The sequence below is a fragment of the Panthera onca genome, chromosome B3 (assembly GCF_046562875.1).
Source record: "Panthera onca isolate mPanOnc1 chromosome B3, mPanOnc1 haplotype 2, whole genome shotgun sequence".
Taxonomy (NCBI): Eukaryota; Metazoa; Chordata; class Mammalia; order Carnivora; family Felidae; genus Panthera; species Panthera onca.
In genome coordinates this window covers 69,713,222-70,001,579 of record NC_138344.1, presented here as the reverse complement: position 1 = coordinate 70,001,579, position 288,358 = coordinate 69,713,222, and the positions used below count along the sequence as shown (strand labels likewise).

The 288,358-nt window shown below is 37.8% G+C and overlaps 11 protein-coding genes, 1 long non-coding RNA gene and 3 pseudogenes across 14 annotated transcripts; 7 read left to right on the top strand and 8 right to left on the bottom strand.

Annotated features, from left to right (window-relative positions):
* The first annotated feature begins 3,392 nt into the window (after positions 1-3,392).
* LOC132675601 (olfactory receptor 4F15-like) lies at positions 3,393-4,331 on the top strand. Its single transcript, XM_060627899.3, has one exon. The coding sequence runs from the start codon at positions 3,396-3,398 to the stop codon at positions 4,329-4,331; it is 936 nt and encodes a 311-aa protein (XP_060483882.3). The 5' UTR covers positions 3,393-3,395.
* A 14,326-nt stretch (positions 4,332-18,657) lies between these two features.
* On the top strand, positions 18,658-19,596 carry LOC132669326 (olfactory receptor 4F6-like). The gene has a single exon (XM_060619044.1). It carries the CDS (start codon positions 18,658-18,660, stop codon positions 19,594-19,596), a length of 939 nt encoding a protein of 312 aa, XP_060475027.1.
* Positions 19,597-26,207: 6,611 nt separating this feature from the next.
* Positions 26,208-27,176, top strand: LOC132669331 (olfactory receptor 4F4). The gene has a single exon (XM_060619048.3). The coding sequence runs from the start codon at positions 26,259-26,261 to the stop codon at positions 27,174-27,176; it is 918 nt and encodes a 305-aa protein (XP_060475031.2). The 5' UTR covers positions 26,208-26,258.
* Positions 27,177-34,799: 7,623 nt separating this feature from the next.
* Positions 34,800-43,534, top strand: LOC132669681 (olfactory receptor 4F21-like; annotated as a pseudogene).
* Positions 43,535-64,054: 20,520 nt separating this feature from the next.
* LOC132669680 (olfactory receptor 4F15-like) lies at positions 64,055-64,999 on the top strand (annotated as a pseudogene).
* Positions 65,000-88,350: 23,351 nt separating this feature from the next.
* On the top strand, positions 88,351-90,143 carry LOC144616548 (olfactory receptor 4F6-like). Of its 2 annotated transcripts, XM_078447698.1 has the most exons (2): positions 88,351-89,269; positions 90,115-90,143. In XM_078447698.1, the coding sequence occupies exons 1-2, from the start codon at positions 88,351-88,353 to the stop codon at positions 90,141-90,143; spliced, it is 948 nt and encodes a 315-aa protein (XP_078303824.1). The 2 variants fall into 2 exon arrangements, with proteins under 2 accessions (XP_078303824.1, XP_078303825.1); XM_078447699.1 differs by lacking the exon at positions 90,115-90,143 and having other exon boundaries at positions 88,351-89,286.
* An 18,803-nt stretch (positions 90,144-108,946) lies between these two features.
* On the top strand, positions 108,947-244,309 carry LOC144616550 (uncharacterized). 2 transcript variants are annotated; one of them, XR_013555909.2, is made up of 5 exons: positions 108,947-109,022; positions 150,614-150,662; positions 164,916-164,994; positions 180,142-180,264; positions 244,233-244,309. It is a non-coding gene; the product is annotated as an uncharacterized LOC144616550 (long non-coding RNA). The 2 variants fall into 2 exon arrangements; XR_013555910.2 differs by lacking the exon at positions 150,614-150,662 and having other exon boundaries at positions 108,948-109,022.
* LOC132669324 (glyceraldehyde-3-phosphate dehydrogenase pseudogene) lies at positions 120,649-121,628 on the bottom strand (annotated as a pseudogene).
* On the bottom strand, positions 136,013-136,951 carry LOC132668462 (olfactory receptor 4F3/4F16/4F29). The gene has a single exon (XM_060617411.3). The coding sequence runs from the start codon at positions 136,949-136,951 to the stop codon at positions 136,013-136,015; it is 939 nt and encodes a 312-aa protein (XP_060473394.3).
* Positions 155,793-156,752, bottom strand: LOC132669330 (olfactory receptor 4F3/4F16/4F29-like). The gene has a single exon (XM_060619047.3). The coding sequence runs from the start codon at positions 156,750-156,752 to the stop codon at positions 155,793-155,795; it is 960 nt and encodes a 319-aa protein (XP_060475030.2).
* Positions 177,889-178,827, bottom strand: LOC144616549 (olfactory receptor 4F3/4F16/4F29-like). The gene has a single exon (XM_078447701.2). It carries the CDS (start codon positions 178,825-178,827, stop codon positions 177,889-177,891), a length of 939 nt encoding a protein of 312 aa, XP_078303827.2.
* Positions 196,249-197,187, bottom strand: LOC145715530 (olfactory receptor 4F3/4F16/4F29-like). The gene has a single exon (XM_081795807.1). It carries the CDS (start codon positions 197,185-197,187, stop codon positions 196,249-196,251), a length of 939 nt encoding a protein of 312 aa, XP_081651933.1.
* On the bottom strand, positions 214,812-215,750 carry LOC145715529 (olfactory receptor 4F3/4F16/4F29-like). Its single transcript, XM_081795806.1, has one exon. The coding sequence runs from the start codon at positions 215,748-215,750 to the stop codon at positions 214,812-214,814; it is 939 nt and encodes a 312-aa protein (XP_081651932.1).
* Positions 233,365-234,303, bottom strand: LOC145715528 (olfactory receptor 4F3/4F16/4F29-like). Its single transcript, XM_081795805.1, has one exon. It carries the CDS (start codon positions 234,301-234,303, stop codon positions 233,365-233,367), a length of 939 nt encoding a protein of 312 aa, XP_081651931.1.
* A 25,616-nt stretch (positions 244,310-269,925) lies between the features above and the next one.
* LOC132669329 (olfactory receptor 4F3/4F16/4F29-like) lies at positions 269,926-270,864 on the bottom strand. Its single transcript, XM_060619046.3, has one exon. It carries the CDS (start codon positions 270,862-270,864, stop codon positions 269,926-269,928), a length of 939 nt encoding a protein of 312 aa, XP_060475029.3.
* Positions 270,865-288,358: the final 17,494 nt, after the last annotated feature.

Here is a 288,358-nt window from a genome sequence, read left to right as displayed (position 1 = left end):
AAATCAGCAAATCTAAGTAGGCTCACATTTCCTGTTCTAAATGGTATCTATTTCCACCCATCCTGCATATTATCTTGCCTGATATACAGGAGATATTATAACACTTTTTTTTTTTTTTTTTTTTTTTTTTTTTTTTTTTACCTTTCATCACCAAGTAACTCTTCTGATATTTTTTTTCCTCTTGGGAAAATTAACATGACTCATAGAACTGGTACCCAGGAGAAATCAATAAAAGCCTGGTTAGTAGAAATCCAAGAAATATCAGTGGGTCACTAACACCTACTACCACTAATTAACTGTATTCTCACTGGGAAGAAACATATATTTTTGTCTTGAAGGTGATTATACTACAAAGCAGAAAACAAAAATATTGAGATTCTACAAATGCTGCTTCACACCCTAGAACAGAACAGGTAGGTTAGAAAAATATTCCTAATGTTGAGCAATACCATAGCAATCTCTCCCTTCTTATTCTTCCATTCCACTTTCTCTTTTCCACTTGTATACTTTCCTTCTGTCTTCAGTTATTCCAGTCCCTTGAACACTATTCTTACTATTTTAATCACAAAATTATATTAAGCCTGACGAAGGAGATATTTCTGAAAAGATTAACATTTATGATGTCTGGTTTTGGTAGGTTGGTATCTCAAGAATTTTGTACCTCTCACCACTTTCTTCATCGTCTTATGTGACACTTCACATTTGCTATTGTAAAGACCAAATATGGTAAATATTTCTTGCCCACTCCATTCCCACTCATGCTCCTAACTGACTGAACAAATGGAAATGATTCTCTGTCCTCATATGGGGAATGCTGGAGTGGAGTCCCTCCACTTGGCATATTTGATAAAGCATTTGATGATGTTAGCCAATGACTGGGTCAAGAAATAAAGAGAGAATAAGAATGAATATGAATTAATAACTGGTATCCATCAGTTCTGAAAATATGGTACAACAGTGACAAGACACTGGCAAAATGAGTTTGGGACAGCTTTGCTTCTCTGTGTTTTCAGTTTTAGGTTGGTGATAATTGCTCTTGGCCCCTTAAGAAGTGGGAATTTTCAATCACTAAAATAAAAAAACCTGAGTTCTATCTGATTCTCTGCATTACCTACATAAAAAGTTTTCTATGTTCTGAATGTTAAAGTCAAAATATCCAGCAGGGATATAAACCAACTCTTTTGAGACTCTGCCTCCAAAGAATTTCTAATTCTTAATGTTTTCTAAGCAAGAAAAACAACTAAAAAATTTTAAGCAGATTGAATTCATCCTCTCCTCATGCTGTAAGCATGAACTCAATCTTTCAGAATAAACTAATTACTAGAATCAATTCCTGATAAATCATGAGCAAAGATGGGATCCTCTGTAAGCAGGGTAATCATCACAACATAGCACACAGTCACTAGTAAGTCTGATTTCGCTATACACCTTTAGCTTTTCTCTTTAGACAGATTTCTTCAGTCAATTCTGTTTTAGGAAATATTAGGAAGAATAAAATTTGATTAGCAAACTAAAGATAGCTTATATTAATGCTTTCCCATTGTTTTCAGTGTAAGACTTGCATGTTTCAAATAACACACCAGCATTCTATAAAAAGCCATTCAGTTGCCAATCATTAATATTCCTTAACTCCAAACTCATTCACATGTATTGAATGTACGTGTAAAGTTCTGGTTAAAATTAGGCATAAAACACCAAGATTTTCTATATAGTACACCAGTAATTGTCATTTACCCCCAAGAAATGATGGTTTAAATTTTAAATTATAAATCTAGTACCAAAAATATGTAATAATCTACCTCTCTCACATATATGCATTCTCTACTCTCTCCATAAATCTCACAAGATGCTTCTCTTTCTCTTGCCCTTCTCTATTATTTATTTGAGAGAAACAGAGACAGAGATGGATGGAACACCACTCCCTTCACCCCTTTCTCTACAACCTTCTACAACCCTTCTGTCTGGCAACCACAAGTTTCTTCTCTGTATTTATGAGTCTCTTTCTACATTTTCACAGTTTTTATTACAAACATGTGGCCAATATAGAAAAAAACAAAATATACATGGTCAAGTTTTTTAATATTAAAATTACCTAAAATGTCATTGATCCAGTGATCTTCTTGAGATGTTCATGTATTTACATATTTTTGTAGTGTATACTTGTAAAGAGCATATCACATAACACATACTCATTTGTAACCAGGTTTTGTCACTTTATAATTTAGTGGACATGTCAAATCCAAATTTGCATTGTTTATAATGGCCACACTCATTTTGGTACTAATCTTCTCAATTCCCTTCTGTATATCTTCTAATATCTTATCTCTTAAATGTACTTTTAATTTTTCACTTTAAATTAAATAATGAATGGGTCCAAATGAATTTATATATCTTCATCCTTTCTACTTATTCAAACTGAAAACAGATATTCCCCTGGAAAAAAGTTGTTGGGAGCAATTTTGCACACCTCCAAACAGCATTTTAGCTGAACTAAGCTTCAAATATTTGAAGACAAGCTCTCATGATGCTTGAGATCCAGTAGTTTTGACATGCTCTTAGTATATCATGATTAAATATTTTGATTCAGTGAGCATAATTATTTCTGTTTTGTGTTTAAATTGCCACTCATTAATCCTAGAACACAAAATCAAAAAAGCACAAAATCTCTCTCAATCCTAGCAAAGTACTGAAAAGCCATTTTTCTGAGTCTTCTGACACTCTCTTTTTGGCATTGGGAGGTTCACTTGACCTCAAATGTATCTTAATTTTCCAAGTGACTTGTTGCAATCACAAGAATTGTAAACTATCAAAGGACTAAGCCTTTTCATTTTATGTTACCACTCCTTTTACATTCAACACTCTTTTACTCATTGGCTTTTACTCATTGGCTTGGTCACAATGAGTGTTAATTCCCAAGATTTCACAGGTGTGAAGTAAAGATTAGTCAGAGAGTACATTCTGCAAGAAAATGTGTGTACAAATATCATTAAGAGTTTGAACATTCAAATTATGGATAACTATTCACGAAACAGAAGATGTTTTCTGGAATGTATATGGAAAAGACTGAGAAAGACTGAATTATTGCACAACGAACATGGTAAAGAGGCTCTTTACCAGGAAGTGTTACTCTTTGCTCCTAATTCCTCCATGTTTCCAAATAATTGTTTCTTTCTCTCTCTAGTTGAAGTTATGATTATCTCAATTCCTATTCATTTATCTTCCTTTCATTTGCCTTCTCTGTATGTTTTCCAGCTTCACATTTTGGCAATTACAACATATCTTCCACAAATTCATTGAGGGGCAAAAGCACATCAATGTTCAGTACCCATATTTCTCAATTCTTCCTTATTTTCTACCTTCAGAATACTTCAGCGTCTTCTCTACTGATTGAGCCAATGGATGGACCAAATGACTCTGTGGTATCTGAATTTGTATTGATTGGTCTTTCAAATTCATGGGAGATGCACCTTTTTCTCTTTTGGTTCTTCTCTGTGTTCTACATGGGAATTATCCTAGGAAACCTCTTCATTGTGTTCACGGTAATTATTGACTCTCATTTATACACCCCCATGTACTTCCTATTGGCCAACCTCTCTCTTCTTGATCTAGGTCTGTCCTCTACCACAGTACCCAAAATGATCTCTGATCTTTTCACTGACTGCAACATCATTTCCTTTCCAAAATGCATGATACAGATATTTTTTATTCATGTCATGGGTGGAGTTGAGATGGTGCTGCTCATAGCCATGGCATATGACCGGTACACCGCAATCTGTAAACCTCTCCACTACCTGACCATCATGAGCCCCAAAACGTGTGTCTCCTTTGTAGTGGCTGCCTGGATAGTGGGGATAATCCATGCTGTATCTCAGTTTGTTTTTGTCATAAACCTGCCCTTTTGTGGCCCTAATGAAGTAGATAGTTTTTACTGTGATTTTCCTCGCGTCATGAAACTTGCTTGTGTAGACACTTACAAGCTAGAGTTTGTAATCATTGCCAACAGTGGGTTTATATCCATGGCTACTTTCTTCTCCTTAATTATATCCTATATCTTCATTTTGGTCACTGTCTGGAAACGTTCTTCAGGGGACTTGTCCAAAGCATTTGTCACATTGTCAGCTCACATCACTGTAGTGATTTTGTTTTTTATGCCATGCATGTTTCTCTATGTGTGGCCTTTCCCTACATCATCACTGGATAAGTATTTGTTCATAGTCGACTTCGCTATCACCCCCATCTTGAATCCTGCCATCTATACATTAAGAAACAAAGACATGAGAGTGGCCATGAGAAGACTGGGCAAGCGGATTGTGCATGCTACTGGTATCTAATAATGAATGGAGATCTAGATTCTACATGCTGCAAGTTCACCAAGAACACTGCAAGTCATGTGACTGTCGACATTACTATGAAAAGAGCCACCATGTGCGGAGATAGTTCAATAAAAGCCCATTTGTAGAAATTGAATGTTGAATCAGAGGTGACTCTATTTGGCTAGCGACAGAGAATAAGTTGACCTCATCTACTTCCATGGAGAACAGAGATGAGAATAGAAAACTGAGCTGATTTCTAGAAGTAAACTTAACATTCAAATACCATTTTCTAAGTGACATTTTCTGGGACTTGCTTATTGTATTTATTCTCATTATCAATAAATACCTCAAAAATGATAAATATATCTCATAGTAAACTTATGGTCTTAATAGATAAAATGTGACTTTAAGGAAATCAAAATCCATAAATTATATTTTTAATTCCTATTTTAACTTAGAATAAGAACAAAATAAACTGTGTGTTACTTATGTTGAGCCTGGAACAGAAACTTGACTGTCAGTTTAGGATGCCATTGTAGTTTTAGGTTTCGATTAGAATTACAGGTAGAGAGAGAATTTCCTTAATGCTACCGATACTTTAGTAAATACAAACCAGAGCTTTTTTCACTTTTGCCTGCCTCTCTACTATTGTAAAAATGAAGTCTTTCCAATATTCAACCAACTGGTTTATTCCCCAGGAAAAAAAAATGCATAGAAATAATAGCTGTTCCAAAGAAGAATAATCACCCAAGGGTGTATATTTAAAGGCCCTGGCTTCCTTGAATATGATTTCTTAGTCAGATAAAACACCTCCCAGGAGCTTATATATCTGAGTGATAGCCTTGGATAACAAGCCAAACATAGTAAAGCATGTTCAGTTTAATTAAGAATTTCTATACTTGGAATAAATGCTTTATTAAACTTACATATAACTTTTTCATTCATTTATTTCTACTGCCCTGTGAATAAAATCTGCTGAATTGAGGAAACTAATGCCTGTATTTTTTGTCCTGCGTTTCTCCAAGAAACCTTTCCAAAAACATCTCTGCTTCCTCCATACAAATTAATCATTAATACTTCTTTTAATGCTTTGGCATTCATCTGGGTGGAAATTTCTTCTTTACTCGATCATTGCTAACCACTCCCTCTTTCAAATATTCCACTGGACTTCCGAGAAACTACAGTCTCTTGTTTTTCCCCCAACTCTTTCGGAACTCCTTCCCAGTAGCAGTTTTCTGGGTTTGTCTCATCTGCTCCAACACCAAACAGTGTTCCTCAGAATTACATCTCTGGCCTATTCTCACTCCATATTCTATCCCCAGGTGGGCTCCTTTCCCTTGGCTTTAATTTTACCATGTCGGCTAGGAACTTCAAAGCTGGGGTATTATTTCTTTAGTTCCTACTTCATAAATCTGTCTACTGACCTGATGCTTTGAGGGCATCTCCCACTCAGCAGGTCTTAGACTAATCATCTCATTCTTGAACCTCATCTTCTTCCAGATCCCCAACCACAATAATTGGCACCAATATTTACCCACTTCCTCAATGCAAAATCCAGGAGTAATAATAGACTCCTCCCTTCCCTGATCTTCAGTATTCAATAAAATTGAAAATCCTATGAATTCCTACTCTAAACACCTCTTAAATACATCCCTTTGTTTTCCTCCAAACATCACCATTCTTGTCTAAGATTTCACATCTTTTTTCAAATAGAATATTAAGTCACCTATATGTCTTCCCACTTTAAATCTTATTTGTCTTGATTCCTATTATCTACATTCAGAATGAGATTTTTGTATTTATTTATTTTTTTTTATTTATTTATTTATTTATTTATTTATTTTAATGTTTATATATTTTTGAGGGTGACAGAGACAGAATGCGAGTGAGTTAGGGGCAGAGAGAGAGGGAGACACTGAATATGAAGCAGGCTCCAGGCTCCGAGCTGTCAGCACAGAGCCCGACTCAGGCCTCGAACTCACGAGCTGTGAGATCATGACCTGAGCCGAAGTTGGACGCTCAACCAGCTGAGCCACCCAGGCACCCGCAGAATGCGATTTTTTAAAATATAAATCTAAGCATGCGATCGTTTTCTTCAAGACCCTTCACATACTTGTCACTACTCTTAAATTAAAACACAAACCCCTTTTCAAGATTTATCAGGCCATCCAAGACCTGGCCCCCATCCTCCTCTCTAGCCTCAGAGGACATGCTCTAGCCCTGAAATTCCAGAAGCAATTTTATTTCCTTTGCTTGCCCAAAACTTCATTCTCTCTCATCTTGAGGCTTTGCAGTGGCTAGTTATTCTGTCTGAAACATTGGTCCTTCATGCTTTGCCTATTAACATCTATCCATTCTTCAAATCTCAGTTTCAGCATCATACTGCTAGGAAAATCTTCTCAGAAGCTGAGTCCAAGAGAGCTCCTTTCATTGTATGTTATTTTATATTCCATAGTACCATTTCTGTAACATAGCCATTTCTAAGTTGATGTATGTATTCCTCATTATATTTTAAGTTCCATGTAAGGAAGGGCTGTGTCCATCAAGGTTACTGCTATAACATTACTAACATTATTATAGGAAAATGCTCAATAAATATTTATCTTTAAATAAATGAATAAAGCCAAAATAGTTGAAAAATAACAATGTGAATAATTTATTGATTAGTGTCTGGGATTTCTTTTTTCTTAAGTCAACTTTTATTTTAGTATTTATAGATTCACATCAAGTTGTAAGAAATAACAGAGATCTCATATACCTTTCACTCACTTTCCCTCATCAGAAACCTGTAAAAATACAGTTCAATATTACAACCAGGACATTGATATTAATACAGTCAAGAAACAGAACATTTCTATCAGCACAAGGTTCCCTTCTGCTACCATTTTGCACCCACACCCACTGCATCCTGTATGGGGAATAAGCTTAGGAATTCCCTGAGCCTGCACTAATGGGCTAACAAGGCATAAAGAATTAGAAAGCCACAGGATGAATACACCCAAGTTTGGGTAAACAAGATTAGGTAAACAGGGCAAAGGTCCCTGGTATAGGACAAAAGTATAGGAATAGGAAATTTTAGGAAGGAAGCATACAAAATGAGGTAAACAAGATTAGGTATTCAGGGCAGAAACACCCCCCGCCTCCAACTTAGGGCAATAGCAGAAAGCTGTTTTCACAGGAAGGAAGGACCAAAATAGGTAAGCAGGTAAACAGGGCTGTAGATGGCAGGGTAAAGTGGCCCTGAGCAGAGCAAATTAGCAAAAGAAAGGTGCCTTGTTGACCCTGAGGTAGCATGCTCTGTCTTTCTTGTCCCCTAGGCAAATTTAGGTAACAGAGGTGGTGCCTCATGCCTGTTGTAAACAACCATCTGCCTGGTACTAGGATTTAGTTTTGCATTGACCCAAAACCCTAACACCGCATATCTTCAAAATCCCATTTCCCCCATACCCATGAGTTAATGTTCACAGTTTCATTGTCTCTTTGTGCACATCCATCACACTTGTAAGCCTTCGAATCCTACTAAAAACGGAGCAAGGACCCTTACTCTAGACTCTTGTCTCTTCCTGGACATTAGCCTCTCTCGTATTTCAATCCTGCATCCACTCTCTTGCTGGACAAGAGAGAACTCCAGACCCTGAGTCTATAACAATTCTGCCTCTCCCTTCCCTAATTCCTAGGAACTGCTAATATGTTCCCCATTTTTATCCTCTTGTCATTTCAAGGATGTTATACGTATGAAATTACTTTTGGGGATTAGCTTTTTTCACTAGGCATAATTCCCTGGAGATTCACATAGGTTGTTCCATGTTTCAGTAGCTGATTGTATTTTATTGCTAAGTACCATAGCTTATTTTAACTTTTCACCTTTTGAAGGACAACTGGATTGTTTCTAGTTTGGGGCTATTATGAATAAACCTGCTATAAACATTTGGTACAGGCTTTTGTGTGAACATGAGTGTTCATTTCTCCAGCATAAACACACAGGAGTAAAATTGCTGGGTGATATCATACTTGAAGGTTCTGTTTTTTTAAGAACTGCCAAACTGTTTCCCAGAATGATGGGAGGACTTTAACCTACCAGCTATGTATGACTGACCCAATTTCACTGTATCTTCACTGGCATTTGGTGTTGACACTATTTTTTAAGAAAAATTTGTTATTAAGATAGGTATGTAGAGATCTCCCATTGTAGGTTTACTTTTCATTTCACTTACAGCTAATGATGCTGAACATCTTTTTGCGTGCTTATTTGCCATCTGTACATCCTCATCAGGGAAAAATGTCTCTTTATGTCTTTTGCCCATTTTCTAATTGGATTGTTTTAAATGATGAGTTTTGGGAATTCTTTATATATTCTGGATAGTAGTCCTTTGTCAGATACATGTTTTACAAAATGTTCTCCCTCTCTGAAATTCATCTCTTCATCTTCTAAACAAAGTTATTCCCAGAGTAAAAGTTTTTAATTTTGATGAAGCCCAGTTTCTCCTCGCAGTGTTGACTTTTAGTAGTTGTTTCTCCGTTAAGTTTGAAATATTTCCAGTTCTTGCTAGAAGAAATGATTTTTTAATTTCTTTTATGGCTTTTTGTGATACCACTCTGGCAGGAGAAAGGGAGCACAGTCTCACCACCACCAGTGAAGGTAGAAGTCCAAGGGTGCACTTGTTACAGCTAGGTAGAAGTGGGAGTTCAAGGACCCCACACTGTCCCCACTGACCCTGCCATAGAAGTGGCGTCACTACCACTGGACATTAGTGGAAGTCCCAACTCTATTAGAACTTCCTCAGATACAACCCAACAGAGCGGGGAGAAGCGCCTCAACTGCTGAGTGGAGATGGAAGTTCAGGCTCTCACATGGTCTCCAATAATACCATGGGGGTGGCTAGGGGTCCTCATTACAAGCTTGCAGTGATGAAAATCCCATATTCCTGCCTGGCTTTCTCTGATACCACCCTGGGTAGGGGGAGAAATAGGGAGTGCCTTGTTATAGCCCTGTGAGGGTGGTAGTCTAGACACCCTTGGGTCTTTGCTGGTGTAGGTAAAGGTGGGGCCACAGCTTGTTCTATGCTATTTGGCTGGAGTAGAGCAGTTATTGTCTAAAACTTTTCTATCTTGAGGCACCTGGGTGGCTCAGTCCATAAAGCGTCTGACTTCTGCTCAGGTCATATCTCACAGTTCATGAGTTTGAGCCCTGAGTGGGTCTCTGTGCTGACAGCTCAGAGCCTGGAGCCTGCTTCAGATTCTGTGTCTCCCTCTCTCTCACTGCCCCTCCCCTGCTCACACTCTGTCTCTCTCTCAAAAGTAAATAAACATTTTTTAAAAATTTAAACTTTTCTATCTGCCTAGGCTGCCCTTTTCCTGGACCTTGGCTTAGCGAGAACAGGCTTTTATTGGGACACTTAAAAAACTGTTCACCAGCATTTCCTGGTTACCTCCTTCTTCAGCTCTAAGTTGGGGGGCTTGCCTTGGGAGAGTAGAAACAGCTACCGTCCAGCCTTACTGCAATCTGCTGTCCCTTCTTCATTAGGTCTTTCACTGGTGGTCCAACATTGGCACTTCCTCCTGGGAGATGAGGGACTGTACCTGCTCATTCTCACTATCAGCCTCTGTACTCTGCCAGCAGCCCCTGCACCAGGTACTCCAGAACATAGCTGTCTGTGCATGAAGTGCTCCAGCTCCTCTAGTTCATGGGAAGAGGAGGCTGATGCTGCCAAGAAGCTCCTCATCCCTCCAGCTCAGTGACCTGGGTTGGGTTCAGGACTTCTGTCCAGCAGTGGGGAAGGACTCTGGGAAGTGAGAGGGAGGGAGAAGGCTCCAGAGAGCCACATGCTGCCCCAAGTCCCCTATCCTCTGCCCTCTGGGCTTCCTTTTTACATTTGATTAAAAATAGGATTAAAGTACCTAATCTCCTTTTCTTTGCCTTTTCTCAATTTTCTATGCTTCTTTGTCCTCAATCCTCTGCAGTGAAAGCTACTGATGAGTTTCTTTTGCTGGCTTTAGTCAGTTCAAATCTTAAAGCAATTTTAGCTGGGGCAGCCTATAAATCAGTGGTCTCAGCTCTCTCTGATACTTCTAGGTCTCATAAACTCTACATTAACAACCCCTGCTCCTCTGTTAGCCCAGCAGCTTTCTCTGCTTCCAAGCAAACTCAGGATCCATGCCCCAGGGGATGGATGGCTCTCAAATCACAGTGTGCTCTGTGTCTGGCTGGCCAATTCCCTAGGATTTTATTTCTGCCTAGATTCTCCCTCATTCATCTTAATATGCTGCTCTACCTGGTATCCAGTTGGCCATTTAGAACATAGACACATCAGGACAGGAGCACACTGACACGACAGAATGATTTATGGGGCTCTGGACTGTTCACTGCATTGCAGTAGCCATGGGTCAGGGAGGCAAGAGGAGAAATTTTCCTCTGGTCTTAGAGTAGTTGTGTTTCTGTTAAGCAACTAAATTGTTTTACTTCATCATATATCTACTATGATTCAAGCCACTGACCATGCATTCCTATTTATTTTTTAATATATCTGCCCACATTATTCTCCAGTTTTTATCCTTGCTTATACATTTTGGAATGTCAACACTTTTCAAAAATTAATTTGACACTAACCATCATTCTACAACTATTCTAGAGAATTATGATTTTCCCTTGTTTCCTAACAAGAAAAAATAAAATACAACCCTAAACAAATACAACTCTAAACAAAGATAGAGCCTTCACACTTGAGGCCCCATGATAGGCTGGAGATCAAATTCCTTGTATATACACACCAAAGATAGATTAAAGCCTTACTTCTTTACAGAGATACAATAGGCTTGTTTCAATGCCTTGTCATAGGTCCTTTGAAAGAGTATCTCCCTCAGGTAAACATGTTCCTCTTACAAATAACTCAAAATTTAACTCCCTACATTTTTCCTCTTTTGTATTTCTATCTTCCACTGATCTCTTAAGAAATTGATCCAATAATAGACAAATTTTACTTGTATCCAGTCAACTCAGGAAAATAAAGGTCAAATGCTTTCAAGAAGAACTTCATCCCCAACACTCTAAAGTTTGGGAACATAGGTAAACATTGGCTATAACTGATAAGAGGAAAATGATTAATTTATTCCCCCACTGTCATTTGTAAAAATTATCTTTACATACCAAGGGCTTTACATCTATTTCTTCAAGTTTGGTACTATGACATACTTCACACAAGATATGTCTGTCCACACAAGATATGTTTTCACAACCTCATTGCCTCATCTCAGTGCTTCCAAGTTATTCATCCCAAAGACCATGTAACCTATATAGGGATATTTTTATACAAACTAACATATTGCCTCAGAAACTTCCCTCTTCCCTCTGTTTCATTATCAGGCAATTTCTCTTTCACTATTTCTCTCATGGGGAAACCAATGTGACTCAAAGACTTGGTCCCCTGAGAGTAACTAATGATGGGCTGGGTGTTGGCCTGCTCTGACACAACAGGTCACTCTCCTGTGCAGCTAATTAGCTTTATTTCCCATTCTTATATATCTCTTTGTCTTTGAGGGAAGATTATGTACAGAAATTAAGGCTAAGCTCTCTGAATCTCTCTTCTAAAAATGCACATCCTGTGACTGAACAGGCAGGTAGGAAAGATACTTTTCAATGACAAAACTGCACCTATCATGGTTGTGCCCCTCTCTTTATCCCCCTCCACTCCCTTCAGTTTCTGCCCTTCTGTAAAATATTTGTGTCAGAAATTTTCTCCTTTACAAAATGTTTTTGTTCTTTTACTCTATGCCATCACTCTCTTAGTCTCAAATTTCAGTTATTGAATTACATTGTCTTATCAAATCAATTACACACACACACACACACCTTTTAATATGTTCAATTTGCCTCCTTAATGTGAAGATTTTTCAAGATTCATGTGTTCCTGACTTTCACGTTCTCCAACCCATTTTAATCTTTTTCCCCCCACTGTGTAAAGCAGACATCTGACCTCAGCCATTCCCATGCTGTTTGAGAACCAAATTCTCTTTTTAACCAAATGAAGGACATCTCAATCCCCAATGTCCAGGATTCTGGTGTGGTTCCCTCTCCTTCAGTATTACTTTCCTCCACATTTGAAGGAACCAGCCAATGCCTAGTCTGAGAGGCTATGCTCCGATTCAAAAAGCTTTTGGCCCCATGCCAGGGAACAGTACAGAGGAGATATAAGTTCTGAGATGGAACAGTTCAAGATGACCAAGTTGTTTGAAGAAACAGGAAAGAGGGTTACGAAGAACAATATCCCACGGAGAGAAAAAAGTCTTTCAGGAGAGGAAGGCCAATTTTATTTTAAATGAAATAAAAAGTCAGGGATGAATAGGGACTTTCCATTTAGGTTACAGTGATCCTACCAAATATAAATAGTTCTAGCTTTTTCATGACACTTCCTATTAAGCAGGTGTGTGGTATTATTAAGACCATTTTACTTAAGTTAGACTGACTTCTAATTCTGGCTCTGGGAATGCATTGCTGTGAGCACACTGGCTAACCATTTAACCTCACAGGGTTGTCTTTGTACCTATAGAATGAAATAATTGAATAAGGTTCTCTCAAAGTTCTTACCCACTTCTATAAAATCTCTAATTCTGGTCATCTTTTTTGTTTAATATGTGTCTATATTTCCTGTTTAAATATGGGTCTCCTCAGGCCCTCAATGACTGAAAAATTTTATATTTCTAAGAGGAAGGACAGCAAACTCTATGGGGACTTGGGTTCTGAAGAACTCCTGTGAGGTTCAAAACCCACCAGAGTTTTCTAAAAAGGCAGAGAAACCAAGCACATGATCTTTTTCTCCAAACAAGCTCTCTTTATATATATATAAAAAACTGGGTTAACACCAGGAAGTACAAGCTTGTGGAGTAGGTATTGTGAAATTCAATGTCTCTATATATTTGTGAGGGCTACTGTTTGGTTTCTTATATGAACAATTTAGCACCTATTTCTAAGAAATGCATTCATCACATATATCCTGGGCTTTTTCTACTGTTTTAGATAAGTGATACAGTGTTAGACAAAGCAGAAAGGGTTCCTATATCACAAACTTTAATTTTATATTTATGAAAAGCTATAAATACTAGAACTAGGGTAAGTAAAATAGTGCCTGGATGCTAAAAGATGCTTTTGATCAGTTACTTCCTAATTTTTCAGAGGTGACTCACATGTCATTCTGCTGAGTCACCAATGTTCAACTACCCAGTGCATTCTACCAAACCCACTGCCACCTCCATGACTCATATGCTTAAGTCTTAACTTCTCTTCATATCAGTAGCTATTTTCCCTACAGTTTTACTATTACTTTCCATCCTTCCTATCAAACTATACCTAAAGCAGTGAAAAAAAACCTAAGTTTACAGTCAGGTGTTTGTAATTTATCAATATGTGTTGGTTTAAACCTTGACAACCTAAGCAAAGATGTGCAGTGTTCTACTAATGCCTTTTTTGATCATCATTTTATTCTCCTTATTTGTCTTTTAGGTTTTTATTTGTCTCCTGACCCCCCTTTTATTTTCTTACTCTCTGCCCAATCTATCTTCATTCTTCCCCTTTCGTTATGTGTTCTTTTCTGCCTGTCCTTTATACATGCTACTGACTGACTCCACCACACTGATTATAGTCAGTTCCACATTTTGCATTGTGATTGTCCATGTTATAATAATTAAAGTTCATAAATAGATTAAATCATATTTTATAAATGGAAGTTTAGAGTTTATAGGCTAATAGATGCATGTAGTGTGGGATCTTCCTGTTTACAAAAATTATAACTCAAACTCCAAGACAAACACCATTTCAGCAGTACTAACCTAACAATAATGGGAATTTCTAAATCTGACAAATTAGTTCAGAGACTTTAATTGATTTTATAAGATGAAATTCCCACTTTATGAGAGTCCTGAAGTACTGGGTTTACATATTTTCATAGTTTCACAAAATAAAACATGTGATCTAAAGAAGTCATGGTTCTTCAGCTTCAACTGTATTTCTCCAGACTGAATGATGAGCTTAGGAAGTCACTAAACACCTTCTGCTCAGCAAATAGAGCATATTTGCCATGAAATGTCTTCCATGAAATAAGGATGACCCTGTTAACTCTATAATACTCCCTAGATTCAAATCCCTCCCCCAAATCTTTTGTCCTTATGCTCTTTTAATTTGGATGATTTAAATGTGGATAAAAAGTCCAGTGAAGATAGTATGAATGAATTGAAATGATACAATCTGGCAAAAAAGATTATTTAGAACATTGAGGAAGGAGAAGGTAGAAGACAGTGTAAAAACTGACAGGTAACAAAAATAATTCCATACCGTGAAAATAGGAAACTAATAAAACCTACTTGTCTCCATCTGCTATATTCTTCCCACAGCATTGTTTCTTCTGTCTCATTTGTACTTTATTGCTTCTACTTAATGGACCATTTATTGTGTCTCTCTTAATGTTTCCTGCTGCAATATTACTAAGCTTCTTCACTATGAACTGGATGGGAACCCTAGAACATCTACTTTCTTTCTAGCTATTTCATCGTAACCAGCATTCATTCCAAATGGCCAATCCTCGCCAAAGTGAAGCAGGGGAGATGCTTTGTCAATTATCTGGATGGAATACTCCAAGAAGTTTCAACTTCATGACAGTTTTATACAAAGTGCTAGAAGTTTATTCAGGGCCTTTTATTTATTAAGTTATGCCTCCTCCTTCCTGCTTTAATAATCATATCTATGAATCAATTTCTGGCAGTTTATGAAAATGGCTGATTGAGAGAACCATTAGAATCTGTTACTTCCTCAGTTAATTTGTCTTCCAATAATTATGAGCCAATCCTTGTTTTCAAACATTCTTAATAAACTATTCCTTCAACTCTCTTTGATGTTTTTATCAAAAAACAAAAAATGTGAACCAAAAAATATTTCAAAATCTAAAGGGAGATTTTTTAAAGCTCTAAAAAATTCAAATTCAACTACTGTCATTTAAAGTTTAAAAAAAAAAAAAAAAAAAGAGGTTAGAGTGGGAGAGAGCCAAAGCATTAGAGACTGTTAAAAACTGAGAACAAACTGAGGGTTGATGGGGGGTGGGAGGGAGGGCAGGGTGGGTGATGGGTATTGAGGAGGGCACCTTTTGGGATGAGCACTGGGTGTTGTATGGAAACCAATTTGACAGTAAATTTCATATATTAAAAAATAAAAAAAAATAATAATAATAATAAAGTTTTGCAGGGTGCCTGGGTGGCTTAGTTGGTTAACCATCCGATTTCAGCTCAGGTCATGATCTCAGCTTGTGAGTTCGAGCCCAGCATCAGGCTCTGTGCTGACAGCTTAGAGCCTGAAGCCTGCTTCAGATTCTATGTGTCTGTCTCTTCTCTCTGCCCCTCCCCCACTCTCTCTCTCTCTTTCTCTCAAAAAAATAACACCTTAAAAAAATTTAATTTTGCAATTTGTTTACTTTTATTGCACTTAATATTATAAAGAAAAATCTTCTTAGTGTTATATTAATGCTTTATTAACATTTGTTTTAATAACTGTACTATATTCCATCAATATAAAAATATTGTAAGAGACTCAGCTAATGTTTAGCATTTATATTGTTGCATTGTAGCATTTCTATGCCAGAAACTTTTTCTGCACAAATTTAATTCCATAAGGAGTATTATTGCACCAAATGATATGGAGTCAAGATTCTTGATACATGAATTCAAAATATTTTCTTTAATGCTTGAATCAGTCTTTATTTCCTCCAACAATATATGAAGGTATCTATTTCATTGAGATTTCCCAGTTTTGATAATAATTATAAAACAGTTTTCTAATTTAATAGGAAAATGATATATTACATTTTATCTTATTTCTTTGATTTAATACCCACACATACAGTTTACATTTTTGAATTCTCTCTTCATATCATTTGCCCATTTATCTACGAGGTTTTGGAGGTTTTCTGATTTGATCTCTTTTTCTATATTATAAAGATATAAGCCTTTTCTCCTTCTATAGAATTTCAAATGTAACTATGATTTATGTGTTGCTTTGGGGTAAATTGTTTTTAAGCAATTGAAACAGATTTCATCGGTGTCTTAACTGTTATTATTCTATACTCATTTCTAATGTTTATTTAATTTTATTTTTTTTTATTTTATTATTCTTGATTATATTTTTAAAGGTTGTCTATTTTTTGTTTTTGTTTTTTTTTTAATTTAAATCCAAATCAGTTAACATATAGTGTAATAATGATTTCAGGAATAGAATTTTGTGATTCCTCACTTATGTATAACACCCAGTGCTCATACCAACAAGTGCCTTCCTTAATGCTCCTCTCCCATTTAGCCCATCCCCCCACCCAACACTCCACCAGCAACCCTCAGTTTGTTCTCTTTATTTAAGAGTCTCTTATGGTGTGTCTCCCTGTCTGTTTTTGTCTTATTTTTATTTCCCTTCCCTTATGTTCATCTGTTTGTATCTTAAATTCCACATATGAGTGAAATCGTGGTATTTATCTTTCTCTGACTGACTTATTTTGCTAAGCATAATACACTCTACTTCTATCCACATTGTTACAAATGGCAAGATTTCATTACTTTTGATTGCCGAGTAATATTCCATTGCATATATATACCACATCTTCTTTATCCATTCATCAGTCGAAGGACATTTGGGCTCTTTCCATACTTTGGTTATTGCCAATAGTGCTTCTATAAACATTGTGATGTCTGTGCCCCTTCAAAACAGCATACTTGTATCCTTTGGGTCATAGAGTAGTTCTATTTTTAATTTTTAGAGGAAGCTCCACAGTTTTTCAGAGTGGCTGCACCAGCTTGCATTCCCACTAGCAGTGCAAAAGAGATCCTCTTTCTCCGCATCCTTGCCAACATCTGTCTGTTGTTGCCTTAGTTATTAATGTTAGCCATTCTGACAGGTGTGAGGTGGTAGCTCATTGTGGTTTTGATTTGTTTTTCCCTCATGATGAGTGATGTTGAGCATTTTTTTCATGTGTCTGTTAGCCATCTGGATGTCTTCTTTGGAAAGGTGTCTGTTCATGTCTTTTGTCCATTTCTTCACTGGATTATTTGGTTTTTGGGTGGTGAGTTTAATAAGTTCTTTATAACTCTTGGATACTAACCCTTAATCTGTTATGTTGTTTGTAAATATCTTCTGCCATTCTATTGGTTGCCTTTTAGTTTTGATGATTGTTTCCTTCACTGTGCAGAAGCTTTTTATTTTGATGAGGTCCCAATAGTTCATTTTTGCTTCTGTTTCCAGTGCCTCCAGACACATGCCAAGTAAGAATTTGCTGTGGTTGAGGTCAAAGATGTTGCTGCCCATTTTCTCCTCTAGGATTTTTACATTTAGATCTATCATACATTTTGAGTTTATTTTTGTGCATGGTATAAGAAAGTGGTCCGGGTCCATTCTTCTGCATGTTGCTGTCCAGTTTTCTCAACACCATTTGCTGAAGAGACTGTCTTTTTTCCATTGGATATTCTTTCTTGCTTTGTCAAAGATTAGTTGGCCATAGGTTTGTGGGTCCATTTCTGGGTTCTCTACTCTGTTCCAATGATCTATGTATCTGTTTTTGTGCCAGCACCATGTTTTTCCATGGAATGGAATGTTTTTCCATTTTTTTTTTTGTGTCTTCTTCAATTTCTTTCATAAGATCTCTATAGTTTTCAGTGTATAGATTCTTTCCCTCTATAGTTAGGTTTATTCCTAGGTATATTATGGTTTTTGGTGCAATTGTAAATAGGATTGATTCTTTGATTTCTCTTTCTGCTGCTTCATTATTGGTGTATAGAAATGCAACCAATTTCTTACACTGAATTTATGTCCTACGACTTTATTGAAGTCATGGATCAGTTCTAGAAGTTTTTTGGTGGAGTCTTTTGGGTTTTCCACATAGAGAATCGTGTCATCTGAAAAGAGTGAAAGTTTGACTACTTTTTGTTTTTTAACTTTTTTATATGCTCATGTGTACTATTCCAATTTTCTAAGATTCAATATATATTATTTTTAATTTTTATTATTTTCTTTCATCTACATTCCTTGAGTTTATTTTTGCATTCTTTTCTCACTCCTTAAGTTGCCTGATTACTTCAGGTATTTAAACCAATGAGAGCAATTTAAAGCAACAGATTGCCTCTGAGTGCAGTTTTGGTCATACTACCAAACCCATACACTGGGTTCCCATTATTTTATAAATAGTTTACTATCAATTAAATAAAATATCTGTTATCACAGATAATTTTATATTATCAACATTTGACGCATTGTTTTTAGGGCCTCAAAGTTGACTCCTTCTTTCTTTTCTTTCAGGCCACATCACAGTCTTTTCTTCTTTGTGATTCCATGGACCAAGTAAATGGCTCTATGGTAACTGAATTTGTGTTACTGGGACTTGCACAATCCTTGCGAATGCAGGTTTTGCTTTTTCTTTTCTTCTCTTTATTCTATGCAGGAATTATCTTGGGAAACCTCTTCATTATGTTTACAGTGATTTTTGATTCTCACTTACACTCTCCCATGTATATCCTGCTGGCCAACTTATCATTCATCGACCTGGGCCTTTCATCCACCACAGTTCCTAGGATGATCTCTGATCTTTTCAGTAATGGCAAAATCATCTCCTTCCATAGTTGCATGATACAAATGTTTTTTATTCATGTCATGGGAGGAGTTGAGATGATACTGCTCATAGCCATGGCATATGACAGGTACACAGCAATTTGCAGGCCTCTCCACTACTTAACTATTATGAATCTCAAAATGTGCATGCTTTTGGTAATGACTGCTTGGATCATTGGGGTGATCCATGCTGTGTCTCAGTTTGTTTTTGTCATAAATTTACCTTTCTGTGGCCCTAAAAATGTGGGGAGTTTTTACTGTGATTTTCCTAGGGTTATTAAACTTGCATGCATGGACACTTACAGACTAGAATTTGTGGTCACTGCTAACAGTGGCTTCATATCTATGGGCACCTTCTTTTTCTTAATTGTATCATACATCTTTATTCTGATCACTGTCAGACAACATTCTTCAAAGGATTTATCCAAAGCATTCATCACTTTGTCAGCTCACATCACTGTAGTGGTTTTGTTTTTTGTTCCATGCATGTTTCTCTATGTGTGGCCTTTTCCTACCAAGTCAATGGATACATTTTTTGCCATTGTGGACTTTGTCGTCACTCCTGTCTTAAATCCTGCCATCTATACTTTAAGGAACAGAGATATGAAGGCAGCAATGAGAAGGCTGAGTCAACAAGTTGTAAGTTCTAGAGAGATGTCATAACAGATTTCATTGGTAAGAACACAAGATGAATGTCATGGACCACCATGAACACCATGGAATATGTACACTTTCATTAATGCCTACAGAAAACTGAGAAGTCTACATAAAAAGAGGTATTGAATCAAAGAAATTCACTTTCAAATAGGAATTGCAGTAATTTTTGTTAATTATAAAAACTAAAGTGTTATATATTCCTACCTAACCAATAAACCTAAATTTGTAGTTATCATCAATGACTACATTCAATTTTCATGTAGTTTTTATCTATATATAAATATATACATGAACATATGATTTAGCTTTATTTATCAGTATCTTCATAGTGATAATAAGCATCACTGAAAATTAATATTTCTTATGGAAATTATGTGGATCCAATGGATAAAATATGAGTTTATACAAACCAGCAGACATTAAATATCAAGAAAGAAACAATTTTCATCCTAATTGTACTTTAAGTTAGATAAATAGGAAGGCAACACTATGTTACAACTCTTAAGAATTGTTTTCAGCCTTTGATTGTCAATGTATTTTGTACAATGTTACTTTAAAAATAGATTCTAGTATTTTGCATTATGCAACAATTGTCTATGGTCCTTTTTTTTCCAGAGAAAATTTCTATTGTTCTTGCAGTCTTCCTCAAAGCATTTCTTGATTTACCCTAAAAGAGTACCCACAATTATAAAAGTATTTTGAGAATGTTATTGCCTAAAGAAAGGCACCCAACTTAGATCTCAGCTTATTTAATGTACCTGTTAAGCTGGAGTACTCAGGACAAAGAAGATGATTGACATCTTTACTTTTACTTTACTTTTCCAAGTAAAACTTGGAAAGTCAGATGGGTCAAGGAGCAAAAGTGAGAAATCACTTGGATGTATTTCTATGACTGACTTAAAAAACATTAATTGTGGTGACTCAGCCCAGTTGTAACTTCTGCATTGTAAGCTGTTCAATAAAATGATAAATAATGAACGAGATTTTCTTACTATTGTTCAAAGTATTTTTCCTATATTTTATCCAAAATTGGTCATAAATGTTATAAGCTATCCTCTTTTTATAACAACTAAAGCATTATTATTTATTGTCTTCTTAATCCATCTGGATTTTTTTATATTTTAAAATCCAATAATACTTTTTTTAATATAATTTATTGCCAAGTTGGATAATATAGTGTCTATACAGTGTGCTCTTGGTTCTGGGGATAGATTCCCATGATTTTTTGCTTACATACAACACCCAGTGCTAATCCCAACAAGTGTTCTCCTCAATGCCCATCACCCATTTTCCCCTCTCCCCCATCAACCCTCAGTTTGTTCTCTGTATTTAAGAGTCTCTTATTTCCACATCCTTTTTGAGTTAATTTTTGTGAATGGTGTAAGAAAGTGGTCTAGTTTCATTCTTCTGCATGTTGCTGTCCAGTTCTCCCAGCACCATTTGTTAAACAGATTGTCTTTTTTCCATTGGATAATCTTTCCTGCTTTGTCAAAGATTAGTTGGCCATACTTTTGTGGGTCTAGTTCTGGGGTTTCTATTCTATTCCATTGGTCTATGTGTCTGTTTTTGTGCCAATACCATGCTGTCTTGATGATTACAGCTTTGTAGTAGAGGGTAAAGATGTGGGATTGTGATGGGATTGTGATGCCTCCTGCTTTGGTCTTCTTCTCTTGCACTGTTGGTGGGAATGCAAACTGGTGCAGCTGCTCTGGAAAACAGTGTGGAGGTTCCTAGAAAATTAAAAATAGACCTACCCTATGACCCAGCAGTAGCACTGCTAGGAATTTACCCAAGGGATACAGGAGTACTGATGCATAGGGCCACTTGTACCCCAATGATTATAGCAGCACTCTCAACAATAGCCAAATTGTGGAAAGAGCCTAAATGTCCATCAACTGATGAATGGATAAAGAAATTGTGGTTTATAGACACAATGGAGTGCTACGTGGCAATGAGCAAGAATGAAATATGGCCCTTTGTAGCAACGTGCATGGAACTGGAGAGTGTGATGCTAAGTGAAATAAGCCATACAGAGAAAGACAGATACCATATGTGTTCACTCTTATGTGGATCCTGAGAAACTTAATAGAAACCCATGGGGGAGGGGAAGGAAAAAAAAGAAAAAAAAGAGGCTAGAGTGGGAGAGAGAGCCAAAGCATAAGAGACTCTTAAAAACTGAAAACAAACTGAGGGTTGATGGGGGGTGGGAGGGAGGGGAGGGGAGGTGATGGGCATTGAAGAGGGCATTTTTTGGGATGAGCACTGGGTGTTGTATGGAAACTAATTTGACAATAAATTTCATATAATAAAAAAATAAATAAAAATAAAAATAAATTTAAAAAAAGAGTCTCTTATGGTTTGCCTCCCTCTCTGTTTGAAACTACTTCTTCCCCTTCCCATCCCCCATGGTCTTCTGTTAAGTTTCTCAAGTTCCACGTATGAGTGAAAACATATGATATCTGTCTTTCTATGACTGACTTATTTCACTTAGCAAAACACCCTCTAGTTCCATCTGGATTTTAATTTCAGAACTATCTGACTGGTTTCAACTAGATTCTATTAAAAAGTCTCCTTTAACAGAGAAAGACAAAGACCACATGATTTCACTTATATGTGGAATCTAAAACACAAAACAAACAAAAACAGAGTCTTAAATACAGGAAAAAAACTGGTGGTTGTCAGAGGGGAGATTGGAGGGGGAATGGGGAAAATAGATAAAGGGATTCAGATGTACAAACTTCCAGTTACAAAATAAATAAGTCACAGAGATGAAAAGTATAGCATAGGGAATAAAGTCAGTAACATTGTAATAACGTTGTGATGACAGACAGTGACTGAAGTTAGCATGGTGAGCACTGAGTAATGTACATAATTGTCAAATCACTGTGTTATACACCTGAAACTAATATAACATTGTATGTCAATTATACTTCTATTAAAAAAGAGTTTAGGTAAATATAGATACAAGGAAATAAAGTTTCATTTGCACAGAGAAAAAAATCACCTTTAGATTTAGTGAGATATTTAAAATACCTAAATGAGCCAAGAAATTGTGACAACAGCTCCTGACTCCGGAAAATTCTGTGTGTTTCCTCTAGGGAAAATCTGAGAGCCTATAAGAGTCTCCGTACTCAAAGGCTATTTCCAGATCTCCTCACACCTGCTCACACCTCCATAAATGGCTCTTCACTGAGTGGTTTACTAAGGAGGACAATTCATACAGACTTTATGCTCTTGAAATTTTATGCTTCAAGAGAAAGTGCAAATAAAAGGAAAATCTGTACTCTTTTTTGCAATAGTCTCTTCCAGTTATGAAGGAGGTAGGTGGAATGATGAAAATGAAGTATATTAGCAGAACTAACCAAAGTGTAGAATTTTATTGACAATGAGATGCTTCTATTATCAGTAAGAGCCCATTTGGCAGAATTTAATTATGCATGTATCTTCAAGAAAAATGGAAGGATTTTGTGAGGTCAGTTTAAATACTTACAAGAGTTAGTATAAATATTAACAAGCATTGCCCTTGTTGTGTTAAACAACCTAGTATATGTTATACGAGTGTTATGAGTGTTGAGTCCTTCCCCTGTATGTTCCAGGCTAATATATTCTTTCATCTCTATTTAAGCATCCATTTTCCCGTAAAGCCCAGATTCATTGTTCTTTTACTTATTTCCCTCCCTCCCTCCCGCAACCCCAATGAAATTTGATTTTGGATATTTCTTTCACATGTAGGTACAAATCATACTCTTAGAGCTGTAGAATTTTGTTTTAGAAAGCTTTTGATCCAATAAGCTCATTTTTAAACCGGAAAACTAAGGCTTGGATATTTTGAATGACATGCTAAAGTCACACAGTAAATTTGTACTAGAACCCCAAAGTCTCCTGACTTCAATCTCAATGAAACTTATAAAATAAAGATTTTAGGTATTTTTCTTTAAAAAGCGGTAAAAGACATTTAGGACAAACATAATATCCTAAAGTTTGAATTTTAAGTTTAATCTAGTACATAGGGAAAGATTTTATTGTTCATTTGTAGCTGGCTCTTCATGATTACTATAGCCAATGTATAAGATTCTGGAAAACTCCTTCAATAGACCTAAACTTAATGTTTCACTTAGAATTAACATAATCCTTCTAAAACCCCTTGCACCATTTTTGAAGAACCAGGTATGATCTTTGAAAGGATTACGTTCGTGAAGGATCCCCTGTAAATGAGAATCCTCTATATTCATTCACTCCTCAGTAACATACTCAAGAAATGAAATGTTTTAACTGAGAAATTCCTTTTGCTGAAGATTAACATATATGAATTCTTGTTACCATGGTAGAAAGTCTTTTCACTGCAAAAGAGAACTCTTTTGTCAACTATCACCCTTGATATATTTCTTATGGAGATAAAAGTATTGAGTTTGTCCTCTAAGTGAAATGAAATGGTTGCATGTAAGTTAATATCTAAGTTCAATTCTAAATTGAATACTTTGAAGGGCACCTGGGTGGCTCAGTCACTTAAGCGTCAGACTCTTGGTTTCAGCTCAGGTGGGGATCTCATGGTTCATGCGTTCGAGTCCTGCATTGGGTTCTGTGCTGACAGCACAGAGCCTGCTTGGGTTTCTCTCTCCCTCTCTCTCTGCCCCTCCCGGCTTGTGTGTGCTCTCTCTCTTGAAATAAATAAATGAACTTTAAAAAAAAAAGTAACATACTTTGATTCTTAAGAAACATCCTAACCAGTCACATCACAACAGGAATCCCATCCACTTGATTGTCAATGATTAGTATGATTGTATTTATTACTGTGCTAAGCAGATGGGAAAGGTGTGTTTGTGTCTTGTTTTACTATTAGACTTCTCTTTTTACTTGGAAATAAAATTATAATTCCTAAGTTTTTATAGGACTTTGAAAACAGTAATATGAAGCATTAGTGGATAGGGCTAAGGAATGGGATTTGGGATAATGACAAGAAAAGTGTAATTTCCAAGGGCTACAGAATAACTGTGATGAGAGAAGTAGTGAAAACAAATACTTCTACTCCCCCAAGAAATTTGGTAAGATTAACCCACTATACTTTCATGCCTCCCTAGCACCCATCAATTTCCACAATTATTCAGAATAGAATCATTTATATACTCCTTTTTTTAATCTCCCACATCCTGTTGACAAATATCCTGTTTTTACTACCTTAATAATGGCTATCATGTATTGACTATTCACTATTTATTAGAAATGTATTAAACAATTGCACATAATGCTTTAATAGTTCTTCACTGTCTTCATAATAAAACACAAATCCCTTAGCAAGCATTCCAGAATCCTTTTTCAATTTTATCTCCTATTAAACCCCTTCACATTTTCTCTCATGCAAATTTTTTTTTGCATTTTCCGCACTTTTAATTTCACCTCTAAATTACCTTTCTTTTATCCTTTTATTTTCTGCTATTTTATTTTTCTTCCATTTTTCATCTTTAATTTTATTTTGGACTAACTCCTTTTCTTCTAAGCATTTTGGTATCACTAAATGATAAGTATAAATTCCATTCTCTATAAGGCCTTATAATTCTGACCTTCTTTTTTAGAATCCTCATTTATTTAAACTTCTCCTAAGATTGAATTTCTACATCTGTCTTAGCTTTCATGTTTCTATCCAAGCTTCTGAGAAACTATGAAAATTATTTTGGAATTGTGTCCCTCACTCATGCCCCACAGAGTACTAGACTAGTGGCAATTTTGAGAATTTTTGATGCAGTGCATTTGTTTTAAAGATGGGAAAACAAAAGGATGCAGGGAACTGAAATTCAATCATCTTGTTATGAACAAGATGAACAATAACATCTATGTTATTTCTAGAAGTCAAGTAAAATTTGTAAATTATTACCAGGGAAATGGGGTTTCTCTGTGAATCGAAGGCAACAAATATTACTACTAATAATTATCCAAATTCATTTTGTACTTACTAAATACAAAAACTATGCAAAACACTTTACACTTAATACTTCGTTTGAAATTCATTATAACCACAAGAAGTGAATATAATTAGTATCTACATTTGTAAAAATGGTAAAAATAAGTGTTAAAGAGTAAGTCCAAGGTCCACAGACTACATTCAAAATTTATACACTATAAATTGCCTCACAGAGCAAAATTGTGAATGAGGATTTGTCTTAGTTTCATAAAGAGGTTTCCAACAACTGTACATAAAATGATTGTGATGGGCTACAAAACCACTAAGAATACTTTTTCAAAAATGTATGCCACAAAAAGTCCTTGTAAATATAAAGATCATATAAGTATGTACTTAATAGCTAAGATACTGTTTTGGAATTCAAAGGAAAAGGAGATAAACATATGATGGTGATATAGACTTAATCTGGCACAGAAGGTCACATGAACAAAGGGATTTTATTAGAAATAAGCCTAAGTGCAAATAATGAGAAGACTTGAATAACTGGACTATAAGGCACAGTCAGGGGAGGGGTGTGGAGTAAAATGGTGGGTTTAGATTGTATGCATTTATGTAATAAACCATAGATAGACATTATATGAGTAAGCAGAATGACACAAAATGAGGCTTTGAATTTGAATATAATAATTCTGACTTTCTTCTTACTCTATTCTCTAAGGTAACTACAGAGGCTCTTTCCTGGAATGAATCAATAAATGACACAAATTACTCCATGGTGACTGAGTTCATTTTTCTGGGACTCTCCAATTCTCAGGAATTCCAGATATTCCTACTGGTGTTCTTTTTTATATTCTATGTGGGAATTGTGTTTGGAAACCTTCTTATTGTCATAACTGTGGCTTCTGACTCCCATCTTCACTCTCCCATGTACTTCCTGCTGGCTAACCTCTCACTCATTGACCTCTGTCTGTCTTCCGTCACAGCCCCCAAGATGATTGCTGACTTTTTCAGTAAACACAAAGTCATCTCTTTCAAGGGTTGCCTTGCTCAGATATTTCTCGTTCACTTTTTTGGTGGGAGTGAATTGGTGATCCTTATAGCCATGGCCTTTGACAGATATGTAGCAATCTGTAAACCTCTTCGCTACTCTACAGTTATGTGTGACCATGTATGTTTTGGCATTGTGACTGCCGCATGGGGAACTGACTTTCTCCATTCAGTGAGCCAGTTGGCTTTTGCAGTAAACTTACCTTTCTGTGGTCCCAATGAGGTTGATAGCTTTTACTGCGACCTACCTAGGGTTATCAAACTTGCTTGTATAGACACCTATAGATTGGATGTCATGGTCATTGCTAACAGTGGTGTGCTCACTGTGTGTTCTTTTGTTTTCCTAATCATCTCCTATGCTATCATCCTAGTAACCATCCAGCAACGCCCTTCAGACAAGTCGTCCAAGGCTCTGTCCACTCTGACTGCTCACATCACAGTAGTTCTTTTGTTCTTTGGACCATGTATCTTCATTTATGCCTGGCCATTCCCCATCAAGTCACTAGATAAATCCCTTGCTGTGTTTTATTCTGTGGTCACTCCTCTCTTGAACCCGATTATATACACACTGAGGAACAAAGACATGAAGACTGCAATGAGACGACTGAGTAAATGGAATGTGAATTCTAGTGTAAAATTTTAGATGTCTCCTAACTTTAAGGCTAAACTAAGATAATGACATAAAATAAAGTTGGTGAAGTACTTGGTAAAGCTCATGAAAATCTTACTTTCCATTTCTTAGTAAATGTCAAAGAACTTTCACATAAATTGCCTCAATTTATCCTTTGACAAATTTGTATTTTATATTTTTGGATACAGATACAAAGTTAATATGCTTTCAAAATATTATCTAATTCTCAGAACAATGGCATAAATATGTCAATATTTGTACACTTCTGTGGCTGAGTAGTTCTGAGCATAATAGATGGAAACACAGAAATTAGCCTTCCTTATAATATTTTTATATTTTTATTTGACTCATTTTCCCTAAAAACGTCAAGGAAGCAACTTCCATACACCTAACTCAAAAAACATGCTTAGTGATAAGGATATTTATGAGCTAATTTTTTTCTTTTTAAATATATGAAATTTATTGTCAAATTGGTTTCCATACAACACCCAGTGCTATGAGCTAACTTTTAAAAGGTTTAGAAAAGAAACTCTTCACACTGTAACAGTCTATAGTTCGTCTGCAATCACTAGAATAACCCATAATCCATGAGATCATTATCAAAAGTGACAGGAAGAGTAAGTCTGACAATGTAAAATTTGCCTTACAGGCACTTGATATCTTGTAGCTTACAAGCTATCACAAGCAGTAAAATGCATTTAGAAAGATCCAAGTTCTTTCAACGTGTTGGCACAAAGTATATCAGTTTGATCCATTCACATCATTTTCCATGGTTAACTTTTAGAAACACAGACTTTGAAGTCAAAAAGAGATGGGTCCAACTCTACTTATGCATTAGTAATCATGACTGGGCATTAGCTTGTCTAAGCTTCAGTTTCCACATGTGCAATAGGAGGATAATAATACCTACACATATGGTTATTATGAGGGATAATAAGACAATAGATATAAATCTATTTTATATCAGATATCATTGCATATAACATAGTGTATATCAATGTGCTATTTATAAATGTTTAAATAAATCAATCAATTTATTGATTTATATCAGACAAATAGCACATTTTGTGGCATATTATCAGGATCCCATAAGTATCAGGTACTATTAACATTATTATATAAAGCCTATATATTAACAGGCCAAAAGTTCTCAACTTTTATCTTATCCTGACATACTTGAGGGATATGATATAAACCAATCTTAACAGATGCTCATTTTGGGGACATTGTAGTTGTAAGTGTAAGTGTGTACATTTATGTGCAAGTGTGTATTCATGCTCATACACCCTACCATTCTAGGAACACATGTCAAAAAAAGTCAAGATAGAAGTAGAGGGAAGATAAATTTTTAAAAAGCTTGGAAAATTATTCCTGATAAATAGCTTCACACTCCATCAAGAATCACTGAACCAGGCTACAATTGAAGATTAAATATAATAAGAAAAGAATGCAGCTTTTCAAATTGTAGCTTAATAAATAAGGAGAGTCAGATGATAAGAGAATTAAAATCATGTTTACCACAGGGGGGAAAAAAGAGAATAGAAATTCCATAAGCAGGTTGAAAACATAAGAAAATGAGCACATGATAATGGCAGTATCTCAAATCAGTGGAGAAAGGAAGGACCTATTAATGTGATGGTGGAATAACTGGATAGTAATTTGGGAAAAGATATATTGGACATATTCTTCATGTCACATGCCAGGACAATTTCTAAGTAAACTGAAGCAGAAATATTTTTTTAACTACACAAATATTAAAAGAAAACATGAGTTATATTTTGTTTGTTTGTAATCCATGAATATGATAAAGATTGATAATGTTAACTAAATCAATGTTTTAAATGCATGATAAAACCATGAACAAAATAGAGAAGATAAATACATCAGGAGAAAGTATTTACAACTCACATGGCAAAGAATAACAGCTGTAATTATAAAGAACTTCTAAAAACACACCAAACAAAAAAATAGACAAAACATATTAATTTACAATTGATATGTAAGGAGATAAAAATGGCTTAAATACATTTAAAAAAAATCAAGTTCTCAGGGTTGGGTGGCTTAGTCACTTAAGCACCTGACTCTTGATTTCAGCTCAGGTCATGATCTCTAGATTCATGAGTTTGAGCCCCTATCAGGTTCTGCGCTGACAGCATAGAGCCTGGCTGGGATTCTCTCTCTTTCTCCCTCTCTCACTAAATAAATAAACTCTAAAAAAAATGTTCAAGCTCTTTCATGTTAAGATATACACAGCTTAAAACTAAGCTGAAATACCAATTTTGATCTTAAGATATAAAATATCTGACTTCAATATTCAATAATACACCTTACTGGTAAAGATATACATAAAAGAGTCCTCATATGAACTATTGATAAGAATACAAAATGGTGTTACATCCTAGCAATATCTATGAAATTTACAATGCTAACTTCTGACCCAATGATCCTAATTCTATCTTAACAATACATGTGCAAAAATGCAAAATAACCCATGAATTTGTTGCAGCATTGTTTTAAATAGCAAAAGATTTAAAAATACTTAAATGAAAACCAGAAAAAAACTGTATAAATTATACATTATGGAACATTAAGTAACTATAAAAATTCGTGAGGAATATCTCCAAATAAGGGCTCTGGGGGAATCTACAAGGTATAAGTTAAATGAAAACAATTAAGTTGGAAAAGAATATGTCCAGGATGTTAATTTTTATTTTAAAATGGGGATATATATGTTGGGTTTATATATATATATATATATATATATATATATACATATATATATATATATATATATATATAAAATTTATAAACATATATTTTATAAAGAATAATAGAAATATTTTCAATGGTAAACAAAAAAAAATAAAAATGGTTTCTTATAGAGAAAGAGAAAACAGGGCAAGGGACAAGTATAAGAGTTAGATTTTTCTGAATATATCCTATTTTATAGTTTTGACACTGAAATCCTGTAAGTGTTTTTACATAATTAAAAATGAAATTAAATCAAAAGAAAAATGTTCTCCTAGGTAAGTCATACAGTGAATCTCAAAAAATTTCAAGATCAGCACCTTTAAAAAGTATGTTCTCTGACTAAAATGCAATCAAATTAGAAATCAACAACCAAAAGATATATAGAATAGTAAAATTGGCAAAAAAAAAATTAGTAGGCCTTTCTCCAAAATAGATATTAAATAATAAACAAATTAAAAGATGCTCAACGTCATTAACTGTTAGGGAAATGCAAATTAAAACCCCATTAAGATACCATTTCACATACACACTAGAAAGGCTCTAATCAAAAACAGATTATAACAAGTGCTAGCAAAGATGAGAAAAAAAAATAGAACCCTCATACATAAGTGGGAATGTAAAATGCACCTGCTTTACAAAAGACTTTAAATGTAAATAGACTAAAGACTCCAATCAAAAGACAGAGTGGAGTCACTGAGTTACCTAAATCTATTCTCCTACTGCATGATTCTTCTTTTGTTCATCTTCACTATTTGCCATTATTTTGTCTTCTATGTCACTAATTCATTCCTCTGATTCTTCCAGCCTACTGTTCATTGCATCAAGCCTGTTTTTAATCTCATTTATTATATTTTCGTCTCTGATTGATTCATTTTTACCTCTATTATCTCTGTGGTAAGGGTCTCCCTCATGTCTTCTACTCTTTTCTCAAGCCCAGTGAATATCCTTATGATGGTTGCTTTAAATTCTCTATTAGGCATGTCACTTAGATCTCTAGCTATGGACTTCTCTTTTTCTTTCATCTGGGACAAATGCCTCAGTCTTGGCATTTTGTCTAAGTCTCTGTCTTCTTCCCTGTGTTAGAAAAGCCAATTATGTCTCCTTCTCCTAAAAGTAAGGGCCTTATGAAGAAGTCATGTAGTTCCCAGAGCCTGGAGCTTCAGGGAGTGTCTCCAGTGTGTGCTGTGTGCAAACTACTATTGTGTTTTGGCTGCTCTCTCCTTCAGGCCAGTTATCTGCAGAGGCTCTCCTTGCCTACAGCGGGCTGTTTGGTCCCTGCCCTGAATGTAGTGACTCTTAACTGGGTGTGCTCTGGTCTGCTTGTGAAATGAGACTTGTCACCAACTCCACTGGAACTGAGGCACTGCAAAACACTACTGGGCATTACCCAACGAACACAAAAAAGTTAATTTAAATGGATACATGCACCCATTTGTTTATAACAGCATTATCTACAACAGCCAAATTATGGGAACAACCCAAGTGTCCACCTACTGATGAATGGATAAAGAAGATGTGGTATATATACACAATGAAATATTATTCTGCCATAAAAAGAATGAAATCTTGCCATTTGCTCCATGGATGGAGCTAGAGAGCATTATGCTAAATGAAATAATTCAGTCAGAGAAAGACAATGATTTCACTCATATGTGCAATTTAAGAAATAAAACAAGTGAGAAAATGGGGGAAAAAGAGAGAAAGAGGTAAAGCAAGAAAGAGATTCTTAACTATAGAGAACAAACTGATGATTACCAGAGAGGAGGTAGGTAGTAGAATGAGTGAAATAGGTGATGAGGATTAAGGTTGCACCTGTTGTGATGAGCAAAGGGTGTTGTATAAAAGTGTTGAATCACTGTATTGTACACCTGAAACTAATATTATACTGTATATTAACTAACTAGAATTTAAGTAAAAACTTTAGGGGTATCTGGGTGGCTCAGTCAGTTCAGCGTCTGACTCTTGGTTTTGGCTCAGGTCACAATCTCATGGTTTGTGGTTTTGAGCCCCACATCAGGCTCTGCGCTGACAGTGTGGAGACTGCTTGGAATTCTTTCTCTCTCCCTCTCTATAACCCTCCCCACTCATCTTCTCTCTCAAAATAAATAAATAAATTAAATTAACTAATTAAAACTTTTTAAAAAGGCCACCTACTAAATGGGAGAAGACATTTGCAAATGATATATCTTATAAGGGGATGATATCCTAAATATATGAAGAACTTATGCAACTCAACATAAAAACAAAGCAATCCAATTAAAAAATGGGAAGAGAATCTGAATACACATTTTCCAAAGAAGAAATACAGATGGGAAAAGAAACATGAAAAGGTGCTTAACATTACTACTTAAGGAAATACAAATCAAAACGACAATGAGATGACACCTCACATTAGAATGGCTAGAATAAAAAGACAAGAAATAACATGTATTGGTGAGCAGGTGGAATAAAAGCAAACTTCATGAAGTATTGGTGGGAATGTAATTGGTGCAACCACCAGGGAAAACAGTATGGAGTTTCCTCAAAAAATTAAAAATAGGAATACCATATGATCCAATATTTCCGCTACTGGGTATTTATCCAAAAACAAAAACACTAATTCAAAAATACACATGTATCCCAATGTTTATTGCAACATTATTTACCATAGCCAAGATATGGAAGAAACCCAGTGTCCATTAATAGGTGAATGGATAAAGAATATGTGATGTATATACACAATGAATATTAGGCACAAGAAAAAATGAAATCTTGCCATTTGAGCATGGATGGATGTAGAGGGTATTAGGCTACATGAAATAAGTCAGTCAGAGAAAGACAAATACAATATGATTTCATTTATATGTGGAATCTAACAAACAAAACAAATGAGCATACAAACAAACAACAGACTCTTAAATACAGGGGACAGACTGGTGGTTGCTAGAGGAGAAGTGGGTTGATGGATGGGCAAAATAAAGAAAGAGGATTAAAGAGTACAAACTTCCAGTTATAAAAAAAATAAGTCACAGAGATGTATAGTACAGCATAGGAATATAGTCAATAATATTGTAATAACATATATGGTGACAGATGGTGACTACGTTTATTGTGATAAACACTGAGTATAGTTTTTTAATTACTATGTTGTACATTTAAAATTAATAAAACATTTTATGTCCACTAATTTCAATAATAAAAAAGGATATGTATATTTTTTTATGTTATATAAGATTAACATGAAAAAAACAGCAAAAGGGGCATCTGGTGGTTCAGTCATTTAAGCTCAGGTTATGATCCACAGTTGTGGGATTTACCCCTGAATCAGGCTCTGTGCTGAGTGTGTAGCTGCTTAAGATTCTTTATCTCCCTCTCTCTCTGCTCCTTCCCTGCTCACACACTCTCTCCTGCTCTTTCTCACTCTCAAAAGAAGGGAAGGGGAAGGGGAAAGGAAGAAGAGGAAGAAGAGGAAGAAGAAGAAGGAGGAGGAGGAGGAGGAGGAGGAGGAGAAGAAGAAGGGAAGGAGAGGAGATGAGAGGAAAGAAAGAGAAGGGAAGGAGTAGAGGGGAGGGGAGGGGAGGCAAAAGACAAAAAAGAAAAAAAAAACAGCTTTCCACATGGAAAAACCATAAATTGAATTTCACCACATACTATATACCAAAATGAATTCAAGACAGATTAAAGGTGTAAAACATCATAAACAAGACTTTTTAACTTTTGTATTTTTAAAAATTTTTTAAATGTTTATTATTTATTTTTGAGAGAGAGAGAGAGAGAGAGAGAGGGAGGGAGGGAGGGAGGAGTGGGGGAGGGGCAGAGAGAGAGGGAGACACAGAATCTGCAGCAGGATCCAGGCTCTGAGCCGTCAGCACAGAGCCCAACACAGGGCTTGAAATCACAAACCATGAGATCATGACCAGAGCCAACGTCAGACACTTAACTGACTGAGCCACCCAAGCGCACCGATATAACTTTTGGATTCTGATTGATCTTCATATAATGGCAGCCACATAAATCTGTCCATAAATATCATGCACAAAAGATGTAAAATTGAAAACAGTTACAAAGGAAACCACATATACCATGCCCTATCATTGCTAGGAGATAGGAAAAACCATAAATTTCAAATTGTGTGTGAGTAAAGAAATAAACCACAAATTCCAGCTGCAATACTATTGGAGTGTCCCCCACCACTTGAAGCTATGGATGCAGAGAAGAGAAGAAGCTTAAAGATCCCAAGTGAAAGATGCAAAAGGTGTGGAGGACATAATAATGTCTCTAAAAAGAATGTCCGTTACTAAATGCTAAAAATATGGGAGATTAGAATGGCTATTAAACGGAAAAGTGTGGGAAGTTATGTAAATCCCTTCTGGAATCATTTAAAAACTCAAAGTTTTCTGGTAACCAATTCTTAAACATGATGTATTTTCCTGATTAAGTTACATAAAAACGTTTACCTTAAATGGCCATACATAAAGTTTTGATTACCAAATGTGACACATCAACAACAGAAAAAAGAACAAAAACAGTACATAGAAAGTCATGAAGAGGAGATAACAATAATGATCTTTGTTTTTTCAGAATTATACCAGAAATCTTTCTCTCCTCCAAAAAGTCAATCAGTCAATACAAAAACAGTCTTGCTTTTTCTTTTAAACTCCTGTGCTTCTGTGAGTGCTCTGGATTCAGAGTGACTGCTAAGCCTATTTTCATATCTGATTGGATTTCTTTCTTTTTTAAGGCTGAATAATATTTCAGTGTATGTATTTTTTTTTTTCAATTTTCATTTATTTTTGGCTCTTGGGGCAATGTTATCTTGTGTATGTATTTCTTTATCCATTCATTCATCCATGGACATTTAGGATTTTTCCTATCTTGGTTATTGTAAATACTGCTACAGTGAACATGGAAATGCAGATACCTATTCAAGATCCTGATTCTACTCCTATGGATAAACATCCAGAAGAGGAAATGCTGTACCATATGGTAGTTACATTTTTAAATTTTTGAAAATTTCCATAATGTTTTCTGTAATGAGTATACCAATTTACTTCCCACTAATAGTATAACAGGATCCCCTTTTCTCCACATCCTCACCAACATTTGTTTTCTTTTGTTTTTTAAAAGTATCCATACTAACAGGTGAGAGGTGAAATTATTTCACTTTCGTTTTGATTTGTGTTTCTCTGAGGATTAGTGACGTTGAGCACATCTCATATTTGCTGACTATTGGTAGGACTTCTTTGGGAAAATGTCCGTTCAGGTTCTTTGCCCATTTTGTAATGAAGTTATTTGCTATTTTGCTATTGAGTTGTATGAGTTCTCTATATATTTTGGATATTAACCCCTTATCAGACAAATCCTATGGGAATATTTTCTTCCATTTTTTTCACTTTGTAAATTGTTACCCTCATTATGTGCAAGCTTTTTAGTTCGATGTGACACTGAATTCATTTTTCTAGTATTTTGTGGAGAATTTTTGCATCTATACTCTTCAGGAATATAGCCTTTAGTTTTCTTCTCTTGTAGTATCCTTATGTACCTTTGGTATCAAGGTAATGTGGGCCTTATAAAATGACTTTGGAAGTATTTCTTCTCCTTCAATTTTTTGGAAGACTTTAACAAATATTAACACTAATTCTTTAAATGTTTGGTAAAATTCACCAGTGAAATCATCTGGTCCTGGACTATTCTCAGAAAGTTTTTAATTCCTGATTCAATCTCTTTATTTGTAATTGACCCATTAAGATTTTATATTTTTTTCATGATTCAGACTTGATACATTTTATATTTCTAGGAATTTATCCATTTCTTGTTAGGTCTTCCAAGTTGTTGCCTATAATTGTTTATAGTAGTCTCAATATCCTATGTATTCTTGTAGTATCAGTTATAAAGTCTCCTTTCTTTCACTTATAATTTTATTTATCTCAATCTTCTCTATTTTTTATTAGTTTAGCAAAAAATTTGTCTAGTTTTTTATCCTTCCAAAAACAAATTCAGTTTTCATAATCTTTTCTTTGGTTTTTCTACTACTTACTTTTGCACTATTTTATTTCCTTCCTTCTGCTAGCTTTTGGTTTAGTTATTATTTTTCTAGGTCTTTGAAATGTAATGTTAGATTGTTTGAGAACTTTATTTTTCTTAAGTATCTGTTGTTATAAGATTTTAGAAATATTTTTGCTGTATCCTATGACTTTTGTATGCTCTATTTCCATTTTTGTTTGTCTAATATATTTCCCTTTTTATTTCTTGTTTGGCCCAATGATATTTCAAGAGTGTGTTGTTTAGGGGTGCCCGGGTGGCTCGGTCGGTTAAGCGTCCGACTTCAGCTTAGGTCATGATCTCATGGTCTGTGGGTTCAAGCCCAGCATTGGGCTCTGTGCTGACAGCTCGGAGCCTGGAGCCTGCTTCTGATTCTGTGTCTCCCTCTCTCTCTGCCCCTCTCCTGCTCACACTGTCTCTGTCTCTCAAAAGTAAATAAATGAAGAAAAAAAATTTTTTAAGAGTGTGTTGTTTAATTTTCACATATTTGTTAATTTTCCAGCTTTATACTGTTATTGATTTCTCCTTTCACACCGTTTTGACCAGAAAATATACTACATGTTATTTCAATCTTCTTAAATTTGTTAAGATTTGTTTTATACCTAAAAAATGATCTATTTTGGAATATGTTCCATGTGCACTTTAGAAAAATGTATATTTTGCCACTTTTGGATAAAAGTTTCTCTAGATAGCACTGGGTGTTGTATGTCAGTGATGAACCCCGGGAATCTATATCAAAACCCAAGAGCACACTTTACACACTGTGTGTTACCCAATTTGACAATAAATTATTTAAAAAAAAAAAAGAAACTTTTTAAAAGAAACTTTTTTTTTAGATGCCTTTTAGATCCATTTAGTCTTAAATCCATTTACTGTTTCCTTATTGATTTATAGCTGCATGATCTAAAGCTTAGTTTTAGTGTTGTTGAAATTGGGGTACTGATGGCCTCCACTATTATTGTGTTGCTATCTATTTATCCATTCAATTCTATTAATATTTGCCTTACATATGTATGTAGTCTGATATTGGGTGCATATAGAGTTTTTATATCTTTTTGATGAAGTGATCCTTGTATCATTATACAGTGACCTTCTTTGTGTCTTGTGACAGTTTCTGATGTAAAGTCTATTTTTCTGATATAAGGATAAATAACCCTCTCTCTTTTGGTTACTATTTGTATAAATATATTTATCCTTTCCTTCCCTTCTGCCTGCATGTGTTCTTAAAGGTAAAGTTGAGTTTCTTATAGGCAGAGTTAGATAAAAAATGAATATAGTTGGATCTTCATTTTTCTAAAAAATCCATTTAGCCATTCTGTGCCTTTGATTGGATAATTTAGTCCATTTACATTAGAGAACTTACTGCCGATGTGTTCCTTGTTTTATAGGAAACTTACTATAAAACACTTACTGCCAATGTGTTCTGTTTTATAGTTTCTTCCCCTTTCTTCCTCTCTTGATAACTTCCTTTGTGACTTGATTTTTGTACTGGTTTGCATCAGTTGTTTTTTTCTTTTTTTTTTTTTTTTAAGTTTATTCATTTTGAGAGAAAGAGAGAGAGAGAAAGAGAGAATTCATGCAAGCAAGGGAGGGACAGAGAAAGAGGGAGAAAGAATCCCAGGTAGGCTCTGTGCTATAAGTGCTGAGTCTCTTGTGGGGCTTGATCTCACAGAGATCGTGACCTGAGCTGAAATCAAGAGTCCAACACTCAACCCACTGAACCACCCAGGTGCCCCAATTTTGTTTCAATTCTTTTCTCTTTATCTTTTGTGTATCTACCACACAACATACACCTCTTCTCAAGTGCACATGGGACACACACAAAACTTGATTATTAATTCTCAAAGAAAACATAAATGTCACAAAGTAGAAATATTACAAAAAGTATTTTCTGATAATAATGAAATAAATCTAGAATTTAAAATAAAATTGAGAAACAAAAGGCCCAACCATCTTGAAATTTGGAAACCTGCACTTAACACTAAGAAAGGACGTACAGACAAAAACATTTAAAAGTCACAGAATTAAAGAATGAATTAAGTTGCCAAATAAAAAATTAAAAAGCAAAAATAATACAAACTATAAGAAAGAAAACAAACAAGATAAAAGTAGAAACTAATAAAGAACCAAAAATAGTCTATCAAAGCAATAAAACAAAAATCTTATTTTTAGAAAAAATTACAATGCAGACAAACCATAGCTAATCAAAGATAAAAAGGGATGAAGACACATGTAAATAATAAATGCTAGTGGAATTATTATCTGATAAACAGCAAATTAAAAAAAATCACTAAATACAGTGGTGCTACATGGGTGGAGGCAGGAGGCAAGGAAGATTACAGAAGTCAAAAGTATACAAGGGGAGTACCCAGCCTCGGGCATCTGGCTGGCCCCTCTTGTTTTTACTATCTTTTCTTCTCAATGGAAACTTCAGACACCAAACAAAACAAAGAATACAGAAATTATACAGATAGTATAGAAGTCACTAAACAACAATAAAAAAAAAAAACCCACCTATATCCCACAGAAATTAACAAAAACAAATCCTGAGGAGAGAGAATGTGATTTCCAGAGTTACTAAATTATAATATCCAAAATGTACACTTAAAAAAAAAACAAGTGTGTAAATTTTTTAAAAATATATGCCCCATGTACAAGAGAAATAAACAGAATCTATCCCTGAGAAAGCACAGATATTGGACTTACTACAAAAAAAGTTTTAAAAAACTTTTAAATAAGCTCAAAGAGAAAACAAAAAAAAAAACAAAAACAAAAACAAAAACAAAAACAACCAAGAGAATGATGGATGAACAAATCAGGATATCAACGAAGATACGGAAATTATAAAAAGGAACCAAACTGCAGCTAAAAAATATAACAACTGAAACAAAAGGACCTGGAAGAAGTGAATATCCACATGCAAAAGAATTGCATCTCTACCTCACATCATATACAAAATGTAATGAAAACTGCATCATTGACTTAAATGTAAGAGCTAAAACCATAACACTCCTAGAAGAAAATACAGATATAACTCATGGCCTTGGACAGGCAGTAAGTTCTTAGATATGACACCAAAAGCGGAAACATAAAATTTTGGACTTTATCAAATTATAAGCTTTTGTGTAATTATATTATCAAAATTGGACTTTATCAAAATTACAAACTTTTGTGCAACAAAGGACATTATCAAGTAAGTGAGAATACAACCTAGGGAATAAGAGGAACATTTATTAACCACATCTCTGACAAGGCTCTAGCATCCAGAATATAGAAAAAAACAATTACAACACAGCAAGAAAAAAAGATAAACTACCCAATTTTTAAATGGACAAAGGACTTAATAGGCATTTCTTCAAAGAAGATATACAAGTAGCCAAGAAGCACATGAAAAGATGCTCAACATTAACAGTTGTTAGGGAAATGCACATCAAAATCATAAGAAACCACTTCATACTCACCATGAGGCCATTTAATAAAAGGAAAACTATCATTGTTGGCAAAACGTGGAGAAATTAGAATTCTTATACACTACTTATGGGAATGTAAACTGATGCAGACATATAGGAAATTTTTTTTTCCAGTTTCTCAAAATGTGAAAAACAGAGTTAGCATATGACCCAGCAATTCCACTCCTAGGTATATACCCCCAAGAAGTGAAAAAAAGTTCTAAAAAATTTATACACACATGTTTACAGCCACACTCATCACAACAGACAGTGGAAGTTATCCAAATATTCATCAACAGATGAATAAACAAAATGCAGCATATCCAAACAATAGAATATTACTCAACCACAAAAAGGAATAAAGTACTGATTCGTTCTACAATGTTGATAAACCTCAAAAATATGTTGAGTGAAAGAAGCCAGATATAAAAGCTGACTTGTTGTATGATTCCATTTACATGAAATATCCAGAATAGGCAAATCCACACACACAGAAAATAGATGGGTAGTTTCCAGGATCTGGGGGAAAGACAAAATGGGGAATAATAGCTTAATGGTATGTTTTCCTTTTTTTATTATTATTATGAAATTTATTGTCAAATTGGTTTCCATACAACACCCAGTGCTCATCCCAACAGGTGCCCTCAATACCCATCACCCAACCACCCCTCCCTCCCACCCCCCATAAACCCTCAGTTTGTTCTCAGTTTTTAGAAGTCTCTTATGTTTTGGCTCCCTCCCTCTCTAACCATGTTTTTTCTTCCCCTCCCCCATGGTCTTCTGTTAAGTTTCTGTAGCCGCTCTGGAAAACAGTGTGGAGGTTCCTCAAAAAATTAAAAATAGACCTACCCTATGACCCAGCAGTAGCACTGCTAGGAATTTCCCAAGGGATACAGGAGTACTGATACATAGGGTCACTTGTACCCCAATGTTTATAGCAGCACTTTCAACAATAGCCAAATTATGGAAAGAGCCTAAATGTCCATCAACTGATGAATGGATAAAGAAATTGTGGTTTATATACACAATGGAATACTACGTGGCAATGAGAATGAAATATGGCCTTTTGTAGCAACATGGATGGAATTGGAGAGTGTTATGCTAAGTGAAATAAGTCATACAGAGAAGGACAGATTCAATGGTATGTTTTCTTAATGGATGAAAATATTTTAGCACTAAGAAGGGTGATTGTGCAACTTGTGAATGTACAAAATACCACTGGATTATTCACTTCAAAATGATAAATTTTACATTATGCGGATTTAACCTCAATTTTAAAAAGGTAAAAGATATAAATACTCTGAAAACAGATAAAAATATAGCCACTTGCCTGGCTTCCTCCCCCAGAAGACTTGCTCACACCACATCTTCCAACTCGTAAGTTTTGTGGAGCCTTGCTTCCAGTGGTGGTGGCAACAGGTCTCATTTCATAAGCAGACCAGTGCACACCTGGTTAAAATATGTCACATTCAGGCCAGGGACCAAACACTGTGTACAACAGGCAAAGAGCCTCCACAAACAACTGGTCTAAAGGATAAAGTGGCCAGGACAAAACAGCAGAATACATGTAGCACACACTAGAGACTCTCCCAGAAGTGCCAGGCACTGGGGAACAAGGGACACTACACAGCAGGGCACTATGGGACCTCTTCCTTTATAAGGCCATCACTCTCAAGAACAGAAGACATAGCTGACCTTCCTAACCACAAACAGGCATAAACTGAGACAAAAAGAAAAGACAGAGAAATTTACCCCAAATGAAAACAGAATAAGGCCACAGCCAGAGAACTAACAAAATAGATATAAGTAACAAGAATAGCAGGAGATTTTTCAACAGAAAATTTCCAAGCCAGAGGGTATGGCATGATATATTCAAAGTGCTGAATGGGAAAATCTGAAGCCCAGAATACTCTTTCTCACAAGCCTATTAAGAGAAGGAGACACAAAGAGTTTCCCAGGGCATAAAGCAACTGCATTTTCAGGGAGTCCAAACTACTGAGAAAATTTCTGTCTGCTACATAATTCTCCCCTATACAAAGAGTTACACAAAATACTGCCATCATAAAAGCAGTTAATTAATAGCACTAATTGTGCTTGGGTAGTGACCAAGTTCAACTCAGAGACTTGGTGTTGCCAGCCAGAAATGAGTCTGTTATGAGAATTGTCTCCTAGAATCACATTGGTTTTCTAAAGAAAGTAAGAAGAAAAGTGGTTAATGAGTCACCTAGGGGGTGACATCTGTTTTTGTAAATCACCATCTCCTTCCCCTACTAAAATTTGGTTTTTGTTTTTATCTAACCATCTATCATCTATCTATCTATCTATCTATCTATCTATCTACCTACCTACCTACCTATCTATCTGCCTCTTTATATTTTGCCATGAAGGCAAAAGAAAGCTCTTGAAAAACAAGGAAAGCAAATAAAAAATATAACAGGAAGGGGATAATTGCATCAACAATTGTAGCATTGCAATGTCCCTCAGCCTTTGAGTAACTTCTTCTAACAGTATAAACTAAGAGGTTCTGACAGATCAGCCTCATTCTATATTATTCTAGCTTTGGGTCTAAGTTTGTAGTCAACCAAATAAATCAAACTTAGGGTTAATCCAAGCCATCTGAACTAACATATTAAATACAGAATCATTGTTTAGTGTACTAATATCATTAAATATGGCCAATCCAACATTTTATTCCTTCCATCCAAGTCAAACACTCTTAGGATCCATTCCCATATATAACGTTCCAGGTGTCTATGGATACAGATATGTAAAATCTTACAGTTATTTTGGTGTATACTGCATCTAGTCACGGATTCCATTTTGTCCCTGACTCACCGGAGCTTTCTGGGACTTGAGCCTGACTATAGGACTAGGAACAATGTGAAGAGGTGGGAACAGGCACTGGTAATTGTCAGCAGTCCCCCTCTGGTAACCAACTCAGAAGAGGTCATTATAATTTTCAGATAAGCACAGACAAATCTCTTTATATAGAGAAAAGAAAAGATGCTCCCACCAGTAAATGAGGATTGAAAGATGTTCTGGTTTCTGAGTTTGTGTTGCTGGGATTTTCTACATCTTGGGAGACTAAAGTTTTTCTCATGTTGACATTCTCCTTGATCTATTTAGGGATCGTCCCAGGAAATTTCTTCATTTTCTTTCTGGTATTTTTTTTACTCCCATTTACATTTTCCTGTGTACTTCCTGCTAGCCAACCAGTCCCTCATTGATGTGGACTTTTCTTTACCACAGTTCCCAAGATGATTATAGACTTTTTTAATGAATGCAAGATTTCTTTGCAAAGTTTCAGGGCACAGACATGCTTCATCCACATAATGGGCAGAGTGGAGATGGTGTTAGTTATAGCCATAGCGTTTGACAGGTACATGGCAATCTGTAAACCTCTTCAGTACCTGGACATCATGAACCCTAAAATACATGTTTCATTTGTAACTACTTGCTGGGTAACTGTGGTGAACTACTTATGCCTCCATTTGTTTTCGTTACAAACGTGTGCTTTTGTGGTTATATTAGAAGTAAAAACCTTCTATTATAACTTTTCCAGAATCATCAAACTTGCATGCAGAGATGGAGCCAAGTTTGAATTTATTATTGCTGCCAATAATAACATCATGAGCATGGGCACCTTCTTTTTACTAATCCTTTCCTATATCCTTATTTTGGTCACTGTCTGGAAATGTTCTCAGAAAGACTTACCCAAGGCATTTATCACTCTGTCAGCTCACATCACTGTGTTGACTCAGTTTTTTACCTTATTCATGTTTCTTTTTTTGTTTTGTTTTTTGTTTTTTGACCATAATCACAGCCTGGTTTATTTATTTTTTTAATATGAAATTTATTGTCAAACTTGTTTCCATACAACACCCAGTGCTCATCCCAACAGGTGCCCTCCTCAATGCCCATCACCCACTTTCCCCTCCCTCCCACCCCCCATCAACCCTCTGTTTATTCTGTGGCCTTTCCCCACTTCTTCAAGTGATAAATACCTGTTCATTGTATTGACTCACTATAGTATTGACTTTGCTATCACCTCTGTCTTTAATCCTTCCATCTATCTATACATAATAGAACAAAGACATAAAAGTAGCAATAAAAAGATTGAGTGAGCAGGAACATGTCAGATTTTGCTGACTGAATGTGACTCTGGAGCTCTAAAACTATGCATCCACTAAGTATCCACTTTGGATACTTCAACTTTGGGTATTTCCACTTTGGATACTTCTGACATTTAACATGACCATATCTGAACATAATATCTATCTCACTGAACAGACTCCTACTACTAGAGCATTTATTCATAACCTCTACTACCATGGGAAATGTGAATCCACCATGATATGGGTTATTTTAACAGAGAGTATCACTATCTACTAAATAATACTTACGATTGAAATTGTGATCATTTTGACAGAAGATGGACATAATGACATCTCTTCTGCTTCCCAAAGATTTGCAAATGAAATGCAAACACACTTTGGAGAATGTCAGGAATCATTACATCAATATACGCAGGACTAGTAATTCTAATTATTCAGGCTGTGTTCCCTCAGAAGAAGATCCAAAAACAAAATTTTATTGCCAGTAGTTTATTTGGAAATTGATTTTTGAAAATCTCATCAAGGGAATAGGAAGTGAGACAGAGATGTGAAGGTTGCTTATGTTGATAAATGTAACTGGGGTGCAAGCCTAGAATGGCCCTCTAGGTTACTCTATAAATTCTGTGGCTTAGAATTGTCCCATTTTAAGGGAAAGGAACTGGAATACTTTTTTCATTTGTAAAGGGTGCAATAACTCCTTAGTATTTCCAGTCCAGAATACTGTGCATGATAGGAAGGAAGCCAGAGGAAAAACCATCAGGTAGACTTCCAGCTGCTGGAAGTAGAAAACTATCTCTTTCTTTGAAAACAATAAATGCAAAGGTATATTCCACTTTTTAAAGAACTCAGGCCCCATTTTACCTTATCCTGTCAAAGATTCTCTAACGTGATGGCTGTTTTCAATTTCACAAAAGGAAGACTTAAAACAGAAGTGACGAGCTATAGCGGCACCGTTGCTCAGAGCTGATAGTTATGTTCCCCTCTATTACCCATTCTAAAGCCCCCATCATCAGGCAGTTCTTCTGATGATCTAGGTTACTTGACTACTGAGACCATCCAGTTTTTTTAAGAGTAGTTTGAGCCCTGATTAATATGTTCTTGTCAATCTACTGTTGCCACAATTGCCCTATTATAGTTATCATACATCATGAAGCCAACAAGGCATGCCTCATTGAATCCCTAGTTTTAGAAAATCTCTTTGCTGTATCATCTATTAAGAAGCAACCTGGTATTTATCCACTATGGGATAAAAATGAGGTAACTCAGTCTTCCGAATGCTGGCCTTCAAATCTGAGGAAAGCCAAATGACATAAAAGCAGTTAAACATTTTAGGTTTATTATAACCCATACTGTGTCTCCCAAAAGAAGCATTCTCCCCACTAAAACAAATCCTAAAATTTGAAAACAGAAAACAGAAGATGCACAAGAACTTCACTGGGATTTATGATGAGACACTACTGTTTTATCTATCCCTTTGGTTTACAGAACCTATATATTTTATCTACAGGGGACATAGCACATCTAAAGGACACTGGTTCAAAACATATACCTTAAAGTATAGATTTTGACTCTGCAGGGTATCATCTTCAAGCTGGTGCCTCAGTTGTAATTTTAACAGGCTATCCCAATGTTCTATCAGATAAATAGCTCCCAGTTGTGCAATGTATAATAGGAAAAATGGGTTCCTTATTTATGTGTGTTTTGTGCACTTTCTTTGCTATAAAGTGTGTAGTCTTGGTCTAAGGAAATAATATACAAGATTTCATATTGGAAATCAGACACTGTGAACACTTGGATAGTGGTACTGGCCAGAACATTCGAGGTAGGAAAGATAATACATACTCATATATATGAATCCCCACGAGGATAAATCTCTCTCTCCTCCAGTTTAGAAAGGGCTCAGTGTCAGTAATTACTCTCAAGTGATTGATTTCAGCCCTCAAAACATGGTACCATTTCAAGGATCTACTTGTGCTGCTGAATAGGTCAAACATTCTACAGTGGTAGTAACTCGTAAAAATTCATGTAACAAAAAGCTCATTCTAGGACCTATATATAGCTTTCCTTTCTACCATGATGTCTTCTTCATTCATGGGTCCATCGGGAAAACATTAGGTTAGCTAAGGAAAGCTAACCATTTATTCTTTCAATTACCTAGTTCAATACATTATATCTAATGATTCTTTAAATTATCCATGTTCAAATAAGTTGAGTAATTTCAGGCTCCTAACTGAAACCTGACCGAAACATTCCATTCCAATAAAAAAGAAAAAGAAATACTTCAACAATTCCACTAGGGAATTCTCCAAACATGTAAGAAGAAAAAGCAATCTAAACTTACTCCTTTAGAAATATGTGTATTTTTTAAAAAGATAAAACAGTTTATATGACTGAGATAAAATAAAGGGTCTGTCACACCAAGACACAACAATCAGAGTTCTTACTCAGTTATAAACTTTTCTAGGAGGAGGATCAAGGGAAGATGGCGGCGTAGGAGGATGTTGGGCTCACCACGCATCCTGCTGATCACTTAGATTCCACCTATACCTGCCTAAATAACCCAGAAAACCGCCAGAAGACTAGCAGAACGGAGTCTCCGGAGCCAAGCTCAGACGAGAGGCCCACAGAAGAGGTTAGGAAGGGGGGCAAGGCGGTGCGCGCTACACGGACTGGCGGGAGGGAGCCGGGGCGGAGGGGCGGCCTGCCGACAAGCAGAGCCCCCGAGTCTGGCTTGCAAAAGCAGAGGGGCTGGACGGAGTGCGTTCCGAAAGCAAAAGGAACTTGACATCTGGAAGGTTATAATCTAACAGCTCTGCTCGGAGAACGGGAAGGCTGGAGGACAAAGGGAGGGAGAGTTGCTGAGCCCCAGGACAACAGAGCTCAGTTTGGCGGGGAACAAAGGCGCTCGCCAGCGCCATCTCCCTCGCCCATCCCCCAGCCAAAATCCCAAAGGGAACCGGTTCCTGCCAGGAAACTCACTTGCACCACGCAAACAACCCAATGCTTCTGCGGATCTGCTTCTGCGAATCCATCCCTCTGGCGGGTCTGACACCCTACCAGTGCCAGAGGGCCCCTCTCGAAGAGGATCTCCGAAGGAAAAGCAAGCTGAGCCTGCCCCTCCCGCCCCTGTGCACCTTGCCGATCCACCCCAGCTAATACGCCAGATCCCCAGCACCACAAGCCTGACAGTGTGCAAGTAGACCAGACAGGCCACGCCACCCCACAGTGAATCCCGCCCATAGGAGAGGGGAGGAGAAGGCACACACCAGTCTGACTGTGGCCCCAGCGGTGGGCTGAGGGCAGACATCAGGTCTGACTGCGGCTCTGCTCCACCATCCCAAGTTATTCAAGACAGCACAGGGGAAGTGCCCCGCAGTCCCGGTTCACTCCAGGGACTATCCAAAATGACCAAACAGAAGAATTCCACTCAGAAAAACGCCCAGGAAATAACAACAGCTAACAAACTGATCAAAAATGATTTAAACAATATAACAGAAAGTGAATTTAGAATAATAGTCATAAAATTAATCGCTGGGCTTGAAAACAGTATAAAGGACAGCAGAGAATCTCTTGCTACAGAGATCAAGGGACTAAGGAACAGCCAGGAGGAGCTAAAAAATGCATATCAATGAACTGCAAAATAAAATGGAGACAACTACGGCTCGGATTGAAGAGGCAGAGGAGAGAATAGGTGAACTAGAAGATAAAATTATGGAAAAAGAAGAAGCTGAGAAAAAGAGAGATAAAAAAATCCAGGAGTATGAGGGGAAAATTAGAGAACTAAGTGATGCACTAAAGAGAAATAATATATGCATAATTGGTATTCCAGAGGAGGAAGACAGAGGGAAAGGTGCTGAAGGTGTACTTGAAGAAATAATAGCTGAGAACTTCCTGGATCTGGGGAAGGAAAAAGGCATTGAAATCCAAGAAGCACAGAGAACTCCCTTCAGACATAACTTGAATTGATCTTCTGCATGACATATCATAGTCAAACTGGAAAAATACAAGGATAAAGAGAAAATTCTGACAGCAGCTAGGGATAAACAGGCTCTAACATATAAAGGGAGACCTATAAGACTCGTGACTGATCTCTCTACTGAAACTTGGCAGGCCAGAAAGGAATGGCAGGAGATCTTTAATGTGATGAACAGAAAAAATATGCAGCTGAGAAACCTTTATCCAGCAAGTCTGTCATTTAGGATAGAAGGAGAGATAAAGGTCTTCCCAAACAAACAAAAACTGAAGGAATTCGTCACCACGAAACCAGCCCTACAAGAGATCCTAAGGGGGATCCTGTGAGACAAAGTACCAGAGACATCACTACAAGCATGAAACCTACTGACATCACAATGACTCTAAACCCATATATTTCTATAATAACACTGAATGTAAATGGACTAAATGCGCCAACCACAAGACATAGGGTATCAGAATGGATAAAAAAACAAGACCCATCTATCTGCTGTCTACAAGAGACTCATTTTAGATCTGAGGACACCTTTAGATTGAGAGTGAGGGGATGGAGAACTATTTATCATGCCACTGGAAGTCAAAAGAAAGCTGGAGTAGCCATACTTATATCAGACAAACTAGACTTTAAATTAAAGGCTGTAACAAGAGATGAAGAAGGGAATTATATAATAATCACAGGGTCTATCCACCAGGAAGAGCTAACTATTATAAATGTCTATGCGCCAAATACCCGAGCCCCCAGATATATAAAACAATTACTCATAAACATAAGCAACCTTATTGATAAGAATGTGGTCATTGCAGGGGACTTTAACACTCCACTTACAGAAATGGATAGATCATCTAGACACATGGTCAATAAAGAAACAAGGGCCCTGAATGATACATTGGATCAGATGGGCTTGACAGATATATTTAGAACTCTGCATCCCAAAGCAACAGAATATACTTTCTTCTCAAGTGCACATGGAACATTCTCCAAGATAGATCACATAGTGGGTCACAAAACAGCCCCTCATAAGTATACAAGAATTGAGATCATACCATGCATACTTTCAGACCACAATGCTATGAAGCTTGAAATCAACCACAGGAAAAAGTCTGGAAAACCTCCAAAAGCATGGAGGTTAAAGAACACCCTACTAAAGAATGAGTGGGTCAACCAGGCAATTAGAGAAGAAATTAAAAAATATATGGAAACAAATGAAAATGAAAATACAACAAACCAAACGCTTTGGGATACAGCCAAGACAGTCCTGAGGGGAAAACACATTGCAATCCAAGCCTATCTCAAGAAACAAGAAAAATCCCAAATACAAAATCTAACAGCACACCTAAAGGAAATAGAAGCAGAACAGCAAAGACAGCCTAAATCCAGCAGAAGAAGAGAAATAATAAAGATCAGAGCAGAAATAAACAATATAGAATCTAAAAAAACTGTAGAGCAGATCAACAAAACTAAGAGTTGGTTTTTTGAAAAAATAAACAAAATTGACAAACCTCTAGCCAGGCTTCTCAAAAAGAAAAGGGAGATGACCCAAATAGATAAAATCATGAATGAAAATGGAATTATTACAACCAATTCCTCAGAGATACAAGCAATTATCAGGGAATACTATGAAAAATTATATGCCAACAAATTGGACAACCTGGAAGAAATGGACAAATTCCTAAACACCCACAAGCTTCCAAAACTCAATCAGGAGGAAACAGAAAGCTTGAACAGACCCATAACCAGTGAAGAAATTGAATCGGTTATCAAAAATCTCCCAACAAATAAGAGTCCAGGACCAGATGGCTTCCCAGGGGAGTTCTACCAGACATTTAAAGCAGAGATAATACCTATCCTTCTCAAACTTTTCCAAGAAATAGAAAGGGAAGGAAAACTTCCAGACTCATTCTATGAAGCCAGTATTACTTTGATTCCTAAACCAGACAGAGACCCAGCAAAAAAAGAACTACAGGCCAATATCCCTGATGAATATGGATGCAAAAATTCTCAATAAGATACTAGCAAATCAAATTCAACGGCATATAAAAAGAATTATTCACCATGATCAAGTGGGATTCATTCCTGGGCTGCAGGGCTGGTTCAACATTCACAAATCAATCAACGTGATACATCACATTAATAAAAGAAAAGATAAGAACCATATGATCCTGTCAATCGATGCAGAAAAGGCCTTTGACAAAATCCAGCACCCTTTCTTAATAAAAACCCTTGAGAAAGTCGGGATAGAAGGAACATACTTAAAGATCATAAAAGCCACTTATGAAAAGCCCACAGCTAACATCATCCTCAATGGGAAAAAACTGAGAGCTTTTTCCCTGAGATCAGGAACATGACAGGGATGCCCACTCTCACTGCTGTTGTTTAACATAGTGTTGGAAGTTCCAGCATCAGCAATCAGACAACAAAAGGAAATCAAAGGCATCAAAATTGGCAAAGATGAAGTGAAGCTTTCACTTTTTGTAGATGACATGATATTATACATGGAAAATCCGATAGACTCCACCAGAAGTCTGCTAGAACTGATACATGAATTTAGCAAAGTTGCAGGATACAAAATCAATGTACAGAAATCAGTTGCATTCTTATACACTAATAATGAAGCAACAGAAAGACAAATAAAGAAACTGATCCCATTCACAATTGCACCAAGAAGCATAAAATATCTAGGTATAAATCTAACCAAAGATGTAAAAGATCTGTATGCTGAAAACTATAGAAAGCTCATGAAGGAAATTGAAGAAGATATAAAGAAATGGAAAAACATTCCATTCTCATGGATTGGAAGAATAAATATTGCCAAAATGTCAATACTACCCAAAGCTATCTACACATTCAATGCAATCCCAATCAAAATTGCGCCAGCATTCCTCTTGAAACTAGAACCAGCAATCCTAAAATTCATTTGGAACCACAAAAGGCCCTGAATAGCCAAAGTAATTTTGAAGAAGACCAAAGCAGGAGGCATCACAATCCCAGACTTTAGCCTCTACTACAAAGCTGTCATCATCAAGACAGCATGGTATTGGCACAAAAACAGACACGTAGACCAATGGAATAGAATAGAAACCCCAGAACTAGACCCACAAACGTATGGCCAACTCATCTTTGACAAAGCAGGAAAGAACATCCAATGGAAAAAAAGACAGTCTCTTTAACAAATGGTGCTGGGAGAACTGGACAGCAACATGCAGAAGGTTGAAACTAGACCACTTTCTCACACCATTCACAAAAATAAACTCAAAATGGATAAAGGACCTGAATGTGAGACAGGAAACGATCAAAACCCTAGAGGAGAAAGCAGGAAAAGACCTCTCTGACCTCAGCCGTAGCAAGTTCTTACTTGACACATCCCCAAAGGCAAGGGAATTAAAAGCAAAAATGAACTACTGGGACCTTATGAAGATAAAAAGCTTCTGCACAGCAAAGGACACAACCAACAAAACTAAAAGGCAACCATGGAATGGGAAAAGATATTTGCAAATGACATATCAGACAAAGGGCTAATATCCAAAATCTATAAAGAACTCACCAAACTCCACACCCAAAAAACAAATAATCCAGTGAAGACATGGGCAGAAAACATGAATAGACACTTCTCTAAAGAAGACATCTGGATGGCCAACAGGCACATGAAAAGATGCTCAACGTCGCTCCTTATCAGGGAAATACAAATCAAAACCACACTCAGATATCACCTCACGCCAGTCAGAGTGGCCAAAATGAACAAATCAGGAGACTATAGATGCTGGCGAGGATGTGGAGAAACGGGAACCCTCTGGTACTGTTGGTGGGAATGCAACTTGGTGCAGCCACTCTGGAAAACAGTGTGGAGGTTCCTCAGAAAATTAAAAATAGACCTACTCTATGACCCAGCAGTAGCACTGCTAGGAATTTACCCAAGGGATACAGGAGTACTGATGCATAGGGGCACTTGTACCCCAACGTTTATAGCAGCACTCTCAACAATAGCCAAATTATGGAAAAAGCCTAAATGTCCATCAACTGATGAATCGATAAAGAAATTGTGGTTTATAGACACAATGGAGCACTACGTGGCAATGAAAAAGAATGAAATATGGCCCTTTGTAGCAACATGGATGGAACTGGAGAGTGTGATCCTAAGTGAAATAAGCCATACAGAGAAAGACAGATACCATATGGTTTCACTCTTATGTGGATCCTGAGAAACTTAACAGAAACCCATGGGGGAGGGGAAGGAAAAAAAAAAAAAAGGTTAGAGTGGGAGAGAGCCAAAGCATAAGAGACTCTTAAAAACTGAGAACAAACTGAGGGTTGATGGGGGGTGGGAGGGCGGGGAGGGTGGTTGATGGGTATTGAGGTGGGCACCCTTTTGGGATGAGCACTGGGTGTTGTATGGAAACCAATTTGACAATAAACTTCATTTATTGAAAAAATAAATTAATTAATTAAATAAAAATTAGCTTTAATGGAAAAAAAAGAGAAAACTGATCTCTTTAGTCATGAAAGAAATACTAGAATTCATACTTACCTCATAAGTTAAGTGTATAAAAATTAAGCCACAAACAATATTAAAAGGCAAAAATGGACTGGAAAAGATTTGCAGCAAATAGCATAAGTATATAGACTTACGTGGATAATCTTTATGTATACAAGTTTAAGAAAAACATAAGTTCAACTATAAAAATAAAGAAAACAAATTACCAAAACTCAATCAATAGGGCAATAACCACTTGGAAAACTGTTCAACATCTGTAACAACTAAAGCAATGCAAATTGACAACAATTTTACTTGCCAAACTGGTACAAATTTGACAAATAATGATGTAGTAAGAAAGACAGTGATATATATCATAGGAGTTGGTTTGTTCATTGTAATAACTGTGCTGCACATATATACATGGATAAAATAAAAGTAGCCTTTAAACATAAAAAAAAATAAACTTTTCTAATAAATCAAGCATACAAGTAACTGTAAGACACAGATGAAGCAGATGTGGAGACTGCCAACATAACTCCCCAGGTTCTCCCTTGTTGCAGTAGGATGCTCTCTGGCCCAGATATATATATACATGAAGGATATCACTTACAAAAATGGAGGTATTTTTGTCATGACATATCTCCCTTTAATATTCTAATACTTACAGTGTAAACATTCATATATTGCTGTAGGCTGTGCTTCATAAAACATAAACTCCATGTTCATTTACCATGAGCAAACTAGAATGACAAGGTAGATCCTGCTAACATTCCATTATCTATCTTCTAATAAATAACACTAGGAAGAGATCTAGTTAGCATATTTTCATGGAGATTTGACCAGGCCATTTGCTTCTGTTATTCCTATCTATTCTTTCCCCCTCCCATATCTCTTTCTTTGTGCCTCTCTCTCTACTTACCCTACCCCTTTTTCTTGACAATGAAACAGAGAATGGTTATAGAGCAGTTACTAATACTTTCCTTCCAATAACCAGAATTTTTAAAGAGTATAACATTATAAGAAAGGAAAACTATAAACTAATTTATATATCCCTCCAACACAGATACAAAAATCTAAAAGGTAATAACACAAAAACAGTGATTTATAAGTAAGATAAAATACCAGGATATGTTAGTTCTATCCCAGAATGCAAGCTTATTTAAACATTTGGAAATCAATCAAAGGAATTCACCATATCAAGCATATGGAGGGAGAAAATCATACTAATATTTTTATAGCTACAGAAAAGGCATTCTAATAAAAGGTATACTGGGTTGAATACTGTCCCCGTATCATGTCCACCCAGAACTTCAGAATATGACCTTCTTTGGAAATAGAATTTTGGTAGCTGTAATTAAGGTAAGGATCAAGATAACATCATACTGAACTAGGATGGACTTTAAATCCAATAGGTGTCCTTATAAGAGGCGGAAAAGGACACAAAGAGACGCAAGGAAAGAGGCTATGTGAAGACTTAGAGGCAGAGACTGAAATTATGTTGTCACAAGCCAACAACTGCCAGGAGTCACCAACAGATGGAAAAAGCAAAGAAAAATTCTCACCTAGAGTCTTTAATGGGCATGTGGACCTGCCAGCTCCTTGATTTTTGGACTTCTTGCCTCCAGAACCTTCAGAAAATAAATTCCTGGATTTTTAAGCTACCAAATTTGTGGTAATTTGTTACAGCAGCCCTAGAAAAATAGTATAGAAGAGAACTCATTCTGATAAATAGTATTTACACAAAAACTACAGGACACATCATAGGTAATGTGATATATAAGAGCTTTCCCCCGAGACCAGAAATATATCCACATTCTTCTTACAATTACTTCTAGTTTGTATTTTACAAAAGGTTTCACAAGCAAAGTATTTAGTATACTATTGCCTGTTTCTTTCAACAAGTGGTAAAATAAATGAATTTTAAGAAGTGCTAAGGAATACAACAAAATGGAAAGACAGTTTCCAAAGTGTTTTAAAAGCAAAAAAAACCATAAGCAACAAAAGTTGAGCTGTTATCAAAGCAACACCAAAATCACAAGATTTTCAAAAACACAGACTATGTCTTAATATCAACTGAAACCTATGACATGAGGAATGAAACTCACATTGTTTTGAATTGAAAGTATAATATGATTTGCAAAACACTAAGAAGGTAACCAACTTATACAAAGCAGGATATCTCAACCTCAGCACTACTGGCATTTGGGGGAGTCTAAATCTTTGTTGTGGGAAGCTGTTCCATATGTTGTGGGATATTTGGCAGTAGTTCTGACCTATACTCAATAGATGCCAGTAGTAGCAAAGTTTAACCACCACATTGGGACAACCAAAAATATATCCAGACATTACCAAATGTTCCCTAAGGAACATCATTATCCTGGGTTGAGAATCACTATTTTAAGAGTAATTATGGATCTTCACTCAGTTCGTTCTTATGGAGCTCACATTACATGATACCTTCAAGCATTTAGTCTATACTAAGAACTAGCAACAAGTCAAACATGTCCTATTATAAGATTGCATCCAGGTGATATGATTTGCACCCAAATAATCAAGGAAGAAGTCAAACTTTCACTATTTGCAGATGATTTGATACTCTATATAGAAAACTCAAAAGACCACCAAAAAAACTGCTGAAACTGATACAAAAATTCAGTATAGTTGCAAAATACAATATAAACATACAGAAATCTGTTTCCTTTCTATACACCAATAATGAAGCAGCAGAAAGAGAAATCAAGGAATTGATCCCAATTACAATTGCCCCCAAAACCATAAGATACCTCGGAATAAACCCAACCAACAAGGCAAAAGATCTCTGTTCTGAAAACTATAAAACACTGATGAAATAAATTGAAGAGGACACAAAGAAATGGAAAGACATTCCATGCTCATGGGTTGGAAAAACAAATATTGTTAAAATGCCTGTACTACCCAAAGCAATTTACACATTTAATGCAAATCCTATCAAAATATGACTAGCATTTTTCACAGAGCTAGAACAAACAATCCTAAAATTTGTATGGAACCACAAAAGACTCCAAATAGCCAAAGCAATCTTGAAAAAGAAAAACAAAGCTACAGGCATCACAATTCCAGACTCCAAGTTATATTACAAACTTGTAATGATAAGGATAGTATGGAACTAACACAAAACAGACACATGGATCAATGGAAGAGAATAGAATACCCAGAAATGGACACAACTCTATTGCCAACTAATCTTTGACAAAGCAGGAAAAGAATATCCAATGAAAAAAAAAGACACAACAAACGATACGGGGTAAACTGGACAGCAACATGCAAAAGAATAAAACTGGACTACTTTCTTATACCAAACACAAAAATAAATTCAAAATGGATAAAAGACCTAAATGTGAGACCCAAAACCATCAAAATCCTAGAGGAGACCACAGGCAATAACCTCTTCGACATCGGCTGCAGCAACTTCTTACTAGATCTGTGTCCTGAGGCAAGGGAAACAAAAACAAAAATAAACTATTGGGACTTCATTAAGAGAAAAACCTTCTGTACAGTGAAGGAAACAATCAACAAAACTAAAAGGCAAACTATGAAATGAGAGGGGATATTTGCAAATGACATATGATGAGGGTTAGTATCCAAAATCGACAAAGAACTAACAAAATTCAATACCCAAGAAGCATATAATCCAGTTAAAAAATGGTCAGAAGACATGAAGAGATAGCTTTCCAAAGAAGACATCCAGATGGCTAAAAGACACATAAAAAGATGCTCCCATCACTCATCATCAGGGAAATACAAATCAAGACTGCAATGAGATATCACCTCACACCTGTCACAACGGCTAAAATTAATAACAGAGGAAAACAACAGGTCTTGACAAGGATGTGGAGAAAATGGAACCCTCTTCCACTGTTGGTGAAAATGCAAACTGGTGTAGCCACTCTGGAAAACAAAGCTACTATAACTAAAACAGCATGGTACTGACATAAATAAGTAAACAAACAAACAAACAAAACAAAAACAAAACATAGAACAAAAACAGAACAAAAAAATAGACCAACAGAACATATAGTCCCTTTAAAAAACCTCACACGTACATAATCAACCAATCTTTGACAAAAATACAAAGAATACACAATGCAAGAAGGAGAATGTCTTCAAATAGTGTTGGGAAAACTGGATATCCAAATGCAAAAAAAAGAAAAAAAAATGAAATTGGAACTTTATCTTACACCACACACAAAAATCAATTGAAAATGGAATACTTAACTTGTAAAACTCCTAAAATGGGAAATGCTTCTATGCACTGTATTTGGCAATGATTTCTTGAACATGACACTAAAAACACAGGCAACAAAAAACAAAATACACAAGTGGGACTGTGTCAAACATAAAAGCTTCTGCAGAACAAAGGAAACAATTAATTAAGTAAAAAGTCAACATACAGAATGGGAGAAATATTTGAAAGCTATTTGAAAACTATGTATCTAATACAGATAAATATCCAGTATATACAAAGAACTCATACAACTCAATAGCAAAACAAACAAACAAACAAACAAAAACCCAAATAATCCAATAATTTCAAAATAGGCAAAGGACTGGGGTGCCTGGGTGGCTCAGTCAGTCAAGTGTCCAACTTCGACTCGGGTCATGATCTCACAGTTCGTGAGTTCAAACCCCACATTGGGCTCCATGCTGACAGCTCAGACAAAGCCTAGAGTCTGCCTTGGATTCTGTGTCTCCTCTCTCTCTACCATATCCTGCTCTCACTCTGTCTCTCTCTCTCTCAGAAATAAACATAAAAAAAAATCTTCTTAATGGGCAAAGGACCTGAATAGACATTTATCAAAAGAAGAAATATAAGTGGCCAATAGGTACATAAAAAGGTGTTAAACATCAGTAATCATCAGGGAAATGCAAATCAAAATCGCAATGATGTATTGCCTCACACATTACAGGGATTATAAAAAAAGACAAAAGAAAACAAATGTTGACAAAAAATGTGGAGAAAATGGAATTCTTATACAATGTTGGCTGGCAGGTAAATTGGTACAGTCATTATGGAACACAGTACAGAAGTTCTTCAGAAAAATTAAAAATTGAACTATGTTATCATCTAGAAATCCCCTTCAGGTATACATACAAAGGAAATAAAATCAATATATTTTCATTTCATAAAGATATCTACAGTCCTACATTCATTGCAGCATTGTTCACAATAGCCAAGATATGGAAATAATCCAATGTCCATCTAGGGATGAATGGATAAAGAAAATGTTTTATATATATATGCAATAGAATATCACAGAGTCTCAGAAAAGAAGGTAATCTTGTCATATGCAACAGCACATGTTACCTAAGGACATGATGAACCTGACGGACATCATGCTAAGTGAAACAAGCCAGTCAAAGAAGGACAAATGCTACATGATTCCACTTACATGAGGTGCTTAAATATCAAGTCACAAAAAAGACAGTAGAAAGCTGATTTTCAGGGACTGGAGGGGGAAATTAAAAGTTGCTATTCAACGGATATAAAGTTTCAGTTACACAATATGGGTGAGTTCTAGAGCTCAACTGAACAAAATTGTATCTATAGTTAATAATATTGTATTGGACACTGACAATTCTGTTTGGAGAATAGATCTCTTAAGTATCTTTACCACAATTAAAAAATAATCTGTATCTTTGACATCCTTGATGGTAGTACTAATTTCTACAATTCCTTCTAAAATGCAGCATTAATTTGCTTACTATTTTAGTAGATTGATTAGGCTTTATTTGCTTCCACTTGGCCTTTCTTAGCATAATAGCTTTTACTATGCTTCTTACGTAACATGTCTGGAAATTATGCCAATTTGTTAGTAAATCTATGCTGATCTGTATCTCAAGCTATAGACATAACCAAAGAATGGACTTAGGAAACCACAAAGCACACTGTGAGATGGGTACAGCCAAAATTTCATTGGCCACCTGACCTCCATAAACGTCTGTTTTTGACCTGTGGCCCACAATAGCATTTTGATCCTCCAGAAATTTGTCAAAGTTCAGAATCAGTATATAATAATCCCTCAAAATTCTGATTATTTCAGAGCTCCTCTAGAGAGAATAGGAAAAATATTTCTAGTATAAAATAGTGACAACACAGAAGGGTCTTCCCTCAAGAGGATCCAGCCTTCTGTTTGCTCAAGGAGATTTAGGTTGGTAAACTAGGTCAAGTCTCAGAATTTTTTGAGGGGCCACAATTCCCAATTATAGTGATTCAAGTCAGATTTCTGTTCACCAGACGTAAAGCATTTCTGCTTTTATATGCTCATCTTTCAGGGCTAGAAACACCATGATGACCTAACCACTGCCAAAGAACTCAGGGGCTCAAACCATTCTGACTCCTGCTTAGGCTCTGGTACCCACTTGAATAACAATACCTACCTTGTCTTTGCAATTTGGTACCACTATTTGGCATTTACCACTCAGGAATTCTATTAAAGAGCCCATGCAATGGCAGCTGTGCACACTGTTATTTCTGGCCTAGAGAGAATAGTCATCACAGAGCTATTCAGGGATATCAGGACTTTCTTCAAGAATCTATTTCTCAAAGTCTTGATAAAGGGAGTGTTCCCTGGGACGTGATTTGATGTGGGATCCAGGAGCAAATGGTCAAGAAAGAATTCTTGAGACATTTTCATTGCAAAAAAAAGGTGGTTTTATTAAAGCTGGGGACAGGACCCATGGGCAGTAACAGCCATACTGGAATTGTGAGGAGTGATTAGTTATATACTCTTAGTTGGGCGGGGAGGTAGAGACAAAGAAGCTTCCAAAAGGATTTTCATATATTAACAAAGACGGGGATCTAGAGGTCCGGCTATTGTAAAGCTAAGTTTGCTTTTTGCCTCTAGCAAAGCATTAACATTGAGACAGTTGGGAATTCCTGAAGAAATGTCATACTCTGCCTGTCTCAAGAATTTGTAAATGGGTTGCAAGTTGTTTTTTAATTTAATTTTATCTACATTTCCTTTTGCCTTTGTTCTCCACATCACCTGGACAGCCCTCCCACCCACCCTATGGTTTAACAGGTCTTACATGACAAATGATAAAGGTCTTACATGATAATACATGCTAGCATTCCAATTTGTATAAATGTTTGAATACCTTCAATAGTATAACAAGGAAATTCTAAAATATCAACGTAATTATATGTAGTCTGCCTTGGGGCACAGATTTCAGTGAGCCAACCAGGTAAATCATTATAGCTGATTCCAGACCCTTCAACTGACACATTGATGCTAGAATCTCTACTTAATGAGTCCATGTAAAATGGTCCTAATCCTTTCCTTCTCTGCCAACTGAATCTTATCTTCTATCATTAGGTGACTGATTATATACTGGGAGCTGAGGAAAATAAGGACAAGGGGAATTTTTCAAAAGGACTTTCATATGCTTAAGAGGACTCACAAGATACTGCAAGCCTAGCTGTGTCAAGCTGAGGCCCTTTTTGCTCTCCAGCAAAGTATTAACATTAAGACAGAGCTCCTGGAAGAATGTTATACTCTGCCTGTCTCAAGTATTTGTCAATGGGCTGAAAGGTTATAGGGAAATTTAATTTTATCAACATTTCCTTCTGCCTTTGTTTCCCACATCACCCACCTCCATTACCATTGTGGTAGTTCTACCAGGACAGGAAAGCCATGAAAATCAGAAGTTTCACTGCTACTACCATAAAGGGCTGACTTGATTTGGAGCATGGAAAAAAAAAAAAAAAAATCTCCCTGGTGTGTCAGAAATAGTAGTAATCCCTGTGGCAAAGGAATGTAAAAGGCCACAATCATAGCTAGGCTGAAGCTACTATTCTGATGAGAACAAAAAACCAACTGGCAGACTAACCAGAAATTAATAGGGAGACTCAGGGAATGAAACATTCAAAGTAAGCTCTGATAAGTTCTAGCATTTATCTGGTGTCTTAGTTTCTTATTGGTGCTATAATGAATGACCACAAATTTAGTGGCTTAAAACAACACAAATTTATTATCTTACACTTTTGGAGGCCAGAAGTCCAAAATGGATCACTTGGGCTATGTTCCTTCTAAAGGCTCCAGGAAAAAATTCAGGAAAAAATTAATTCCTTGCTTTTTACCATTTCAGAATGATACAGTTTTGGAGTGATGGGTTCTGGAGCCAATGGCCAAGAAAGAATTCTTGAGACGTCTTTGGTGCAAAAAGGTGGTTTTATTAAAGCATGGGGACAGGACCCACGGGCAGAAAGAAAATCTATAAATATCATTTGTAAAAATATAGAAACTAAGATTTAATATTTAGAAAAAAAATAAAATCACCTAAAATTCCACAAACTAGAGACACTATGTTGTAAAGTCTAAATATTACCATATATATATTTATATGAATGTTTTATATTTTATAATCTTTTTTAATTAATCATAAATATATTTTTGTTTCATTTATCTGAAGTTCTAATTTGTTTCATGTGTTTTAAAATCTTATAAACATAGATTTAAGTGTATATAGAAGTTCTCTTTCTTATTCATGTAGCAAGTAGCTTTTCATAGGTTATTATGATAACTATACTGTCCTTCTCAATTAGTGAATTTTTCCAAATATAAGGTGATGGTTTTTGTTCAGCAATATTTCTATAGCATGCTTTATGCTAACAGTATAATCTGAGGAAAGTTCCAGATACTCTGTAATGACTATACATATTTTGTTTGAGGAAAAAAACAAAGAGGAAAGTGTACTTTTTCTAGTTTTACTGTATTTGATTTAGGATCTACTTGGGAATGTGGGATGCCGAGGTTACTCTGTTAGGAGAGTATCATGACAGAGAGTGGCTGTCTGGCTTCCACACTGGTTACCATTCTTCCATCTGTGTGTAGGTGTCAGTGAGTTCAATTCCCAAAGTCACTTGTTGAAGATGGACTCTCCATCAAATCTCCCACAGGGGCTTCTTGGCCCCTAGATTTTGCTTACTATGTCATCTTGAACTTTGCACTATGAATGTTAATGAAGACTGTCATTTAACAGTGCCTACCTTGTGTCAGAAATTGTGCTACCGTTGTTTACAAAGTTAGGTATAAAAGCTCCTTTTCTCAAAGGAATCATAGTTGATAATGAAGAACTAATATGCATAAGAAATTATAATATATTTTATTATAAAGATTTACAGATAGTTCATAGACAGTACTCTGCTTAGGGCGGTCAATGAAAACTTCAGAGTAGCTGGCTTTTAATCTAAATTTTGAAAGATAAAGGAAGAGGGAAATAAACATTTCTGCCAGATAGTTTTGCCCATATAACCTCAAATATTCATGACATCTGAGGAAGCTAGACACCTCCCATTTTATAGAAAAATAAATACCATCAGCATAATTGGCTAGCCTTCCCTAGTTTATATAGCTTACACATGGCAGAACTACGTGATAAGCAAGTCTATCAGGCCTAGGAGCCAAAGATGGTTCCACTTTGTTATGACCAGGAATGATACAAATAAAAGTACATGAAAGAGCTGATAAATGTGAAAAATACAGCAATGTGTTCAGTTCATAAAGGGTCTTCTGTAATATGCAACTGAATTTTAAATATCCTGAATGATAGAACCAAAAGCTGAAGTTGGAAAGTAATATGACCACATTTGATTTTTAGATAGACAAATTTGAACGCAGACTATAGAATGGACTAAACTGAGCTAAGAGTGGAGGCAGATAGGTCATTCAGAAATGAAAAATACATAAACTTAAATAAAATGGACAGTGAAGATGAAGAAGAGGAAACAAAACAAATATTCAGGAGGTGTAATTTTCCACCTGGCATATAAGGTGAGAGGGGAGAAAGGGTGCCTCAAAGATTCCTGGATTAAGCATCTGAGAGAACAGTCATGATATTTCCTAAGGCATTAAAAAAAAGAATAAAATCATGAGTTCAGCCTTGCATATGTTGAGGTGCTTTCAGCATGTCCATTTATGTAACATAGTACAGTCCTGGATATATTATTCTAGAGCCCAGGCATAGAGCTATAGGTATAGAAATCTTTGTAAGTGGGGAGTAGTTAAAACAGCAAAGCACGTTTGAAATTAAAAAAAAAAAAATTAGGTCTCGTGAGTTATATTAATACTCAAAAATAAGCAGGGAAAAAATCCATGCATCAGTGAAAGACACAAAAAAGGTGTTAGAAATACAGGAGAAAATTGAGTTCTCTGCTATACAAATATTAAGATGCATTCAGCTTAAAGTAACAATGGCTTATTTACAGTCTCTTAAAAAAAAGTAAGTTTTTATTTTTCTCACGTTACAAGATACCAGAAGGTAGACCCTTGCTGATATCAAAGACCTTTTAGACTGGATTTTTTTTCCCCATCTGTTCGTACTACCGTCCTTAACATGTAGACACCCAGAGCTCAGGATTGCTGCAACTTTAAGCACTGCATTAATATTGAATGCATGAATAAAAAAGCTAAACAAAGAGCCTTCTCTACATCAATCTTTAAATTTTAATCTGGGAAAGAAAATCTTCCACAGAAGGCATTATTCTGTATCTCATCAATTGTAGGCTACATGCGTGCCCCTCTTACACCAATCCATGGCCAAGTCACATAGATTATCATATTTCATCCCAGGGCTAAGATAAGAACCTACCCTCTCCCAAAATTGAGAAATCTCCACCAAATGCCTAAACAGATAAGCGGTCTCTTAAAATGGACTGGGGTGGAAAAGGCTTTGGGATAAGAAACATATATAGTAACTAATGACAGAAGAAATCTCAAAAAAAAATGCATGCTCAATAGTACCAAATTTGGAGAATAAGTATGTAAAATAAAGAGTGAAAATTGAATATTATATGTGAGATTTTTACATGTAGACTATTGTGTGCTGAATCCCTGGTGACATTTCTAAAAGGTCTTTCTGAAGTGCAAGCTTGTTTTGGCTTGTTCAATAAATAGAATGTATAAGTTAAATAAACTTAACTGTGAAGGGTTTGGGAGAGAAAGGAAAAATAAGAAGGCTCCCACCATTCCGTCCTTGACAGATCTGATTTCTGAAGGAGTGACTCTATGTGTAAGAGATCAAGGGAAGTGAAAAGTTGAGATGAAGGAAAATGGCTGATTGATGCATCTAGATCTTTGGGGAGTTCTAAAGTATGTTTGGAAGTGCTAGCCTTGAAGAGCGCAGAGCATTGGTTAGGAGCATGCATTTTCAAGTCCTACAACTCTTGATACAGTCCTAGCTTTGCCACCTCATCTTTATGAGGCTCAGTTTCATTTGTGAAACAGGGATAATAAAACTGAATCTATCTTATGAAGTCATTAGAAGGCTTGAAAGAGATAATGTACTTAACACAATGCCCTAAATATTGAAGACACTTAAATCTGTTACCTGTGATGATTAAAACTGATTAAGTATTAATTATAATTTACTAACTTTTACTCTCAGATATACAGTAAATTACTAATTTACTAATCTTTACTCTCAGATACACAATATTTTATTTAATTTTAGCTTGTCATTAAGTAATCTGTATATTAAAGTAGTCATGGACCAATGGTGATAATCATGTCATGAACCAAGTATTAAAATTATTGACCCTGTGTCCCTGAGTTCCATTTAAATTTAGAAAGCCCAATGTAAGAAATGATGGGATATGTTCAAGTAATTTTGTCAAGGTAACCTCTATAAGGCCAGTGAAAAGGTAAATATTAAGGGGCTAAGAAAGGTTCAGGTAAGAGAATATAGAATTAGTGTGGAAGTATTAAGGATGTGACAGAAGAGACAACATTTACATTGTGTGGGAACACTTAGGGGAAGGGTCAGGAAAATGATCAAGAAATCTTTGAGAAAAATTAAAATGAGGTTTAACTATGGAATTAAAATTAAAATAACCCCTTTGGCTCTATCTGCAAAATTTACAATCATATTTTTTTTCTTTCAAATATCCCCTCTATATAGTGATTTGTGGCTAACCTTATTTCTTCCAAATTCTTCATTTTTCTCCTTTCAGTCAATTATATCTAACTTAATTAGCAAGGAAAACAGGAAAGCTATGTTTCTGCCAGTGATACTTACCCTTTTTAATTTTTATCATCCGGTCACTTGAAAAATCAGCTCTCCTGTTCCAGTCAATGGATGGTCTAAATGATTCTGTGGTCACTGAGATTGTGTTACTGGCCTTTCTTGCTCTTGGGAGAAAAAGGGTGTTTGTTTGTTTGTTTTTATCTTGATATGTTCTTTGCTCTATTTAGTGATCATGCTGGGAAATCTTTTTATTTTGTTTTTGATAATTTTTGATTCTCACTTACATTCTCCTATGTACTTCCTGCTGGCCAACTTGTCCTTCATTGATGTGGGCCTCTCTTCTATTATAGTCCCCAAGACAATCAAAGACCTTTTAAGTGAATGCAAAGTAATTTCTTTCCAAGGTTGTATGGCACAGATATGCTTCATCCACATCATAGGAGGAGTGGAGATGGTGTTACTCATCGCCATGGCATTTGACAGGTGCACAGCAATCTATAAGCCGCTTCACTACCTGAACATGATGAACCCTAAAATATGTGTTTCATTTGTAATCACTGGATGGGTAACTGGGCTGATTCATGCTATGTCTCAGTTTGCTTTGATTATAAACTTGCCTTCTTGTGGTCCTAATGAAGAAGACAGCTTTTACTGTGACTTCCCAGGATCATAAAACTTGCATGCACAGATGCAGCCAAGTTTGAGTTTATTATTGCTGCCAACAGTGGCTTCATGAGCATGGGCACCTTCTTCCTGCTACTTCTTTCCTATGTCTTTATTTTGGTCACTGTCTGGAAACATTCTTCAGGAGACTTATCCAAAGCATTTATCACTCTGTCAACTCACATCATTGTCGTGGTTCTTTTTTCACTCCATTCATGTTTCTCTATGTATGGCCTTTCCCCACATCATCAACTGATAAATACCTGTTTGTTATTGACTTTGCTATCACCCCTGTCACGAATTCTGCCATCTGTACATTACTGAACAAAGACATAAGGGTATCAATAAAACAACTGTGCAAAAAGATAGCATATTCCAGAATTTGTTGACCACATATATTTTTGAAGCTTTAAAACGAAATACCCAATTGCATGCTGGCTGTCTCCACTTAGGTACTCCAAATGTAACATACCTTGAACAAACTCATCATCTGCCATCCTAATCCTGCTACTACTTCACTTGTGGAGTATAAGACCATTACCATGATGGAAAATGTAAATACATCACACTAAAAATTGATATTCTTACAGCAAACAGCATCATCGGACAAAAACGTTTTAAATTTGAATTTCTAGTTATTTTGCAAATGAAAGGATATAATAACATGGTTTCTGCTATTCATAAAGTCTAAAAATAATCTGTAAAATGTCATAATGAATCTCAAGCATTATCAAACCAAATTGTTACATATGTATGTGTGTATGTGTACATATATGCGTGTGTGTATATGTGTGTGTCTGTGTGTGTGTGTGTGTACACAGTGGCTTTAAAAGAAGACCGAGAGACAAAATCAGAAGGTAAGGAGTTTATTTAGAAGGGACTGCTAGGAGACTGGTTCGGAAGTGGAGACATGAAACACAGAAAACAAAGACAGCAGAGGATGTATTAACTAATATCCTACTACTGTAAACATTAGGGTACAATCCTACTGTGGCCCTCTAAGTGACTGTACATATTCTATGACATTTAATTGCTTCACTTGAGAGGGAAGCTGTTTACTTCTGTGTTGGGGTAGCTCTGAGGCATTGACTCCATGGCAGTTACAGGCTTCCCCACATAGTGGGTTAAGCAGTTATGACATCTAAAGAAAAGTCTTCAGGCAGAGTACCTCTGCAGCTTATGGTGTAAAACAATCTACATTCTTGGGAATATTATGTGCAGAAGGATATATGCATGGCATCAAAAGCATCAGAAACAGTCCACATCTTCCCATGCTCAGAGACATTCATGTTCCATATAAATTCACTCCATCATTATCAAACACAGGAGTATTAATGAAACAAGTGTTAATGGGTTCTATACACTGCACATGTTCCCAGGAAGATATTCACTATCTTCTTCCTCCCTAATCCATTCTAGATTTCCCACACATTTGTCCAGTACTTCTGCTGGTCTAGATAACGTGTCCAGATCCATATCTTCTTATCTAAGAAGTTGAAATCCGTGATTACCATGATCTTATCAGGCTGTAATCACTGCAATTGCCCATTTAGAGTTACGACCAAGTATAGTACCAATTCTATTTTTCTGGGATAATGACAGTTAATTATACTTCGCATGACAGTAGCTGTTCTTTGCTGATCTATAAACACAAGGAAATAGGGGCCCCTGGGTGGCTCAGTCGGTTAAGCATCTGACTTTGGCTCAGGTCATGATCTCATGGTCCGTGAGTTCGAGCCCCGCGTCGGGCTCTGTGCTGACAGCTCAGAGCCTGGAGCCTGTTTCGGATTCTGTGTCTCCCTCTCTCTCTGACTCTCCCCCATTCACGATCTGTCTCTCTCTGTCTCAGAAATAAAAATAAACATTAAAAAAAAATAAAAAAAAAACACAAGGAAATCAAAATGACCAGTGAGCTACTAAAACTTTAGGTTTATTAAAATGCTTACTCTGTTCCCAGAAGAAGCATTCACTAACCCCCCAGTGGAGGTCAAAGTTGTAGGTCCAGAAAGCTCAAGTTCTCGAAGGAAGTGATGGTTAACGGAGCCACTTTCACCATCTACTTTCATTTTCCAAACCTATGCATTCTAGAACGTAATACTTTATAATGTCCATTGGTTCAAAGTATGTATTGCATGTTAAAGCACAAAGTGTCTCCCCAGATGCACTCACTTATACCTTTACTTGCACCATTAAAAGGCTATTCTCATGTTCTATCATACGGACAGCTTCTGCATGACACAGCATATTACTGCACCAATGGATCACTTGTTTGTGTGCTCACTGTTGTACTTTCTAGGCTGTAAAGATATTTCTTTGCCCAAAGCAATGTTATGAAGGATATTAGACATTCCGTATGTCTTTGGATCACTTAATGGCCAAGGTACAGTTGTCACTTAATGGCCAAGGTACAGTTGTAAGGATAGTCAAAGCCATACATGGAAAACATGTTTATCCCAGTAAGAACTGTCCGCTCTTCTTCCAGCGTGAAAAAGACCTCATGTAAATAACTAGTCATCAAGTTGCTGATTAAATTCATCCAGAGATAAAACCACATCAGGGTTCAGCATGTATCTGTGCTTCTGGAAGGACATTCAACAGTGGTTGTCACTATAACTGCCTTACTGAGAAGAAACCATACTGAAAGAATCCATGCAAAGACTTCATCTTTAACATTTAAAACTACTTCATTCAAGGGCTCAGGGGTACAGAAAGGAACCATGAAAAGACTTCATCCTTACTATTCAGAACTAACCACTTCATTCATGGGCCTATTATATAAGCACTAGAGTAGGTGAGCCAGGTGATCAGCTCTGCTATTTAACACTATTCTTGGAGTGTAGTAAGAACAGAAACATAAATAAGAATTTACTTGTATTTCTTCATGCTTTCTTCCAGCTAAAGAAGCAATTATATCACATATCAATATGACCCATGTGTAAGTAACCACTACTCACTTTAAGTGACAATCCCAGTTATACAGAAATTTAAAAACTGATCCACACTTATGAGGACAAATATCATAGACTAGAGTCATTTGACAATTCCCAGCAAAATACAAGGTTAATTATGTTTTTTGTCTGTGTGTTTTTGGTGTTTTGCTTTATTTTGTTTTTTGCTTTCCTTAAACACATGAAATAAACAAGTAACCCATTTGGTATGAAATGGAGAGAATAAATGAAATATCAGCCACAGAAACCAATATGTTAACATTTAAGAAAAGGTTGAGGTAGGAAATATGTTGAATGTACACTCATAATAATGAAAATACAATGATTAGAATAGTAAACAAAGTACAGGACGGATTTAAGTTTTATCCTACAGTAAATGTGGATTCCCAAAACAGGAGTGAATAAATCCATATACACACAAATAATTAAGCATTTGAACAAACAAAATGGTTAGGTTCTTCACACCATACAAGACACGTGTTCAAAATAAATTGGATCAAAATATTTTTTATATTGTGTCATAAAACAGCTTTTTTTTTAATATATGAATTTTATTGTCAAATTGGTTTCCATACAACACGCAGTGCTCATCCCAAAAGGTGCCCTCCTCAATACCCATCACCCACCCTCCCCTCCCTCCCACCCCCCATCAACCCTCAGTTTGTTCTCAGTATAAAACAGCTTTTAAAACTGTTGGTGGAATTCATATAGTTGTTCTATAAAATATGGAATTTTAAACAAGGCAACGCAAAGAGAAAACATGAACAAAGACTATATTTTGCCAGACTAACTTTAAATTTGTCAAAAACAAATGGAAAGACTTCTGCTTTTTAGTTCTGCACGTAAGAAGTTTGGAATAATTACTCTATCCTAACAAGTTAAAAGTGGAACAGACTGAAAAATCAACAACTCTTCTTGGGTTCAAAAGAGAGGGGAGGACATGGGGCAAACTGCTACCCCAAGATTAGAGAGACAGACAGGCAAATATGGGCCATCATAGCTTACTGAAGCAGATACAAACCTAAACCATGATTGATGAATTCCTGGAGGGTAGACAACTCTGAGAGTTAAAAACTGTCCAGGAGGACATACCCATAGGGAGCATCAATAATACTGTGAAATTTACTTTAGGCAGCTTGACCAGATTCACCTAATAAATATTTGAGAAAAACTTCCTCAGACTTTTGGCAGAGGGAGAGGAAAAGGAGCCATTTGGAAATATGCCAGAGCACTCTGATTTTCTCAAAAATCCCTGCCCTCAGGGAAACTAGTTAATCAAAATCTAACCTACTAAGTATAAGAGTAACTGACCTGGGAAGGCAAATATCCAACTCTAGCCCACTCCAGCCATCATGTCCCATCTAAGAGAAAAGAAACAAGTGAGAAACACTTGTGAAGTTTACAGTTCGGAAACAGACTCACTCAAAATCAAGACTTAATTATAGCACTACATAAGTCTTCCTCTCTACTCACACCTCACCACCACATTACCAAATGCCTATTTATAGCAGTTTCTCTTATTGAGTATGTCATGTCTACCTATCAAGAAGAAATCACAAGATATACTTAAAGGCAAAAGCAAAATTTGAAGAGACATAACAAGCATCAGAGCTAGACAAAGCAAGAATGTTGGAATTATCAGACCAGAAATTTAAAACTATGATTAATATATTAAGAGCCCTCATGGATAAAGCAAACAGCATGCAAGAACAGATGGCCAATATAATCAGAGAGATGGAATTCCTAATGGAAAAAAAGAAATACTACAGGTCAAAAACACTATAACAGACATAAGCCATAAAGAATGCCTTTGATGGGCTTACCGGTAGACTGAACACAGATGAGGGTAGAATCCCTGAGCCAGATGATATATTAATAGAATCCTTGAAAACCAAAAGGCAAAGAGAACTAAGAAGAAAAAAAAAAACTAGAATGGAATACCTAAGACCTATGGGACGACTAAAGAAGATGTAGCATGTGTAATGGGAATATCAGAGAGAAAAAAATAGAAAAAGAAACAAAAATATATTTGAAACAGTAATGACTGCGAATTTTCCCCCAGCTTAATGTCAGACAACAAGCCACAGATCCAGAAATCCCAAAGAAGACCAAGCTGGATAAATCCCCCCCAAAAATACACCTACGCGTATCATTTCTGAATTGAAGAAATCAAAGGTAAAGAAAAAAAATCCACAAAGAAGTCAAAGAAAAAATATCACCCTACCTATTAAAAAAATAAATAAATAAATTACATCCAACTTTTCCTCAGACACCATGCAAAAGAGAATAGAGTACAACATTTAGAGTATCGAAAGAAAAAAAAGTAGAGCCCTAGAATTCTGTACCTTTCAAAACTATTCTACAAACGTGAAGGAGAAAGAGATACATTCTCAGAGAAATAAAAATTGAGTGAATTTGCTGCCAGGAGACTTGCCTTGAAAGAAAAGTTAAAAGAAGTTCTTCAGAGAGAAGAAATCCCAGCAACTTATTTTATAGGTACTGAGAAACTGATTCTAACGCTTACATGGAGAGGCAAAGACCCACCATAGCCAACAAAATATTGAAAAACACAGTTCAAGGAGTGACATTACCTGACATCAAAGCTTACTATAATATTACTTACTCTGGGTATTAGTGTGAGGTTTTAGCAAAATTTCCTCCTTCTCTAATTGTTTAAATTCATGTTATGCAAAAATAAAGACTAAGTTTTTAAAAACGTACTATAAACCTATAGTAATCAAGACAGTGTGGAATTGGCGCGCGCGCGCGCACATACACACACACACACACACACACACACAAAGATAGGTAAATCAATGGAATAGAATACATAACTCAGAAATAAACCTGCATAAATATTCTCAGCTGATTTTTTGCAAAGGAACAAGACATTATAATGCAGCAAAGATAATCTCTTCAACAAGTGGTGGTAAAAAAAAAAAAATACCCACATGCAAAAAAGGAAAAAAAACAAAAAAAAAATCTATACACAGACCTTACACTCTTCAAAAAAAATTAATGCAAAATTGATAATAGACCTAAATGTAAAATGAAAAAATACAAAACTTCTAGAAAATAACATGAGAAAACTTGGATGATCCTGGATATAAGGATGCCTTTTTATTTTCTTACTGAGGTATAATTTATATATAATATTATGTTAGTTTCAAGTGTGCAACATTATGATATTTGTATATTTTGCAAAATTATAGTAATGTCCTTTTACATACAACATCAAAGATACAATCAATGAAAGAAATAATTGATGAGCTGGACTTTACTAAAGTTAAAAACTCTGCTCTGCAAGAGACTATATCAACAGAATGAGAAGATTAGCCACAGACTGAGAAAAAATATTTGCAAAAGAGACATCTGATGTTGAACTCTCTAATAAAAGAGTTAAGTGGCTAAATGATTGAAAGAAAACCTGCCTAAGTGACATATCAGATAAAGGTTTAGTATCCAAAATCTATAAAGAACTTATCTAACTCAACACCCAAAGAATAAATAATCCAGTGAAGAAATGGGCAAAAGGCATGAATAGACAATTCTCTAAAGGTGACACCCAGATGGCTAACAGACACATGAAAAGATGTTCAACATCACTCATCACCAGGGAAATACAAATCAAAACTAGAGTGAGATAACACCTTACACCTGTCAGAATGGCTAAAACGAACAACTCAGGGAACGACAGATGTTGGCGAGGATGTGGAGAAATAGGAACCCTTCTGCACTGCTGGTGGGAATGCAAACCGGTGCAGTCACTGTGGAAAACAGTATGGAGGTTTCTCAAAAAATTAAAATAGAACTACCCTACAACCCAGCAATTGCACTACTAGGTATTTATCCAAAGTATACAAAAATGTGGATTCAAAGGGCCACATGCACCCCAATGTTTACAGCATCACTACTGACAATAGCCAAAGTATGGAAAGAACCCAAGTGTCTATCGACTGATGAATGGATAAAGATGTGGTATATATACACAATGGAATATTACTCAGCAATCAAAAATAATGAAATCTTGCCACTTGCAACAACATGAATGGAACTAAAGTGTATTATGCTAAGTGAAATAAAGACAAATACATGATTTCACTCAAATGTGGAATTTAAGAAACAAAACAGATGAACAAAGGAAAAGGAAAGAAAAAATAAGATAAAAAGAGAAAGGGAGACAAACCATAAGAGACTCTCAATTACAGAGAACAAACTGAGGGTTGCTGGCAGGGTGTTGGGTGGAGGGATGGACTAAACGGGTGATGGACATTAAGGAGGGCACTTGTTGGGATGAGTACCGGGTGTTACATGTAAGTGATGAACCACTAAATTCTATTCCAGAAATCATTATTACATATATGTTAACTAACTTGGATTTAAATTTAAAAAAAGAAAACCTGTCTACATGAGACTAACTTCACCTAAGAACATACATAGTCTCAAAAGTATAGAAAAAGATACTCCATGCAAATGGAAACCAAAAAAGAGCAGTGGTAGCTATACTTATATAAGATGAAATAAACTTCAAGTCCAAATGTATAACAAGAGACAAAAAAAAGGTCATTATGTAATAATAAAGGGATCTATTTATCAAGAGGCTATAACAATGGATAGATCACTCAGACAAAATCAATTAGGAAACAATGAACATCAACCAAACTTTAGACCAAATAGGCCTAACAGACATATACAGAACATTCATCAGAGGAACAGAACACAAATTCTCAAGTTCACATGGAACATTCTTCAGGATAGATCATATATCAGGTCATAGAACAAATCTAAACAAATTTTAAAATATTGAAGTCATACCAAATGTCTCTTCTAGCAACAATGATCTGGACCAGATCAAGGGAGGAATACCGAAGAAATCAATAGGAGGAAAACCGAAGAAATTACAAATACATGTAATTTAAACAACATAATCCTGATCAACCAATGGACCAAAGTAGAAATCAATGGAAAAATCAAAAACTATTTTTTAACAAATGAAAATGGAAATGCAACATAACAAAACCTATGGGGTGCTACAAAAGTAGCCCTCAGGGAAAATCTACAATGACAAATGCCTGCATTAAGAAAAAAGAAAGATCTCAAAACACCTCACTTTACACCCCCAGAGAACCAGAAAAAGAACAAGCTAAACCCAATTTCACATAAGGAAAGAAATTATTAAGATCAAAACAGAAATAATAGGATAGAGACCAGGAAAATAATAGAAAAAATCAACAAAAATACAGAAATCCTCTTTTCTTCACAGTTTAGCTTTATGCGGTTTCAGTTGTCTATGGTCAACCATGGTCTGGAAACAGATGATCCTCCTTTGATGACTCATGAGAATGTTAACAGCAGCTTCTGTCACAATGCCTATGTATATCATTTGTCCCACTCTATCTCATCACATAGGCATTTTATCATCTCATCATCACAAGAAGAGTGGATAAGGTACAACAAAGTATTTTGAAAGAAAGAGAATACATTCACACAACTTTCATTACAATATATTTTTATAACTGTACTATGAATATTTTACTGTTGTTAATATCTTACTGTGCCAAATTTGTAAATTAAACTTTATCATAGGTATGTATTCACAGAAAAACACATAATACATAAAGGGTTTGGCAGTATCTGCAATTTCAGGCATCCACTGGGGCTCTTGGACAAATCTCCCACAGATGGGGGGGGGCCTACTGTCAGATTTTTTTCCAGGTTTATTGAGAAATAAGTGACATGCATGACTGTATATGTTAAGGTGTACAACATGATTGTTTGATTTTCATATATTGTAAAATGATTACAATAGATTTAGTTAATATCCATCATCTCATATACACACAATAAAAAGAAAAACAATTCTCTTTGTGATGAGAACTCAGGACTTACTCTCAACTTTCCTACATATCACATAGCAGTGTTAAAAGTCATAATGCTGTACATTACATTCCTACTAATTTATAATTAAAAGTTTGCACACTTTAACCACTTTCCTCCAATTCCCCTTCTCCTACCTCTGGTAACCACAAATCTTATACCTTTTTCTGTGATTTGGGTGTTTGGGGGTTTTGTTTTATGTTTCACATATAAATGAGATCATACAGTATCTGACTTTCTCTTATTTCACCTACCAAAATGCCTTCAAGTTTCATCCATGTTGTCTCAAATGGTAGGATTTCATTGTTCTATAGGGCTGAATAATAATCCGTGGTATATATATACACATATACCACAACTCTTCATCCATTCATTATTCACTGGACACCTAGGCTGTTTTTATGTCTTGGCTCTTGTAAATAATGTTGCTATGAATTTGGTGGTGCACATATCTTTTCAAGTTAGTTTTTGTTTCCTTTATTATATTCCCAGAAGTGGAACTCCTGGATCATATAATAGTTCCATTTTTAATTTTTTGAGGAAACTCCATACTGTTTTCCATAATGGGGTTACCAATTTATAATCCCATCAACAATATACAATGTTCCCTTTTCTCCAAAGACATACCAGCATTTATTTCTTGTATTATTATTATTATTAATTATTGATTATTATTATTATTGCCATTCTAACAGGCATGAGGAGCTATCACATTGTGGTTTTAATTTGCATTTCCACAATGACCAGCAATGAGCATTATTTGTGTACTTGTTGGTCATTTGTACATCTTTGGAAAAATCCCCACACAACTCCTTTCTCCATTTTTTATTGGAATATTTGGGTTTTTTGCTCTTGAGGTGTTCATAGATTTTGAACATTACCCTCTTATCAGATACATGGTTTGCAATTTCCCATCCACAAGTTGTCTTTACTCTTTGTTGATGGTTTCTTTTGCTGTGCAGAAACTTTTAAGTTTGATGTAGTCCTACATGTTTGTTTTTTACTTTGTTGCTTATGCTTTATGTATGATTTCCAAAAAATCATTACCAAGACCATATCTAGGAGCTTTTTTCCTAATTTTCTTCTAGGAGTCTCATGGTTTCAGGTCTTACATTTAATCTATTTAGAGTTAATATTTAAGTGGTATAAGATAGAGACCTAGGCTCATTATTTTATACCAGAATACCCAGTTCCTCCAGAATTTATTGAAGACACTGTCTTTTTTCCATTAACTATTCCTGGTTCTTATTTCAAATACTAGTTGAATATATATGGCTGGCTTTCTTTCTAGGTTCTCAATTTTTGTCCATTAGTTTGTCTATTTTTATGCTAGTACCACATTTGTTTTTGAAGGCTACATAAGATGGGTGCCTGGGTGGCTCAGTCGGTTAAGCATCTGACTTCGGTTCAAGTCATGATCTCACAGTTCGTGAGTTCAAGCCCCGCATCAGGCTCTGTGCTGAGAGCCCAGAGCCTGGAGCCTGCTTCAGATTCTGTCTCCTTCTCTCTCTGCCCCTCCCCAGCTCACACTCTGTCTCTCTAACTCTCTCTCAAAAATAAACATTAAAAAAAAAAGAAGGCTACATAAGAATGTGCTCACAAGTACAAGCACTGTACTTTAATGCCAACATGTGGGTACAGAGGAAAACAGAGAAAGTCAGAGAGGACTAACAGGGTACGGGGGATTGCACATGCTGAGAAGTACCAGTTTCATCATGCCACTGGCCTTGGATTCTTTGAGGACTTACCCAGTTCTCTGACTGATCTCTCACTGGGAACTGCACCTCTGTGGAATGGTTCCTGGTAACAGACAGGGGCAGGGAGCAAAATGTGGGGGGGCAAGAACAGAAAATAAACCATGGACTGAATTCCTTCTTTCTTTTTTTTTTTTTTTTTTTTTTATAGGAATCAAGAACATCTGATTTACCCTAGCACTTAGCACACTGCCCAGACTTTCAGGGGTAAGAGCTAGATTATTACATACAGAAATGAATGAATTGACAGGAGCAGTTATTCTGCACTCCACTCCCCCATTCTTACCCCCCCCCCCTTTGTTAGTGCAACTACATTCTAAGGGAGATCTTTAAAAACTTTTTAATGTTTATTTATTTTTGAGAGGGAGACAAACAGAACACGAGTGGGGGAGAGGCAGAGAGAGACGGAGACACAGAATTCAAAGCAGGCTTCAGGCTCTGAGCTGTCAGCACAGAGAGATCTTGACCTGATCTCCCAAACCGTGAGATCATGACCTGAGCGGAAGTCAAATACTTAACCAACTGAAAATCACCCAGGTGCCCCTAAGGGAGATCTTTAAATCAGAGTGGGTATAGTGGAGGGTAAGTCTTTGACATAATAAAACAGAGAAAGTCTGCTGTAATTAAGCCCTCCATACATCATGATCTGTTTCTAGTTTTAAAACTAGAACAAATTGGAAAGAGGAATTAAGATGGCAGAGAAGTAGAGAGAGCCTGGGCTTTTCTCATCCCTCAAAAACAGCTGTAGTCAGGTCTGATCACTTGGAACACACAGGAAATCAATCTGAGGACTGGCAGAAGGATCTCCAAGATTGGAGGGAGACAGTGTGACAGGTGCAAAGGGCATGAAAGTGAATTGGGCAGAGAAAAATGGTGGTGCCATAGAGGGAAGGGAAACATTCCCATGAAGAGACAAAGGGAGAGAAACAGAGAGGGGTTGAGAGATTGTGGTGTCAGGTTAGCACAAGAGGAAAGCGTCTCTGGACCATGACTGGGGAGGGAGAGGTACTGAATGTGGCAAGTTTTTTGCAAACAGTGTGTGGAGCTCGAACTCTGAGGTTTTGGAAGTGTGTGACTTTCTCCAGAGTGGAGCTGCAGTGTGCACTCCTGTGGAGGAGGGAGCTGGCCCTGGAGTACATAGCATGGTGTAGGGACCTCTTGGGTCACATTGGGAAAGGACATTCCCCTTCCTGGAGTACATTTGGAAGAGGGTATATTTCCTCTACAAAGACAAAAGACCCTGCAGGTGCCAGCTAAAGACCTTCCTTCAGCAGGAAACAGTGGCACAGAACAGATAACCTGGTTGCTGCTTTTAGCAGTGCTACACCATAGATCCTGGGTACCATGCAGGAGTAGGACTGTTTTTCTGGGACAAAAGACATCAGACACAGCAGAAAGAGACTATACTCTGCAGGAGCCGGACAGATCCATGCAGTGCTGGGTCCTTTAAATTTTCAAGTTTTGACTCCCATCCACGCACCAAAGGTAAAATGCAGCAGAGCTGTCCTGCATGGTGCACTGACAGCCCTCACTATTCTATGAGGGCTTCCTGAACTGTGGGGGGTGTGAGATCTCCTGTCCAGGGACCAGAGAGGGGGGTGGCTCCATGTTCTCCTGCAACATTTTCAACAACAACTTCAGAGAGCAACACTGCAGCCCCAGTGGAGGTAACCAAACCCCACACCCCTGCACCTGGCAACTGAACATTTAATGGGGCAAGACTGACTCTGAGCCAGCACAGCAGAGATCTTCATATGTAGATAAGTACATAAATAGATCGCTTATGTGAGCAAATCAGAGCAGAAAACTTTCCTAACCTGGGGAAAGACACAGACATTAAAATCCAGGAAGCACAGAGGACTCCCATTAGATTCAACAAAAACTGACCAACAGCAAGGCATATCTTAGTCAAATTCATAAAATACTCAGGCAAGGAAAGAATCATGAAAGCAACAAAGGAAAAAAAAGTCCTTAACCTACAAGGGAAAACATATCAGGTTTGCAACAGACCTACCCACAGAAACTTGACAGGCCAGACAGGCCAGAAAGGAGTGGCAGGATATATTCAATGTGCTGAACTGGAGAAACATGCAGCCAAGAATTCTTTATCCAGCAAGGCTGTCATTCAAAATAGAAGGACAGATTAAAAGTTTCCCAGAAAACAAAAATTAAAGGAGTTCATAGCCACTAAACCAGCCCTGTAAGAAGTTTTAAGGGGGACCCTCTGAGGGGAGAAAAGACAAAAGAAAAAAAAAAGACCAAAAGCAACAAAAATGAGAAAGGACCAGAGAACACCACCAGAAATTCCAACTCTATAGGCAACATAGTGGCAATAAATTCATATCTTTCAGTACTCACTCTAAACATCAATGGCCTAAATGCTCCAATCAAAAGACATAGGGTAACAGAATGGATAAGAAAACAAGATCCATCTATATGCTGTTTACAAGAGACCCACTTTAGACCTAAAGACACCTTCAGATTGAAAGTAAGGGAATGGAGAACCATCTATCATGCTAATGGTTGACAAAAGAAAGTTGGAGTAGCCATACTTATCTCGGACAATCTAGACTTTAATATAAGGACTGTAAAAAGAGATGAAGAAGGGCATTATATCATAATTAAGGGGTCTATCCACCAAGAAGTCCTAACAATTATAAACATTTATACTCAAAACGTGGAACCACCCAAATATACAAATCAATTAATCACAAACATAAAGAAACTCAATAATAATACCATAATAGTAGGGGACTCCAACACTCCACTTACAACAATGGACAAATAATCTAAAAAGAAAATCAACAAGGAAACAATGGCTTTGAATGACACACTGGACTGTATGGATTTAACAGATATATTCAGAACATTTCATCCTAAAGCAGAATACACATTCTTCTCCAGGGCACATGGAACATTCTCCAGAATAGATTACATATTGGAACACAAATCAGCCTTCAACAAGTACAAAAAGATCGAGACCATACCATGGATATTTTCAGACCACAACGCTATGACACTCAAAATCAACCACAAGAAAAAATTTGAAAAGATAACAAATACTTGGAAACTAAAGAACATCCTACTAAAGAATGAATGAGCTAACCAGGAAGTTAAAAAGGAAATTAAAAAGTACATGGAAGCCAATGGAAATGATAACACCACAGCCCAAAACTTCTGGGATGCAGCAAAGACACATGAGAGGGAAGTATATAGCAATCCAGGCCTTCCTAAGAAGGAAGAAAGGTCCCACATACACAACCTAACCTTATACCTTAAAGAGCTGGAAAAAGAACAGCAAATAAAACCCAAAACTAGCAGAATACAGGAAATAATAAAGATTAGAGCAGAAATTAATGCTATCAAAAACAAAAGAATAGTAGAACAGAGCAATGAAACCAGAAGCTGGTTCTTTGAAAGAATTAACAAAGTTGATAAACTCCTATCCAGTTTGATCAAAAAGAAGGGACCCAAGCAAATAAAATCAAGAATGAAAGAGGAGAGATCACAACCAACACAGCATAAATAATACCAATAATACAGAATATTATGAGCAATTATACACCAGTAAAATGGGCAATCTGGAAGAAATGGACAAATTCCTAGAAACACATAAACTACCAAAACTGAAACAGGAAGAAATAGAAAATTTGAACAGACCCATAACCAGTAAAGAAATCAAATTAATAATCAAAAATCTCCCAAAAAACAAGAGTCCAGGGCCAGATGGCTTTCCAGGGGAATTCTACCAAACATTTAAGGAAGAGATAACACCTATTCTCTTGAAACCGTTCCAAAAAATAGAAATGGAAGTAAAACTTCCAAATTCTTTCTATGAAGCCAGCATTACCGTGATTCCAAAACCAGACAAAGACCCCACTAAAAAGTTTCAGAGAGGGAGGGAAGCAAACCGTAAGAGACTCTTAAATACTGAAAACAAACTGAGGGTTGATGGGGGATGGGGAGAGGGGAGAGTGGGTGATGGGCATGGAGGAGGGCACCTGTTGGGATGAGCACTGGGTGTTGTATGGAAACCAATTTGACAATAAATTATATTTAATATAAAAAACATAAATAAAATAAGTAAAATAAATAAATAAAAAGGAGAACTATAGACCCATTCCTTGATGAACATGGAAGCAAAAATCCTCAACAAGATATTAGCCAACCGGATCCAAAAATACATTAAAACAATTATTCACCACGACCAAGTGGACTATATACCTGGGATACAGGGATGGTTCAATATTCACAAAATATTCAATGTGATTCATCACATCAATAAAAGAAAGGACAAGAATCACATTATCCTCTCAATAGATGCAGAGAAAGCATTTGACAATGTACAGCATCCTTTCTCGATAAAAACCATCAAGAAAGTAGGGATAAAAGAGATGGATCATACCTCAAGATCATAAAAGCCATGTATGAAAGACCCAATGCTAATATCATCTTCAAGGGGGAAAAACTGAGAGCTTTCTCCCTAAGGTCAGGAACAAGACAGGGATGTCCTCTCTCACCAGTGCTATTCAACATACTATTGGAATTTTTAGCCTCAGCAATCAGAAAACACAAAGAAATAAAAGGCCGGGAGGAGGTCAAACTTTCACTCTTCACATATGACATGATACTCTATATGGAAAACCCAAAAGATTCCACCAAAAACTGTTAGAACTGACCCATGAATTCAGCAAAGTCACAGGATATAAAATCAATCCAAAGAAATCAGTTGCATTCCTATACACCAACAATGAGGCAACAGAAAGAGAAATCAAGGAATTGATCCCATTTACAATTGCACCGAAAACCATAAAATACCTAGAAATAAGTCTCACCAAAGAAGTTAAAAATCTATACACTGGAAACTATAGAAAGCTTATGAAAGAAATTGAAGAAGCCACCAAAAAATGGAAAAAGATTCCATGCTCCTAGATAGGAAAAACAAATAATGCTAAAATGTCAATATTACCCAAAGCAATCTACATATTCAATGTAATCCCTATCAAAACAACACCAGCATTCTTCACAGAGCTGCAACAAACAATCCTCAAATTTTTATGGAACCAGAAAAGACCCCAAATAGCCAAAGCAATCCTGAAAAAGAAAAACAAAGCTGGGGCATCACAATTCTGTACTTCAAACTGTATTACAAAGCTGTAATCATCAAGACAGTTTGGTACTGGCACAAAAAACAGACACTCAGATCAATGGAACAGAGTACAGAACCCAGAAATGGACCCACAAAGGTATGGCCAACTAATCTTTGACAAAGCAGGAAAGAAAATCCAACGGAATAAAGACAGTCTCTTCAGCAAGTGGTGCTGGGAAAACTGGACAGCGACATGCAGAAGAATGAACCTGGACCACTTTCTGACACCATACACAAAAAAAAACTCAAAATGGATGAAAGACCTCAATGTATGAAAGGAAACTATCAAAATCCTTGACGAGAAAGCAGGCAAAAACCTCTTTGATCTTGGCCGCAGCAACTTCTAACTCAACACGTCTCCAGAGGCACAGGAAACAAAAGCAAAAATGAACTACTGGGACCTCATCAAAATAAAAAGCTTCTGCACAGCGAAGGAAACAATCAGAAAAACTGACAACTGACAGTTTAAAAGTCAACTGACAGAATGGGAGAAGATATTTCAAATAACATATCAGATAAAGGGTTAGATCCAAAATCTATAAAGAACTTATCAAACTCAACACCCAAAAAACAATCCAGTGAAGAAATGGGTAAAAGACATGAATAGACACTTCTCCAAAGAAGACATCCAGATGGCCAACCGAAACATGAAAATATGCTCAATGTCACTCATCATCAGGGAAATTCAAATCAAAACCGCAATGAGATACCACCTCACACCTATCAGAATGGTTAATATTAACACCACAGGCAACAACAGATGTTGGCAAGGATGCGGAGAAAGAGGATCTCTTTTGCATTGCTGGTGGGAATGCAAACTGGTGCAGCCACTCTGGAAAAGAGTGTGGAGGTTCCTCTAAAAATTAAAAATAGAACTACCCTACGACCCAGCAATTGCACTACTAGGTATTTATCCAAGGGATACAGGTATGCTGTTTCCAAGAGACACATGCACCCCAATGTTTATAGCAGCACTATCAACAATAGCCAAAGTATGGAAAGAGCCCAACTGTCCATCGATGGATGAATGGATAAAGAAAATGTGGCATATATATATGCAATGGAATATTTCTTGGCAATCAAAAAGAATGAAATCTTGCCATTTGCAACTATGTGGATAGAACCAGAGGGTATTAGGCTAAGCGAAATTAGTCAGAAAAAGACAAATATTATGACTTCATTCACATGAGGACTTTAAGAGACAAAACAGATGAACATAAGTGAAGGGAAGCAAACATAATATAAAAACAGGGAGGGGGACAAAACATAAGAGACTCTTAAATATAGAGAATAAACAGAGGGTTACTGGAAGGGTTGTAGGTAGGGGGATGGGCTAAAAGAGTAAGGGACATTAAGGAATCTACTCCTGAAATTATTGTTGCACTATGTGCTAACTTGGATGTAAATTTTAAAAAATAAATTAAAGAAAAAAGAAACCTGTTGCATTTCTATAAACCAATAACTAAGCAGCAGAAAAAGAAATCAAGGTATTGATCTCATTTACATTTGTACTAAAAACAACATTACCTAGGAATAAACCTAACTAAAGAGGTAAAAGATCTGTACTCTGAAAACTTAAGAACGTTTATGAAAGAAACTGAAGAGGACACAAAGAAATGGAAAAGCATTCCATGCTCATGGACTGGAAGAAAACACATTGTTAAAATATCGATACTATCCAAAGCAATCTACACACTTAATGCAATCCCTATCAAAAAACCACCAGCATTCTTCAGAGAGCTAGGAAAAGCAATCCTAAAATTTGCATGGAACCACAAAAACCCTGAATAACCAAAACAATCCTAAAAAAGAAAAGCAAAGCTGAAGTCATTACAATTTCACACTTCAAGGTATATTACAAAGCTGTAGTCATCAAGACAGTATGGTGCTAGCACAAAAACAGACACACAGGTCAATGGAACAGAATAGAGAACATAGAAATGGACCCACAACTATATGGTTAACTCATCTTTGACAAAGCAGGAATGAATATTCAGTTAAAAAAGACAGTCTCTTCAACAATAGTGTTGGAAACACTGGGCAGCAACACGGAGAAGAATAAAACCATACTTATACCATACAAAAAAATAAATTCAAAATGGATGAAAGACCTAAATGTGACACAGGAAGCCATCAAAACCCTAGAGGAGAAAACAGGCAGCAACCTCTTTGACCTCAGCCATAGCACTTTCTTACTAGATACACTGCCAAAGACAAGGGAAACAAAAACAAACAGGAACTATTGGGACTTCGTCAAGGTAAAAAGGTTCACAACAAAGGAAACAATCAAAACTAAAAGGCAGCCTATAATGGGAGAAGATATTTGCAAATGAAAAATCTGATGAAGGGTTAGTATCCAAAATCTATAAAGAACTTATCAAAATCAACACCCAAAAAACAAACAACCCAGTTAAGAAATGGGTAAAAGACATGAATAGACACTTTTCCAAAGAAGACTTCCAGTTGGCTAACAAACACATGAAAAGATGCTCAACATCACTCATCATCAGGGAAATACAAATCAAAACCATAATTAGATACCACCTCACACCTGTCAGCATGGCCAAAATTAACAACACAAGAAACAACAGGTGTTGGGAAGGATGTAGAGAAGGGGTAAACCCCTTGCACTACTGATGGGAATGCAAACTAGTACAGCTACTTTGGAGAACAGTATGGAGGTTCCTCAAAAAACTAAAAAGAGAAATACCCTACAATCCAGTAATTGTACTATTAGGTATTGTACTATTAGGTATTTACCCACAGGATACAAAAATACAGATTCAAAGGGGTATACACACCCCAATGGTTATAGTAGGATTATCAACAATAGCCAATGTATGGAGACAGCCCAATGCCCATTGACTGGCGACTGGATAAAGAAGGTGAGATGTATACTCAGCAATCAAAAAGAATGAAATCTTGCCATTTGAAACGTGGATGGAGTTAGCTAGACCAATTATGCTATGTGAAATAAGTCAATCAGAGAAAGACAAATACCATATGATTTCACTCATATGTGGAATTTAAGAAACAAAACAGATGAACATATGGGAAGTGGTGGGGAGAGCAGGGAGGGAAATAAACCATAAGAGATGGTTAATGATAGAGAACAACGGATGCAGGGAGGTGGGTGGAAGATGAGCTAGGTGGGTGATGCATACTAAAGAGAGCACTTGTGATGAGCCCTGGGTGTTGTATGTAAGTGATGAATCACTGAATTCTACTCCTGAAACCAATATTGCACTGTATGTTAACTAAATTTTAAATTAACAAATAATAAAAATGTAATAAATTGAGATGAAACTTCAGATGAGTTTGAGATCTCACAGGTTCTCAGATAACTCTTTACATCTCATCATCATCTATATCTAAGTGTGGACCAGACTGGGAGAAGTAAAAACAGAACGTCATAAATTTGGTGTTGACTTTTGTCAGCTGCTTTTTCTAGGTCTCTTGAGATGATCATATGATTATCTTCTTTCATTCTATTAATGTGATTTATCGTATTGATTGACTTGCCTATGTTGCATCATCCTTTTGCATCCCAGGGATAAATCCAACTTGATCGTGGTAAATGATCCTTTTAATGTGATACTGAATTTGGTTTGCTAGTATTTAGTTCAAAATTTTTCCATCCATATTCATCAGATATATTGACCTGTACTTTTCTAGTATTATAGGTATCAGAATTATGCTGACCTCTTAGAATGTGTTTGGGAATGTTCCTTTCTCTTTAATTTCTTGGAAGGGTATGAGAAAGGCTGGAGTCTTAATAATTTTGTTAACCAAAACCCCTACATATTCACTTCACATTTGGCCCCACAAGTATGTACTCAGCCCTGAGTATGGGGAATGATCTACATACAGGACTTCAACTAACTTAGTTTGCAACCTTCATCTTGAATATATATGAAGATGATGAAGATCGATGTGAATGATTCTTCTACTGTACCATATTCTGCCTAACTTGCTTAATGTAGGGTGAGATCATCAAACTTCTTATGTAACAGGCCAAAGACTTTGTGGGCCATATGGTGTCTGCTACAAGTATTTGACTGCTTTTTATAGCTCAAAATGCCATAGATAATACATAAACAAATGGTTATGTCTGTGTTCCAATAAATTAAGGAAGAGGCAGTGGTCCAAATTTGACCCATGGGCCATAATTTGCCAACACTTAATCTAGAATAACATTTTTAAGCTTTTTATTTGTCCAAAAATTTAGCATGATCTCATAAGCCTTATGTCCAGTCAGATTCAGTGTGTTTTAAGGAAAGAAAAGCTACATAAAGATATTTATTTATTCCCTCATTTCACGCACTTTGTGATGAATTTTGGAATAGTTAATAGATAAAAAATGTTAAATGGGGACAAATCACAAATGCTGATGGGAATGCCCCCCTTGCATAAAGCATCTTGCTTTTTCTGGAAAAAAAAAAAATATTGATACATAGGGTTCACTCTCTCCCACTCCATAAATGAGGGCATCTGCAACAATTGTGGGAAACTTCTCACTCTTTCCAACTCAGTAAATCTAAGTAAGCTCATATTTCCACGTATCTTGTCCTAAATGAGTTATCACTCACACACCCGGGACATTGTGTAATATACAAGAGATATTCTAACATCTTCTATCCTCCCTTACCTCCTATCTCCAAATAACTCTCCTATTTTTCTCTTGAGCCAATTAACATAAGCATAGCCATCATTCCCGGGAGAAATCAATAAAAGGTTTGTTATTAGAAATCTCAGAATCATCAGTAGGTCACTAACACCTACTGCTACTAAATGAACTGTATTTTCACTGGAAAGAAACACATTTTGTCTGAGAGGTGATTATACTACAAAGCAGAAATCAAAATTATAGAGTTTCTACAAATGCTGCTGCACACTCTAGAACAGAACAGGTAAGTTAGAAAAATATTCTTAATATTGAACAATACCACAGAAATCTCTCTCTTATACTTTGATTTCACGTTTTTCTTTTCTACTTGCATATTTTCCTCCGGTCTCTAGTTATTCTAATGCTTTGAACACTGTTCTATTTTAATCAAAATATATACAAAACCATATTATGCCTGAAGATACTTCAGAAATATCTGAAATGACTGACATTTATGATGTCCCTTTGCTGGTTTAGTATCTTAAGGCTCTTTGATCTGTCACCACTTTCTTCATCATTTTATGTGATACTTCACATTTCTCACTGTGGGGACCAAATATATTCAAGTATATCTTGCCCACCCAATTCCCACCCATTCTCCTAAGAGATTACATCAATGGAAATGATTCTCTGCCCTCATACAGGGAATGCTGGGGTGAGTCAGTTCGCTCCACTTGGCATATCTGATAAAGCATTTGATGATGTGAGCCAATGACTGAGTCAAGAATTAAAGGGAGAATGATAAGAATGAGTATGACTTAGTAGAACTGGTTTCCATCAGTTCTGAAGAGAACTGCTATTAGAAGCAATCTCAGATGGTTAAGAGTAGAGATTAAAAGACAAATTCATGAATATGGATTGGCAAAATGAATTTTAAACAGCTTTGCTTCCTGTGTTTTCAGTCTTAGGATGGTTATAATTCCTCTTAGAGGAGAGGGAATATTCAATCACTAAAGTCAAAAGACTTAAATTCTGATTTTCTGTACCACCTACTTGAAAAATTTCCCTCCTATGTTCTGAATGTTAAAGCCAAAATATCTGGCAAGGATAGCAACCAACTCTTAGGGGACTCTGCTTTCACAGAATTTCTGATTCTTTAAGTTCTTGAAGAAAGAAAAAGAACTAATTTTTTTAACAGGTTTGAATTAACTCTCCCCATGCTCTGAGCATGAACTCAGTATTTCAGGATAAACTAAATGTGAGAACTAATTCCTCATAAGTCTTAAACAAAAGATGGGGTCCTCTTTAGATGATAGCTATAGTTGTGGTAAACATAGCACAACATATAAATTTGTCAAATCACTAAGTTGTACACCTAAAACTATGGTAGCATTGTATGTCAACTATACTCAAATTAGAAAGAAGGAAAGACAGAAAGAAAAGGGAAGGAAAGAAAAGAAAAAGGAAAGAAAAGAACAAAGGAAAGGAAAGGAGAGGAAGTAAAAGGAAAGAAAAGGGAAAAGGAAAGGAAAAGGAATGGAAAGAAAAAGCAGGGTGATCACAACATAGTATTGTGCAGGGTTACTGGTAAGTCTGTTTTCACTACACATTTTTAGCTTTTCTCTTTAGACAGATTTCATCAGTCTTTAATATGTTTTAGCAGCTATAAAGAAATATTAGGAACCATAAATTTCAGTGGGCAAAGTAGAGTGGCTTATAATAGTGCTTTCCTGTTCTTGAAATAGCAAACACACCAGTATTCTGTAAAATGCCATTCAGTTACCAATCATTTGTATTCCTTGACCCAAAACTCATTCACATATATTAATTTTCTTTAAACAAGAAAGCATTGTAAACTTCTGGTTAAAATTAAGTGTAAAACACCAAGGTTTTCTTCATAGTACAGCCAGAAATTGTCATTTATTGACTGAGAAATGTTGGTTTAACAAGGACAAGTAAAACTATAAAACTAGTAACAAAATAATAGTGATAAAAATAATTAATCTAACTATCACATATATGCATACTCCACTCCCTCCATTTAACCTTAAACTTAACCTCATTTTTCCCATCTTCCAAACCCCCTCCCCTCAAGCAACTACCATGTTCTTCTCTATATTTATAGGTCTGTTTCTTCCTTTACGTAATTTTTATTGCATAACATATATTCTTTTGTAACCAATTTCTGTTATTTAGTAAGTTAGTGGAGATTTCAATAAATCTAAATTTGCATCATTTATAATGGCCATACCCATGTTGGTATTAGTTCTAGAAATTCCCCTTCCTGCATATCTTCTCATATCCTATTATATCTTTTAAATGTACCTTTAATTTTTCACTTTAGGTTAAATAATGAATGGACCCAAGTATATAATATACATACACATCTTCAACCTTTATACTTATTCAAAGTGATAACAGATACTCCCCCTGAAAAAGTTGTTGGTAGCAATTTTACTCACCTTCAAATAGCATTTCAGCTGAACTAAGCTTCAAATATTTGAAGATAAGCTCTCATGACCTTTATCTTTGATGACTTTTGGGGGTCTTGTAATTTTTACATGCTCTTAGTGTATCATAATTAAATATTTTGCTTCAGTGAAAACACCATTATTTCTCAGTTCTGTATTTGAATTGCCACTCCTTAATCCTAGAACAGACTTTTCAAAAGCACAAAATCTCTCCCAATCCTAGAAAAGTACTGAAAAGCCTTTTCCTGAGTCTGCTGACAGTCCAGGGTTTAGAGTTTCACCGATTTAAAGTACATTTTAACTCTTTGCAATTAACTGGTTGCAATATTGCAACCACAATATTGGAAACTATCAGAGGACAAGCCTTTTTCATTTTAAGCTATGATTGCCCTAATATTCAACACTCTTTCACTCATTGGTTGGTCACTATTCCATGAATGATTAATGCCTGAGATTTCACAGGTAAGAAATAAAAGAATAATCAGAGAGTACATTCTGCTACAGTATGTGTGCACAAATATGATTAAGAGTATGAACATTCAAATTATGGCTATTTATGACATGTAAAATGTTTTCTTGAATGTATACGGAGAAGACTGAAGAAGCCCAAACTATTGCACAATGAGCATGGTAAAGAAACTCTCCACCAGGAGATGTTACTCTCTGCTCCTAATTCCTCCATTTACCTGATATACTCCCACGACTTCTTTCCTTGACACTCTAGCCTAACTTTTGATTATTTCATTTCTATTTATTTTTCTTCCTTTAACCTGCCCTTTCTGTATGTGTTCTAACTTCAAAATTTGACTTGTAACATATTTCCCACAAAATCACTGAGGGGCAAAAACATATCAATGTGAAATATCTATATTTCTCAATTCTTCCTTATTTTCTACCTTCAGAATACTTCAGCGTCTTCTCTACTGACTGAGTCAATGGATGGACCAAATGACACTGTGGTATCTGAATTTGTATTGATTGGTCTTTCAAATTCATGGGAGATGCACCTTTTTCTCTTTGGGTTCTTCTCTGTGTTCTACATGGGAATTATCCTGGGAAACCTCTTCATTGTGTTCACGGTAATTATTGACTCTCATTTACACACCCCCATGTACTTCCTATTGGCCAACCTCTCCCTTCTTGATCTAGGTCTGTCCTCTACCACAGTGCCCAAAACAATCTCTGATCTTTTCACTGACTGCAACATCATTTCCTTTCCAAAATGCATGATACAGATATTTTTTATTCACGTCATGGGTGGAGGTGAGATGGTGCTGCTCATAGCCATGGCATATGACCGGTACACCGCAATCTGTAAACCTCTCCACTACCTGACCATCATGAGCCCCAAAACGTGTGTCTCCTTTGTAGTGGCTGCCTGGATAGTGGGGATAATCCATGCTGTATCTCAGTTTGTTTTTGTCATAAACCTGCCCTTTTGTGGCCCTAATGAAGTAGATAGTTTTTACTGTGATTTTCCTCGCGTCATGAAACTTGCTTGTGTAGACACTTACAAGCTAGAGTTTGTAATCACTGCCAACAGTGGATTTATATCCATGGCTACCTTCTTCTCCTTAATTATATCCTATATCTTCATTTTGGTCACTGTCTGGAAACGTTCTTCAGGGGACTTGTCCAAAGCATTTGTCACATTGTCAGCTCACATCACTGTAGTGATTTTGTTTTTTATGCCATGCATGTTTCTCTATGTGTGGCCTTTCCCTACATCATCACTGGATAAGTATTTGTTCATTGCCAACTTCGCTATCACCCCCGTCTTGAATCCTGCCATCTATACATTAAGAAACAAAGACATGAGAGTGGCCATGAGAAGACTGGGCAAGCAGATTATGGGTCCTACCGGTATCTAATAATGAATGAAACAGATCTAGATATCACATGATGCAGGCTTACCAAGGACACTGAAAGTTACATGTCTGTCATCATTCCAATGTAAGAACTATTTGGGGAGATACTTCAACAAGGCCCACCAGTAGAAATTGATTGTGAAGTCACAGGTGACTTTATGTTGCTAACCACAGAAAATAAGTTGACTTTACTTACTTCCATTGAGAAGAGAGAGGAGAAGAGAAAACTGAGCTAATTTGCAGAAATAAACTTAACATTCAAATGCCATTTTCTGGAACTTATTAACTGCATTCATTCTCAATTATGATGATATACCTCAAACAATTGATAAATATATCTCATAGTAAACTAATGGATTTAATAAATAAAATGTGACTTTGAGTAAATCAAAATCAATAAATTCTGTTTTCTAATTCCTATTTTAATTTTAACTTAGAATAAGAAGAAAATCAACTATTTGTTACTTATGTCGAGGATGCTCTTTTAGCTTTTTGTTTAAATTTGACTGGTTGTAAGTAGCGAAATTCTTTAACATTATGAATATTTTTTTTAATTTTTTTAACGTTTTATTTATTTTTGAGACAGAGAGAGGCAGAGCATGAACAGGGGAGGGGCAGAGAGAGAGGGAGGCACAGAATCTGAAACAGGCTCCAGGCTCTGAGCGGTCAGCACAGAGCCCGACGCGGGGCTCGAACTCAAGGACTGTGAGATCATGACCTGAGCCGAAGTCGGACGCCCAACTGACCGAGCCACCCAGGCACCCCTATGAATATTTTAAATAAATACGAGCCAGGATTTCTGAACTTTTGTCTATTATTCTAAAAATGAAGACTTTAAAAAATTCAGTTATCTTACCTAATTTTCATTAAAAAACCATAAAAGTAATAGCTGTTTCACAAAAGAATAATCACCCAAGGGTATATGTTTAGACACTCTGGTTTCTTTTAATATGGTCTGCTGGTCAGACAAAATATTCCCCCAAGAGTTTATATATATCTGAGTTTGATAGTCTTGGATAAATGTAAGCCAAAAGTTGTGAGGCATATTCAATTTAATTTAGCATTTCTACTTTTGGAATACTTTATTAAGTTACACATGACTTTTTCATTTATTTGTTTCTACTGCTCTGTAAGTAAAATATGCTCCATCAAGGCAACTACTGCCTATATTTTTTGTCCTGTGTTTCTCTAGGAACCTTTCCAATAACATCTCTGCTTCCTCCATGTAAATTAATCATGAATACTTCTTTTAATGCTTTGGTATTCATCTTTTAGGTATTTCTCCTTTGCTTGATCATTGCTAACTACTCCCTCTTTCAAATATTCCACTGGGCTTCCAAGAAACTACAGTCTCTTGCTTTTCCCCAACTCTTTGGGAACTCCTTCCCAGTATTAGTTTGCTGTGTTTGTCTCATCTGCTCCACCACCAAACTCAGTGTTAATCAGAATTATATCTCTGGCCTTTTCTCATGCCACATTCTATCCCTAGCTGGCATCTATTCCCTTAGCTTTAATTACCATCTCAGCTAGGGGCTTCAGAGCTGGGATATTATTTGAGTTCCTATTTCATAAATCTAACTGCCTACTGGCCTGATGCCTCAAGGACATCTCCCACTAAGCAGGTCTAAAACTAAACTGATCCTCTCTCTTTGAACCTGCTGCTCTTTCAGGTCCCCAGTCACAGTAAGTGACACCAATATTTACCCAGTTCCTCAATGCAAAATCTAGGAGTAATAATGAACTCCTCCTCCCTTCCCTGATGCTGAATATTCAATAAATCTGCAAATCCTATTAATTCCAACTTAAATGTTTCCTGGTTTTCCTCCAAATGTCACCATTTTTTTTGAACTACCAATTTCTATATATTTAACATTTAAACATAATGAATGGGTATTGAATTTGACAAAATGCCTTTTCATGTGCTCTTGGTCCCACCCCATCACATCCTCTCAGGTATTTCAAATCCTCAAAGTTCCATTTTCTTCCTTATACCTTTAATATTGCCTTCTCTACTAACTCTTTTTCTCAGTGTACAAGCTTAAGCACACCTTCATTACACTAAAAATGTTCCTCCAGTACCTCTTCCCTTTTTCCTTTATTGTAAAAAAATTTTAAACAGTAATATATACTTACACCTTCCGTTTCTGTCTACCTTCAAAGGCTGGTGTTCATTTTTATTTTGCTTTTTCATGCTATTGACCTCTTTTTAATTTAATTACCTCTTATAAACCCTATTTCCTAATACAATCACATTCTTTTTTTTCTAAACACAATTTATTGTCAAGTTAGCTAACATACAGTGTATAGTGTGCTCTTTGTTTCAGGAGTAGATTCCTACGATTTATCACTTACATACAACACCCAGTGATCATCCTAACAAGTACCCTCCTCAATGCCCATCACCGTGCCCCGCCCCCCGACCCTCCTTCAATTCTAAGTTTGTTCTCTGTATTTAAGAGTCTCTTAGGGTTTGCTTCCCTCTCTGTTTGAAATTATTTTTTCCCTTCCCCTCCCCCATGGTCTTCTGTTAAGTTTCTCAAATTCCACATATGGCTGAAAACCTAGAATATCTGTCTTTCTCTGACTTATTTCACTTAGCATAATACCCTCCAGTTCCATTCCATGTTATTGCAAATGGCAAGATTTCATTCTTTCGCATTGCCAAGTAGTATCTCATTGTATATATAAACCACATCTTCTTTATTCATTCATCAGTTTATGGACAAATGTCACCATTCTTGTCTAAGACTTCACATGTAATTTTTCAAATAGAATATTAAGTCACCTATGTGTCTTCCCACTCCAAATCTTATTTGCCTTCATTCAATTATCTACATTCAGAATTAGATTCTTTTCAATATAAAATCTAAGCATGTGACTATTCTCCTTAAGACCCTTCACATACTTGCCACTACTCTTAAATTAAAATACAGATCCCTTTTCATGATTTATCAGGCCATCCAAGACTTGGCCCCCATCCTCCTCTCTAGTCTCAGAGGACAACATGCTCTAGCCCTGCAATACCAGAAGCAATTTAGTTTTCATTTGTTTGCCTGAAAAAGTCATTCTCTCTCATCTTGAGGCTCTGCAGTAGCTAATTATTCTGCCTGAAACATTTGTCCTTCATGCTTTGCCTATTAACATCTATCCATCCTTCAGATCTCAGTTTCAACATCATATTGTTAGGGAAATCTTCCCAGAACCTGGGCGAGGAGAGCTCTTTCCATCGTTTATTATATACTCCCTAGTACCCCTTCTGTGACACAGCTATACTCATAATTTCTAATTTGATGTATGTCTTCCACATTATATTTTAAGTTCCTTGTGAGGAGGGGCTGTGTCCATCAGGGTTAGTACTATAAATAAGTAACAACTCTACAGAAATTGCTCAATAAATACTTATCATTAAATAAATGAATAAAGTCAACAAAGAGTAAAAAAAATGTACATGATTTACTGAAAACTGTTTGGGTTTTCTTTGTACACTCAATCAAAGATCACAGGATTATAGTATTTCCTTTTCTTTTTCCTTTTCTCAATTTTCTCTGCCTGTATGTTCTCAATACCCTACAGTGAAATCTACTAACGAGTTCCTTTTGTAGACTTAAGCCAATTCATATCATGGGCCAATCTCAGCTGATGCACAGTGTAAATCAATAGTCTCAGCCCTGATACTTCTAGGTCTCTTAAACCCTATATTAGCAACCCCTGCTCCTGTTGACCCAGCAGCCTTCTCTTCTGCCAAGCCCATGATCCATGCCCCAGTGGATGACTATCAAATTACAGCATGCTTTGTGTATGGCTGGGCAACTCGTTAAAACTTTATTTCTACCTAGATTCTCCTCATTTGTTTTACTATGCTGTTCTGCCTGGTATCCAGTGTCTGACTTAGAACACAGGCATATTAGGACAGGAGCACACTGACCTGAAAGAATGATTTTACCATGCACTGTGGTGCAGAAGAGTCCTTGGGGGGTTGGGAGACAACAGAAGAAACCTTCCTGTGACCTTAGAGTAGTTTTTCTTTTCTAGGCAACTAAATTGTTTTATCTCATCTTATATATACTATGATTCATGTAACTGACCATGCATCCCTATTTATTTTTTTAACATATCTTCCCAGATTATTATCCAGTTTTTATCCTTGTTTATACATTTTGGAATTTCAATACTTTTCAAAAAATAACATGAAACTATCATTCTGCAGCCAGAGAATTATGATTTTCCTTGTTTCTTAATAAGAAAAAATAAAATATAACTAAACACATAAAACTCTAAACAAAGATAGAGCCTTGACACTTGGAAGCCCCATGATAGCCTGGAGATCAGATTATTTCTATGTACATATCAAAGATAGATAAAGCCTTACTTCTTTACAGAGATACACTGGGCTTGTTTCAAAGCCTTGTCATAAGTCCTTTGAATGAGTATCTCTCTCAGATAAACAGGCTCCTCTTACAAACAACTCAAAATAATTCCCTACATTTTTTCTTTTGTGTTTGTATCTGTTTTCCACTGACATCTTAAGAAATTTATCCAATAATAGACAAATTTTCCTTGTATCCAGTCAACTCGGGAAAATAAAGGTCAAATGCTTTCAAGAAGAACTTCATCCTCAACACTCTAAAGTTTGGAAACATAGGCAAACATACACAGGTAAACATTGTCTATAATTGATAAGAGGAAAATGATCAATTTATTCCCCCACTGTCATTTGTAAAAATTATCTTCACATATCAAGGGCTTTACATCTATTTCTTCAAGTTTGGTACTATGACATGCTTCACACAAGATATGTCTGTCCACACAAGATATGTTTTCACACCCTCATCCCCTCATCTCAGTGCTTCCAAGTTATTCATCCCAAAGACCATGTAACCTATATAGGGATATTTTTATACAAACTAACATATTGCCTCAGAACCTTCTCTCTTCCCTCTGTTTCATTATCAGGCAATTTCTCTTTCACAATTTCTCTCATGGGGAAACCAACGTGACTCAAAGACTTAGTCCCCCGAGAGAAACTAATGATGGGCTGGGTGTTGACCTTCTCTGACACAACAGGTCATTCTCCTGTGCAGCTAATTAGCTTTATTTCCCATTTTGAAGAATCTTATATATCACTTTGTCTTTGAGGGAAGAGTATGTACAGAAATTAAGGCTAATCTCTCTCAATTTCTCTTCTCCTAAAAATGTACACCCTGTGGCTGAATAGACAGGTAGGAAAGATGCTTTCAATCACAAAATTGCACCTGTCGTCGTTGCACCTCTCTCTCTATCCTATTCAACACCGCCCCTTCAGTCTCTGCTCTTCTGTAAAATATTTGTGTCAGAAATTCTTTCCTTTTGAAAACATTTTTGTCCTTTTCTCCAAACCATCACTCCATTATTCTCAAATTTCAGTCATCAAATTGCTTTGTCTTATCAATTCTACACACACATGCACACACACACACAACCTTTTGATATGTTCAATTTGTCTCCAATTTGAAGGTTTCTCAAGATTCATGTGTTTCTTACTTTTGTGCTCTCCAACTCATTTTATCTTTTTTTTTTTTAACTGTGTAAAACAGATATCTGGCCTCAGCTATTCCCACCCTATTTGAAAACCAAATTATCTATAAACCAGAGGAAGGAAATCTCAATCATTATCCTCAGGATTCTGGAGACTAGTGAGCAATATCCAATGGGAGTGGAGGGGGTCTTTAAGGAATGAAAGGCCAATTTTATTTTAAAAGAAATTAAAACTCAGGGATGAATATGGACTTTCAATTAGGTTACAGTGATCCTATCAAATATAAATAATTCTAGCTTTTTCATGACTTTTTCTACTAAGGATGGGTACAGTATTATAGAGGGAAGACCATAGTTATAGTTCTGGCTCTGGAAATGTATTGCTGTGAACACACTGGCTAGCCATTTAACCTCACAGGTTGTCTCTCTACCTATAGAATGAAGTAACTGAACAAGATCCTCTCAAAGTTCTTTCCCACTTCTATACAAATCTACAATTCTGATCATCTTTATTTAATATGTATCTATATTTCCTGTTTAAAAATGGGTCTCCTGGGGCCCTCAATGACTGAAAAAAGTTTATATATCTAAAGAGGAAGAACAGAAAATTCTATGGCGACTTGGCTTCTGAAGAACTCCTGAGAGCTTCAAAAATCCACCAGGGTTTTCTTTTTTTTTTTTTTTTTTAATTTTTTCATGTTTATTTATTTATTTTGTGACAGAGAGCAAGCTGAAGAGGGCCAGAGAGGGATAGAGAGAAAATCCACACTGTCAGTGCAAAGCCCAACATAGGGCTTGAACTCACAAACTGTGAGATCATGACCTGAGCAGAGACCAAGAGTTATATCCTTAACTGATTGAGCCACCCAGGCACCCCAGCACCAGAGTTTTCTAAAAAGTCAGAGAAAAGAAGTACATGGTCTTTTTCTCCAAACAAGCTCTCTTAGGTCAACAGGATTTCCTCAACAATGATACATGCTGATACATACAGATGTTTGTAACAGAAAGGGTAGAAATCTCTTCATTCAGGTAAATACTCATTTTTTATTTTTTTAATTTACATCCAAATTAGTTAGGATATAGTACAACAATAATTTCAGGAGTAGATTCCTTAATGCCCCTTACCCATTTAGCCCTACCCCCCTCCCACACTCTCTCCAGTAACCCTCTGTTTGTTCTCCATATTTATGAGTCTCTTACACTTTGTCCCCCTCCGTTTTTATATTATTTTTGTTTCTCTTCCCTTATGTTCATCTGCTTTGTCTCTTAAAGTCCTCATATGAGTGAAGTCATGATATTTGTCTTTCTCTAATTTCACTTAGCATAATACCCTCCAGTTACATCCATATAGTTGCAAATGGCAAGATTTCATTCTTTTTGATTGCCGAGTAATGCTCCATTGTATATATATACACCACATCTTCTTTATACATTCATCCATCGATGGACATTTGGGCTCTTGCCATATTTTGGCTATTGTTGATAGTGCTGCTATAAACATTGGGGTGCATGTGTCCCTTCAAAACAGAACACATGTATCCCTTGGGTAAATACCTAGTAGTGCAATTGCTGGGTCATAGGGTAGTTCTATTTTTAGTTTTTTGAGGAACCTCCAAACTGTTTTCCAGAGTGGCTGCACCAGCTTGCATTGCCACCAACAATGCAAAAGAGATCGTCTTTCTCCACATCCTTGCCAACATCTGTTGCTGCCTGAGTTGTTAATGTTAGCCATTCTGACAGGTGTGAGGTGGCATCTCATGGTGGTTTTGATTTGTATTTCCCAGATGATGAGTGATTTTGAGCATTTTTTCATGTGTCGGTTGGCCATCTGGATGTCTTCTTTGGAGAAGTGTCTATTCATGTCTTTTGCCCCTTTCTTCACTGGGTATTTGTTTTTGGGGTGTTGAATTTGATAAGTTCTTTATAGATTTTGGATACTAACCCTTTATCTGATATGTCGTTTGCAAATATCTTCTCCCATTCTGTCAGTTGCCTTTTAGTTTTGCTGACTGTTTCCTTTGCTGTGCAGAAGAATACTCATTTTTTTATGTATATATAACTGGGTTATCACCAGGAAGTATGAGCTTGTGGAGTAGATATTATTAAATTCAATTTCTCTATATATTTATGAGGGATACCATTATCTTATAAGAACAAATTGGTACCTATTTCTAGGAAGTTCCTTCATCAAATATTTCCTGGGATTTTTCTATGTGCCAGCCACTATTTTAGGTGGATGATACAGTGTTAGACAAAGCATAAAGGGTCCCTATATCATAAACTTTAATTTTATATTGATTAAAAGGTATAAATTTGTCTTTTAAGATTTTCTTATCCCTTCTCCTGTCACTCCTTTTATTCTCCTAGTTGCTTTCCAATAAATCTTCATTCTTCCTTGTTCTTTTCTGCCTGTTCCTTACACATGCTACTGACTGATTCCACCACATTGATTACACTCACAGCTCCACATTTCGTATTGTGATTGCCTCATTCTAGAATGATTAAAGATCATTAATAGATTAAATTATGATATAAATAGAAGTTTTGAGTCTTTAAGCTAATAAGTTCATATGTTGTAGGATTTTCCTGTTTAAAAAAGTTAATTATCACTCAAACTCAAGACATTTATTTCAGCAGTGTTAATCTAAGAGTAATAAAAATTTTCAAATCCAACAAATTAATTCAGACTTCAATTTATTTGTAAGATGCAATACCTACTTTCGTGATGAGACTCCTGAAGTGTTAGGTTTATATGTTTTATCTCAGTTTGAGAGAATAAACCACGTAATCTTAAGAAGTCAACTGATGCATCAGCACTCCTGTATCCCTTGGGTAAATTCCTAGCAGTGCTATTGCTGGGTCATAGGGTAGATCTATTTTTAATCTTCTGAGGAACCTCCACACTGTTTTCCAGAGTGGCTGCACCAGTTAGTAGATAAAGACATTGTGGTTTATATATACAATGGAATACTACTTGGCAATGAGAAAGAATGAAATATGGCCTTTTGTAGCAATGTGGATGGAACTGGAGAGTGTTATGCTAAGTGAAATAAGTCAAACAGAGAAAGACAGTACCGTATGTTTTCACTCTTATGTGGATCCTGAGAAACTTAACAGAAGACCATGGGGGAGGAAAAGGGGGGAAAAAGTTATAGAGGGATGCAGGCAAACCATAAGAGACTCTTAAAAACTGAGAATAAACTGAGGGTTGATGGGGGTGGGAGGGAGGGGAAAGTGGGTGATGGGCATTGAGAAGGGCACCTGATGGCATGAGCACTGAGTATTGTATGGAAACCAATTTGATAATAAATTTCATATTAAAAAAAAAAGAAGTCAACCTAATTCTTCAACTGCAACTTTATGAAAGGGATGAAATGGGTGGTGTGTTTAGGAAGTCACCTTATGCTCAGCAGTGTAGAGGGTACTGCCATGAAATCTTCCAAGGATAATGTCATCAATTCCATATGCTCCCCAGATTCAATTCTCTTCCCCAAATTCTTTGTCCTTATGTCCCTGTAACGTGGGTGATTTAAATATGGATAAAAAGTCCACTGACAGTAGTATGAATGAACTGAAAATGGTAAAACATAAAAGGGGGTTCCAGTCCACAATGTGATTTAGGAAGATCCTGAACTCACCTCCTCCTCAGACACACAAAATCTATATCTATTTATAGAGCAATTCCTCCTGAAGAACTGAGGGCTCACTGAATACCTTGTGCACAACAAACGATTGAAGGCAAAGAGAGAATAGCCAGAGAGCAGAGACAAAGACACAGTAAGGAAGGAAACTTCCACCCTAGATGCTGCATACCGCAGTGGGGAAGCATAGTACCAAGGGACTAGAAGCACATTTGTCTACCCTAGGGCACAGAAAGAAAGCCATGGTTTAAAAGAGCAACCAGTATGTAATAGAGCCAATGTTAGAAATTCATCAAATGGCAAGGGAGCTGCTGGAACTCTCTCTGGGTTGGAGGAGCCAGCAAATGCCACAGTTTACACTCCCCTCCATTTAGAGTGCAGACCAGAGCAGGGTCTGGATGCCATACCCAGTCTGCCATCTCAGACTACACTGGGCCTCTAGTCCACCCCAGCCCCAGCCATCCCACCAAGGCATCCCCAGGGTGGTGCACCAGGACACTATAGCTATATAACTCCAGCAGTTGCACCAAGGTGACACAGGCACAAAGCTCCGTGCCCATACTACTGCAGCTTCAGATGGCTGGCAAAGGCACTCCTGGTACAGAGCACTCGGGGACTTCCCAGCTAACACCTACTTCAGCTCCAATCACCCACAAGGGCATCCCCAGGCTGAGCACCCTAAGACACCCCAGCTTGCAACCACTTCAGCTTCAGCTATCCTGCCAGGGCACCCTCAGTGTAAAGACACCCTGGACGCTCCAGCCTCTGCCCACTTCAGCTTGAACCATCCTTCTAGGATACTCTCTTTGCACAGAGAGACCAAAGATCACACTGGCCCACACCTGCTTCAGTGTGAGCTGTCCTTCCATGGTTTCTTCTATGTAAAGAACCCCCAAAACCACCCTAATCAATAACCACTTCTGCTGTCCTTCTAGGGTGCCCCCTGCACAGAGTGCCCCAGGATATCCTGACCCACACCCTGCCTCAACTCTAGCCACCCTACCAGGTCACCCTCTGAACAGAGTCCTGGCTTTTACTCACTTCACCTTCAGTTATTCTGCCAATGTGCCCTCTGTGTTCGTACAGCCCTAGGACATCCCAACTTGTACCCACTTTAGCTTTAGCTGTCTTCCCAGGGTATCTACTGCAAGGAGAGCCTTGGGATCTACTGTCCTGTACCCTGCCTCAGTTCCAGCCACTATACCAGGGAACCCTCTGCACTCAGCACAAGACACCACAGCTTGGACCACTTCAACTTCAGCTGTCATACCAGAATGAGCTCTATGTAGAGAGTCCCAGGACCTCCAGCTTGCACCCATGTCAGCTTCAGCTATCCTGCCAGGGCACCTTCTGCACATAAAGTCCTAGGACATTCCTGATCTCAGCACACTTTAGCTTCAGGGGTCCTTCTAGTTCTCCCTTTTAATAGAACCTCAAGACTTCCCTAGCCAAAGCCCACTTCTGCTCCAGCCATCCCATCAGGGTAGCCCCAGCAAAAAGTGACCTCTGACCTCAGCCCATGCCATCCACAGCTTCAGCTAGCCTACAAAAGTCACCAAGCTCACACAGTCTACATAGGGAACAAATACACACAAGACTATTCCTTCAAGTTTAGAAGTAGCTTTTCCACCTAATTCAAAGAAACAAAAAAAGTCAATAAGTTAACACCTATTCTCCTCAATCTATCCCAAGATAGAAGAGGAAACAAAGCTTTCAAATATAATTCCAGAAGGCCAACATTACCATGAAACCAAAGCCAAAGACATTACAAAAAAGAAAACTACAGGCCAATATCACCAATAAGCACAGATGCAAAGATCCTCAACAAAATATTAGCAAACTGCACTCAACAATACATTAAAAGGATCATTCACCATGATTAAGTGGAATGTATTCCAGGGATGAAGGATGGTTCAATATTCATAAATCAATAAGACACAACACATTAACAAAATGAAGGTTAAAACTCATACGATCATTTCAACAGATGCAGAAAAAGTATTTGACAAAATATATTCGTTCATAATAAAAACTCAATGATGTGGGTTTAGAGGAAACATATCTCATACATAATAAAAGTCCCATATGAAAAACCCACAGCTAAGATTATACTCAATGATTAAAAACTGAAAGCTTTCCTCTAAGATCAGGAACAAGACAATGAGGTACACTCTCACCACTTTTATTTAACTTAGTATTATAAGTTCTACCCACTGCAATCAGAAAGAAGCCATAAAAGGCATCCATACTAGTAAGGAAGAAGTTACATTGTCAGTATTTGCAGATGACATGATACAATACATAGAACACTCATCATATACTGCACCAAAACAAGTTCTAGCACTGATAAATAAATTCAATAAAGTTGCAGGAAACAAAATTAATATACAGAAGTCTGCTGCATTTCTATACACAATAACAAAGTAACAGAAGGAGAAATTAATAATATTACTTACAAGTGTACCAAAAAGAATAAAATACCTAGGAATAAACTTAACAAAGGACCTATACCTCAAAAACTATAAAACACTGATGAAAGAAATTGAAGAGAACACAAGTACAAAAATATTACATGGATTGGAAGAAGTAATTTTGTTGAAATATCCATTCTACCCAAAGAAAGCTACAGATTTAATGCAATCCCTATCAAACCACCAACATTTTTTACAGAACTAGAGTAAATAATCCTAAAATCTGTAGAGAACCACAAAAAGCCCTGAATAGCCAAAGCAACTTGGAAAAGAAAAACAAATCTGGGGGTATCACAATTTCACATCTCAAGATATACTACAAATCTGTTGTAACAAAAACAGTATGGTACTGGCACAAAAACAGACACATAAGGGGCAGCTGGTTGGCTCAGTCAGTTGAGTATCTGACTGTCGATTTCAGCTCAGGTCATGATCCTAGGGTCATGGGATCAAGTCTTGCATCGGGCTCTGTGCTGAGCACGGAGCCTGCTTAAGATTCTCCCTCTCTCTCCTTCTGTCCCTCTCCCCTGCTCACATGCTCACTCTCTCTCTAAATAACAAAAATAAACAAACAAAAATCAGACACATAGATCAGTAGGATAGAATAGAAAGCCCAGAAATAAACCCAGACTTATGTGCTCAATTAATCTATATAACAAAGAAAGCAAGAATATACAATGGAGAAAAGAGTCTGTTCCCTAACTGGTTCTGGGAAAACTGGATGGCTACATGCAAAAGAATGAAATTGGACCATTTTCTTACACTATACACAAAAATAAACTCAAAATGGGTTAAAGACCTTAGTAAGACCCCATAAAACTTCTTGAAGAAAACAGAGGCAATAATTTCTTTTACATCGGTCATAGTAACATTTTTCCAGATATGCCTCCTCAGGCAAGGAAAGCAAAATCAAAAATAAACTATGGGGACTACACTAAAATAAAAAGCTTTTGCACAGTGAAGGAAAAGATCAACAAAACTAAAAGGCAACCAATTAAATAGGAGACTATATCCCCAAATGATATATCAGATAAGGGGGTAATATCCAAGATATATGAAGAACTTATGGAACTCTACACCAAAAAAAAAAAAAAAAGCTAGTAATCTGATTTAAAAATCAGAACATCAGAATAGACATTTTTCCAAAGAATACATACAAAAGCCCAACAGATACCTGAAAAGATACTCAACATCACTCATTATCAGAGAAATGCAAATCAAAACCACAGTTATCACCTCACACCTGTCAGAATGGCTAGAACGAAAAACACAAGAAAAAAGTGTTGGCAAGGATGTAGAGAAAAAGGAACCCTCATGCACAGTTGGTGGGAATGCAAACTGGTGCAGCTACTGTGGGAAAACAGTATGGAGGTTCCTCAAAAACTTAAAAATATAAATACCATATGATCCAGTATTTCTACCACTGGACATTTACCCAAAGGGGGAAAAAACACTAATTTGAAAAGATATATGTACTACTATGTTTACTAAAGATTATTTACAATAGCCAAGATATGGAAGCAACCCAAGTGTTAATCCATAGGTAAATGGATGAAGAAGCCATTTCAATGAATGAAGCCAAAATGAATGATATTTTGCCATTTATGACTTCATGCATGGGTGGACCTACAGGGTATTATGCTAAGTGAAATAAGTAAGACAGAAAAAGGCAAATACCATATGCGTCACTTATATATGGAATCTAAAAAAAAATAAAAGAAAAACTAAAAAGTGGAAACAGACAATAAACAGAACTTGATGGTTGTAGGGATGTGGGGAAGGGCAAAATCGATAAAGGGAAACAAGAGACACAGACTTCCAAATGATTAATTCACAGGGATAAAAAGTACAGCAGAGAGAATATAGTCAATGGTAATTTAATAGTGTTGTATGGTGATTGATGATAGCTACACTTGCGGCGAGCATAGCCTAATGTATAGAGGTTTCACATAACTAAGTTGTACACCTGGAACTATATAACAGTAACATTTTGTGCCGACTACAACTTTAAAAAAACACTGTAAGGGAAATAAATGACCAGTAACTTCTGTGACAAAAGATTTTAATTGAGGCAAATTCTACATCTCTGAAAACCAGACAGGAAAAACCGGGGAGAGATTTCTTTTGGAAAATGAATATAATAAAAATCACTCATTTGTACTTGGTAATTGAAAAAATCATGTGCATGCGCAGTCAGGACACATGCTCATAAAATGCCTAAAAAGACGCAAAAATTCCATCCCTGGCTGATTTCTAGGATGGTACAAGAGAAAAGTACAGGTTAATGAAGGTTTTTTATACGGCCTACGAGTTTAGGGAGTAAATTAATACTGGGAGAGGCTTTTTGTTTTTTTATCTTTTATCCTATATTTTTGTTAATCCAAACGTGTTTGGTCAAAGCTCTGTATCCAGCTGCCATTTGGATGATCCCAAGTTCAGTGGAAATGCTGAACTGCAATGAGAGTCTGCAATGACCAAAACTCAGAGGGTGGGAAATCAAGTGTCAAAGACCCAAGTTTTTCAACAAATAAATTTATGGAAAAGAAAAAGATTGGAGGAAAATCTACACTGAAAAGATTGGAAAGGCATGTCAAATGAAAAAGAAATGGGCAAGACAAACTATGTATTGTCTTGGGATGCATATTTGGAAGACAAAGCTGCAAAAAAAGAAATGGAAGGAAGTCTTTAACAGAATCACAGTTACTTTTGAGGGGAAAGCTGGTTGTGATTTGGACAAGTTACAGGGATTTCTGGGATGGACTACTTGACTTAGTTCTGTATCTTGACTTAGGTGACAATTACTTTATAAAATTTTATTAAGAAATAAACTTGTTTTGAACCATTATCTGTATCATGTTTTATTTTGTAATTAAAAAATAATGAATAAATAAAATCAAAGCCAAAGCATGATGAATGAGTGGTAGCACAAAACCTCCCACCTATAACCACCCTTGTCTAGAGACCTACATTCAACTATTGTTCATAGAGGCTAGTCCCACCAGTGCACCTGTATTTTTAATACTAAAACACAATGGGCAAGGGAAAGTGTGCTCTTCTGCCTGAGGGCATACAGCAACTGTATCTTTAGGGAGTCAGAACAACTCAAAAAGTTTTTGTCTGCTGCACAATTCTCCCCTGTGCAAAGAGTTACACAAAATACTGCAATCATAAAAGCAGTTAATTAACAGCACTAATTGTGCTTGGGTAGTGACCAAGTTCAACTTGGAAACTTGGTGCTGCCAGCCAGAAATCAGTCTGTTATGGGAATTGTCTGCTAGAATCATGTTGGTTTTCCCAGAGTAACTATGGGGAGAAGTGGTTAATGAGTCACCTGGGAGGTCACATCTCTTTCTGTAAATTACCATTTCCTTCCCCTACTTAAAAAAAAAAAAGGTGGTCATGAAGGCAGAAGAAAGCTCTTGAATAACAAGGAAAGCAAGTAATAAAAATAACAGGAAAGGGAAAATTGCATTAACAATTACAGCACTGCAGTGTCCCTCAGCCTTTGAATAATTTCTTCTAACAGTATAAACTAACAAGGTTCTGGTCGATCAGACTCATTCTATGTATTCCAATTTGGGTCTAGGTTTGTAGTCAACCAAATGAATCAAACTGTTATGGTCACTCCAAGCCTTCTGAGCTAACAAAGAACCATTGTTTAGTGTAATAGTATCATTAAATGTGGCCCAATCCAACATTATTTTACTTCTATCCTAGTCCAACACCCTTAGGATCCGTTCCCATACATATGTTACAGGTGTAACTGTATTTATGTATGTATTACATACATGTATTATGTATGTAATACATACATATGTATGTATGTAAAATATGTATTTTACATATGTAAAATCTTAGTTATTTTGGAGTGTACTGCATCTTGTCATAGATTCCACTTTGTCCCTGACTCACTGGAGTTTTCTAGGACTTGAGCCTGACTATAGGACTATGAACAATGTGAAGAGGTGGGAACAGGCACTGATAATTGTCAGCAATCCCCTGTCTGGTAACCAACTCAGGAGAGGTCGTTATAGTTTTCAGATAAGCACAGACAAATTTCTTCAGATAGAAGAAAACTCTTCCACCAGGAAGAATAATTTAGAAAACTTATGAATTCAAGTTTTCTTCTTTTATTAGAATCTGCCAATATTCCCCATCTTGATTTTCAAAGGTTTACCCCTTCCCAGCCAACCCATAACTTTAAAGGACAGTATGAGATTGTAAATTCAATTTACCTTGTAACTCAGCAAGCCACATATCAGGATTTTCCCCCCTAAAATCCATGACCCTGCAGCTATAATAAAAGTATCTTTGAGGGCAATCACAGAGGCTTTCTGGTCCCTTACTTGGCCTTTAGATGGGAATTTAAAGCCTTGAACTCTCCCATTTTCTTTCCCCATGATCTCCAGTCTACTATAAACAACCAACCAAACCCATTATACTCCATGTTTTTACTGAATGATTCTGTAACAATGTCTTGATCATCCAAAGACTTGCCTTCTATGAACACTCAATTGCTAGTGTTTACAGGTGATAATTGATGTAATTGTTTTCCTACTGCATGGTAATGACTACCTATATCCCCTTTATTGCTGACAAGGTCATTAATACTTTTAAATCTAATCTGATCAGAAAACAAATTTCCAGAAATAGAAATAATATAAAACCAATTTAGAGAACTCATTCTCTTTTTTATTGCAATGTAATTGATGTATAAAATCATATTATTTTCAGGTGTACAACTTAATGATTCAATATTTGTATATATTGCAAAATGATCACAATAAGTCTGGTTAACATCACCACACACAGTTACTTTTTTATTATTTAGAGAGAGAGAAAAAGCGCAAGCTGGGGAGAGGGGCAGAGGGAGAGAGACAGAATCTCAAGCAGCCTCCACACTCAGCATGGACAGAGGACTCAATTCCACAATCCTTGGATCATGACCTGAGCTAAAATCAAGAGTCAGACACTCAACCAACTGAGCCACCCAAGCACCACTTTTTAAATTTTAAAAAAATTTTATTTCTCATGGTTACATTTTTTGTTCTTGTGATGAGAATTATGATATATTCTCTTAGGAACTTTTAATTTTTTTTTTTTCAACGTTTTTTATTTATTTTTGGGACAGAGAGAGACAGAGCATGAACGGGGGAGGGGCAGAGAGAGAGGGAGACACAGAATCGGAAACAGGCTCCAGGCTCCGAGCCATCAGCCCAGAGCCTGACGCGGGGCTCGAACTCACGGACCGCGAGATCGTGACCTGGCTGAAGTCGGACGCTTAACCGACTGCGCCACCCAGGAGCCCCTCTTAGGAACTTTTAAATATACAATATGGTTTTATTAACTATACTCACTATGCTATACATTTATATCCCCAGGACTTATTTTAAAACTGAAAGTTTGTACCTTTGACTACCTTCACCCATTTTGCCTACACTCCATCCCCCAACTCCCTGCCTCCGGCAACTGCCAATTTGTCCTCTGTATCTACAAGTTTGTTTATTTGTTAGATTCCACACATGCATGCATCATAACTATTTGTCTTTCTCTGACTTATTTCACTTTACATAAATCCATGTTGTCACAAATGGCAAGATTCCCTTCTTTCTCATTGTTGAATGATATTCCATTGTGTATATATGTCACATGTTCTTTATCCATTTATCCTTTGATGAACACAGGTTGCTTCCATGTCTCAGCTGTTGTGAATAAGGCTGCAGTGAATATGGGAGTGCATATATCTTTTCAGTATTTTAGTATTTAGTATTTCATTTCCTTCAGTATAGACCCAGAAGTGAAATTGCTGGGTCACATGGCAGTTCTATTTTTAATCTTTTGAGGAAACCCTGTACTGCTTTCCATAGTGGCTGCACCAGTTTACATCCCCACTAACAATGCACACAGGTTCCCTTTTCTCCACATTCTTACCGACACTTGTTAGCACTCATATTTTTGAGGATAGCCATTCTAACAGGTGTGATAGGTCAGGTATGAGATATCACAATGAGGTGATATCTCATTGTGGTTTTGCCTTGTATTTCCCTCATGATTAGTAATGCTAGGCAGCTTTTTATGTGCCTGATGACCATTTGTATGCCTTCTTAGAAAAATATCTATTCAAATCCTCTCCCAATTTTTTAATCAGATTTTTTTTCTATTAAGTTCTGGGTTCTTCATATACTTTGGATATTGACTCTTTATTAGATACATACGTTGCAAATATTTTCTCCCATTGTGTAGGTTACCTTTTCATTTTTTTTCTTTTGCTGTAATGAGGCTTTTTAGTTTGACATAGTCCCACTTAATTTTGCTTTGTTGCTTGTGCTTTTGCTATCATATCCAGAAAATTGCTAAAAAAAGTAATATCAAGGAGCTTCTTCCCTATTTTTTTCTCCTACTTTTAGTGTCAGCCTTACATTTGAATCTTTAACCCACTTTGAGTTAATTTTTAGTATGGTGTAAGATAGGAGTCCAATATCACCTTTCTGCATGCGCTTCTTCAATTTTCCTAGCACCATGTGTTGGAAAGACCGTAATCATTTGCTTTATTTTGTTCACATCATACTTAGACCCAAAGTTAGGATACACAGAATGAAGCTGATTTGCCATAACCTCCTTAGTCTACTGTAGAAGATATTCGAAGGCTGAGGGAGACTGTAATGCTGCTCACTCATTTCCAACCACGTTCCCCATGAAATCCACAGAATACTCCATCAAGACTAGAAGAAATAAAATCAGAAAGGAAGTTCTAGCATTATGGAAAAGGTGTAGGTCAAGAATGTCAGCACTGCCTTTAAACTTGGCTCCCTGAATTCAATAGGGCTGATGAGGTAACTAGGGTATCAGTGGCCAAGTGGCAGCACTTAACTGCCAGACATAATATGGGTGTGGTACCATAAGAAGCAACAGAACTAAACCAATAATAAAATAGTTTGACCTGACAATACCTTTGGCATTAGATAATTAATCACAGTACCTCTATAACTGAAAAAAGATGGGTAGCCTAATAAAAGTCTTATTTGATTTGTATGAACAGAAAGTATTTCTATCTGGTCACCTGGTCACCAAGAATGTGACAAATAAAAGCAACAGAGATTCACATTGTCTCTACAATTTCCAGACTTTAGCCACTTGACAAATACAGGACTCTTTGAATAAAAAAAAGACTGGATCTCTTTGAAGAAGGACCTAGTACAGGGTAAAAAGAAAATACACTGTAAATATTTCTTATTGCTTATATTAAAGCTAGGATCATTTACCAGAGTGATTGTACATTGAGGAAGGAGAAATAACCAGACTTCTGGAGAATTTCTGGACTGTAACTCTGAATTTACGCTAATTTCTGGACACTAAAATACTACTGTGGTCCACCAGTCAAAGGAGGGCCTACTGGAGATGAAGTTAAGGGAATTTTGCTTGGTTCTATCTCACAGTGGGCCCAGCAGGTCCTAACCCTTTTGGGTTATTTCAGGAGTCCTAATATTCATAGTTGGAATAGACATACATGGCAAATGGAAGAATATTTGCATTGGTTCTCTGATACATGTGATATGAACTATTATATAGTATCAGTGGTGTAGTGTAAGCCACTATTACTCTCTTCATACCAAAAGAGAAAACTAGACACAAAACCAAATTCCTGGAGCAGTTTCAAGGATTAGTGACACCATCATGGACTTGAAAGATACAAGACTGGTGATTCCTAACATATCCTTATTAAAATCACCTATGAGCCTGTGCAGAAGTCAAAGGATCTTAATGAAATACTTTGTCAACTCACAAAAGTGGTGATTTAATTGCAGCTTCTTTACCAGATGCATTTAACTGTCCTGATACCTGGTAGAAAGCTATTAATGTAGCAAAGAGTTTTTTTTTCTCTATACCTATTAGCAAAGATCATCATAAACAGTTTGCTTCCAGCACCCAGAACCAAAAACAAACCTTCAGTGTCCTATGCTAGAGTATACCAGAATTCCAAGTCCTATGTCATAATCTAATCTGCAAGGAACTTCACTTCTTCACTATTCCAAAGAACATCACCATGGCTCACTATATTGTTAGTCTGACAACTGGACCAGAGCAAGAAGTAGCAGCTACTCTAGATACCTTGGTAAGATATACATGTATATCATAGAATGGAAAATAAATCTCAAAAGTATTCATGGGCTGTCACGGCAGTAAAATTTCTAGGAGTACAGTGGTCTGGGGACGGCCAAGATATCTTATACAAAGTGGACAAGTTGCTGTATCTTGTGCTGCTGCATCTACCACAAACAAAGAGGCACAATTTTCTGTGTGACTTAATATTTCGGAGGTAACATATGCCTCATTTTGGCATAATATTCCAATATAATAACCAAGTAACTCAAAATATTTCCAGTTTTGGACAGGGCATAGAACCAGAGAAGGCTTTACAGCAGCTTCAGACTATCTTGAAAGCCTCTCTGACATTTGGTCTCTGATTCAGCAAATACTACAAAGAATGTATAACATATAGGACCACTGAATGCTGCCTTTGGAGGTTCCCTATGGGTGAATCATAATCTCAGACCTTTAGACTTTGGGAGCACCCACATACCATCTTCTACAGATACTCAATATACTTTTGAGAAAGAACTTTTAGCTTGCTTCTAGGCTCCAGTAGAGACTGAACAGTTGAACAAGTGTCACCAAATGTGATGCAATCTGAGCTTTCCACCATTGTATGGATATACCAGTTTGTTTATGCATCCACATATTTAAGGGTATATTGCTTGCTTTTGGTGTGGACAATTGTTAATAAAGCTCTATAACCAGCCATTGCATGTTTTTGTGTGGACATAAGTTTTCAACTCATTTGGGGAAATACCAAGTAGCATGACTGCTAGATAGTACATTAAGAGTATATGTAGTTTCATAAGAATAGACACTTCTCTAAAGAAGACATCCGGATGGCCAACAGGCACATGAAAAGATGTTCAACGTCGCTCCTTATCAGGGAAATACAAATCAAAACCACACTCAGATACCACCTCACGCCAGTCAGAGTGGCCAAAATGAACAAATCAGGAGACTCTAGATGCTGGAGAGGATGTGGAGAAACAGGAACCCTCTTGCACTGTTGGTGGGAATGCAAATTGGTGCAGCCGCTCTGGAAAGCAGTGTGGAGGTTCCTCAGAAAATTAAAAATAGACCTACCCTATGACCCAGCAATAGCACTGCTAGGAATTTATCCAAGGGATACAGGAGTACTGATGCATAGGGGCACCTGTACCCCAATGTTTATAGCGGCACTCTCAACAATAGCCAAATTATGGAAAGAGCCTAAATGTCCATCAACTGATGAATGGATAAAGAAATTGTGGTTTATATACACAATGGAATACTACGTGGCAATGAGAAAAAATGAAATATGGCCTTTTGTAGCAACACGGATGGAACTGGAGAGTGTGATGCTAAGTGAAATAAGCCATACAGAGAAAGACAGATACCATATGGTTTCACTCTTATGTGGATCCTGAGAAACATAACAGAAACCCATGGGGGAGGGGAAGGAAAAAAAAAAAAAAAAAAAAAGAGGTTAGAGTGGGAGAGAGCCAAAGCATAAGAGACTGTTAAAAACTGAGAACAAACTGAGGGTTGATGGGGGGTGGGAGGGAGGGCAGGGTGGGAGGGAGGGCAGGGTGGGTGATGGGTATTGAGGAGGGCACCTTTTGGGATGAGCACTGGGTGTTGTATGGAAACCAATTTGACAGTAAATTTCATATATTAAAAAATAAAAAAAAATAAAATAAAAAAAATAAAAAAAAAAAAAAAAGAAACTGCCAAACTATCTTCCAAAGCAGCCATACCATTATGCATACTTACTAACAAAGAATGGGAGCCCTCACAAACATTTGGTGTCACAAATGTTTTGGATTTTAGCCATTCTAATAGGTATGTAGTGGCATTACACTGTCTTATTTTACAGTTCCCTAATGATGATGTTGAGCATCTTTTTATAATCATTTTCTTACCTTTACCTAGCTCATAATTTATTATGTTTACTCTTTTCCCAGCTTAATTGAAGTCTAAATGAAATATAAAATTGTACATATGTAAGCAGTACAACATGGTATTTTGATATACACGTACAATATGAAATGATTACCATGATCAATATTAACATATCACCTCAGTTACCTTTGTATATGTGTATGCGTGTGTGTGAAGAGAACACTGAAGTTATACTCACCCTGTTAGTAAATTTCATTTATATAGTACAAGAGCATTAACTACAGTCAACTTGCTGTATATTAGAACTCCAAGACTTATTCACCCTAAATAACTTGAACTTTGCTCCATTTGACCAACATCTGCCCATTTCTCCTATTCCCTGTATCTTGGAAACTGTTGGTTCTTCTTCTATTGGTTCAAAGTTTTAGATTCCACATATAAGTGAGATCATATAGCATTTCTGTCTTTCTGTGTCTGGCTTATTTCACTTAACATAATAACTTCCTGGTTCATCCATGTTGTCATAATATTCCATTCTCTGTTTGTGTCACATTTTTGTTACCTACTCATCCGTCACAAGTTTCCATATCTTGGCTACTGTGAATAATGCTGCAATAAACAGGGGAATGCTGTTATCTCTTCAAGATACTTATAGTTCTATTTTTAATTTTTAAAGAACTTCCATACTGTTTTCCATGATGGCTATAGCAATTTACATTCCTACCAACAACATACAAGAGTACCCTTTTGTCTACATTCTTAAAAACACTTGTTGTCTTTTTGCCTTTTTTGTATTAGCAATTCTAATAAGTGTGAAGTGATACATCATTGTGGTTTTCATTTGCATTTCACAGATGATTAGTGATATCGACCATCTGTTTAAGACATTTGTTCATTTTTTAATCAAGTTATTTATTTCCCACCTGTTGAATTGTAGGTGTTTCTTACATATTTGGATGGATATTAACCCCTTGTCAGACTTATAGTTTGCAAGTATTTTTGCCCCATTCCATGAGTTGTCTCTACAAACTGCTGATTGCTTTCTTCACTGTGCAGAAGCTTTTTAGTTTGATACAATCCAATTTGTCTATTTTTGTCTTTATTGCTTTTGCTGTTGGTATCAAATTTTTCAAAAACATGCCTAGGCCACTGTCAAGAAGCTTTTCCGTATCTTTTCTTTTAGCACTTGTCCTAATTTCACAGTTTATGCTTTAAGTCTTTAATCAATTTTGCATGTTTTTTTGGGGGAGGGGATAAGGTGTGAAACAAGGATCTCATTCTTCTGCATGTGATACCCAAATTTTCCAACACCATTTATTAAATAGTCCTTTACTTATTGTGTACTCTTGGTGGCTTTGTCAAAGATTAGTTGACCATATATCTATGCTTTTATTTCTGGGCTCTCTATTCAGTTGGTCCATTTTCCTGTTTTTATGCCAATACCATACTGTTTTGATTACTATAGATGTGTAATATAGTTTGAAATCAGGCAATGTGATGCCTCCAGCTTTGTTCTCCTTGCTCAAGTATGCTTTGGCTATTCAGGATCTTTTGTGGTTCCACACAAATTTTAGAGGTTTTTTTTCCATTTCTGTGAAAAATGCCATTGGAATTTTGGTAGGATTGCATTGAGTGTACAGATCACTTTAGGGAATATAGATATTTTAACGATATTAATTTTTCCAGTCTATGAACATGTGATATCTTTCCATTTCATTTGTGTCTTCAGTTTCTTTCATCATTGACTTAATAGTTTTCAATGGACAGATCTTTCCTCCTCTTGGTTAGATTTATTCCTGAGTACCTCATATTGTTTGATGCTATTGCAAACAGTTTAATTTCTTTTTTAAATACTTGTTAGTGTATAGAAATGGAAGTGATTTGGGTATGTTAATTTTGTATCCTGCAACTTTATTGAATTCATTTATTACTTCTAATGGGTTTTTTTTGGTGGAGTCTTTAGAGCTTTCTCATATCATATCTTGTCATCTACAAATGGAGACAGTTTTACTTTTTCTTTTCCGATTTGGACGCACTTTGTTTTTCTTGTTTAATTGCTCTGGCTTAACTATGTCAAATAAAAGTGGCAAGACAGCATCCGTTGTCTTATTCCTGATCTTAGAGGAAAAACTTTCAGCTTTTCATTATTGAGTATTGTATTATGTGTGGTTTTGTCATATATGGCCTTTATTATATTAAGTTATATTCCTTCCATGCCTAATTTATCACCTTTATGATGAAAGGATATTTTGTCAAATGCTTTTTCAGTATCTATTGAGATGATCATATGATTTTTATCCTTCATTCTGGTAATATATGTCACATTTATTGATATGCATAGATTGAACCATCCTTGAATCCCAGAAATAAATCCCACTTGATTATGGTATATAATTTTTTAATGTGCTGGTGAATTTTGTAGACTAGCATTTTGCTGAGGGTTTTTACATGTATATTCGTAAGGAATATTGGCCTATAATTTTCTTTTCTTGTAATGTCATGGTCTAGCTTTGGTATCAGAGTAATGCTGTCCTAGTAGAATAAATTCAGAGTATTCACTAGTCTTCAACTTTTTAAAATAGTTTGAAAAGGACTATTAATTTTTCTTAAAATGTTTGGTAGAATTAACCAGTGAAGCCATCTTAACCTGGGATTTTGTTGTTGGAAAGTTTTTGATTATTGATTCAATCTCCTTTCTCATTATTAGTATATTCAGATTTTGTATTTCTTTTTGATACAGTGTTGGTAGATCACGTTTCTAGAAATTTGTCTATTTCTTCCAGGTCATCCAATTTGCGGGCATATCATTTTTGATAGGAACCACTGTCATTCTTTGTATTTTTGTGGTATCATTTTTTGTGTCCTCTTTCATTTGTAATTTTACTTGTGTTTTTTTTTCTTAATACTCTAGCAAAAGTTTTGTCCATTTTGTTTATCTCCTCAAAAACCAGCTCTTCATTCCATTGATCTTCTCTATTGTTTTTTTGTTTTTCTACTCTGTATTTATTTCTACTCTAATCCTTTATTATTTCCTTCCTTATGCTAATTTGGGCTGGGTTTGTTCCTTTTCTAGTTCCTCAATATGCAAATTTAGGTTGTGATTTTGAGATCTTTCTTTTTTCTTAACATGGACATTTATCATTATAAACTTTCCTCTTGGAACTGCTTATGTGCATCCCATAAGTTTGGGTATCTTGTGTTTTATTCTTTTTGTCTCAATTTATTATTTTCCTTATGATAATTTTTTGCTTCCCTTTTGATTACTTCTTTCATCCATTGGCTGTTTCCTAGGGTGTTGCTTAATTTCCACAGATTTGTGAATTTCCAAATTTTCCTTCTGTTATTATAGTTTCATACTATTGTGGTCAGATAGGATACTTGAGGGGCACCTGGGTGGCTCATTCAGTTAAGTGTCTGACTCTTGGCTGCAACTTAGCTCATGATCTCACGGTTCATGCCCCACATTGGGCTCTGCGCTCACAGCACAGAACTTGCTTGGGATTCTCTTTCTCCTCTCTCTGCCCCTCCCCGACCCTCTTTCTCAAACTTAAAAAAAAAAAAGATGCTTGAAATTGTTTCAATCTTATTAAAATTTAATGACTTGTGGGGCACCTGGCTGACTCAGGCAGTGGAGCATGCAACTTTCGGTCTCAGGGTTGTGGATTCAAGCCCCACACTGGATGTAGAGATTACTTAAAAACAAAATCTTAAAAAAAATTTGTTGACTAGTTTGGGGGTTTAACATATGATCTGTCCTGGAGAAAGTTATGTGTACATTTGAGAACAATGTGTACTGTGCTGCAGTTGTATGGGAATTTCTGTACCTGTGAGATCCCTGTGGTCTATACTGTTATTCAAATTCACTGCCTTCTTATTTATTTAGAACTGAATGATCTACACATTGCTCAGGAGAAGGTACTGAAGTCCCTGACTTTTATTGTATTGCTGTATATTTCTCACTTTATCTCTCTCAATATATCCTTTATGCTTGTAGGTGATCTGATGTTGGGTGCATATATATTTACAACTGTTATATCCTATTAATGAATTGACTCTTTCACCATAATATAATGACCATTTTTGTCTCCTTTGACAATTTTTAAGTCTATTTAGTCTGAAATAATAAGCATTCCTGTGTTCTTTTCATTATCATTAATGTGAAATATCTTTCTCCATCCTTTCAATTTCAGCCTATGTGTGTCCTTAAAACTAGTCTCTTGTAGGCAGAATTTATTTGGATCATGTTTTTTATACATTCAGTTATTCTATATCTTTTTATTGGAGGTTTTAATCCATTTACATTTAAAATAACTATAGATGAGAACTTATTACTACCACTTTTCTGTTTTGTATTTCCTTTGTTTCTTTCTTTCTACTCACTGTCTTCCTTTATTATTTGATAGCTTTTTTGTAGTGTTATGATTTGATTCCTTTCTCTTTATATTTTGTGTATCTGCTGTGGGTTTTGTGTTTACAAAAAGACTTATATAACACATCTTATAGTCCATTTTAAGCTGATAACAAATTTGATTACATACAAAACTTCTACACTTTTTTTTTGGTGTATACGTAACATTTATTGTGGTAAAATATACAAAAAAAAATAAATTTACCTGCCATTTTGAAGTGTACAATTCAATGGCATCAAGCACATTCACACTGTGGTACAACACTCCCCACTATCCATTTTGAGAATTTTTTCATGATCCCAAGCTGAAACATTGTATTCATTGACAATAACTCTTCTCATTACCCCTTCCATAGTTTCTGGTTGCCCCTACCCATCCCATACATATTTTATGATAGTGATTTGACAATTTACATCTTTTGTGTATCCATTAAATTATTGTACTTATTTTTATTATTTTTGTCTTTTTACTTTTATGAAAGGGTTGAAAGTGATTTATATACCACCATTATAGTTTACACACCACCACTATAGTATGGGTATATTCTGTATTTTAGTATATATCTACCTTTACCAGTGAGTTCCATACTTTTTTTATCTCATGAATTAGCATCCTACACTTGATCTTAGCCAAAAGACTGACAAGAAATCATGAATTAATACCCTTTTGTTTCAGTCTGAAGAAGTACCTTTATAGCATTTTTTATAAGGCAGAACTGGTGGAGATGAATTCAAGCTTTGGGGAAACCTTTCTCTCCCCTTCATTTCTACAGGTGAGATTTGCTAGGTATAGCATTCTTGTTTGGATTTTTTTTTCTTTCAGCATTTTGAATATATTCCACCACGAACCACCCCTTCCCTGCAAGGTTTTAGCTGAAAAATTCACTGACAGTCATATGGTGGCTCCATTGTATAAAATGAGTCATTTTTTTCTTGCTGCTTTAAAAATTCTCTTTGTCTTTGACTTTTGACAATGTGGTTATAATGCATCTCATTGTAAATGTTTTTAATTTCAACCTATTCGACTTTGAGTCTCATGATTGTGGATATCCATTTCCTTCCCTAGATTTAAGAAGTTTTCAGACAATATTTCTTTAAATAAGCTTTTTGTCTCTTTCTCTCTCTCTCCCTCTCTTTACTCCTCTCATCTTTCTCCTCCTTTTCCTCTTTGGTTAACTCCCATAATGTATATATTAGTTCACTTGATGGAGTCCCATAGTCCCTTAAGCTTTCTTTACTCTTTTTCCTTCTTTTTTTCTTTTTGCTCCTCTGACTCAGTAAGTCCAAATGACTTGTCTACAGGTCACTGATACTTTCTTCTGTTTGATCTATTCTACTTTTGAACCCCATCCATGCTTTTTTCAGTTATCATATACTTAAGCTCCAGTATTTTTGTTTTTTCAATTCATATCTACTTCCATGCTAATATTTGCATTTTATTAATGCAGTGCTTTCCTGATTTCATTTAGTTGTCTATCCTGTTCTCTACCTAATGAGCTTCATTAAATGATTGTTTTGAATTTGTTAGGCAATCTACAGATCTCCATTTCTTTTGGATTGGTTACTGGAGATTTTTTGTCCTCATTGGACTGTGTCATATTTCATGATTCTTCATGTTCCTTGTAGGTTTGCTTTGTTTTCTTCATTTAGAGAATCCACTTTCTCTCCCAGTCTGTATGGACTGATTTTGACTGGGAGAGACCTTCACTAGTCAGCAGTGCTCAAAGTGAAGCAAGAGACCAATCCATTATAGCATGTGTTAGGACTGGAGGAAAGCATCAGTTCTGTGCTTTTTCCCAATCTCACAGAACAATTCCAGCTATAACAGCACATCCACCCCTTTCCTTTTTTGCTAGTGGAGCCAGAAAACCGAGCTTTTTCATTTTTTACCATTTGATATAAGTGAGATAGAAATTGGCTCCACAAATAGCACTCTGAATTTCCGGGGATTGGGCCCCCTTTGTTTCTTTCCTTTCTTCCTAGAAGAAAAACCTCAGTTCTGTGCTCATTTATAATCTCAAAGAGCATCAGCACCAGCTGTAACTGAATGGCCTCACCTTTTCTATGTTCTGAGCAGTCCCAAAGGACCAGGCTCTGCAGGTTGTTCAGTCCTCAGCATAAGGTGAGACAGGATTTGGCTGTGTTATGGGCCATAGGACAAGTCTCCATAGATTTAAAAGCATTCAAATCATACAAAGTAGGTTACTGATTACAATGAGAATCAACTAGAATCAATAACATAATTATATCTGGAACTTTTCCCCTGGGAATTATAACCTGTATGTTAAAGAAATTTAAGTTGTTAAAGAAATTACAAATAAAATTAAGAAATATTTTGAGCTGAATCAAAAGAAAACAAGATCTATATAAATTTATATATGTAGTTAAGGAAGTGTTTAAAAGGTAATTAATGGAACTAAATACCTATATTAGAAAGGTATCAGATGAATGACTATGGTTTCTACCTAAAGAAAGGAGAAAAGGGTCAGGGAAGATGGCAGCAGAGTAGGAGGACCTTAGACTCATCTCATGCCACAAATACAACTAGATAACTATCAAAGCATCCTAAATAGCCCAAAAACTGACCTGAAGACTGGCAGAACAAACTCCACAACTCAAGGTAGAGAAGAAGCCACATCAAACAAGGTAGGAAATGCAGAGACATGGCTTGAGAGATAAACAGATCATGGGTGCTGCAGAAGGGCAAGAGACAGACTAGCCCATAAGGAAGCACAGGGGGAAAATAAATCCCCATAGCAATCAGCTTGGAAAGCCACAGGGGCTGAATTTCATGAGTTCTTGCAACCAGCAGGGCTTAAAGCTTTGAGTTTTAAAGGTCAGTGGGTAGGGCTGGGATAGAGCTCAGAGGACAATGTACCCTTCTAGGAGAAAATTCAAGATGCTGATATACAGCATGGAAATAGTGATATGAAGAATGCCTGGGGCACACAGTGAGGAGGTTATCCACCTGTCTCAGAGCACATCCCAAAGAGGCAGCATTCACAGAGAGACCCCTCTAGAAATAAAGGAACTGGCAAGTATCATTTCCCTCTCCTACCCCTCAGCATAAGCACAGGACCACCTGCAGGAATGAGCACAGTGCTGAAACATGCTACCTAACTTGCTTACACCAAGTCCTGCCATTCCCCCACCCCACCCACCCAATCTAGTGGAAGTGTCCCTCTCAGTGACACTTGCCTTAATCTCAGCTCAGGAGGCCACTCCTCCAGAAGACCAGCCAAAACCCCTACTAACACTGCATCTCCCAACTTGGGAATTTTTCAGGGCCTCAGCTCTAATGGTGTTGTGGACAGATATCATTTCACAAACAGACCAGAGGAGACCTACTTAAAATGTGGCACATTTAGTCGAGGGACCACACACTACACACAAGAAGTAAAGAGAGCCTCTGCAGACAACAGACCTGAAGTGGCCAGAACAAAGCTGCAGAGTACACACAGCACACACTGGAGACATTCTCAGAAGTACTAAGCACTGAGGAACAGGGGGTACCTCTCAACAGGGCACCACGGGACCTCTTCTTCATAAACAGGAGACATAGTGACCTTCTCAAGAACAGGAGACATAGGGACCATCCTAACCACAGACAGGCAGAGAAACTTAGGCAAAATGAAAAGACAGAGAAATTTATCCCAGATGAAAGAACAGGACAAAGCCATGGTCAGAAATCTAAATGAAACAGATATAAGTAACATACATGAGAAAGAATTTAAAGTAATGATTATAAGGATACTCACTGGACTTGAGAAAAAAGTGGAAGACACATGTGAGACCCTTAACATAGAGATAAGGAATAAAATAGAAAAGATAAAGGGCTCAATAAATGGAAGTGAGAAACACTCTTGATGGAATGAACAGAAGGGTGGGAGAGGCAGAGGAATGAAATAGTGACATAGAAAAGAGAGTAATGGAAAGTAATCAAGCTGAACAAAAGAGAGAAAAAAGAATTATTCAAAAAAAGAACAGACTTTAGGTACTCAGGGACTCCATCAAACATAATAACACCTGTATTATAGGAGTCCCAGAAGAAGACAGAGAACAGAGGGCAAAAAATTAATTTGAATAAATAATAGCTGAAAACTTTCCTAATGTAAGAAAGTAAATATCCAACCAGATCCCGGAGGCACAGAGAATTTCCATCAAAATCAACAAAATCAGACTGACATCAAGACATAATTAAAATTGCAAAATATAGTGATAAAAAATCTTAAAAGCAGTAAGACAAAAGAAGTCATTAATTTACAAGGGAAAATCCATTAGACTAGCAGGATATTTTTCAACAGAAACTTTCCAAGCCAGAAGGGAATGGCATGATATGTTCAACGTGCTGAATGAGAAAATTTTACATCCCAAAACACTCTTTCTAGCAAGGCTATCATTCAGAATAGAAGGAAACATAAAGAGTTTCCCAGACAAACAAAAACAGATGGAGTTAATGTCCACTAAACTAACCCTGTAAGAAATATTCAAGGGGACACTGAGTGGAAAAGACAAACCAAAAGGGACAGTATAAAAGTAGGAAACACAACAGCAGCAAAAATGAATATTTCTGTAAAAAAATCAGCCAAGAAACTCACCAAAAAAAAGGGTATTAAATATAATAACATACACCTAAAACATGGAGAGGAGAGAAGAATGGATTCAAACTTAAATGACATCAACTTAATATAGGCTACTATATGCAGAAGTTATATACAAAACTAATGATAACCATATATCAAAACCACTAATAAACATGCAAAGAATAAAGAGAAATAAATCCAAATCTACACTAAAGAAAATCAGCAAAACATGACAAGATAAAGGCAAGAAAGGATCAGAGACAATCTTCAAAACCAACCACAAAACAAGTAACAAAATGGCAACAGATACATACCGATCAATAATTACTTTGAATATAAATGGACTAAATGTTCTAATCAGAAGACATATGGTGACAAAATGGATTAAAAAATAAGATTCCTCTATATGCTGCCTACAACAGACTCATGTTAGACCTAAAGACACTTACTGAATGAAAGTGAGAGGAACAAAAAAATGTCTATCACGCAAATGGATATCAAAGAAAGCCAGAATAGCAATACTTATTTCAGACAAAATACCCTTTATTTCTATGATTTTTCTTTGGCTGTGTACTGTATACTTTATTGATGGTACAATGCAAGGTGGAGCTCCACAAGCCCCTCCTTTTCTTCAAGGACTCTTGGATGGAAACTGTGGAGGTCAAGAGATATTCAGTGTGTTGAGGGATGAGTTGGGGCAAAGACTCCCCAGCATCTGAGAGCCTTTCTCTTCCTGTTGTTCTTGCTGGGGCTGGTGGTCCAGGGGGCTCTTACTCCTTGAAGGCCATGTGGACGATAATGTCTACCACCCAGTCACTGTAGCCAAATTCATCATCATACCAGGAAATGAGCTTGACAAAGTAGTCACTGAAAGCAATGCCAGCCCCAGCATCAAAGGTGGAAGAGGGCATGTCACTATTAAAGATGATACTCAGTGTAGCCCAAGATGCCCTTCAAAGGGCCTTCTAATGCCTGCTTCACAACCTTCTTGATGTCATCATATTTGGCAAGTCAAATCTATGACTGACATGCTGTGGGTGGGGGCATGGAAGGCCATGCCAGAAAGCTTCCCATTCAGCTCAGGGATGATCTTGCCTATAGCCTTGGTGGTGTCAGTAGAAGCAGGGATGATATTATGGGCAACCCCTCAGCCATCACACCACAGCTTCCCAAAGTGGCAGTCCATGGTCTTCTGGGTGGCAATGATGGCATGGGCTGTGGTCGCATGTCCCTCCACAATGCCAAAGTTGCCATGGGTGACCTTGGTCACAGAGGTCAAGTAGTTAGTGGTGCAGGAAGCATTGCTGACAATATTGAGGGAGTTATCATACTTCTCATGGTTCACGCCCATCACAAACATGGAGGCATCAGCAGAAGGGTCAGAGATGATGACTCCTTGGGCCCCACCCTTCTAATGAGACCCAGCTTTCTCCATGGTGGTGATGACCCTAGTGGACTCCACAACATACTCAACACCAGATTCATCCCATTTGATATTGGCAGGATCTCACTCCTGAAAAATGAAGATGAGCTTTCCATTGATGACAAGTGTCCTGTTCTCAGCCATGACTGTGCCATGGAACTTGCCAAGGGTGGAATCATATGAGAACATCAGGAACATGTAGACCATGTAGTGGAGGTCAATAAAGGAGTCATTGATGGTGACAATATCCACTTTTCTAGAGTTAAAAGCAGCCCTGGTGACTAGGCACCTAATACACCCAAATCCATTTATTCTGACCTTCTCCATCATTTCTCAGGGACACTGCTGGCACTACACCAGAAGAAGCAGCTTTCTGTTGAACAGGGAGGAGCAGAGAGCCCAGACAAAAAAGACTTTTAAATCAAAAACTATAACAGGAGACAAAGAAGAACACTGTATAATAATAAAGGGGACATTCCAACAAGAAGTATAATAATTATAAATATTTATGCACCCAAGTTGGAAGCACCCAAATATATAAAATAGTTAATAACAAATGTAAAGGAAATAGTAATAATACAATAATAGTCCTGACTTTAACACCCCACATACAACAAGGGACAGATCATCTAAACAGGTGTCAACAAGGAAACAATGGCTATTAATGACACACTGGAACAATTAGACTTAATAAACATACACAGAATATTCCATCCTAAAACAGAATACACATTCTTTTCAATTGCACACGGAACTATCTCCAGAATAGATCATATATTAGGTCACAAAACAAACTCAAGAAATTCAAGAAGACTAAAGTCATACCATGTGTCTTTTCTCACTACATCCCTATGAAACTAGAAGTCAACCACAAAAAATATATCCAGAAAGAACACAAATACATGGCAGTTAAATAACATGCCACTAAACAATGAATGGGTCAACCAGGAAATCAAAAAACAAATTAAAAAGCACATGGAAATAATTAAAATGAAAACACTACAATTCAAAACCTCTGGGATACAGCAAAGCAATTCTAAGAGGGAAATTTATAGCAATACAGACCTATCTCAAGAAACAAGAAAAATATCAAATAAGCAACCTAATTTTGCACATAGAGTATCTAGAAAAAGAACAACAAAACCTAAAACCAGCAGAAGGAAGGAAATAATAAAGATTAGAGCAGAAATATATAGAAACAAGCAAACAAACAAACAAAAACACAACAAATCAATAAAACCTGGAACTGGTTCCTTAAAAATATATCAAAATAATTGATAAACCTCTAGCCAGACTTATCAAAAAGAAAAAGGACTCAAATAAAATCAAAAATGAGAGAGGAAAAATAACAACCAACACCACAGAAATACAAATAATTATAAGATAATATGAAAAACTATATGCCAAAAACTGGACAATCTAGAAGAAATGGATAAATTCCTAAAAAACATACAAACTACCAAAACTGAAACAGGAAGAAATAGAAAACTTGAGCAGATCAATGATCAGCAAACAAATTGAATCAGTAATTAAAAAAAAAAAAAAAACCCAACAAACAAAAGTCCAGGATCCAATGGCTTCACAAGCAAATTCCACCCAACATTTAAAAGGCGAAAGATTTATACAATCTGAAGAGAAACCAGAGTATTCCACCCAACATTTAAAGAGTTCATACCTATTCTTCTAAAACTGTTCCAAAAAATAGAAAAGGAAGGAAAACTTCCAAATTCATTCCATGAGGCCAGCATTACCCTAATACCAAAACCAGATAAAGATACCACTCAAAAAGAGACCTATAGATATCCCTGATGAACACAGATGCAAAAATTCTCAATAAAATACTTGCAAATTGAATCCAACAACACATTAAAAAATCATTCGCCACAGTCCAGAGGGATTTATTTCTGGATTGCAAGGGTGGTTCAATATCTGTAAATTAATCAACATGATACACCACATTAATAAAAGAAAAGTGAAGAACATTATGATCATTTCAATAGATGCAAAAAGAATCCATTCATGATAAAAATCCCTCAACAAAATAGATTAGAGGAAACATACCTCAACAGAATAAAGGCCATACATAAACTCAGAGGTAATACCATCCTAAATAGGAAAAAATTGAGAGCTCTTCCTCTACAGTCAGGAACAAATAGGGATGCCCATACTCAACACTTTTATGCAACATAGTAATGGCAGTCTTAGCCATAGCAGTAAGATAGCAAAAAGAAATAAAAGCATCCAAATCAGCAAGGAAGAAGTAAAACTTTCGCTATTTGTAGAAGACAGTATACTATATATAGAAAACCTGAAAGATTCCACCAAATAGCTTCTAGAACTGACAGATGGATTCAGTAAAGTTTCAGGATACAAAAATCAATGTGCAGAAATCTGTTGCATTTCTATATACCCATTATGAAGCAGGAGAAGGAGAAATTAAGGAATCAGTTCCATTTATAATTGCACCAAAAACCATTAACATACCTAGGAATAAACCTAACCAAAGGGGCGACAGATCTATAATCTGAAAATTGTACAAAACTTATGAAAGAAATTGAAGAAGACACAAAGAAATGGAAAAGCACCCCATGCTCATGGACTGGAAGAACAAATATTGTTAAAATCTCTATACTATCCAATACAATCTACACATTTACTGCAGACCCTATCAAAATACCAATAGCCTTCTTCACAGAACTAGAAGAAACAACTCTAAAATTTGTCTGGAACCACAAAAGACCTTGAATAGCCAAAGCAATATTGAAAAAGAAAAGCAAAGCTGGAGGTATCACAATTCTGGACTTCAAATTATATTACAAAGCTGTAGTAATCAAAACCTTATGGTACTAGCATAAAAATATACACATAGATAAATAGAACAGACTAGAAAACCCAGAAACCCACAACTATATAATCAATCTTCAACAAAGCAGGAAAGAATATCCGTGGGAAAAAGTCCCTTCAACAAATAATGTTGCTAAAACTCAACAGCTACCTGCAAAAGAATGGAATTGGACCACTTTCTTACCCCAGACACAAAAATACATTCAAAATTTATGAAAGACCTAAATGTAAAACCTGAAACCACCAAATTCTAGAAGAGAATGCAGGCATTAACTTTTTTGACATCAGCCACAGCAACTTCTTTCTGGATATGTCTCCTGAGGCAAAGGAAACAAAAGCAAAAATAAACTATTAGGACTACCTCAAAATAAAAAGCTTCTGCACAATGAATGAATTGAAAAAACTAAAAGGAAACCTATGGAATAGGAGAAGATATTTGTAAATGACATATCCAATAAAGGGTTAGTATCCAAAATATATAAAGAACTTATCAAACTCAGTACCCAAAAAACAAATAATTCAGTTAAAAGGTGGGCAGAAGACATGAACAGACATCTCTCCAAGAATACACAGAGATGCCCAACAGACACATGAAAAGATGCTCATCATCATTTATCATCAGGGAAATGCAAAACTACAATATCACCTCACACCTGTCAAAATGGCTAAAATCAACAATACAAGAAATAACAGGTATTGGCAAGGATTTGGAGAAAAAAAGGAATACTCATGCATTGTTGGTTGGAATGCAAACTGGTACAGCCACTCTGGAAAATAATATGGAGGTTCCTCAAAAAGTTAAAAATAGGGGCATGTGGGTGGCTCAGTCAGTTTAGCACCCGACTCTTGATTTCATTGTAGGTCATGATCTACCAGTTCATGAGATCGAGCCATGTGTTGGGCTCTTCACTGAGAGCACAAATCTGCTTGGGATTCTCTCTCCCTCTATGCCCCTCCCCCACTAATGTGTGTGCACCCACTCTCCAAATAAACTTTTTTAAAAAGTTAAAAATAGAACTACCCTATCATCCAATAATCACATTACTGCGTATTTACCCAACGAATACAAAAACACTAATTGAAAGTGATACATGAACCCCTCTGTTTATAATAGCATTATTTACAATAGCCAAGATATAGAAGCAGCCCAAGTATCCATGGATTGATGAACAGGTAAAGAAGATGTAATATATATATATAGGAATATTACTCATCCATAAAAAAGAATGAAATCTTGCCATTTGCAACAACATGGATGGAGCTAGAGAGTAGAATGCTAGGTGAAAAAAATCAGTCAGAAAAAACAAATACCATATTTCACTCATATGTGGAATTTAAGAAGCAAAACAAATGAACATATGAGAAAAAGAGAGGGAAAAATCAAGAAATATACTCTTATTTATAGAGAACTGATGGTTACCAGTGGGGAGGAGGTTGGGGGTATGGTTAAATAGGTAATGGCAATTAAACAGTGCACTTATGATGAGCACCAGGTGATGTATGTAATTGTTGAATCACAATAACATACATCTGAAACTAACAACACAGCTAATTGGAATTAAAATAAAAAATTAAATAATTAGAAAGTAGAAAAGGCAAATTAAAAACAAATAAAGAAGAATATAAACAATACAAACAGAAATTAATGAAATAGGTAACAGAAAACAACAGAAAAAAATAGAACCCAAAGGAAAGAAATAATAAAGAGCAGACCAGAAATAGAGACTAAAATGACAATAGAAAAGATAAATAACACTAAGAGCTTGTTCTTTGAAAAGATAAACAAAATTTTCCTTTAACTAAACTAACCAATAAAAAATAGAGGGCTCAAATAAATGAAATCGGAAATAAAAGAGGTTGCAACAGATACCATAGAGTATGATTATTAGAAAGTACTATAAACAAGTATACACCAACAAATTAGACAACCTAGAAGAATGGATAAATTCCTATAAACACATAATCTTCTAAAACTGAATCATAAAAAAATAGAAAATGTGAGTAGACCAACTTCTAGTAACAAGATGAACTGGTAATCAAAAACTTCTCAATAAACAGAAGTCCAAGACCAAACATTTTCACTGGTTAATTCTACCAAACATTCAAAGCAGATTTAATACCAATCCTTCTCAAACTCTTCCACAACACTGAAGAGAAGGAAATGCTTCCCAAGCATTACCCTGAACCAACACTACACCAGGACAACATAAAAAAAAAACAAAAATTACACGCTGATATCCTTGATGAATGTAGCTGTGAAAACCTTCAAGCAAATTAATTTCAACAATATATAAAAGAATCATACGGGGGGGTTCCGGAAGATGGCGGCGTAGGAGGACGCAGGGCTCACAGCGCATCCTGCCGATCACTTAGATTCCACCTACACCTGCCTAAAGAACCCAGAAAACCGCCAGAGGATTAGCAGAAGGGAGTCTCCTGAGTCAAGCGCAGACTAGAGGCCCACGGAAGACGGTAGGAAGGGCGGCGAGGCGGTGCGCGCTCCACGGACTGGCGGGAGGGAGCCGGGGCGGAGGGGCGGCTCGCCGGCCAAGCCAAGCAGAGCCCCCGAGTCTGGCTGGCAAAAGCGGAGGGGCCGGACAGACTGTGTTCCGACAACAAGCGCGACTTAGCGTTTGGGAGGTCATAAGTTAACAGCTCTGCTCGGAAAGCGGGAAGGCTGGAGGACAAAGGGAGGGAGAGCTGCTGAGCCCCCTGACGGCAGAGCTCAGCTTGGCGGGGAACAAAGGCGCCAGCGCCATCTCCCCCACCCATCCCCCAACCAAAATCCCAAAGGGAACCAGTTCCTGCCAGGGAACTTGCTCGCTCCGCGCAAACACCCAACTCTGTGCTTCTGTGGAGCCAAACCTCCGGCAGCGGATCTGACTCCCTCCCGCTGCCACAGGGCTCCTCCTGAAGTGGATCACCTAAGGAGAAGCGAGCTAAGCCTGCCCCTCCACCCCCCGTGCACCTTGCCTACCCACCCCAGCTAATACGCCAGATCCCCAGCAACACAAGCCTGGCAGTGTGCAAGTAGCCCAGACGGGACACGCCACCCCACAGTGAATCCCGCCCCTAGGAGAGGGGAAGAGAAGGCACACACCAGTCTGACTGTGGCCCCAGCAGTGGGCTGGGGGCAGACATCGGGTCGGACTGCGGCCCCGCCCACTAACTCCAGTTATACACCATAGCACAGGGGAAGTGCACTGCAGGTCCTCACCACGCAAGGGACTCTCCAAAATGACCAAACGGAAGAATTCCCCTCAGAAGTATCTCCAGGAAATAACAACAGCTAATGAACTGATCAAAAAGGATTTAAATATATAACAGAAAGTGAATTTAGAATAATAGTCATAAAATTAATCGCTGGGCTTGAAAACAGTATACAGGACAGCAGAGAATCTCTTGCCACAAAGATCGAGGGACTAAGGAACAGTCACGAGGAGTTGAAAAACGCTTTAAACGAAATGCAAAACAAAATGGAAACCACGATGGCTCAGCTTGAAGAGGCAGAGGAGAGAATAGGTGAACTAGAAGATAAAGTTATGGAGAAAGAGGAAGCTGAAAGAAAGAGAGATAAAAAAATCCAGGAGTATGAGGGGAAAATTAGAGAACTAAGTGATACACTAAAAAAAAATAATATACGCATAATTGGTATGCCAGAGGAGGAAGAGAGAGGGAAAGGTGCTGAAGGGGTACTTGAACAAATTATAGCTGAGAACTTCCCTGAACTGGGGAAGGAAAAAGGCATTGAAATCCAAGAGGCACAGAGAACTCCCTTCAGACGTAACTTGAATCGATCTTCTGCACGACATATCATAGTGAAACTGGCAAAATACAAGGATAAAGAGAAAATTCTGAAAGCAGCAAGGGATAAACGTGCCCTCACATATAAAGGGAGACCTATAAGACTCGTGACTGATCTCTCCTTTGAAACTTGGCAGGCCAGAAAGGCTTGGCACGATATCTACAGTGTGCTAAACAGAAAAAATATGCAGCCGAGAATCCTTTATCCAGCAAGTCTGTCATTTAGAATAGAAGGAGAGATAAAGGTCTTCCCAAACAAACAAAAACTGAAGGAATTTGTCACCACGAAACCAGCCCTACAAGAGATCCTAAGGGGGATCCTGTGAGACAAAGTACCAGAGACATCACTACAAGCATAAAACATACAGACATCACAATGACTCTAAACCCGTATCTTTCTATAATAACACTGAATGTAAATGGATTAAATGCGCCAACTAAAAGACATAGGGTATCAGAATGGATAAAAAAACAAGACCCATCTATTTGCTGTCTACAAGAGACTCATTTTAGATCTGAGGACACCTTTAGATTGAGAGTGAGGGGATGGAGAACTATTTATCATGCTCCTGGAAGCCAAAAGAAAGCTGGAGTAGCCATACTTATATCAGACAAACTAGACTTTAAATTAAAGGCTGTAACAAGAGATGAAGAAGGGCATTATATAATAATCACAGGGTCTATCCACCAGGAAGAGCTAACTATTATAAATATCTATGCGCCAAATACCCGAGCCCCCAGATATATAAAACAATTACTCATAAACATAAGCAACCTTATTGATAAGAATGTGGTCATTGCAGGGGACTTTAACACCCCACTTACAGAAATGGATAGATCATCTAGACACACAGTCAATAAAGAAACAAGGGCCCTGAATGATACATTGGATCAGATGGACTTGACAGATATATTTAGAACTCTGCATCCCAAAGCAACAGAATATACTTTCTTCTCGAGTGCACATGGACCATTCTCCAAGATAGATCATATACTGGGTCACAAAACAGCCCTTCATAAGTTTACAAGAATTGAAATTATACCATGCATACTTTCAGACCACAATGCTATGAAGCTTGAAATCAACCACAGGAAAAAGTCTGGAAAACCTCCAAAAGCATGGAGGTTAAAGAACACCCTACTAACGAATGAGTGGGTCAACCAGGCAATTAGAGAAGAAATTAAAATATACATGGAAACAAACGAAAATGAAAATGCAACAATCCAAACGCTTTGGGACGCAGCGAAGGCAGTCCTGAGAGGAAAATACATTACAATCCAGGCCTATCTCAAGAAACAAGAAAAATCCCAAATACAAAATCTAACAGCACACCTAAAGGAAATAGAAGCAGAACAGCAAAGGCAGCCTAAACCCAGCAGAAGAAGAGAAATAATAAAGATCAGAGCAGAAATAAACAATATAGAATCTAAAAAAACTGTAGAGCAGATCAACGAAACCAAGAGTTGGTTTTTTGAAAAAATAAACAAAATTGACAAACCTCTAGCCAGGCTTCTCAAAAAGAAAAGGGAGATGACCCAAATAGATAAAATCATGAATGAAAATGGAATGATTACAACCAATCCCTCAGAGATACAAGCAATTATCAGGGAATACTATGAAAAATTATATGCCAGCAAATTGGACAACCTGGAAGAAATGGACAAATTTCTAAACACCCACACTCTTCCAAAACTCAATCAGGAGGAAATAGAAAGCTTGAACAGACCCATAACCAGCGAAGAAATTGAATCGGTTATCAAAAATCTCCCAACAAATAAGAGTCCAGGACCAGATGGCTTCCCAGGGGAGTTCTACCAGACATTTAAAGCAGAGATAATACCTATCCTTCTCAAGCTATTCCAAGAAATAGAAAGGGAAGGAAAACTTCCAGACTCATTCTATGAAGCCAGTATTACTTTGATTCCTAAACCAGACAGAGACCCAGTAAAAAAAGAGAACTACAGGCCAATATCCCTGATGAATATGGATGCAAAAATTCTTAATAAGATACTAGCAAATCGAATTCAACAGCATATAAAAAGAATTATTCACCATGATCAAGTGGGATTCATTCCTGGGATGCAGGGCTGGTTCAACATTCGCAAATCGATCAACGTGATACATCACATTAACAAAAAAAAAGAGAAGAACCATATGATCCTGTCAATCGATGCAGAAAAGGCCTTTGACAAAATCCAGCACCGTTTCTTAATAAAAACCCTTGAGAAAGTCGGGATAGAAGGAACATACTTAAAGATCATAAAGGCCATTTATGAAAAGCCCACAGCTAACATCATCCTCAACGGGGAAAAACTGAGAGCTTTTTCCCTGAGATCAGGAACACGACAGGGATGCCCACTGTCACCGCTGCTGTTTAATATAGTGCTGGAAGTTCTAGCATCAGCAATCAGACAACAAAAGGAAATCAAAGGCATCCAAATTGGCAAAGATGAAGTCAAGCTTTCGCTTTTTGCAGATGACATGATATTATACATGGAAAATCCGATAGACTCCACCAAAAGTCTGCTAGAACTGATACATGAATTCAGCAAAGTTGCAGGATACAAAATCAATGTGCAGAAATCAGTTGCATTCTTATACACTAACAATGAAGCAACAGAAAGACAAATGAAGAAACTGATCCCATTCACAATTGCACCAAGAAGCATAAAATACCTAGGAATAAATCTAACCAAAGATGTAAAAGATCTGTATGTTGAAAACTATAGAAAGCTTATGCAGGTAATTGAAGAAGATATAAAGAAATGGAAAGACATTCCCTGCTCATGGATTGGAAGAATAAATATTGTCAAAATGTCAATACTACCCAAAGCTATCTACACATTCAATGCAATCCCAATCAAAATTGCACCAGCATTCTTCTCGAAACTAGAACAAGCCATCCTAAAATTCATATGGAACCACAAAAGGCCCCGAATAGCCAAAGTAATTTTGAAGAAGAAGACCAAAGCAGGAGGCATCACAATCCCAGACTTTAGCCTCTACTACAAAGCTGTCATCATCAAGACAGCATGGTATTGGCATAAAAACAGACACATAGACCAATGGAATAGAATAGAAACCCCAGAACTAGACCCACAAACGTATGGCCAACTCATCTTTGACAAAGCAGGAAAGAACATCCAATGGAAAAAAGACAGTCTCTTTAACAAATGGTGCTGGGAGAACTGGACAGCAACATGCAGAAGGTTGAAACTAGACCACTTTCTCACACCATTCACAAAAAGAAACTCAAAATGGATAAAGGACCTGAATGTGAGACAGGAAACCATCAAAACCTTAGAGGAGAAAGCAGGAAAAGACCTCTCTGACCTCAGCCGTAGCAATCTCTTACTCGGCACATCCCCAAAGGCAAGGGAATTAAAAGCAAAAGTGAATTACTGGGACCTTATGAAGATAAAAAGCTTCTGCACAGCAAAGGAAACAACCAACAAAACTAAAAGGCAACCAACGGAATGGGAAAAGATATTTGCAAATGACACATCGGACAAAGGGCTAGTATCCAAAATCTATAAAGAGCTCATCAAACTCCACACCCCAAAAACAAATAACCCAGTTAAGAAATGGGCAGAAAACATGAATAGACACTTCTCTAAAGAAGACATCCGGATGGCCAACAGGCACATGAAAAGATGTTCAACGTCGCTCCTTATCAGGGAAATACAAATCAAAACCACACTCAGATACCACCTCACGCCAGTCAGAGTGGCCAAAATGAACAAATCAGGAGACTCTAGATGCTGGAGAGGATGTGGAGAAACAGGAACCCTCTTGCACTGTTGGTGGGAATGCAAATTGGTGCAGCCGCTCTGGAAAGCAGTGTGGAGGTTCCTCAGAAAATTAAAAATAGACCTACCCTATGACCCAGCAATAGCACTGCTAGGAATTTATCCAAGGGATACAGGAGTACTGATGCATAGGGGCACCTGTACCCCAATGTTTATAGCGGCACTCTCAACAATAGCCAAATTATGGAAAGAGCCGAAATGTCCATCAACTGATGAATGGATAAAGAAATTGTGGTTTATATACACAATGGAATACTACGTGGCAATGAGAAAAAATGAAATATGGCCTTTTGTAGCAACATGGATGGAACTGGAGAGTGTGATGCTAAGTGAAATAAGCCATACAGAGAAAGACAGATACCATATGGTTTCACTCTTATGTGGATCCTGAGAAACATAACAGAAACCCATGGGGGAGGGGAAGGAAAAAAAAAAAAAAAAAAAAAAGAGGTTAGAGTGGGAGAGAGCCAAAGCATAAGAGACTGTTAAAAACTGAGAACAAACTGAGGGTTGATGGGGGGTGGGAGGGAGGGCAGGGTGGGAGGGAGGGCAGGGTGGGTGATGGGTATTGAGGAGGGCACCTTTTGGGATGAGCACTGGGTGTTGTATGGAAACCAATTTGACAGTAAATTTCATATATTAAAAAATAAAAAAAAATAAAAAAATAAAATAAAATAAAATAAAATAAAATAAAATAAAAAAAATAAAAGAATCATACATATTGATCAAGTGGGGATTATTCCAGAGATAAAAGTGATACAACATCCAAAGAAATCAGTCGATATGATACAGGTTAACAAAATGAAGTATAAAAATCATAAGATCATCTCAATAGATACAGAAAAAAAAATCACATGACAAAATTCGACATTTATTTCTGATAAAAATCTCAACAAAGTGGGTATAGAGGGAACACACCTTAACATAATAACTGTCATGCATGACAAACTCACAGCTAACACCACACTCAATGTTGAAAAATTACAAACTTTCAGTTTTTCACTCTCATCACTTTTATTCAACAAAGTGTTGAAAGTTCTAACCACAGCAATAATGCAAGAAAAAGAAAAAAGGCCACTCAATTATGAAAGGAAAAATAAAACTGTTACTATTTATAGATCATGTAATACTATATATAAAACAACCCTGAAGCTTCCACCAAAAACCTTGAGGAACAGTTAAACAAATTCAGAAAAGTTTGAGGATACAAAATTAATACATATAAATCTATGGTGTTCCCTATACACTAATAATAAAATATCGGAAAGAAAAACTAAGAAATAAACCCCAACTCCAATTACATCAAAAAGAGGGGCTCAGGGGTGGCTCAGTTGGTCAAGCATCCAACTCTTAATTTTGGCTCAGGTCATGATCCCAGGGTCATGGGATCAAGTCCCACATTGTGGAGCCTGCTTAAGATTCTTTCTCTCCCTCTGTTCCTCTCCCCTGATCACACTCTCTCTCTCTCAAAAAACAAAACAATCAAACAAAATAGTAATCAAAACAATATGGTATTGGCATAAAAATAGACACACAGATCAATGGAACAGAATTGAGCACCCGGAAAAAAACCCACACATATACAGACAATTAATGTATCACAAAGGAGCCAAGAACATACAATGGAGAAAGGACAGTCTCTTCAATAAATGGTGGTAGGAAAACTGAACAACCACATGCAAAAGAATTAAAGTAAACCACTGTCTTACACCATACATAAAAATCAACTCCAAATAGGTTAAAGATTTGAACATAAGACCTGAAACCACAAAATTCCTAGAAGAAAATATAGTCAGGCTTGACATTGGTCTTAGAAATGTTTATGAATCTGACTCCAAAGGTAAGAGAAACAAAAGTGAAAATAAACAAATGGGCATACATCAAACTAAAAAGCTTCTGCATAGCAAAGGAAACCATCATAAAAATGAAAAGACAACCTAATGAAGTGGAGAATATATTTGCAAATCACATATCTAGTAACAGGTTAATATCCAAAATACGTACAGAATTCACACAACTCAATAACAATAAATCAAACAGATTTTTTAAATGGACAGAGGATCTAAGTACACACTTTTCCAAGAAAGACATACATACTACCAAAAGGCACGTGAAAAGATATTTGTATATCACTAAATATTAGAGAAGTGCAAATCAAAACCACAATGAGACATCACTTCACGCTTGTTAAAATGGCTATAAGCAAAAGACAAGAAGTAAGGGTTGGAGAGAACATAGATAAAAAGGAAACTTCATACACTGTTGGTGGAAATGTAAATTGGTGTGTCCACCATGGAAAATAGTAGAGATTCCTCAAAAAATTTACATCTACCATATGATACAGCTATACCACTTCTGGGAATTCATTCAAAGAATATTAAAACACTAATTCAAAAAGATATATGTACCACTATGTACACTGCAGCACTATTTTCAACAGACAATATAAGGAAGCAGCTTAAGTATCCATGGATACTTTATCCAATGGATAAAAAAGATGTGGTATATATAAACAAGATAAAACTACTCAGCCACAAAGAAAAATGAAATCTTGCCATTTACAACAACATATATGGACTTCAAGGCTATTATGCTAAGTGAAATAAGTCAGAGACAAATACTGTATGATTTTACGGATCTGTGGAATCCAAAAACAAAAAAGTAAAACAAACAAACAAAAACAATACAAACCCAAACTCATAGATATAGTGAAGAGATTGATGCTCACCAAAGGGGAAGAATATGGGGGGTGGGGGGTGAAATGGTTAATCGTATACTAATGAACAATAACTAGACTTTTGTTGGTAATCACTTTGTCATGTATACCGATGTCAAATTATAACACTGTACACCAGAAACATATATAATGTTACATATTAATTTTACCTTAATAAAAATAAGCTGAAAAATCTCTGGAATGCTGACAATATCTTTTTAAAAGGTACAAACTACCAATAGACAATGAAAGAGAGGAATATACTGAAAGTCATAGATATATTTCTTTTCTTATTATTATTTTGAGAGAAAGAAGAGCATGTGCAAGCTCAGGAGAGGGGAAGAGGAAAAGGGAGAGAGGGAGGGAGAGAGAGACAGAATCCCAAGCAGGTTCCACACCCAGCACAGAGCCCAATGCGGGACTTGATCCCATGACCGTGAGATCACGATCTGAGCCAAAATCACGAATCTGATGTTCAACCAACTGAGCCACCCAGGCGCCCCTTGCAGATATTCCATAATGAGAGAATATTAGGAACAGCTTTTCCAATAATGATGACAACATAGATTAATATGCACATTTCTCTAAAGACACAGACTACCAAGAATTGAATTTATAGTTGAAAACTTTCTCCTAGAGAAAACTGCAGGCTAAAATTACTTCTCTGGTAAATTTTACCAAAGATTTAAGAAAGAAACTACAACATTTCTACAAAACTTCTTCAGTAAATTTAAAACAAGGAAATATATTCTAAAAGGCCACCATTATCCTGATACTAAACTAGATAAAGCACTGTTTCATAACCCAACATCCACTGCTGATTTTAAAAACTAAATAGAAAGGAATTTCCTCAGCCTGATAAAAAGCTTGTATTAAATACAAGCTATACCTAGCATCATACTTAACAAAAAAATGAAAGCTTTTCTTATAAGAATAAAAAACAAGTCAAAGATGTTCACCCTAACCACTTGTATATTCAGCACTACACTATTTGACCTGGCAAGTACAATAAGGCAACAGAAATGAATAAAATTATCCATACTAGAATAAAAGAAGTAAAATGTGTTTATGCACCGAAAAAATGACCATCTATGAGGAAGATCCTACTTACTCTGTAAAAAACCAAGAGGAAGTGAACGATTTTGCAAGTTTTCAAAATACAATTTCAATAAACAAAATATCTATTATATTTCTATAATTAGCAATAAACAATTATAAACTAAACAAAAATGCCATTTAAAACAGCACCAAAAATTAAAATAATTAGGAACAAATCTCAAGAAAGATATGCAAGACCTGTTCACCAGAAACTATATAACAGTGCTGAAATAAATTAAATGGGACTTCCATAGATAGCGAGTTATACTGTTTCCATGGCTCACTCTTCATAAGGATTAAATAGATTCATCATGTAAGAATTATGTCACAGCTGTGATAACACTCATATCAATATTTGATGTCCCAAGTTTTCTGAATCCAAAATATCAAAGATAGAAACAAAAGGCTATCCCATGATTAGTGAGAAGTCATATATCACTTATGAGATCTTCCTGTAAATCACTAGCTGTCTGCATACTCTTTTGATTGCTGCTTTCATCTCCTTATTCCTGAACGTGTAGATGACTGGATTCAGAAAAGGAGTGATGACTGCATCAAAAATGGCAAGAAATTTGTCCATCTGGGAATTGGGATGTGGCCATGTATAGACAAACATGGTTGGACCGAAAAACAAAAGGACCACAGTGATGTGAGCTGACAGGGTGGAAACGGCTTTGGATGAACCACCGGAGGAATGTTTCCAAACAGAAAACAGGATGATGATGTAGGAGATGAGGAGTATGAAGAAGGAACCCACACAGATAAACCCACTGTTAACAGTGACCATGAACTGCAATCTGTACGTATCTGTACAGGCCAGTCTGAGGAGCCGAGGAAGGTCACAGTAAAAGCTGTCCAATACATTAGGACCACAGAAGGGTAAATTAACAATGAATGCTAGTTGGAACAGTGAGTGACTGACACCAAGGGCCCAGGCAGCAGCCAGAAACAAAATGCACACTCGTGGGCTCATGATGGTCAAGTAGTGGAGAGGCTTGCAGATGGCAACATATCTGTCAAAGGCCATGGCGATGAGCAGCACCATCTCCACACCACCAATGACGTGGATGAAGAAGATCTGGGCGATGCAGCCTCCAAAGGAGATGACTCTGTGCTTTCTGAAAAGGTCATAAATCATCTTGGGTGAGGTGGCAGAGCAGGCTCCCAAGTCAATGAAAGAGAGATTGGCCAGTAGGAAGTACATGGGGGAATGTAAGTGAGGATCAACGGTCACAGAGAACACAATGAGGATGTTCCCAGTCATGCTTGCCACATAGAGCACAGAGGAGAACACCAGGAGGAGAAGCTGGATCTCCCATGAATGAGTGAGTCCCAGAAACACAAACTCAGACACAACCGAGTGATTCCCTCCATCCATTGATCCAGCCAACTGGGCTGCCAATGAAATAAGAACTAAGAAAATGAGGAGGAAAATGTGATTATGGAGATAATAGGTCATAGAATTACTAATGTTTCAATATTCTTATGAATGAAAAGGATATAGTTATCTACTTCCTCAAATATAAAAAAACAAAAATCAACACACTACCATCACATGTGTGAGTTAAGACATAATTTTAAACTATCACCAATACTCTTACTGCAACGTTCTGTTCTCAAGTGAACAGATTTGCCATGAACATGGACAGATGAGTACCATGACATTCATCATCTGTTTAAATCACTTTTGAGGGGCGCCTGAGTGGCTCAGTCCTTTGAGCATCCAACTTCAGCTCCAGTCATGATCTCATGGTTCGTGAGTTCAAGTCCCACATCAGTCTCTGTACTGACAGCTTGGAGCCTGGAGTATACTCCTGATTCTGTGTCTCTCTCTCTGCCCGTTCCCCCCACCCTCAGAAATAAATAAAAAACATTAAAATTTTTTTTATTTAAATCACTTCTGATATTGACTATTTCTCACTTCTAACATAGTCCATCTTGCTTTTATGTATGTCCTCATAATCTACTCCTCTTCCCAGAGTGCTCCCACAATTTTCTGATAAAAAGTAGGATGAGAGGAAAGCATGATTAACAAATCAATTGTCACCTTGAGTGAGAGAGTGACTAATATATGAGTTGAGACTAAATTAAGACTGGCTGTAGATTAAGATTGAATAAAGACACTGACTGGGGTATGTGAAATTGAACAGCCCACTAGTAAAACACTTGTTAGGTGGACTCTAAAAATGGAACAAGTGTTTTCCATCACATTTTATTATGTTCACTATCCTGGGTGCCTCTAGTTCCCATGCAATTTTTCATAACTACAAAGCCCTAAACTGGCCTCAACATTCAATAAAAATGTCATGCCACTAGGATGCAAGGCTTTTTCCAAACCTAATAAATGTGTATTTGAAAGATTTCACCAGATTCTGCTAAGGTGCATGCCTAAAGTGGCCACCAAGGGTGTAACATATTTTTGCAAACAGCTTTTCCCTACCCATCCGTATGAAGGTATTAAAGATCAGCACTTGGAATAGCTAGGATTGTACATTTTAATTCATCAGTGTCTCATCCTCCCTTTGGTGTCAACCTTTACGTCCACTGACATCCCCACCCACACCCTTTAAAGTGCTTAGTACCACCTGCAGGTAACCTGTTGTTGTGTGGTATTTTCCTGCTTACTGTGAAATCTATTCAGATATTTTATCTTCAAGGCAATTTGTATTTTGTACTTTTGATTTAGGATTATAAAATAAGAACGTCAAACATTAATAAATCACATTTTAAGAAGAACAGAGGATCTTTCTTCTTGATCTTAAACCATAAAATACAAAATGTGACACTGGAGATTCAGTCCTTTAATATGTATAATATTTATATGTGAAGTGGATGGTGAGCAGACAACAGTGTTCTGTTTGTCTCTGTGTTCAGATACCTACCTCGATCATATACTGTAATAGAGAGTAATTTCCAAAAACAGTAATAAGGTTGATTATTTTAGGAATTGATGAGGTACAGTAGAACAGTATAATGACATCCTTCATTTTTACAACTACAATTCCAGACTTTCTCACACAAAGGAGCATCTAACTGATGCCCTCAGTCATCCCAGACTGCAAAAACACATGGAGACTATCATTGTGTCCTGCCCCCCATTCTGGGTCTCCACCACTAGCATGAATCTCTATTCTCATCCACATGTAGTGATTATACTGTTACCTCTTGAACTAACAGTCTACAGTCTCAAGGTGCACACTTTCTATTCCCAGAAAACTGGGGCCTAGAGTAGGGGGTACTTATGCTGCTCATCCAGGGAGGAAAAGACAGCTCCAGCTCAGAAAAGGACTGACAGGATGGATGTTCATGGGGAAGTGATAAAGGCACTGGAGAGGGAGTCAGGAAACTCAGTAATTATTGAAAAAGTCCTAAGGCCTTGATGAGGAAAAGCACATGTCCCCAGGATAATGAGATGAAAATTCTCATGGAACTATATAAAGTCTATTTTGTCCAATTGGTCATCATTCAGATGAAAAACATGAGACCCAGCAAAGTAAACAGAGTTTCCAAGATTCGCACAAGTGGCAATCTGGGGACCAAAACTTATGTCTCTTGATTCTTATTCCAAAAAGAAAAATCCTAGGGAAAACAATCAAGTAAAAGAAAGCAAAACTCAAAACAGTGATTTTTTTCTTGGTTAAAATCAAAGCTAACTAGAGACATTCATCCATAATGTCCATTATTCTATAGCAAACTAACAATAATTAAATATTACATAGAATGTGTACTCAATTAAAGATTATTTGACTAGTACAATAGGAAATTATACCTGGGAAAGTGATTATTCATTGCTATTAAATTTGTATACTGATTCTTTGTATTTTGGGGGTTATGTAACTAGTTGCTACAATGGTAAAAAACTTAATATAATGTTTCTAGGAATTCCATCCTTTGGTCTCTCTAAAAGATTTTTTTAAAGTAGGGGCGCCTGGGTGACTCAGTCAGTTAAGTGGCCGACTTCGGCTCAGGTCATGATCTCACGGTCCGTGAGTTCGAGCCCCGCGTCGGGCTCTGTGCTGACAGCTCAGAGCCTGGCGCCTGTTTCAGATTCTGTGTCTCCCTCTCTCTCTGACCCTCCCCCCGTTCATGCTCTGTCTCTCTCTGTCTCAAAAATAAATAAACGTTAAAAAAAAATTGAAAGTAATCTCTATACCCAGTGTGGGGCTCAAACACATGACCCCGAGATCAAGAGTCGCATGCTCTACCAACTGAGCCAGCGACGCACCCCCGTCTCTCTAAATTTTATTGTCCTCAAAGGTCAGTTAAAATCCCAAATACTTCTTGCAGCTTTTGTTAACCATTTTCCTTGATACTGATTTATTCTTTTGCTAACTCCTGTAAGTCAAAGAAAACAGTTGGAAAAAAAACATGAATTGTACACATACAAATACAAATCTAATGTATTACACAACACATGTCAAGTGAATACTAAAATAAATATGTGGTCAGTTGAGGCGTGGGAAGGGAAATGTGCTATAGACATTCAAAGGTAGATGGTAGCTGGTATCAGCAAGAGCAGATGGATAGCAGATGGCATTCCTACGAACACAAATATTGATCTGGTCCTTTGGGAATTATAATTGAATAAAAAGAGATACACAATATGTGGAAAATACCTTGAATTATATAATATGAAAGTAACTTTTAATAGTAACCATAATTATGCATGTAGATATAGCCCATACTATGAGAAGTTAGAGTAACAACCCCAGGCTATAGTAAGGCAATGCCTTTAGGTCAGTGATCTGTACTATTTTTTATTCTCTCATTTGTTGGTCTTCTTTTCCAATTGTTTTAAAAGACGCAAGGGGAAGTTTTTCATTTGAAAACTTACAGTAGCCATGACTAATAGTCTCCCCATGAGAAGGCACCTAAGGCCTTGTAGCATATTTCTTGGTAGGGGTCAGATAGCATTTAATCTTCAAGCCTATACTCAGAACTCAGTTTATTTTCTTGAAGTCTTGAAACAATCTAGGATGCAGAAAAAAATAAAGCAGAGAGAAAAGAGAAAGAATGAAGATTTTAAATGTGGAGGGAAATAAGAAAAGAGGGAAATTAGGAAAGATATTTATGATAAAGGGAAAAAAAGAAACTGTTAGAAAAAAAAGAGAAAAAGCTAAACAAGTTTCAGATGGTATTAAATATGGCAGCCAAGGTTAGTAACCACACAGGTAAATTAAAGAGAACACCAGTCTCTCACCTTTAATTCACTGATTCAGGGTTGCTCCTGACTTTGACACTGGATAGGATTTAAGGTAGGCAGATGCTTCTATTACTTGCCTTATTCAGGCTCACAGAGTTTCTGTGAAAATCACACATGATAATAAATGGATAGACTGCCTTTTATACTGTATAATGACATACACAAGTAATTCACTGTAAAATATTTAACTGTTTTTTAATGATTTGAGTGGTCATATACTAAGCAGGAAAAAGAGGCATAGAGAACAACAGAAAATAGCCATGTGAAATTCTCCCCACTGTGTGTTTTCTCTGGGTTCTACTATCCCAGTAGGATTATCTGTCCAGTCAGCTTCTCCTGCTGAGGGTCACAGTAACTTCCAAAGGTGGTGTTCTTCTACATAGTGGACTTATCGTACAGTGATAGGCTCACAGTCAAAAGTCCAGAAATCATTTCCTAATTTTCATCTCTATATTCTTCAATCCTAAAAACACAAAAATTCACACACTGCCTTTCACACATTATAGAATGATTAGCAGCTTGGGCTTTGATGGCAGGCATCACCATTCACTTGCTATGTGAGCACATCAAAGTTACTTGACCTCTGTGAGCTTCAGGATTCTCATTACTAATGTGGAGATCATAATACCTCTTTGCAGGGTGTTGTGAGAAATGAATGATATATATAAACTTACCTAAACTCAGTGCCTACCACATAGTATGGCACAATAAATGTTTTCTATTATATACTGAAGAATATGTACATGAGTGACTTTTTAAGTACAGAAAATCATTCCTCAAATTCTGAAACTTCCATTATTCTAAAGCATTGAAACTAGACCTGGTTTTAGGCAAAGCTTTCATATCCATACTTGCATTCAATCACTTGAGCATATTTCCCAAATAACAACTTTGCTTCTTAGTGGAAATACTAATCACTTTCACATCTGCTGTTCCCAGAATCCAAAGCCATAAATTTCAATTAAAAAAAAAAAATTTCTGACCACAGAGAACACTGGACATTTCCCTTGTCATTAGTGGTAAGAGGGAGAAGGGAATGGAGAAAGGGCCAAGGTGGGTGCTTTAAGAAATTTTTGAAGACTCTGCCCATCCAGGCTCAAATATGTGCTGATCTGCCAGCACAGACTCTGTGGAAAACAGACTCTTCTTTCAAACTGCCTTTTTCACACAAAATTCTTTCATTTTTACTTCTACTTTAATTGTACGAGTGGAGAAAGCAGGGGTACTTCAGGTAAATTATAGTCACATTCAAAACCAAAGTCTTAGGTATGTTATAGTCCCCATTCTTCTCACTTATTCATTTTGTTAAAATGTAAATGCTTAGTATGTGTCAGACCTCAAGATGGACCAATGTTGTACAAAGTCAATCCTTATCCAACCTGTATATAAATATACTTCAGGCATTGCATGACACATGTCATAGAAGTGTCCTCTAATACATGAGGAGAGTGGGAAAAGACAACTATAGTAATGAGAAAAGGCAGCATACCAGATGTGGCATTTGTGTATAGCTTTAAGAGTTGGTAAATATTACAATACACAGCATCCAAGACAGTCATTTCAAGCAGATGGTAAAATATGAAAAACAGGTAAGTTTGGTGCTCACTGGGTTAAGGGTCAAGCATGCAGATTATCTACAGAATAGATATTGGTTTTGGAGAAGAGAAAAAGTAAGATGAGAAAAAAATGGTGGAGATTAGTTTGTGCCTCACCTTAGGAACTAATACAGATATTCAAGAATTATTAAATAAATGTACAGAGTCAATGAAGAAGAGGATGCAAGGAATTGGTGATAAGGCCAGTAATTAGGGAAGATGCTCCATCTGAAAGTGTGATGGGTCATTTGAAGGAAAGAAACAATGGAAGCAGGAAGTCCTCTAAAGAGAATGCTGAAATAAAGCAGACCTTGGGGGGCTATACAGATGTACTAAAATTTAAGGTTTTAGCTTTAAGACTGTCAAAGAAAAAACGAAAATACTAAGAAATACACAAAAAATTGGTGGCCAGTTAAAGTTGGAGTGAACCTGAAGAGTGACGTCAAAGATGACATCAACTTTAGACCATGAATAGATAGGACAATGGCAGATTCATTTTTATAAATAAGGAAAACGGACACAGAATTTGTGAGGATGGAGAAAATAGATGATTTTATTTATATTAAACAATTAGAGTTTCAGATACTAGTAAGATATCCAGGTGGAAATATGAGTCAGGATGTATGGGAAGAAATATAGGTTCAAAATATAACTGTATAACAATCCATATGAGTAATAACTAAATGTACAAGAGTGAATAAGGTCCCTGAGGGAAAGAGTATGAAGGGGGAAAAAAAGCAAAGACCCAACCATATAAAAATTCATAGTGAAAATGTGAAAGGAGACAAAGGAGCCAACAAATTGGACAAAACAATCACAGAGGTCAGAAGACAATAAGTGGTGAGCCAGAGAAGTCAAAATTGAAGAGACAAAGTGAAAGATGAAACAGAAGAAAGGGAAGGAGTAGAGAACTTTTATTACAGTGAAGAAAATGTGATGAGAGAGTAAAAATATATATATAAGAAAATTGAGATACCAACTCACATAAATTTATTTGCTTTGTAAATGGGCAGTTTGGCATATCAGAAGCACACATTGTAAATATCAAGTGGGTTCATTAATGAATAAATAATATAATAAATGAGAGAGAATTGTCAAAGAAGGATGAATGAGGGGCGCCTGGGTGGCGCAGTCGGTTAAGCGTCCGACTTCAGCCAGGTCACGATCTCGCAGTCCGTGAGTTCGAGCCCCGCGTCAGGCTCTGGGCTGATGGCTTGGAGCCTGGAGCCTGTTTCCGATTCTGTGTCTCCCTCTCTCTCTGCCCCTCCCCCGTTCATGCTCTGTCTCTCTCTGTCCCAAAAATAAATTAAAAAACGTTGAAAAAAAATTAAAAAAAAAAAAGAAGGACGAATGAAAGGTCTTCATTAGGGGCTGGATGACAATGTTTTCGAAGAACCTACATGCCGCTGTGTTGTGACACACACTGTTAATATTCAGCAGCCTGAAAGCAATCAAAGAGCTGTGACCAGTAGGAAGAGGGAGGAGCAGCTCAGTGGCAGGTGAGGCAGAAGCTTACAAAGGGATGAAGTTTCTAGGTCCTGAATAGATGGACCAGGTGGCTAAGCTGAACATAAATCATAGGCCATAAAGGAAGTCACAGAACCTGAAAAAATAACTAAAAACAACACAAAATTAAAAAACACAAGCTCAAACAGTTGGGAAACTTGAAAAGGAAGATAAATAGTCATGTGATAAACTTTGAGTCTTCTGTGATATTCTTCTGTAGCTGTATTCTTATTCTTTGAGGCCTAGATGTACACTTTCCCCTACTCGTATCCTCATCTGCCTATACAGAGCGACTCTCCTTCATGGGCTTGGTTCCTGCTCCATCCTCCTTCTCTAGGATGCCAGCAGCAACATGCCTCATGGAAGGCTGACATCAGAGGGGAGTTGAGGAAAGCAATTTTTACATTCCTGGAACACAGAAATCTTAGCTTGCTGATTTACTCACTAAAGAGTGTCCTTCTGTCCCTCCCACTTACCTGCTTTGCCAAGAAAATTGAGAGGATAGCATCATTAAAGATTCAGATAGATTCTAGTTCTTCCGAAATCAAAGGGATCCTATACAGGATCATTAAAGACACTCACAAATAGCTGTATAAAACAATCAGAGCGGCAGCTAATTATATCCCCAGGAGGTAGTGACCAAGTGATGCTGCAGAGATCTGGGATTGCCAAACTGAAATTACTTGGCCTGGGGAATTATTGCTTATAGTTGTTTCGGTTTTCCCAATGAAGCCCAGCAGAAAAGCTAACTGTTAATAAGAAAACAATGAGAGGCGTTTCGCCTTGTAACACATAGGCCTTTTCCATTTTTTAGAGTGGCTTTAAATCTTTATCTTATGATGACTAAAGGTGAATTCCAGAGCAACATTAAAAACTGCCCTTTACAATTTTTAATCATTTAATCATTTCTATGTTGACTACCATAATACTATTCAACTTAAACAGAGAATATATCAAAAAGTATGAAGAATACATGGAGATAAAACCATATTATATGGCATGAGAAAAGTAGAGAGAATATGTAAGAAAATGAGATTTAAAGCGATTTCAAATATAATGATTCTATACATACACTATTGAATGCTCACTGCAAAGCAGGTGTTGCCACCTAATCTGAAATTATATTTCACTTAAAATTATAGAGATATTAAAAGTCTGGTGTATATACGAATTTAGAACAGTCCCAAAATTTTCTTCTCTTTCTCCTACAGCTAACCTCCTTAAATTATAGAAAAGTCAGTATTGCCCAACATATTCATGAAGCACATATGATCCTGAATCCAAATTTTAAGCAAGTACAGCAGCAAAAATAAAACTACGTTAACCTCAATTATGTAAATAAATGCAGACTTTCAGACTAAGAGTCCAAACTTGAGATGCTTTTTTCCTCTTCCTTTATGCCAGAAAAAAACATAAATGCAAACTCCATCCTTAGGCTAGGAAATATATCTACAATTCCAAACCACAAAACATGAAGAAAAAAAAACTTATGTGCAACAAAAATTGAAACAGGGCAAGAGTGAACACCAAAATAAAAATCATGCCTCCTAAAATCTTGAGCTAGGCACCAAACTCAGCAATCTCAAAAAGAGGTGGATACACTTCGAAAACAACCAGCGATCTTTCCTTTGAACAGAAACATGGGAGTGTGTGAACCCTCACTCCACAGAGTAACCGAGGAAAGAATCTTAAAGAGAAAGACACAGATGCAGCATCTTTGGCGTAAGGAGGCCATTTGTGGAGGAATGAAAGAAAACTCAAGGCAAGAAGCAGGGGGTGGGGTGGGGGGAAGCAGCCAAACACCTGACTGTTCCCATTATGTAATGAAAAGGATAAATCTTAAGACACATGACCAAAATTAACAAGTATGGCTGCTCTGTGCCAGGGAGTAGTTAGCCAAGGAATCCATGAGAGAGTCGTCCCAACAGGTGAGAGTGTATTTGCAGACAACATTCCAAACTCAGATGCCTTCTATCATATCCATTAAATCCCTTAGTTCCTCCTTCACACTATTCTTTCACATTTCTAGTATATTTAATTAGTATATGAGATTAATAATTCAGGTGCCTGACTGGCTCAGTCTGTAGAGCACAGGATTTTTTTTTAATATAGTTTATTGTCAAATTGGTTCCATACAACACCTGGCGATCATCCCAACAAGCGAGAGCACATGACTCTTAATCTCCGGGATTTAAGTCTGAGCTCCACGTTGGGTGTAGAGATTACTTAAAAATAAAAACTTAAAAATTAATCATATTATGTATTATAATAATTTTATTATAAAATAAAGCAGGTGATGACCTATATGAAAATACTTCAGGGGCCCCTGGGAGGCTCAGTTGGTTACACATCCACCTCTTGATTTCGGCTCAGGTCATGATCTTGCAGTTTCTGAGTTTGAGCCCCACATCAGGCACCACGTGTGGAGCCTGCTTGGGATTCTAGCACTCTCTTTCAAAGTAAATAAACTTCAAGAAAATCTTCAAGGAGAAAAGGGAAAATGGCATAAGGTATATACAGCAAACATAATAGAAGGTTTTATGCCATGAAGTAGTGAAAGGAACAAAATTTTCTATACATTTTTCAAGATATAACTTCTTTCTAAAATGACAGAAAATATACATGGGTTATGCAAAGAAGTAACTGACCGAAAATACGAAATGGTAAAAAACAAATCGGACAAATTCAAGAAGCACAGGCATACCTCATTTTATTGCACTTCATTTTATTGCACTCGGCAGGTATTGCACTCTTACAAATTGAAGTTTTGTGGCAACCCTGCATTAAACAAGTCTATCAGTGCCATTTTCCAACAGTATTTGTTTACTTCATGTCCCTGTGTCACATCTTGGTATGCTCACAATATTTGAAACTTTTTCATTATTATTATATTTATTAGGGAGTTCTGTGCAATAATGCTGGAAAATAGTACGGAGGTTTCTCCAAAAAGGTAGAAAAGGAACTACCCCATGACCCAGCAATTACAGTACTAAGTATTTATCCAAAGGACACAAAAATACTGATTCAAAGGGGCCACATGCACCCCAATGTTTATAACAGCACAACCAACAATAGCCAAGTTATGGAAAGAGCCCAAACGTCCATCAATTGATGAATGGATAAAGAAGATATGGCATATATATACATATATATATACACACACATACATACACAGTGGAATATCAGCCATCAAAACAAAGAAACCTTACCACTTGCAACAACGTGGATGGAATTAGAGTGTATTATGTTAAGTGAAATAAGTCAGAGAAAGACAGATAGAGTATGATTTCACTCATATGTGTAATTTAAGAAACAAAACAGATGACCATAGGGGAAGGGAAGGAAAAATAAGATAAAAACAGAGAGGAAGGCAAACCATGAGAGATCCTTCAGTACAGAGAACAAACTGAGGGTTGCTGGAGGGGAGTGGATGGGGGCATGGGCTAAATGGGTGATAGACATTAAGGAGGGGACTTGTTGGGATGAGCACTGGGTGTTATATATAGATGATGAATCACTAAATTCTACTCCTAAAACCTATACTGTACATGTTAACTAACTTCAATTTAAATAAAATCTTGGAAGAAAAAAAAGAAATAAAAAATACAGATTAAAATAAGATCTAAGAAATGAAAAATTAGTGTTCCTTAGCGTTCACTATAATTGGTAAAGAAAAAAATTCAAAAGAAAACTTCTCTGAAATGAAAGAAGCATTGAACTACAGTCTAAAGAGCCTGTCATGGGGCGCCTGGGTGGCTCAGTCAGTTAAGCGTCCGACTTTGGCTCAGATCATGATCTCACGGTCCGTGAGTTCGAGCCCCGCGTCAGGATCTGTGCTGACAGCTCAGAGCCCGGAGCCTGTTTCGGATTCTGCGTCTCCCTCTCTCTCTGCCCCTCCCCTGTTCATGCTCTGTCTCTGTCTCAAAAATAAATAAATGTTAAAAAAAAAATTTTTAAAGAGCCTGTCATGACCCAGGGGAAAAAATGTTATTGCATGGGCCACATCAAGGCCAATCCAGTTGAAGTTACCAGACTTCACATACACAAAATAAACAGCCTACAAAATAACAAAACAAGCAAACACCTTAGGAAACAGAGTTCCCTTGAGGTCTTATAAAAGAAAACCATCAAAGAATAAGCTCCACTAATCAAAAAGTGACTAGAGATGACATATTCAATTATAAAGCCTAATATTAAACAATTCTGGGGATTATGGTTAAAGAACAGAATACAAACATTACAAACTATGGCAGTATTAAAGAGTAATTAACTTAAACAAAAATTAAAAAAAACATTTCTACTGAAAAATTGTTTTTCCTCACCTTTTGTAGTCGAAGAAAATCAACACATCACTTTAAGGATAATTAAGTATGTTGAAGTATAAGGATAATGATTAAAAGAACTAGGAATACTAAAATCAAATCAAATTGAGTGAAGGGAGATGGAGAAGGGGGTAAAGGGTTAAAGTTTAATAGTTTCTTTCTCATAGTGAGAAGTCAATGGATACTGTCTGTGGAGGTAATGCAAAATTAAAGAATTAACTTATAAACAGTGAATAATTAAAAATGAACTATAAACCTTCAAAACTGTTAAAGCATTCACACACAAAAGAAATAAAACATCACATGGAGAAATCTTAATGACAGGATTAAATGGATGCGTAAAATTTATGCATTTACTAATATTTACTGAGCACCCTGTAAAAGTGTGTTAATTTCCAAATATTTGGGATTTTCCCACATGTCATTCCATTCATCTTTAACGTAATTCTGTTATTGCCAGAGAATTAATTTGTATGATTTCAATTTTTAAAATTCTGGTAAAGTTTGCCTTATGGTTCAGAATATAATCTGTCTTCATGAATATTGCATGTACACTTGAAAAAATGTGTGTATTTTGCTATTGTTGGGTAGATTGCTCCAGAAATGATTATTGGGTCCACTTGGTTAAGAGTGTTACCTAGGTCTTCTGTATCCTAATTCATTTCTCTACATACCTTTTCCATCAAGCATAGGTGTGGACTTTTCCATTTGTCTTTTCAATTCCACCCATTTTTTACTCATGTATTTTAAAGCTTTTTCATTCAGGACATGAAAATTTATGATTTTTATGCCTTCTTGCTAAATTTACCATTTTATGATTATGTCATGTCTATTTTCTTCCCTAGTAACGTTTTCTGAAGTGTACTTCAGAAAAGTAATTAATATAAGCTATTAATATAACAACTCCCATTTTTTTCACCATTTGTATGATACATTGTCCATCCTTTTTAACATATATATCTTTATATTTAAAATGGGTTTGTTGTAGACAGCATATAGTAGGAATTTTTTTCAATCTGATAACACGTCTTTCATTAGTATGCAGTCCCCTATAGTTAATGAAATTATTAACACGGTCACTTAGGTCTACCATTTTATCATTTATTTTGTTTTCTCTCCCCATTGTTGTTCTTCCCTTCATCCTTTTGGGTCTCCTTTTGGGTTATTTGAATATTTTTTTAATTTGATAAATTTTTATATTTACTTTTATTATTATTATTATTATTATTATTATTATTATTATTATATCCCGGTTACCGTTGCTGCTGCTGTTAGTGCTACTCTGGAGATTACACATACCTAATTTTTGACAGCTTATATTTAATATTGTGCCACTTCAAGCAAAATGTAAAAGGCCTACCATAGAGTTCTCTACATTCTCCCCATTTTATGTCATGGTTGTCATATGTATTATACCTAAAAGTTCCTTGATCTGAATATCCCACATCTGAACATCGATGATTCAATGTGATGATTTTTACCTTTAATATTCATACATATTTTAGAGAACTTAAGAGGAATATTGTAATATTATATTTTTATATATACCATTCCTGACCCTCCTGAAATTCCACTCTCTTCTGGCCTTTATGGGATTTTTTCTGAGTAATCTGTTAACATTTATATCATTTCCCTTCTATATAATGTGTCCTTTTTCTCAGACTGCTTTCTGTAATTTTTTTCTTTTTTTTTTTTTTTTGGTCAGTATTTTATGAAGTTTCACTGTAATGATTCTGGCCATGTTTTTCTTTGAGTATATCCTGCTTCGTTTTGCTGGGCCTTTTGAGTCTATACGTTTATGTCTTTAAATATATTTGGGAAGTTTTCCACCATTGTTTCTTCAAACATATTTTCTATACTAATCTCTGTCTCCTCTTCCTCTGGGACTTCGTGAAAAGAATGTTAGACCTTTCCCTATTGTCCCCAGACCGTGAGAATCTGTTCATTTCCTTCCAAATTTTCTTAATCTCTCTTCTTCACAGTGGATCATTTCTACTGATTCATCTTCCAGTTCACTGTCTCTTCCTTTTACCATCTCCATCTGCTATTGATCCTATCCTGTAATTTTTTCATTTCAAATACTGTATTTTAAAGTTCTAAGTCTTCCATATCATTTTTCTTTATACTTTCTATATCTCTGCTGAGAGATTTATTTGTATTCATGTAAGCCATCAGTTTATCTTTCCTCAAAAATGATAGCAGAAATAGTTGCTGTAAAGTATTTGCCCCTTCCAGCATCTTGGTAGTCTTGGGGCATCTGTTGATTGTTCCCTTCGGAACAGATCACACTTTCCTCATTCTTATGTGTCAAGTCATATTAGATTGTATCTCAGACATTTTGAATATTAAGTTGTGACATTCTGGGTAATGTGGAATCCTCTGGAGAACTGTTTGTTGCTGTTTGCTTCTTTTAGGAGGCAATAAATTGGATTCAGACCAGAAGTGCTGCTGTACCTTCAAATGGTAGGAGATCCAGTGTCAGCTCCGCTTTCAAAGCCTTAGCTATGCTGTTTTGGGTATGCCTCACTCATGGGACACCCATTGGTTTGCCTGGAATTCTGGAAGTAGTTTGTACCATAGATAAGTTCTCAAGGGTCTTGTTATCCTATTTTCGATAGGTCTCACATGTGCACAGCTCAGAAACCAGCACAGGATGTGTACTGCTGCATACACTGAATTAGTGGAACTCTCTCTCCGGGTTGTTCATCTCCAAGAATCTTCCCACACTTTTTGAATTGCAGGGCCTATTTTCATCAGCTGACCAGAAATATGGGGTTTCTCTTAGAGTGTCAGCTGCTTCAATTCGGCTGAGCTGCAACTCCATAACTGGGTCCTTTCCTTGGGTAAGGCAGCAAGATAAAAGAGGCAGAAAAAATATGGAAAACTTATTTCACACTCTTCAGACCACAGGGGCTCTCCCTCAGTTCCCTTTTCCAAAAGGATGTGGTATCATCCCTCAGAATTTGAGCTGTCTGCGACACTGTCACTGCTCTGTAACAAGAGCTGCCTTGGATGGGCAAACAGAGAAAAGAGAGGGAAAGAAAGAAAAGAAAAGTATTTCCCTTATACTCACCAGTTTGCAGGGACCACTTTTCACAGTTCCCTGGCCAGAAGTCTTGATTTTCACTTAACGTATTTTCTGCCTGTATCATACCAACCATAGCTCTGCATTGGGGATCTGTTATTAGTGATAAGCCATGAGAGAAAATATCCAAAAAACCTCACCTGCCCATGGGTCGCTTCTTCAAGGCTAATTCCCCTCTACAAAACACCAGATGTTCTTTACTTTTTTTCCTTGTCTCAGGTGCTTAATTTGCATTTTTGCAAGACTGTTTAGATCTAAATAATGGGAAAAATAGGCTGTGCTGAGCTTATTATATTCGGACACCACAATGGATTCTTACAAAACACTATTAAAAAATTATACATTTCTATTTGGCTAATTTCTCTAATTATAACTCATCTAGATTTTTGGATAAGGAATACACACATGCATACACACACACACACACACACACACACACACACACACACACAATGGAATATTACACAGCTATAAAAAAGGATGAGATCTTACCATATGCAACAACATGGATGGATTTGAGCATATTATGCTAAGTGAAATAATTCAAACAAAGACAAATATCATATGATTTCACTCATATGTGGAATCTAAAAATCAAAACAAATGGATGAGGAGAGGAAGATGGCAGCAGAGGAGGAGGACCATAGGTTCACGTCATCTCATGAACACAACCAAATAACTATCAAACCATCCAAAATATCCCAGAAATGAACCTCAATACTGACAGAACAAACGCTTCAACTAAAAGGAGACAAGAGGACATATCGAAACAAGTGTGAAGTGCAGAGAAATGGTTCAGGAAAGAAGAAACAGATCACGGGGGCTGGAGAGGGAGAGAGCCATGGCCACAGAGAAGGGTGAGAGAAAGAGGAGTACATAGGGGAACACACAAGCAGAATGTTTCTCCAAAGCCATTGGCCTCAAAAATGAGAGGGGCTGGATCTTGTGAGTTCTTGCAACCAGTGTCTTAAAGCTTGATGTTTTAAAGGTCTGGGGCGTGGCTAAGATACAGACTGGAGGCCACTGCACTGCTCCTGCACAGCAGGCATGTCCCCTGGGGGCAGACAACATGCAAACAGTTATCTAAGGAGTGCCTTGGGCACACAGTGTAGAGATTATTTGATCTTCTTGGACCATGTCCCTGAGGGGCAGCATTCAGAGACACCTCTCCAGGAATAAGGAAGCTGGCTGGTGCCATTTCCCTCCCCCACCCCTCAGCATAAACACAGAGCCACCTGTGCACAGCAGCACAGTGCCAACACTGGGTGCCTAACTTGCTTACGCTAGGCCTCACTCCCCTGCACACTGGTGGCACTGCCCTTCTCAGTCAAACCTGCCTTAGTCCCAACAGGCTCCTACCCCAGAGGACCAGCACAAATCACTGCCCAAACCATGTATCCCAACCAGACATGTCTGCAAGACCTCAGTTCTGGTAGAGGTGATGTCAGGTCTCATGTCACAAGCAGACCAGAGCACACCTAGTTGAAACTCCCCACATTCAGGCGAGGGACCAAATACTTCTCACAGCAGGCAAGGAGAGCCACAGCAGATGAGTGGCCTGAAGGCCCAAACACAACAGCAAAGCACACACAGCACACACCAGAGACACTCCCTGAAGCACCAGGCCATGGGCACTATATGACTTCTTCCTCAGAAGTCCATTACTTTCAGGAGCAGGAGACATAACTGTTTTTTCTAACACAGAGAAGAAGGCAAAGTCTTAGACAAATTCAAAAACAGAGGAATTTATCCCAAATGAAAGAACAAGATAAGGCCACTGCCAAAGAAGTAAGTGAAACAGATATAAGTAACATGCCTGATGGAGAATTTAAAGCAACAATCATAAGGATACTCACTGGGCTTGAGAAAAGAGTGGAAGACTTCAGGGAGACCCTTACCACTGAGATAAAAGAGTGTTTAAAAAATCAATCAGAGGGACGCCTGGGTGACTCAGTCAGTTAAGCATCTGACTTTGGCTCAGGTCATGATCTCACTGTTGGTGGTTTGAGCCCCGCGTCAGGCTCTGTGCTGACAGCTCAGAGCCTGGAGCCTACTTCGGATTCTGTGTCTCCCTCTCTCTCTATCCCTCCCTGACTAGTGCTCTGTCTCTGTCTCTCAAAAATAATAAAAATGTAAAAAAAAACAAAAAATTTTTTTAAATCAATCAGAGATGAAGAATGCAATACAGGAGACTGGAAACACGTGTGATGCAATGAAAAGCAGTCTGAAAGAAGCTGAGGAATGATTTAGTGACCTGGCAGACAATGAAAAAAAAACTAATGAGGCTGAACAAAAGAGAGAAAAAGGAATTATACAAAATGAGAATAGACTTAAACTCAGTCACTCTATCAAACATAAAAATATTCATATTATAGAAGTAACAGAAGAAGAACAGAACAAAAAGGGGGCAGGAAATTTATTTCAAGAAATAATAGAAAACTTCTCTAATCTGGAGAAGGAAACAGACATTCAAGTCCAGGAGGCATAGCAAACTCTCCACCAACAAAATCAACACAGGCCAACACCAAGATATACTGTCACTTCGTTTGCAAAATGTAGTGATGAAACAATCTGAAAAGCAACAAAAGAAGTCCTTAACTTATAAGGGAAAACCCGTAAGGCTTTGGAGATTCCTCAATAGAAACTTGGTAAGCCAGAGGAAGTGACATGATATATTCAATGTACTGAATGGAAAAATCTGCAGCCAAGATTATTCTATCAGGCAAGGCTATGAGTCAGAGTCAAAGGAGAAATAAAGGGATTCCAAGACAAAAACTAAAGGAGTTTGTGACCACTAAGCCAACCCTACAAGAATCGCAAAATTTTAAAATAAAATACTCACAAATTGAATCCAACAATACATTAAAAAATCATTCACCACAATCCAGTGGGATTTATTCCTAAATTACAAGGGAGATTGAATATTTGTAAATCGATCAACATGATATCCCACATTAATAAAAGGAAGGAGAAGAACAGTATGATCATTTCAATTGATGCAGAAAAAAACATTATCCATTCACGGTAAAATCCCTCAACAAAATAGGATTGCAGGCAACATACCTCAAAAGAATAAAGACCATACATAAAAATCCACAGCTAATAAGGGAAAAAACTCAGAGCTTTTCCTCTACAATCAGGAACACAAAGGGATGCCCACACTCATCACTGTTATTCAACACTGTACCGGAAGTCCTAGCCACAGCAATAAGAGAGCAAATATTGCTGTGTTGTGTACCTGAAATTAATGTACCATTGTGTGTCACCTACACTCAAAAATTTTTTTAAACAATTTAATTAAAATAAAGCAAATTAAATTACATAATTTAATATATATATAATTTTCTAGGACATATATTTTGGCGTGCTTCCATGAATTCCTAGACACAATTCCAGATACAGGGTAAGCACAAGTCCATATATGTAGTAAGAAAAAAAAATAACTTTAGGGGCGCCTGGGTGGCGCAGTCGGTTAAGCGTCCGACTTCAGCCAGGTCACGATCTCGCGGTCCGTGAGTTCGAGCCCCGCGTCAGGCTCTGGGCTGATGGCTCGGAGCCTGGAGCCTGTTTCCGATTCTGTGTCTCCCTCTCTCTCTGCCCCTCCCCCGTTCATGCTCTGTCTCTCTCTGTCCCAAAAATAAAAAAAAAAAAAAAAAAAAAAAATGTTGAAAAAAAAAAAATAACTTTAGAGGACATATGAATAAAGCAAAGAATGAATTATTGGTTCATGAATGTGCATATGTATGTGATCAAAAGAAAATCAGAGAATGTCATCAGTTTATGCTTTTCAAACTTGTTCCCACAAAGGTTTATATCACCAATAGAAAATATTGAGTGATCACGAAGCAATTATCTAAGAGAAAGATTAGTGAGAAAGGGTCATGAAGGCAGAATGCTATCAAGTAGGAGAGATTAGTAGCCCTGCAGTCTGCAATCAGATTGTTTTTAAATACTTGAAGAACAATCTGAATGCAAAATTTTCCAGCTAAACAACATAACTATGCCCTCCAAATCATAAAGAAAAAGTTGAGAGATTATAATAGAACTGAAAAACCTGGATTAGGTATGTACATTTTCCAACTCACAAGAAATAAGCAAAAGAGCTATTATTGGTAATAGTGGAGACTATCAATCACCAGTGAATAATTAGCATCTTGGTTACCTCAAGAGGTAGATCATAAGAAAATATATGGATAAATTGAAAAACAAATGATAAACTGAAAACGTGACTTTTAAACAAAATATGAGCAAATATACTTAAATTTCTTAAGTATTTAAATAGTGAAGCCAAGAAAAGATTTCAAGTAGCATATACATGTGCAACTCCATGTGAATCAACCTGTTTTGAATTAAGGTTTATCTCTCTAGGTCTTCATTATCTAAGGGAAGAAGAGCATTTATAAGAGTGTGGTAACATTAAAATCAATTGCAGAACCACTAAAGAAACCAATTCTACAATTTCAGATACCAGCTACACAATGATCAGGATAAAAATCTTACACCATTTTTTATGAAATCATCCTAAAAATCATTAATGGTCTGAAAGTTCTCTTCACTGCTGCCTTCATCTCTTTATTCCTGAACGTGTAGATGACTGGATTCAGAAAAGGAGTGATGACTGCATCAGACAGGGCAAGAAATTTGTCCATTTGGGAATTGGGATGTGGCCATGTATAGACAAACATGGTTGGACCGAAAAACAAAAGGACCACAGTGATGTGAGCTGACAGGGTGGAAACGGCCTTGGATGAGCCACCGGAGGAATGTTTCCAAACAGAAAACAGGATAAAGACGTAGGAGATGAGGAGTATCAAGAAGGAACCCACACAGATAAACCCACTGTTAACAGTGACCATGAACTGCAATCTGTACGTATCTGTACAGGCCAGTCTGAGGAGCCGAGGAAGGTCACAGTAAAAGCTATCCAATACATTAGGACCGCAGAAGGGCAAATTAACAATGAATGCTAGTTGGAACAGTGAGTGACTGACACCAAGGGCCCAGGCAGCAGCCAGAAACAAAATGCACACTCGTGGGCTCATGATGGTCAAGTAGTGGAGAGGCTTGCAGATGGCAACATATCTGTCAAAGGCCATGGCGATGAGCAGCACCATCTCCACACCACCAATGACGTGGATGAAGAAGATCTGGGCGATGCAGCCTCCAAAGGAGATGACTCTGTGCTTTCTGAAAAGGTCATAAATCATCTTGGGTGAGGTGGCAGAGCAGGCTCCCAAGTCAATGAAAGAGAGATTGGCCAGTAGGAAGTACATGGGGGAATGCAAGTGAGGATCAACGGTCACAGAGAACACAATGAGGATGTTCCCGGTCATGCTTGCCACATAGAGCACAGAGAACACCAGGAGGAGAAGCTGGATCTCCACTGAATGAGTGAGTCCCAGAAACACAAACTCAGACACAACCGAGTGATTCCCTCCATCCATTGATCCAGCCAACTGGGCTGCCATTGAAATGAGAACTATGAATGTGACAAAGAAATTGTGATGATCAGGAATGATACCGGTATTAACAATTTACGTTGCATTACAGAAGAGAACTACCTGGTAATCCAATGCTTTACACTTCATAAGTAATGATGATAATGATGATGACATAAGCACAACTCAGGAGATTATAAGTGGAACTGTCAGGAAAATCTCTCAGAGCCTAAAATTAATAGGAGAAGTAGGCAAGAAGAAAAGCTTCACGGGGGCCTGCAGCAAGAAACAAAATATACAATCAAGACAGTATATTTACTTACAAAAGAAAAAGAGGCAGTAGGTGGAAATAAATTTATTTAATTATGCACAAAGGGAAATTCAACAATTATACAAATTATATCTGACCTTACTTTCCCATGTCAACACACTTAATCTCCCTTTTATGATCATTTTCAATTACACTCAGAGAGTAGGGTTGTGGGGAAACTGATTAATCAACGGATCGGCATCTAGGAGTGAAAGTCTTCTGAAACATGAGATGGCAATGAATTAAGGAGAAATGCATGGTAGACAAGGATGTAGATGGAGATTAGGGACAATGAAACGGGGGAAGAAGAAAGCACCACAACCAGGCAAGAGTAGTAAAACAGGGAGAAATGGACCTTAACAAAGACAGAATTTCATTCTTTGTCACTATGTCAGACCAGGTTCACTGCTTTTCTGAATCTTCCTTTTTTTTTTATTGTGGTAAAAACCATGTAACATTAAAATGTACCTTAGAAACCCTGTGTAAGTGTATAGTTCAGTATTATTCAATATATTCATGTTATGAAAAAGATCCCCAGAACTTTTTCATCTTGCAAATGTGAAACTCTATACCTATTAAAAAACTCTTCTTTCCACTCTCCCTTCAACCCCCTCTAACCACCATTCTACTTCCTGTTTCTATGATTTTTGACTACTTCAGATACCTCATAGATATAAAATCATACGTCATTTATCTTTGCCTTATTCCCTGTACCACAACATCCTCAAGGTTCATCAACTACATCTTCCCATTTTTTTCATTTTATTAAGTTCAATCAATGGGTATCTCAGTCGGTTAAGCCTCCAGCTCTTCATTTCAGCTCACATCATATTTCACAGTTTGCAGGATTGAGCTACGATCCTGTAGGCTTGGGCTCTGTGCTGGCAACATGCAGCCCGCTTGGGATTCGCTCTCCCTCTCTCTCTACCCCTCCCCCACTCACTCTTGATACATAAGAGAAAAAAACTTTATTTTTGTTAATTTTTATTTATTTTGAAGGAGGGAGAGAGAGAGAAAGCGCCCATGGGGGGTGGGGGGGGGTGCACACAGAGAGGGAGAGAGGGAGACACAGAATCTAAAACTGGGTCCAGGCTCTTCTCTGTCAGCACAGAGCCCTACAATGGACTCGAACTCACAAGCTGTGAGATCATGACCTGAGCCGAAGTCAGATGCTTAACCGAATGAGCTATCCAGGCAACCCAATAAAAAATTAAAAATAAAAATAAAAACTTTAAGGAAAACTTCAATCAAAATCATACAGAGACCTCTACTGGTCACAAGACTCAATACAGTTCCCTCTGGTGCCTACATCTGGCCCGGTGAGAATTTTATCCAGACCTAATACAAACAAATATTTGGGATTTCACCCTAGGTTTTGCTAAAGCATGGGTCTATACACCACAAGTGATGTGAAATACACCTGCAAAGAGCTTCTATCCGTCCACTCACATAAGGCGCTTATGGCCAGCACTTGGAAACAGTGAAATAATCAATTTTTCTTCATCAGTGACTTAGCCACACCTGCCCTGTCCCCTTTTCCACTCGGTAGTATCTCCATCCTGTTAACACATTCACTACTTTCTTTTATTGTGACCTGCTCTGGTGCTTGACATCATTGTGCTCATTCTGTCTGAAATCCATGCAGATATGTTTTCTCTCCAAGGTCATTTGTACTTTTAAGCTTTCAGCCCATTTTGAAATGAAAAGAATATAAAACTTCAGTAACATTACAGGAGGGCACCAGAGCTATCTCCTTGGCTTGATCACCTGTACCTAAAGCTGACACTAAAAGGTTGGTAACTGGGGTGCCTGTCTGGCTCAGTTGGTAGAGCATGTGACTCTTGATCAGGGTTGTAAATTCAAGCCCCATAGTGGATGCAGAGAGTAATTAAAATTAACGCCTTTAAAAAGAAAGTGGGGTGGCTGGTGACTTTGAAGTTTTGAGTATGCTTTGTATTTAGGAGGGGAAGGAATGAAAGTAGGGGAGAAGATTCCATTACTCTGTGTCCAAACACCCACCACACAATGAGGTAGAGGGTAAGCTCAGAAAATGACTGTTGAAGTTTCACTCTTTTAGAAGGTGCTGGATTGCAGTACAGGTTTACTGACATTCTTCTCCTCTTGCGGGCACAGTGCCAAGAATTTGAAGAAAATTCTCCAAAACAAACAAACAAAAACAAACCAAAAAACCTCCACTTGATACTCTCATCTATCCTAAAACATCCTTCTGCCCCAAAACTTACAAAAGCACTCACTGTGATCTGACCCCAATTCTAGCTCACCAATACTGAGCTGAGTCTCTCATATGTATCTAAATCAAATGATTTTGCTGTCAGTTCCTGAGTCCACAGTCCATACTCTCAGAACACACACTCTCTATAGCTTCAAGCTCTTCCATCAGAAATCTTAGCCTGGGCTAAAGAAAAGGGAACCATCTTTGTGAGAGACGGACTGAAGGAAGAGGAATGGTGGGATAAATATGCATGGGTGACTGACAGAGGCACTGGAGACATGGCCAGAAATACTCAGCAACTGAGCGAAAAACATGAAGACTTTCATGAGGAAAGCATATGCACGTGATGAAATCAGACCAATATTTTTGTCTAAGAGCCTTTTCCACAGTGACCATTACTCAAATGAAAAACCTGAGATTCAAACATCTAAACTGAATTGCTTATAGTCACACAAGTGCCAGAACTGGTGACCAGAGCCCATGTCTCTGGATTCTTGATCCAGAAGTCACAGGTCATGTAGAAAATGACCTAAGAAAGAGTAAAAACTGAACATTAAAAATGTTATCTTCTGGGGCACCTAGGCAGCTCAGTCAGTTAAGCGTCCAACTTCGGCAAAGGTCATGATCTCACAGTTCACAGGTTCGAGCCTCGCACTGGGCTCTGTGCTGACAGCTCAGAGCCTGGAGCCTGCTTCAGATTCTGTACCTGCCTCTCTCCTGCTCCTCCCCTACTCGTGTTCTGACTCTGTCTCTCAAAAATAAACAAACGTTAAAAAAAAAATTTTAATGTGATTTTCTGAATTAAAACTGACACCAAACACCAGCATTTACACAAACTACCTATTATTTGCACTAAATTATTTGGCATGACAGTAACTACATATAACTACGTGACCAATTAAATATTAGAAGTACAATGTATACAGAAATGAGATCAGTCATTACTACCATACTTTGCTCACTCTTCTCATCTTGGTGCTCATTTGGAAGGACACAACAGTGGTAAATTATTTGAAGGAATATTGGTTATCACATCATCCTTCCTGCCTCTCTATACTTTACTCTCCTCAAAAGTCAAATAAAAGTTCTCAGTTTACACAGTTTTCCTTAAGAGGAAAGCTATCAAGACATAAATTGCACACATAATAGCTACAATATAAGGCATCATACAATATATGCCATACAAACAGTAGAGAACATCACTAGCTGAATATGTGAGGGGGGGAAACTAATAGAAATTCAAAGGAAGGACCAGTATTATCCGGCAAGGTCAAGGATTTCAGGAAGAGGTTGGACTGTGGGGTGTCCTTTTAAATATGAGTGAGAAAGACCTTAAACTGTAGTCTTTGCTTTTAATCATAATGCCTTAAGGGTTTTATTTGAATTGCCCAAAGCTCCTAACTAGGTGTGTAAGTCGGTAAATATTTCCAGAATGGAAGGTTGGTTAATAACCCCTGCACTCTCCAGGAACCAAGGACTCCCATGTTGTTTCTCCGCCATCTTTTGAAATAGATTCCACACGCAGAGAAGAATATATCTTAGCTCTTATCTCAAAATTGACAATAACCATAACTAATAGTCTCTCTTCAGAGACACCCCCCCCCTCTACAAAATATACTTTGCTTGGGGGTGTAGGAAACTTGTGTCTGCAAGCCTGCACCTAACACGCAACATGTCACGAAGCTTGGCAATAATCTGAGAGGCAGAAATAGGGGAGAGAGGAAGTATGAAGAAATATGAAAAGAGAGAAAGATACAAGGAAAGGAGAAAATAGAAGAGATACACACTGTGATAATGAAAGGAAAAGACAGAAAAGAAACCATACAAGGACAGAGGGGAAAAGTTCAGATAAAATTAAATAGGAAGATCCAATTCCCACCTGTGATGGAGTGATTAGGTTTGAAAAGGCAAACTCCTTCAGTACTTGCCCAGCAGACTCAAAATCGCTTGTGGATATCACACATGGCAATGAATGCAAAGGTTGCTTTTTACAATGCAGTGTAAATGGAAATTATCCACAAGTTCTAACTGCTACTCTAATTTGAGAAGCTTACAATAGAACTGTGAGTAGTGAGGCTTACAAGTCTACCCAAAGCCTGTTTCTCAATCCAGACTCCAGACTCCACTGCCACTTGCTCTAGGAGCTTGGGAAAGTCACCTAACCTCTCTGAGCCTCAGTGTCCTCATTTGTAAAAGGAGATAACAACACCTCCCTTGCAGGGTGTGGGGAGAACTAGGTGATATAGGTAACATACACCTAGTGCAGTACCTACCACATTGTAAAGGCACAACAAATGGTACCTAATATGTATTAACTATATGTCCCAGTTGTCAGTTCCAAGAATTAAAATTGTTTTAATTTTTAATCCATTATTCTGAGATAACGAAGAGGAGTTGGTTTCACTTCAGGCTTTCGTGTCTATGCTGGTGTCAGGTAGCTTGAAAGGATTCATTAGGGATACTTCTGATAGAATAATTTTGCTCGTAAGTGGAGACACTGCTCAGGGCTTGGTTTGTAAGAAGTTTATGTTCTGACAAATCATAAGTCAGGCTGTGTCATTTCCACAACCACTCCTCTCCCTATAGCCAAAGCCATGAATAAATTCTCACAGAAAGTATTCTGAAGACTTTCTTGACCACCTCACATAACACTGGTCATTTGCACCTGCACTGGGGTGGAGTGCTTCAGGGATTTCCAAAGGTGTGCTCATCCAGATAAAAATTTGCATAAACTTACTTACAAAGAGGAGGCAAACCCACAAATACCGACCTTTCAGGAAATAACACTTTTGCTCCCCAACTCACTTTTGTTTTTCAAGATCCATTTAGCATCTTTAGCCACAGTATTGCTAACTGCACAAGTGGAAAACACAAGGACAGTTTATGCATGTCAAACAATCAGTTATGGATGCAGATGGCCAATGTAGTCCTAGTTCTGTGCATTCCTATTCTTCTGTGCCTTCATATTTATTTTACTAACTAAAACGTATTTATGAGTATGTATTGTTGTCAATCACTTGGAAAGACAATGCCTATCTCACATTGTAAGTCAATATCCAACAAACACAGTAAGATGAATACCACAGCCTTCATAATACCTGAGTAAAGTGAAAGAAGGAGAAAGCCACAGCTGGTGTGATCAGAGAAGACAAAATAGAAAACACGGCATTGAGCAGACCTTTTATAAATAGTAAACATTACAATACATACAGAGAGTTTGAAGAATCCTTTCAGATGGGTGGTACAATATGAGAAACGACAGTTAAGCTCAAGGTACTCTGAGATGACGGCGAAGAGGGCAGGCTGCCCAAGAGAACAGAAGTTGTGTAAAAGAACAGTAGAATATAAGACGAGAAGGAAAGTTGAGGCTGGTTTTATCTGACCTAAGGCTCTAACTGCAGATGGTGGGGTACTGGTAATAAATAAAGAGGAACAAAGACTCAGGAGCAAAGAATTAATGATAAAACCTCTGCTGGAGGAAGATGATTCATCTTCTAGTATGGCAGACACGCTAGAAGGAAAGGACCAAGAAGAAAGAAGCCCAGTTAAGAGACTGGTATAATAGAATGGATCGGACTTAAGAATCTTCATTATATCAACAACACCATTTCTTACAACTGAGAAATTGGGCACCTGGGAGCATCTGACTTTGGCTCGGGTCATGATCTCAAGGTTCATAAGTTTGAGCCCTGCATCAGGCTCTCTGCTGTTCAGAGCCGGCTTTGGATCCTCTGTCCTCCTCTATCTGCCCCTCCCCTGCTCATACTTTTCTCTCTCAAAATTGAATATTAAAAAAAAGAAAGAAAAAAAGCAGGGACAAATATTTGTTCCTGGATTTTTTTTTTTTTTTTTTACTGTTATCCCCCTCACCTACCTGTTTTGCCAAGGAAACTAAGAGATCAACATCACTAAAGATTCAAGTATGGTCTCCCAACCACATCCTATTCAGAACCATTATAGACATACCCAAATAGCTGTAAAACAACGGCACAGCAAGAGTGGAAGCTAATTCTAATTACGGCCCCAGAGGGCAGTGACCAAACAATGCTGCAAAGATCTTGGATTGCCAGATTGAGATCCCTTAACCTGGGGAATTATCACCTATGATCATTTTGGTTTTCCCAGTGTCGCCAAGGAGAGAAGCTGTTAATGAGAAGAAATAAGAGTTGGTAATTTTCTGACAAATAGACTCTTTGCATAATCAAGAACTATTTGGAATCTTGACTTTTACTGTGACTGAATATGTATTCCACAGGAAAATTTAAAGTGGATTTTTCCATTTTTAATCATTTTATGATCATTTTAGTAGGGCGTATTCCATTTTAGAAATGTGGAAATATAGAACAGTATTTTTTAAAACCTTAAGGACACACTATTTTGAGTTTAAACAAAAAGAAATACTATTTTCAAAGGTGAAATTAAAGTGATTTTGAAAATCAATCCTCTTGCATATTATCTTGTTCACTCTTTAGCACAGCAGAGTAAGCACTATTATCACATACAAAATTTTCTTTTTCCTTTTTTCTAATTTTAATTTTAGTTAGCTAACATACAGTGCAATACTGGTTTCAGGAGTAGAATTCAGTGATTCATCACTTACATACAGCACCCAGGGCTCATCACAACAAGTGCCCTCCTTAATACCCATCACCCATCTACCCCATCTCCCATCCACCTCCCTCCATCAAACCTCATTTTGTTCTCTAAGAGTAGTTTGTGGTTTGCTCTCCTCTCTACTCTCCCCTCTCCCACCTTCCCATATGTTCATCTGTTTTGCTTCATAAATTCTTATCATTTATTTTTTTAATATGAAATTTATTGTCAAATTGGTTTCCATACAACACCGAGTGCTCCTCCCAACAGGTGCCCTCCTCAATGCCCATTACCCACCCTCCCCTCCCTCCCACTCCTAAATTCCAAATATGAGGGAAAACGTATGGCATTTGTCTTTCTCTGATTGATTTATTTTGCTTACCATAATATATTCTAGATCCATCCACATTATTACAAATGCCATGACTTCATTCTTTGATGGCTGAGTAACATTCCAGTGTGTGTGTGGGGGGGGGGGGGGGGTGTATGTATGTATGTATGTATTTACCACATCTTCTTTATCCATTCACCAGTCGATGGACATTTGGGCTCTCTTCATAGTTTGGCTGTTGTTGATAATGCTGCTATAAACATTGGGGTGTGTGTATCCCTTTGAATCTATATTTATGTATCTTATGGGCAAATACCAAAGAGTGTAATTGCTGGATCATAGGATAGTTCTATTTCTAGTTTCTTGAGGAACCTCCCTACTCTTCCCCAAAGTGGCTGCACCAGTTTGCATTCCCCCCAACAGTGCAAGAGTGTTCCTTTTTCTTCACATCCTCCCCAACACCTGTTGTTTCTTGTGTTGTTACTTTTAGCCATTCTGACAGGTGGGAGGTGGTGGCTCTTTGTGGTTTTCATTTATATTTCCCTGATGATGAGTCATGTTGAGCATCTTTGCATGTGCCTGTTAACCATCTCGGTGTCTTCTTTGGAAAAGTGTCTATGACATGCAAGATTTCAATTTACGTAATAAACCAGATTATATAGCTAAGAAAGGTTAGTTTCATCTTTGAACACAGAACCACTAATTTGTTCCTGTTCTTCTCTTCAGCATACTCCTTTGCCACAAAGTACTGAATACAAGTACAATGTTACCCAATTTTTTTTAGAAGACAAAATCAAAGTATCAGGTAAGACCACCAACACCACAGAGATAATTGACTATCACTTTTGAAAATAGAGAATTCTAGCTTAAGACAGCTGAAAAGAAAGTGTTTCCTCTCCTCTTCCTGCTACAGCAAGGTAACAAACAAGGCTCTCACCAAACCTCAAACTTTATAACCCTTCCTTCTTGTGCACTCAAGAACACTGCAGCTTCCCCCCCACTTTGGTATCATCCATGCTTCCCTGTTTTGTCATTCCCCTCAGCTTTCACCATACATAGATCTCCCAACATACTAAATTTTTTTTTTAATTTTAATGTTTATTTATTTTCAAAGAGAAAGAATGAGTGCAAGTGGTGGGTTGGTGGGGGGAGGCACAGAACCCGACGTGGGGCTCAAACCCACAAACCACAAGCTCATGACCTGAGCCAAAGGCAGATGCTTAACCAACTGAGCCACCCAGGTGCCTCTAGAAACTCTTAATCCAACTTTCCTTTAAAGCTCCATTTCTCTAAAGACCTTTCCAACAAAATTCCTCAAATGAGTTGCCTCTGTTCTCTTCTCCAATTCCTCTCCCAGATTTTCTTGCAAATTCACTACAGTCAGAAAGTTTTTTGAAATGTTTTTAAAATTTATTTAGGTTGCGGGAAGAAGGGGGGGAGAAGGAGATAGAGAATTCCAAGCAGGCTCCACACTGTCAGCACACAGCCCAAAGCAGGGCTCAAACTCATGAACCGTGAGATCATGACCTGAGCCGAAATCAAGAGTGGGGTGCTTAACCGACTGAGCCACCCAGGCATCCCAGCACTCCAATCAAAATTTAAGTCCAGAACTTGCACTAAAACTTGTCTTTCAGTGTTCCCATGACCTTCTTATCAAAATCTAATGATCAAGTCTCAATCCTCATCTTTTAACCATTCATTATCTACTCCAACCTTCAGGTACATTTTCTTCACTTGGCTTATCAGGTACCACACAATCCTGGTCTTTCCTTTTCATCGCTGGTGGCTCCTCTTTACTCTCCATAAGTTGTTATCCGGTCTCTGAGCTCTTGATGTCTAAGAAAACCAGGGCTCATGTCTTTTCCATCTATTTTCATGCTCTAAGTTTTCTCATCTAGTACCATGCCTTTAAAGAGCATCTGTGTATCAATCTCTTGCTCCTATTTCTACCCTATATATCACACTTGCTTATCTAGGTACCTACTTTACATTTCCACTTGGATATCCAATAAACATCTTAAATGTAATGTGCACAAAATTGAGCTCAGGGTTGTTAAAGTTGGTTACTATGCCTTCATCTTTCCAGTGGTTTATATCAATCAATAAACAAACAAACAAACAAACAAACTTGGAGTCACTTCTCTAAAATCCAGTATCCTCCAGCTGGCAAATTGTGTTAGCTAACCCTTCAAAAGCTCACCACATCTTACCATTTGCATTGCTGCTCACGCCGACATTCCCCTCTCCCCTTAATTCCTGCAACACACTACTTAATGTACCATTGCTTAGGCCACTGCACCACTTTGTGTAGACTATTCTTAGAAGTACAACGAGTCATAAAGTTAATTCTAAATATAAGTGGTATCATGTCACCTCTCTGCTCAGAATCCTCCAATGGTACCCCGTTTCCTGTTACAATGGTTTACAGAATCCTACATGATTTGGCCTCACTTTACCTATGCAAATATTCTACTATTCTCCTCTTTTTGCACTGACTGGCCTTCTTGCTGTTTCTTGAATACAACCAAGAACTTTAGGCCTTTGCACTGACTATACCCTCTGCCTGGGATGAACTTTCCTCCTGACATTTACAATGATAATTCACTTGCCTGTATCAAATCTTTACTCAAGGACACCTTCCCACTGATGCCTACACCCTAACTGCCCTGATGGGAAGTACAACACACTGCCCACAACTCTGGACTTTCAGATGCACTTTAACCTTCCCTATTATATTGCTATTGCACTTGTTTCCTATTAACTTTCTTTAGAACTTGTTTATTTTGCTTAATATTTATTATCTGGATAGGTGCACAAGAGTAGGAATTATATATAAATATGTATATAACTTACATATACATAAAAATGAAAAAATTATGTAAATAAACTTTATGTATATTTATTTATGAATAGTTTTATATATATTTAATGTTTTACTTATTTTATATATATTAAATGTACAAATATATATTTGTTTTGTATATGTATATATTTATATATAAATTATATATTTTTTAAAAGTTTATATTATATATAGTATATTTATAATATACAAACATAATACATATAATATATATAATTTATTATATTTATATATCTAATTATGTAAATATTTTTGTATATACTTTATAGACATTACATATTTTACTTATATATTATGTGTATATTTATCATATATTTATGTATATAATTTATACATAATAAAATATGTAATTTATGTACATAAATATGTATGTATTTTATATACGTTTAATATTTTCTGTATTAATATATATTAAATATACATTAATACATGTTATTATGTATTTTATATATAAATTATATATTTATATATATTATGTTTCACACATTTTATATGTATATTTTTATATATTTAATATATATTAATATATAATATATATTACATGTACATATTTTTTTTAATTTATTGAGATATTCAAAATGCGTACAGTAATGCCTGGCACTCAGTTGGCACCTGATACTTGCTTCATGAATGAAAAATTGAAAAGGGAAGGTGGAGGTTAAATTATAGGGAAAGAATGAGAATCACAACTGGGTTTCTTGGTTTCATGCCTGGATAGATGATAGTCTAAGGAAATGGAGTTTTCAGTGCTGATCACAAGTACCATTTTGTGTCTCTTCAGTCAAAGGATAAATGAGAGATGCCATTAGATATATTACATAGTATTCTGGATCTCAGAAGACACCAGGACTGTATTTTATATAATAATGTAGTATCAAATGGTTATACATCAGAAGGGAAATGATTACTCACCAAACAGTGCTGAGAAAATTAGCAAGCAGATTTGAAAACTTTAGATCCCATCCTATTATTTCCACCAAAAATAATTTTAAGGTGGATAAATTATTTTAGAAATACATGTTTATGAATATTCATTACGTGTTCGAATGGAAAAGAACTAAGAATAAAACTTAGCCACAATAAAGAAAAAAATTAAAAGTCAGAATTTGAAACTTCCACAGATGGGGTGCCTGGGTGGCTCAGTCAGTTGAGTATCCAGTTTCCACTCAGGTCATGATCTCGTGATTCACGGGTTAGAGCCCCGCATCAAGCTCTGTGCTGACAGCTCAGAGTCTGGAGCCTGCTTCAGATTCTGTGTCTCCCTCTCTCTCTGCCCCTTCCCTGCTCATGCTCTGTCTCTCTATCTCTCAAAAAAAATAATAAACATTAAAAAATTTTTTTGGATCCTGGGAAGATTGTGGCGTAGGAGGACTCGGGCTTACCGTGCGTCCTGCTAATCACTTAGATTCCACCTACACCTGCCTAAATAACCCAGAAAACCACCAAAAGTCTAGCAAAATGGAGTCTCCGGAGCGAAGCTCAGACGAGAGGCCCACAGAAGAGGGTAGGAAGGGCAGAGAGGCAGTGCGCCCTCCACGAACTGGCGGGACGGAGCCGGGGTGGAGGGGCGGCCTGCCGGCCAAGCAGAGCCCCCGAGTCTGGCTTGCAAAAGCGGAGAGGCCAGATGGAGTGTGTTCCGACACCAAGAGGGACTTGACATCTGGAAGGTTATAAGCTAACAGCTCTGCTTGGAGAACAGGAGGGCTAGAGGACAACGGGAGGACAAGTTGTTGAGCTGCGGACAACAGAGCTCAGCTTGGCGGGGAACAAAGGTGCTCGCCAGCGCCATCTCCCTCGCCCATCCCCCTGCCAAAAGCCTAAAGGGAACCAGTTCCTGCCAGGGAACTTGCTTGCACCACACAAACACCCAACTCTGTGCTTCTGTGGATCCATCCCTCTGGCAGGTCTGACTCCCTCCCAGTGCTGCTGGGCCCCTCCCTAAGTGGATCTCCAAAGGAAAAGCGAGCTGAGCCTACCCCTCCCACACCCTTGCACCTTGCCAAACCACCCCAGCTAATGTGACAGATCCCCAGCACCACAAGCCTGGCAGTGTGCAAGTAGCCCAGAAGGGCCACACCACCCCACAGTGAATCCTGCCCCTAGGAGAGGGGAAGAGAAGGCTCACACCAGTCTGACTGTGGCCCCAGCAGTGGGCTGGGGGCAGACATCAAGTCTGACTACAGCCCCGCCCACCAATGCAAGTTATTCAAGACAGCACAGGGGAAGTGTCCTGTAGTCCCGCACCACTCCAGGGACTACCCAAAATGAAGAAATGGAAGAATTCCCCACAAAAGAATCTCCAGGAAATAATGACAGCTAACGAACTGATCATAAAGGATTTAAACAATATAACAGAAAGGGAATTTGGAATTATAGTCATAAAATTAATCACTGGACTTGAAAACGGTATAAAGACCAGCAGAGAACCTCTTGCTACAGAGATCAAGGGACTAAGGAACAGCCAGGAGAAGCTAAAAAATACTATCAATGAGCTGCAAAATAAAATAGAAACAACTACGGCTCGGATTGAAGAGGCATAGGAGAGAAAAGGTGAATTAGAAGATAAAATTATGGAAAAAGATGAAGGTAAGAAAAAGATAAAAAATCCAGGAGTATGAGGGGAAATTTAGAGAACTAAGTGATGCACTAAAGACAAATAATATACGCATAATTGGTATTCCAGAGGAGGAAGAGAGAGGGAAAGGTGCTGGAGGTGTATTTGAAGAAATAATAGCTGAGAACTTCCCGGATCTGGGGAAGGAAAAAGGCATTGAAATCCAAGAGGCACAGAGAACTCCCTTCAGACGTAACTTGAATTGATCCTCTGCACGACATATCATAGTCAAACTGGCAAAATACAAGGATAAAGAGAAAATTCTGAAAGCAGCTAGAGATAAACGTGCTCTAACATATAAAGGGAGACCTATAAGACTCGTGACCGATCTCTCTACTGAAACTGACCGATCTCTCTACTGAAACTTGGCAGGCCAGAAAGGAATGGCAGGAAATCTTCAACATGGTGAACAGAAAAAATATGCAGCCGAGAATCCTTTATGCAGCAAGTCTGTCATTAAGAATAGAAGGAGATATAAAGGTCTTCCCAAACAAACAAAAACTGAAGGAATTCGTCACCACTAAACCAGCCCTACAAGAGATCCTAAGGGGGATTCTGTCAGTGAAATGCTGCAAGGACCACAAAGTACCAGAGACATCACTACAAGCATGAAACCTACAGACATCACAATGACTCTAAACCCATATCTTTCTATAATAACACTGAATGTAAATGGACTAAATGCTCCAACCAAAACACAGGTTATCAGAATGGATAAAAACACAAGACCCATCAATTTGGTGTCTACAAGAGACTCATTTTAGACCTGAGGACACCTTCAGACTGAAAGTGAGGTCATGGAGATCTATCATGCTACTGGAAGTCCAAAGAAAGCTGGAATAGCCATACTTATGTCAGACAAACTAGACTTTAAATTAAAGGTTGTAACAAGAGATGAAGAAGGGCATTATATAATAATTACAGGGACTATCCATCAGGAAGAGCTAACAATTATAGAGGTCTCTGTACCAAATACAGGAGCTCCCAAATATACAAAACAATTACTCACAAACATAAGCAACCTTATTGATAAGAATATGGTCACTGCAGGGGACTTTAATCCTCCACTTACGACAATGGATAGATCATCTAGACACAGGATCAATAAAGAAACAAGGGCCCTGAATGATACATTGGATCAGATGGACTTGACAGACATATTTAGAACTCTGCATCCCAAAGCAACAGAATATTCTTTCTTCTCAAGTGCACAAGGAACATTCGCCAAGATAGATCACATACTGGGTCACAAAACAGCCCTTCATAAGTATACAAGAATTGAGATTATACCATGCATACCTTCAGACCACAATGCTATGAAGCTTGTAATGAATCACAGGAAAAAGTCTGGAAAACCTCCAAAAGCATGGAGGTTAAAGAACACCCCACTAAAGAATGAATGGGTCAAGGGGCGCCTGAGTGGCTCATTCGGTTAGGCAGCCGACTTCGGCTCAGGTCATGATCTCATGGTCCGTGGGTTCAAGCCCCACATCGGGCTCTGTGCTGACAGCTCAGAGTGTGGAGCCTGTTTCGGATTCTGTGTCTCCCTCTCTCTGACCCTCCCCCGTTCATGCTCTGTCTCTCTCTGTCTCAAAAATAAATAAATGTTAAAAAAAAAATTTTTTTAATAAATAAATAAATAAAAGAATGAATGGGTCAACCAGGCAATTAGAGAAGAAATTAAAAATTATATGGAAACAAATGTAAATGAAAATGCAATAATCCAAACGCTTTGGGATGCAGCCAAGGCAGTCCTGAGAGGAAAATACATTGCAATCCAGGCCTATCTCAAGAAACAAGAGAAATCCCAAAAGAAAATCTAACAGCACACCTAAAGGAAATAGAAGCAGAACAGCAAAGACACCCCAAACCCAGCCGAAGAAGAGAAATAATAAAGATCAGAGCAAAAATAAACAATACAGAAGGGGCGCCTGGGTGGCGCAGTCGGTTAAGCGTCCGACTTCAGCCAGGTCACTATCTTGCGGTCCGTGAGTCCGTGAGTTCGAGCCCCGCGTCAGGCTCTGGGCTGATGGCTCGGAGCCTGGAGCCTGTTTCCGATTCTGTGTCTCCCTCTCTCTCTGCCCCTCCCCCGCTCATGCTGTGTCTCTCTCTGTCCCAAAAATAAATAAAAAAAAAAAACGTTGAAAAAAAAAAATTAAGATTCATTCTCTCTCTCTCTCTCTCTCTCTCTAAAAAAAAAATAAATAAATAAACAATACAGAAGCTAAAAAAAAAAAAAAAAAAAACCTGTCGAACAGATCAATGAAACCAAGAGTTTGATTTTTCATAAAATAAACAAAATTGATAAACCTATAGCCAGATTTCTCAAAAAGAAAAGGGAGATTATCCAAATAGATAAAATCATGAATGAAAATGGAATTATTACAATCAATCCCTCAGAAATACAAGCAATTGTCAGCTAATACTATCAAAACTTATATGCCAACAAACTGAACAACCTGGAAGAAATGGACAAATTCCTAAGCGCCCACACACTGCCAAAACTCAAACAGGAAGAAATAGAAAATTTAAACAGACCCATAACAAGCAAAGAAATTGAATCAGTTATCAAAAATCTCCAAACAGGTAAGAGTCCAGGACCAGATGGCTTCCCTGGGGAATTCCACCAGACATTTGAAGCAGAGATAATACCTATCCTTTTCAAGCTGCTCCAAAAAAATAGAAAGGGAAGGAAACTTCCAGACTCATTCTATGAAGCCAGCATTACTTTGATTCCTAAACCAGACAGAGACCCAGCAAAAAAAGAGAACTACAGGCCAATATCCCTGATGACTATGGATGCAAAAATTCTCAATAAGATACTACCAAATTGATTTCAACAGCATATAAAAAGAATTATTCACCATGATCAAGTTGGATTCATTCCTGGGCTGCAGGGCTGGTTCCACATTCGCAAATCAATCAGTGTGATACATCACATTAATAAAAGAAAAGAGAAGAACCATATGATCCTCTCAATCAATGCAGAAAAAGCATTTGACAAAATTCAGCATCCTTTCTTAATAAAAATGCTCGAGAAAGTCAGGATAGACAGAACATACCTAAACATCTTAAAGGCATATGAAAAACCCACAGCTAATATCAACCTCAATGCAGAAAAACTGAGAGCTTTCCCCCTGATATCAGGAACATGACAGGGATGTCCAACCTCACCCCTGTTGTCTAAAATAGTGTTAAAAGTTCTAGCATCAGCAATCAGACAACAAAAGGAAATCAAAGCCATCAAAGCTGGCAAAGATGAAGTCAAGCTTTCACTTTCTGCAGATGGCATGATATTATACATGGAAAACCCAGTAGACTCCACCAAGAGTCTACTAGAACTGATACATGAATTCAGCAAAACGCAGGACACAAAATCAGTGTACAGTAATCAGTTGCATTCATATACACTAATAATGAAGCAACAAAAAGACAAATAAAGAAACTGATCCCATTCACAATTGCACCAAGAAGCATAAAATACCTAGGAATAAACCTAACCAAAGATGTAAAAGATCTGTATGCTGAAAACTATAGAAAGCTTATGAAGGAAATTAAAGAAGACATAAAGAAATGGAAAAACATTCCGTGCTCATGGATTGGAAGAATAAATATTGTTAACATGTCAATACTACCCAAAGCCATCTACACATTCAGTGCAATCCCAATCAAAATTGCACCAGCATTCTTCTCGAAGCTAGAACAAGCAATCCCAAAATATGCATGGAACCACAAAAGACTCCAAATAGCCCAAGTAATATTGAAGAAGACCAAAGTGGGAGCCATCACAATCCCAGACTTTAGCATCTACTACAAAGCCGTAATCATCAAGACAGCATGGTATTGGCACAAACACAGACATATAGACCAAAGGAATAGAATACAGACTCCAGAATTGGACCCACAAACATATGGCCAACCAATCTTTGACAAAGCAGGAAACAATATCCAATGGAAAAAAGAATCTCTTTAACAAATGGTGCTGGAAGAACTGGGCAGCAACATGCAGAAGAATGAAATGAGGACACTTTCTGACACCATTCACAAAAATAAACTCAAAATGGATAAAAAGGACCTGAGTGTGAGACAGGAAACCATCAAAACCCTAGAGGAGAAAGCAGGAAAAAACCACTCTGACCTCAGCCAGAGCAATTTCTTACTTGACACATCCCCAAAGGCAAGGGAATTAAAAGCAAAAATGAACTATTGGGACCTCATGAAGATAAAAAGCTTCTGCACTGCCAAGGAAACAATCAACAAAACTCAAAGGCAACCGGCGAAGAGGAAGAGTTATTTGCAAATGACATATCGGACAGAGGGCTAGTATCCAAAATTTATAAAGAGCTCACCAAACTCCACACCCAAAAAACAAATAACCCAGTGAAGAATGGGCTGAAAACATGCATAGACACTTCTCTAAAGAAGACATCCGGACGGCCAACAGGCACATGAAAAGATGCTCAACGTCACTCCTCATCAGGGAAATACAAATCAAAACCATACTCAGATACCAACTCACACCAGTCAGAGTGGCTAAAATGAACAAATCAGGAGACAATAGATGCTGGCGAGGATGTGGAGAAACGGGAACCCTCTTGCACTGTTGGTGGGAATGCAAACTGGTGCAGCCACTCTGGAAAAAGTGTGGAGGTCCCTCCAAAAATTAAAAATAGACCTACCCTATGACCCAGCATTAGCACTGCTAGGAATTTACCCAAGGGATACAGGAGTGCTGACGCAAGGGGCACTTGGACCCCATGTTTATAGCAGCACTTTCAACAATACCCAAATTACGGAAAAAGCCTAAATGTCCATCAACTGATGAATGGATAAAGAAATTGTGGTTTACATACACAATGGAATACCACGTGGCAATGAGAAAGAATGAAATATGGCCTTTCATAGCAACATGGATGGAACTGTAGAGTGTTATGCTAAGTGAAACAAGTCCTACAGAGAGAAAGACAGACACCGTATGTTTTTACTCTTATGTGGATCCTGAGAAACTTAACAGACCTGGGGGGGGGGGGGGGGGGGAGGAAAAAAAAAAGAGGTTACAGTGGGAGAGAGAGCCAAACCCTAAGAGACTCTTAAAAACTGAGAACTGAGGGTTGATGGAGGGTGGGAGGGAGGACATTGTGGGTGATGGGTAATTAGGAGGGCACCTGTTGGGATGAGCACTGGGTGTTGTATGGAAACCAATTTGACAATAAATTTCATATTAAACACACACACACAAAAACAAACAAACATTAAAAAAATTTTTAAGTGGATATACGTTTTAGCAGGTAAAAATCTTTTGGGAGAAATTACAATGTGAATAAAGAATTTAAATGATTATGATCCCCTATTGATTCTAAATATATCAATCTCTAAAGGAAGTAATCTGAGATACAGATAACATATTTAAGATTTTCAAGCAGAGTACAAAATTAAAGATAATCTAATTGATCAATGAGAGAGGAATAACAAATATAATTATGATTCTCATATAATGCAGTAGTATGTATGTATTTAAAATTATTTTGAAAAAAATAAAATTAAATTAAAAAATAAAAAATAATAAAAAATAAATAAATACAATTATTTTGTACTACATCATTTGATATGGGAGAAAAACATCTATGAATGTAATATTCATCAAAAAGGCAGGCAGGATAAAAATGGAGAGACCATTAAATGTCCCTTTTATAAATATCTATTTGTATTTAGGCAGAGGAAAACACTACAAATTAGCGTATCAAAATATTGCCACTAATTATCTCCACATAGTGATTTTATGGGTGATTTCTACTTCATCTCTAATTCAAAGGAAGCTTTTCTTTTTATCAGAAGAAAAAATTGTATTAGAAAAAATAGTACTTTCTTAAGTAATAAAACATGGAGGAATTCACATCAGAAATCATGGAAAATACACTCTTCTTAGAACCAGAAATGTATTTATCAATACCCTTTCGATTATACAGGACAAAGCCACACCTCAAACGAACTTAAGCAAGAAGGTTAATGTATTCGCCCATTTATTAGCTCAGCTGGTCACCAAATTCATTGGTGGGCAAGAATGAAGCTGAATGCCAAAGACTCCAAAGACTGTTGGAACCAAGAAACTGGCTACTGCCAAGCTTCTATCTGTAAATCCTATGTCTTTTTCCACATATAAGTTTTTTCAGTATCCCAGACTTGGTTTTTGACAGCAGGAAATATGATGGCCAGCAGTTTCTCCATATCACAGCTGAAAAAGGGATGAGCTTGTTTTCTCTCCGTTCTTGGGTCTACCATCCTGAGGAAAAGCTCAGATTTGGCCCATCTTGGTCAGAGGCTCATACCTGAAGCCTTCAATTATGGCTAAGAGATGTGTCATCAATACTTGGTTCAGAAGAATCCTTTAAGCAAACAGAAGTCGTCAGAGAGGTAGGATTTACATGTCGCCTTCCAGTCATATGACATGACATGGTTACGGCAAGACAAAGCTATATTTACCAGGAGAAGCAGGTTGCTGATTTGAGCAAATAACAGACTAGATGTCCACTAAAAGTAGTTATTTCTTCAGAGTACAAAGAATGACCTTTAAAATTAAGTGATACAGAAAATCTTCAGGTACTATGCAGTTGGCGAATCTGTCTTATCATACATATAAACATGATAGAAGAGAAGAAAGACAAAAGTTTGGGAGGTGTAGAAATTTTTTTAAATCAGAGAGGAATCTGGCAATCCCTGCTAGCCTACTGAACATTATTTAATCAGTAAAAGAGAAACCTGGAATCTCCCCTTTAAAGACACTACTTCCAATCAAATCTTAGGAGACTGAGTATAAGTGCTAGCTACTAAACTGTTTTCCAAGTATCCATCAGGGGTGTCAAAAATAATGAATGAATGATAAAACGAGCAATGAAAATCGAAAGAAAACACAAATAAATTAGCAAGTGACATTGTAATTTCATTAATAAGGACCACTTACAAGACAATAGGAATACTGATAAACTGGTTAGGGACTATGTGTAAGGATACATAAGGTTCAGAGTTATTTGTACTACATCTCTGAGAATGAGACTCGGTTCTTCTCTGTTAAAATGGATATGAACTGAAATTTCTAAATCCATGTATGCAAAACCCACATTCTTATAGAATATAATACAGTCATATACAAAACACCTCCAAAACTAAAACTCAGCTTGCAATGACTCAAACCCTGTAAATGCAATGGGAATAGTATTATTTCAGAAGAAGAAAAAGGAAGAACCTGGCTAGTTACAAACAAAATGAGAACGAATCTTAAAGAACATAGGAGTTAGATAGTCTGAAACAGAGTACAAACAAAAGTCAAAAGGTAAATCTTGTGAGACCAACCAGCTCTGTCCAGACAGAAAGGTGGCCTGGACTAAGGATCCATTATTTTTCTACTTCTGATGGCAGGCCTATCCTCAAAGGCATCAAAATCTCATGTGATTATTTGAGTGTCCAGCTGACTCCTCTTACTCCGGTTCCCTCCTCATTAATGTCCTTACCATCACTTGACTTCTCATAAATTTCCGTTCACTGAATTAATCAATTAGGCTTACATGAAAGTTCAGACCATTTGCTGATCTTTTACAGCAAATTAATCAATTGACACCTTGATATACGTATATATTTCTATCTAGTATCAATTTATTTAGTGTCAACCAGCATTCCCTTATGTAACGCACTCAGACACTGAAGAGACACAATTTTGAATTCTAGACCACAGTAAATTCATCAAGGTAATGTCTCCCGAGAGACAAGCAATTGTCCTTCTCTGGGAGCTACTTGTTTTTACACCACATGCTTCCTTCAACCAACCATAGGCAGCAACACAAACTCTCAGTTAAGATTTTTTAAGACCCTTGTTATTTTAATCTGGGACAACTCAGTGGTAGTAAGGTACGTGGAACCTGGTATTCAAACTATATATATGTAGGGGCGCCTGGGTGGCGCAGTCGGTTAAGCATCCGACTTCAGCCAGGTCACGATCTCGCGGTCCGTGAGTTCGAGCCCCGCGTCGGGCTCTGGGCTGATGGCTCGGAGCCTGGAGCCTGTTTCCGATTCTGTGCCTCCCTCTCTCTCTGCCCCTCCCCCGTTCATGCTCTGTCTCTCTCTGTCCCAAAAATAAATTAAAAACGTTGAAAAAAAAATTAAAAAAAAAAAACTATAGATATGTAATGTTACTTCAAGTCAGTAAGGAAATTTTGTAATACTTGTGTCATTTAAGAAATCCTTCTATAAATAATAAACCGACTACACACTTTCCTCATTGCCACTTTCATCTCTTTGTTCCTGAATGTATAGATGACTGAGTTAAAAAAAGGAGTGAGAACCGCATCAAAAACAGCAAGATTTTTGTCTAGGTGTGAGGTGGGGTGAGGCCAGATATAAACAAAGATGCAAGGGCCAAAGAACAAAATCACCACCATGACATGAGTTGACAAAGGGGAGAGGGCCTTAGTTGTGCCTGCTGAAGAGTGTTTCCGAACAGTGATCAGGATAGAAATGTATGAGACAATCAATATGAAGAATGATCCCAGAGATATGAACCCACTGTTGGCTATGACCATGAACTCTAGACGGTAGGTGTCTGTGCAGGCAAGTCTGATGAACCGAGGAAAGTCACAATAAAAGCTGTCTAACACATTAGGGCCACAGAATGGCAATGTTATTACAAAAACCAGTTGAATCACAGAGTGGGTCAAGCCAATTACCCAGGCAGCAACTGTAAGCAAAATACACATTTTTCGGTTCATAATAGTCAAATAGTGAAGAGGCTTGCATATGGCAACATATCTGTCAAAGGCCATGGCGATGAGCAGCACCATCTCCACGCCACCAATGACGTGGATGAAGAAGATTTGAGTGATGCAGCCACCAAAGGAGATGACTTTATGCTTTCTGAAAAGGTCATAAATCATCTTCGGAGAAATGACACAAGAAACTCCCAGGTCAATGAAGGAGAGGTTGGCCAACAGAAAATACATGGGGGAGTGTAAGTGAGGGTCAGAAATCACAGTGAGCATTATGAGGGAGTTTCCCATCATGCTTGCCACATAAAACGTAGAGGAGAACACCAAGAGGAGAAGTTGGATCTCCCAGGAATCGGTGAGTCCCAGGAACACAAACTCTGACACCACAGAGTGATTTGCTCTATCCATTGATTTATCCGCTAGAATGTTACAGACAAAAGAAAACATGAAACTAAAATGAAAATGTTAATGAAGTTCTACATTAAAAAGATTAATTAATCAAGGATATTCACATTGTTAGAACAAGATATCTCCTCAATTCCTTCTCAGGGTCATTATTAAATATGCATTTTACTGGGGTCACCTAAAGCAGTTGAGTCACTTCCACATACAGTATTCCTAACACAATGGCTGCAAGGACTCTGGATCTATAAACAAGAAAATGATGCAAATATGAAAACACAGATGTATATAACAAGGATCAGGAGGCACGGGGAAGGTGGTGCAATGCAACACAAACAGAAAAAGAAAGAAGAGGTAAAGATTGCATTTGCCAGAATTCACTGCTATTGCTTTTTTTTAATATTTTAAGTTCATGCATTTATATTGAGAGAGACAAAGACAGCACCAGAGAGGGAGAGCAGAGAGAGAGGAAGAGAGAGAGAGACAGAGAAGGAGGGACAGGGAGGGAGGAAGGGGGCGGGGGATATGGGAGAAAGAGACAGAGAATTCCAAGCAGACTCCATGGTGCCAGCAAACAGCTTGATGCAGGGCTTGAACCCACCACCATGAGATCATGACCAAACCGAAGTCGAATGCTTAACTGACTGAGCCACCCAGGCACCCCTCACTGGTACTATTTGAACTGTTCATACAACAATTCCTCAGTCATTCAAGTCGTCTTATTTCTTACCCTCAACTCATCTCAGGCACATATTATGTCTCTTGTAGTAGGTCTTATACCACTACCTACAATCACTTTTGCAATTCACACTAAGCCCACAGGGTAGTGGCGAGCTAAGGAAACCAGACATAGGATACAGAGGTGACTTGGGTGTATGCCAGGACCAAGGGCAGAATAGATGTTGATGGCACAGAGTACTTGCATGAAACCCAGAAACTAGAAGTACCTAGAAAGATGGTTAGCAGGACTCGCCCGAGGTGTGCAAGGAGAATGGGGTGTTATGGGAAGTTAAGGAAGCCAATGCCATTTATCTGTCCAGAGTCTTTAAATCTCTGAAGTTTGTGAACCTTGGTTATAGCTATTGGAGCCCTAAGCTTTGGGAGTTTGGATGAAGATATGCCCACTAATGTCACAGTTACAACACAACCATTGACTCTCTCCCATCCTTCCATCAACCTTAGCTCTTTTATTTTTCTTATCTCATCTCTTCCATTTCAATTCTCTCAATTGTCTGAGATCCAATGCCAAGTCTGACAGTTCCCTGCCCCTAATTTTGCATGACTACATGAATCTCTCTACTTGTTACCCATTTTTTTCAGACTAAAATGTTTCCATGTAGGAGATATATTCTCTTGCCTGTGTGTCAAACTGCCTCTCCAGCTCTCTGGTTCCCATAATACTTAGATTTGCTGCTAAGAGGTGAAGTGATCTGAAAAAAAGAGGTAGGTTTCAGAATAAACAGTAAGTACTGGTAAAATAAAGATACATGAATGCACAAAAAGCTTCATAACTGGAACCAAAAGGAAAGAGTAAGAAAAACCTAGCAATAGAAAAAAAAATGGATTCTAAAGCTTTCCCGTTTTTTAAAAAATTTTTTTAATCTTTATTTATTTTTGAAGGAGAGAGACAGAGCATGAGCGGAGGAGGGGCAGAGAGAGAGGGACACACAGAATCTGAAGCAGGCTCTAGGCTCCGAGCTGTCAGCACAGAACCCAATGTGGGGCTCGAAGTCACAAGCCATGAGATCACGACCTGAGCCGAAGTAGAATGCCCAACTGACTGAGCCACTCTGGTGCCCCTTGTCCTTTAATATGTGTATTTAAATATGCACACATGTGCACACCTCAGTTGTACATGATGAGTGAAATCAGTCATAAAAATACCCCACAGACGCGTCTGGGGGGCTCAGTTGGTTAAGTGTCCACAGCTCAGGTCATGATCTCGCAGTGTATGAGTTCGAACTCGATGCTGGATTCCGTGCCGCCCTTTCTTTCTGCCCCCCCCCCCCCTCACACTCTTGTCTCTCTCTTTCCCAAAAATAAACATTAAAAATTATTATCCTACTAACTCATTCATGATTACCTAGTCCAAGCTAATAACTTACAAAGGAGAAAACAGTAGTCCAGGGAGGAAAAAACAACTAGTTACACAGAATCCAGGTTTTCTAGTCTACAATTGACTTCAGACTCCATATGCTAGAAAAATGATAAAGTGAGAAGAGGTATGCCAAACCTAGATCTACTTAGTCCAAAACAGCAGCCACTCCTTCCATATGGTTATTAAGTGAAATTAAAAACCTATTTCCTTGGTTGCACTAGCCACATTTCAAGTGCCCAACAGCCTCCTATAGCTAGTGGTTAAGTATAGGGTAGTACAATATAGAACTTTCCAAACCTTACCCATCCCTTAAAGGTAAATCAAAATCCCATTTCCTCTATGAAAACTTTCCTAGTAACTACACTTTATACAAACGTCTTTTCTCTCTTATTCCTAGAAGTCAGGAAATTTAAACTTTAATGGAAAAATAATAATTAACCACATTAAAAATAAACCACAATATATAGCATCTTAGGAGACATTCCAGATGTCTACTTTTGGCCAAGAAGGACACCTAAGAGTCTGTGAAATTCAGAGACATCTTTACAAAGGAGAAAGTGTTAACAGTTTTGAAAAACCAGTAGGAGTTTAATAAGCTAAGAGGAGAAAGGAAGGCCTTTTGAGAAGAGATAATAACTGCTCTCTTATTAGAGCAAATCCTTTGCTACTAATCATAATTCCTCAATGGTTTCAATTTTTTTAACATTTTATTTCTTTATGAGACAGAGAGCACCAGCAAGGGAGGGACAGAGAAAGAGGGGGACAGAGGATCCAAAGTGGGCTCAGAGCCAGCAGCACAGAGCCCAATGTGGGGCTCCACTCACAAAATGTGAGATCATGACCCGAGCCAAAATGAGACTCTCAACCGACTGAGCTACCCAGGGTGCCCCCTCAATGGTTTCAATTACATATTTTCTTTCCTCAAATATATTATAAGTTTAAGAGGAAAAGGACCATTTCTTCTGGTTCTTGTGTTTCCTAAAACACAAAATAAGTAGCAAGGATATCCTGATTATTTAGTTGATAACACTTCTCTGAAGTACAACCATTTTCTCAAGTCCATCATTTTTCAGTTTCTGTTTTTCTCATCTACCATGTTTTTCCATGAAGTCCAGCATGCATAAAGGAACTCTTCACATTCAAAACTAAGCATTAACATAGTTCCCAATCACTCCCTAAAGGATGCCTGGTATTCTTGCTATAAATTTCTACTTGGGAATAGGCAAGCCTCATCTCAACTCTTATAATGGTTCCTGGTTTAACTTTATGAAGTTTTAGAAAACAAGAAGCAGCACGTAAAAGGAAAAGGAAGACCGGGCGTGAGGTGGCAGGTTCCAGTACAGCCAACATATCAGGAAATTTACAGTTTCTATTTTCCAGGCTTCACGATATAATTAGTAGTCATCTTCCATGACATTGTTAAAGTCAGAAAAAAAATAATGATTTTTTTCACTATATTTTAAAAGTTTCTAAAATATTTAACGATGCCATCTTAGAGTTGGAAAAGTATACATTATTTTCATGGTGCATATTTACTAAGGACTTTCACACATTTGATGCTTGTAATTATCTGTAGGGGTGGATATATCTGATAAAATTATTTTCATTTATAGATGAAAAATCTGAAATTCGAAAAAGTAACTTACATAAAAACATAGTTAGTTAGTTTGAAATCAAATACCAGGTCTTCTTATTCCAAATCCAGTGCTGTGTTGACTACATAAAAAAAATATGGATGTTTGCTCATGGTCTAAAACAATGATACCTCCTATAAATTTTAACCAAGCATACAAAAAAAAAGTACACCTTGAACTGGCACAGTGTTATAGGTCATTATATTTGAATAAATGTGGAAAGAATTCCCTTTTATTCACAAAAATATTCTATCCCACCCACATAAACATTTAATACATATATAAATTAACTTACCCAAGGTTTATAGCTACTTGTGGCAGATCCAAGACTTAAACCTACATATTAGTGTACAAGCTAAAGGGAAGGGAGAAAGGTGGTTGCCAATTAGAATAGGGGGAAAAAAACAAAATCCACCAAAGTTTTGGTGCTAGTCAAAGATTCACCAAAGTCTGGCCCATTTATTCATAAAAAGTCATGGTGATTGACAGACAAGAAACATCCAAGCTAGAGACAAAAACGTAGAAGCCATTCAAACTTTGACGTCATGAGAAAGAAATATTTGCTTAAAGGATAACATATGAACAGATAAAAGAAAGCTAATGGAGGAAACATGCATGGCCAAAAAAGAACAAATACATAGTATTTGTCATCATCATTATTATATTGCTAGTACTACTATTTTTACATATTATCTGCCTTTTATTTTTTTTTCATTTTTTTAATGTGTATTTATTTTTGACAGAGAGAGACAGAGAGACAGAGAGAGAGAGACAGAGCATGAGCGTGGGAGGGGCAGAGAGAGGAGGAGACACAGAATCCAAAGCAGGCTCCAGGCTCTGAGCTGTCAGCACAGGCTCCCCTATTATCTACCTTTTAAAAGCCCTGTTTCTATATACAAAAATCAGGTAGAAAGGAATGTCAAAGAATTAAGGAACGGCTCACTTTCATACACTAACCAGTGATCAAATTGAGAAGACTAAGTAAAAGCCATAGACTTAGGGCTGAGCTATCACTGGTGCCATTCAAGAGAGCAGAGAAAATCAAAACAGAGAAAATCATGATTTTAGGGAGATAACCAATGGTGCCAAAGTGGAGAAAGTAAAATCAGGAACTGACAAATAATGTCAATCATCTAGGGGAAGAGGTTTGGGAAGGGGGGGAATGGGGAGATAAGGCAATATGCTATGTGCAGAAAATGTGTAGAGTGACAGATATCTACAGTAATGAGATAAAGGGGTTCCAAACAACACTGAGGATCTGGATGAAGCTGGGTATCACAAACTTAGACAAAAGCCAGAGGAAATCTTTTTGTGACACCATTCAGAAGTGTTCATGAACTGATACCCAGAATTTTAGAGCAGTGTATTTATTTGGCACAATAAGGAGAATGGGGTATCAAAACAGAGATCCTTTGTTCATTATTTTTGCTTCCTAAATTGTACATATAAGCAAGATCATGTAGCACTTGTCTTTCTCTTATTTTGCTTAGCATTATACTCTCTCAATCCATCCATGTTGTTGCAAATGGCAAGGTTTCATTCTTTTTATGGCTGAACAATATTCCATTGTGTATGTATTTACCACATCTTCTTTATCCATTCAGATATAGACACTTTATTTCCATAACTTGGCTATTGTAAATAATGCTGCAATAAACACAAGAGTGCATATATCCTTTTGACTCTTAACAATAGAGAACTCGAGGTTACCAGAGAGGAGGTGGGTGAGGGGATGGGTGAATTAGGTGAAGGGGATTAAGCATACACTTATCATGATGAGCACTGAGCAATGTACAGAACCTCTGAAACATGATATTGCACACCTAAACTGGAATTAAAATTACAAACTTGACAACAAACTAAACGCATTCCCTTGAAAAAAGAGACAAAGAAAGAAAGAAAGAAAGAAAGAAAGAAAGAAAGAAACAAAGAAAGAAAGAAACAAAGAAAGAAAGAAAGAGACCCTTGGAGGCCTGAGGTCACAATGAAATTGTTTGACCAAATCACATACTGGGCAATGCAGCAAGCGGAGCCACAGATGAGCTGACAACTGGAGAAAACACAATACAGATCAGAGATAGTAAAGGCAGGTACAGTAATTGTAAGCCTGTGGCAACTCTATGCTTTACTCTTTCTCCCATATCTTCGTTCTCAAATCTGGATTCCCATTAAAAACCAACTTCAGTACAACATTATGACTATAGTTAACACTGCTCTATGATCTACAAGAAAATTGCTAAGGGAGTTAATCCTAAGAGTTCTCATCAAAAGGAAAAATTTTTTCTTTTTATTTAACCTATGAAAAGATAGATATTAACTAAATCGACCGTGTTTGTCATTTCACAATATACATAAACCAATCCATCATATTCTACACCTTAAATTTATATAGTGATGTATATCAATTATTTCTGAATAAAGCTGGAAAAATCTATTTCACTTTCTTTCCCATACCTTTCTCTATACAGTTGCCCCAACTCTTCCCTCCTGTACAATTCCTGCTTCTGCTCATTTTCGTATACCCTTCCTCTCTGGAAGCATAGGAACCTGTGAAGGACGGTCTTCTTATAGAGTATGGTCCACCAACCCCTCCGCCCCTCTTCACCACCACCACCTACCTAATCTGTCAAAAGATCTCATAACATCAGGCTCAGGGAATCAGAGGAGTTCCACACACTGAATTTCCTCCCGTGCATAAGCATTGCCCATATCCTTCCACTCACCCTCCCTAGGACAAGAAGCTAAACAAAACTCTGCTATTTGGAGAAAGGCTCCTAATTTAGCTATAGCACAAGGTGGTGACCAAATGATGCATTAGAGTTCTGGGATTCTCAGCCTGAGGTCATGAGTCCAAGGGAACGGTCTCACAGGATTATCAGGGAGGGAGGAAAGAGGTGTAGGATTTTCTTATACAAAATAAAGAGCTACATACTTTTTAGATTTTTTAATGATATAATCCAGGGAAATCTCTATTGAAAGGAAAAATGTATTTTATGTTTTTTAAATGGAAAAAAACTCCAAAACTTTCAGGAAAACAGTTGTAGAACTTAGAAATCTTGACACATTTTGTCAACGAAGTCTCTTTGTGTGTTCAAAGGTCCAAACAACAAATAAGAACAGCAAGCATGAGTAAATATGAAAGGCTCAGAATAATGAAGAAGGATGTGAACACTTGGGGTACAAACAGATTAGGACAGAAGGCAGAGAGTTGGAGATAGAGAGGTGTGGGCACACTTTCCTTCCCCCGGAAACAATAGGAAAACAACCCAAAGAATGGTCAGAGTGCAGCAAATTGGAAAAATAGAAGATAATTCAACCAAAAACTGTTAACACACACTTAAGTACATTAAGATTATTACATTCAAACTGACTCCCTGAATATAATTTTCTTGGATTTGAAATATATTAAATATGAAAAACATGAAAATAAAATACATTTTCAATAATAGCATACAAATTAACCATTACAGATACCTTCTTCTACTCTGGTAAATCAAATAAAAGCCGAACTAGTAGAAAACAAAAAATAGAATGAATTGACAGTTCATAAAGGAAGAAAAATTAAAAGGCCAATAAACATAGAAAAGTACAAAATTTGGAAGCAGAAAGTTGGTGTTTATCCTTTCCACACTACATCATGCCCAAGGCCATCCAAGGAGTATCTAGGAGAATATATTTAATTTATCTCACCATTAAGTATTAATTAAAGGATATAGACATAGTGAAGTTCCCTTTGTTCCTCACAGATTTTTGACTAGTACCATACACTCACTATCCATCCAGACAGACAACCCCAGATATTTATGGCCTGTTGAACATTAACCAGTGTTACATCTGTAATTCAGCAATCTTACTAGAATTTCTAGGCAAAAGTACCTACAGATACCCTAAATTTTTTCACGGTTTTACGGAGATATTGGCATATGACACTGTGTAAGTTTACTAAGTATACAGCATGATTCAATACACATATATGTGATAAAATAATTACCACAATAAGGTTCATTAACATCTCCATCACCTCACTATCATTACTTTGTGTGTGGTGATAACATTTAAGATTTACACTCAGGGTGCCTGGGTGGCTCAGTCGGTTAAGCCACCGACTCTCGACTTTGGCTCGGGTCATGATCTCACGGTCGTGAGATCAAGCCATGTTGGGCTCTACACTGACAGTGCAGAGTCGGCTTGGGATTCTTTCTCTCCCATTCTCTCTGCTCCTCCGTCATGTGCATGCACACATGTGCTCTCTCAAATCAATAAACACTATAAAAAAGATTTACACTCAAAACTACTGTATTATACACAGAAAATTGTTATCTATTGTTACTATGCTATACATTAAATCCTCAGAACTTATCCTTCTTATAGCTGCAAGTTTGTACCCTTTGGACAACATCATCCCATTTCTCCTACCCCTTGGTCTTGGCAATCACCATTCTACTCTCTGTTTCTAGGAGTCTGACTTTTCAAAACTCCACGTAACAAAGAATGGATAGTATTGGTCTTTCTCTGCCTGACTTATTCCACTTAGCATAATGCCTCAAGGTCTACCTACACCCTTACAAAATCAGGATTTCCCTTTTTGATGGCTAAGAAATATTCCTGTGTGTGTGTGTGTGTGTACCAAAGCTTCTTTATCCATATCTCTACCAAAGGACACTAAGGTTGCTTCCATGCCTTGGCCCTTGTAAATAATGCTGCAATGAACACAGGTGTGCAGATAGCTCCTTGACATAGTAATTTCATTTCCTTCAAGTATATGGCCACAAGTGAAATTGTTGCCTGATATGGTAGTTCTATTTTTAATTCTTAGAGGAACCTCCAGACTGTTTTCCATAGTGGCTGCACAAATTCACATCCACCAACAGTGCACACAAGTTCCATTTTCTCCACATCCTTGCCAATACTTGTTATCTCTTATTTTTTTTTATAATGACCGTTCTAAAAGGTATGAGATACTACCTGATTTGCATTTCCCTGATGATTAGTGATACTGAGCAACTTTTCATGTGTCTATTACCATTTGTATGTCTTTGGGGAAATGTCTATTCATTCCTTTGCCCATTTTTTGATTGGATTATTTGTTTTGCTAGGAGTTCTGTGCATACTTTGGGTAGTAACCCTTTGTAATTTGTTGCAAATATTTTCTCCAATTCTATAAGCTTTATTTCTCCTATATAGAAGGTTCTTAGTTTAATGTAGTCCCACTTCTTCATTTTTGCTTTGGTTACTGTCATTTAGTGTTCTATCCAAAAAATTGTCGCCAAGACCAATGTTGAGATGTTTCCCTATGCTTTCTTCTAGTCGTAGTTTTACAGTTTAGGGTCGTATATTTAAGTTTTTAATCCATTTTGAGTTCATTTCTCTCCTTGTGTAAGAGAGGGGTCCAACTTCAGTCTCTTGCATGTGACTATCCAGTTTTCCCAACACCATCTGTTGAAGAGACTATCATCTCTCCATTAAGTATTCTTGTCAAATATTAGTTGACTGTATATGCAGGGATTTATTATGGGCCTTGGATTCTATTTCATTGATGTATGTGTCTGTTTTTATGCCAGCACCATACTACTTTGATGGGTATAGCTTTGAAATAAAGTTTGAAATTAGGAAGTGTGAGATCTCCAACTTTGTCCTTCTTTCTCAGGATTGCTTTGGCTATTTAGGATCTTTTGCCATATGAATTTTAAGATGGTTTTTTCTGTTCTGGTAAAAACAAAATGCCATTGTAATTTTGATAAGCATTGCATTGAAAATATAGAAGTATAGAATTAATCATTATAGAATTATAATGATAAGCTTTAAACACTTTAAAATATTCTTTCAATCCATGAACACAAAGTATCTTTTGATTTTTTTGTGTGTCTTCCTCAATGTCTATAATCAGTTGCTTTGAATTTTCAGTGTATATATCTTTTACTTCCTGTTTAAACCTATGTTTAAGTATCTTATTCTTTTGATGCTATTGTAAATTAGATTATTTCCTTTATTTCTTTTTCAGATTGTTCGTTCTCAGTGTAAGAAATGAAGTGATTTCTGTACATTGGTTTGTATCCTACAACATCACTAAACAAATGCATTTCTTAGTTCTAAGTTTCTGGTAGAGTCTTTGGGATTTTCTGTATTTAAAAAACTCTTATCATCTGCACACATATACAATACTTTTCCTTTCTGATTTGGATGTCTTTTACTTCTTTTTCTTATCTATTTACCATGGCTAGGACTTCTAGCACTGTGTCGCAAAGCAGCAGCTAGAGTGGGTACCTCCCTCTTGTTCCTAATCTTACAGGAAAAGGTTTCAAACTCGCACCATGGAGTATGATGTTTGCTATGGTTTTATCATAAATGGCCTTTATTAGCTTCAGTACATTCCTTGTATACCCAATTTGGTGACAGCTGTTAATCTGGAGAGGATGTAGAAGACTGTTAACTTCTTTTTCTGTATCTATTGAGATGATCCTATGATTTTTATCTCTCATTCTATTAGTGTGGTATACCACATTTATTGATTTGCATATGGGCATCAGATTATCACCCTGTATACTTCAAAGTGACATATCTATCAATAATAGCTTAAAATAAAGCTATAAAACATACTCTATTTTTTTTTTATTTTAAGATGCTGTCTTTACTAATGGTCATTGAAAAGAAGCTAGACGGCCTTGGAGAGGGAAGATGGCGGCGTAGGAGGACACTGGGCTCACCGCCCGTCCTGCTGATCACTTAGATTCCACCTACACGTGCCTAAATAACCCAAAAAACCGCCAGAGGATTAGCAGAACAGAGTCTCCGGAGCCAAGCGCAGATGAGAGGCCCACGGAAGAGGGTAGGAAGGGCGGCGAGGCGGTGCGCGCTCCACGGACTGGCGGGAGGGAGCCAGGGCGGAGGGGCGGCTCGCCAGCCAAGCAGAACCCCCGAGTCTGGCTGGCAAAAGCGGAGGGGCCAGACGAGTGTGTTCCGACAGCAAGCGCAACTTAGCGTCTGGAAGGTTATAAGTTAAAAGCTCTGCTCAGAAAGCGAGAAGGCTGGAGGACAAAGGGAGGGAGAGCTGCTGAGCCCCCAGATGACAGAGCTCAGTTTGGTCGGAAACAAAGGCGCTCGCCAGCGCCATCTCCCCCGCCCATCCCCCAGCCAAAATCCCAAAGGGAACCGGTTCCTGCCAGGGAACTTGCTCACTCCGAGCAAACACCCAACTCTGTGCTTCTGTGGAGCCAAACCTCCGGCAGCGGATCTGACTCCCTCCCGCTGCCACAGGGCCCCTCCTGAAGTGGATCACCCAAGGAGAAGCGAGCTAAGCCTACCCCTCCTGCCCCCGTGCACCTTGCCTACCCACCCCAGCTAATACGCCAGATCCCCAGCACCACAAGCCTGGCAGTGTGCAAGCAGCCCAGACGGGACACGCCACCCCACAGTGAATCCCGCCCCTAGGAGAGGGGAAGAGAAGGCACACACCAGTCTGACTGTGGCCCCAGCGGTGGGCTGGGGGCAGACATCAGGTCAGACTGTGGCCCCGCCCACCAACTCCAGTTATACACCACAGCACAGGGGAAGTGCCCTGCAGGTCCTCACCACTCCAGGGACTATCCAAAATGACCAAACGGAAGAATTCCCCTCAGAAGAATCTCCAGGAAATAACAACAGCTAATGAACTGATCAAAAAGGATTTAAATAATGTAACAGAAAGTGAATTTAGAATAATAGTCATAAAATTAATCGCTGGGTTTGAAAACAGTATAGAGGACAGCAGAGAATCTCTTCCCACAGAGATCAAGGGACTAAGGAACAGTCACGAGGAGCTGAAAAGCGCTTTAAACAAAATGCAAAACAAAATGCAAAACAAAATGGAAACGACGACAGCTCGGATTGAAGAGACAGAGGAGCGAATAGGTGAACTAGAAGATAAAGTTATGGAAAAAGAGGAAGCTGAGAGAAAAAGAGACAAAAAAATCCAGGAGTATGAGGGGAAAATTAGAGAACTAAGTGATACACTAAAAAGAAATAATATACGCATAATTGGTATCCCAGAGGAGGAAGAGAGAGGGAAAGGTGCTGAAGGGGTACTTGAACAAATTATAGCTGAGAACTTCCCTGAACTGGGGAAGGAAAAAGGCATTGAAATCCAAGAGGCACAGAGAACTCCCTTCAGACGTAACTTGAATCGATCTTCTGCACGACATATCATAGTGAAACTGGCAAAATACAAGGATAAAGAGAAAATTTTGAAAGCAGCAAGGGATAAACGTGCCCTCACATATAAAGGGAGACCTATAAGACTCGTGAGTGATCTCTCTTTTGAAACTTGGCAGGCCAGAAATGATTGGCACAGTATCTTCAGTGTGCTAAACAGAAAAAATATGCAGCCGAGAATCCTTTATCCAGCAAGTCTGTCATTTAGAATAGAAGGAGAGATAAAGGTCTTCCCAAACAAACAAATGCTGAAGGAATTTGTCACCACTAAACTGGCCCTACAAGAGATCCTAAGGGGGACCCTGTGAGACAAAGTACCAGAGACATCACTACAGGCATAGAACATACAGACATCACAATGACTCTAAACCCGTATCTTTCTATAATAACACTGAATGTAAATGGATTACATGCACCAACCAAAAGACATAGGGTATCAGAATGCATAAAAAAACAAGACCCATCTATTTGCTGTCTACAAGAGACTCATTTTAGATCTGAGGACACCTTTAGATTGAGAGTGAGGGGATGGAGAACTATTTATCATGCTCCTGGAAGCCAAAAAAAAGCTGGAGTAGCCATACTTATATCAGACAAACTAGACTTTAAATTAAAGGCTGTAACAAGAGATGAAGAAGGGCATTATATAATAATTACAGGGTCTATCCATCAGGAAGAGCTAACAATTATAAATGTCTATGCACCGGATACCGGAGCCCCCAAATATATAAAACAATTACTCATAAACATAAGCAACCTTATTGATAAGAATGTGGTCACTGCAGGGGACTTTAACACCCCACTTACAGAAATGGATAGATCATCTAGACACACAGTCAAAAAAGAAACAAGGGCCCTGAATGATACATTGGATCAGATGGACTTGACAGACATATTTAGAACTCTGCATCCCCAAGCAACAGAATATACTTTCTTCTCGAGTGCACATGGAACATTCTCCAAGATAGATCATATACGGACTCACAAAACAGCCCTTCATAAGTTTACAAGAATTGAAATTATACCATGCATACTTTCAGACCACAATGCTATGAAGCTTGAAATCAACCACAGGAAAAAGTCTGGAAAACCTCCAAAAGCATGGAGGTTAAAGAACACCCTACTAAAGAATGAGTGGGTCAACCAGGCAATTAGAGAAGAAATTAAAAAATATATGCAAACAAATGAAAATGAAAATACAACAATCCAAACGCTTTGGGACGCAGCCAAGGCAGTCCTGATAGGAAAATACATTACAATCCAGGCCTATCTCAAGAAACAAGAAAAATCCCAAATACAAAATCTAACAGCACACCTAAAGGAAATAGAAGCAGAACAGCAAAGACACCCCAAACCCAGCAGAAGAAGAGAAATAATAAAGATCAGAGCAGAAATAAACAATATAGAATCTAAAAAAACTGTAGAGCAGATCAACGAAACCAAGAGTTGGTTTTTTGAAAAAATAAACAAAATTGACAAACCTCTAGCCAGGCTTCTCAAAAAGAAAAGGGAGATGACCCAAATAGATAAATCATGAATGAAAATGGAATTATTACAACCAATCCCTCAGAGATACAAACAATTATCAGGGAATACTATGAAAAATTATATGCCAACAAATTGGACAACCTGGAAGAAATGGACAAATTCCTAAACACCCACACTCTTCCAAAACTCAATCAGGAGGAAATAGAAAGCTTGAGCAGACCCATAACCAGCGAAGAAATCGAATCGGTTATCAAAAATCTCCCAACAAAGAAGAGTCCAGGACCAGATGGCTTCCCAGGGGAGTTCTACCAGACGTTTAAAGCAGAGATAATACCTATCCTTCTCAAGCTATTCCAAGAAATAGAAAGGGAAGGAAAACTTCCAGACTCATTCTATGAAGCCAGTGTTACTTTGGTTCCTAAACCGGACAGAGACCCAGTAAAAAAAGAGAACTACAGGCCAATATCCCTGATGAATATGGATGCAAAAATTCTCAATAAGATACTAGCAAATCGAATTCAACAGCATATAAAAAGAATTATTCACCATGATCAAGTGGGATTCATTCCTGGGATGCAGGGCTGGTTCAACATTCGCAAATCAATCAACGTGATACATCACATTAATAAAAAAAAAAAAAGAGAAGAACCATATGATCCTGTCAATCGATGCAGAAAAGGCCTTTGACAAAATCCAGCACCCTTTCTTAATAAAAACCCTTGAGAAAATCGGGATAGAAGGAACATACTTAAACATCATAAAAGCCATTTATGAAAAGCCCACAGCTAACATCATCCTCAATGGGGAAAAACTGAGAGCTTTTTCCCTGAGATCAGGAACACGACAGGGATGCCCACTCTCACCGCTGTTGTTTAATACAGTCTTGGAAGTTCTAGCATCAGCAATCAGACAACAAAAGGAAATCAAAGGCATCAAAATTGGCAAAGATGAAGTCAAGCTTTCGCTTTTTGCAGATGACATGATATTATACATGGAAAATCCGATAGACTCCACCAAAAGTCTGCTAGAACTGATACATGAATTCAGCAAAGTTGCAGGATACAAAATCAATGTACAGAAATCAGTTGCATTCTTATACACTAACGATGAAGCAACAGAAAGACAAATAAAGAAACTGATCCCATTCACAATTGCACCAAGAAGCATAAAATACCTAGGAATAAATCTAACCAAAGATGTAAAAGATCTGTATGCTGAAAACTATAGAAAGCTTATGAAGGTAATTGAAGAAGATTTAAAGAAATGGAAAGACATTCCCTGCTCATGGATTGGAAGAATAAATATTGTCAAAATGTCAACACTACCCAAAGCTATCTACACATTCAATGCAATCCCAATCAAAATTGCACCAGCATTCTTCTCGAAACTAGAACAAGCAATCCTAAAATTCATATGGAACAACAAAAGGCCCCGAATAGCCACAGTAATTTTGAAGAAGAAGACCAAAGCAGGAGGCATCACAATCCCAGACTTTAGCCTCTACTACAAAGCTGTCATCATCAGACAGCATGGTATTGGCACAAAAACAGACACATAGACCAATGGAATAGAATAGAAACCCCAGAACTAGACCCACAAACGTATGGCCAACTCATCTTTGACAAAGCAGGAAAGAACATCCAATGGAAAAAAGACAGTCTCTTTAACAAATGGTGCTGGGAGAACTGGACAGCAACATGCAGAAGGTTGAAATTAGACCACCTTCTCACACCATTCACAAAAGTAAACTCAAAATGGATAAAGGACCTGAATGTGAGACAGGAAACCATCAAAACCCTAGAGGAGAAAGCAGGAAAAGTCCTCTCTGACCTCAGCCGTAGCAATCTCTTACTCAGCACATCCCCAAAGGCAAGGGAATTAAAAGCAAAAGTGTATTACTGGGACCTTATGAAAATAAAAAGCTTCTGCACAGCAAAGGAAACAACCAACAAAACTAAAAGGCAACCAACGGAATGGGAAAAGATATTTGCAAATGACATATCGGACAAAGGGCTAGTATCCAAAATCTATCAAGAGCTCACCAAACTCCACACCCAAAAAACAAATAACCCAGTGAAGAAATGGGCAGAAAACATGAATAGACACTTCTCTAAAGAAGACATCCGGATGGCCAACAGGCACATGAAAAGATGTTCAACGTCGCTCCTTATCAGGGAAATACAAATCAAAACCACACTCAGATATCACCTCACGCCAGTCAGAGTGGCCAAAATGAACAAATCAGGAGACTATAGATGCTGGAGAGGATGTGGAGAAACAGGAACCCTCTTGCACTGTTGGTGGGAATGCAAATTGGTGCAGCCGCTCTGGAAAGCAGTGTGGAGGTTCCTCAGAAAATTAAAAATAGACCTACCCTATGACCCAGCAATAGCACTGCTAGGAATTTATCCAAGGGATACAGGAGTACTGATGCATAGGGGCACCTGTACCCCAATGTTTATAGCGGCACTCTCAACAATAGCCAAATTATGGAAAGAGCCGAAATGTCCATCAACTGATGAATGGATAAAGAAATTGTGGTTTATATACACAATGGAATACTACGTGGCAATGAGAAAAAATGAAATATGGCCTTTTGTAGCAACATGGATGGAACTGGAGAGTGTGATGCTAAGTGAAATAAGCCATACAGAGAAAGACAGATACCATATGGTTTCACTCTTATGTGGATCCTGAGAAACATAACAGAAACCCATGGGGGAGGGGAAGGAAAAAAAAAAAAAAAAAGAGGTTAGAGTGGGAGAGAGCCAAAGCATTAGAGACTGTTAAAAACTGAGAACAAACTGAGGGTTGATGGGGGGTGGGAGGGAAGGCAGGGTGGGAGGGAGGGCAGGGCGGGTGATGGGTATTGAGGAGGGCACCTTTTGGGATGAGCACTGGGTGTTGTATGGAAACCAATTTGACAGTAAATTTCATATATTAAAAAATAAAAAAAAATAAAAAAATAAAAATAAAAAAAAAAAATAAAAACTGAGAACAAACTGAGGGTTGATGGGGGGTGGGAGGGAGGGCAGGGTGGGAGAGAGGGCAGGGTGGGTGATGGGTATTGAGGAGGGCACCTTTTGGGATGAGCACTGGGTGTTGTATGGAAACCAATTTGACAGTAATTTCATATATTAAAAAAAATATATATATATATATAAACCAAAAAAAAAAAAAAAAAAAAAAAAAAAACACCTCCCAAACTAAAACTCAGCTTGCAATGACTCAAATCCTGTAAATGCAATGGGAATAGTATTATTTCATAAGAAAGAAAAGGAAGAACCGGGCTAGTTACAAAAAAATGAGAACGAATCTTAAAGAACTTAGGAGTTAGATAGTCTGAAACAGAGTACAAACAAAAGTCAAAAGGTCAATCTTGTGAGACCAACCAGCTCTGTCCAGACAGAAAGGTGGCCTGGCCTAAGGATCCATTACTTTTCCACTTCTGATGGCAGGCCTATCCTCAAAGGCATCAAAATCTCATCTGATTATTTGAGTGTCCAGCTGACTCCTCTTACTCCAGTTCCCTCCTCATTAATGTCCTTACCATCAATTGACCTCTCATAAATTTCCCGTTAGTGAAATAAGTTAGGCTTACATGAAAGTTCAGACCACTTGCTGATCTTTTACAGCAAGTTAATCAATTGACATCTTGATATATGTATATTTCTATCTAGTATCAATTTATTTTGCATCAATCAGCATTCCCTTATGTAACACACTCAGACACTGAAGGGACCCAATTTTCAATTCTAGACCACAGTAAATTCATCAAGGTAATGTCTCCCAAGAGACAAGCAATTGTCCTTCTCTGGGAGCTACTGTTTTTCACACCACATGCTTTCTTCAACCAACCATAGGCAGCAACACAAACTCTCAGTTAAGATTTTTAAAGACCCTTGTTATTTTAATCTGGGACAACTCAGTGGTAGTAAGGTACGTGGAACCTGGTATTCAAACTATAGATATGTAATGTTACTTCAAGTCAGTAAGGAAATTTTGTAATACTTGTGTCATTTAAGAAATCCTTCTATAAATAATAAACCGACTACACACTTTCCTCATTGCCACTTTCATCTCTTTGTTCCTGAATGTATAGATGACTGAGTTAAAAAAAGGAGTGAGAACTGCATCAAAAACAGCAAGATTTTTGTCTAGGTGTGAGGTGGGGTGAGGCCAGATATAAACAAAGATGCAAGGGCCAAAGAACAGAATCACCACCATGACATGAGTTGACAAAGTGGAGAGGGCCTTAGTTGTGCCTGCTGAAGAGTGTTTCCGAACAGTGATCAGGATAGAAATGTACGAGACAATCAACATGAAGAATGATCCCAGAGATATGAACCCACTGTTGGCTATGACCATGAATTCTAGACGGTAGGTGTCTGTGCAGGCAAGTCTAATGAACCGAGGAAAGTCACAATAAAAGCTGTCTAACACATTAGGGCCACAGAATGGCAATGTTATTACAAAAACCAGTTGAATCACAGAGTGGGTCAAGCCAATTACCCAGGCAGCAACTGTAAGCAAAATACACATTTTTCGGTTCATAATAGTCAAATAGTGCAGAGGCTTGCATATGGCAACATATCTGTCAAAGGCCATGGCGATGAGCAGCACCATCTCCACGCCACCAATGACGTGGATGAAGAAGATTTGAGTGATGCAGCCACCAAAGGAGATGACTTTACGCTTTCTGAAAAGGTCATAAATCATCTTCGGAGAAATGACACAAGAAACTCCCAGGTCAATGAAGGAGAGGTTGGCCAACAGAAAGTACATGGGGGAGTGTAAGTGAGGGTCAGAAATCACAGTGAGCATTATGAGGGAGTTTCCCATCATGCTTGCCACATAAAACGTAGAGGAGAACACAAAGAGGAGAAGTTGGATCTCCCAGGAATCGGTGAGTCCCAGGAACACAAACTCTGACACCACAGAGTGATTTGCTCTATCCATTGATTTATCCGCTAGAATGTTTCCAGACAAAAGAAAATAACAAGAAACTAAAATGAGAATGTTAATAAAGTTCTACATTAAAATGATTAATTAATCAAGGCTATTCACATTGTGAAAACAAGGTATCCCCCAATTCCTTCTCAGGGTCATTATTAAATATGCATTTTACTGGGGTCACCAAAAGCAGTTGAGTCACTTCCACATACAATATTCCTAACACAATGGCTGCCAGGACTACAGACCTATAAACAAGAAAATGAAGCAAATATGAAAACATAGATGTATATAGCAAGGATCGGGAGGGGCAGGGAAGGTGGTGCAGTGCAACACAAACAGAAAAAGGAATAAGAGGTAAAGACTGCATATGCCAGAATTCACTGCTATTGCTTTTTTTTTAATATTTTAAGTTTATGCATTTATACTGAGAGAGACAGAGACAGCACCAGAGGGGGAGAGCAGAGAGAGAGGAAGAGAGAGACAGAGAAGGAGGGATGCGGGGGGAGGGGGGGGTTGGTAAGAGAGGCAGAAAGAGACAGAGAATCCCAAGCAGACTCCATGGTGCCAGCAAACAGCCTGATGCAGGACTTGAACCCACCAACCATGAGATCAAGACCTAAGCCAAACTCAGATGCTTAACTGACCGAGCCACCCAGGCACCACTCACTGGTAATATTTTAATTCTTTATACAATAATTCCTCAGTCATTCAAGTTGTCTTATTTCTTTTTCTTCTAATTTTTTTTAACGTTTATTTATTTTTGAGACAACGCGAGAGACAGAGGGCAAGCAGCAGAGGGGCAGACAGAGGGAGACACAGAATCTGAAGCAGGCTCCAGGCTCTGAACTGTCAGCCCAGAGCCCGATGCAGGGCTGGAACTCATGAACCGTGAGATCATGACCTGAGCCGAAGTTTGACGCTTAACCGACTGAGCCACTCAGGCGACCCTTAAGTTGTCTAATTTCTTACCCTCAACTCATCTCAGGCACATATTATGTCTCTTGTAGTAGGTCTTATACCACTACCTACAATCACTTTTGCAATTCACACTAAGCCCACAGGGTAGTGGCGAGCTAAGGAAACCAGACATAGGATACAGAGGTGACTTGGGTGTATGCCAGGACCAAGGGCAGAATAGATGTTGATGGCACAGAGTACTTGCATGAAACCCAGAAACTAGAAGTACCTAGAAAGATGGTTAGCAGGACTCGCCCGAGATGTGCAAGGAGAATGGGGTAGTCAGGGAAGTTAAGGAAGCCAATGCCATTTATCTGTCCAGAATCTTTATAATCTCTGAAGTTTGTGAACCTTGGTTATAGCTATTGGAGCCCTAAGCTTTAGGAGTTTGGATGAAGATATGCCCAGTAATGTCACAGTTACAACATAACCATTGACTCTCTCCCATCCTTCCATCAATCTTAGCTCTTTTATTTTTATCTCATCTCTTCCACTTCAATTATCTCAATTGTCTGAGACCCAATGCCAAGTCTGATGGTTCCCTACCCCTAATTTTGTGTGACTACATGAATCTCTCTACCTGTTACCCATTTTTTTCAGAGACTAAAATGTTGCCATGTAGGAGATATATTCCCTCGCCTGTGTGTCAAACTCTGAATCTCCAGCCCTCTAGTTCCCATAATACTTAGATTTGCTGCTAAAAGGTGACGTGATCTGAAAAAAAGAGGTAGGTTGCAGAATAAACAGTAAGGACTGGTAAAATAAAGATACATGCACAAAAAGCCTCATACCTGGAACCAAAAGGAAAGAGCAAGAAAAACCTAGCAATAGAAAAAAAAAAGGGATTCCAAAGCTTTTCCTTTTATTTAAAAAAAAATTTTAATCTTTATTTTTGAAGGAGAGAAACAGAGCGTGAGTGGGGGAGGGGCAGAGAGAAAGGGAGACGGAGTATCTGAAGCAGGCTCCAGGCTCCAAGCTGTCAGCACAGACCCAGCTGTGGGACTCATACTCATGAGCCATGAGATCTCGACCTGAGCCGAAGTAGGACGCCCCACAGACTGAGCCACCCAGGTGCCCCTTGTCCTTTAATATGTGTATTTATATATGCACACATGTGCACACCTCAGTTGTACATGATGAGTGAAATCATTCATAAAAATACCCCAGAGGCGTCTGGGTGGCTCAGTTGGTTAAGCATCCACAGCTCAGTTCATGGTCTCACAATTTACGAGTTCGAACTCTGTGCTGGAATCTGTGTCTCCCTTTCTTTATGCCCCTCCCCCACTCACATTGGTCTGTCACAAAAATAAATTATCATTAAAAATTATTACCCCACAACGCTCATTAATGACTACCTAGTCGATGCTAATCATTTACAAATGAGAAAACAGTAGTCCAGTGAGGAACAAACAACTAGTTACACAGAATCCAAATTTTCTAGTCTACATACGGCTTCTGACTCCATATGCTAGAAAAATCATAGAGAAGAGGTATGCCAAAGCTAGATCTACTTAGTCCTAAACAGTTCCATATGGTTATAAAGTGAAATTAAAAATCTATTTCCTTGGTTACACTAGCCACATTTCAAGTGCTCAATAGCCTCCTGTAGCTAGTGGTTATGTATAGGGTATTACAATAAAGAACATTTCCAAACCCTATCCATCCCTTAAAGGTAAATCAAAATTCCATTTCCTGTATGAATATTTTCCTAGTAATTATACTTTACATAAACGTCCTTTCTCTCTTATTCCTAGAAGTCAGGAAACTTCAATTTTAATTCAAAAATAATCATTCACCACATTAAAAATAAACCACAATATATAGCATCTTAGGAGACATTCCAGATGCCTACTTTTGGCCAAGAAGGACACACAAGAGTCTGTGAAATTCAGAGACATCTTTACAAAGCAGAAAGTGTTGTCAGTTTTGAAAAACCAGTAGGAGTTTAATAAGCTAAGAGGGGAAAGGAAAGCCTTTTGAGAAGAGATAATAACTGCTCTCTTATTAGAGCAAATCCTTTGCTACTAATCATAATTCCCCAATGGTTTCAATTTCTTTAACATTTTATTTCTTTTTGAAACAGAGAGCACCAGCGAAGGAGGGACAGAGAAAGAGGGGGAACAGAGGATCCAAAGTGGGCTCAGAGCCAGCAGCACAGAGCCCAATGTGGGGCTCGAACTCACGAACTGGGAGATCATGACCCGAGCCGAAATGAGACTCTCAACCGACTGAGCTACCCAGGGTGCCCCCTCAATGGTTTCAATTACAGATTTTCTCTCCTCAAATATAAGTTTGAAGAGGAAAAGGACCATTTCTTCTGGTTCTCGTGTTCCTAAAATACAAAATAAGTAGCAAGGATATCCTGATTATTTAGATAATAACACTTCTCTGAAGTACAACCATTTTCTCAAGTGCATCATTTTTCAGTTTCTGTTTTTCTCATCTACCATATTTTTCCATAAAGTCCAGCATGCATAAAGGAACTCTTCACATTCAAAACTAAGCATTAACATAGTTCCCAATCACTCCCTAAAGGATGCCTGGTATTCTTGCTATAAATTTCTACTTGGGAATAGGCAAGCCTCATCTCAACTCTTACAATGGTTCATGGTTTAACTTTATGAAGTTTTAGAAAACAAGAAGCAGCACGTAAAAGGAAAAGGAAGACCGGGCGTGAGGTGGCAGGTTCCAGTACAGCCAACATATCAGGAAATTTACAGTTTCTATTTTCCAGGCTTCACGATATAATTAGTAGTCATCTTCCATGCCACTGTTAAAGTCAGAAAAAAAATAATGATTTGTTTCACCATATTTTAAAAGTTTCTAAAATATTTAACGATGCAATCTTAGAGTTGGAAAAGTATACATTATTTTCATGGTGCATATTTACTAAGAACTTTCACACATTTGATGCTTGTAATTATCTGTAGGGGTGGATATATCTGATAGAATTGTTTTCATTTATAAATGAAAAATCTCAAATTCAAAAAAGTAACTTACCTAAAAACATAGTTACTTGGTTTGAAATCAAATACCAGGTCTTCTGATTCCAAATCCAGTGCTATCTTGGCTACATCAAGAAAATATGGATGTTTGCTCATGGTCTAAAACAATGATACCTCCTATAAACTTTAACCAAGAATACAAAAAAAAAAAAAAAAAGTACACCTTAAACTGGCACAATGTTATAGGTCATTATATTTCAGTAAATGTGGAAAATTCCATTTTATTCAGAAAAATATTCTATCCCACCCACATAAACATTTAATACATATATAAATTAACTTACCCAAGGTTTTATAGCTACAGAGACAAGATTTAAACCTACACATTAGTGTACAAGTTAAAGGAAAGGGAGAAAGGTGGTTGCTGACCAGAATGGGGGGAAAAAACCAAAATCCACCAAAGTTTTGGAGGTAGTCAGAGATTCACCAAAGTCTGCCCCATTTATTCGTAAAAAAGTCATGGTGATTGACAGACAAGAAATATCCCAGCTAGAGACAGAAACGTAGAAGCCATTCAAACTTTGAAGTCATGAGAAAGAAATATTTGCTCAAAGGATAACATATGAACAGATAAAAGAAAGCTAATGGAGGAAACATGCATGGCCAAAAAAGAACAAATACATAGTATTTGCCATCATCATTATTATATTACTAGTACTACTATTTTTACATATTATCTGCCTTTTATTTTTTTCATTTTTTTAATGTGTATTTATTTTTGACAGAGAGAGACAGAGAGAGAGAGACAGAGCATGAGCGTGGGAGGGGCAGAGAGAGGAGGAGACACAGAATCCAAAGCAGGCTCCAGGCTCTGACCTGTCAGCACAGGCTCCCCTATTATCTGCCTTTTAAAAGCCCTGCTTCTATATACAAAAATCAGGGAGATAGGAATGTCAAAAAATTAAGGAACGGCTCATTTTCACATGCTAACCAGTGATCAAATTGAGAAGACTAAGTAAAAGCCATAGATTTAGGGCTGAGCTATCACTGGTGCCATTCAAGAGAGCAGAGAAAATCAAAACAGAGAAAATCATGATTTTAGGGAGATAACCAATGGTGCCAAAGTGGAGAAAGTAAAATAGGAACTGACAAATAATGTCAATCATCTAGGGGAAGAGGTTTGGGAAGGGGGGAATGGGGAGATAAGGCAATATGCTATGTGCAGAAAATGTGTAGAGTGACAGATATCTACAGTAATGAGATAAAGAGGTTCCAAACAATTCTGAGGATCTGGATGAAGCTGGGTATCACAAACTTAGACAAAAGCCAGAGGAAATCTTTTTGTGACACCATTCAGAAATGTTCACGAACTGATACCCAGAATTTTAGAGCAGTGTATTTATTTGGCACAATAAGGAGAATGGGGTATCAAAACAGTCAGAGATCCTTTGTTCATTATTTTTGCTTCCTAAATTGTACATATGAGCGAGATCATGTGGCACTTGTCTTTCTCTTATTTTGCTTAGCATTATACTCTCTCAATCCATCCATGTTGTTGCAAATGGCAAGGTTTCATTCTTTTTATGGCTGAATAATATTCCATTGTGTATGTATTTACCATATCTTCTTTATCCATTCAGATATAGATAGACACTTTGTTTCCATAACTTGGCTATTGTAAATAATGCTGCAATAAACACAGGAGTGCATACATCCTTTTGACTCTTAACAATAGAGAACTCGCGGTTACCAGAGACGAGGTGGGTGAGGGGATGGGTGAATTAGGTGAAGGGGATTAAGCGTACACTTATCATGATGAGCACTGAGCAATGTACAGAACCTCTGAAACATGATATTGCACACCTAAACTGGAATTAAAATTACAAACTTGACAACAAACTAAACGCATTCCCTTGAAAAAAAGAGACAGAGAAAGAAAGAAAGAGACCCTTGGAGGCCTGAGGTCACAATGAAATTGTTTGACCAAATCACATACTGGGCAATGCAGCAAGCGGAGCCACAGATGAGCTGACAACTGGAGAAAACACAATACAGATCAGAGATAGTAAAGGCAGGTACAGTAATTGTAAGCCTGTGGCAACTCTATGCTTTACTCTTTCTCCCATATCTTCGTTCTCAAATCTGGATTCCCATTAAAAACCAACTTCAGTACAACATTATGACTATAGTTAACACTGCTCTATGATCTACAAGAAAATTGCTAAGGGAGTTAACCCTAAGAGTTCTCATCAAAAGGAAAAATTTTTCTTTTTATTTAACCTATGAAAAGATAGATATTAACTAAATCGACCGTGTTTGTCATTTCACAATATACATAAACCAATCCATCATATTCTACACCTTAAATTTATATAGTGATGTATATCAATTATTTCTGAATAAAGCTGGAAAAATCTATTTCACTTTCTTTCCCATACCTTTCTCTATACAGTTGCCCCAACTCTTCCCTCCTGTACAATTCCTGCTTCTGCTCATTTTCGTATACCCTTCCTCTCTGGAAGCATAGGAACCTGTGAAGGACGGTCTTCTTATAGAGTATGGTCCACCAACCCCTCCGCCCCTCTTCACCACCACCACCTACCTAATCTGTCAAAAGATCTCATAACATCAGGCTCAGGGAATCAGAGGAGTTCCACACACTGAATTTCCTCCCGTGCATAAGCATTGCCCATATCCTTCCACTCACCCTCCCTAGGACAAGAAGCTAAACAAAACTCTGCTATTTGGAGAAAGGCTCCTAATTTAGCTATAGCACAAGGTGGTGACCAAATGATGCATTAGAGTTCTGGGATTCTCAGCCTGAGGTCATGAGTCCAAGGGAACGGTCTCACAGGATTATCAGGGAGGGAGGAAAGAGGTGTAGGATTTTCTTATACAAAATAAAGAGCTACTAGTTTATTTATTACATCCTTTTTAGCTTTTTTATTATATAACCCAGGAAAATCTCTAATGAAAGGAAAAATGTATTTTATGTTTTTTAAATGGAAAAAAACTCAAAAATTTTCAAGAAAACAGTTGTAGAACTTAGAAATCTTGACACATTTTGTCAACGAAGTCTCTTTGTGTGTTCAAAGGTCCAAACAACAAATAAGAACAGCAAGCATGAATAAATGTGAAAGGCTCAGAATAATGAAGAAGGATGTGAACACTTGGGGTACAAACAGATTAGGACAGAAGGCAGAGAGTTGGAGATAGAGAGGTGTGGGCACACTTTCCTTCCCCCGGAAACAATAGGAAAACAACCCAAAGAATGGTCAGAGTGCAGCAAATTGGAAAAATAGAAGATAATTCAACCAAAAACTGTTAACACACACTTAAGTACATTAAGATTATTACATTCAAACTGACTCCCTGAATATAATTTTCTTGGATTTGAAATATATTAAATATGAAAAACATGAAAATAAAATACATTTTCAATAATAGCATACAAATTAACCATTACAGATACCTTCTTCTACTCTGGTAAATCAAATAAAAGCCGAACTAGTAGAAAACAAAAAATAGAATGAATTGACAGTTCATAAAGGAAGAAAAATTAAAAGGCCAATAAACATAGAAAAGTACAAAATTTGGAAGCAGAAAGTTGGTGTTTATCCTTTCCACACTACATGATGCCCAAGGCCATCCAAGGAGTATCTAGGAGAATATATTTAATTTATCTCACTATTAAGTATTAATTAAAGGATATAGACATAGTGAAGTTCCCTTTGTTCCTCACAGATTTTTGCCTAGTAGACATACACACACTTTCCGTCCAGTCAGACAACCCCAGATATTTATGGCCTGTTGAACATTAACCAGTGTTACATCTGTAATTCAGCAATCTTACTAGAATTTCTAGGCAAAAGTACCTACAGATACCCTAAATTTTTTCACGGTTTTACGGAGATATTGGCATATGACACTGTGTAAGTTTACTAAGTATACAGCATGATTCAATACACATATATGTGATAAAATAATTACCACAATAAGGTTCATTAACATCTCCATCACCTCACTATCATTACTTTGTGTGTGGTGATAACATTTAAGATTTACACTCAGGGTGCCTGGGTGGCTCAGTCGGTTAAGCCACCGACTCTCGACTTTGGCTCGGGTCATGATCTCACGGTCGTGAGATCAAGCCATGTTGGGCTCTACACTGACAGTGCAGAGTCGGCTTGGGATTCTTTCTCTCCCATTCTCTCTGCTCCTCCGTCATGTGCATCCACACATGTGCTCTCTCAAATCAATAAACACTATAAAAAAGATTTACACTCTAAACTACTATATTATACACAGAAAATTGTTATCTATTGTTACTATGCTATACATTAAATCCTCAGAACTTATCCTTCTTATAGCTGCAAGTTTGTACCCTTTGGACAACATCATCCCTTTTCCCCTATCCTTTGGTCTTGGCAATCACCATTCTACTCTCTGTTTCTAGGAGTCTGACTTTTCAAAACTCCACGTAACAAAGAATGGATAGTATTGGTCTTTCTCTGCCTGACTTATTCCACTTAGCATAATGCCTCAAGGTCTACCTACACCCTTACAAAATCAGGATTTCCCTTTTTGATGGCTAAGAAATTTTTCTGTGTGTGTGTGTGTGTGTGTGTGTGTGTGTGTATGTGTGTGTGTGTGTGTACCAAAGCTTCTTTATCCATATCTCTACCAAAGGACACTAAGGTTGCTTCCATGCCTTGGCCCTTGTAAATAATGCTGCAATGAACACAGGTGTGCAGATAGCTCCTTGACATAGTAATTTCATTTCCTTCAAGTATATGGCCACAAGTGAAATTGTTGCCTGATATGGTAGTTCTATTTTTAATTCTTAGAGGAACCTCCAGACTGTTTTCCATAGTGGCTGCACAAATTCACATCCACCAACAGTGCACACAAGTTCCATTTTCTCCACATCCTTGCCAATACTTGTTATCTCTTATTTTTTTTTATAATGACCGTTCTAAAAGGTATGAGATACTACCTGATTTGCATTTCCCTGATGATTAGTGATACTGAGCAACTTTTCATGTGTCTATTACCATTTGTATGTCTTTGGGGAAATGTCTATTCATTCCTTTGCCCATTTTTTGATTGGATTATTTGTTTTGCTAGGAGTTCTGTGCATACTTTGGGTAGTAACCCTTTGTAATTTGTTGCAAATATTTTCTCCAATTCTATAAGCTTTATTTCTCCTATATAGAAGGTTCTTAGTTTAATGTAGTCCCACTTCTTCATTTTTGCTTTGGTTACTGTCATTTAGTGTTCTATCCAAAAAATTGTCGCCAAGACCAATGTTGAGATGTTTCCCTATGCTTTCTTCTAGTCGTAGTTTTACAGTTTAGGGTCGTATATTTAAGTTTTTAATCCATTTTGAGTTCATTTCTCTCCTTGTGTAAGAGAGGGGTCCAACTTCAGTCTCTTGCATGTGACTATCCAGTTTTCCCAACACCATCTGTTGAAGAGACTATCATCTCTCCATTAAGTATTCTTGTCAAATATTAGTTGACTGTATATGCAGGGATTTATTATGGGCCTTGGATTCTATTTCATTGATGTATGTGTCTGTTTTTATGCCAGCACCATACTACTTTGATGGGTATAGCTTTGAAATAAAGTTTGAAATTAGGAAGTGTGAGATCTCCAACTTTGTCCTTCTTTCTCAGGATTGCTTTGGCTATTTAGGATCTTTTGCCATATGAATTTTAAGATGGTTTTTTCTGTTCTGGTAAAAACAAAATGCCATTGTAATTTTGATAAGCATTGCATTGAAAATATAGAAGTATAGAATTAATCATTATAGAATTATAATGATAAGCTTTAAACACTTTAAAATATTCTTTCAATCCATGAACACAAAGTATCTTTTGATTTTTTTGTGTGTCTTCCTCAATGTCTATAATCAGTTGCTTTGAATTTTCAGTGTATATATCTTTTACTTCCTGTTTAAACCTATGTTTAAGTATCTTATTCTTTTGATGCTATTGTAAATTAGATTATTTCCTTTATTTCTTTTTCAGATTGTTCGTTCTCAGTGTAAGAAATGAAGTGATTTCTGTACATTGGTTTGTATCCTACAACATCACTAAACAAATGCATTTCTTAGTTCTAAGTTTCTGGTAGAGTCTTTGGGATTTTCTGTATTTAAAAAACTCTTATCATCTGCACACATATACAATACTTTTCCTTTCTGATTTGGATGTCTTTTACTTCTTTTTCTTATCTATTTACCATGGCTAGGACTTCTAGCACTGTGTCGCAAAGCAGCAGCTAGAGTGGGTACCTCCCTCTTGTTCCTAATCTTACAGGAAAAGGTTTCAAACTCGCACCATGGAGTATGATGTTTGCTATGGTTTTATCATAAATGGCCTTTATTAGCTTCAGTACATTCCTTGTATACCCAATTTGGTGACAGCTGTTAATCTGGAGAGGATGTAGAAGACTGTTAACTTCTTTTTCTGTATCTATTGAGATGATCCTATGATTTTTATCTCTCATTCTATTAGTGTGGTATACCACATTTATTGATTTGCATATGGGCATCAGATTATCACCCTGTATACTTCAAAGTGACATATCTATCAATAATAGCTTAAAATAAAGCTATAAAACATACTCTATTTTTTTTTATTTTAAGATGCTGTCTTTACTAATGGTCATTGAAAAGAAGCTAGACGGCCTTGGAGAGGGAAGATGGCGGCGTAGGAGGACACTGGGCTCACCGCCCGTCCTGCTGATCACTTAGATTCCACCTACACGTGCCTAAATAACCCAAAAAACCGCCAGAGGATTAGCAGAACAGAGTCTCCGGAGCCAAGCGCAGATGAGAGGCCCACGGAAGAGGGTAGGAAGGGCGGCGAGGCGGTGCGCGCTCCACGGACTGGCGGGAGGGAGCCAGGGCGGAGGGGCGGCTCGCCAGCCAAGCAGAACCCCCGAGTCTGGCTGGCAAAAGCGGAGGGGCCAGACGAGTGTGTTCCGACAGCAAGCGCAACTTAGCGTCTGGAAGGTTATAAGTTAAAAGCTCTGCTCAGAAAGCGAGAAGGCTGGAGGACAAAGGGAGGGAGAGCTGCTGAGCCCCCAGATGACAGAGCTCAGTTTGGTCGGAAACAAAGGCGCTCGCCAGCGCCATCTCCCCCGCCCATCCCCCAGCCAAAATCCCAAAGGGAACCGGTTCCTGCCAGGGAACTTGCTCACTCCGAGCAAACACCCAACTCTGTGCTTCTGTGGAGCCAAACCTCCGGCAGCGGATCTGACTCCCTCCCGCTGCCACAGGGCCCCTCCTGAAGTGGATCACCCAAGGAGAAGCGAGCTAAGCCTACCCCTCCTGCCCCCGTGCACCTTGCCTACCCACCCCAGCTAATACGCCAGATCCCCAGCACCACAAGCCTGGCAGTGTGCAAGCAGCCCAGACGGGACACGCCACCCCACAGTGAATCCCGCCCCTAGGAGAGGGGAAGAGAAGGCACACACCAGTCTGACTGTGGCCCCAGCGGTGGGCTGGGGGCAGACATCAGGTCAGACTGTGGCCCCGCCCACCAACTCCAGTTATACACCACAGCACAGGGGAAGTGCCCTGCAGGTCCTCACCACTCCAGGGACTATCCAAAATGACCAAACGGAAGAATTCCCCTCAGAAGAATCTCCAGGAAATAACAACAGCTAATGAACTGATCAAAAAGGATTTAAATAATGTAACAGAAAGTGAATTTAGAATAATAGTCATAAAATTAATCGCTGGGTTTGAAAACAGTATAGAGGACAGCAGAGAATCTCTTCCCACAGAGATCAAGGGACTAAGGAACAGTCACGAGGAGCTGAAAAGCGCTTTAAACAAAATGCAAAACAAAATGCAAAACAAAATGGAAACGACGACAGCTCGGATTGAAGAGACAGAGGAGCGAATAGGTGAACTAGAAGATAAAGTTATGGAAAAAGAGGAAGCTGAGAGAAAAAGAGACAAAAAAATCCAGGAGTATGAGGGGAAAATTAGAGAACTAAGTGATACACTAAAAAGAAATAATATACGCATAATTGGTATCCCAGAGGAGGAAGAGAGAGGGAAAGGTGCTGAAGGGGTACTTGAACAAATTATAGCTGAGAACTTCCCTGAACTGGGGAAGGAAAAAGGCATTGAAATCCAAGAGGCACAGAGAACTCCCTTCAGACGTAACTTGAATCGATCTTCTGCACGACATATCATAGTGAAACTGGCAAAATACAAGGATAAAGAGAAAATTTTGAAAGCAGCAAGGGATAAACGTGCCCTCACATATAAAGGGAGACCTATAAGACTCGTGAGTGATCTCTCTTTTGAAACTTGGCAGGCCAGAAATGATTGGCACAGTATCTTCAGTGTGCTAAACAGAAAAAATATGCAGCCGAGAATCCTTTATCCAGCAAGTCTGTCATTTAGAATAGAAGGAGAGATAAAGGTCTTCCCAAACAAACAAATGCTGAAGGAATTTGTCACCACTAAACTGGCCCTACAAGAGATCCTAAGGGGGACCCTGTGAGACAAAGTACCAGAGACATCACTACAGGCATAGAACATACAGACATCACAATGACTCTAAACCCGTATCTTTCTATAATAACACTGAATGTAAATGGATTACATGCACCAACCAAAAGACATAGGGTATCAGAATGCATAAAAAAACAAGACCCATCTATTTGCTGTCTACAAGAGACTCATTTTAGATCTGAGGACACCTTTAGATTGAGAGTGAGGGGATGGAGAACTATTTATCATGCTCCTGGAAGCCAAAAAAAAGCTGGAGTAGCCATACTTATATCAGACAAACTAGACTTTAAATTAAAGGCTGTAACAAGAGATGAAGAAGGGCATTATATAATAATTACAGGGTCTATCCATCAGGAAGAGCTAACAATTATAAATGTCTATGCACCGGATACCGGAGCCCCCAAATATATAAAACAATTACTCATAAACATAAGCAACCTTATTGATAAGAATGTGGTCACTGCAGGGGACTTTAACACCCCACTTACAGAAATGGATAGATCATCTAGACACACAGTCAAAAAAGAAACAAGGGCCCTGAATGATACATTGGATCAGATGGACTTGACAGACATATTTAGAACTCTGCATCCCCAAGCAACAGAATATACTTTCTTCTCGAGTGCACATGGAACATTCTCCAAGATAGATCATATACGGACTCACAAAACAGCCCTTCATAAGTTTACAAGAATTGAAATTATACCATGCATACTTTCAGACCACAATGCTATGAAGCTTGAAATCAACCACAGGAAAAAGTCTGGAAAACCTCCAAAAGCATGGAGGTTAAAGAACACCCTACTAAAGAATGAGTGGGTCAACCAGGCAATTAGAGAAGAAATTAAAAAATATATGCAAACAAATGAAAATGAAAATACAACAATCCAAACGCTTTGGGACGCAGCCAAGGCAGTCCTGATAGGAAAATACATTACAATCCAGGCCTATCTCAAGAAACAAGAAAAATCCCAAATACAAAATCTAACAGCACACCTAAAGGAAATAGAAGCAGAACAGCAAAGACACCCCAAACCCAGCAGAAGAAGAGAAATAATAAAGATCAGAGCAGAAATAAACAATATAGAATCTAAAAAAACTGTAGAGCAGATCAACGAAACCAAGAGTTGGTTTTTTGAAAAAATAAACAAAATTGACAAACCTCTAGCCAGGCTTCTCAAAAAGAAAAGGGAGATGACCCAAATAGATAAATCATGAATGAAAATGGAATTATTACAACCAATCCCTCAGAGATACAAACAATTATCAGGGAATACTATGAAAAATTATATGCCAACAAATTGGACAACCTGGAAGAAATGGACAAATTCCTAAACACCCACACTCTTCCAAAACTCAATCAGGAGGAAATAGAAAGCTTGAGCAGACCCATAACCAGCGAAGAAATCGAATCGGTTATCAAAAATCTCCCAACAAAGAAGAGTCCAGGACCAGATGGCTTCCCAGGGGAGTTCTACCAGACGTTTAAAGCAGAGATAATACCTATCCTTCTCAAGCTATTCCAAGAAATAGAAAGGGAAGGAAAACTTCCAGACTCATTCTATGAAGCCAGTGTTACTTTGGTTCCTAAACCGGACAGAGACCCAGTAAAAAAAGAGAACTACAGGCCAATATCCCTGATGAATATGGATGCAAAAATTCTCAATAAGATACTAGCAAATCGAATTCAACAGCATATAAAAAGAATTATTCACCATGATCAAGTGGGATTCATTCCTGGGATGCAGGGCTGGTTCAACATTCGCAAATCAATCAACGTGATACATCACATTAATAAAAAAAAAAAAAGAGAAGAACCATATGATCCTGTCAATCGATGCAGAAAAGGCCTTTGACAAAATCCAGCACCCTTTCTTAATAAAAACCCTTGAGAAAATCGGGATAGAAGGAACATACTTAAACATCATAAAAGCCATTTATGAAAAGCCCACAGCTAACATCATCCTCAATGGGGAAAAACTGAGAGCTTTTTCCCTGAGATCAGGAACACGACAGGGATGCCCACTCTCACCGCTGTTGTTTAATACAGTCTTGGAAGTTCTAGCATCAGCAATCAGACAACAAAAGGAAATCAAAGGCATCAAAATTGGCAAAGATGAAGTCAAGCTTTCGCTTTTTGCAGATGACATGATATTATACATGGAAAATCCGATAGACTCCACCAAAAGTCTGCTAGAACTGATACATGAATTCAGCAAAGTTGCAGGATACAAAATCAATGTACAGAAATCAGTTGCATTCTTATACACTAACGATGAAGCAACAGAAAGACAAATAAAGAAACTGATCCCATTCACAATTGCACCAAGAAGCATAAAATACCTAGGAATAAATCTAACCAAAGATGTAAAAGATCTGTATGCTGAAAACTATAGAAAGCTTATGAAGGTAATTGAAGAAGATTTAAAGAAATGGAAAGACATTCCCTGCTCATGGATTGGAAGAATAAATATTGTCAAAATGTCAACACTACCCAAAGCTATCTACACATTCAATGCAATCCCAATCAAAATTGCACCAGCATTCTTCTCGAAACTAGAACAAGCAATCCTAAAATTCATATGGAACAACAAAAGGCCCCGAATAGCCACAGTAATTTTGAAGAAGAAGACCAAAGCAGGAGGCATCACAATCCCAGACTTTAGCCTCTACTACAAAGCTGTCATCATCAGACAGCATGGTATTGGCACAAAAACAGACACATAGACCAATGGAATAGAATAGAAACCCCAGAACTAGACCCACAAACGTATGGCCAACTCATCTTTGACAAAGCAGGAAAGAACATCCAATGGAAAAAAGACAGTCTCTTTAACAAATGGTGCTGGGAGAACTGGACAGCAACATGCAGAAGGTTGAAATTAGACCACCTTCTCACACCATTCACAAAAGTAAACTCAAAATGGATAAAGGACCTGAATGTGAGACAGGAAACCATCAAAACCCTAGAGGAGAAAGCAGGAAAAGTCCTCTCTGACCTCAGCCGTAGCAATCTCTTACTCAGCACATCCCCAAAGGCAAGGGAATTAAAAGCAAAAGTGTATTACTGGGACCTTATGAAAATAAAAAGCTTCTGCACAGCAAAGGAAACAACCAACAAAACTAAAAGGCAACCAACGGAATGGGAAAAGATATTTGCAAATGACATATCGGACAAAGGGCTAGTATCCAAAATCTATCAAGAGCTCACCAAACTCCACACCCAAAAAACAAATAACCCAGTGAAGAAATGGGCAGAAAACATGAATAGACACTTCTCTAAAGAAGACATCCGGATGGCCAACAGGCACATGAAAAGATGTTCAACGTCGCTCCTTATCAGGGAAATACAAATCAAAACCACACTCAGATATCACCTCACGCCAGTCAGAGTGGCCAAAATGAACAAATCAGGAGACTATAGATGCTGGAGAGGATGTGGAGAAACAGGAACCCTCTTGCACTGTTGGTGGGAATGCAAATTGGTGCAGCCGCTCTGGAAAGCAGTGTGGAGGTTCCTCAGAAAATTAAAAATAGACCTACCCTATGACCCAGCAATAGCACTGCTAGGAATTTATCCAAGGGATACAGGAGTACTGATGCATAGGGGCACCTGTACCCCAATGTTTATAGCGGCACTCTCAACAATAGCCAAATTATGGAAAGAGCCGAAATGTCCATCAACTGATGAATGGATAAAGAAATTGTGGTTTATATACACAATGGAATACTACGTGGCAATGAGAAAAAATGAAATATGGCCTTTTGTAGCAACATGGATGGAACTGGAGAGTGTGATGCTAAGTGAAATAAGCCATACAGAGAAAGACAGATACCATATGGTTTCACTCTTATGTGGATCCTGAGAAACATAACAGAAACCCATGGGGGAGGGGAAGGAAAAAAAAAAAAAAAAAGAGGTTAGAGTGGGAGAGAGCCAAAGCATTAGAGACTGTTAAAAACTGAGAACAAACTGAGGGTTGATGGGGGGTGGGAGGGAAGGCAGGGTGGGAGGGAGGGCAGGGCGGGTGATGGGTATTGAGGAGGGCACCTTTTGGGATGAGCACTGGGTGTTGTATGGAAACCAATTTGACAGTAAATTTCATATATTAAAAAATAAAAAAAAATAAAAAAATAAAAATAAAAAAAAAAAATAAAAACTGAGAACAAACTGAGGGTTGATGGGGGGTGGGAGGGAGGGCAGGGTGGGAGAGAGGGCAGGGTGGGTGATGGGTATTGAGGAGGGCACCTTTTGGGATGAGCACTGGGTGTTGTATGGAAACCAATTTGACAGTAATTTCATATATTAAAAAAAATATATATATATATATAAACCAAAAAAAAAAAAAAAAAAAAAAAAAAAACACCTCCCAAACTAAAACTCAGCTTGCAATGACTCAAATCCTGTAAATGCAATGGGAATAGTATTATTTCATAAGAAAGAAAAGGAAGAACCGGGCTAGTTACAAAAAAATGAGAACGAATCTTAAAGAACTTAGGAGTTAGATAGTCTGAAACAGAGTACAAACAAAAGTCAAAAGGTCAATCTTGTGAGACCAACCAGCTCTGTCCAGACAGAAAGGTGGCCTGGCCTAAGGATCCATTACTTTTCCACTTCTGATGGCAGGCCTATCCTCAAAGGCATCAAAATCTCATCTGATTATTTGAGTGTCCAGCTGACTCCTCTTACTCCAGTTCCCTCCTCATTAATGTCCTTACCATCAATTGACCTCTCATAAATTTCCCGTTAGTGAAATAAGTTAGGCTTACATGAAAGTTCAGACCACTTGCTGATCTTTTACAGCAAGTTAATCAATTGACATCTTGATATATGTATATTTCTATCTAGTATCAATTTATTTTGCATCAATCAGCATTCCCTTATGTAACACACTCAGACACTGAAGGGACCCAATTTTCAATTCTAGACCACAGTAAATTCATCAAGGTAATGTCTCCCAAGAGACAAGCAATTGTCCTTCTCTGGGAGCTACTGTTTTTCACACCACATGCTTTCTTCAACCAACCATAGGCAGCAACACAAACTCTCAGTTAAGATTTTTAAAGACCCTTGTTATTTTAATCTGGGACAACTCAGTGGTAGTAAGGTACGTGGAACCTGGTATTCAAACTATAGATATGTAATGTTACTTCAAGTCAGTAAGGAAATTTTGTAATACTTGTGTCATTTAAGAAATCCTTCTATAAATAATAAACCGACTACACACTTTCCTCATTGCCACTTTCATCTCTTTGTTCCTGAATGTATAGATGACTGAGTTAAAAAAAGGAGTGAGAACTGCATCAAAAACAGCAAGATTTTTGTCTAGGTGTGAGGTGGGGTGAGGCCAGATATAAACAAAGATGCAAGGGCCAAAGAACAGAATCACCACCATGACATGAGTTGACAAAGTGGAGAGGGCCTTAGTTGTGCCTGCTGAAGAGTGTTTCCGAACAGTGATCAGGATAGAAATGTACGAGACAATCAACATGAAGAATGATCCCAGAGATATGAACCCACTGTTGGCTATGACCATGAATTCTAGACGGTAGGTGTCTGTGCAGGCAAGTCTAATGAACCGAGGAAAGTCACAATAAAAGCTGTCTAACACATTAGGGCCACAGAATGGCAATGTTATTACAAAAACCAGTTGAATCACAGAGTGGGTCAAGCCAATTACCCAGGCAGCAACTGTAAGCAAAATACACATTTTTCGGTTCATAATAGTCAAATAGTGCAGAGGCTTGCATATGGCAACATATCTGTCAAAGGCCATGGCGATGAGCAGCACCATCTCCACGCCACCAATGACGTGGATGAAGAAGATTTGAGTGATGCAGCCACCAAAGGAGATGACTTTACGCTTTCTGAAAAGGTCATAAATCATCTTCGGAGAAATGACACAAGAAACTCCCAGGTCAATGAAGGAGAGGTTGGCCAACAGAAAGTACATGGGGGAGTGTAAGTGAGGGTCAGAAATCACAGTGAGCATTATGAGGGAGTTTCCCATCATGCTTGCCACATAAAACGTAGAGGAGAACACAAAGAGGAGAAGTTGGATCTCCCAGGAATCGGTGAGTCCCAGGAACACAAACTCTGACACCACAGAGTGATTTGCTCTATCCATTGATTTATCCGCTAGAATGTTTCCAGACAAAAGAAAATAACAAGAAACTAAAATGAGAATGTTAATAAAGTTCTACATTAAAATGATTAATTAATCAAGGCTATTCACATTGTGAAAACAAGGTATCCCCCAATTCCTTCTCAGGGTCATTATTAAATATGCATTTTACTGGGGTCACCAAAAGCAGTTGAGTCACTTCCACATACAATATTCCTAACACAATGGCTGCCAGGACTACAGACCTATAAACAAGAAAATGAAGCAAATATGAAAACATAGATGTATATAGCAAGGATCGGGAGGGGCAGGGAAGGTGGTGCAGTGCAACACAAACAGAAAAAGGAATAAGAGGTAAAGACTGCATATGCCAGAATTCACTGCTATTGCTTTTTTTTTAATATTTTAAGTTTATGCATTTATACTGAGAGAGACAGAGACAGCACCAGAGGGGGAGAGCAGAGAGAGAGGAAGAGAGAGACAGAGAAGGAGGGATGCGGGGGGAGGGGGGGGTTGGTAAGAGAGGCAGAAAGAGACAGAGAATCCCAAGCAGACTCCATGGTGCCAGCAAACAGCCTGATGCAGGACTTGAACCCACCAACCATGAGATCAAGACCTAAGCCAAACTCAGATGCTTAACTGACCGAGCCACCCAGGCACCACTCACTGGTAATATTTTAATTCTTTATACAATAATTCCTCAGTCATTCAAGTTGTCTTATTTCTTTTTCTTCTAATTTTTTTTAACGTTTATTTATTTTTGAGACAACGCGAGAGACAGAGGGCAAGCAGCAGAGGGGCAGACAGAGGGAGACACAGAATCTGAAGCAGGCTCCAGGCTCTGAACTGTCAGCCCAGAGCCCGATGCAGGGCTGGAACTCATGAACCGTGAGATCATGACCTGAGCCGAAGTTTGACGCTTAACCGACTGAGCCACTCAGGCGACCCTTAAGTTGTCTAATTTCTTACCCTCAACTCATCTCAGGCACATATTATGTCTCTTGTAGTAGGTCTTATACCACTACCTACAATCACTTTTGCAATTCACACTAAGCCCACAGGGTAGTGGCGAGCTAAGGAAACCAGACATAGGATACAGAGGTGACTTGGGTGTATGCCAGGACCAAGGGCAGAATAGATGTTGATGGCACAGAGTACTTGCATGAAACCCAGAAACTAGAAGTACCTAGAAAGATGGTTAGCAGGACTCGCCCGAGATGTGCAAGGAGAATGGGGTAGTCAGGGAAGTTAAGGAAGCCAATGCCATTTATCTGTCCAGAATCTTTATAATCTCTGAAGTTTGTGAACCTTGGTTATAGCTATTGGAGCCCTAAGCTTTAGGAGTTTGGATGAAGATATGCCCAGTAATGTCACAGTTACAACATAACCATTGACTCTCTCCCATCCTTCCATCAATCTTAGCTCTTTTATTTTTATCTCATCTCTTCCACTTCAATTATCTCAATTGTCTGAGACCCAATGCCAAGTCTGATGGTTCCCTACCCCTAATTTTGTGTGACTACATGAATCTCTCTACCTGTTACCCATTTTTTTCAGAGACTAAAATGTTGCCATGTAGGAGATATATTCCCTCGCCTGTGTGTCAAACTCTGAATCTCCAGCCCTCTAGTTCCCATAATACTTAGATTTGCTGCTAAAAGGTGACGTGATCTGAAAAAAAGAGGTAGGTTGCAGAATAAACAGTAAGGACTGGTAAAATAAAGATACATGCACAAAAAGCCTCATACCTGGAACCAAAAGGAAAGAGCAAGAAAAACCTAGCAATAGAAAAAAAAAAGGGATTCCAAAGCTTTTCCTTTTATTTAAAAAAAAATTTTAATCTTTATTTTTGAAGGAGAGAAACAGAGCGTGAGTGGGGGAGGGGCAGAGAGAAAGGGAGACGGAGTATCTGAAGCAGGCTCCAGGCTCCAAGCTGTCAGCACAGACCCAGCTGTGGGACTCATACTCATGAGCCATGAGATCTCGACCTGAGCCGAAGTAGGACGCCCCACAGACTGAGCCACCCAGGTGCCCCTTGTCCTTTAATATGTGTATTTATATATGCACACATGTGCACACCTCAGTTGTACATGATGAGTGAAATCATTCATAAAAATACCCCAGAGGCGTCTGGGTGGCTCAGTTGGTTAAGCATCCACAGCTCAGTTCATGGTCTCACAATTTACGAGTTCGAACTCTGTGCTGGAATCTGTGTCTCCCTTTCTTTATGCCCCTCCCCCACTCACATTGGTCTGTCACAAAAATAAATTATCATTAAAAATTATTACCCCACAACGCTCATTAATGACTACCTAGTCGATGCTAATCATTTACAAATGAGAAAACAGTAGTCCAGTGAGGAACAAACAACTAGTTACACAGAATCCAAATTTTCTAGTCTACATACGGCTTCTGACTCCATATGCTAGAAAAATCATAGAGAAGAGGTATGCCAAAGCTAGATCTACTTAGTCCTAAACAGTTCCATATGGTTATAAAGTGAAATTAAAAATCTATTTCCTTGGTTACACTAGCCACATTTCAAGTGCTCAATAGCCTCCTGTAGCTAGTGGTTATGTATAGGGTATTACAATAAAGAACATTTCCAAACCCTATCCATCCCTTAAAGGTAAATCAAAATTCCATTTCCTGTATGAATATTTTCCTAGTAATTATACTTTACATAAACGTCCTTTCTCTCTTATTCCTAGAAGTCAGGAAACTTCAATTTTAATTCAAAAATAATCATTCACCACATTAAAAATAAACCACAATATATAGCATCTTAGGAGACATTCCAGATGCCTACTTTTGGCCAAGAAGGACACACAAGAGTCTGTGAAATTCAGAGACATCTTTACAAAGCAGAAAGTGTTGTCAGTTTTGAAAAACCAGTAGGAGTTTAATAAGCTAAGAGGGGAAAGGAAAGCCTTTTGAGAAGAGATAATAACTGCTCTCTTATTAGAGCAAATCCTTTGCTACTAATCATAATTCCCCAATGGTTTCAATTTCTTTAACATTTTATTTCTTTTTGAAACAGAGAGCACCAGCGAAGGAGGGACAGAGAAAGAGGGGGAACAGAGGATCCAAAGTGGGCTCAGAGCCAGCAGCACAGAGCCCAATGTGGGGCTCGAACTCACGAACTGGGAGATCATGACCCGAGCCGAAATGAGACTCTCAACCGACTGAGCTACCCAGGGTGCCCCCTCAATGGTTTCAATTACAGATTTTCTCTCCTCAAATATAAGTTTGAAGAGGAAAAGGACCATTTCTTCTGGTTCTCGTGTTCCTAAAATACAAAATAAGTAGCAAGGATATCCTGATTATTTAGATAATAACACTTCTCTGAAGTACAACCATTTTCTCAAGTGCATCATTTTTCAGTTTCTGTTTTTCTCATCTACCATATTTTTCCATAAAGTCCAGCATGCATAAAGGAACTCTTCACATTCAAAACTAAGCATTAACATAGTTCCCAATCACTCCCTAAAGGATGCCTGGTATTCTTGCTATAAATTTCTACTTGGGAATAGGCAAGCCTCATCTCAACTCTTACAATGGTTCATGGTTTAACTTTATGAAGTTTTAGAAAACAAGAAGCAGCACGTAAAAGGAAAAGGAAGACCGGGCGTGAGGTGGCAGGTTCCAGTACAGCCAACATATCAGGAAATTTACAGTTTCTATTTTCCAGGCTTCACGATATAATTAGTAGTCATCTTCCATGCCACTGTTAAAGTCAGAAAAAAAATAATGATTTGTTTCACCATATTTTAAAAGTTTCTAAAATATTTAACGATGCAATCTTAGAGTTGGAAAAGTATACATTATTTTCATGGTGCATATTTACTAAGAACTTTCACACATTTGATGCTTGTAATTATCTGTAGGGGTGGATATATCTGATAGAATTGTTTTCATTTATAAATGAAAAATCTCAAATTCAAAAAAGTAACTTACCTAAAAACATAGTTACTTGGTTTGAAATCAAATACCAGGTCTTCTGATTCCAAATCCAGTGCTATCTTGGCTACATCAAGAAAATATGGATGTTTGCTCATGGTCTAAAACAATGATACCTCCTATAAACTTTAACCAAGAATACAAAAAAAAAAAAAAAAGTACACCTTAAACTGGCACAATGTTATAGGTCATTATATTTCAGTAAATGTGGAAAATTCCATTTTATTCAGAAAAATATTCTATCCCACCCACATAAACATTTAATACATATATAAATTAACTTACCCAAGGTTTTATAGCTACAGAGACAAGATTTAAACCTACACATTAGTGTACAAGTTAAAGGAAAGGGAGAAAGGTGGTTGCTGACCAGAATGGGGGGAAAAAACCAAAATCCACCAAAGTTTTGGAGGTAGTCAGAGATTCACCAAAGTCTGCCCCATTTATTCGTAAAAAAGTCATGGTGATTGACAGACAAGAAATATCCCAGCTAGAGACAGAAACGTAGAAGCCATTCAAACTTTGAAGTCATGAGAAAGAAATATTTGCTCAAAGGATAACATATGAACAGATAAAAGAAAGCTAATGGAGGAAACATGCATGGCCAAAAAAGAACAAATACATAGTATTTGCCATCATCATTATTATATTACTAGTACTACTATTTTTACATATTATCTGCCTTTTATTTTTTTCATTTTTTTAATGTGTATTTATTTTTGACAGAGAGAGACAGAGAGAGAGAGACAGAGCATGAGCGTGGGAGGGGCAGAGAGAGGAGGAGACACAGAATCCAAAGCAGGCTCCAGGCTCTGACCTGTCAGCACAGGCTCCCCTATTATCTGCCTTTTAAAAGCCCTGCTTCTATATACAAAAATCAGGGAGATAGGAATGTCAAAAAATTAAGGAACGGCTCATTTTCACATGCTAACCAGTGATCAAATTGAGAAGACTAAGTAAAAGCCATAGATTTAGGGCTGAGCTATCACTGGTGCCATTCAAGAGAGCAGAGAAAATCAAAACAGAGAAAATCATGATTTTAGGGAGATAACCAATGGTGCCAAAGTGGAGAAAGTAAAATAGGAACTGACAAATAATGTCAATCATCTAGGGGAAGAGGTTTGGGAAGGGGGGAATGGGGAGATAAGGCAATATGCTATGTGCAGAAAATGTGTAGAGTGACAGATATCTACAGTAATGAGATAAAGAGGTTCCAAACAATTCTGAGGATCTGGATGAAGCTGGGTATCACAAACTTAGACAAAAGCCAGAGGAAATCTTTTTGTGACACCATTCAGAAATGTTCACGAACTGATACCCAGAATTTTAGAGCAGTGTATTTATTTGGCACAATAAGGAGAATGGGGTATCAAAACAGTCAGAGATCCTTTGTTCATTATTTTTGCTTCCTAAATTGTACATATGAGCGAGATCATGTGGCACTTGTCTTTCTCTTATTTTGCTTAGCATTATACTCTCTCAATCCATCCATGTTGTTGCAAATGGCAAGGTTTCATTCTTTTTATGGCTGAATAATATTCCATTGTGTATGTATTTACCATATCTTCTTTATCCATTCAGATATAGATAGACACTTTGTTTCCATAACTTGGCTATTGTAAATAATGCTGCAATAAACACAGGAGTGCATACATCCTTTTGACTCTTAACAATAGAGAACTCGCGGTTACCAGAGACGAGGTGGGTGAGGGGATGGGTGAATTAGGTGAAGGGGATTAAGCGTACACTTATCATGATGAGCACTGAGCAATGTACAGAACCTCTGAAACATGATATTGCACACCTAAACTGGAATTAAAATTACAAACTTGACAACAAACTAAACGCATTCCCTTGAAAAAAAGAGACAGAGAAAGAAAGAAAGAGACCCTTGGAGGCCTGAGGTCACAATGAAATTGTTTGACCAAATCACATACTGGGCAATGCAGCAAGCGGAGCCACAGATGAGCTGACAACTGGAGAAAACACAATACAGATCAGAGATAGTAAAGGCAGGTACAGTAATTGTAAGCCTGTGGCAACTCTATGCTTTACTCTTTCTCCCATATCTTCGTTCTCAAATCTGGATTCCCATTAAAAACCAACTTCAGTACAACATTATGACTATAGTTAACACTGCTCTATGATCTACAAGAAAATTGCTAAGGGAGTTAACCCTAAGAGTTCTCATCAAAAGGAAAAATTTTTCTTTTTATTTAACCTATGAAAAGATAGATATTAACTAAATCGACCGTGTTTGTCATTTCACAATATACATAAACCAATCCATCATATTCTACACCTTAAATTTATATAGTGATGTATATCAATTATTTCTGAATAAAGCTGGAAAAATCTATTTCACTTTCTTTCCCATACCTTTCTCTATACAGTTGCCCCAACTCTTCCCTCCTGTACAATTCCTGCTTCTGCTCATTTTCGTATACCCTTCCTCTCTGGAAGCATAGGAACCTGTGAAGGACGGTCTTCTTATAGAGTATGGTCCACCAACCCCTCCGCCCCTCTTCACCACCACCACCTACCTAATCTGTCAAAAGATCTCATAACATCAGGCTCAGGGAATCAGAGGAGTTCCACACACTGAATTTCCTCCCGTGCATAAGCATTGCCCATATCCTTCCACTCACCCTCCCTAGGACAAGAAGCTAAACAAAACTCTGCTATTTGGAGAAAGGCTCCTAATTTAGCTATAGCACAAGGTGGTGACCAAATGATGCATTAGAGTTCTGGGATTCTCAGCCTGAGGTCATGAGTCCAAGGGAACGGTCTCACAGGATTATCAGGGAGGGAGGAAAGAGGTGTAGGATTTTCTTATACAAAATAAAGAGCTACTAGTTTATTTATTACATCCTTTTTAGCTTTTTTATTATATAACCCAGGAAAATCTCTAATGAAAGGAAAAATGTATTTTATGTTTTTTAAATGGAAAAAAACTCAAAAATTTTCAAGAAAACAGTTGTAGAACTTAGAAATCTTGACACATTTTGTCAACGAAGTCTCTTTGTGTGTTCAAAGGTCCAAACAACAAATAAGAACAGCAAGCATGAATAAATGTGAAAGGCTCAGAATAATGAAGAAGGATGTGAACACTTGGGGTACAAACAGATTAGGACAGAAGGCAGAGAGTTGGAGATAGAGAGGTGTGGGCACACTTTCCTTCCCCCGGAAACAATAGGAAAACAACCCAAAGAATGGTCAGAGTGCAGCAAATTGGAAAAATAGAAGATAATTCAACCAAAAACTGTTAACACACACTTAAGTACATTAAGATTATTACATTCAAACTGACTCCCTGAATATAATTTTCTTGGATTTGAAATATATTAAATATGAAAAACATGAAAATAAAATACATTTTCAATAATAGCATACAAATTAACCATTACAGATACCTTCTTCTACTCTGGTAAATCAAATAAAAGCCGAACTAGTAGAAAACAAAAAATAGAATGAATTGACAGTTCATAAAGGAAGAAAAATTAAAAGGCCAATAAACATAGAAAAGTACAAAATTTGGAAGCAGAAAGTTGGTGTTTATCCTTTCCACACTACATGATGCCCAAGGCCATCCAAGGAGTATCTAGGAGAATATATTTAATTTATCTCACTATTAAGTATTAATTAAAGGATATAGACATAGTGAAGTTCCCTTTGTTCCTCACAGATTTTTGCCTAGTAGACATACACACACTTTCCGTCCAGTCAGACAACCCCAGATATTTATGGCCTGTTGAACATTAACCAGTGTTACATCTGTAATTCAGCAATCTTACTAGAATTTCTAGGCAAAAGTACCTACAGATACCCTAAATTTTTTCACGGTTTTACGGAGATATTGGCATATGACACTGTGTAAGTTTACTAAGTATACAGCATGATTCAATACACATATATGTGATAAAATAATTACCACAATAAGGTTCATTAACATCTCCATCACCTCACTATCATTACTTTGTGTGTGGTGATAACATTTAAGATTTACACTCAGGGTGCCTGGGTGGCTCAGTCGGTTAAGCCACCGACTCTCGACTTTGGCTCGGGTCATGATCTCACGGTCGTGAGATCAAGCCATGTTGGGCTCTACACTGACAGTGCAGAGTCGGCTTGGGATTCTTTCTCTCCCATTCTCTCTGCTCCTCCGTCATGTGCATCCACACATGTGCTCTCTCAAATCAATAAACACTATAAAAAAGATTTACACTCTAAACTACTATATTATACACAGAAAATTGTTATCTATTGTTACTATGCTATACATTAAATCCTCAGAACTTATCCTTCTTATAGCTGCAAGTTTGTACCCTTTGGACAACATCATCCCTTTTCCCCTATCCTTTGGTCTTGGCAATCACCATTCTACTCTCTGTTTCTAGGAGTCTGACTTTTCAAAACTCCACGTAACAAAGAATGGATAGTATTGGTCTTTCTCTGCCTGACTTATTCCACTTAGCATAATGCCTCAAGGTCTACCTACACCCTTACAAAATCAGGATTTCCCTTTTTGATGGCTAAGAAATTTTTCTGTGTGTGTGTGTGTGTGTGTGTGTGTGTGTGTGTGTATGTGTGTGTGTGTGTGTACCAAAGCTTCTTTATCCATATCTCTACCAAAGGACACTAAGGTTGCTTCCATGCCTTGGCCCTTGTAAATAATGCTGCAATGAACACAGGTGTGCAGATAGCTCCTTGACATAGTAATTTCATTTCCTTCAAGTATATGGCCACAAGTGAAATTGTTGCCTGATATGGTAGTTCTATTTTTAATTCTTAGAGGAACCTCCAGACTGTTTTCCATAGTGGCTGCACAAATTCACATCCACCAACAGTGCACACAAGTTCCATTTTCTCCACATCCTTGCCAATACTTGTTATCTCTTATTTTTTTTTATAATGACCGTTCAAAAAGGTATGAGATACTACCTGATTTGCATTTCCCTGATGATTAGTGATACTGAGCAACTTTTCATGTGTCTATTACCATTTGTATGTCTTTGGGGAAATGTCTATTCATTCCTTTGCCCATTTTTTGATTGGATTATTTGTTTTGCTAGGAGTTCTGTGCATACTTTGGGTAGTAACCCTTTGTAATTTGTTGCAAATATTTTCTCCAATTCTATAAGCTTTATTTCTCCTATATAGAAGGTTCTTAGTTTAATGTAGTCCCACTTCTTCATTTTTGCTTTGGTTACTGTCATTTAGTGTTCTATCCAAAAAATTGTCGCCAAGACCAATGTTGAGATGTTTCCCTATGCTTTCTTCTAGTCGTAGTTTTACAGTTTAGGGTCGTATATTTAAGTTTTTAATCCATTTTGAGTTCATTTCTCTCCTTGTGTAAGAGAGGGGTCCAACTTCAGTCTCTTGCATGTGACTATCCAGTTTTCCCAACACCATCTGTTGAAGAGACTATCATCTCTCCATTAAGTATTCTTGTCAAATATTAGTTGACTGTATATGCAGGGATTTATTATGGGCCTTGGATTCTATTTCATTGATGTATGTGTCTGTTTTTATGCCAGCACCATACTACTTTGATGGGTATAGCTTTGAAATAAAGTTTGAAATTAGGAAGTGTGAGATCTCCAACTTTGTCCTTCTTTCTCAGGATTGCTTTGGCTATTTAGGATCTTTTGCCATATGAATTTTAAGATGGTTTTTTCTGTTCTGGTAAAAACAAAATGCCATTGTAATTTTGATAAGCATTGCATTGAAAATATAGAAGTATAGAATTAATCATTATAGAATTATAATGATAAGCTTTAAACACTTTAAAATATTCTTTCAATCCATGAACACAAAGTATCTTTTGATTTTTTTGTGTGTCTTCCTCAATGTCTATAATCAGTTGCTTTGAATTTTCAGTGTATATATCTTTTACTTCCTGTTTAAACCTATGTTTAAGTATCTTATTCTTTTGATGCTATTGTAAATTAGATTATTTCCTTTATTTCTTTTTCAGATTGTTCGTTCTCAGTGTAAGAAATGAAGTGATTTCTGTACATTGGTTTGTATCCTACAACATCACTAAACAAATGCATTTCTTAGTTCTAAGTTTCTGGTAGAGTCTTTGGGATTTTCTGTATTTAAAAAACTCTTATCATCTGCACACATATACAATACTTTTCCTTTCTGATTTGGATGTCTTTTACTTCTTTTTCTTATCTATTTACCATGGCTAGGACTTCTAGCACTGTGTCGCAAAGCAGCAGCTAGAGTGGGTACCTCCCTCTTGTTCCTAATCTTACAGGAAAAGGTTTCAAACTCGCACCATGGAGTATGATGTTTGCTATGGTTTTATCATAAATGGCCTTTATTAGCTTCAGTACATTCCTTGTATACCCAATTTGGTGACAGCTGTTAATCTGGAGAGGATGTAGAAGACTGTTAACTTCTTTTTCTGTATCTATTGAGATGATCCTATGATTTTTATCTCTCATTCTATTAGTGTGGTATACCACATTTATTGATTTGCATATGGGCATCAGATTATCACCCTGTATACTTCAAAGTGACATATCTATCAATAATAGCTTAAAATAAAGCTATAAAACATACTCTATTTTTTTTTATTTTAAGATGCTGTCTTTACTAATGGTCATTGAAAAGAAGCTAGACGGCCTTGGAGAGGGAAGATGGCGGCGTAGGAGGACACTGGGCTCACCGCCCGTCCTGCTGATCACTTAGATTCCACCTACACGTGCCTAAATAACCCAAAAAACCGCCAGAGGATTAGCAGAACAGAGTCTCCGGAGCCAAGCGCAGATGAGAGGCCCACGGAAGAGGGTAGGAAGGGCGGCGAGGCGGTGCGCGCTCCACGGACTGGCGGGAGGGAGCCAGGGCGGAGGGGCGGCTCGCCAGCCAAGCAGAACCCCCGAGTCTGGCTGGCAAAAGCGGAGGGGCCAGACGAGTGTGTTCCGACAGCAAGCGCAACTTAGCGTCTGGAAGGTTATAAGTTAAAAGCTCTGCTCAGAAAGCGAGAAGGCTGGAGGACAAAGGGAGGGAGAGCTGCTGAGCCCCCAGATGACAGAGCTCAGTTTGGTCGGAAACAAAGGCGCTCGCCAGCGCCATCTCCCCCGCCCATCCCCCAGCCAAAATCCCAAAGGGAACCGGTTCCTGCCAGGGAACTTGCTCACTCCGAGCAAACACCCAACTCTGTGCTTCTGTGGAGCCAAACCTCCGGCAGCGGATCTGACTCCCTCCCGCTGCCACAGGGCCCCTCCTGAAGTGGATCACCCAAGGAGAAGCGAGCTAAGCCTACCCCTCCTGCCCCCGTGCACCTTGCCTACCCACCCCAGCTAATACGCCAGATCCCCAGCACCACAAGCCTGGCAGTGTGCAAGCAGCCCAGACGGGACACGCCACCCCACAGTGAATCCCGCCCCTAGGAGAGGGGAAGAGAAGGCACACACCAGTCTGACTGTGGCCCCAGCGGTGGGCTGGGGGCAGACATCAGGTCAGACTGTGGCCCCGCCCACCAACTCCAGTTATACACCACAGCACAGGGGAAGTGCCCTGCAGGTCCTCACCACTCCAGGGACTATCCAAAATGACCAAACGGAAGAATTCCCCTCAGAAGAATCTCCAGGAAATAACAACAGCTAATGAACTGATCAAAAAGGATTTAAATAATGTAACAGAAAGTGAATTTAGAATAATAGTCATAAAATTAATCGCTGGGTTTGAAAACAGTATAGAGGACAGCAGAGAATCTCTTCCCACAGAGATCAAGGGACTAAGGAACAGTCACGAGGAGCTGAAAAGCGCTTTAAACAAAATGCAAAACAAAATGCAAAACAAAATGGAAACGACGACAGCTCGGATTGAAGAGACAGAGGAGCGAATAGGTGAACTAGAAGATAAAGTTATGGAAAAAGAGGAAGCTGAGAGAAAAAGAGACAAAAAAATCCAGGAGTATGAGGGGAAAATTAGAGAACTAAGTGATACACTAAAAAGAAATAATATACGCATAATTGGTATCCCAGAGGAGGAAGAGAGAGGGAAAGGTGCTGAAGGGGTACTTGAACAAATTATAGCTGAGAACTTCCCTGAACTGGGGAAGGAAAAAGGCATTGAAATCCAAGAGGCACAGAGAACTCCCTTCAGACGTAACTTGAATCGATCTTCTGCACGACATATCATAGTGAAACTGGCAAAATACAAGGATAAAGAGAAAATTTTGAAAGCAGCAAGGGATAAACGTGCCCTCACATATAAAGGGAGACCTATAAGACTCGTGAGTGATCTCTCTTTTGAAACTTGGCAGGCCAGAAATGATTGGCACAGTATCTTCAGTGTGCTAAACAGAAAAAATATGCAGCCGAGAATCCTTTATCCAGCAAGTCTGTCATTTAGAATAGAAGGAGAGATAAAGGTCTTCCCAAACAAACAAATGCTGAAGGAATTTGTCACCACTAAACTGGCCCTACAAGAGATCCTAAGGGGGACCCTGTGAGACAAAGTACCAGAGACATCACTACAGGCATAGAACATACAGACATCACAATGACTCTAAACCCGTATCTTTCTATAATAACACTGAATGTAAATGGATTACATGCACCAACCAAAAGACATAGGGTATCAGAATGCATAAAAAAACAAGACCCATCTATTTGCTGTCTACAAGAGACTCATTTTAGATCTGAGGACACCTTTAGATTGAGAGTGAGGGGATGGAGAACTATTTATCATGCTCCTGGAAGCCAAAAAAAAGCTGGAGTAGCCATACTTATATCAGACAAACTAGACTTTAAATTAAAGGCTGTAACAAGAGATGAAGAAGGGCATTATATAATAATTACAGGGTCTATCCATCAGGAAGAGCTAACAATTATAAATGTCTATGCACCGGATACCGGAGCCCCCAAATATATAAAACAATTACTCATAAACATAAGCAACCTTATTGATAAGAATGTGGTCACTGCAGGGGACTTTAACACCCCACTTACAGAAATGGATAGATCATCTAGACACACAGTCAAAAAAGAAACAAGGGCCCTGAATGATACATTGGATCAGATGGACTTGACAGACATATTTAGAACTCTGCATCCCCAAGCAACAGAATATACTTTCTTCTCGAGTGCACATGGAACATTCTCCAAGATAGATCATATACGGACTCACAAAACAGCCCTTCATAAGTTTACAAGAATTGAAATTATACCATGCATACTTTCAGACCACAATGCTATGAAGCTTGAAATCAACCACAGGAAAAAGTCTGGAAAACCTCCAAAAGCATGGAGGTTAAAGAACACCCTACTAAAGAATGAGTGGGTCAACCAGGCAATTAGAGAAGAAATTAAAAAATATATGCAAACAAATGAAAATGAAAATACAACAATCCAAACGCTTTGGGACGCAGCCAAGGCAGTCCTGATAGGAAAATACATTACAATCCAGGCCTATCTCAAGAAACAAGAAAAATCCCAAATACAAAATCTAACAGCACACCTAAAGGAAATAGAAGCAGAACAGCAAAGACACCCCAAACCCAGCAGAAGAAGAGAAATAATAAAGATCAGAGCAGAAATAAACAATATAGAATCTAAAAAAACTGTAGAGCAGATCAACGAAACCAAGAGTTGGTTTTTTGAAAAAATAAACAAAATTGACAAACCTCTAGCCAGGCTTCTCAAAAAGAAAAGGGAGATGACCCAAATAGATAAATCATGAATGAAAATGGAATTATTACAACCAATCCCTCAGAGATACAAACAATTATCAGGGAATACTATGAAAAATTATATGCCAACAAATTGGACAACCTGGAAGAAATGGACAAATTCCTAAACACCCACACTCTTCCAAAACTCAATCAGGAGGAAATAGAAAGCTTGAGCAGACCCATAACCAGCGAAGAAATCGAATCGGTTATCAAAAATCTCCCAACAAAGAAGAGTCCAGGACCAGATGGCTTCCCAGGGGAGTTCTACCAGACGTTTAAAGCAGAGATAATACCTATCCTTCTCAAGCTATTCCAAGAAATAGAAAGGGAAGGAAAACTTCCAGACTCATTCTATGAAGCCAGTGTTACTTTGGTTCCTAAACCGGACAGAGACCCAGTAAAAAAAGAGAACTACAGGCCAATATCCCTGATGAATATGGATGCAAAAATTCTCAATAAGATACTAGCAAATCGAATTCAACAGCATATAAAAAGAATTATTCACCATGATCAAGTGGGATTCATTCCTGGGATGCAGGGCTGGTTCAACATTCGCAAATCAATCAACGTGATACATCACATTAATAAAAAAAAAAAAAGAGAAGAACCATATGATCCTGTCAATCGATGCAGAAAAGGCCTTTGACAAAATCCAGCACCCTTTCTTAATAAAAACCCTTGAGAAAATCGGGATAGAAGGAACATACTTAAACATCATAAAAGCCATTTATGAAAAGCCCACAGCTAACATCATCCTCAATGGGGAAAAACTGAGAGCTTTTTCCCTGAGATCAGGAACACGACAGGGATGCCCACTCTCACCGCTGTTGTTTAATACAGTCTTGGAAGTTCTAGCATCAGCAATCAGACAACAAAAGGAAATCAAAGGCATCAAAATTGGCAAAGATGAAGTCAAGCTTTCGCTTTTTGCAGATGACATGATATTATACATGGAAAATCCGATAGACTCCACCAAAAGTCTGCTAGAACTGATACATGAATTCAGCAAAGTTGCAGGATACAAAATCAATGTACAGAAATCAGTTGCATTCTTATACACTAACGATGAAGCAACAGAAAGACAAATAAAGAAACTGATCCCATTCACAATTGCACCAAGAAGCATAAAATACCTAGGAATAAATCTAACCAAAGATGTAAAAGATCTGTATGCTGAAAACTATAGAAAGCTTATGAAGGTAATTGAAGAAGATTTAAAGAAATGGAAAGACATTCCCTGCTCATGGATTGGAAGAATAAATATTGTCAAAATGTCAACACTACCCAAAGCTATCTACACATTCAATGCAATCCCAATCAAAATTGCACCAGCATTCTTCTCGAAACTAGAACAAGCAATCCTAAAATTCATATGGAACAACAAAAGGCCCCGAATAGCCACAGTAATTTTGAAGAAGAAGACCAAAGCAGGAGGCATCACAATCCCAGACTTTAGCCTCTACTACAAAGCTGTCATCATCAGACAGCATGGTATTGGCACAAAAACAGACACATAGACCAATGGAATAGAATAGAAACCCCAGAACTAGACCCACAAACGTATGGCCAACTCATCTTTGACAAAGCAGGAAAGAACATCCAATGGAAAAAAGACAGTCTCTTTAACAAATGGTGCTGGGAGAACTGGACAGCAACATGCAGAAGGTTGAAATTAGACCACCTTCTCACACCATTCACAAAAGTAAACTCAAAATGGATAAAGGACCTGAATGTGAGACAGGAAACCATCAAAACCCTAGAGGAGAAAGCAGGAAAAGTCCTCTCTGACCTCAGCCGTAGCAATCTCTTACTCAGCACATCCCCAAAGGCAAGGGAATTAAAAGCAAAAGTGTATTACTGGGACCTTATGAAAATAAAAAGCTTCTGCACAGCAAAGGAAACAACCAACAAAACTAAAAGGCAACCAACGGAATGGGAAAAGATATTTGCAAATGACATATCGGACAAAGGGCTAGTATCCAAAATCTATCAAGAGCTCACCAAACTCCACACCCAAAAAACAAATAACCCAGTGAAGAAATGGGCAGAAAACATGAATAGACACTTCTCTAAAGAAGACATCCGGATGGCCAACAGGCACATGAAAAGATGTTCAACGTCGCTCCTTATCAGGGAAATACAAATCAAAACCACACTCAGATATCACCTCACGCCAGTCAGAGTGGCCAAAATGAACAAATCAGGAGACTATAGATGCTGGAGAGGATGTGGAGAAACAGGAACCCTCTTGCACTGTTGGTGGGAATGCAAATTGGTGCAGCCGCTCTGGAAAGCAGTGTGGAGGTTCCTCAGAAAATTAAAAATAGACCTACCCTATGACCCAGCAATAGCACTGCTAGGAATTTATCCAAGGGATACAGGAGTACTGATGCATAGGGGCACCTGTACCCCAATGTTTATAGCGGCACTCTCAACAATAGCCAAATTATGGAAAGAGCCGAAATGTCCATCAACTGATGAATGGATAAAGAAATTGTGGTTTATATACACAATGGAATACTACGTGGCAATGAGAAAAAATGAAATATGGCCTTTTGTAGCAACATGGATGGAACTGGAGAGTGTGATGCTAAGTGAAATAAGCCATACAGAGAAAGACAGATACCATATGGTTTCACTCTTATGTGGATCCTGAGAAACATAACAGAAACCCATGGGGGAGGGGAAGGAAAAAAAAAAAAAAAAAGAGGTTAGAGTGGGAGAGAGCCAAAGCATTAGAGACTGTTAAAAACTGAGAACAAACTGAGGGTTGATGGGGGGTGGGAGGGAAGGCAGGGTGGGAGGGAGGGCAGGGCGGGTGATGGGTATTGAGGAGGGCACCTTTTGGGATGAGCACTGGGTGTTGTATGGAAACCAATTTGACAGTAAATTTCATATATTAAAAAATAAAAAAAAATAAAAAAATAAAAATAAAAAAAAAAAATAAAAACTGAGAACAAACTGAGGGTTGATGGGGGGTGGGAGGGAGGGCAGGGTGGGAGAGAGGGCAGGGTGGGTGATGGGTATTGAGGAGGGCACCTTTTGGGATGAGCACTGGGTGTTGTATGGAAACCAATTTGACAGTAATTTCATATATTAAAAAAAATATATATATATATATAAACCAAAAAAAAAAAAAAACACCTCCCAAACTAAAACTCAGCTTGCAATGACTCAAATCCTGTAAATGCAATGGGAATAGTATTATTTCATAAGAAAGAAAAGGAAGAACCGGGCTAGTTACAAAAAAATGAGAACGAATCTTAAAGAACTTAGGAGTTAGATAGTCTGAAACAGAGTACAAACAAAAGTCAAAAGGTCAATCTTGTGAGACCAACCAGCTCTGTCCAGACAGAAAGGTGGCCTGGCCTAAGGATCCATTACTTTTCCACTTCTGATGGCAGGCCTATCCTCAAAGGCATCAAAATCTCATCTGATTATTTGAGTGTCCAGCTGACTCCTCTTACTCCAGTTCCCTCCTCATTAATGTCCTTACCATCAATTGACCTCTCATAAATTTCCCGTTAGTGAAATAAGTTAGGCTTACATGAAAGTTCAGACCACTTGCTGATCTTTTACAGCAAGTTAATCAATTGACATCTTGATATATGTATATTTCTATCTAGTATCAATTTATTTTGCATCAATCAGCATTCCCTTATGTAACACACTCAGACACTGAAGGGACCCAATTTTCAATTCTAGACCACAGTAAATTCATCAAGGTAATGTCTCCCAAGAGACAAGCAATTGTCCTTCTCTGGGAGCTACTGTTTTTCACACCACATGCTTTCTTCAACCAACCATAGGCAGCAACACAAACTCTCAGTTAAGATTTTTAAAGACCCTTGTTATTTTAATCTGGGACAACTCAGTGGTAGTAAGGTACGTGGAACCTGGTATTCAAACTATAGATATGTAATGTTACTTCAAGTCAGTAAGGAAATTTTGTAATACTTGTGTCATTTAAGAAATCCTTCTATAAATAATAAACCGACTACACACTTTCCTCATTGCCACTTTCATCTCTTTGTTCCTGAATGTATAGATGACTGAGTTAAAAAAAGGAGTGAGAACTGCATCAAAAACAGCAAGATTTTTGTCTAGGTGTGAGGTGGGGTGAGGCCAGATATAAACAAAGATGCAAGGGCCAAAGAACAGAATCACCACCATGACATGAGTTGACAAAGTGGAGAGGGCCTTAGTTGTGCCTGCTGAAGAGTGTTTCCGAACAGTGATCAGGATAGAAATGTACGAGACAATCAACATGAAGAATGATCCCAGAGATATGAACCCACTGTTGGCTATGACCATGAATTCTAGACGGTAGGTGTCTGTGCAGGCAAGTCTAATGAACCGAGGAAAGTCACAATAAAAGCTGTCTAACACATTAGGGCCACAGAATGGCAATGTTATTACAAAAACCAGTTGAATCACAGAGTGGGTCAAGCCAATTACCCAGGCAGCAACTGTAAGCAAAATACACATTTTTCGGTTCATAATAGTCAAATAGTGCAGAGGCTTGCATATGGCAACATATCTGTCAAAGGCCATGGCGATGAGCAGCACCATCTCCACGCCACCAATGACGTGGATGAAGAAGATTTGAGTGATGCAGCCACCAAAGGAGATGACTTTACGCTTTCTGAAAAGGTCATAAATCATCTTCGGAGAAATGACACAAGAAACTCCCAGGTCAATGAAGGAGAGGTTGGCCAACAGAAAGTACATGGGGGAGTGTAAGTGAGGGTCAGAAATCACAGTGAGCATTATGAGGGAGTTTCCCATCATGCTTGCCACATAAAACGTAGAGGAGAACACAAAGAGGAGAAGTTGGATCTCCCAGGAATCGGTGAGTCCCAGGAACACAAACTCTGACACCACAGAGTGATTTGCTCTATCCATTGATTTATCCGCTAGAATGTTTCCAGACAAAAGAAAATAACAAGAAACTAAAATGAGAATGTTAATAAAGTTCTACATTAAAATGATTAATTAATCAAGGCTATTCACATTGTGAAAACAAGGTATCCCCCAATTCCTTCTCAGGGTCATTATTAAATATGCATTTTACTGGGGTCACCAAAAGCAGTTGAGTCACTTCCACATACAATATTCCTAACACAATGGCTGCCAGGACTACAGACCTATAAACAAGAAAATGAAGCAAATATGAAAACATAGATGTATATAGCAAGGATCGGGAGGGGCAGGGAAGGTGGTGCAGTGCAACACAAACAGAAAAAGGAATAAGAGGTAAAGACTGCATATGCCAGAATTCACTGCTATTGCTTTTTTTTTAATATTTTAAGTTTATGCATTTATACTGAGAGAGACAGAGACAGCACCAGAGGGGGAGAGCAGAGAGAGAGGAAGAGAGAGACAGAGAAGGAGGGATGCGGGGGGAGGGGGGGGTTGGTAAGAGAGGCAGAAAGAGACAGAGAATCCCAAGCAGACTCCATGGTGCCAGCAAACAGCCTGATGCAGGACTTGAACCCACCAACCATGAGATCAAGACCTAAGCCAAACTCAGATGCTTAACTGACCGAGCCACCCAGGCACCACTCACTGGTAATATTTTAATTCTTTATACAATAATTCCTCAGTCATTCAAGTTGTCTTATTTCTTTTTCTTCTAATTTTTTTAACGTTTATTTATTTTTGAGACAACGCGAGAGACAGAGGGCAAGCAGCAGAGGGGCAGACAGAGGGAGACACAGAATCTGAAGCAGGCTCCAGGCTCTGAACTGTCAGCCCAGAGCCCGATGCAGGGCTGGAACTCATGAACCGTGAGATCATGACCTGAGCCGAAGTTTGACGCTTAACCGACTGAGCCACTCAGGCGACCCTTAAGTTGTCTAATTTCTTACCCTCAACTCATCTCAGGCACATATTATGTCTCTTGTAGTAGGTCTTATACCACTACCTACAATCACTTTTGCAATTCACACTAAGCCCACAGGGTAGTGGCGAGCTAAGGAAACCAGACATAGGATACAGAGGTGACTTGGGTGTATGCCAGGACCAAGGGCAGAATAGATGTTGATGGCACAGAGTACTTGCATGAAACCCAGAAACTAGAAGTACCTAGAAAGATGGTTAGCAGGACTCGCCCGAGATGTGCAAGGAGAATGGGGTAGTCAGGGAAGTTAAGGAAGCCAATGCCATTTATCTGTCCAGAATCTTTATAATCTCTGAAGTTTGTGAACCTTGGTTATAGCTATTGGAGCCCTAAGCTTTAGGAGTTTGGATGAAGATATGCCCAGTAATGTCACAGTTACAACATAACCATTGACTCTCTCCCATCCTTCCATCAATCTTAGCTCTTTTATTTTTATCTCATCTCTTCCACTTCAATTATCTCAATTGTCTGAGACCCAATGCCAAGTCTGATGGTTCCCTACCCCTAATTTTGTGTGACTACATGAATCTCTCTACCTGTTACCCATTTTTTTCAGAGACTAAAATGTTGCCATGTAGGAGATATATTCCCTCGCCTGTGTGTCAAACTCTGAATCTCCAGCCCTCTAGTTCCCATAATACTTAGATTTGCTGCTAAAAGGTGACGTGATCTGAAAAAAAGAGGTAGGTTGCAGAATAAACAGTAAGGACTGGTAAAATAAAGATACATGCACAAAAAGCCTCATACCTGGAACCAAAAGGAAAGAGCAAGAAAAACCTAGCAATAGAAAAAAAAAAGGGATTCCAAAGCTTTTCCTTTTATTTAAAAAAAAATTTTAATCTTTATTTTTGAAGGAGAGAAACAGAGCGTGAGTGGGGGAGGGGCAGAGAGAAAGGGAGACAGAGTATCTGAAGCAGGCTCCAGGCTCCAAGCTGTCAGCACAGACCCAGCTGTGGGACTCATACTCATGAGCCATGAGATCTCGACCTGAGCCGAAGTAGGACGCCCCACAGACTGAGCCACCCAGGTGCCCCTTGTCCTTTAATATGTGTATTTATATATGCACACATGTGCACACCTCAGTTGTACATGATGAGTGAAATCATTCATAAAAATACCCCAGAGGCGTCTGGGTGGCTCAGTTGGTTAAGCATCCACAGCTCAGTTCATGGTCTCACAATTTACGAGTTCGAACTCTGTGCTGGAATCTGTGTCTCCCTTTCTTTATGCCCCTCCCCCACTCACATTGGTCTGTCACAAAAATAAATTATCATTAAAAATTATTACCCCACAACGCTCATTAATGACTACCTAGTCGATGCTAATCATTTACAAATGAGAAAACAGTAGTCCAGTGAGGAACAAACAACTAGTTACACAGAATCCAAATTTTCTAGTCTACATACGGCTTCTGACTCCATATGCTAGAAAAATCATAGAGAAGAGGTATGCCAAAGCTAGATCTACTTAGTCCTAAACAGTTCCATATGGTTATAAAGTGAAATTAAAAATCTATTTCCTTGGTTACACTAGCCACATTTCAAGTGCTCAATAGCCTCCTGTAGCTAGTGGTTATGTATAGGGTATTACAATAAAGAACATTTCCAAACCCTATCCATCCCTTAAAGGTAAATCAAAATTCCATTTCCTGTATGAATATTTTCCTAGTAATTATACTTTACATAAACGTCCTTTCTCTCTTATTCCTAGAAGTCAGGAAACTTCAATTTTAATTCAAAAATAATCATTCACCACATTAAAAATAAACCACAATATATAGCATCTTAGGAGACATTCCAGATGCCTACTTTTGGCCAAGAAGGACACACAAGAGTCTGTGAAATTCAGAGACATCTTTACAAAGCAGAAAGTGTTGTCAGTTTTGAAAAACCAGTAGGAGTTTAATAAGCTAAGAGGGGAAAGGAAAGCCTTTTGAGAAGAGATAATAACTGCTCTCTTATTAGAGCAAATCCTTTGCTACTAATCATAATTCCCCAATGGTTTCAATTTCTTTAACATTTTATTTCTTTTTGAAACAGAGAGCACCAGCGAAGGAGGGACAGAGAAAGAGGGGGAACAGAGGATCCAAAGTGGGCTCAGAGCCAGCAGCACAGAGCCCAATGTGGGGCTCGAACTCACGAACTGGGAGATCATGACCCGAGCCGAAATGAGACTCTCAACCGACTGAGCTACCCAGGGTGCCCCCTCAATGGTTTCAATTACAGATTTTCTCTCCTCAAATATAAGTTTGAAGAGGAAAAGGACCATTTCTTCTGGTTCTCGTGTTCCTAAAATACAAAATAAGTAGCAAGGATATCCTGATTATTTAGATAATAACACTTCTCTGAAGTACAACCATTTTCTCAAGTGCATCATTTTTCAGTTTCTGTTTTTCTCATCTACCATATTTTTCCATAAAGTCCAGCATGCATAAAGGAACTCTTCACATTCAAAACTAAGCATTAACATAGTTCCCAATCACTCCCTAAAGGATGCCTGGTATTCTTGCTATAAATTTCTACTTGGGAATAGGCAAGCCTCATCTCAACTCTTACAATGGTTCATGGTTTAACTTTATGAAGTTTTAGAAAACAAGAAGCAGCACGTAAAAGGAAAAGGAAGACCGGGCGTGAGGTGGCAGGTTCCAGTACAGCCAACATATCAGGAAATTTACAGTTTCTATTTTCCAGGCTTCACGATATAATTAGTAGTCATCTTCCATGCCACTGTTAAAGTCAGAAAAAAAATAATGATTTGTTTCACCATATTTTAAAAGTTTCTAAAATATTTAACGATGCAATCTTAGAGTTGGAAAAGTATACATTATTTTCATGGTGCATATTTACTAAGAACTTTCACACATTTGATGCTTGTAATTATCTGTAGGGGTGGATATATCTGATAGAATTGTTTTCATTTATAAATGAAAAATCTCAAATTCAAAAAAGTAACTTACCTAAAAACATAGTTACTTGGTTTGAAATCAAATACCAGGTCTTCTGATTCCAAATCCAGTGCTATCTTGGCTACATCAAGAAAATATGGATGTTTGCTCATGGTCTAAAACAATGATACCTCCTATAAACTTTAACCAAGAATACAAAAAAAAAAAAAAAAAGTACACCTTAAACTGGCACAATGTTATAGGTCATTATATTTCAGTAAATGTGGAAAATTCCATTTTATTCAGAAAAATATTCTATCCCACCCACATAAACATTTAATACATATATAAATTAACTTACCCAAGGTTTTATAGCTACAGAGACAAGATTTAAACCTACACATTAGTGTACAAGTTAAAGGAAAGGGAGAAAGGTGGTTGCTGACCAGAATGGGGGGAAAAAACCAAAATCCACCAAAGTTTTGGAGGTAGTCAGAGATTCACCAAAGTCTGCCCCATTTATTCGTAAAAAAGTCATGGTGATTGACAGACAAGAAATATCCCAGCTAGAGACAGAAACGTAGAAGCCATTCAAACTTTGAAGTCATGAGAAAGAAATATTTGCTCAAAGGATAACATATGAACAGATAAAAGAAAGCTAATGGAGGAAACATGCATGGCCAAAAAAGAACAAATACATAGTATTTGCCATCATCATTATTATATTACTAGTACTACTATTTTTACATATTATCTGCCTTTTATTTTTTTCATTTTTTTAATGTGTATTTATTTTTGACAGAGAGAGACAGAGAGAGAGAGACAGAGCATGAGCGTGGGAGGGGCAGAGAGAGGAGGAGACACAGAATCCAAAGCAGGCTCCAGGCTCTGACCTGTCAGCACAGGCTCCCCTATTATCTGCCTTTTAAAAGCCCTGCTTCTATATACAAAAATCAGGGAGATAGGAATGTCAAAAAATTAAGGAACGGCTCATTTTCACATGCTAACCAGTGATCAAATTGAGAAGACTAAGTAAAAGCCATAGATTTAGGGCTGAGCTATCACTGGTGCCATTCAAGAGAGCAGAGAAAATCAAAACAGAGAAAATCATGATTTTAGGGAGATAACCAATGGTGCCAAAGTGGAGAAAGTAAAATAGGAACTGACAAATAATGTCAATCATCTAGGGGAAGAGGTTTGGGAAGGGGGGAATGGGGAGATAAGGCAATATGCTATGTGCAGAAAATGTGTAGAGTGACAGATATCTACAGTAATGAGATAAAGAGGTTCCAAACAATTCTGAGGATCTGGATGAAGCTGGGTATCACAAACTTAGACAAAAGCCAGAGGAAATCTTTTTGTGACACCATTCAGAAATGTTCACGAACTGATACCCAGAATTTTAGAGCAGTGTATTTATTTGGCACAATAAGGAGAATGGGGTATCAAAACAGTCAGAGATCCTTTGTTCATTATTTTTGCTTCCTAAATTGTACATATGAGCGAGATCATGTGGCACTTGTCTTTCTCTTATTTTGCTTAGCATTATACTCTCTCAATCCATCCATGTTGTTGCAAATGGCAAGGTTTCATTCTTTTTATGGCTGAATAATATTCCATTGTGTATGTATTTACCATATCTTCTTTATCCATTCAGATATAGATAGACACTTTGTTTCCATAACTTGGCTATTGTAAATAATGCTGCAATAAACACAGGAGTGCATACATCCTTTTGACTCTTAACAATAGAGAACTCGCGGTTACCAGAGACGAGGTGGGTGAGGGGATGGGTGAATTAGGTGAAGGGGATTAAGCGTACACTTATCATGATGAGCACTGAGCAATGTACAGAACCTCTGAAACATGATATTGCACACCTAAACTGGAATTAAAATTACAAACTTGACAACAAACTAAACGCATTCCCTTGAAAAAAAGAGACAGAGAAAGAAAGAAAGAGACCCTTGGAGGCCTGAGGTCACAATGAAATTGTTTGACCAAATCACATACTGGGCAATGCAGCAAGCGGAGCCACAGATGAGCTGACAACTGGAGAAAACACAATACAGATCAGAGATAGTAAAGGCAGGTACAGTAATTGTAAGCCTGTGGCAACTCTATGCTTTACTCTTTCTCCCATATCTTCGTTCTCAAATCTGGATTCCCATTAAAAACCAACTTCAGTACAACATTATGACTATAGTTAACACTGCTCTATGATCTACAAGAAAATTGCTAAGGGAGTTAACCCTAAGAGTTCTCATCAAAAGGAAAAATTTTTCTTTTTATTTAACCTATGAAAAGATAGATATTAACTAAATCGACCGTGTTTGTCATTTCACAATATACATAAACCAATCCATCATATTCTACACCTTAAATTTATATAGTGATGTATATCAATTATTTCTGAATAAAGCTGGAAAAATCTATTTCACTTTCTTTCCCATACCTTTCTCTATACAGTTGCCCCAACTCTTCCCTCCTGTACAATTCCTGCTTCTGCTCATTTTCGTATACCCTTCCTCTCTGGAAGCATAGGAACCTGTGAAGGACGGTCTTCTTATAGAGTATGGTCCACCAACCCCTCCGCCCCTCTTCACCACCACCACCTACCTAATCTGTCAAAAGATCTCATAACATCAGGCTCAGGGAATCAGAGGAGTTCCACACACTGAATTTCCTCCCGTGCATAAGCATTGCCCATATCCTTCCACTCACCCTCCCTAGGACAAGAAGCTAAACAAAACTCTGCTATTTGGAGAAAGGCTCCTAATTTAGCTATAGCACAAGGTGGTGACCAAATGATGCATTAGAGTTCTGGGATTCTCAGCCTGAGGTCATGAGTCCAAGGGAACGGTCTCACAGGATTATCAGGGAGGGAGGAAAGAGGTGTAGGATTTTCTTATACAAAATAAAGAGCTACTAGTTTATTTATTACATCCTTTTTAGCTTTTTTATTATATAACCCAGGAAAATCTCTAATGAAAGGAAAAATGTATTTTATGTTTTTTAAATGGAAAAAAACTCAAAAATTTTCAAGAAAACAGTTGTAGAACTTAGAAATCTTGACACATTTTGTCAACGAAGTCTCTTTGTGTGTTCAAAGGTCCAAACAACAAATAAGAACAGCAAGCATGAATAAATGTGAAAGGCTCAGAATAATGAAGAAGGATGTGAACACTTGGGGTACAAACAGATTAGGACAGAAGGCAGAGAGTTGGAGATAGAGAGGTGTGGGCACACTTTCCTTCCCCCGGAAACAATAGGAAAACAACCCAAAGAATGGTCAGAGTGCAGCAAATTGGAAAAATAGAAGATAATTCAACCAAAAACTGTTAACACACACTTAAGTACATTAAGATTATTACATTCAAACTGACTCCCTGAATATAATTTTCTTGGATTTGAAATATATTAAATATGAAAAACATGAAAATAAAATACATTTTCAATAATAGCATACAAATTAACCATTACAGATACCTTCTTCTACTCTGGTAAATCAAATAAAAGCCGAACTAGTAGAAAACAAAAAATAGAATGAATTGACAGTTCATAAAGGAAGAAAAATTAAAAGGCCAATAAACATAGAAAAGTACAAAATTTGGAAGCAGAAAGTTGGTGTTTATCCTTTCCACACTACATGATGCCCAAGGCCATCCAAGGAGTATCTAGGAGAATATATTTAATTTATCTCACTATTAAGTATTAATTAAAGGATATAGACATAGTGAAGTTCCCTTTGTTCCTCACAGATTTTTGCCTAGTAGACATACACACACTTTCCGTCCAGTCAGACAACCCCAGATATTTATGGCCTGTTGAACATTAACCAGTGTTACATCTGTAATTCAGCAATCTTACTAGAATTTCTAGGCAAAAGTACCTACAGATACCCTAAATTTTTTCACGGTTTTACGGAGATATTGGCATATGACACTGTGTAAGTTTACTAAGTATACAGCATGATTCAATACACATATATGTGATAAAATAATTACCACAATAAGGTTCATTAACATCTCCATCACCTCACTATCATTACTTTGTGTGTGGTGATAACATTTAAGATTTACACTCAGGGTGCCTGGGTGGCTCAGTCGGTTAAGCCACCGACTCTCGACTTTGGCTCGGGTCATGATCTCACGGTCGTGAGATCAAGCCATGTTGGGCTCTACACTGACAGTGCAGAGTCGGCTTGGGATTCTTTCTCTCCCATTCTCTCTGCTCCTCCGTCATGTGCATCCACACATGTGCTCTCTCAAATCAATAAACACTATAAAAAAGATTTACACTCTAAACTACTATATTATACACAGAAAATTGTTATCTATTGTTACTATGCTATACATTAAATCCTCAGAACTTATCCTTCTTATAGCTGCAAGTTTGTACCCTTTGGACAACATCATCCCTTTTCCCCTATCCTTTGGTCTTGGCAATCACCATTCTACTCTCTGTTTCTAGGAGTCTGACTTTTCAAAACTCCACGTAACAAAGAATGGATAGTATTGGTCTTTCTCTGCCTGACTTATTCCACTTAGCATAATGCCTCAAGGTCTACCTACACCCTTACAAAATCAGGATTTCCCTTTTTGATGGCTAAGAAATTTTTCTGTGTGTGTGTGTGTGTGTGTGTGTGTGTGTATGTGTGTGTGTGTGTGTACCAAAGCTTCTTTATCCATATCTCTACCAAAGGACACTAAGGTTGCTTCCATGCCTTGGCCCTTGTAAATAATGCTGCAATGAACACAGGTGTGCAGATAGCTCCTTGACATAGTAATTTCATTTCCTTCAAGTATATGGCCACAAGTGAAATTGTTGCCTGATATGGTAGTTCTATTTTTAATTCTTAGAGGAACCTCCAGACTGTTTTCCATAGTGGCTGCACAAATTCACATCCACCAACAGTGCACACAAGTTCCATTTTCTCCACATCCTTGCCAATACTTGTTATCTCTTATTTTTTTTTATAATGACCGTTCTAAAAGGTATGAGATACTACCTGATTTGCATTTCCCTGATGATTAGTGATACTGAGCAACTTTTCATGTGTCTATTACCATTTGTATGTCTTTGGGGAAATGTCTATTCATTCCTTTGCCCATTTTTTGATTGGATTATTTGTTTTGCTAGGAGTTCTGTGCATACTTTGGGTAGTAACCCTTTGTAATTTGTTGCAAATATTTTCTCCAATTCTATAAGCTTTATTTCTCCTATATAGAAGGTTCTTAGTTTAATGTAGTCCCACTTCTTCATTTTTGCTTTGGTTACTGTCATTTAGTGTTCTATCCAAAAAATTGTCGCCAAGACCAATGTTGAGATGTTTCCCTATGCTTTCTTCTAGTCGTAGTTTTACAGTTTAGGGTCGTATATTTAAGTTTTTAATCCATTTTGAGTTCATTTCTCTCCTTGTGTAAGAGAGGGGTCCAACTTCAGTCTCTTGCATGTGACTATCCAGTTTTCCCAACACCATCTGTTGAAGAGACTATCATCTCTCCATTAAGTATTCTTGTCAAATATTAGTTGACTGTATATGCAGGGGTTTATTATGGGCCTTGGATTCTATTTCATTGATGTATGTGTCTGTTTTTATGCCAGCACCATACTACTTTGATGGGTATAGCTTTGAAATAAAGTTTGAAATTAGGAAGTGTGAGATCTCCAACTTTGTCCTTCTTTCTCAGGATTGCTTTGGCTATTTAGGATCTTTTGCCATATGAATTTTAAGATGGTTTTTTCTGTTCTGGTAAAAACAAAATGCCATTGTAATTTTGATAAGCATTGCATTGAAAATATAGAAGTATAGAATTAATCATTATAGAATTATAATGATAAGCTTTAAACACTTTAAAATATTCTTTCAATCCATGAACACAAGGTATCTTTTGATTTTTTTGTGTGTCTTCCTCAATGTCTATAATCAATTGCTTTGAATTTTCAGTGTATATATCTTTTACTTCTTTGTTTAAACCTATGTTTAAGTATCTTATTCTTTTGATGCTATTGTAAATTAGATTATTTCCTTTATTTCTTTTTCAGATTGTTCGCTCTCAGTGTAAGAAATGAAGTGATTTCTGTACATTGGTTTTGTATCCTACAATATCACTAAACAAATGCATTTATTAGTTCTAAGTTTCTGGTAGAGTCTTTGGGATTTTCTGTATTTAAAAAACTCTTATCATTTGCACACATAGACAACACATTTCCTTTCTGATTTGGATGTCTTTTACTTCTTTTTCTTATCTATTTAACATGACTAGGACTTCTAGCACTGTGTCGCAAAGCAGCAGCTAGAGTGGGTACCTCCCTCTTGTTCCTAATCTTACAGGAAAAGGTTTCAAACTCGCACCATGGAGTAAGATGTTTGCTATGGTTTTATCATAAATGGCCTTTATTAGCTTCAGTACATTCCTTGTATACCCAATTTGGTGACAGCTGTTAATCTGGAGAGGATGTGGAAGACTGTTAACTTCTTTTTCTGTACCTATTGAGATGATCCTATGATTTTTATCTCTCATTCTATTAGTGTGGTATACCACATTTATTGATTTGCATATGGGCATCAGATCATCACCCTGTATACTTCAAAGTGACATATCTATCAATAATAGCTTAAAATAAAGCTATAAAACATACTCTATTTTTTTTTTTATTTTAAGATGCTGTCTTTACTAATGGTCATTGAAAAGAAGCTAGACGGCCTTGGAGAGGGAAGATGGCGGCGTAGGAGGACACTGGGCTCACCGCCCGTCCTGCTGATCACTTAGATTCCACCTACACGTGCCTAAATAACCCAAAAAACCGCCAGAGGATTAGCAGAACAGAGTCTCCGGAGCCAAGCGCAGATGAGAGGCCCACGGAAGAGGGTAGGAAGGGCGGCGAGGCGGTGTGCGCTCCACGGACTGGCAGGAGGGAGCCGGGGCAGAGGGGCGGCTCGCCGGCCAAGCAGAGCCCCCGAGTCTGGCTGGCAAAAGCGGAGGGGCCTGACGGACTGTGTTCCCACAGCAAGCGCGACTTAGCTTCTGGAAGGTTATAAGTTAAAAGCTCTGCTCAGAAAGCAGGAAGGCTGGAGGACAAAGGGAGGGAGAGCTGCTGAGCCCCCAGACGACAGAGCTCAGTTTGGTGGGAAACAAAGGTGCTCGCCAGCGCCATCTCCCCCGCCCATCCCCCAGCCAAAATCCCAAAGGGAACCAGTTCCTGCCAGGGAACTTGCTCACTCCACACAAACACCCAACTCTGTGCTTCTGCAGAGCCAAACCTCCGGCAGCGGATCTGACTCCCTCCCACTGCCACAGGGCCCCTCCTGAAGTGGATCACCTAAGGAGAAGCGAACTAAGCCTGCCCCTCCTGCCCCCGTGCACCTTGCCTACCCACCCCAGCTAATATGCCAGATCCCAGCACCACAAGCCTGGCAGTGTGCAAGTAGCCCAGACCGGCCACACCACCCCACAGTAAATCCCGCCCCTAGGAGAGGGGAAGAGAAGGCACACACCAGTCTGACTGTGGCCCCAGCGGTGGGCTGGGGGCAGACATCAGGTCTGACTGCGGCCCCGCCCACCAACTCCAGTTATACACCACAGCACAGGGGAAGTGCCCTGCAGGTCCTCACCACTCCAGGGACTATCCAAAATGACCCAACAGAAGAATTCCCCTCAGGAGAATCTCCAGGAAATAAGAACAGCTAATGAACTGATCAAAAAGGATTTAAATAATATAACAGAAAGTGAATTTAGAATAATAGTCATAAAATTAATCGCTGGGCTTGAAAACAGTATAGAGGACAGCAGAGAATCTCTTGCTACAGAGATCAAGGGACTAAGGAACAGTCACGAGGAGATGAAAAGCGCTTTAAACAAAATGCATAACAAAATGGAAACGACGACGGCTCGGATTGAAGAGGCAGAGGAGAGAATAGGTGAACTAGAAGATAAAGTTATGGAAAAAGAGGAAGCTGAGAGAAAGAGAGACAAAAAAATCCAGGAGTATGAGGGGAAAATTAGAGAACTAAGTGATACACTAAAAAGAAATAATATATGCATAATTGGTATCCAAGAGGAAGAAGAGAGAGGGAAAGGTGCTGAAGGGGTACTTGAACAAATTATAGCTGAGAACTTCCCTGAACTGGGGAAGGAAAAAGGCATTGAAATCCAAGAGGCACAGAGAACTCCCTTCAGACGTAACTTGAATCGATCTTCTGCACGACATATCATAGTGAAACTGGCAAAATACAAGGATAAAGAGAAAATTCTGAAAGCAGCAAGGGATAAACATGCCCTCACATATAAAGGGAGACCTATAAGACTCGTGAGTGATCTCTCTTTTGAAACTTGGCAGGCCAGAAAGGATTGGCACGGTATCTTCAGTGTGCTAAACAGAAAAAAAATGCAGCCGAGAATCCTTTATCCAGCAAGCCTGTCATTTAGAATAGAAGGAGAGATAAAGGTCTTCCCAAACAAACAAAAACTGAAGGAATTCGTCACCACTAAACCAGCCCTACAAGAGATCCTAAGGGGGGTCCTGTGAGACAAAGTACCAGAGACATCACTACAAGCATAGAACATACAGACATCACAATGACTCTAAACCCGTATCTTTCTATAATAACACTGAATGTAAATGGACTAAATGCACCAACCAAAAGACATAGGGTATCAGAATGGATAAAAAAACAAGACCCATCTATTTGCTGTCTACAAGAGACTCATTTTAGATCTGAGGACACCTTTAGATTGAGAGTGAGGGGATGGAGAACTATTTATCATGCTACTGGAAGCCAAAAGAAAGCTGGAGTAGCCATACTTATATCAGACAAACTAGACTTTAAATTAAAGGCTGTAACAAGAGATGAAGAAGGGAATTATATAATAATTACAGGGTCTATCCATCAGGAAGAGCTAACAATTATAAATGTCTATGCGCCGAATACAGGAGCCCCCAAATATATAAATCAATTACTCATAAACATAAGCAACCTTATTGATAAGAATGTGGTAATTGCAGGGGACTTTAACACCCCACTTACAGAAATGGATAGATCATCTAGACTCACGGTCAAAAAAGCAACAAGGGCCCTGAATGATACATTGGATCAGATGAGCTTGACAGATATATTTAGAACTCTGCATCCCAAAGCAACAGAATATACTTTCTTCTCGACTGCACATGGAACATTCTCCAAGATAGATCATATACTGGGTCACAAAACAGCCCTTCATAAGTTTACAAGAATTGAAATTATACCATGCATACTTTCAGACCACAATGCTATGTAGCCTGAAATCACCCACAGGAAAAAGTCTGGAAAACCTCCAAAAGCATGGAGGTTAAAGAACACCCTACTAACAAATGAGTGGGTCAACCAGGCAATTAGAGAAGAAATTAAAAAATATATGGAAACAAACGAAAATGAAAATACAACAATCCAAATGCTTTGGGACGCAGCCAAGGCAGTCCTGAGAGGAAAATACATTGCAATCCAGGCCTATCTCAAGAAACAAGAAAAATCCCAAATACAAAATCTAACAGCACACCTAAAGGAAACAGAAGAAGAACAGCAAAGGCAGCCTAAACCCAGCAGAAGAAGAGAAATAATAAAGATCAGAGCAGAAATAAACAATATAGAATCTAAAAAAACTGTAGAGCAGATCAACAAAACCAAGAGTTGGTTTTTTGAAAAAATAAACAACATTGACAAACCTCTAGCCAGGCTTCTCAAAAAGAAAGGGGAGATGACCCAAATAGATAAAATCATGAATGAAAATGAAATTATTAAAACCAATCCCTCAGAGATACAAACAATTATCAGGGAATACTATGAAAAATTATATACCAACAAATTGGACAACCTGGAAGATATGGACAAATTCCTGAACACCCACACTCTTCCAAAACTCAATCAGGAGGAAATAGAAAGTTTGAACAGACCCATAACAAGCGAAGAAATTGAATCGGTTATCAAAAATCTCCCAACAAATAAGAGTCCAGGACCAGATGGCTTCCCAAGGGAGTTCTACCAGACCTTTAAATCAGAGATAATACCTATCCTTCTCAAGCTATTCCAAGAAATAGAAAGGGAAGGAATACTTCCAGACTCATTCTATGAAGCCAGTATTACTTTGATTACTAAACCGGTCAGAGACCCAGTAAAAAAAGAGAACTACAGGCCAATATCCCTGATGAATATGGATGCAAAAATTCTCAATAAGATACTAGCAAATCGAATTCAACGGCATATAAAAAGAATTATTCACCATGATCAAGTGGGATTCATTCCTGGGATGCAGGGCTGGTTCAACATTCGCAAATCGATCAACGTGATACATCACATTAACAAAAAAAAAGAGAACCATATGATCCTGTCAATCGATGCAGAAAAGGCCTTTGACAAAATCCAGCACCATTTCCTAATAAAAACCGTTGAGAAAGTCGGGATAGAAGGAACATACTTAAACATCATAAAAGCCATTTATGAAAAGCCCACAGCTAACATTATCCTCAACGGGGAAAACCTGAGAGCTTTTTCCCTGAGATCAGGAACATGATAGGGATGCCCACTCTCACCGCTATTGTTTAACATAGTGCTGGAAGTTCTAGCATCAGCAATCAGACAACAAAAGGAAATCAAAGGCATCAAAATTGGCAAAGATGAAGTCAAGCTTTCGCTTTTTGCAGATGACATGATATTATACATGGAAAATCCGATAGACTCCACCAAAAGTCTGCTAGAACTGATACATGAATTCGGCAAAGTTGCAGGATACAAAATCAATGTACAGAAATCAGTTGCATTCTTATACACTAACGATGAAGCAACAGAAAGACAAATAAAGAAACTGATCCCATTCACAATTGCACCAAGAAGCATAAAATACCTAGGAATAAATCTAACCAAAGATGTAAAAGATCTGTATGCTGAAAACTATAGAAAGCTTATGAAGGTAATTGAAGAAGATTTAAAGAAATGGAAAGACATTCCCTGCTCATGGATTGGAAGAATAAATATTGTCAAACTGTCAATACTACCCAAAGCATTCTACACATTCAATGCAATCCCAATCAAAATTGCACCAGCATTCTTCTCGAAACTAGAACAAGCAATCCTAAAATTCATATGGAACCACAAAAGGCCCCGAATAGCCAAAGTAATTTTGAAGAAGACCAAAGCAGGAGGCATCACAATCCCAGACTTTAGCCTCTACTACAAAGCTGTCATCATCAAGACAGCATGGTATTGGCACAAAAACAGACACATAGACCAACGGAATCGAATAGAAACCCCAGAAATAGACCCACAAACGTTTGGCCAACTCATCTTTGACAAAGCAGGAAAGAACATCCAATGGAAAAAAGACAGTCTCTTTAACAAATGGTGCTGGGAGAACTGGACAGCAACATGCAGAAGGTTGAAACTAGACCACTTTCTCACACCATTCACAAAAATAAACTCAAAATGGATAAAGGACCTGAATGTGAGACAGGAAACCATCAAAACCTTAGAGAAGAAAGCAGGAAAAGACCTCTCTGACCTCAGCTGTAGCAATCTCTTACTCGGCACATCCCCAAAGTCAAGGGAATTAAAAGCAAAAGTGAATTACTGGGACCTTATGAAGATAAAAAGCTTCTGCACAGCAAAGGAAACAACCAACAAAACTAAAAGGCAACCAACGGAATGGGAAAAGATATTTGCAAATGACATATCGGACAAAGGGCTAGTATCCAAAATCTATCAAGAGCTCACCAAACTCCACACCCGAAAAACAAATAACCCAGTGAAGAAATGGGCAGAAAACATGAATAGACACTTCTCTAAAGAAGACATCCAGATGGCCAACAGGCACATGAAAAGATGTTCAACGTCGCTCCTTATCAGGGAAATACAAATCAAAACCACACTCAGATAATCACCTCACGCCAGTCAGAGTGGCCAAAATGAACTAATCAGGAGACTATAGATGCTGGAGAGGATGTGGAGAAACGGGAACCCTCTTGCACTGTTGGTGGGAATGCAAACTGGTGCAGCCGCTCTGGAAAACAGTGTGGAGGTTGCTCAGAAAATTAAAAATAGACCTACCCTATGACCCAGCAATAGCACTGCTAGGAATTTATCCAAGGGATACAGGAGTACTGATGCATAGGGGCACTTGTACCCCAATGTTTATAGCAGCACTCTCAACAATAGCCAAATTATGGAAAGAGCCTAAATGTCCATCAACTGATGAATGGATAAAGAAATTGTGGTTTATATACACAATGGAATACTACGTGGCAATGAGGAAGAATGAAATATGGCCTTTTGTAGCAACGTGGATGGAACTGGAGAGGGTGATCCTACGTGAAATAAGCCATACAGAGAAAGACAGATACCATATGGTTTCACTCTTATGTGGATCCTGAGAAACTTAACAGAAACCCATGGGGGAGGGGAAGAAAAAAAAAAAAAAAAGAGGTTAGAGTGGGAGAGAGCCAAAGCATAAGAGACTCTTAAAAACTGAGAACAAACTGAAGGTTGATGGGGGGTGGGAGGGAGAGGAGGGTGGGTGATGGGTATTGAGGAGGGCACCTTTTGGGATGAGCACTGGGTGTTGTATGGAAACCAATTTGACAATAAATTTCATATATTAAAAAAAATAATAAATGAAAAAAAAAAAAACCAGAACTGAGGGTTGATGGGGGGTGGGAGGGAGGGGAGGGAGGGTGATGGGTACTGAGGAGGGCACCTTTTGGGATGAGCACTGGGTGTTGTATGGAAACCAATTTGACAATAAATTTCATATATTAAAAAAAAAATAAGAGCCTTTCTCCAATTTTCATGAACGAAAAAAAAAAAAAAAAAAGAAAAGAAGCTAGACCTCTCAATGTAATCATTTCATCAGGAAACCAGATTAGTCACGGAGAATGCCATATTTAAGTGATAATTCAACATGTTCTTAGAATTTGGTTTCACTAAAGCTATAAAACTACTTAAATAATTATGTGATAAGTACATCAGTCACCAGTAAGGTTCCTAGATTTTTCCTGCTACTCACAAAACTCAGCCCCTAAATTCACCATTCTCTTTGTAGCCCTAAACCCTGTAAGTAAAGTGAAGTTGAACACCAAAGTCCTTTTCTTTCAGGATATGCTGTCACTCAGATAGTAACTTCCAACACAGGGTACTACAGCAAACCAGCTTAGCACTGAATCACAGGTACATCAAAAACTGAGAGCTAGAAACCTTTCTTCAGGGCTTCAGTGACAGCTCCCATCTCTGCAGCTAATTTCTAATCGGGATAGAAACAGTCTGTTTTGTTGGTTTTTTTTCCCCCTGTAAATTTGCTGGAAACATCGATGGGATACAGAAAAGGAAATTCATGAAATTACTGGGTAAGGATCCAGGGTCATATGATGCTGCGAAAAGCTGTATTTTTCCGCTCGGGAACTTTTAGATGACTCTGTATCTAAAAGCAGTTTTAGAAACTGAGAAAAGAAAATAGGAACAGTAATTTCTAAGGAACAAAACAAAATCACAAGCAATGACCGCCCTGAACCCTAAGGGACAAGACAAAATAAAAATCACAGGAGTGTTGAAATGAACAAGCTGTACCCCCTTCACTTAGGTTAACAAGCATTTGCTGAGTCATGTCTCAATGAAAACTCCAACTTGTTCAGGGAGGCACTACTACAGTCATTTTGAACAAACACTTGCCTGTGCCTCTAATTAGAGGCTAACTAGTCTCAATTTGTATCTTGTTGGTGTGCTGAAATAAAAAACAAAATCAAGAGACAGAAGACAGTGTTGAATGGAAACATTTTATTAAATCCAATCCGGCAACAGACTAGAAACATGAAAGATAGTAGTTCAAAGGAAATGGGAAGAAAAGGAGTTAAGTGCGTTCAAGCCAAAAGTCTATGATCCATGCCATAGTGGGAAAGCAATCTCTGAATTTTGTTGACCGGGTTGGCAGCATCCGGGTAGGCGGGTGAGGTGAGCCCCAAGCGGCTGGGCTCGCTGTTTGTGCTCCGCTGCAGATGAGGCGTCCCAGTCTACCACACACAGGTGTCTGCAGGGCCGGTCGGCCAAAATAGAGAAGTGAAAATAGAATTTTCAAAACGCTAAAATCATGACATTCCTACAAAGTCGTTAATTAACAAGCAAACTAACATGTGTTAAAATCAATTCAAATGGGGGTGCCTGGGTGTCTAGGTCAGATAAGCATCTGACTTGGGCTCAGGTCAGCAGCTCCCAGGTCATGAGTTCCAGCCCCGCATCAGGCCCTGTGCTGACAGCTTGGAGGGAGCCTGGAGCCTGCTTCAGATTTTGTGTCTCCCCCTCTCTCTGCTCCTCCCCTGCTCATACTCTGCCTCCCTCAAAAGTAACTATTAAAAAAAAATAAAAATTTAAGAGCATAATCAAAGACAAAGGCCCACATTCCTATAGTACCACATAATCCCAGAGGATCCCCTAGCCAATGCCCAGTATTCCATGGAAAGGGCACCCAGTCATTTCTTGGCCCATTTCCAAGCCATTCTCAATTTTTCCCTATTAGTCAGTATTTACCTGTTTCCCAGAGCCACAACTACTTGAGGTTAAAAACTGACAAAAAAAGAAAACAAAACATGCACACCAAAACAAAAACAAACACACCAAAAAAACAGTCTTCCCTGCAGTGCAATCAAATGATTCAAAGGAGAGGAAAAATTCTCCTTTGGTTATTCACTGCCCCAATCTACCTGGCTCCCTGCAGAGAAATTAGTCTGCAAGAACATTTGGAGTGCTGTCCCAAGGTGATGTGCTTTGAGTGTGTTTTTCATGAAATACACTCAGTCCTGAGGCTGACCCAGTATGATTCAAGTTTCTCTGTTTGACCGTGATATAATGGAGGTAAACAGAACATTGTCACTGTGTTTTCAGTGCCTTCACCTCCAACACTCTTTCTGCACAAACAGAAGTTGAGTGTGAAGTAAGGGGAGGAGGTGATCTAGAAGAGCTATCTCTATAATTTGTCAAGTCACAACTTCTTGAGGTGGCATTATTTTGCTCCAGACATGTATATAATTATTCATAAAACAATGCATTTACATAAAATTGCCAAATTTTCAAGACCAAACAGTCATAAAGAAAGTGCATACGCAGAGACTACAAGAAACCTAATCAGAAAAACCGCAGCACAAAGTATAAAAATATGGGCAACGTATGTTTATATTCTCCTTCCTTTCCCTTGTTCCTTCTCTTCCTAGAAGAAATAACTGAATTCCCTGCCTTTGGAGCTCTTGGTGCAGCTATAGGAATAATTGTTTACAATCACAATTTTCTCCCCTTTTCCTTTCCCACTTGCCCACAAATTTACAGGTAATGAATATCTTAGTTGGGGGTTACTTCTTCCCATTCGTAACTATAGAAAATTAAAAACCAGTAGAGATATTGCCAGTAGGTAAGGCTCATACTGATAACACAGAAATAAGCTAAAAACAAGATACTAAAGAGAAGTCTGATGAATGGATAATGAAGATGTGGTAGAGATATGGTATATACAGACAGATATGGATATATGCATAGATATTATACACACACAATGATATACACATGCTGTGTTTATGTATATATCACAATGGAATATCAGTGACCAAAAAGAATAAAATCTTGCCATTTGCAACAACCTACACGGAACTAGAATATATTATGCTAAGTCAAGTAAGTCAGAAAAAGACAAATGTAATATGATTTCACTCACATGTGGAGTTTAAGAAACACAACAGATAAACATAGGGGAAGGGAAAGAAAAATTAAGATAAAAACAGAGAGGAAGGCAAACCATAAGATTCTTAAATACATAGAACAAGCTGAGGGTTGCGGGAGGGATGGGGCGGGGGGGATGGGCATTAAGGGGGGCACTTGGTGGGATGAGCACTGGGTGTTATATGTGGGTGATGAATCACAGAGTTCTACTCCTGAAACCAATACTGCACTGTATGGTAACTAACTTGAAATTAAATTAAACACAAAAAGAAAAGAGAACATAACAAGTAATAACGACATGAAAGAGAAGAAAGAGTAAAACTAAGTTACCAAATAAATCTTAGGCCTCTAACCAGAAAAGACTGACTTAAAACATAAACTAACTGATAAAATCTTTCTCGTTTTAGCTTGAAAAAGCAACAAAAATCCTCTTCTGGCAAAGGAAGTGGGTTAAAACCCAAGGATATTGATGGGAAGTTGTAAGAATGTAGCTTAAAAATACTCTGTTTTGATTCTATTTTTCCCTTTTTAGATGAGGACTACACCTTAACTTTTGTTTGAAAGATACTCCTATGAAAACAATGCAGCTAAACAGAAGGTTTACATGAATGTCTGAGAAGTTTTGTTGGTTTTTTAAAAACACTTTTTGTCATTCTAGGCTAATTTGTGCATTCTGCATACACTAGATTTTAAAGTTCTTAAGAATAGTTGAACTGTGTTATCACAAACTGAGTTATTCATTAAAATCATTAAGTTGAGGAATTCAGGTTTGTTGTGTTAGAAAAAAGCTAAAAATTCACTGAGGGCAACTGATTTCAATAAAAGAAGAACTCTTGTCTCAAAGACAGACACCAGTTGATTCTGTACAGTTAGAGATCGAATAAAGATAACATAATGAAAGTACAGGTACAAGTTTGAGATACTGTCTGCTTCCACTGAATTTTTTTTATCATTTAAAGTTTTTTATTTAGTGGGGCCTGGGTGGCTCAGTCAGTTGAGCGACCAATTCTTGATTTGGCTCTGGTCATGATCTCACAGTTCATGGGTTTGAGCCCCACATGTGCAGAGCCTGCTTCGGACTCTCTCTCTGCCTCTCCCAGCGCCACCCCCCCCCCCCATAAGTAAAAGAAATAAATGTTTTTTTATTTATTTTAGACAGACAGGCAGAGTGCCTGCAGGTAGGGGAGGGGCAGACGGAGACAGAGAGGATCCCAAGCAGGTTCAGTACTGAGGTGGGGAGCCCATCATGGGGCTAGAACCCACAAAATGGGAGATCATAACCCGAGCTGAAATGAAGAGTCCAAGCTTTAACCAACTGAGCCACCCAGGCGCCCCCATTTGAATCTTGATTTGAGGTTATTGCTACTGTGGTTTCTGATATGAGAAAGTCAAAGAAATAGCCACTCATCCTTCTACTATTTTCTAAAGAGAGATGAATTTTAAAACTCACATGACAAGCATTAATTTATATTAATTATATTCTCAGCTTAGTTATTTCCTAAATGTTTTAAATCATTAATTAGTAAGTTCAAGGATTTTTCTGTGGAAATCTCCTTGTCCCATAAAAAATCTGCTATGATATTACTAACACAGTAGCACTTAATTAGGGAAAGTGGGAACAAGGCATAAGGGTCGATCTCATTCATACTTATTAAAACAGGCTATCAAAACCTGGGCAAATCTTGAGATTGGCTGATGTTTTAAAGCCAGAGTTGATACAGGCAAGGCAAGAGTCTGGGGCAAAAATAAAGGAAGTGCAATCTGAATCACAAGATGTTCTGGTTACAATTACACAATTGGTTGAGATGGTTGTTCTAGTTCTCAGTCATGCATGACTGATTGAGGACTGTGTTTTGCCAATCCAGAGGGTCAGAAAAAAAGTAGCCTCACTCCTGACTACATCACTGTCAGAATTTCTAGATGGCATTGATGTCACAGAAACAATAGTTTGGAGTCCAATTAGGAGCCGACCAATATGCTCCTTGTTGAATGATCGATTGCTGGGTCATGTGGTATGATACGACTATACAGCAGCCCTCAAAACTTTGGAAATTACCTGCAGTGGCAAAGCACAGAAATTCCAGAGCAGAATAATTATGAAACACTGCAGAATGCTTCAGAGACAGAATTGTAAATTACCAAACTCGAGCCTAAACAATGTACCTTTGGATCTAATTACCTACCTTGGCAAGCCAGATAAACCATCTTCTTCTGTTTAGACATTAAGTGTTCTTTCTGGCTTACATCAAGTGCAACAAAAGTGTTGGCAAAAGCACAAACATAACTGACTTGGCTAGCTAATAGAAAGTCTAAAGCTATTGTGTGGTCCACTGCTACATAGGCTAAAATGATGCTTAGACTTGCATATTCAGCCTCAAAAGCTATCAGAGTCCATTATAACTTCAGCTGAGGTTAATGATACCTTTCTGGCCATGTTTTCCAATTAATGATCACTTACAGAAATCTCCACTTCAGGGATGGCACCATAAAGAGTGAATCAGTGATTCCTCTAGGAAGTTCTTCAGTTGTTAGGTCATTCAAGATTTCCTTGGAAGGGTGAGGAAAAGATGCTAGTACCTGCTGATGATAAACCCGAGTGATGTAGCCACCAAAAAAATGCTAGAACTGTTCACGAATTCAGCAGAGTGGCAGGATAGAAAATCAATGCACACAAATCGGTTGTACTCCTATACACCAACAATGAAGCAACAACAAGACAAATCAAGGAATCGATCCCATCTACAATTGCACCAAAACCACAAAATACCTAGGAATACATCTAACCAAAGAGGTGAAAAATCTGTACACTGAAAATGATAGAAAGCTTATGAAAGAAATTGAAGAAGACACAAAAAAACGGAAAAAGATTCCATGTTTCTGGACAGGAAGTACAAATATCGTTAAAATGGCGTTACTACCCAAAGCAATCTACATAGTCAATGAATCCCTATCAAAATAACACCAGTGTTCTTCACAGAGCTAGAACAAATACTCCTAAAATTTGCACAGAACCAGAAAGACCCCGAATAGCCAAAGCAATCTTGAGAAAGAAAATCAAAGCAGGAGGCATCACAATCCTGGACTTCAAGCTATACTACAAAGCTCTAATCATCAACATAGTATGGTACTGGCACAAGAACAGACACTCAGATCAATGGAACAGAATAGAAAACCCAGAAATGAACCCACAAATGGAGGGCCATTGACTAATGTCACAAACTAATCTTTGACAAAGCAGGAAAGAATATCAATGGAACAAAGACAGTCTCTTCAGCAAGTGCTGCTGGAAAAACTAGACAGCAACATGCAGAAGAATGAACCTGGACCACTTTCTTACACCATACACAAAAATAAACCCAAAATGGATGAAAGACCTCAATGTCAACAGGAAGCCATCAAAATTCCTTGAGGAGAATGCAGGCAAAAACCTCTTTGATCGTGGCTGCAGCAACTGTTACTCAACATGTCTCTGGAGGCAAGGGAAACAAAAGCAAAAATGAACTATTAGGACTTCATCAAAATAAAAAGCTTCTACACAATGAAGGAAACCATCAGCAAAACTAAAAGGCAACAGACAGAATGGGTCAAGAATTTTGCAAACGACATATCAGGTCAAAGGTTAGTATCCAAAATCTAGAAAGAACTTATCAAACTCAACCCCCAAAAAACAAAGAGCCTAGTGACGAAATGGGCAAAAGACATGAACAGACACTTCTCCAAAGAAGACATCCAGATGGCCAACCGACACATGTAAAAATGCTCCACGTCACTCACCATCTGGGAAATACAAATCAAAACCACCATGAGCTACCACCTCACACCTGTCAGAATGGCTAACATTAACAACTCAGGCAGGGCACCTGGGTGGCTCAGCCGGTTAAGCATCTGACTCAGATTCAGGTCATGATCTCAGTGTGTGAGTTCGAGCCCCATGTCGATCTCTGTGCAGACAGCGTGGAGCCTGGAGCCCACTTACAGTTCTGTGTCTCCCTCTCTCTCTGCCCCTCCCCGGCTCTCTCTCTCTCTCTCTCTCTCTCTCTCAAAAAATAAACATTAAAAATTTTTTGAAAAAAACTCAGACAACAACAGATGTTGGCAAGGATGCAGAGAAAGAGGATCTCTTTTGTATTGCTGGTGGGAATGAAAACTGGTGCAGCCACTCTGGAAAACAGTATGGAGGTCCTCCAGAAATTAAAAATACAACTGCCCCGGGGCGCCTGGGTGGCGCAGTCGGTTAAGCGTCCGACTTCAGCCAGGTCACGATCTTGCGGTCCGTGAGTCCGTGAGTTCGAGCCCCGCGTCAGGCTCTGGGCTGATGGCTCGGAGCCTGGAGCCTGTTTCCGATTCTGTGTCTCCCTCTCTCTCTGCCCCTCCCCCGCTCATGCTGTGTCTCTCTCTGTCCCAAAAATAAATAAAAAACGTTGAAAAAAAAAAAAAATTAAAAAAAAAAAAAAAAAAATACAACTGCCCCTGCCCCATCCATGCTCTCTCTCACTTTCTCTCTCTCTGTGAAAAATAAACTTTAAATATTTTTTAAAAATTAAAATTAAAATTAATATAGAACTACCCTACGACCCAGCAGTTGCACTACTAGGTACTTATCCAAGGGATACAGGTGTGCTATTTCGAAGGGACACGTGCACCCCAATGTTTATAGCAGCACTATCAACAATAGACCAAGTATGGAAAGAGCCCAAATGTGCGTTGATGGATGAATGGATAAAGAAGATGTGGTACACATATACAATGGAGTATTACTCGGCAATCAAAAAGAATGAAATCTTGCCATTTCAACAACATGGATGAACTAGAGGCTATTATACTAAGCAAAATTAGTCAGTCAGAGAAAGACAAATATCATATGACCTCACTCATATGAGGACTTAAGACACAGAACAGATGAACATAAGTGAAGGGAAGCAAAAATAATATAAAAACAGGGAGGGGGACAAAACATAAGAGACTCTCCAATATGGAGAACAAACAGGGTTACTGGAAGGGTTGTGGGAGGGGGAATGGGCTAAATGGGTAGGGGGCATTAGGGAATCTACTCCTGATATCATTGTTGCACTAACTTGGATGTAAATTTAAAACAAAACAAACAAAAAGCCCTGAGTAATGTAGTACATTAGTTCCTTGTAGTATTGGGCCATATCTGCTTGCAACAGAGTGGAGTCTAAGAACAGATGATATTCTAAGATGCACAGATTGGCCTGTTACGAAGCCATCAATAGACTATGAGCTAAGGAAGCTGAAATATTTCTGAAAGGTTTGAATAATTTTAAATTAATTCTATTTGTCTTACAAGCACCAGGTGATGTACAGAATTGTTGAATCACTACAGTATACACCTGAAACTAACACACTACTGTATGTTAAGTAACTGGCATTAAAATAAAAACTTTTTAAAAAGCCAAAAAAAAAAAAAAAAAAAAAAGAAAAGGAAAGGAAAAGAAAGAATTCCATTTGTCATTTCTCCTAGGCCAGAAGATGGGAGATGGTATGAACAGTGGAGTTTTCATGTACATGAGAAGGTCTTGCATAGGTCTTTAATGACAGCGTCGTGACTCCCCAAGTGGGAAACTGAGGATACTTTTGCCAGTGTCAGAGACACGGATTGCTAACAAGGATGTTGACCGTTCTGAAAACAAACATAGAAAAATAAAACATATTCATATCCCATTGCAGGCAGTAACAATATGAAGTCAGTTTGGATGTATTCAAATGGGCTGTGAGATTCTGGCTCCCACATATGCCTAATCTTGACAGTTTTGCCATGATTATATCATTGGAAAATTAGGCATGTCTTAGAGATACTCTAAGTGATTTTTCTAAAATTTCCCTAGCAGTGTGGATTTACAATGATGGGAAACTTGTCCTTACTATGATGGGTAAGTTCACGTAGAGTCAAAACAAAGTTCTCCTTAAAATCATCAGGGACTACAACACATGTATTCCTGGAAGTGACCGAGATTATCTTCACGGAATCTACATCCATATCATTTCCAATATTCCTTCTTGAGTTTCCAAACGCATTTTCGCTCTCCGTGACCTTTTCAAACTCCTCCAAAGTCCTATTTACGGGAAGTATCACAGAAACAAGCACCTTTGTAAGGGCTTTCTACTATAACTCCTTGCATGGAACATATTCTCACTTACACAGCAACTCCATTGTCCCTAGCATCTCCAATCATCTGGCTTAGTCGAAAACACGAAGATAATTCTCAAATGGAAACTAGTCAAATTTGCATTATAAGACAACTAATTGCAATGCTTTTTAACTTACATGTTCCTTTAAATTTTATCTGGTGTGGATACAAGTAAGAAGGGTATTTGCAAATCCTTGATCAGAATGGAAAATAAGGGCCCTAAAAATGTTAGCACATAACAGCTGAAGAAGAGTCATATTAAATACATCAGACTCATATTTCCAGGTTGTAAACAGTCATTTTAATTAAATGACTACTAAGAGATAAAAATATAGGTGCCTAGGGATCCAAATCTAGGGATTTTCACATTATTCCACAAATTCTCATTAATGAGGTCTTCCCCTTGGCTGTATCTCTGATTTGAAAAGCATATTAATTTAATCAATTGGCACCATAGAGATTGAGCAAAGATCCTAATGTCACTTCGTGCTTCAGTCCATCTGTTGTTAATCAACATGAAGGAAGTCTTTTTCTCATTTCATTCTTTGTCTCCTTTTCACTGACTTAAAATGAAAATAGACTACCTTTCTTTCTCCCAAGACTCAACTCTCTTGGACAAGGGCAGTTTCTATTATTCATATACCATCTATCCATAACTCGTACAACACTACTACATAGAGAGTGGACAGTCAGCTACGATTAAGAGGCACATAGACCAAATCTACACTAAACCTGCCATGTTTTCCCATGTAAATATTGTCCTATTTGGCTATTTTATAAAAAGGCTAGGAGGATTTTAACTTTCTTTTGTGTGACTGGTTTTCAGGGCTTGGCTCTAAGTCAGCCTACAGGACGTTATTTGTAACTCCTCCAGTTGGTCTCACTCTGATTTCCAACAATAACTACTTCCCAGGGTTAAAATATCAACCAAATCAACCAAAGTATCTCCTCATAAGCTACGCAGAGAATTAGGGATTGCCATGGTAACCTCCATTTCTAAAGGGCAGAGCAATTGGATATGAAAGCATCTTGATAGCCCCAGTGATACCAAACGCAGAGACTGACCCAAACCCATTCAATGAATAAAGGATCTGGAGACAATTAAGATAGAACTTCCTTTCAGAAAGGATGATAAAATGTATAATTATCTATGAGTTCACCAAAGATATACCAGGAGAAAGGCAATGCAATTTTTGAGACTAAAAACCATGCCTGTTAGAATTCTTTTAGAGGTCAACTATAAAGGCGAATAAACTACCACTAGTGATTATGATTTACATATAAGCTAGCAAAATGGAAGGAGATGGCGGCAAAGGAGGACGCTGGGCTCACCGCGTCCTGCTGATCACTTAGATTCCACCTACACCTGCCTAAATAACCCAGAAAACCGCCAGAGGATTAGCAGAACGGAGTCTCCAGAGCCAAGCCCAGATGAGAGGCCCACGGAAGAGGGTAGGAAGGGCAGAGAGGCGGTGCGCCCTACACGGACTGGCGGGAGGGAGCCAGGGCGGAGGGGCAGCCCGCCAGCCAAGCAGAGCCCCTGAGTCTGCCTTGCAAAAGCGGAGGGGCCAGACACAGTGTGTTCAGACAGCAAGCAGGACTTAACATCTGGGAGGTTATAAGTTAACAGCTCTGCTCAGAGAGCAGGAGGGCTGGAGGACAACGGGAAGGAGAGTTGTTGAGCCCAGGCTGACAGAGCACAGCTTGGTGGGGAACAAAGGTGCTCGCCAGCACAATGTCCCTCGCTCATCCCCCAGCCAAAATCCCAAAGGGAACTAGTTCCTGTCAGGGAACCTGCTTGCACCGCGCAAACACCCAACCCTGTGCTTCTGCGGATCCATCCCTCCGGCGGCGGAGGGTATGACTCCCTCCCAGTGCCACAGGGCCCCTTCCAAAAGCTGATCAAAAAATGATAAGCGAGCTGAGCCTGCCCCTCCCGCCCCCATGCACCTTGTCGATCCACCCCAGCTAATACGCCAGATCCCCAGCACCACAAGCCTGGCAGTGTGCAAGTAGCCCAGATGTGCCATGCCACCCGACAGTGAATTCCGCCGCTAGGAGAGGGGAAGAGACAGCACACACCAGTCTAACTGTGGCCCCAGCGGTGGGCAGGGGGCAGACATCAGGTCTGACTGCAGCCCCGCCCACCAACCCAAGTCATTCAAGACACCACAGGAGAAGTGCCCTGCAGTTCCGCACCACTCCAGCAACTATCCAAAACGAGAAAACAGGAGAATTCCCCACAAAAGAATCTCCAGGAATACTGACAGCTAACGAACTGATCATAAAGGATTTAAACAATATAATAGAAACTGAATTTAGAATAATAGTCATAAAATTAATCACTGTGCTTGAAAACAGTACAAAGACCAGCAGAGAATCTCTTGCTACAGAGATCAATGGACTAAGGAACAGCCAGGAGGAGCTAAAAAATGCTATAAATGAGCTGCAAAATTAAATGGAGATGACCATGGCTCAGATTGAAGAGGCAGAGGAGACAATAGGGGAACTAGAAGATAAAATTATGAAAAACGAGGAAGCTGAGAAAAAGAGAGATAAAAAAATCCAGGAGTATGAGGGGAAATTTAGAGAACTAAGTGATGCACTAAAGAGACATAATGTACGCATAATTGGTATTCCAGAGGAGGAAGAGAGAGGGAAAGGTGCTGAAGGTGTACTTGAAGAAATAATAGCTGAGAACTTCCCTGAACTGGGGAAGGAAAAAGGCATTGAAATCCAAGAGGCACAGAGAACTCCCTTCAGACATAACTTGAATCGATCTTACGCACGACATATCGTAGTGAAACTGGCAAATTACAAGGATAAAGAGAAAATTCTGACAGCAGCTAGGGATAAACGTACTCTAACATATAAAGGGAGACCGATAAGACTTGTCACCTATAGCTCTACTGAAACTTGGCAGGCCAGAAAGGAACAGTGGGAAATCTTCAAAGTGATGAAGAGAAAAAATGTACAGCTGAGAATCCTTTATCCAGCAAGTCTGTCATTTAGAATAGAAGGAGAGATAAAGGTCTTCCCAAACAAACAAAAACTGAAGGAATTCGTCACCAATAAACCAGCCCTACAAGAGATCCATCCTAAGGGGGGATCCTGTGAGACAAAGTACCAGAGACATCACTACAAACATGAAACCTACAGACATCACAATGACTCTAAACCCATATCTTTCTATAATAACACGGAACGTAAATGGACTAAATGCGCCAACCAAAAGACAAAGGGTATCAGAATGCATAAAAAAACAAGACCCATCTCTTTGCTGTCTACAAGAGACTCATTTTAGACCTGAGGACACGTTCAGATTGAAAGTGAGGGGATGGAGAACTATTTATCATGCTACTGAAAGTCAAAAGAAAGCTGGAGTAGCCATACTTATAGCAGACAAACTAAACTTCAAATTAAAGGCTGTAACAAGAGATGAATAAGGGCATTATATGATATTTACAGGGACTATCCATCAGGAAGAGCTAACAATTATAAATGTCTATGCGCCGAATACCGGAGCCCCCAAATATATAAATCAATTACTCACAAACATAAGCAACCTTGTTGATAAGAATGTGCTAATTGCAGGGGACTTTAACACCCCACTTACAACAATGGATAGATCATCTAGACACATGGTCAATAAAGAAACAAGGGCCCTGAATGATACATTGGATCAGATGGACTTGACAGATTTATTTAGAACTCTGCATCCCAAAGCAACAGAATATACTTTCTTCTCGAGTGCACATGGAACATTCTCCAAAAGAGATCACATACTGGGTCACAAAACAGCCCTTTATAAGTATACAAGAATTGAGATCATACCATGCATACTTTCAGAACACAATGCTATGAAGCTTGAAATCAACCACAGGAAAAAGTCTGGAAAACCTCCAAAAGCATGGAGGTTAAAGAACATCTTACAAAAGAAAGAATGGGTCAACCAGGCAATTAGAGAAGAAATTTAAAAATATATGGAAACAAACAAAAATGAAAATACAACAATCCAAACGCTTTGGATGCAGCAAAGGCAGTCCTGAGAGGAAAAGACATTGCAATCCAGGCCTATCTCAAGAAACAAGAAAAATCCCAAATACACAATAACAGCACACCTGAAAGAAATAGAAGCAGAGCAGCAAAGATACCCCAAAACCAGCAGAAGAAGAGAAACAATAAATATCAGAGCAGAAATAATATAGAATCTAAAACAACAGTAGAGCAGATCAACGAAACCAAGAGTTGGTTTTTTGAAAAAATAAACAAAATTGATAAACCTCTAGCCAGGCTTCTCAAAAAGAAAAGGGAGAGGACTCAAATAGATAAAATCATGAATGAAGATGGAATTCTTACAACCAATCCGTCAGAAATACAAGCAATTATCAGGGAATACTATGAAAAATTATACAGTTTGTTGTTTGTCCAACAAACTGGACAATCTGGAAGAAATGGACAAATTCCCAAGCACCCACACACTTCCAAACTCAAACAGGAAGAAATAGAAAATTTAAAAAGACCCATAACCAGCAAATAAATTGAATCAGTTATCAAAAATCTCCCAACAAATAAGAGTCCAGGACCAGATGGCTTCCCTGGGGAAGTCTACCAGACATTTGAAGCAGAGATAATACCTATCCTTCTCAAGCTGTTCCAAAAAATAGAAAGGGAAGGAAACTTCCAGACTCATTCTATGAAGCCAGCATTACTTTGATTCCTAAAACAGACAGAGACCCAGCAAAAAAAGAACTACAGGCCAATATCCCTGATGAATATGGATGCAAAAATTCTCTAGAACATACTAGCAAATCGAATTCAACAGCATATAAAAAGAATTATTCACCATGATCAAGTGGGATTCATTCCTGGGATGCAGGGCTGGTTCAACATTTGCAAATCAATCAATGTGATGCATCACATTAATAAAAGAAAAGATAAGAACCATATGATCCTGTCAATCGATGCAGAAAAAGCATTTGACAAAATTCAGCATCCTTTCTTAATAAAAACCCTCAAGAAAGTCGGGATAGACAGAACATACCTAAACATCTTAAAAGCATTTATGAAAAGCCCACAGCTAATATCAACCTCAATGCGGAAAAACTAAGAGCTTTCCCCCTGATATCAGGAACATGACAGGGATGTCCACTCTCACCCCTCTTGTCTAACATAGTGTTAGAAGTTCTAGCATCAGCCATCAGACAACAAAAGGAAATCAAAGGCATCAAAATTGGCAAAGATGAAGCCAAGCTTTCACTTTTTGCAGATGACATGATATCATACATGGAACACCCAACAGACTCCACCAAAAGTCTGCTAGAACTGATACATGAATACAGCAAAGTTGCAGGATACAAAATCAATGTACAGAAATCAGTTACATTCTTATACCCTAACAATGAAGCAACAGAAAGACAAATAAAGAAACTGATCCCATTCACAATTGCACCAAGAAGCATAAAATACCTAGGAATAAATCTAACCAAAGATGTAAAAGATCTGTATGCTGAAAACTATAGAAAGTTTATGAAGGAAATTGAAGAAGATATAAAGAAATGGACAAACATTCCGTGCTCATGGATTGGAAGAATATTGTTAAAATGTCAATACTACCCAAAGCCATCTACACATTCAGTGCAATCCCAATCAAAATTGCACCAGCATTCTTCTCGAAGCTAGAACAAGCAATCCTAAAATTTGCATGGAACCACAAAAGACCCCAAATAGCCCAAGTAATATTGAACAAGACCAAAGTGGGAGCCATCACAATCCGACTTTAGCCTCTACTACAAAGCCGTAATCATTAAGACAGCATGGTATTGGCACAAAAACAGACACACAGACCAACGGAATAGAATACAGACTCCAGAATTGGACCCACAAACAACTGGCCAACCAATCTTTGACAAAGCAGGAAACAATACCCAATGGAAACAAGACAGTCTCTTTAACAAATGGTGCTGGGAGAACTGGACAGCAACATGCAAAAGAATGAAATGAGGAAACTTTCTCACACCATTCACAAAAATAAACTCTAAATGGATAAAGGACCTCAATGTGAGACAGGAAACCATCAAAACCCTAGAGGAGAAAGCAGGAAAAAACCACTCTGACCTCAGCCGCAGCAATTTCTTACTTGACACATCTCCAAAGTCAAGGGAATCAAAAGCAAAAATGAACTATTGGGACCTCATGAAGATAAAAAGCTTCTGCACAGCAAAGGAAAAAATCAACAAAACTAAAAGGCAACCAACGGAATGGGAAAAGATATTTGCAAATTACATATCGGACAAAGGGCTAGTATCCAAAATCTATAAAGAGCTCACCTAACTCCACACTCGAAAAACAAATAATCCAGTGAAGAAATGAGCAGAAAACACGAATAGACACTTCTCTAAAGAAGACATCCAGATGGCCAACAGGCACATGAAAAGATGCTCAACGTCACTCCTCATCAGGGAAATACAAATCAAAACCATACTCAGATACCAACTCGCACCAGTCAGAGTGGCTAAAATGAACAAATCAGGAGACTATGGATGCTGGCGAGGATGTGGAGAAATGGGAACCCTCTTGCACTGTTGGTGGGAATGCAAACTGGTGCAGCCGCTCTGGAAAACAGTGTAGAGGTTCCTCCAAAAATTAAAAATAGACCTACCCTATGACCCAGCATTAGCACTGTTAGGAATTTACCCAAGGGATACAGGAGTACTGATGCATAGGGGCACTTGTACCCCATGTTTATAGCAGCACTTTCAACAATACCCAAATTACGGAAAAAGCCTAAATGTCCATCAACTGATGAATAGATAAAGAAATTGTGGTTTACATACACAATGGAATACCACCTGGCAATGAGAAAAAATGAAATATGGCCTTTTGTAGCAACACGGATGGAACTGTAGAGTGTTACAGATACCATATGTTTTCACTCTTATGTGGATCCTGAGAAATTTAACAGAAGACAATGGGAGAGGGAAAGGAGGAAAACAAAAACAAAAAAGTGAGGGAGGGAGGGAGCCAAACCCTAAGACACTCGTAAAAACTAAGAACAAACTGAGGGTTGATGGAGGGTGGGAGGGAGGACATTGTGAGTGATGGGTAATTAGGAGGGCACCTGTTGGGATGAGCACTGGGTGTTGTATGGAAACCATTTGACAATAAATTTCATATTAAACACACACACGCACACACAAAACAAACAAACGTTAAAAAAATTTTTAAGTGGATATACTTTTTAGCAGGTAAAAATCTTTTGGGAGAAATTAAAATGTGAATAAAGAATTTAAATGATTATGATCCCCTATTGATTCTAAATATATCAGTCTCTAAAGGAGGTAATCTGAGATACACATAACATATATAAGATTTTCAAGCAGAGTACAAAATTAAAGATAATCTTATTGGTCAATAACAGAGCAATAACAAATATAATTATGATTCTCATATAATGCAGTATGTATGTATTTAAAATTATTTTGTACTACAACATTTGATAATGTGAAAAACTTCTCTGAATGTAATATTCATCAAAAAGGCAGGCAGGATAAAATGCAGAGACCATTAAATGTCCCTTTTATAAATATCTATTTGTATTTAGGCAGAGGAAAACACTACAAATTAGCATATCAAAATATTGCCACTAATTATCTCCACATAGTGATTTTATGGGTGACTTCTACTTCATCTCTAATTCAAAGGAAGCTTTTCTTTTTATTAGAAGAAAAAAATTGTATTAGAAAAAATAGTACTTTCTTAAGTAATAAAACATGAAGGAATTCACATCAGAAATCATGGAAAATACACTCTTCTTAGAACCAGAAACGTATTTATCAATACCCTTTCGATTATACAGGACAAAACCACACCTCACACAAACTTAAGCAAGAAGGTTAATGTATTCGCCCATTTATTAGCTCAGCTGGTCACCAAATTCATTGGAGGGCAAGAATGAAGCCGAATGCCAAAGACTGTTGGAACCAAGAAACTGGCTACTGCCAAGCTTCTATCTGTAAATCCTATGTCTTTTTCCACATAAGTTTTTTCAGTATCCCAGACTTGATTTTTGACAGCAGGAAATATGATGGCCAGCAGTTTCTCCATATCACAGCTGAAAAAGGGATGAGCTTGTTTTCTCTCCGTTCTTGGGTCTACCATCCTGAGGAAAAGCTCAGATTTGGCCATCTTGGTCAGAGGCTCATACCTGAAGCCTTCACCTATGGCTAAGAGATGTGTCATCAAGACTTGGTTCAGAAGCATCCTTTAAGCAAACAGAAGTCGTCAGAGAGGTAGGATTTACATGTCGCCTTCAGTCATATGACATGACATGACATGACATGGTTACGGCAAGACAAAGCTACATTTACCAGGAGAAGCAGGTTGCTGATTTGAGCAAATAACAGACTAGATGTCCACTAAAAGTAGTTATTTCTTCAGAGTACAAAGAATGACCTTTAAAATTAAGTGATACAGAAAATCTTCAGGTACTATGCAGTTGGCGAATCTGTCTTATCATACATACAGGCCTGATAGAAGAAAAGAAAGACATAAGATTGGGAGGAATAGAAATTTTTTTAAATCAGAGAGGAATCTGGCAATCCCTGCTAGCCTACTGAACATTATTTAATCAGTAAAAGAGAAACCTGGAATCTCCCCTTTAAAGACACTACTTCCAAACAAATCTTAGGAGACTGAGTATAAGTGCTAGCTACTAAACTGTTTTCCAAGTATCCATCAGGGGTGTCAAAAATAATGAATGAGTGATAAAAAGAGCAATGGAAATCGAAAGAAAACACAAAAAATTAGCAAGTGACATTGTAATTTCATTAATAAGGACCACTTACAAGACAATAGGAATACTGATAAACTGGTTAAGGACTATGTGTAAGGATACATAAGGTTGAGGGTTATTTGTACTACATCTCTGAGAATGAGACTCGGTTCTTCTCTGTTAAAATAGATATGAACTGAAATTTCTAAATCCATGTATGCAAATCCCACATTCTTATAGAATATAATACAGTCATATACAAAACACCTCCAAAACTAAAACTTAGCTTGCAATGACTCAAACCCTGTAAATGCAATGGGAATAGTATTATTTCAGAAGAAGAAAAAGGAAGAACCTGGCTAGTTACAAACAAAAATGATAACGAATCTTAAAGAACATAGGAGTTAGATAGTCTGAAACAGAGTACAAACAAAAGTCAAAAGGTAAATCTTGTGAGACCAACCAGCTCTGTCCGACACAAAGGCGGTCTGGCCTAAGGATCCATTATTTTTCTACTTCTGATGGCAGGCCTATCCTCAAAGGCATCAAAATCTCATGTGATTATTTGAGTGTCCAGCTGACTCCTCTTACTCCATTTCCCTCCTCATTAATGTCCTTACCATCACTTGACTTCTCATAAATTTCCCTTCACTGAATTAATCAATTAGGCTTACATGAAAGTTCAGACCACTTGCTGATCTTTTACAGCAAATTAATCAAATGACACCTTGACATACGTATATATTTCTATCTAGTATCAATTTATTTAGTGTCAATCAGCATTCCCTTATGTAACGCACTCAGACACTGAAGGGACCCAATTTTCAATTCTAGACCACAGTAAATTCATCAAGGTAATGTCTCCCAAGAGACAAGCAATTGTCCTTCTCTGGGAGCTACTTGTTTTTACACCACATGCTTCCTTCAACCAACCATAGGCAGCAACACAATTTCTCAGTTAAGATTTTTTAAGACCCTTGTTATTTTAATCTGGGACAACTCAAGGGTAGTAAGGTACTTGGAATCTGGTATTCAAACTATAGATATGTAATGTTACTTCAAGTCAGTAAGGAAATTTTGTAATACTTGTGTCATTTAAGAAATCCTTCTATAAATAATAAACCGACTACACATTTTCCTCATTGCCACTTTCATCTCTTTGTTCCTGAATGTATAGATGACTGAATTAAAAAAAGGAGTGAGAACTGCATCAAAGACAACAAGATATTTGTCTAGGTGTGAGGTGGGGTGAGGCCAGATATAAACGAAGATGCAAGGGCCAAAGAACAAAATCACCACCATGACATGAGTTGACAAAGTGGAGAGGGCCTTAGTTGTGCCTGCTGAAGAGTGTTTCCGAACAGTGATCAGGATAGAAATGTACGAGACAATCAATATGAAGAATGATCCCAGAGATACGAACCCACTGTTGGCTATGACCATGAACTCTAGACGGTAGGTGTCTGTGCAGGCAAGTCTGATGAACCGAGGAAAGTCACAATAAAAGCTGTCTAACACATTAGGGCCACAGAATGGCAATGTTATTACAAAAACCAGTTGAATCACAGAGTGGGTCAAGCCAATTACCCAGGCAGCAACTGTAAGCAAAATACACATTTTTCGGTTCATAATAGTCAAATAGTGCAGAGGCTTGCATATGGCAACATATCTGTCAAAGGCCATGGCAATGAGCAGCACCATCTCCACGCCACCAATGACGTGGATGAAGAAGATTTGAGCGATGCAGCCACCAAAGGAGATGACCTTACGCTTTCTGAAAAGGTCATAAATCATCTTCGGAGAAATGACAGAAGAAATTCCCAGGTCAATGAAGGACAGGTTGACCAACAAAAAGTACATGGGGGAGTGTAAGTGAGGGTCAGAAATCACAGTGAGCATTATGAGGGAGTTTCCCATCATGCTTGCCACATAAACCATAGAGGAGAACACAAAGAGGAGAAGTTGGATCTCCCAGGAATCGGTGAGTCCCAGGAACACAAACTCTGACACCACAGAGTGATTTGCTCTATCCATAGATTTATCCGCTAGAATGTTTCCAGACAAAAGAAAATAACAAGAAACTAAAATGAGAATGTTAATAAAGTTCTACATTAAAATGAATAATCAATCAAGGCTATTCACATTGTGAAAACAAGGTGTCCCCTCAATTCCTTCTCAGGGTCATTATTAAATATGCATTTTACCTGGGGTCACCTAAAGCAGTTGAGTCACTTCCACGTGCAATATTCCTAACACCATGGCTGCCAGGACTATCGATATATAAACAAGACAATGAAGCAAATATGAAAACATAGATGTATATAGCAAGGATCGGGAGGGGCAGGCAAGGTGGTGCATGCAACACAAACAGAAAAACAAAGAAGAGGTAAAGACTGCATTTGCCAGAATTCACTGCTATTGCTTTTTTTTAGTATTTTAAGTTTATGCATTTATACTGAGAGAGATAGAGACAGCACCAGAGGGGGAGAGCAGAGAGAGAGGAAAAGAGAGAGAGAGACAGAGAAGGAGGGACGGGGGGGGGGGGGGGGGGGAGGGGTAAAAGAGGGAGAAAGAGAGAGAATCCCAAGCAGGCTCCATGGTGCCAGCAAACAACCTGATGCAGGGCTTGAACCCACCAACCATGAGATCATGACCTAAGCCAACCTCAGATGCTTAATTGACTGAGCCACCCAGGCACCCCTCACTGGTACTATTTGAACTGTTCATACAACAATTCCTCAGTCATTCAAGTCGTCTTATTTCTTACCCTCAACTCATCTCAGACACATATTATGTCTCTTGTAGTAGGTCTTATACCACTACATACAATCACTTTTGCAATTCACACTAAGCCCACAGGGTAGTGGCAAGCTAAGGAAACCTGACTTAGGATATAGAGGTGACTTGGGTGTATGCCAGGACCAAGGGCAGAATAGATGTTGATGGCACAGAGTACTTGCATGAAACCCAGAAACTATAAGTACCTAGAAAGATGGTTAGCAGGACTCGCCCGAGATGTGCAAGGAGAATGGGGTGTTATGGGAAGTCAGGGAAGTTAAGGAAGCCAATGCCATTTATCTGTCCAGAGTCTTTATAATCTCTGAAGTTTGTGAACCTTGGTTATAGCTATTGGAGCCCTAAGCTTTAGGAGTTTGGATGAAGATATGCCCACTAATTTCACAGTTACCACATAACCATGACTCTCTCCCATCCTTCCATCAACCTTGGCCTTTAATTTTTCTTATCTCCTCTCTTCCATTTCAATTCTCTCAATTGTCTGTGATCCAATGCCAAGTCTGATGGTTCCCTGCCCCTAATTTTGCATGACTACATGAATCTCTCTACTTGTTACCTATTTTTTTCAGACTAAAATGTTGCCATGTAGGAGATATATTCTCTTGCCTGTGTGTCCAACTCTGCATCTCCAGCCCTCTGGTTCCCAGAATACTTAGATTTGCTGCTAAAAAGCGAGGTGATCTGAAAAAAAGGGGTAGGTTGCAGAATAAACAGTAAGTACTGGTAAAATAAAGATACACGAATGCACAAAAAGCCTCATAACTGGAACCAAAAGAAAAGAGTAAGAAAAACCTAGCAATAGAAAAAAAAAATGGATTCCAAAGCTTTTCCTTTTATTTAAAAAAAAATTTTAATATTTATTTTTGAAGGAGAGAGACAGAGCATGAGCGGAGGAGGGGCAGAGAGAGAGGGACACACAAAATCTGAAGCAGGCTCTAGGCTCTGAGCTGTCAACACAGAGCCCAATGTGGGTATCGAAGTCACAAGCCATGAGATCACGACCTGAGCCGAAGTAGGATGCCCAAATGACTGAGCCACTCTGGTGCCCCTTGTCCTTTAATATGTGTATTTATATATGCACACATGTGCACACCTCAGTTGTACATGAGTGAAATCAGTCATAAAAATACCCCACAGACGCGTCTGGGTGGCTCAGTTGGTTAAGCGTCCACAGCTCAGGTCATCGTCTCGCAGTGTATGAGTTCGAACTCGATGCTGGATTCCGTGCCGCCCTCTCTTTCTGCCCCTCCCCCACTCACACTCTTGTCTCTCTCTTTCCCAAAAATAAACATTAAAAATTATTATCCCACTAACTCATTCATGATTACCTAGTCCAAGCTAATAATTTACAAAGGAGAAAACAGTAGTCCAGGAGGGAAAAACAACTACTTACAGAGAATCCAGGTTTTCTAATCTAAAAATGACTTCAGACTCCATATGCTAGAAAAATGATAAAGTGAGAAGAGGTATGCCAAACCTAGATCTACTTAGTCCAAAACAGCAGCCACTCCTTTCATATGGTTATTAAGTGAAATTAAAAATCTATTTCCTTGGTTGCACTAGCCACATTTCAAGTGCCCAAAGCCTCCTATGGCTAGTCGTTAAGTATAGGGTAGTACAATATAGAACACTTGCAAACCTTACCCATCCCTTAAAGGTAAATCAAAATCCCATTTCCTCTATGAAAATTTTCCTAGGAACCACACTTTATACAAACATCTCTTCTCTCTTATTCCTAGAAGTCAGGAAATTTAAACTTTAATGGAAAAATAATAATTAACCACATTAAAAATAAACCACAATATATAGCATCATAGGAGACATTCCAGATGTCTACTTTTGGACAAGAAAGACACACAAGAGTCTGTGAAATTCAGAGACATCTTTACAAAGCAGAAAGTGTTGTCAGTTTTGAAAAACCAGTAGGAGTTTAATAAGCTAAGAGGGGAAAGGAAAGCCTTTTGAGAAGAGATAATAACTGCTCTCTTATTAGAGCAAATCCTTTGCTACTAATCATAATTCCTCAATGGTTTCAATTTCTTTAACATTTTATTTCTTTTTGAGACAGCACCAGCGAAGGAGGGACAGAGAAAGAGGGGGAACAGAGGATCCAAAGTGGGCTCAGAGCCAGCAGCCCAATGTGGGGCTCAAACTCACGAACTGTGAGAAAATGACCCGAGCCGAAATGAGACTCTCAACCGACTGAGTTACCCAGGGTGCCCCCTCAATGGTTTCAATTACAGATTTTCTCTCCTCAAATATATTATAAGTTTGAAGAGGAAAAGGACCATTTCTTCTGGTTCTTGTGTTTCCTAAAATACAAAATAAGTAGCAAGGATATCCTGATTACTTAGTTAATAACACTTCTCTGAAGTACAACCATTTTCTCAAGTCCATCATTTTTCAGTTTCTATTTTTCTCATCTACCATGTTTTTCCATGAAGTCCAGCATGCATAAAGGAACTCTTCACATTCAAAACTAAGCATTAACATAGTTCCCAATCACTCCCTAAAGGATGCCTGGTATTCTTGCTATAAATTTCTACTTGGGAATAGGCAAGCCTCATCTCAACTCTTATAATGGTTCCTGGTTTAACTTTATGAAGTTTTAGAAAACAAGAAGCAGCACGTAAAAGGAAAAGGAAGACCGGGCGTGAGGTGGCAGTTTCCAGTAACAGCCAACATATCAGGAAATTTACAGTTTCTATTTTCCAGGCTTCACGATATAATTAGTAGTCATCTTCCATGCCACTGTTAAAGTCAGAAAAAAAATAATGATTTTTTTTCACTATATTTTAAAAGTTTCTAAAACATTTAACAATGCAATCTTAGAGTTGGAAAAGTATACATTATTTTCATGGTGCGTCTTTACTAAGGACTTTCACACATTTGATGCTTGTAATTATCTGTAGGGGTGGATATATCTGATAGAATTGTTTTCATTTATAAATGAAAAATCTCAAATTCAAAAAAGTAACTTACCTAAAAACATAGTTACTTGGTTTGAAATCAAATACCAGGTCTTCTGATTCCAAATCCAGTGCTATCTTGGCTACATCAAGAAAATATGGATGTTTGCTCATGGTCTAAAACAATGATACCTCCTATAAACTTTAACCAAGAATACAAAAAAAAAAAAAAAGTACACCATAAACTGGCACAATGTTATAGGTCATTATATTTCAGTAAATGTGGAAAGAATTCCATTTTATTCAGAAAAATATTCTATCCCACCCACATAAACATTTAATACATATATAAATTAACTTACCGAAGGTTTTATAGCTACAGAGACAAGACTTAAACCTACATATTAGTGTACAAGTTAAAGGGAAGGGACAAAGATGGTTGCTGATTAGAATGGGGGGTAAAAACCAAAATCCACCAAAGTTTTGGAGCCAAAGATTCACCAAAGTCTGGCCTATTTATTCATAAAAAGTCATGGTGATTGACAGACAAGAAATATCCCAGCTAGAGACAGAAACGTAGAAGCCATTCAAACTTTGAAGTCATGAGAAAGAAATATTTGCTCAAAGGATAACATATGAACAGATAAAAGAAAGCTAATGGAGGAAACATGCATGGCCAAAAAAGAACAAATACATAGTATTTGCCATCATCATTATTATATTACTAGTACTACTATTTTTACATATTATCTGCCTTTTATTTTTTTCATTTTTTTAATGTGTATTTATTTTTGACAGAGAGAGACAGAGAGAGAGAGACAGAGCATGAGCGTGGGAGGGGCAGAGAGAGGAGGAGACACAGAATCCAAAGCAGGCTCCAGGCTCTGACCTGTCAGCACAGGCTCCCCTATTATCTGCCTTTTAAAAGCCCTGCTTCTATATACAAAAATCAGGGAGATAGGAATGTCAAAAAATTAAGGAACGGCTCATTTTCACATGCTAACCAGTGATCAAATTGAGAAGACTAAGTAAAAGCCATAGATTTAGGGCTGAGCTATCACTGGTGCCATTCAAGAGAGCAGAGAAAATCAAAACAGAGAAAATCATGATTTTAGGGAGATAACCAATGGTGCCAAAGTGGAGAAAGTAAAATAGGAACTGACAAATAATGTCAATCATCTAGGGGAAGAGGTTTGGGAAGGGGGGAATGGGGAGATAAGGCAATATGCTATGTGCAGAAAATGTGTAGAGTGACAGATATCTACAGTAATGAGATAAAGAGGTTCCAAACAATTCTGAGGATCTGGATGAAGCTGGGTATCACAAACTTAGACAAAAGCCAGAGGAAATCTTTTTGTGACACCATTCAGAAATGTTCACGAACTGATACCCAGAATTTTAGAGCAGTGTATTTATTTGGCACAATAAGGAGAATGGGGTATCAAAACAGTCAGAGATCCTTTGTTCATTATTTTTGCTTCCTAAATTGTACATATGAGCGAGATCATGTGGCACTTGTCTTTCTCTTATTTTGCTTAGCATTATACTCTCTCAATCCATCCATGTTGTTGCAAATGGCAAGGTTTCATTCTTTTTATGGCTGAATAATATTCCATTGTGTATGTATTTACCATATCTTCTTTATCCATTCAGATATAGATAGACACTTTGTTTCCATAACTTGGCTATTGTAAATAATGCTGCAATAAACACAGGAGTGCATACATCCTTTTGACTCTTAACAATAGAGAACTCGCGGTTACCAGAGACGAGGTGGGTGAGGGGATGGGTGAATTAGGTGAAGGGGATTAAGCGTACACTTATCATGATGAGCACTGAGCAATGTACAGAACCTCTGAAACATGATATTGCACACCTAAACTGGAATTAAAATTACAAACTTGACAACAAACTAAACGCATTCCCTTGAAAAAAAGAGACAGAGAAAGAAAGAAAGAGACCCTTGGAGGCCTGAGGTCACAATGAAATTGTTTGACCAAATCACATACTGGGCAATGCAGCAAGCGGAGCCACAGATGAGCTGACAACTGGAGAAAACACAATACAGATCAGAGATAGTAAAGGCAGGTACAGTAATTGTAAGCCTGTGGCAACTCTATGCTTTACTCTTTCTCCCATATCTTCGTTCTCAAATCTGGATTCCCATTAAAAACCAACTTCAGTACAACATTATGACTATAGTTAACACTGCTCTATGATCTACAAGAAAATTGCTAAGGGAGTTAACCCTAAGAGTTCTCATCAAAAGGAAAAATTTTTCTTTTTATTTAACCTATGAAAAGATAGATATTAACTAAATCGACCGTGTTTGTCATTTCACAATATACATAAACCAATCCATCATATTCTACACCTTAAATTTATATAGTGATGTATATCAATTATTTCTGAATAAAGCTGGAAAAATCTATTTCACTTTCTTTCCCATACCTTTCTCTATACAGTTGCCCCAACTCTTCCCTCCTGTACAATTCCTGCTTCTGCTCATTTTCGTATACCCTTCCTCTCTGGAAGCATAGGAACCTGTGAAGGATGGTCTTCTTATAGAGTATGGTCCACCAACCCCTCCGCCCCTCTTCACCACCACCACCTACCTAATCTGTCAAAAGATCTCATAACATCAGGCTCAGGGAATCAGAGGAGTTCCACACACTGAATTTCCTCCCGTGCATAAGCATTGCCCATATCCTTCCACTCACCCTCCCTAGGACAAGAAGCTAAACAAAACTCTGCTATTTGGAGAAAGGCTCCTAATTTAGCTATAGCACAAGGTGGTGACCAAATGATGCATTAGAGTTCTGGGATTCTCAGCCTGAGGTCATGAGTCCAAGGGAACGGTCTCACAGGATTATCAGGGAGGGAGGAAAGAGGTGTAGGATTTTCTTATACAAAATAAAGAGCTACATACTTTTTAGATTTTTTAATGATATAATCCAGGGAAATCTCTATTGAAAGGAAAAATGTATTTTATGTTTTTTAAATGGAAAAAAACTCCAAAACTTTCAGGAAAACAGTTGTAGAACTTAGAAATCTTGACACATTTTGTCAACGAAGTCTCTTTGTGTGTTCAAAGGTCCAAACAACAAATAAGAACAGCAAGCATGAGTAAATATGAAAGGCTCAGAATAATGGAGAAGGATGTGTACACTTGGGGTACAAACAGATTAGGACAGAAGGCAGAGAGATGGAGATAGAGAGGTGTGGGCACACTTTCCTTCCCCCGGAAACAATAGGAAAACAACCCAAAGAATGGTCAGAGTGCAGCAAATTGGAAAAATAGAAGATAATTCAACCAAAAACTGTTAACACACAATTAAGTACATTAAGATTATTGCATTCAAACTAAGGCCCTCAATATAATTTTCTTGGATTTAAAATATGTTAAATATTAAAAACATGAAAATAAAATACATTTTTAATAATAGCATATAAATTAATCATTACAGATACCTTCCTCTACTCTGGTAAGTCAAATAAGCCGAACTAGTAGAAAACAAAAAATAGAATGAATTGACAGTTCATAACGGAAGAAAAATTAAAAGGCCAATAAACATAGAAAAGTACAAAACTTGGAGGCAAAAAGTTTGGTGTTTGTCCTTTCCATACTGCATGATGCCAAAGGCCATCCAAGGAGTATCTAGGAGAATATATTTAATTCGTTTCACTATTCTAATCTGTCAAAAGACCTCAGAAGGCTAGAAGCCTCAGAAGGCTATTTAGCCAAAACTAAATAGCTTTGGCTATTTAGGGTCTTTAGCCATATGAATTTTAAGATTGTTTTTTCTATTCTGGTAAAAAAAAAAAATGCCATTGTAATTTTGATAAGCATCGCATTGAATATATAGAAGTATAGAATTAATCATTATAGAATTATAATTATAATGATGAGCTTTAAACACTTTAAGATATTCTTTCAATCCATGAACACAAGATATCTTTCCATTTTTTTGTGTGTCTTCCTCAATGTCTATAATCAATTGCTTTGAATTTTCAGTGTATATATCTTCTATTTCTTTGGTTAAACTTATGTTTAAGTATCTTATTCTTTTGATGCTATTGTAAACTAGATTATTTTATTTCTTTTTCAGATAGCTCGTTCTCAGTGTAAGAAATGAAGTGATTTCTGTACATTGGTTTTGTATCCTGCAACATCACTAAACAAACGCATTTATTAGTTCTAAGTTTCTGGTAGAGGCTTTGGGATTTTCTGTATTTAAAAAACTCTTATCATCTGCACACATAGACAATTTACTTTTCCTTTCTGATTTGGAAGGCTTTTACTTCTTTTTCTTATCTATTTGCCATGGCTAGGACTTCTAGCATTATGTTGCAAAGCAGCAGCAAGAGTGGGTACCTCCATCTTGTTCCTAAGCTTACAGGAAAAGGTTTCAAACTTGCACCATGGAGTATGATGTTTGCTATGGTTTTATCATAAATGGCCTTTATTATGCTTCAGTACATTCCTTGTATACCCATTTGGTGAGAGCTGTTAATCTGGAGAGGATGTGGAAGACTGTTAACTTATTTTTCTGTATCTATTGAGATGATATGATTTTTATCTCTCAACCTATTAGTGTGGTATATCACATTTATTGATTTATATATGGGTATCAGATTATCACCCTGTATACTTCAAATTGACATATCTATCAATAATAGCTTAATAAAGCTATAAAACATATTCTTTTTTTTTTTTTAAGATGCTGTCTTTACTGATGGTCGTTGAAAAGAAGCTAGACCTATCAATGTAATCATTTCATCAGGAAACCAGATTAGCCACAGAGAATGGCATATTTAAGTGACAATACATGTTCTTAGAATTTGTTTTCACTAAAGCTATAAAACTACTTAAATAATTCTGTGATAAGTACATCAGTCACCAGTAAGGTTCATAGATTTTTCCTGCTACTCACAAAACTCAGCCCCTAAATTCACCATTCTCTTTGTAGCCCTAAACCCTGTAAGTAAAGTGAAGTTGAACACCAAAGTCCTTTTCTTTCAGAATATGCTATCTGTCACTCAGATAGTAACTTCCAACACAGGGTACTACAGCAAACCAGCTTAGCACTGAATCACAGGTACATCAAAAACTGAGAGCTAGAAACCTTTCTTCAGGGCTTCAGTGACAGCTCCCATCTCTGCAGCTAATTTCTAATCGGGATAGAAACAGTCTGTTTTGTTGGTTTTTTTTTCCCCCTGTAAATTTGCTGGAAGCATCGATGGGATACAGAAAAGGAAATTCATGAAATTACTGGGTAAGGATCCAGGGTCATATGATGCTGCGAAAAGCTGTATTTTTCCGCTCGGGAACTTTTAGATGACTCTGTATCTAAAAGCAGTTTTAGAAACTGAGAAAAGAAAATAGGAACAGTAATTTCTAAGGAACAAAACAAAATCACAAGCAATGACCACCCTGAACCATAAGGGACAAGACAAAATAAAAATCACAGGAGTGTTGAAATGAACAAGCTGTACCCCCCTTCGCTTAGGTTAACAACCATTTGCTGAGTCATGTCTCAATGAAAACTCCAACTTGTTCAGGGAGGCACTACTATAGTCATTTTGAACAAACACTTGCCTGTGCCTCTAATTAGAGGCTAACTAGTCTCAATTTGTATCTTGTTGGTGTGCTGAAATAAAAAACAAAATCAAGAGACAGAAGACAGTGTTGAATGGAAACATTTTATTAAATCCAATCCGGCAACAGACTAGAAACATGAAAGATAGTAGTTCAAAGGAAATGGGAAGAAAAGGAGTTAAGTGCGTTCAAGCCAAAAGTCTATGATCCATGCCATAGTGGGAAAGCAATCTCTGAATTTTGTTGACCGGGTTGGCAGCATCCGGGTAGGCGGGTGAGGTGAGCCCCAAGCGGCTGGGCTCGCTGTTTGTGCTCCGCTGCAGATGAGGCGTCCCAGTCTACCACACACAGGTGTCTGCGGGGCCGGTCGGCCAGAATAGAGAAGTGAAAATAGAATTTTCAAAACGCTAAAATCATGACATTCCTACAAAGTCGTTAATTAACAAGCAAACTAACATGTGTTAAAATCAATTCAAATGGGGGTGCCTGGGTGTCTAGGTCAGATAAGCATCTGACTTGGGCTCAGGTCAGTATCTCCCAGGTCATGAGCTCCAGCCCCGCATCAGGCCCTGTGCTGACAGCTTGGAGGGAGCCTGGAGCCTGCTTCAGATTTTGTGTCTCCCCCTCTCTCTGCTCCTCCCCTGCTCATACTCTCTCTCAAAAGTAAATATTTAAAAAAAAAAAAAATTTTTTTAAGAGCATAATCAAAGACAAAGGCCCACATTCCTATAGACCCACATAATCCCAGAGGATCCCCTAGCCAATGCCCAGTATTCCATGGAAAGGGCACCCAGTCATTTCTTGGCCCATTTCCAAGCCATTCTCAATTTTTCCCTATTAGTCAGTATTTACCTGTTTCCCAGAGCAACAACTATTTGAGGTTAAAAACAGACAAAAAAGAAAAAGAAAACAAAACATACACACCAAAACAAAAACAACACACACAAAAAAAACAGTCTTCCTGCAATGCAATCAAATGATATTCAAAGGAGAGGAAAAATTCTCCTTTGGTTATTCACTGCCCCAATCTACCTGGCTCCCTGCAGAGAAACTAGTCTGCAAGAACATTTGGAGTGCTGTCCCAAGGTGATGTGCTTTGAGTGTGTCTCATGAAATAAACTCAGTCCTGAGGCTGACCCAGTATGAATCAAGTTTCTCTGTTTGACCGTGATATAATGGAGGTAAACAGAACATTGTCACTGTGTTTTCAGTGCCTTCACCTCCAACACTCTTTCTGCACAAACAGAAGTTGAGTGTGAAGTAAGGGGAGGAGGTGATCTAGAAGAGCTATCTCTATAAATTGTCAGGTCACAACTTCTTGAGGTGGTATTTTGCTCCAGACTTGTATATAATTATTCATAAAACAATGCATTTACATAAAATTGCCAAATTTTCAAGACCAAACAGTCATAAAGAAACTGCATACGCAGAGAGTACAAAACCCTAATCAGAAAAACCGCAGCACAAACTATAAAATATGGGCAATGTATCTTTAAATTTTCCTCCCTTTCTCTTGCTCTTTCACTTGCTAGAAGAAATAACTGAATTCCCTGCCTTTGGAGCTCTTGGTGCAGCTATAGGAATAATTGTTTACAATCACAATTTTCTCCCCTTTCCCTTTCCCACTTACGTAGAAATTTATAGGTAATGAATATCTTAGTTGTGGGTTAGTTCTTCCCATTCGTAACTATAGAAAATTAAAAACCAGTAGAGATATTGCCAGTAGGTAAAGCTCATACTGATAACACAGAAATAAGCTAAAAACAAGATACTAAAGACAAGTCTTGTTGCATCCACAGGACTCCTGAAACAGAATGCTATGGGCACCAGTGACAGTCACAACAAAGTTTATTCCAATGAGAGGCAAGGCTGACCTATCAGGACCAACACTCTTGATAAGAGTGCGGCCCCTAACAGCCGGGGTACAGAGTTTTTATGGCCGATGACATGGTTTTATCATCACCTGGGAACAGAACAGAGAAGCAGTTCCCAGACGAGTTGGAAACAGTTCCCAGATGAGTTAGAAACAGTTGCTGGATGGGGTGATTATTTTAGACTTTTTGCAGCTAAGTTGCAACCAGTGGATCTCCTTGACCTTGCCTCTGATGCTCTTTTCTTTGACCTTTGTTTCCTTCATTGGTAAAGCCTGATTTACAAGAGTATGAAGCATAATTTACAAGAGTAAAGCAAGGCTGTTATCTCTTGACCTTCAGTGTCAGAACAAAGCTGTTATTTTTCAAGCTACACATTAGTCTTACACTACAATTTAACCCTTATAGTCTCATGAATGGATAATGAAGATGTGGTATAGATATGGTATATACAGACAGATATGGATATATGCATAGATATTATACACACACAATGATATATACACGCTGTGTTTATGTATATATCACAATGGAATATTAGTGATCAAAAAGAATAAAATCTTGCCATTTGCAACAACCTACACGGAACTAGAATATATTATGCTAAGTTAGTCAGAGAAACACAAACGTCATATGATTTCACTCACATGTGGAGTTTAAGAAACACAACAGATAAACATAGGGGAAGGGAAAGAAAAATTAAGATAAAAACAGAGAGGAAGGCAAACCATAAGAGACTCTTAAATACACAGAACAAGCTGAGGGTTGCTGGAGGGATGGGCATTAAGGGGGGCACTTGGTGGGATGAGCACTGGGTGTTACATATGAGTGATGAATCACAGAGTTCTACTCCTGAAATCAATACTACACTGTATGGTAACTAACTTGAAATTAAATTAAACACAAAAAGAAAAGAAAACATAACAATAACGACATGAAAGAGAAGAAAGAGTAAAACTAAGTTACCAAATAAATCTTAGGCCTCTAACCAGAAAAGACTGACTTAAAACATAAACTAACTGATAAAATCTTTCTAGTTTTAGCTTGAAAAAGCAACAAAAATCCTCTTCTGGCAAAGGAAGTGGGTTAAATGCCAAGGATATTGATGGGAAGTTGTAAGAATGTAACTTAAAAATACTCTGTTTTGATTCTATTTTTCCCTTTTTAGATGAGGACTACACCTTAACTTTCGTTTGAAAGATACTCCTATGAAAACAATTCAGCTAAAACAGAAGGTTTGCATGAATGTCTGAGAAGTTTTGTTGGTTTTTTAAAAAGACTTTTTGTCATTCTAGGCTAATTTGTGCATTCTGCATACACTAGATTTTAAAGTTCTTAAGAATAATTGAATTCTGTTACCACAAACTGAGTTATTCATTAAAATCATTAAGTTGAGGAATTCAGGTTTGTTGTGTTAGAAAAAAGCTAAAAATTCACTGAGGGCAACTTATTTCAATAAAAAAAGAACTATGACTCAAAGTCACAAGTAGATTCTGTACAGTTAGAGATCAAATAAAGATAACAAAGATTAAAGTACAGGTACAAGTTTGAGATACTGTCTGCTTCCACTGAATTTTTTTTCATTTAAAGTTTTTTATTTAGCAGGGCCTGGGTGGCTCAGTCAGTTAAAAGACCAATGCTTCATTTGGGCTCTTGTCATGATCTCACAGTACATGGGTTCAAGCCCCACTTGTGCAGAGCCTGCTTCAGACTCTCTCTCTGCCTCTCCTAGTGCCACCCCCCATAAGTAAAAGAAATAAATAAATGGTTTTTTTTACTTATTTATTTTAGACAGACAGGCAGACTGACTGCATGTAGAGGAGGGACAGACAGAGAGAGAGAGAGAGAGGATCCCAAGCAGGTTCTATACTGAGGTGGGGAGCCCTTCATGAGGCTAGAACCCACAAATGGGAGATCATAACTTGGGCTGAAATGAAGAGTCCAAGCTTTAACCAACTGAGCCACCCAGGCGCCCCCCATTTGAATCGTGATTTGAGGCTATTGTTACTGTGGTTTCTGATATGAGAAAGTCAAAGAAATAGCCACTCATCCTTCTACTATTTTCTAAAGAAAGATGAATTTGATAACTCACATGACAAGCATTAAAGTTTTCCACATTTGGAGACATTTTGTATCAAATATTTTTGTTTGTGAGATCAGAAAAAATATGGTATAATTTTTTTTATATTCTCAGCCTAGTAATTTCCTAAATGTTTTAAATCATTTATTAGTAAGTTCAAGCATTTTTATGTGGAAATCTCCATGTCCAATAAAAAAAAATCTGCCATACTACTAAAACAGTTTTACTGACTTACAGCAACAAAAAAAACGCACAATTCCAGAATAGCACTTAATTAGGGAAAGTGGGAACAAGGTGACGACGGCATATGGGTCGATCTCATTCACACTTATTAAAACAGGCTATCAAAACCTGGGCAAATCTTGAGATTGGTTGATGTTTTAAAGCCAGAGTTGATACAGGCAAGGCAAGAGTCTGGGGCAAAAATAAAGGAAGTGCAATGTGAATCACAAGATGTTCCCTGGTTACAATTACACAATTGGTTGAGACGGTTGTTCTAGTTCTCAGTCATGCATGACTGATTGAGGACTGTGTTTTGCATCCGGAGGGTCAGAAAAAAAGTAGCCTCACTCCTGACTACATCACTGCCAGAATGTCTAGATGGCATTGATGTCACAGAAACAATAGTTTGGAGTCCAATTAGGAGCCGACCAATATGCTCCTTTTGTTGAATGATCGATTGCTGGGTCATGTGGTATGATACGAATATACAGCAGCCCTCAAAACTTTGGAAATTACCTGCAGTGGCAAAGCACAGAAATTCCAGAGCAGAATAATTATGAAACATTGCAGAATGCTTCAGAGACAGAATTGTAAATTACCAAACTCGAGCCTAAACAATGTACCTTTGAATCTAATTACCTACCTTGGCAAGCCAGATAAACCATCTTCTTCTGTTTAGACATTAAGTGTTCTTTCTGGCTTACATCAAGTGCAACAAAAACTGTTGGCAAAAGCACAAACGTAACTGACTTGGCTAGCTAATAGAAAGTCTAAAGCTATTGTGTGGTCCACTGCTACATAGGCTAAAATGATGTTTAGACTTGCATATTCAGCCTCAAAAGCTATCAGAGTCCATTATAACTTCAGCTGAGGTTAATGATACCTTTCTGGCCATGTTTTCCAATTAATGATCACTTACAGAAATCTCCACTTCAGGGATGGCACCATAAAGAGTGAATCAGTGATTCCTCTAGGAAGTTCTTCAGTTGTTAGGTCATTCAAGATTTCCTTGGAAGGGTGAGGAAAAGATGCTAGTAAATGCTGATGATAAAACCGAGTGATGTGGCCACCAAAAAACTGCTAGAACTGATTCATGAGTTCAGCAAAGTGGCAGGATAGAAAATCAATGCACAGAAGATGGTTGCACTCCTGTACACCAACAATGCAGCTACAGAAAGACAAATCAAGGAATCGATCCCATCTACAATTGCACCAAAAACCACAAAATACCTAGGAATACATCTAACCAAACAGGTGAAAAATCTGTACACTGAAAATGATAGAAAGCTTATGAAAGAAATTGAAGAAGACACAAAAAAACAGAAAAAGATTCCATGCTCCTGGAAAGGAAGTACAAATACTGTTAAAATGGCGTAACCACTCAAAGCAATCTACATAGTCAATGCAATCCCTATCAAAATAACACCAGTGTTCTTCACAGAGATAGAACAAATACTCCTAAAATTTGCACAGAACCAGAAAGACCCCGAATAGCTAAAGAAATCTTGAGAAAGAAAACCAAAGCAGGAGGCATCACAATCCTGGACATCAAGCTATACTACAAAGCTCTAATCATCAACACAGTATGGTACTGGCACAAGAACAGACACTCAGATCAATGGAACAGAATAGAGAACCCAGAAATGCACCCACAAATGGAGGGCCATTGACTAATGTCACAAACTAATCTTTGACAAAGCAGGAAAGAATATCCAATGGAACAAAGACAGTCTCTTCAGCAAGTGCTGCTGGGAAAACTAGACAGCAACATGCAGAAGAATGAACCTGGACCACTTTCTTACACCATACACAAAAATAAACTCAAAATGGATGAAAGACCTCAATGTCAACAGGAAGCCATCAAAATTCCTTGAGGAGAATGCAGGCAAAAACCTCTTTGATCGTGGCTGCAGCAACTGTTACTCAACATGTCTCTGGAGGCAAGGGAAACAAAAGCAAAAATGAACTATTAGGACTTCATCAAAATAAAAAGCTTCTACACAATGAAGGAAACCATCAGCAAAACTAAAAGGCAACAGACAGAATGGGTCAAGCTATTTGCAAATGACATATCAGGTCAAAGGTTAGTATCCAAAATCTAGAAAGAACTTATCAAACTCAACCCCCAAAAAATAAAGAGCCTAGTGACGAAATGGGCAAAAGACATGAACAGACACTTCTCCAAAGAAGACATCCAGATGGCCAACCGACACATGTAAAAATGCTCCACGTCACTCACCATCTGGGAAATACAAATCAAAACCACCATGAGCTACCACCTCACACCTGTCAGAATGGCTAACATTAACAACTCAGGCAGGGCACCTGGGTGGCTCAGTCGGTTAAGCATCTGACTCAGATTCAGGTCATGATCTCAGTGTGTGAGTTCGAGCCCCATGTCAATCTCTGTGCAGACAGCGTGGAGCCTGGAGCCCACTTACAGTTTTGTGTCTCCCTCTCTCTCTGCCCCTCCCCGGCTCTCTCTCTCTCTCTCTCTCTCAAAAAATAAACATTAAAAAATTTTTGAAAAAAACTCAGGCAACAACAGATGTTGGCAAGGATGCAGAGAAAGAGGATCTCTTATGTATTGCTGGTGGGAATGAAAACTGGTGCAGCCACTCTGGAAAACAGTATGCAGTTCCTCCAAAAATTAAAAATACAACTGCCCCTGCCCCATCCATGTTCTCTCTCACTTTCTCTCTCTCTGTGAAAAATAAACTTTAAATATTTTTTAAGAATTAAAATTAAAATCAATATAAAACTACCGTATGACACAGCAATTGCACTACTAGGTACTTATCCAAGGGATACAGGTGTGCTATTTCAAAGGGACACGTGCACCCCAATGTTTATAGCAGCATTATCAACAATAGCCCAAGTGTGGAAAGAGCCCAAATGTACATCAATAGATAAATGGATAAGAAGACGTGGTACATATATACAATGGAGTATTACTCGGCAATCAAAAAGAATGAAATCTTGCCGTTTCAACAACATGGATGGAACTAGAGGCTGTTATACTAAGCGAAATTAGTCAGAGAAAGACAAATATCATATGACCTCACTCATATGAGGACTTTAAGACACAGAACAGAGGAACATAAGGGAAGGGAAGCAAAAATAATATAAAAACAGGGAGGGGGCAAAACATAAGAGACTCTCCAATATGGAGAACAAACAGGGTTACTGGAAGGGTTGTGGGAGGGGGGATGGACTAAATGAGTACGGGGCATTAGGGAATCTACTCCTGATATCATTGTTGCACTAACTTGGATGTAAATTTAAAACAAAACAAACAAAAAGCCCCTGAGTAATGTAGTCCACTAGTTCCTTGTAGTATTGGGCCATATCTGCTTGCAACAGAGTGGAGTCTAAGAACAGATGATATTCTAAGATGCACAGATTGGCCTGTTACTAAGACATCAATAGACTATGAGCTAAGGAAGCTGAAATATTTCTGAAGGTTTGAATAAATTTAAATTAATTCTATTTGTCTTACAAGCACCAGGTGATGTACAGAATTGTTCAATCACTACAGCATACACCTGAAACATACTACTGTATGTTAAGTGACTGGCATTAAAATAGAAACTTTTTAAAGCCAAAAAAAAAAAAAAAAAAAAAAAGAAAGAAAAAGAAAGACTTCCATTTGTCTTTTCTACTAGGCCAGAAGATGGGAGATGGTATGAATAGTGGAGTTTTCATGTACATGAGAATGTCTTGCATACGTCTTTAATGACAGCCTCGTCACTCCCCAAGTGGGAAACTGAGGACACTTTTGCCAGTGTCAGAGACACGGATCGCTAACAAGGATGTTGACCGTTCTGAAAACAAACATAGAAAAATAAAACATATTCATATCCCATTGCAGGCAGTAACAATATGAAGTCAGTTTGGATGTATTCAAATGGGCTGTGAGATTCTGGCTCCCACATATGCCTAATCTTGACAGTTTTGCCACGATTATCTTGTTGGAAAAGTAGGCATGTCTTAGACATACTCTAAGTGATTTTTCTAAAATTTCCCTAGCAGTGTTGATTTACAATGATGG

Coding starts and splice junctions, on each gene's coding strand:
- LOC132669330 (XM_060619047.3), bottom strand. CDS start 156,752: ATGGCAGCCCAGTTGGCTGGATCAATGGATGGAGGGAATCACTCGGTT.
- LOC144616548 (XM_078447698.1), top strand. CDS start 88,351: ATGGATGGACCAAATGACACTGTGGTATCTGAATTTGTATTGATTGGT. Junction 89,270..90,114: donor ACTGGGCAAGCAGATTATGG/GTCCTACCGGTA, acceptor CTAAAAATGAAG/ACTTTAAAAAATTCAGTTAT.
- LOC132669329 (XM_060619046.3), bottom strand. CDS start 270,864: ATGGATAGAGCAAATCACTCTGTGGTGTCAGAGTTTGTGTTCCTGGGA.
- LOC132669331 (XM_060619048.3), top strand. CDS start 26,259: ATGGTGACTGAGTTCATTTTTCTGGGACTCTCCAATTCTCAGGAATTC.
- LOC132669326 (XM_060619044.1), top strand. CDS start 18,658: ATGGACCAAGTAAATGGCTCTATGGTAACTGAATTTGTGTTACTGGGA.
- LOC145715530 (XM_081795807.1), bottom strand. CDS start 197,187: ATGGATAGAGCAAATCACTCTGTGGTGTCAGAGTTTGTGTTCCTGGGA.
- LOC144616549 (XM_078447701.2), bottom strand. CDS start 178,827: ATGGATAGAGCAAATCACTCTGTGGTGTCAGAGTTTGTGTTCCTGGGA.
- LOC132675601 (XM_060627899.3), top strand. CDS start 3,396: ATGGATGGACCAAATGACTCTGTGGTATCTGAATTTGTATTGATTGGT.
- LOC145715529 (XM_081795806.1), bottom strand. CDS start 215,750: ATGGATAGAGCAAATCACTCTGTGGTGTCAGAGTTTGTGTTCCTGGGA.
- LOC145715528 (XM_081795805.1), bottom strand. CDS start 234,303: ATGGATAGAGCAAATCACTCTGTGGTGTCAGAGTTTGTGTTCCTGGGA.
- LOC132668462 (XM_060617411.3), bottom strand. CDS start 136,951: ATGGATGGAGGGAATCACTCGGTTGTGTCTGAGTTTGTGTTTCTGGGA.